This window comes from Rhinolophus sinicus, linkage group LG14 (genome assembly GCF_036562045.2).
Source record: "Rhinolophus sinicus isolate RSC01 linkage group LG14, ASM3656204v1, whole genome shotgun sequence".
Lineage (NCBI taxonomy): Eukaryota > Metazoa > Chordata > Mammalia > Chiroptera > Rhinolophidae > Rhinolophus > Rhinolophus sinicus.
The window spans coordinates 50,210,770-50,416,399 of NC_133763.1; the positions used below are offsets into that span (position 1 = coordinate 50,210,770).

General features: G+C 45.6%; 13 protein-coding genes, 2 long non-coding RNA genes, 15 other non-coding genes and 2 pseudogenes across 40 annotated transcripts; 14 read left to right on the forward strand and 18 right to left on the reverse strand.

The window, feature by feature from the left end:
* Window positions 1-2,309: 2,309 nt before the first annotated feature.
* Window positions 2,310-17,429, reverse strand: ANKRD35 (ankyrin repeat domain 35). Its single transcript, XM_019740076.2, has 14 exons — window positions 17,164-17,429; window positions 12,022-12,152; window positions 11,186-11,274; window positions 10,758-10,822; window positions 9,909-9,966; window positions 9,673-9,743; window positions 9,300-9,406; window positions 8,487-8,671; window positions 7,815-7,852; window positions 5,635-7,650; window positions 3,994-4,083; window positions 3,688-3,753; window positions 3,045-3,145; window positions 2,310-2,522 (listed from the first exon to the last, which is right to left on the reverse strand). The coding sequence occupies exons 1-13, from the start codon at window positions 17,200-17,202 to the stop codon at window positions 3,083-3,085; spliced, it is 3,018 nt and encodes a 1,005-aa protein (XP_019595635.2). The 5' UTR covers window positions 17,203-17,429; the 3' UTR covers window positions 2,310-2,522; window positions 3,045-3,082.
* A 2,191-nt stretch (window positions 17,430-19,620) lies between these two features.
* On the reverse strand, window positions 19,621-35,797 carry ITGA10 (integrin subunit alpha 10). Of its 3 annotated transcripts, none has more exons than XM_019739844.2 (30): window positions 35,142-35,797; window positions 33,524-33,635; window positions 33,194-33,303; window positions 32,891-32,982; window positions 32,564-32,678; window positions 31,727-31,854; window positions 31,426-31,574; window positions 30,596-30,746; window positions 30,226-30,391; window positions 30,036-30,109; window positions 29,674-29,818; window positions 29,338-29,486; window positions 28,978-29,121; window positions 28,634-28,834; window positions 27,670-27,800; window positions 27,104-27,270; window positions 26,862-27,004; window positions 26,347-26,460; window positions 26,067-26,152; window positions 25,775-25,916; window positions 25,511-25,603; window positions 25,275-25,351; window positions 25,031-25,120; window positions 24,556-24,640; window positions 24,275-24,388; window positions 23,960-24,040; window positions 23,700-23,813; window positions 22,254-22,349; window positions 21,841-21,954; window positions 19,621-21,566 (listed from the first exon to the last, which is right to left on the reverse strand). In XM_019739844.2, exons 1-30 carry the CDS (start codon window positions 35,275-35,277, stop codon window positions 21,501-21,503), a joined length of 3,585 nt encoding a protein of 1,194 aa, XP_019595403.2. In that variant the 5' UTR covers window positions 35,278-35,797; the 3' UTR covers window positions 19,621-21,500. The 3 variants fall into 3 exon arrangements, with proteins under 3 accessions (XP_019595403.2, XP_019595405.2, XP_019595402.2); XM_019739846.2 differs by having other exon boundaries at window positions 27,670-27,773; window positions 28,634-28,837; XM_019739843.2 differs by having other exon boundaries at window positions 28,634-28,837; window positions 35,142-35,796.
* Window positions 21,188-22,742, forward strand: LOC141568600 (uncharacterized). The gene is made up of 2 exons (XR_012491769.1): window positions 21,188-21,321; window positions 21,850-22,742. It is a non-coding gene; the product is annotated as an uncharacterized LOC141568600 (long non-coding RNA).
* A 239-nt stretch (window positions 35,798-36,036) lies between the features above and the next one.
* On the reverse strand, window positions 36,037-41,396 carry PEX11B (peroxisomal biogenesis factor 11 beta). The gene is made up of 4 exons (XM_019739866.2): window positions 41,152-41,396; window positions 40,240-40,355; window positions 39,626-39,827; window positions 36,037-37,221 (listed from the first exon to the last, which is right to left on the reverse strand). Exons 1-4 carry the CDS (start codon window positions 41,205-41,207, stop codon window positions 36,816-36,818), a joined length of 780 nt encoding a protein of 259 aa, XP_019595425.2. The 5' UTR covers window positions 41,208-41,396; the 3' UTR covers window positions 36,037-36,815.
* A 5,180-nt stretch (window positions 41,397-46,576) lies between these two features.
* On the reverse strand, window positions 46,577-48,383 carry RBM8A (RNA binding motif protein 8A). 2 transcript variants are annotated; one of them, XM_019739868.2, is made up of 6 exons: window positions 48,255-48,383; window positions 47,935-47,994; window positions 47,737-47,811; window positions 47,429-47,565; window positions 46,880-47,016; window positions 46,577-46,768 (listed from the first exon to the last, which is right to left on the reverse strand). In XM_019739868.2, exons 1-6 carry the CDS (start codon window positions 48,319-48,321, stop codon window positions 46,723-46,725), a joined length of 522 nt encoding a protein of 173 aa, XP_019595427.1. In that variant the 5' UTR covers window positions 48,322-48,383; the 3' UTR covers window positions 46,577-46,722. The 2 variants fall into 2 exon arrangements, with proteins under 2 accessions (XP_019595427.1, XP_019595426.1); XM_019739867.2 differs by having other exon boundaries at window positions 47,737-47,814.
* A 2,724-nt stretch (window positions 48,384-51,107) lies between these two features.
* LIX1L (limb and CNS expressed 1 like) lies at window positions 51,108-69,243 on the reverse strand. Its single transcript, XM_019739865.2, has 6 exons — window positions 68,861-69,243; window positions 60,797-60,960; window positions 58,265-58,405; window positions 54,036-54,131; window positions 53,636-53,713; window positions 51,108-53,300 (listed from the first exon to the last, which is right to left on the reverse strand). The coding sequence occupies exons 1-6, from the start codon at window positions 69,150-69,152 to the stop codon at window positions 53,058-53,060; spliced, it is 1,014 nt and encodes a 337-aa protein (XP_019595424.2). The 5' UTR covers window positions 69,153-69,243; the 3' UTR covers window positions 51,108-53,057.
* A 1,455-nt stretch (window positions 69,244-70,698) lies between these two features.
* On the reverse strand, window positions 70,699-73,877 carry ANKRD34A (ankyrin repeat domain 34A). 2 transcript variants are annotated; one of them, XM_019739854.2, is made up of 3 exons: window positions 73,694-73,877; window positions 73,530-73,593; window positions 70,699-73,145 (listed from the first exon to the last, which is right to left on the reverse strand). In XM_019739854.2, the coding sequence occupies exon 3, from the start codon at window positions 73,027-73,029 to the stop codon at window positions 71,545-71,547; it is 1,485 nt and encodes a 494-aa protein (XP_019595413.2). In that variant the 5' UTR covers window positions 73,030-73,145; window positions 73,530-73,593; window positions 73,694-73,877; the 3' UTR covers window positions 70,699-71,544. The 2 variants fall into 2 exon arrangements, with proteins under 2 accessions (XP_019595413.2, XP_019595415.2); XM_019739856.2 differs by lacking the exon at window positions 73,530-73,593 and having other exon boundaries at window positions 73,694-73,869.
* A 1,952-nt stretch (window positions 73,878-75,829) lies between these two features.
* Window positions 75,830-81,575, forward strand: POLR3GL (RNA polymerase III subunit GL). The gene is made up of 8 exons (XM_019739882.2): window positions 75,830-75,939; window positions 78,301-78,468; window positions 78,811-78,940; window positions 79,772-79,840; window positions 80,187-80,243; window positions 80,467-80,540; window positions 80,668-80,781; window positions 81,081-81,575. Exons 2-8 carry the CDS (start codon window positions 78,343-78,345, stop codon window positions 81,165-81,167), a joined length of 657 nt encoding a protein of 218 aa, XP_019595441.1. The 5' UTR covers window positions 75,830-75,939; window positions 78,301-78,342; the 3' UTR covers window positions 81,168-81,575.
* Window positions 81,576-91,915: 10,340 nt separating this feature from the next.
* On the reverse strand, window positions 91,916-95,429 carry TXNIP (thioredoxin interacting protein). Its single transcript, XM_019739862.2, has 8 exons — window positions 94,799-95,429; window positions 94,239-94,311; window positions 93,967-94,114; window positions 93,661-93,763; window positions 93,278-93,534; window positions 93,019-93,175; window positions 92,763-92,914; window positions 91,916-92,630 (listed from the first exon to the last, which is right to left on the reverse strand). Exons 1-8 carry the CDS (start codon window positions 95,046-95,048, stop codon window positions 92,595-92,597), a joined length of 1,176 nt encoding a protein of 391 aa, XP_019595421.2. The 5' UTR covers window positions 95,049-95,429; the 3' UTR covers window positions 91,916-92,594.
* Window positions 95,430-95,544: 115 nt separating this feature from the next.
* On the forward strand, window positions 95,545-138,871 carry LOC109451559 (uncharacterized). 3 transcript variants are annotated; one of them, XR_002137987.2, is made up of 4 exons: window positions 95,545-95,677; window positions 103,807-103,885; window positions 136,001-136,184; window positions 138,660-138,871. It is a non-coding gene; the product is annotated as an uncharacterized LOC109451559 (long non-coding RNA). The 3 variants fall into 3 exon arrangements; XR_002137988.2 differs by lacking the exon at window positions 138,660-138,871 and adding an exon at window positions 137,347-138,074; XR_012491827.1 differs by lacking the exons at window positions 136,001-136,184; window positions 138,660-138,871 and adding an exon at window positions 126,749-127,699.
* On the reverse strand, window positions 100,187-101,221 carry LOC109451546 (mitotic spindle assembly checkpoint protein MAD2A; annotated as a pseudogene).
* Window positions 107,291-111,542, reverse strand: HJV (hemojuvelin BMP co-receptor). Of its 4 annotated transcripts, none has more exons than XM_074319080.1 (4): window positions 111,356-111,542; window positions 109,946-110,156; window positions 109,015-109,589; window positions 107,291-108,543 (listed from the first exon to the last, which is right to left on the reverse strand). In XM_074319080.1, the coding sequence occupies exons 2-4, from the start codon at window positions 110,040-110,042 to the stop codon at window positions 107,920-107,922; spliced, it is 1,296 nt and encodes a 431-aa protein (XP_074175181.1). In that variant the 5' UTR covers window positions 110,043-110,156; window positions 111,356-111,542; the 3' UTR covers window positions 107,291-107,919. The 4 variants fall into 4 exon arrangements, with proteins under 4 accessions (XP_074175181.1, XP_019595417.2, XP_019595416.2 ...); XM_019739858.2 differs by having other exon boundaries at window positions 109,946-110,205; XM_019739857.2 differs by having other exon boundaries at window positions 109,946-110,132; window positions 111,356-111,541.
* On the forward strand, window positions 120,029-120,100 carry TRNAE-CUC (transfer RNA glutamic acid (anticodon CUC)). The gene has a single exon. It is a non-coding gene; the product is annotated as a tRNA-Glu (tRNA).
* On the forward strand, window positions 121,718-121,789 carry TRNAG-UCC (transfer RNA glycine (anticodon UCC)). The gene has a single exon. It is a non-coding gene; the product is annotated as a tRNA-Gly (tRNA).
* On the forward strand, window positions 122,635-122,706 carry TRNAH-GUG (transfer RNA histidin (anticodon GUG)). The gene has a single exon. It is a non-coding gene; the product is annotated as a tRNA-His (tRNA).
* Window positions 123,638-123,710, forward strand: TRNAK-CUU (transfer RNA lysine (anticodon CUU)). The gene has a single exon. It is a non-coding gene; the product is annotated as a tRNA-Lys (tRNA).
* On the reverse strand, window positions 125,159-125,232 carry TRNAN-GUU (transfer RNA asparagine (anticodon GUU)). Its single transcript has one exon. It is a non-coding gene; the product is annotated as a tRNA-Asn (tRNA).
* Window positions 128,383-128,546, reverse strand: LOC141568760 (U1 spliceosomal RNA). The gene has a single exon (XR_012491957.1). It is a non-coding gene; the product is annotated as a U1 spliceosomal RNA (small nuclear RNA).
* Window positions 129,283-129,446, forward strand: LOC141568761 (U1 spliceosomal RNA). The gene has a single exon (XR_012491958.1). It is a non-coding gene; the product is annotated as a U1 spliceosomal RNA (small nuclear RNA).
* A 1,693-nt stretch (window positions 138,872-140,564) lies between the features above and the next one.
* On the forward strand, window positions 140,565-140,637 carry TRNAV-CAC (transfer RNA valine (anticodon CAC)). The gene has a single exon. It is a non-coding gene; the product is annotated as a tRNA-Val (tRNA).
* A 1,891-nt stretch (window positions 140,638-142,528) lies between these two features.
* On the reverse strand, window positions 142,529-142,602 carry TRNAN-GUU (transfer RNA asparagine (anticodon GUU)). Its single transcript has one exon. It is a non-coding gene; the product is annotated as a tRNA-Asn (tRNA).
* Window positions 142,603-143,151: 549 nt separating this feature from the next.
* TRNAH-GUG (transfer RNA histidin (anticodon GUG)) lies at window positions 143,152-143,223 on the forward strand. The gene has a single exon. It is a non-coding gene; the product is annotated as a tRNA-His (tRNA).
* Window positions 143,224-144,357: 1,134 nt separating this feature from the next.
* TRNAE-UUC (transfer RNA glutamic acid (anticodon UUC)) lies at window positions 144,358-144,429 on the forward strand. Its single transcript has one exon. It is a non-coding gene; the product is annotated as a tRNA-Glu (tRNA).
* Window positions 144,430-145,943: 1,514 nt separating this feature from the next.
* TRNAH-GUG (transfer RNA histidin (anticodon GUG)) lies at window positions 145,944-146,015 on the reverse strand. The gene has a single exon. It is a non-coding gene; the product is annotated as a tRNA-His (tRNA).
* A 551-nt stretch (window positions 146,016-146,566) lies between these two features.
* On the forward strand, window positions 146,567-146,640 carry TRNAN-GUU (transfer RNA asparagine (anticodon GUU)). The gene has a single exon. It is a non-coding gene; the product is annotated as a tRNA-Asn (tRNA).
* A 5,165-nt stretch (window positions 146,641-151,805) lies between these two features.
* Window positions 151,806-151,877, reverse strand: TRNAE-CUC (transfer RNA glutamic acid (anticodon CUC)). Its single transcript has one exon. It is a non-coding gene; the product is annotated as a tRNA-Glu (tRNA).
* An 855-nt stretch (window positions 151,878-152,732) lies between these two features.
* Window positions 152,733-152,805, reverse strand: TRNAV-AAC (transfer RNA valine (anticodon AAC)). Its single transcript has one exon. It is a non-coding gene; the product is annotated as a tRNA-Val (tRNA).
* A 6,884-nt stretch (window positions 152,806-159,689) lies between these two features.
* On the reverse strand, window positions 159,690-160,772 carry LOC109451531 (small ribosomal subunit protein eS10; annotated as a pseudogene).
* Window positions 160,773-171,976: 11,204 nt separating this feature from the next.
* Window positions 171,977-178,189, forward strand: FCGR1A (Fc gamma receptor Ia). 2 transcript variants are annotated; one of them, XM_019739864.2, is made up of 6 exons: window positions 171,977-172,096; window positions 172,503-172,523; window positions 173,925-174,179; window positions 175,981-176,232; window positions 176,540-176,824; window positions 177,763-178,189. In XM_019739864.2, the coding sequence occupies exons 1-6, from the start codon at window positions 172,066-172,068 to the stop codon at window positions 177,942-177,944; spliced, it is 1,026 nt and encodes a 341-aa protein (XP_019595423.2). In that variant the 5' UTR covers window positions 171,977-172,065; the 3' UTR covers window positions 177,945-178,189. The 2 variants fall into 2 exon arrangements, with proteins under 2 accessions (XP_019595423.2, XP_019595422.2); XM_019739863.2 differs by having other exon boundaries at window positions 172,054-172,096; window positions 173,922-174,179.
* Window positions 178,190-192,674: 14,485 nt separating this feature from the next.
* Window positions 192,675-194,534, reverse strand: H2BC18 (H2B clustered histone 18). The gene has a single exon (XM_074318764.1). It carries the CDS (start codon window positions 193,468-193,470, stop codon window positions 193,090-193,092), a length of 381 nt encoding a protein of 126 aa, XP_074174865.1. The 5' UTR covers window positions 193,471-194,534; the 3' UTR covers window positions 192,675-193,089.
* On the reverse strand, window positions 193,362-195,407 carry LOC109451551 (histone H3). Its single transcript, XM_074318763.1, has 2 exons — window positions 194,548-195,407; window positions 193,362-193,494 (listed from the first exon to the last, which is right to left on the reverse strand). Exon 1 carries the CDS (start codon window positions 194,957-194,959, stop codon window positions 194,549-194,551), a length of 411 nt encoding a protein of 136 aa, XP_074174864.1. The 5' UTR covers window positions 194,960-195,407; the 3' UTR covers window positions 193,362-193,494; window position 194,548.
* Window positions 195,408-198,422: 3,015 nt separating this feature from the next.
* LOC141568530 (histone H4) lies at window positions 198,423-204,108 on the forward strand. The gene has a single exon (XM_074318721.1). The coding sequence runs from the start codon at window positions 203,686-203,688 to the stop codon at window positions 203,995-203,997; it is 312 nt and encodes a 103-aa protein (XP_074174822.1). The 5' UTR covers window positions 198,423-203,685; the 3' UTR covers window positions 203,998-204,108.
* Window positions 204,109-205,630: the final 1,522 nt, after the last annotated feature.

Here is a 205,630-nt window from a genome sequence, read left to right on the forward strand (position 1 = left end):
CACTTGAGCCTTCATCAGGCCTTGAGCTCATTGTTTTTCCTGTTCATTCCTCTAGGTCAAAAGTTATTATGGGCAGTTGTCTGCTCTATCTAGACTCTGCCCTGGTGGCTTCTCCGTCGGCACTTTTCTTCTTGAACAAACTTTCTAACTTCAAAAAAAAAAAGTGACTATGAACTATTTTGTCTCTTCTAGAATTTTCAGTGATTTCGAGGGAAGGAGGATAGAGAGGATTTAAAAAAAGAGAGAGACGACGGAACTCTTGGGAGTGATGGATGTTCATAATCTTGATGGTGAGATGGTTTCATGGGTATATACACATGTCAGAACTTAAACTGTACACTGTAAGTTCATACAGTTTATTGTATGTCAATTATACCTCATTAAAGCTGTAAAAATATAAAAGAAAGTCAACCTCAGCTTGGTTCCAAGTGATTTCATAAAGGAGGGGTCTCCTTTAATAGTTCATTTGAGTTCTAAGTTCGGCATTCCTACAAGATGCTAGAAAACTAGGAACCCTGCAGGGCACTTGAATCTGATCCTGCGTGCAAGCAAGCTCCATGAGGACAAGAACCTTCTCGATGCTGTTCACTCTCTATCCCCAGTGCGCACGTAGTAGACTCTTTAAATATCAGTGTAATAAATTAATGTTACAAGACAAAGGAGAGAATCTGCAAATCAGGACCAAGTTCCAGACTGAGGACATTCAAAGACAGAATCTGAACCCCATCATGGCCCACCAAGCTTTACCCATAAACCCCTACATCCGAAGGCTGGGGAGCGATGGGAAAGTAAAACAGGAGCAGTAAACCGCTACCAAAGTCCCATGAAACGGACAGCCCAGGAGGAATGGGGGAACATTAGGATTACGGTTACTTTGGGAGAGACTTATTTATGAAATCAAGGAGAATTTCAGGGCTTGGGTTGTTGAGGTCACAGTTTATGGGGTTGTATAGATGGAGATTGTTTGGGAAGACCAAAGGCTGGGGAAGGTTCCACTCCTGCGTTAATCTTAACATCACTGACCATTCCCACAGCTCAGCCATCCTGGGATCAGCTTCCAGGAGTCCGGAGGGAGCCCGAGGCCTGGCTGCCATTACCAAAGCTATTTCCTGACTCATACTTGAACTTAGCCAAATGATCTCCCCCTCTCTGGACCCTTCCCTTGGCAGTTTCTGCATTCTTCCCACCCTATACCCCATGTAATAAGGAATGTAACAGTCAGGCCTTTTATATTCTCTGGTAACTCTAAGAGCAGGAAAGAAAAGAGAGGTTCATTCCTCTTAATGGAAATGACTAGGACCTTTTTGAGGCTCTTCTTCTGGCAGTTGTATCCCTTCTCCCTTTCTCCATCAATCCCTCTGTCTCTATTCTCCCAGCCTTAAAGCAGTCCTGTACCCACCCACACACCCCAAAGCTGACTCTCATCTTCTCCTAGGACCTTATTCACACAACTGCTCTTTTCTGGCCAAACCCTGGAGCCAGACTCTGCAGCCCTTGTGTGGCCCCCTGTTTTCCACGACAGCCCCTCCCCACTCTTCTCTCAACCCAGTTCAGTCTCTGTACTGCCAAACCGCGGCTGGCTGACCCAGCATAACCCAGCAGGGGGCGGGCTAAGAGAAGAAATGGGGAGGGATCAAAGTGTGGGCCACCAAACCAAAATTCCAGATGTCGGAGGACTTCACTGCCTCTTTCTCACCTAACGGTCTAGCTGTTGGACGCACAGGAAGGGGAGGAGACCCATGGGAAGCGACCAAGAGAGATACATTTTTTCAGTCTGACAACAGAACTGGAGGGAAGAAGCCACCTCTGAATGTCCCTTCATCCCCTTCCAGACTAGAACACTGAGCACATGAGACCACGTGCTTCAAAACACACGGTTTAATACATGATAGAATCTTTTAGATTGTACACCTCAAAATCCAGGTCTCTCAATCTCTCCTCCTTAAAAATAATAGTGGACTCGGGAATCCCAAGGTAAAAGAAAAAAATGAGTAGAGCTGTGTCAGTCGGTAAGAGACAGATTTGAGAAAGAGAAAGGAAGAGTGTCACACACAGAGGGCTGTTTTTCAAAGTCTCGACCCATTAGTGGATGTGTTTTGACCAATATTTTTCAGTGGAGCATCATAGCAGAGAATAGACTAGAATAGAAACAGTAAGGGTACATACTATTGCAGGTATGTACACACAGGATATACAATGTACTTCTCGCTATGGACCATAATCAAAGGTTGAAAGCTGCTGACTTATGGGGCCATTTGTGATTCTTTCCCTTCCTCCCCTTTAAACAGAAAAAAATGAAGACAACCCAGTACCACACTGCCTCCTGTTTTATTTTCCATAGAGCTGGCTTCCATCCATACCTCTTCTGGTCACAGCCATGCTGATTCCAGATCCCAGAGTTCAGGTTCTCAGGTCTGGGGTCCATGATGTCAGGTGAAGCCCCACCCACATCCTCCCTAGTGACCAACCCCTCACCCACTACAGTCTTATGGAGCCTCTGGCAACCAGGATGCTCTTCTTCCCTGAAAGAAGAAATTCAAGGATGAAATGCACACACTTCCATAGCCTCAGTCTCTCCCCCCACCCATGCCAAGATGCTAAAGGGGACCCTCATCTAGGTGGCCTGGAAAAGATGGCCACCAGCATACGGATGAGGAGAAAAATGGGGGATGACTACTCTGAATAAATGGTGTGGGAGTGAAGGAGATTCTGGAATTTGTAACGCTCCACCCCAGGAAACGACATTGTACCACTATCACACCATCACTCGTGGTTCATGGGTATCTCTCTACCCCAGACTTCAGAGGAGTCACTCAGCTCCTCTTTTCAGTCTCCATCCCATGTCAGCCCCTACCCTCTACCTGCTCACCAATTCCTGACTCCACCCAATGATTCCCCGTATGTGGCTTCTCAGTAACCTCACTTCAAATGCTCTATGCTGCACAGGGGTCCCCGAAACGAGACTCCAACTCTCATCCTTATGCCTCCTTTCCCAAGTCCTTTCTCCAAGCTGCTTCCTTCATCACCCTCAACCCACGACTCACAAGGGAGAAGTCCCAGACCCCTCAGGACCCAGGCTGCCTCACTCCTTCTGCTTGCTGAGAATTCGTAGCAGGATGTTGTATACATCTTGTTCCATGTAGCCCTGTAGGCGGCAGAAAAGAAAGAAAAGGAGATGAACAGAAAATGGGCAGAGATACAGTGGAATGCTGTTTGTTAAGTACAAGCCCTCACAGAACTTAACTTCTCCATGGCCGTTCCCTAATCTTTTCAAGGAAGATACTGACATCTACTTTCCAGGATTGCTGTGAGGGTTACAACTACGGATGTGAACAGAGCGCCTGATGTACCATAAATCTTCAGTTCCTTGTAGTGTTCCTAATAAAGAGGCAAGCCACCCACCTCTTCTCCCTTGGTGAGGGAGGGAACTGAGAAAGGGCGTAAGGGACAGGAAAATGCCTTACAGTAGATCGGGGAGTTGAAAGGGACGGGCAAATACCTCCTCCCCTGACATTCAACACACAACTCCTTTTGATCTACCTCATAAGATCCAGAGACCCGACACTAGAACATCTAAATTCCAGCTTTCCAAGAAATGGCAAGTATGAGCAGGTAAGAGAAGGGACCCCGAGGGTGAATGCCACAGCCCTTACCCAGCTCTCTGTCTCTCCCTCCCCCCATGCTCACCTGAGCAGCATTCAGCAGATGGTTCCTATAGGTGGAGATGATTTCCTCATGGTTCTTCTGGGAATCCTAGGAGTTAGCGTCAGTGGAGGTTATGTGCCTACCCTCCCACATTCACCCTGATCCCCCAAGTATGAGGAACAATCAAATGAAATGGTCAGCTGGGCCAGGTAGGCTCCCCGGGCTGTCACTGGCCCCGCCTGGACCACTGCCCGGCCTGCAATTCCCAGAATCTCTCCCACATACACATCATTTCCACTGTCCACCCTCTTCTCCAGCGGTGTCCATTTCCCTGAGGGCCAAACATACCTTTAGCTGCAGGGCAAGGCGAGCATTTTCTCCCCGAACTGCTAGGACTTCCTCTGAAAGGTGCTCCAGCTTTTTCAACAATTCCTTGATCTGAGTCCAAAAGGAAAGAAAGGGAACCAGTGAGACCCAAGTCATTTCCCACTGCACCAGCACCTAGGGTCAAGGTCAACTTCCTTTTATTGGGTACTTAACATGTGCCAGATACTTTTGCACAGTCTCATTTAATCCTCAAAGCAGCTCTAATTCTGTTCGGAGAAGAACAATGCTTCTCTGAGAAAAGTATTATTATTCACATTTTGTAGATAAGTAACCGGAGCTAAGTACTTTGTCAAAAATCATAAGGCTAGTAAGTGAGGAAATTACGATTTGGACCAAGATCTCAGAATTCATGATGTATGCTCTCAATTCTGTACGGGATCCTGACTTACTTCTGACTGCTGACCCCTGAGCGAAATAGAGATGAATTTTTGTGGTTTGTGAGGCTGGGGCACAAATGTGCTTAATGATAACCGGCAATGTTAGGAATGATGGTACCTTAGAAGAATAAAAATAGCTAACTTTGATGGAGTACTTACCATTTTTGAAAAATTATTCTGAGTATTTGAAAGGCAGTATCTTATTTACTTTAATCCTCATGACATAGATGAAATTATCCTCATTTTATAGATGAAAAAACTGAGGCTTAGCGACTCAAGACCTTCGATAACTCACCCAAGAGCATTCAGTAGGTTTTGAAATTGAAATTCAAACCCAGACAAGCTCAGTCCAGAGTCTATTTTCTTTTGCTCATTTGTCCTCTTTCATGTCATCCTTCAACACCAACACAGAATCCCTCCTTTTATTAGCCCCACCCCCCACTGATTCCCATGCTATATAATATTCCTTCTATTTTCAAGCACTCCATATTACGTAAAACATACACTCCCTATATTTTTGAATCATTCTAAATTTGATCGTGTACACAAATATTAATAAGAAGTCTGAATTCACTCATTTCACAGGTAGTTCTAGAATTATTAAATTCATTTATAAATTGATTTTTTTTTTAGAATTCATAAAACATGCCGACTAGAAACACGTAGACTGATGCTCACTTTTGGAGCAGTCAGCAGGAAACTCAGGTACCTAACACCGTGGTTTTCAAACTTTCTTTCTTCGCATTGGTGCCCCCTTTGTCAGTGGAAACCTTTCGTAGAACCTCCTCAGATTGAAGAGGGAGGGGAGAAGAGGGGCTATAGTCTGGTCTCCTTTTCTCCATCCATCAGCCCTTGAGTCACCTCCTCAGAACCTTAGCAAAACCACAGCAACCCACCATGTTATCAGACCTCTTCTCAGGCTAATAATACACGATTTAAGTCAAAATGCTAATAAACCATATACTCCACCAGTGGTAGCCCTGACCACACTGCTTCTGAAGCCAGAGTCCCAAAGTTTAATACCTAAGTCCCCTTCTCTCTTCTGTTGACACCTCACCTCTAATCTCAACCCCAAGTCCCCTCAGAGCCAGAGAACATAGTAAGGTGCTTGCAAATGATTGTTTGGGAGTATTAGTCTGACAACCAAAGGTAGATACAGGTAAGCAAACCCCTAAGCACAGAGAAACCTTCCCTGCTGCTCCCCACCGCTGCCTGGCCTGTTCACCTTGGCCTCCTTGCCCCGGCAAGCTTCCAGAAGATGCTCCACCTTCTCTTTCATCAGCTCCACTGTTTTCTCAAACTGCTCGGAGCGCCCACGCATCTCGCCGGCCTGACGCTCCTGCTCCACGGCCCTGGCGGCCAGATCCCCGTTCCTGCGACGCTCCTCGGCCACAGCCTCCCGCAGCCGGCCCATTTCCCGGCAGGCGGTGTTATACTTTTCCAGCAGAGCCTTGAGCTCCTGGCCCCAGGCCTGGGCCTGGGCCACCAGCGAGCCCCGCGTTTTCTCGTGCTGCCGCAGGCTGGCCACCTCGCGGGCCCTCAGCTCGGCCACTTCCTCCGTGGCCTGGTAGAGCAGCTGCTTCAGTTTCCCGATCTCCAGGCTCTTCCCGCTCATCGTGGCCTGAACGGCCCGCAGTTCGTCCTCCAGCTTCCCCAGGTCTTGCTCCAGAGCGGCCACTTCGGAGGATGCGGGGACCTTGGAGGAGGCGCCTGGCTCCCCGCGTAGGGCGGGGGACCCCCGCAGCCGCTGGTTTTCCTCCTCCAGCCGAGCGCGCACCTGTTGGGCCTCGCGGTGCCTGGCCACCAGGGCGCTGATGCAGGCCTGCAGCTCCTCCAGGGGCTCGGCCGCCTTGCCCCGGGCACGCCCCTTGCCCACCAGGTCTGCGGGCAGGCAGTCCCACAGCCCTCGGAGGCCACTGCTCTGGGAGGCCAGGCGCTTTCGCAGCTTCTCGGTGGCCTCCTTCTCCACCGCCAGTTCTTCTGTCAGCAGCCCCACGCTCCGTCGCAACTGCTGGAGCTGGACCTGCGCCTCCGGCTTGGGCACGAACTCCCGCTGCAGCCGCTGGCTCAGGGATTGCAGCTCCCCCTGCAACCGCTGCCGCTCGCGCCCCAGCTCTCCCAGCTCGTCCAGCAAATTACTGTTGCTCCGTCTCAGCGCCGACACCTCCTTCTCCAGCGGCCCCTTTGCCAGGCCTCCTCCTGGCATCTGTTCCCCACCAGGGGCCCCTAGAGGCTCCCCTCGAGCCCCAGGAGCCCCTTTCTCCCTCACTTCATCCTCTTTGGTGATGGTTTCTGGGCCTGCCTTCGGGGCTCCCTCTCTGGCTGCCTGGGCAGGAGCCTCAGGTTTTCCCTGTAGTCCTGCCTTTGCCCGATCCAGCCTCACCAGCACCCGCTCCAACCTGGCCTCCATCTTCTCCCAGGCAGCTGCTGCAGCCTCAGCCCGGGGCGTCCCCAGAGTTCCCTCTAGGACCAGGCTGGACAAAGCTCCCCGGGCAGCATCCTTTTCTCGCCACACGGCAGCCAGCTCCTCCCTCAGTTGTAGCAGGAGCTGGTTCGTGGCTGTTATGCCCACTGGCTCAGCGACTGCACCTGTTGGTTCAGCCCCTGCGGTCTGGGGCCTCTCCTTCTGGCCAGCAAGCAACTGGTCAGTATGATCAGGGCCAAGGGCCTGTCCACTGTTGGGGGTCAGCTGCTGGCCTGTAACTTTCCCTATGGTCTCAGACCTTGGCCTCTGGGGTGGCCCCTGTTCTTCTGCTTGGGACCTTCCGTGGGCTTCATAACGGATCTCTCCTGGGGCTGCATCTTCAGCCTCCTTGGGAGCGGCTGGGTTTGCTGTGGCTGCGGCTGCTGCCTGCTGCTGCTTCTTTAGCTCTTGTATGCGCTCAGCCAGCAGGTCCAGGGGACAACCCTGCTCCATGCCATCTCCTCCAGGACGGAGACCAGAAGCCTGCCCTCCTGGAGGGCTGGGCTCTTGGGATAGCAGGAGCCCCAGCTCCTGTACCTGCTCCCGAATCTGGTTCTCCAGGCCCACGTAGGCGGCAGCTTGAGCCTTACATTCTTGTGTCTTTCGCGCCAACTCCTGCTCCAACTGAGCAACTTTCCTCTGCTCCTTCTCGTACTTCCACCTCCACTCCTCTGAGCATGGGTCTTCATCCTCCTCTTCCTCCTCCTGCTCCTCCTCGGGCTCTGCTTTCCATGAGCTCTTAGGCGGAGAGCCCACCTGAGGCTCCGATGGAGAGGCCTAGGTAGAAAACAGAACAGTGAAGTACAGCCAGGCAGCTCTCCTCACCCCAAGAGGGGCTTTCTTCTCTTAGACTGTCTCGACACCCCATGGATCACGGTCTGGGACAGACCCCAGTGGGATAGCCCGGGGTGCATCAGAAGGGGAGGCACTTAGGGTCTTACCTTAGATGCAGCATCTGGGTGTTGGACTAGCCCGTGACCTATACAAAAAGACATGGGGAAAATGAGGGCGGAGACAGGTCCCACATGCTTCTGGCCAACACTACGTCTTCAGACTCTCTGAGAGGAGTGGCCCTTCAGTGTCATAACCCTTACCACACACGTCTTCCTGGTGCCGGGAGCCACCCCTGTTCAGTGGGTCCCTAACTGTCCTGCCACCTTGGTTCCCTATCCCAGAGATGGGCCATCCCATTTGTTTTGTTCACTCACATATTGGACACTATGCCGGGCACTGTTATGGCACCAGGACAACAAGGGTGAGCAAAACAGAAATGGCCTGTCCCCTGAGGGGTTTACAGTCCACTAGGGAAGAGAGAGGTTGAGCAGCAAGTCACACAAAGAGATGTACAATTACAACTCAGAAACGCCAGCCTGAGTACCAGCCAGAGTTACTGTCTGTGACAGACACGGCTTCATTAGGAACTTGGAGATCATGCTTTTGGGAATTTGGGGTCGTCGCATAGTAGCAGCAATAACTAAGTAAACGCTCCGCCAAAGTGATAATTATTTGTCAGCTGGATCATTTCCATGGGACCAAATGGGATTCGGAGAAGCATCTTTGATTCTAAGGCTATCAAGGAGAGTCTTGAAGTTCCAAGAGAGAACTGGCTTTACCTCGTCGCTGCCTGCGGTTCAGGGCCTGCTGCAGCAGCCCCGAGAGGGCCTTGTCTTGGGTACGCAGACCGTAGTACAGCGCGTCATGCCCCATGCTGTCCACCGCCCCCGCATCGGCTCCATGGCTCAGGAGCAGTTCAGCCACCTCGGCACTGCCTTTCTCACAGGCCAGGATCAGAGCCGATCTGTGGGTTGGGACAAATCTGAGCATAGGCTTTCCCGGTGGAATCCAGGAGTCCTGGTTGCAGAAATTCCACTCACAGGGTCCGCTGTCACTCAGTGTGGGCAGGAGAACCACAGACCAACACGAGCCAATGACAAAGCATTAGGTGAGACCAGAACTTTTCAAATGTCATTACTTGGAGCCGCAGCATCAGAAAGCAAGGGGCCAATAGGAAGGGCTCCGTTTTCCTCTGCTGTATGTATTAAGGTTCTGCATAAATTCTTTATTGGAAAAAAGGATCCCATTGCTTAGAAGATGGTAGTTTGAAAACCAGTGAATTAAACTAATGTGTCCAGAGACATTGATTCTACTTTTGGAGTCACCTATGCTAGGAAGATGGTGGTGGCAGCAGCTGAATTAAAAAGTATAAGGAAAACTTTCTCAGCTCCCCAAGAGGGAAAGAAACAGCAAAGCAGCAGGCAGAGATCTTCTGAGTTACCGCGCAAAAGGAAGGAGACCAGGAACACAGAGACCACGCTGCCTTCTTACACACACACACACACACACACACACACACACACACACACACACACTTTGCCCTGGGGCTCCTTCCTAGATTGGTCGGGGTCTGGATTTGGGGGCAGGCTCACTTGTCATCTTTGTCTGTGATATTAACTCGGGCGCCTCTCTGCAGAAGCTGTGAGCAGATAGCTGCGTGACCACCCAGCGAGGCAATCATCAGGGGTGTACGTCCATCCTGCACAGATTGTGGGAAGGGGGTGCGTGAGAAGCCAGGGGGAGCCAGGGCTTTGACACAATCCTACCAACTTTCCTCTCCCCACACCTCGCCAGGAAAAAAAGCCCACATCCTGGGGCTAAATACTCCTTTTCAAAGGGTTAGAAGCAATCCAGAAGATGCCTCTTGCGGAGGAGCAGGAGGCCACAGAACTCGGCTGACCACGCTCAGAGTGAGCAGGAGCCTCCCCATGGAGGGCACTGCCCAGCTGCCCAGCTGACACTCACGTTATCCAGGACGTCCAGGAAGGCCTCGTGGTCACACAACAGGAGCACACTTGAGGCACAGCCAGAGGAGGCTGGGAGGGTTGAGGGATGGTGGGGTTAACGGGAAGCGAAGGACACCTAGTCAGACCCTGACCACCATGCCCTCCGACCCTGTCAGCGCTCAGCCCGGGCCTGCCCTTCCCTTTCCACCCTATGCTCCCTGCATCCGTGTTTCTCACCAGGCCCCTGGCACACACCTGCCCAGTGCAATGGACTCCGATTTTCCGCATCCACAGCGTCTTCATTGGCTCCATGCTGCAAAAAGCCACAAAGGGAAGCAGTGGGAGCATACTGTTAACACCTTCACCCCATTCCCACTGTTGGGTCACCAGCTCCCTCATTACCATGGGGAGGGGTGTGAGGACCATGGCTTTGGCCAATGACTAGGCACGCCCAATCCATTCCATGCCAATGACAGGCAGCCTTGAATTTCAGCCCTGGTTCTTAAACTTAGGGCCTGAGGAAAATCAGGTTATAGAGAAATACACATGCCAGGGAAAATAACACCTGAGTCCACGACTGGGACTTTAGGATCATAATTGGGAAACTTGGAAAGGGCTGGGAAGAACAAAAGCAGAACAGCCATTTGCACTGTTGCACTGTGTTTTTTGTACTTTTGGAGACACGCATAAATTGTCCACATGTCATTTCACATGTGTATTTCTATTTGTGCTCCTAGACTACCAATTCCTCAAAAACAGATAGTAAGATTTTGGTTTAATTTGAAAACCTCCACCTTCCTCTGCCTGTCCATCATCACAGCAGTTAGTCTTTGCAGAGCTCAGTATATACGTAGTGACTGACAGCCAGGCCGACCCTGGATACTCTGCCTGATGACCCGCCCCCAAGGACAGCATGAAGCATAGTGCTTGCGCACAGTAGCTGTTAAATACATGTTCATGAATTAATGAGCAAAGGATTACCAGCTTTGTTATTGGGGATGAGAGGGGAATGTTTGACCAAATATTGCTTGTGACTTCAAGACACAGGAGACTCTGGGTCCACTTTTTCCCTTCACAGGACTAGTATCGAGGGGTTGCTCATACCTGGAGCAGGACCTTGACACATTGTGGCTGGCAGGAGATGGTGGCCAAGTGCAAGGCGGTGCTTCCTGGAAAGAGAAAGAGGGGGAAAGGGAGATGGGTGGCCCCACACATGCCAATGACTCACTGGGAGGGAAGCAAGAGACGCACAGATAATCAGAGGGAGATTAGAGAGAGAAGCTCTCAGCCACACGGGGCCAGAAATTCCTGTTCCCCAGGTGCGTGGTACCTGGCGGAGGTGGGAGTGGGTAAGGTATACCCGGCCCTTCAGGGAACAGAACCCATGGAAGGGTGCTGACCAGAACTTATGAGGAGAGAAGCGGGGTGGTGGGGGGCTGCAGCTGGAACCCCCAGCACGGCCCAGCACCAGCGCCCACTGCTGCTGTGGAGGGAAAAGCAAGGGGCGCGGCTCAGGGCTCAGTCTAACTCACCGTCCTCATTCCTGCTGTTGATGTCGGCACCATTCGCAAGCAGTATGGTCAGACATTCTGTCAGGCCTTTGGAGGCCGCCAGATGAAACCTGCCAGAACCAAGGCCGAGAGGCAGAAAGATGAAGGGACCAGGAGAGGAGGAATGGGAGAATCTTAATAAGCACTGCCTGCTCTGCTCCCTCACCCCAAAGCCAATCCCAGAAGCAGAGAGTGAAGCACCCCTGGCCTGACTTTCTGAGAAAGAGAAGGCTATCTGGCTGACTGTCATCAAATAAGAGGAAGCTGGAAGCAAAGAGAGAAATAGGAGCTACAGATCTTAAGCAATCTCAGACTATTACAGGGGCGTCCAGGGAACCTGTCGCTCTGAGCACAGCACTCTTAGCAGCCGGGAAGTGTCACAGAAAGAGCCACCAGAGCAGAGGGCCGGACATTTGAAAGCTGACCTGGGCACAAAGGCTACTATCTCCCTTATGCTAATCACTCCTTCTTAGCCATGTGATTCTCCTGGCTACCACTTTATTCTGAATTTCCCAAGCACACACACACCCTCCTCGTACAATGAAGAAATACTCTATTCAGTGCATGTATCAGTTTTCTGTTGGTTTCGTGGGCTTTCGGCCCTTTTTTGGGCAGCTTTGTACGTCTGGGTTGTGAGGTGGGTAAAGCGGAGGGACAATACCTTCTTTCCTCACTCGTGCGGCACTTGATACGTAGCAAAGATTTATTAACACAAAAAGGGCGCTGAGGTTGTAGGCATCGTGTGGTCCTATATCATATTGGGGTTTGGGGCTTCCAAAGGGAACCCCATACCAAGGGGCAGGTGGGGACTTACTTACGGGGACTGGCCGTTGGAGTTGAGCTTGGTGGGTCGGGCAGACTTCCTGGAGGCCAGGGCAGCCACGCGTCCCACGTCCCCCCGCTGCACTGCTTCCAGCAGCTTCTGATCACGGCGGTTCCATTTCTCCACCTGGTCCAGAGCCACAAATTGTGTGAATATAGGGGGTGGGGATAGAGTGGAGAAAGAAAAGAAGAAGGAGTAGGTTAGGAAGATGCCAAGCGAGGGGAAAGGAACATCCCTGAGGTCCTTTCAATGTCCCACAAGTTCCTGAGACTTGATCTTTTAGTCTTTTTTAGGTGGGCCCGTTAGCGAGTCACCAACTCATGTGCCACTGAAGACTGGTGTCTGTGATTGGCAGCCCTGGACCAAAAGGTGCTGGGGCTACTGAATTAGAAGTCATTTGTGAGTGCTGAATGCAGAGTATTTCAAAGGTCTTTTTAACCGTCATTATGTTTATTGTTAGGTGCACAACCTCAGAGCAATCCCTGCCATGACGCCTTTCCCTTTTGCCTTCTAGGTCTTGCTGGAGCAAATTGAACCAAACTGACCACTCCTCCCAGGGCTCACATTGCCTCTCACCTTCCAACGCTGCTCTGCTTTTCCCCCCAGCTTTGTGAGGAATCAAAGCACTTAGCTTCAGGGCCCAACAAGGAGTCCAAATACCTAGTCATACCATCACTACCTATTGGCGTTGGGCCCCAAAACTGGGAGGAGAAGCATAGAGTTTCTGTTTTCCCATCTCATATCTATGCCCTTTACCTAGTTACTCTTCCCCTCCCATGGCAACAACAGCCAATGGGCAAAGGTAGGTCTCTAGCGAGGCCTGAGGAGACAGCAAGAGGCGTCTCCCCTTCTCCTCCCTAACCTCCCTTCTCTTTTCCTGGCAGCGAGCAGCTGTCCCAGACAACAGCCACACCTGGGCATGCATTGTTCTGTCATTCCGGCTTGACTTTTGCGGGAGGTGGGGCAATTGCAATAATTAGAAGTATCACCGGGTGTGAAAGCGAGAGTTGTGTAAAAACACCCAGAGCTGAAAGCACAGAAAAGGCTGGTTTGATCCAGAGAGGGGAAAGAAAAGGAAGAAAGCATGCAAAAATTTGTGGTAGGGTGAAAAGAGCCCTAGATGAATAGTTTGTCAGCAGGCCTGAGTTCAGGGTCCGGTTCAGCTACTTTCTCAGCTGTGTGACCTAGAGTAAACCATTAAACGCCTCTAACCCGGTTCCTCATCCATAAAATGTGGGAAATAATAACTACCTCATCATGTTGCGTATTAAATGAACTAAAGTATATAAAATCTCTTCGTAAACTGTGACGAACTATACAAGTATATGGCATCCTTATGACAAAACAGGGAGTGGTGGGGGATTGGTGGCTCATTGCATTTTATGAGGTGTCATCTCGACAAGGAAGAGGCCATGGGAGGAGGTGGAAAAAATTAGGGTCTATGGAAGCCGAATAACTCATTTCCAAGTACTGTTTACATAGCCAGGACAAATAACTCAGCAAAAACAGGGAAGATTTTAAGTGCCCCAACCATAAAATTATCTAGGGTAGATGGATTCTGAGGTTACTCTGGCACAGCACTGTAATCCCTTCTAGACCTTTCAAGTGTTTTTGCAGTCAGCCTCGCAACATCCCTAGAAAGTAGTTAGGGCTGATATTATTTTATGTACTTGACAGAAGTCACTGAAGCACACTGAGGTTGGATAACTGTCCAGAGTCATACCACAACATGGTGGGAAAATTGAGATTAGAACCCAGGCCACTTGATGGCCAATCTTGGTTCTTGATGCCAGATCATACTACTACAGAGCGATGGAAGACAGTTTACTTATTTCCAAACAGTCTAAGACTCCCTCCTGGGCAAAGCCGCCCACTCTCAGACGCTACTTTCTGCACGAGAGTCTCCAAACAGGTTAATTCTCAAAAGACAAAATAAGCAAAACGACTGCTCCACATACCAACAGACTGAGATGCAAGAATACATTATCCCATGTCCCTTGGGGGCCAGGTCACCCTGAGAAAAAGCAGAGAGCTAGAACGATGCCTCTGGCATAGGACACTGCCATCAGCTGACCTCAGGGTGAAGTCCTGTGTTTAAAATCCTGAATCTAACACTGTCTATCCTTGTGAATTTCAGCATGTAACAACTTCTCTGAACCTGTTTCCTAACGATATAATATCATATAAAGCACGTAGTACTGTGTCTGTCATATAGTAGGTGCACAATAAATGTTACTTCCAGTCTCCATCCTTCCTAGCCTTGCTGGGCACATTTTGGATGTTCCTGGGCTCAGGATTCTCCATCAGGGGAGTGGGAGGAAGGGATCTTGCTCAATCAGCCAATGCTTTACAGTCAGGCTTATGTGTAGATGGCACAAGTGCTTCTTAGCAATGTAGATACTTTTCTTTCCAGCTAGGTAGTTCTACATCTACCCGATTTACTTCCTATAATCTTGTTATACTAAGAAGAATTTACAAGAGGTGGTAATTCTTCATGACCAAACTTCTGCAGAGCTAGGGGGAAGAAGGACAGAGAGATGCTTCTAAATTCCAAGATCCGGTCCATTGCTCACTCAGCACCTCAGAAAAGGGGCACTGGATTACCATCACAGCCTCAAGGGAGCGATCGCCAAGTTAGTCAGCAGACTCCAATACAAGAATAAGCTGTGTATTTCTGTAGTCAAGATGAGGGGGCCTTTGTAGAAGTAATTGCAGCCTCTCTTTATCTCTGGCTGTGTGCCTGTAAACGTCCTATCAAGATGAAGCACACCAACAATAGAGAAAGAGTGGCTACCGCTGCAGGACAGGTGAATGGAAATGGAAAGGCTGCCCTGGAGGAACCAGGAGCTGACTCTCAAAATGTAACTGACATTCCTCTAAGCTGATCCAGGTCCAATTGTTTAAAGCTATTTTCTGGCTTACTTCCTACGTAGGCAGAATAAGCTAATATGTAAGATACCCTCAAAGGCATCCTCTACTTGACTAAAACAAAATGAGATGATAAGAGCTGGGTTTTTGTTTGTTTGTTGAATTGCCTATATGCTGGATGACTTAGATTACTTTTTAAATGATCACTGATCCTTCAGTCCTTATCTCAATTTGAGAGCGCAGGGCTCTGGCCCTGGACGCGGGTGGGAGTGGGGATGGGCTGGGGCAAACTTCCGTATGACAGGGAAGCCAGGCTTTGGGCGTGGCCAGGAAGGTTGTCACACTATTTCTCTGATGCACGGGTCCGGAGTGGTTAGCTACTCAGCGAGTGGAGAAATTTTTCATAAGAAGTATGGGGAAGTTTCATGAGGAAATAATTTGCAGCTGAAACTGGCCTATTTTCAAGCTTTTGGCAATCCCATCCTATCTTTCCAGCTGGATACTTCTAAACCCACTCAATTTATTTCTTATAATCTTGTACTAAAAAGAGCTTAGAATGGCTGGAAATTCTTCATGGCCAAAACTTTGTCGAGCTGGGGTAAAGGACAGAGGAAAACTTTCCAATTCCAACATTCAGGCCATGGCTCACCCCAGCATCTTGGAAAGGAGGCGCTGACCAAGGATTGGAGAATCAGAAAGAACAAAATAGTTTCCCCATTCCTAAGGAGCAGGCAGACTCCACAAACCTGAAAGGGAAGGGCAATGTGGGGGACTTTCAGTAACAAGAAGAGTCCACGCAAGTGAGAAAGTATTTATGAATTAAGACAGAGCCTGGGTAGCTTCTGTTTCTGGTACCACAGTTGATTGGTTGATCAACATGTGGAAACTAAGTGGAGACGCAAATGTAAGTGGGACAAGAACAGGCCTCAACAGAGTTCCTACTCTTGCCCCATAGCTCGCTTCCAGGCTTCTGTGGCCTGCCCGTGCAGAGGGCGCTAAGCATTCTTATGTTTGCCTATGAATGACATCACTAAGTCAGGTTAGGCTAAGCAGTATTGCTATAGGTTGCTGGCAATTTCACTTCTAAATGAGCCGTAATTCCAATCTCCACAGGAAAATGTCATCTCCAGATAGGGAGGGGGGGGTCTCTCTATAAGAGATCTTCAGAGAAGAATTTATACCCTCCCTGAGCCACACCTTCTGGAATCGTCTTCCTTATGCTTTGCTCTGGGAGAACATGGGGAGTAGAGGGACTTCTACTGGGAACTCGCAGAGTATATCCACTCTTCTCTTCTCCTCTCACATCACTTTTCCCCAACTCAGCGAAAGGAAGCAGAGGACGAGCCCTAAATAACGGGGAGAGGGTTTAGAATGAAGAAAGATTCTGGGGAGAAGCAGGCAGAAGGCCTTGACTGGCCCAAGAACCAGTCTGATGAGCAGACACTGCAGTGAACTGGCCAGGGTGGATTCTGCAGGCAACTTACCTATTTCCTTGGGGAGCAGCCAGGCAATTTTGCCTCCACTGGCAGTGCCTGTCAAGCCTGGCCAGATTGCAAGATTCACCCACAGAGGGCAGGCAGAAGGAGATCCGGGCAAAAGAGGGAAAAGTGGGACTGAAAAAACATTAGCCAGAGAGGGGCAGAGGTGGAAGGGGAGAACAGGAGAAGGCAGTTGTTGTGGGAGCACAGTTAGAAAGGTTTGGAGTGATGTCTGAGAGCCAGCGGTAATGATGAGGGAATGGGAGTGGAAGTGTCATGGGGTGAGATGGGTTCAGGGATTGAGAAGACCATGAAGAAGGGCTAGGGGAAGGCACGGGGCTGGGAGTATTTGTTAGGCTGAGAGGAAACAGCAAAGATAGGACCATATGGTAGGGCAGGGTTGTCAGGACAAAGCAGGGCTGGAAAATGGGACCATGAGACAGAATGGAATTTGGGGCTGAGCAGGGACTGGGGACAGGGCAGGTGCCTGAGGGTGGATCAGTACCGGGATGCAGAGCAAAAGTAGAGGACGGAGCCTTCAGGAGGGGGCAGGGGCTGCAGGAAACATCAGACATTGGGAACAAGAACAAGCCAAGGGAAAGGACCTCGGAGAAATCAGAGGTTAGTCTTGAGGAAGGCAGTACTGGCGAGCTGCATTGCGGGAGAGGAAGAGCTGGAAAACCACTAAAGAGAAAAGGCAATCGTACATAGAGATGGGATTCTTGACTTCTGCCACCACAGGGCTTGGAACCCAGCCCCATGCCCATCTCCCCAGACATTTTGGTACCTACCGCCACCTGTGAGCTGGAGCAGGAGAAGATGCGCTTCATGGCCGGTGCCAGGGCCAGGGCCACGGGGGGACGGGGACGCGTGGAGAGCGGGGCCAAAGGTTCCCAAACCCACTGAACTTGGTTGCGGCTGTGCAAGAGAGAGCTGTCAAAAGCAGAGCTGGACCCGCCCCAGGACCCGCCCCGCTCAATCAGACACAAGAATCTAAGGACTGGGCTTAAAACTCCGCCCCTGGCCCTGCCCTTCTCCGCCGTTGCACAGGCATAAAGCCTGCGGTCTCCGGCTGCAACAGGGGGCTCGGTCTCAAACCCCGCCCTCCACAACCGAACCAGCCAGGAGCTCCAACCTGCTCCATCTCAGTCGGAACCCGGCGGTCTCCAGCTGAAACTCCGCCCCCCAGCCCGCAGCTCCAGGCTGTAGCTCCGCCCCAAACCCCGCCTAAGCCCCGCCCCTCCGAGCGCCGCCGCAGGAGGCGAGCAGGTCCGGGCTTCTCCGCTTGCGCAGGGCACTCTTGACAACTGTCGCGTTTAACCGCCGGTGACGACGCTTTCATTATATGCAGAGACCTTTGGCCTACTTAGTTGCCAATACTTCCTCCCTCCCCCCACCCCATTCCCTGCCCCAAAAGCCACGCACAAAAGAGGATTTGAAGCGAACAGTTTGGAAACGAGAGGAGATGGCAACGGAGTGCTGAGCACAGAACCGAGCACCAACGATGCACGACCCGCCGCAACCTGGGGAACAAAAACTGAGGGAAAGTGGAACAAGCTTAATCTCCTAACACACCTGTAAATTAGAAAATGACAGGGGGGCGAGGAAAGAATTTTTACTTTAAGCACTCTCTCTTCTTTAAAAAAAAAAATCCACAAAACTGTGATGACTCTTTCCACTGCCCTTTCAATTCAGACTCTCGGCGTCCGTCGCAGCCAACTGGTCTCCTGGTCTCTCCCTCCTCACGGTAGCCAGAGCAAGCCCCTCAAACGCGTAAGAAAACCTACTGGATAAAGCTCAAAGTACCTGACCTGCACCCTGCCTTCTGCAGTCTCATGTCTCACGGCTTTCACGGCCGGGTGCTCAGGCTATTCTAACTCTTCCAGCTGCCTCCCCCACTGGTGATGGATCCTCCCTGGAATGCCTCCTCTCACACTTGGCGGCCCCTCCAGCCAAATGTGTGTTTTTTTCTGAAAAGTTTTCCCTCAAGACCCTGCCACCCCTGCCCAAAAAAGTGTGTCTCTTGTGTGTGACACACTTCCAAAACTGCTGTGTTGTATAGCAACCGCTTCTCTGTATTTGCCAGTATTTGTTTACATGTCTGTTTCCTCTACTAGACTGGGCTCTTTGATGGCAGGAGTTGTATTTTATTCTCCTTGCCTGGCACACATATTAGGTACTTGATGTCTGATGAGGGAAGGAAGGAAGGAAGGAAGGAAGGAAGGAAGGAAGGAAGGAAGGAAGGAAGGAAGGAAGGAAGGAAGGAGCAACAATGAGAAGGAAGGAACATTCGTGAGTCTGGGGACAGCCTGTGGTTTCTACAGTTGCTTCTCAAACTGGCCCCATTCCAAAGGAAGAGGTAACAGGCTTATAGAAAAATAGATTGGGGTTAGAGAAAGTCCCACTCTGGAGCTGAGGGATAGAGAGGGATCTTCAGGTGGACAAAAATATTACAAGTGCTCTTTTAATCATGTGGATAAAGAATTAGATGAACCAGTCCTCAAGGAAATCCATCTCCCTTTGGAGGCTGAGTGGGGTCGAGGAGGGGAGATCTGTCACCATAACCATGGCCTCGGTCCCAGCCCCAGAAACACTCCGCTCCACAAAGGTGAATCAAGCTACAGCTTCCATGAGGTGCACTCAGGGCCACCATGCACTCTTTCCTGCCACAAAATAACTCACCAGCGTGCCGCAGATTGGTTGCCCCTGCCTAATAGGCCGGACAGGCCACCATTCTCAGGGTTAGGGAACAGAGGCAGAGACGTGGTCTCTAAAAGTCCTTTGCGGGAGTGCACATGGCCCTGGAGGGCACTAGAAGAATCCTGGGTGTCCAAGGAATCAAACAGGTTTGATTTCTACCATTCCAACCTTAAGTTAATTAGCTGATCAATACCTTAGAGGGCCTGAGGGCTTCTTTCAAAGGAGATGAGGCACAGGGTACGATTTAGTGGGAGGAGACAATACCACAGAAGAAACAAATCTTCAGACTCTGAACGGGCCAAGTCACCAGCTGGTGCTTCTACATACCTTCTCACTCTCCTCACAACACACTGTAATAACAAACTATTTTTATAACGATAGCGACTATTTCCTGAGTACTCGCTAGATGCTCACTTTACTTGTATCATCGCATTGAGTTCTCACAACCCTAAGTTTAAAGACAAGACAGTCAATACGTAGAGAAATTAAATCTGTTCGAGGTCAAACTAGTGTTACTAGTACAGCTTAGATTGTAAACCAAGTCTGTCTTCATTCTTAACCGCTGCATTACACAGCCTTTTATTGTTATCTGAGCATTGTGGTAGTTAGGACTTGCCCAGAACCGCGTAGCTGATACATGGCAGACGTGGGATTTCAATCTAGGCCTATGTGCTGCCCAAATCTGCACATTTTACACTCTGTGGTCACTTCAGTAGGTGCGGTTTGCAGGAAGCTAGAGCACATCTCCAGTGGTAAAGTCACAGAACATATTTTAAATACTTCATAACTTTACCTTCTAGAGATTCAACTGTATAAGGTCTCAGGAGAGGACTTGCCTCTCACCATTCCTGAGCCGTCCATATGCTAGGGAACTCGATTAGAACCAGCAGTCATTTGACACTGAACTTTATTTGTTCTGGCCTTCTGATATGCCGTCCACCCTGCTGGGAAGTAGAGACAATGCCCTCTGCAAAAGGCCAGACACATGCCAAAATAAATATTGTGGCCAGGCCTCAAGAATGCCCCTGGAGGACAGGTTCTGTGGCTGCCAGGCAACTGCCCGGTCAGGTCTCTTCTCAGCTCTACATGGGTGCTGATTCTCCCAATGGCTGTCAGAGCTGCACTCTGGAGACCCACAACCGGTTTTGGTATCCAAAGAAATATGTTACCCAGTTGTCAATGAGAAATCAAATTCTCTTTACTGGCCATGACCAAAAAATGGGAAGGGGGGAGGGGAATCCAGAGATAGACATTCACTTGAGAATTGCTGGTAAACATCAGGCAGGGGCTGGCAAGCTGATTTCACCAGAGAAGCCCTACCAGGTAGGACTGGAGTTGCCCCAGGAACATTCTCCTAGCAGCTGTTTGTGCTACACAACCAGTGCTGAGCAAGGAAAGGCTTGCTCCCCAGAGACCTCCTGCCACCCACTTTGGCTTCCTCCTGAATGCAGACCCCACTTGTTCAGACCCCTGGGGGCTGCTGCTTCCCAGAGCTGGTAAGGTGAAAGGGTTTCCCACCACCAAGCAGCAATCTTCTTCCTTCTTTGTTGTTTCTGTAAGGAAGCCCCAAGGAGGGCTCCAGAGTGCGTGCAGCCTGAGAGGAGAAAACACTGCCTGGGGTAGCAAGACTTCTCTGCTATTCCAGTTCTAGCCACGTGGGGGCCCCTGGCTCCCGGGAATCGGGCCCCCGGCGGCTCTGGCTTTGCTCCCGGGGAAGGGTGTGCGTGGGGAAAGCCGTACCCAGCCGGCCTGGGGAAGCTGTTTCACTAGCACCTGAGGGCGGGCGACCGCACCACGAAGTCTCAGGTTTCAGGGGGATGGCAGTTGCCTGTCTAAAGGCTTCTCTGTTCCTTGGAATTGTACAGAATGTCTCTTGTGGCTTTTCCTCCTCCCTCCTTTTTTCCTGTTGACTCTCCCCATCCGGCTCTCTGAATCACCAGACTCCACAGGAAAGCAGCAGATGTTGACTTTACTTCTTTCAAGCCAACCTCAGCTCCCTCCTGTGGAGTGGGGAGCAGGCTGGAAGGTGAGAGGCAGGCAATGGAGGAAGATAAGCCTCATTCTTGCCAAATTGTCAGGGAGGATGTAGAGGGAATCTGAAAGGAGTCAGGGACGTAGGCAAAAATTTCTTGGTTCCTGGGGATAGGGCAAAAGGGGCCCCCCAGTGTTGGCTGTGGAACCAGCATCATGAGGAGGAAAGCAGAAGGTGGGAGTGTTCCTGGTGTGGGTGCCAGCCCTTCGTGTCTGAGGTAAGACCTCATCTCTTGCCAGCAGCGTCCTCATGACTCAAAAGTCAAGTCAGGTTGCAGGTCCGGGGAGAAGAGTCCAGAGGCTTCTCCTTGTCCCATGTGAGCCACTAAGCCTCCACTCTTATGCAAGTCTTTTGCAGAAGCTGCCAGGGAGGACTTTCGAGGGCTTTATTCTACATTCATTGCTCCAATTTTTCATCTCTTTTTTCTTCCTCGGGGATCTTCTTACGGGCAAAGAAGCCAAGCTGTAGAGGAAGAGATAAGAGTCATCGTCAAATGCCCTGCCTGGGGACCTCGCCAACAGCCCTCAGACATATCTGAAGTCTTCACTTTTGTTCTGCTTCCAAACATGAGACACAAATTTATTTTATTTGGCTTAGTTTAATTCAACCAACATTTGCGGAGTACAGGGAAGGGGACCCACAGGCGGCTTAGCTAATCCAGTTCTCCCTGCTGCAGTCAAGGACCCCTCAACTCGTGGGCACTATGCCCCCTACTTGCCACTAACGCAGCGCTTACCTTCCACAGGCAGAAGACAAGGAGAGCCAGCAGCAGCAGCCCTCCCAGGACACTGCCAATGAGGATCCACAGGGAGATGAGGAGGGGGGGAGACTGAATCACCTCCAGGAGGCTCTGTATGCAGAGGAGAGTTGTTTTTAACTCGCACCCTTTCACCCAGCGAGCCACACCCCACCTTAGAGCTAAGCCAGCCTCAAAACAGAAGAATAAAAGGCCAAAAAAAAAAAAACCACAAAAAAAAAACTGAGGCAGGAATGGAGGCAGTGGGACCCTAGCAATTCTGATATATCACTTCTGGCTCCCCGATTGCTGGCTAATGAAGACACCTCTGTTCTGAAAAAGCCCACAGGTGCCCTTCCCCCGTCCCCACCCTCACTATTTTCACAGCTCTCAGATTCAGTCTCCAGCCTCACCTCACTCCAACGGGAAGCTTCTGGCAGCTGCAGGACACTGCCCGCCTCTGTTCCCAGCTCAAAGGTGCTGACCACTGTCAGAGACTTGAATTTGGCCTGTGGAACAAGTGGATGGGAAGGCATTTCCAGTGAGCCATCATCAGGTGGTGTGGCTCTTGAAACCCCAAAAGCAAAGAAGAGGCTGCCATGCACAACTTCCAGGACTCTCAAGACCAGAAGAAAAGGTTGGAGACCAATGGGGAAAGAGAAGAACGGTCACAGATGGAAAGTCACTGGTCCTTCCTATATGCTGTTTGGTCTACCTGTCATGTATTCAACTCCCCTTTCTTTGGCTGACCCCTACCCCTCCTTTAGGTTGAAGTTTAGATGTCATCTGCTCTGGGACTTAGGGAAGTATTTCCTCCCAACTCCCACCACCCTGGATAAGGTTATAACATTCTGTTTACTTTGCTGGCTTTCACCACTGAATTATAAGAGCCTTGAGGTCAAGGACTGTGTCTCATTAACTATGTGTCCTTGGTGCCTAGAGCCTAGCACAGTGCCAAATACCTAGTGGTTTCTCAATAAATCTTTGTTAAAAGGATAGATGAATGAATGGAAAAAAAGGATACCAAAGAGAGATAAAGAGAGAACCAGACTTAGAGAAGGACGGTCTGTCAGAGTTAACTTCCCGAAAACATACGCCTACCAGTACATCCTCGGGATTTTGTGTAGGTCAAAGCAGGATGGCATACGGGGAAACGCAGTAAAACCCCTAGTACCAAATAGGTGTTATAATTAGATGTTATTTCCGGCTCAGGCAATCACCCTGACTCCTGACTGCCAATCATATTAAGTTCAATGTCTAGAGAACTTGCATAATCCAAATCCCTATCAACTATATAATCTTCCCCCCAGCTACTCTCCAATACATGTCCTGCATGTGGTATCAACTATGTATTCATTCATTTTACAAAGACGTATTAAGTTCCTACAATGTGTTAAGCGTGGTACTAAATGTTGGGGAGAGAAGGCCCGTCCTTCTCTAAGTCTGGTTCTCTCTTTATCTCTCTTTGGTAGAGAGTGTCTACCTAGCATAGGACCTTTCATATAGTAGATCCTAGGTGGATTATTGATTGAATTTAGGTGCCCTATCAATGTTGATTGATTACCGATATAGCACTAAGGGATGATAAATGGAGGAAAATTCAATGATAATAACTAGCTTTTAATGAGCCCATCTCATTATTCATTTCTTCTTTACAACAACCCCTTAAAAGAGGTATTATCTTCCCCATTTTAGAGATGAGGAAAAGAAGCATAGAGAGATGAAATAACTCGCTCAAGGTCCAACAGCTAGCAAGAGGCCAAGCTGGGACTTAAACATGGGTTTGTTCACCTCCAAAGCCTACGCTCAAGGTCCAGATAGGAGCAGAAGGGGAGGGTAATAGGAAATGAAAGTTTTACCCTCCGGAAAAATTCATTGTGAACCAGCCTCAGTAGTCCAACAGAGGCCTCGGACCCCTTTGCGAGCCGCCCAAGGTGGCACCTCACGACCTGACACCGAGTATTGCTCCCATTCTACCAGAAGAGAGAGACGGATCAGGAGCTGGGGTGGAAAGATGCCCCACTTCCCACTCCAGGCTCCACTCCCCCCGCATCCCAAGGCTCCAAACTCTGCTGCTCCCCCACTCTGGACACCTTCTTCACCACCTTATGACTCATACCAGTCTGCTTGTGTGCTGAAGTTCCTCTGGATGTACTGGGGGCCCTGGGGGCTCAGTCAGGTTCTGCACTGTACAGCTTGCCTACGGGAAGATCCAACTTGAGGAACTCTTGATGGTAAGAGGCCAGCCATGCCAGGCTGAGCAGCCGCATACCGCCCACAGTGGGGTAATCCCTTTCTTCTCAAAGAAGTCACGTATGTCAAAGAAAGGTCCCCAGGGGGAGGAGCCCTGAGAGCAGTGACCCAGCAGACAGGGAACTGGTGAGTCCACCGGCTTGAGGAGGGAGGGCTCCCCATAACCCTAGCCCAGACTCACATTGGTCGTGATGACCTGAGACAGTGACAGGAAGTAACTGCCCCCATGGGCCACAGCTGGAAGGAAGGCGGAGATGATGAGGCCACTGACCACATAGCAGCCAAGGTTCTGAACCTGAGAGGAGGATGGGAAATGGGAAGAGGCGGGAAACAGAAGACCCTGCCTCATCTGTTCCCCTTTACCCTGGATACCACTGAAATCTAAGAGACTCTTCCTGTCTTTTCCCAGGACTCCTCCCCTCCCCCCTCCTCATGCCAAGCTGCCCCCCTCCAGCTTCTCACCCTAAGAGTGGTTTTGAATTCAGGGCCAGGACCCACTGGGAGGGTGCCATATGGGTGAACCTCATAGCGGTGAAGAGTGGATTCACTGAGTGGATACCAGGTCAGGAAGTCCATGGTCGCAGCCATGACAGAGACACAGAGGCACAGGGTCAGCACATATCCATGGATTCGGGGAAGGCAGGGCCAGCACATGTGTAAAGAGACGGGGATACACAGAGAAGACAGAAATGGGACATGCCATTGACTGGGCACAAACTTTAGGGCCACATCCCCTATCCCCCCATTCCAGCTCCACTCCCCAGGGCCCAGCAAAGCCCTATACCTAGGAAGAAAGTAAGATGCTTAAAAGAGAAGGTTCCACATGAGTGGGATTGAAGGCAAAAAGACGGAGCAACCCCAAGGGTCTGGGTTGGGGGACACTGAACCACACGAGTCTGGGGTCAGAACGGGGTCCCAGACGGGAGTTCAGCCATACCTAGAGAAGAGGAGGTGAGGCTCATACTGGATGTAGGCTGCGGTCTGGGCTGTATTATCTTGCAGGGTCCCATTGCTCTCCAGACTATTACTGCAGAGTCAGGGGGAGAGGCTCACATCCATCTCGCACACCCCTCTCTGGAGTAGAGGAGTCAGTGCTGTTCATCCCCCTCCCCCAACACACCTACCATGACCACCCCCAAGACCCAGCTGGAGAGGACGGGAGGAGGGCCCTTTGTTCTCACCTGGTCGCAGTCAGCCTCACAAGGACCTGGCTCAGGAGGGAAGAGCAGCTAAACTCAAACTCTAGCAGAAAGGTCACCTGGGGGCCAGGGACAGGGGGTCAGGGGAGATTCGTCTTCACAGGGTGACGACAGAGGAACGGAAGCCCTTGTGTGCCTTGTTCCCCAAACTCCCAGGCCCCAGCGATTCCAGCCCCTGGTCTCCCAGAGCCCCTTTCTCATCCTGGACCCCAACTTACCTTGGCTCCGGTCTGAAAGACGGGATGCCCCACACTGCAGAGCCGGCCATGAGGAGAAGGGGCTACACATTCCACCTTCACTGGCCTGTCCCTCTGAGAGCGAGAAATGGGGGTGGAGGTTGGAGCTGGGGCTCCCGCTGCTCTCCTGCCTGCAGCCTCTCAACACTGAGCCTTTCTCTAGAGCCCCTGGCAGCTGAGGACAATACCCCCATCTCCTTCCTCCTCCTTCCCCAACTCCTCCCAAACCTTCTCCCCCAAGGGCACCTGAGGCGTGAAACTGGCCAGGTGGAGGTTTCTAGAGAAGCTGAGACTCAGGCTAGTATTGTAGGCATTTTCCTTCCTGTTCTCCAGAGTTGCTGATACCAGCACTTTCCGCCGACCACCTCGAACCAGGAACGGGTCCTTCCTAGGAGGGTGGATAAGAGCTCAGGAGTGGACAGGGTGCCAAAAACCTCACTTCTGTTTTCCTGGGCAAGAAACAGCCCGCCAGCTCCCTTCAAGCCCCTTCCTGTCTGGCTCTGGTCACCCTGGTTTGGCCAGTTCACACCCATCCCACCTGGAGCCTCTGATGTCCATATTAGCTCGAAGCACCAGGTCTGTGACGCATTCATTGTCAGGGCCACAGTCCTTCGAGAAGGGGACCTAAGGAGAGGGAAGAGGCTGAGGGCTGAGAGGAAGGCAAGGAGAAAGGAATGCAACTGGGGAAAAGTGGAAAGAGAAGTGTGGGTGCCCAGGTCAGATGTCACCATGATCTCATGTCTCCTCCCTCCTCTTTCTCTTGAATTCACTGAGAAGGGCAGTATTGGGTCCCGGGGACAGGGCTTGGCGCAGCTGACCAGCTTTCGTATGGAGGTGGGCGAGCCCTCATCCAGCACAGGTCCTGGCTTTGTGGTGTTGTCCAAAACGAAGGTCACAGTCAAGGCCACCGGCCGAAGGTAATCCGATGTATCCTGAGGGAAACCAGAGGCAAATATCATGGGGAGCCAGGCTTAGGGGTACAACTCAGCCCCCTGGCGGAATGTGATAATGACACTGACCATTTATTGAGCATTTTCTGTGTGCCAGGCGCTGTCCTGAGGTATTGTCAATATAGTCACATTTACTTCTAATACAAGTCCTATGACGTAATTATTATTATGAACGCCTCTTGGCAGGTGAGGAAACTGAGGTTCGCAGGTTATGTGACTTGCCACATGGCATAGGTGGCAGCGCCTCAGGTCAGCCTGACTCCAAAGTCTGAACTTCTTCACTTCCCTGGCTTTCTTGCTAATCTAGCAGAAATTCCTCCTCTTACCCAGCCTTCCCCTCACTCCCAGGCCCTGAGGCAAAGCAGTCCCAGACCCCTCCTCACCAGCACATGGAAATACAGCTGCTCACAAGTGACATTCCCCACGCTGAGCCGGATCCGCCGAGGGGACAGCCTCTGGCCAGAGCCATCAAACGCTGCACGGGCCCCAGCGGTCCACTCATCCAGTGACGCTGTGAACCGCATATCTGAATGGGGCAGGCAAGAGTGAGGGTGGAGAGGGTCCAGAGACCAAGGCAGGTAGGGAAGGGGTTGACAGCTGCCTCGGATGCACGGAAGTCACTCACAGAAGCGGCGATCCCAGCGGCCAGGAGTGCGGGACGTCACTTGGAAGCAAAGGGCTGCAGAAAGGCAGGCTGCATCCTGGCCTCGGCGTCTGCAGTCCCTTTGAACCACACTGATGGCCGGCGGGGTCACATCCAGTGAAGGCGCCAGGTGGACAATGGGCCGGGAGCTAGGAACAGAGTGGGAAAGAAATTCAAGCAGTAGGAGGAAAGTCTGCGAGAAAGGCCACTCTCAGTGTTTACCTCCTTGAGGTCAAAGGAAAGAATAAGGGGTTAGGAGCACATGTCACCCACCCCTGAACCTCTGACAAAGTAAGATAACAGCTAACATTTAATAAGCACTTGTCATGAGCAAGGCACTGTGTGAAGATTGTTATATGGGTCATCACATTTAATCCTCACAATAAGCCTACACGTTACGTACGTTGTTCTTCCCATTTTGTAAACTAGGAAATGGAGGCACAGAGTAACTTGACCAAGAAATCCAAATCAAAGCCTGTGACTCTAAAGCCCTTGCTTTTCATCACTGTGCTATACGGTCCACTGCTACCTGAGATGGCACCGCTCACCTGAGCAGGACGGCTGCCCCTTGGGCACCTATGGCCACATCCACCAGGTCGTCTCCATCCAGATCTAGCCGGCCATCCACACTCCGACCAAAGTAACTGAGGGCCTGTGGCATGGAGACAGCAGCAATCCGCTGAGAGGAAGAGAGGGGAGACTGAGCAGGGACTCACACACCTGCTTTCCCAGGCCGCCCACCTGGCTCTTTCTAATGCTCCCATCAGGCATGGGAAGAAATTAGAGAAACTTGCCTGTGTTCAGGAGTCCCTAGTACAGCAACCTGCATCCTCCCCCACTCCCTCACCTTTTTGTCTACAGTAGTCCCGCCTTATCCACGGTTTCCCTTTCCACTGTTCCCCATGGTCAACCATGGTCCGAAAATGTTTAATGGAAAATTCCAGAAATGAACAATTCATAAGTTTTAAACTGAGCACTGTTTTGAGTAGTGTGATGAAATCTCACGCTGTCCAACTCTGTCCTGCCTGGAGCATGAATCATCCGTTTGTCCAGCATCTCCATGCTGGACACGCTCCCTGCCTGTTAGACACTTAGCCGCCATCTTAGTTATCAGATCAGCTGTCATGTCATCGCACCGCTTGTGTTCAAGCAACCCTTATTTTCCTTAATAATGCCACATCCACATAACTTTTATGACAGTGTATTGTTATAATTATTCTGTTCTTATTAATTAGTGTTGTTAATCTCTTACTGTGCCTAATTTATAAATTAAATTTTACCATAGGTATGTATGTATAGGAAAAAACATGTAACAGTATATATAGAATTTGGTACTATCTGTGGTTTCAGGCATCCACTGGCGGTCCCCCATCAATACGGGGGGCTACTGCACTGATAAAAAAGCACTGGTTCAGTCTGAGTCACAAGTCCAGGGAAGCACTGATAAGCAAAGAGCACAGCTCCCTTCCCCTTCCCCCCACCATGCCCGGGCTTTATGTGTGCACGCCTGACCTGGGCAGGACGGGGCCTGACTCCATGCTGGGTCCCATGATACAGGTACAGTGCCCCACGGTGCCCATCCTCCAGGGGCGCCCCCACAGCCACATCAGCAAAACCATCTTGGTTCAGATCAGGAAGGGCACCCATGGCAAAGCCAAAGCGAGCATCCTGAGGGGGTTCTGGCTGAAGTGTTCCCTGGAGTGTCAGCAAGGACTGCTGGGTGAGACGAGGGAAAGAGAGCAGATGCTGACGCGATAGTCCCCACCTCTCAGCCAGCCCTCAAATGTATGTGCCTTCCCTTCCTGCCTCCCTCCACCCCTTGCAAATAGGTTCTAGGGGAGCCCAGCAAGTCTCACCTGGCCCACCAGGTACACATAAACACGTCCTGTCTCCTTGTTCTGAGGTCCCAGGAACATGGGGGCAGCCACAAGTAAGACATCAGTTGTTCCATCCCCATCCGTATCCAATGGGCAGAGTTCACTGCCAAAGTATGAGCCAATCTGGGGAGCGGTGAATCCAGAGGAAAGGGAAGGTGATTGTGGGCAAGTGGGAAGCACCCACCAGTCAAACAGGTCCTCACACCCCTGACAGACTCAGCCAACCAGAATTCGGCACAGACTCTTCAGGCCCCCCCTCTTGCCCCTCTACTCTCTTCCCCCACAGCTGGATTTCCTTGGGAGGGATCCGAGGGTCCCACCCTTCCTTGGATGCCCTACCTGCTCCCCCTGGAGGCTCTGGGAGACCCTCACAGCCCCATTTTTCTTAAGTTGGAAGGCAATGACCTTTCCTCGATGTTTAAACCGAGGAGCCCCGGAAAGAAAGAGGCGTTGTCCACTCCGCAAAAACATGGAGGAAACAGAGTAACCTAGAAATCAGGGGTGAAAGGGAAAGAAGACAGGTCAATTGGGAGGGTCCCTAAAGGCATAGAAGGAGGTCTCAAGGACAGTAGCAGGAGATCAATGAAAAACTTCAAGATTTAAGGGGGAGTACCTCATACCCTCCACCATGGGAGCCTTCCCCCACCTCCCAATGGCCTGCACTCTGCTACTCACCCAAGTAGGCTGCATGGTTCTGCAGTGCAGGGGGGAACTCATCTTCCAGGGCCGTGCGTGGGGGGAAAAGGCGGTGACCATCTTCAAGCCATAACACTGAGCCCCCCCAGTCGTAGGCCCCCACCATCCCAAAGAGAATCCCATCCTGTAGGACAGAACCAGAAAGGGTCACTGACAAGACTCTCCGGGAGTGAGAGGGTCACTGAGGGTATGCTGGGGTCAGTTGGAAAGGCATGAACAGGTCAGCGTGCATATCGCTAAAGGAAGAATCTAGAAGAGCCCTGGGGTTAAAGCTATCTGAGTCAGAGGTTGGAAGGAGTCAGAGGTCGAGAGGGGTTATAGAGGAATCAAATCTGTCCAACCTTTAACCGATGAGTAGAGAAACCAATCTGAGACATTTCCAGCCCAAAGGAGCTTTCATTTTCTCCATGGGACCCTTGAGCATGAGAAAACATCGGCAACGTCAGGGAAGACAGTTCCATCTTTGACCTATTGAACTTACTCTAGGACTGCACCCCACCCTGGCCTCTATTTCTCCAGGGTGATCATTACCCTCAAGGCCAAAAATCCGGTCTCCTAGTGCGTCCACAATGTCAGTCAGTGCAGCTTCGTCTGTGACATTGAAGAAGAATTTCTCATCTGGATCACTGGCGATTGCTCTGATTTCCCGCAGGAAAGAGCTGGGATCTCGCTGTCTCCGGAGGTAGTGACCGAGGACCTGGGGTAAGGAGGTCAAGGTGGGGTCTATTAGCTGTGTGGAGTGAGATGTTAGAGCTGGTACAGAACACAGCCAACGCATCGAAGGACAGGAAATGTGGCTGAGGTCTGGGGAGCGGTTCCTGCCTGTTTCCCTCAAGTTCCCAGTCCTCAATGTCACCATCCCCACCCCCTCCACCCTTCCAGATCCAAAGTAGAGTCTTACCGCAATCCCATAGCGTGTCACTCTTCCAGCCTCACAGGCCTTTAGCGCTGTGGGAAGCTCTTCTCCATCATGTGATTCTCCATCAGTGACCACCACCAGTAGCCTGGCAGCCTCTGGTCGGCCCCCATGGGACTGACTGAATCCTTCTGTGCTAAGAAGAGAGGAAAAGGAGTAAGATGTGATCAGGTGTACGCAGATACACACACGCAGGACTTAACTCCGTCAGCGGTTCACTGAGGTCAGGCATCTCCCCTCTCGGACCATCTCCCTACGGTGGCAAGCATGGAGACTGGCACACAGTAGGAGCTCAATGCTTGAATGTCATCGAACATATAGAGCAGCATATCATCAATGCAAATAAGAACAAAATCCATTCATTGGTAGATTCATTCAGCAAATACTGCATTTGGGAGGACAAATACTAAAGGAATGTAGAAGAAAGGAGAATGGTTAGGTCAGGCGCATCTCCCCAGAAAGTTTGAACGACATTTGGAAAGTGGGCTAGGTCACGAGTAGTGGAGAACCTGAGGGTCAAGATTAAAGCGGGAGTGGAAGGACAGAGAAAGAGAGTTCCGTCTGCAGAGATGAATACAGCAGAAACATGGAGAGACACAGACATAGACAATTTGTAGAAATGTGACGAGAGGGAGTGCAATGACAGCCCAGTCAGCCTTCTCCCACCCACCATTAGTGTGCATGCTAAGATGAGCACGCAAAGCACCTTGGGTACACACTGAACCCTAGAGTACACACTGCCCTCTAAACCCTCCCCTAACCCTTCTAGGCCGTCCTCACTCTGGTCTCCCACACACCCCTTTCCAATGCCTCACCAGGCCACCATTATTGCTTGGGCAGTCTTTGTTTCTCGTCCCTCTCGCCGACTCAGGTTCCTTGCTGCTCTCACCACTTCTTCCTTGGTTCGGAAATCTCCCAGGGACCACTCATGTACAGGGCTCTCGCCATACTGCACCAGTCCCACCTGAGAACAAAATGTGCAGTCAAATGAAATGTGTGTTTGGAGGTGGGGAGGGAGAAGAAAGCACGCGAGGGAGGGGAGGGGAGCACCTGGAAAACACTGCCTACACTTAACTCCCCTCCCCCTCCACGCCCGTCCATATTGCCTTCTCTTACCTGTATCTGCTCCGGGTCAATAAACAGCCTGCTCACAAGTCTTCGTAGGAAAGTCTGAACTTCAGACCAGGGGTAGATGCTGTTGGAGCCATCCAAGACGATGACAACATCCATGTATGTGGGGCAGCCTAGGAGGAGGGGGGTGTGATGGAGAACAGAGGGGTACAGGGTTTTTGGGCATGGGGCCAACAAGGGAAGAGGTTCCATTCTCCCTCCCAAGGGGAGGACACATTCAATTGAAACATTTATTAGGCACTTCTGACATGCAAGGAAGAGAGTCTGCCAGGCTCTGGGTAAATGTAGAAAGGAATAAAAGAGGAGAGGGACATACGTGCAATTTACTAAAATAACAAAGAAGGAATTAAACGCTAGGTAGAAATATAGTGCCACCCTATGCTGTGGGAGAACAAAAGAGGGTCAGTTCTCATGGTGGGGAATCAGAGGCAGCAACTAAGAAGATGTTGGAGACTGAAGGTGTTTGAGGAGAGAATATAAGGAAAGGCATTTGGGTGAACTCTTTCAACAAAAGGGGGTGGAGGTATAAAAATCGATGACACACTGGAGAATGGTGAGGTAAACGCTATGGCCAAGGGTGGGAAGGGATGTAGTGAGAGCTGAGTTCTTGAAATTGGTTTGACCAGTTCATGGAGTCTTGATGCCCTGGCAGAGTCTGAATTCTAATCTGTTAGGAAACACGGAGCTTATGCAGGTACATTAGGTAGCAGTGAGGATAGCCATGCAGGCCCCCTGTGAAGCATCATATGCTGTTGCCCCATCTTTTTCCCACCCTATACCCCGTTCTGAGGACTGAGTCCTCAGGCCCTTCTTCTGGCTCACGTTGCGCAGTGGGTGCCAGGCTTCCCTGGGGCCGGAACGAAGCATCAACACGGGCACATATCCCAGAACTGAAGACGGAGGAGCCACAAGCACGAGACCAGAGAGGGGCACAGGCCTGGGGATGGATGGGGGAAACAGTTACTCCCAGGCTTGTGAGAGCACCCTCAGAACATGCTCCCAGTAGGAGGCATTGCGATCACTCCCCATGATTCCCCTCCTTGCTTTCTAGGGTTTTTAACTCCTTGACCCCGCCACACAGACCAGTTTCCCTTACTATACTGCTCTGTCCTCTGCCACAAACCTTCAGAGACCCTTTCCTTAGCTCACCATGAATCCCCCATCACCATCTGTCTCTAGTAGAGACATCCCCAAGTGCATATTCACAGCAGGACGAGATGAATTTCCCAGTGGATAGTCACCTGGTGGGAGGGGTTGGAAGAGAATGAGGTCATGGGGTCACAGCTGGGGTCCTTGAGTTCAGGGCGATTTTGGAAGAGGATGAGATCAGGATAGAGTCAGGGACAGGGAGTATGTAGGATACTGGCTTGAATAAAGTGACGTATGAGGGGTCAAAGCTTCTAGTGTATCAAGGTTAGGGGTTAGGAGTGGAAGACTGAGGCATCTTCTTACCCAAGTGGCCCTTGGCACATGGGGCATTGTGGGAGTCCCCTACAGGGCATCGGTAAACGTCTCCCCTTCTGTCGCCTGAAGGCCCATCCCAGGGGGCACCCACCAGCATCCTGGGAGGAGGACATGAATATAAGCATTGGGGGAGCATGACGTTGAGATAGGCCAGAGGGAAAGGGTATGGGGGTGGGAAACCTAGAGCTCCAGCAATTTCCCAAAGACCAAACATCCCTCAGTTTCTTCCAAAAGATGAGTTTAGATTCCCATCTACCTCGCCCCCCCTGTGAAAGCTCTATCAGTCCCAAGCCCACAGCCCTCTGGTTTTCTCCTCACCATCGCTGTCCCCTCCCAACATGTTGTAAGACACTGTATCCAAATTCAGCTTCGGGTGGCCCTGGGAATAGGCGTGGGTGATGCACGTCCAGGTTAAAGGGAGAGCAGAGACCTAGGGAGCCAGGATGGTAGGTTAGCAGGAAGCAGAGAGGCTGATGAATGCCCAGACAGGTACAACCAGAGAGACGCCATGAAGGGAATGCTTTGATGTCAGTCTGTCTCCCAGCTTATTACTCATCAGTTGTCCTGGCCTCTGTCAATGTCATGTATTCAGAGTTCCAAGCCAGGATGATCTCCTTCCTGTGTTTGAGTCTAGCGGTCTAACCTGGGGCCCTCTGCCATGCTAGTGCACAGCTGTATTTCCATTCCCACCCCTGAAATCTCATTTACAGACATGTCTGGAAGGGTCAAGTTCCTCTTTTCCACATCATTCCTCCTACGCATCCTCTTCCCCCAACTGTGAGGGTCAAAAGAGGGAGAGGGCATTTCTGGAGCCCTACAACTATTCCTTCCAAATTCTTCCCAAACCCAGGAGCATTGGGAGAACAAGCGGAGACCAGGGCGCACAACATGTCTGGGTCTCTCCTTCTCTTTCCATCTCGTCTTGACTCCCAGTGTCATTGGTACATGCTCACTTTCATTCTCCAGTGTCTAGGTCTCTGGTTGATTCCAGCTCTGGAAACCTCCGTGGTAATTAACTGGGTGGGGTCACTCGCCTGCCCACACACATAGTTTGCCATCCATCCTTACCAGGGGTCCCTTCACCCCAAAGTTTCCCCTCCATTCTAACTCATCCACCCTCCCAACTGCCCTCTACTTACCTGAATCTCTTCTTTAACTCTCAATCCACTCTAAAGACCCCCCCAATCATGTCCTGGCTGATTCTTCCCTCCCAACCTCGATCCCTTTCAAATCAGAGCTGGTATTTTAGGAAACGAAGATTACAGGGCACTGGTGAGGAAAAATTCCAGGCCTCTGGTCCCTCCCATGGTTCTTTCCCTGTATGTTGCTCCTTCCTTCTCAGTGACCCCCTCTCAGGCCACCCCACCAGCACTACCACCAATGGCTCGAGCTCTGTCTCAGATCATGCTCCTTTTCAGAAAGGTGTTTTGTATGTGAGCCTTTTTGCGTCGAGGAAACAGGCAGGGCTGTATGACCAGGAACTGTAGCTCATTGGTGAAACCCAGAATTCTGACCACACAGTCGGTTATGCCTCAGGCCCCAGAGACCACCAAGGGTAGGGAGAAGTAGGGAGGAGGGTAATAGGAATCAGACCAGCCACGTGAAAGTTCACATCATGTTTCTTCTTGGTCCCCTCACTCCTCCAGGGTTTAGGACAAAGGTTTTAGACAATTGGACACAAATCTTACACAAGGCTCGCCCAGTCTCAGTATGGAAGCAGTCATATGGTGTGGGCATAAGAATGCAAACAGGCAAACACACACACACACACACACACACACACACACACACACACACACACGTAGAACCAGTGTTAACCTCTCACCCGAAGGAGCTCACCCGAATTCCCGAAGAATTTCAACCTTAAAGGTCCCAATGACAAACAGTCCACACATCTTTCATTCCCACCAGAAACCAAGAAGTTATCCTCCCTCACCTGTCAGGAACATCAGGGGCAAGAACAGGTGAGAGATGAGGGGGCACTCCATGCCTGGCTGTTCTCTGTCCCTGCGAAAAGTCCTCTGTGCCTCTGTCACTCTCTCCTTTTCTGTTTTCTTTACTTTCCCTCCCATCCTGCCCCCTCCCACTGGCAGCTAAAAATAAAGTTGGACGGAATGGGAGGAGTGATGGTGGGGAGCTGTGGGGAGCCCCAGACCAAGCGCAAAGAAGGGCTGAGGGATCTTAGTCTAGTTCTCTGCCTCCGTGCTGCCCCCTGGAGGCGTCATCTCAAAATCCAACCAGAACACAGTGGTGTTTGTTCCCTTTTTTTCTTGTTTCCTTTTTTTTTTCTATCCTTTACTGTTGTCAGGTAATCATGTTTTCTTTGGGTTTGGAATAGAAAGTAGGAGTGTGGGAGATAGATACTTTTTACTTCCTAACCTTATTTATGTCAATCTGAGATATGGAAAACGAAAGAGTTGATAACAGTGATATCATTTCCCCACCCACCCAGGGGAGTCCCAATGTGAAGACACAGACTAAGCCTTACCAGCCCCACTCCACTTAGTTCTGTTTGTGGCTCTTAGCCGATGCCGCCTTGTGGCATCAGTGTTTGAAGGGACTATAAAATATGAACTGATGTGGGGTATTCTTTGTGGAATCAGTATAATTACTTTAACATTAGACCCCCCTCCCATCTTCCCAAGTAGGCTATAAATGTCTGAAGTTGGAATCATGGCGTTTCTTAGCTTTCTGTAGTGCTACCATCTAGCATCATGCTCTGTATAGTTTAGAAGCTCAATGAAAGTCTGTGGGTGATGAATCCATGGAAAACCTAAATAAACAGGAAGCAGGGCCTCAGATAACCAGAACACAGAGGACCACGCCAAACATCCATAAGCAAACTGATCTTTAATGTGCTGACCTAGAAGGCTTGCTCTCTATTGTGGGCACGGGTCCCAGCTATTTACACAGAATCATTGTACAATATTTACAGCAAGATGCTAGACACAGCACCATTCTGGATAGGCAAAGAACAGGCTAGGAACAAGGCCCGGAAATGAAAGTGTACGCAGAAATCTGCAGGTGTGAGTAGTGGGAAGCATACGGGCCAAGTCACAAGGGAGGCTGGTGAGGTAGACATCAGGGAGATAGATGAAGGAAGCATCAAACCAATTCTGGTGCACGAGGGAAGAGTCCGCTGGGACAGAAAGCCTTTAAATTATGATTTGGAGTTTAAAAGGGTAAAATCTGCCACAAGCCACCTTTGTCAGGAAAAAGGAGGCAATTAGAGTTTTACAGACCACACCGTCTACCTCCCCTACCAAAAAGTAATTCTGCTGCTGACCAGATTCCTAGGACTGAGAAGGCACAAAAAGAGATGCCGAGACAGAATCTTAAATAGACTTAGGAGAGACAAAGTGAAGAGTCAAGAGAGACACGGACGACGCAATGGAGGAGGAAAAGAACCAAAGCCCCCGCAGATCTGAACATTAGAATCACCCTGCTGACTACAAAAGGTACCTTGCCTCACCTCATTTTCCACAAAGCTCTTCCTTTTCTACCCCAAACTCGCTGGATTTTAATTTTAACCAAGGAGGCTGGTACGTTGGAGACGATCTAAGACTCCATCTTACCAATTCAGGTCCCCTCCTTATCCTGTACCAGAGTATCAGGGCTTGAGTCGTAGCCAAGGGCAGATTAGGGTGAGAAGAGACAGGATGGAGGACACGAGGCCACAAAGCCCCACAACCCCAGGGCCAGAGCGCCAGAGGCCTAGTTTGTCCAGTGGAATGAAGAGATCGCAGGCATTTCTGACCAAATCCAACAGAAGGGGGGGATGGCTTCGAAGGACCCGAGCCAGGAGCAGGACTCGGAGCTGAAGCTTCAGAGCCAGTCGGGGCAGGGCTCCCGCTGGAGTCCCTGGACCCCCAGGTCCCCCCGTTTCAATTCCTCCTGCGACTCCTCCTCCAGCACTCTTCTGTCGCCGGCTGCAAGCTGAAGACTCTTGTTCCATCAGTATGCGAATCTCATAAGCATCGCGGCTCAAATTCATGATGAGGGAAAACAGATAATACCTGAGATACACAGGAGGAAGGTTCAGTAAAGGCACGTGTACCCACTTGGCTTATCCAACAGAACAGTCAAACCTGTTTTCCCCCATAATGCAAAGGGATTACGCATTAGAACACCAGAAAAGAATGCTAGTACCCACTATTAGAAATGCCCTCCCCCCTTTCTATAACTAATAGGAGTTTCTGTGTACCTTAAGATCCTGGCTTAAAACTCATGAGCATCATCAAAGCGTCCAACACCAACCTCAAATTTCATTTTTCCACTCGGCAATCCATTAGCACATATGCATTCAACTTGAACTATAGTAATATGAATTTATTTGGAAAGAACAAGCTTCACTTGCTTCAGAGAGTCAGACCTATTATAATTTAAATCCAATCCTTTTGTTAAAAAAAAAAAAGAGGCCCAGAGGCATTAAGCAGCTTGCCAAATCTGTTATTAGAAACTCCTTAAGAACAGTCTCTTTTTCAATTTTTAATCCACCCTGACAGCAGTCCTCAATATAATTGTCCTACCTCTAAAACACATCCTGAATCCAAGCTTCTCTCTATTACACTCCACCACCACAGTCTAAGCCGCCATCTCTTGCTTGAACTACAACTTCAGTCTTTTAACTGGTCTCTCGAGGACCACTCATGCCCCCTGCCCCCAACAATCTAATTTCATGTAGTAGCTGGCATGAACATAACTCACATCATTACTCCCCTTCTTACAGCTCTCCATGGTTTCCTTCCTATCACATTTAGAATAAAATCTAGCTAAGACAGGCTTATAGAACTCAACACGTGACCCAGCCTCTCTAACTCCACCTTACACCATTCTCTCCCTCAACAACTGTGTTTTGATCCCACCAAGCTTATTCTTGCTTTAGGAGCTTTATACTACCTAGTGCCTCCACCTGGAATAGTCTCCCTCCAAAAATCTTCACATGCCTGGCTCTTTCTTGCTCTTTGGGTCTGAGCTTACATGTCACCTTTTCAGAGAGGCCTTCTCTGATCCCCCATTCTAAAGTAGCGAGCCATTTACTCTCTACCACATGACCCTATTTTAATTTCCTGCATAGCACTTAACCACTACCTGACATTTTTCTTATTTATTCTTTATCTTTGTCTCCTCTCATTACAACGTAAGCACCACAGCAGCTTTACCACTGTATCCCTGTGTCTACACCAGTGCCTGTGCATAGGAAGAGCTCGATAAATGAATGAAATGAATAAACGTGGCATATAAACTCTTCTCGGTAGTTGCTTTCCCACACTACTCCAGCCAGGCCTCCATCCTCGGCCCTCATACGTCATAAGCCACGTGATACCTGTAAATCACTGAGAGAGATGAAGAGAAACGCAACACACAAAGACGGAGAGAAAGATGCTAATATAATCTAAAACAAAAACCAATACAGATGGTCGTATACAGACAATTTTATTCCCAACTCATATTTCTCTCCACCCGCATTGCCAGGCAGCTCCTTAGTCTAAGCCAATATCACCTCTTGGACATATTAGGACATCTCCTCCTGCCCTATTGCAATCCATTTTCCACACTGCAGCAAGAGAGATCTTCTTTAAACACAATTTAAATTATGTCACATCCCTGCTCAGAACCCATGGCACTTAGGATAAAAGTTTTAAAAAACTAAACAAAAAAAAATCTTACTATTGACCAAAAGTAAGTGATCTGGCCCCCGCCTATCTCTCCAGTTTGAACATTGTGTTCTTTACTCAGCACTGTCCATGACACTGGCTTTCTTTTTGTTTCTCTAATTCCCCAGAGTCTTTCTTGGTTCAAGGCCTTAGGACATGCTAATTTCTGTTTGGCAAGGTCGTCTCCGCTACTGTTCGCTTTGTCTACCTTCTACTCAAACTTCAGGTCTGAACTAAAATGTTACTTTCTCAAAGTGTTCTTCCCTGATCTTTCAATCTAAATTAGTTTCTCTTGTTATATATCTCATAACACCCTGTACTTTTCTACAAATACTTGGATGGGCGGTTATTTTTTTAATGACTTCCCCACTAGACTAGAAGCTTTGTGAGAGCATGAACCGTATCTGTTTGGCTCTTTGCTGTATTGCCTGGAGCACAGTAAGCACTTACTAAATATTTTTAGAATGACTGCGTGGTCAGGTAGTGAGGGGCGTACCCTATGGTACAGACAGAAGCAGAATTAAAGCAGTATAATGTCTTATCTTGCCCAACCTTAGTCATTCATTATGGAAGAGCATTTGTCTTCCATCTGTCCCCATTCCTTATTCTCTGATAGTTTAAGATATAAAGGAAGATTGGAAGCCAAGTGAATGATGAAGCTGTGTATACTCTGGGAAGACCCGGGGAGACTTTTCTCTCATAAAAGGCAAGCTATGCAGTGTGGAGAATACAAAAGGTCTTGTAGGATAAAAGAATATCAAACCTGAACGAACGCTGGGCCCACTTCTCCTGATCCACACGGGGAGCTAGTCCAGACTTTCCAGCCCACAGAACATTGTCACAGGCGAAGTACAAGGCTCGATTGAGGTGACTAACAGTGATGCAGAATCTTAGGACAACATCTGACAGGTGCACAGCTCGTTTGGCTGATTCAAGGGCATCTGCTGAGTTCCCCAAGCGTAGAACTAGTGGGGATTAGCAAGAAAAAGCAAGGATTTGGAAATAGGCAAACAAAGAACAGGACATAGAGAAAGACAAAGGCAAAAAGGTAAAAGTTGAGCAAGTGATGGAGACAACAATAACAAACAATTTTTAAAAAGAGCAGAAACAGTTCTTTTTTTTTTTTACTTCAAATTTTAAGGAATTTGTGTCCCAGTTTAGTTTTGTCAAACTTGCCCCGTTCTCTTCAATCCCTCCTTATTCTCTTGCTCCCGTTCTTTGATCGCAATTGGGAGGCATGGGTAGAGGATAAGTGCAGAGCCAAATGAGGGAGAAGAACTGGCGGAGAAGGTCAAAAACAGGAAGGAGGGACTAAGGGAGAATAGCTGGGGAAGGAGGACGCGCAGAAGTCATGCGAGGAAAGGCACTGCTACGTACGCTTTCTTCCTAGGCTCAGATGACCCTCCAGTTGTCGAATCTGTTTCTGTAACTCAGGACTGGCCCCATGCTTCTGCAGCGCGTGGCCAAGAAGGGAGCAGGCATACTGGGCGGCCCTGGAGGAGAGGACAGACCAGGTGAGGTGGAGACCCCCTAACCTCCCCCTCAAAAACGTCCTCCAAAAGGCAACCGTGGACTTCTCCTTTCCCAGGTGGAGACCACTTCCTTTTCCTCCTCGTCAGGTCTATAACTCACCGCTTCTCCTCCAGGCCAGGGGAAGGCAAAGGCACTAGGGTAAGAAGGAGCCAGGAGGGGGTGGGCTGCGCTAAAGAGTTGAGAAAATAAGAGACTTGACAATGATGAGAACTGAAGGGGACAGTGAAAGCAGCGGGGTCCATGACAAGCATGACCTGTCTGTGATATGTGAGGGGGTGGGGGATAGTTGGGGGGCCGGTGATTCTTCCCAATAAGTGAACTAAGAGATTTCAAGGCCCTCGAGCTGAAGTGAGACCAGAAGACGAGGCGGAGGCAGAGGAGCTCCCCGGTGACAGCGGGGTGAGGGACACCGAAACTTGGAGCGACTCCTCAGCTCTGGGGACAGAGTCCGGGTCGCAATCCACCGCGGGCAGAAGGCTCCACATTTCACCACCGCCCAGTGAGGGAAGTGTTGGTCTTATGTGGACACGGCAACCCTGAGCGGCCTCCCGCTGGCCCGCTCGTGCCTCAGTTTCCCCATCTTTCCCGGGAGCAGAAACGAATCACCTCCCCACGGCCCGCTCCAATCAGCTTGTCGCGGTCTGTCCGGGCCCCCGTAGCCCGAGTTGACCCTTTCTGACCCCCGTAGTGGGAACCGACCTCGCTCACGAGGGTCCTCCTTTGCCCGCCCTCCCCCCATTCCTAGTGGGGCCGCACCTGCACAGCCGGTCCCGGGCCTGGCTCTGAGCACTGAAGCGGACCCAGGCGTCCATGACAGCAGCAGCGCAGGCTCCGCAGCCCCGCTCCCGCCCCTAGGCACGCCTCCCGGACGGCCCAACGGTGCCTCGCGAGGGACACACATCGCCAGAAAAGAGCAAGCGGACACGGCCCCTGAAGCGGAATTTCAGAATGAGAGGCGCTGGCGTGTGGGCCTGCGTGTTTCTGTGCTGTCTCGGTCAGCCGTGTCATCCGGGGGTCTCTTATTTCCTAAGCATTCTCCAGCCGCATTTTCTTTGAAATATTCTGGACCAAGGGCGGGGCTTGCAGGGGTGGGGGCGGGGCAAGAAGGCGCCGTAGTCATCTCGCGGTGGCAGCCGACATAGGGCTCCCCCACCCACCCCGTGGAGGTTCGAGCAGAGCACCCCCAACGCGCTCGCGCGCACCCGCTCCGATCAAGTCCAGCGATTTGGGGGCTAAACAAGCCTATGGAAGTAGAGGCAGTAACAGACAGTACCAGGCTCTCCGCAGAACCCTGACCGTTGGTTAGGTGACCTCCAGAATACAGATGGAGAGTCCGGACAGAGGCTTTAGGAAGAATTTCGCAATAACCAGCTCCAGATCCTAAAAAGGAGGGTGAAGAATCAGTGGCCGAGCTAATGTGTTTTGATCCCAAACTCACACTTCATCCCCCCCTTCCCCTTCCAGGTCACCATGTCTACAGGCAATGGCACCACTTTGGGGGTCAGCAGCGGTGGCAGGGGCGGGGGGAGAGGCCTGGGCGGGATCAGGAGTGGAGGTGGAGGGTTCAGAGCTGCCCACCTTCTCTGATGCAGCCAAGGTCCGAGTGGGAGTGACCACTGTGCTTTCTTCTTCCGCTGGAGGGAACTGGCCGTGCTGTGACAGCCGCAATGCAGCCAGCTTCGCCCCTCTCCAGTAGGGCGACTGTTTGCCCATTTAGCAGCTGCCGGTTTACGCTTGTGGTTATGCCCCTAGATATCACCCAGAATATCGCTGTTCAATGGCTGGCGGGGAGTATCGCATGTCAGACACTCCTGTTCCTGAAACTAACGGCCATGGTATGCTGCAGCTTCCCGGCCTGTGGTCACTGGACTCGACTTCCAGGCAGCAATACTCTACCCACTTGGACCTCGCTTAGCTGGAGGGAAACTTCTGGGGGCGGCCAGGGGACTTAGTTTCCTGCTTGCTTTGCCCCAGGTTGAGTGGCTTGTCTGGACTCAGGGCTAAACTGGACAAAAATTTGGGCACGGCAACATGAGCCCACGGAGACAAAGGGTGTGCTTGGCAATGGTCAGCCACTAATCCTGTGTGGGGGGGGAGCATCTGGTAATTCTTTTGCTAATTAAGATCATTGCATGTTAACTTGTTAAGAGCCTACCTCTTAAAAGCAGTACCCTTTATCTGTGCTTCTTCCCTTCAGTTTTTACTTCGCTTCCCCCTTTTTGTATCCTTCCTCAGGAGATTGTTGCAGCAAAACTCTAGAGCAGGGAGGAAACATATGGGGTCTAGAAAGAAGACAGTGAAGCCAGAGGCTCTGGGAAAATTTTGTGGTATATTCATTCATGATTCAAAAAATAATGTGCATCAGCCCCAGGTACATTCAAATGCTCTATTAAAGATAGAGCAACAAAGTCCTGCCTTCTAGAAATGTAGAAGAGCGCAGGAGACACCTTAGCACAAAGCAGTACAGTACAGTGTACAGTGGAGCCTTATGCTAAAGGTGAGCATAAGGAGCTAAGTAACAATGAGGGGTGTCTGACCCACTCTTCACTCTTGGACAGTCGGGAAAAGCTTCCCAAAGATGCTAAAATTTGATTCTTGAAAGATACGCATAGGTGTTAGACAAGTTAAAACAGGAGGAATGCTAGGGAGGGTGGGCAGTGGATCTCACGAGTGGTTGCAGCTAAAGTTGAGGGCTAGAAAATGGTGAGTAATGAGCCTGGAGGGGAAGTCTGATCACAAATATTAAGCTTGTACTTTACCCTGAGGGCAGTGGACAGATACTAAAGTAAAAAGTAGAGTGACATAATCAGATTTGTATTTTTTACTCTGGCTTTGTTGTGGACTGGGTGTCAAAACTGGAAAAAAACAAAGGGAGCATGTGAACCTGAGTACCAGTTAATCAAATCTCAATATGAAAATGAACTAGAATCTAGAAAAAAGCTAAATATGAAGTAATTTTCTTCAAAACAAAAACCACTACTACCATGGGGGGTGGGTAGAGCAGCATCTCAAGATTAGGGTTATGTCTGGAAGGGGGCTAAAATTTCAAACTCTCGAATGATAATGCATTATTCTTGTAGTCAGATTTAAATGTGATCCGTAAATCCTTACATTAGAAATCTAACTACCAAAAAGTTAGTCCGACTATAGTTCTAAGACATCCATCTTCCAAAAGTATGTTGCAAACAGGACCTCTGCTACCCCAAACTTTAAAAAGCAACTTTTTGCCTCAAGTACAAAAGGAATGATTTATTTATATGAAGGAAATTTTAGGTGGGGACTGGGAGTTAGAAGCCTGTTTTTGTTGCACTGCTTGCTTGTTTTACTTTGCTGTGATTTTTCAGAGTCTAGGTTCTACCATTAACTAGCTATGTGACTGGCTAAATCATTGAAACCCCTGGACCACAAGATGATGACTTAGGAAATGAATTTCATCCTTTCTTACAGTTTGGACAATTGACAATCTAACAGTTGCAATCTCCATGTGCTTCAATGGCAAACTAATGGTAACATTATGATACATGTACAAAAGGTGATACTTTTAGTTGCAAATTAGTATCCTCTTGTGTAAATTCTGCATTGCCCATATGTTGTATTTAAAATAATAGTGTCAAAAAATTTTTTTTTTTTCCTGAAGGAACCCTTTATTTGGGGAGAACCTGGAAAAGAGGGGTTACTCACAGTCCAGATCAGCCTAGAAGGGCCTGAAGGACTGTCTGTCTAGGTACAATAGTTGTATAGCAAAAAAATTTTTTTTAAGTGTGCTGTTAGTGTGATGAGGGAGTGTTGGGCTAATTAGAAATTAGTTTTATAGGCTCAAGTTTCCAAGTATCAAACAGTTGAAAGGAAGGTTTCTACAATAGGTGGTAAATTGTGTAGAAAACAGGGAAAAGAAGAGGCAGAAGTAGGACTATACATCAAACTTAAGTCTAGGAGCCTGGCCTGTTTTTAAATCCCTCCTCACAATGTGTCAAATATTTCTCGGCATAGTGCACAAAAACAAGAGAAACAAACCAAAAAGACCTAGAAATATAAGAACTCAAGATAGGGGTAAAGGAAAGACCATTCCCAAGTAGCTCAGAGTAGCACGAACATAATTCCAAGCACTTCATAAAATCACGTGTCTATGGCTGATATTTTACCATCTTTCTTAAAAGTCCCTCATGCCTGCTGAAATCACTTTCCAAATATCTAATATCTAGGAACCTGACAGCTACAGAGCTTGCCTTTTATCAAACTAAGTGACTCAACCTACTTTACCTGAACCAAGCTCAAAACTGAAAAATACTTTATTGATTCAAACCAAAAACCCAGCAATTTACCAAAAGGGTGGAGGGGCAGCCAACAGCATTTGGAAAATGTTAAATTTTATTATTTATCAGTTTCACCATTATAGTTCTTGTATATAATACTCCTCCTAAAGGTCATTTCAGAGTGGCTGCAAAATGGCCTGAAATTTTAGCAGCACTCAATTTATACAAGATTTCTTTTTTTCTAAAGAATTAGTCACAAACACATTAGGAAAATCACATCAGCTAAAAATGTTGGTGAGGTGATAAAGCTATCCTTTTATAAGTGCAATGTTTCAAATAGTACTTGAGAAGGCAGGATTCTTTAAGTCCCAGGATATAACAAACTTAATGGTTAGCTCCACAGCCTAAGGGGAAGATAAAGATGTTCAAGATACATTTCTAACCGTTAAATACGGCACCACCACGGACAAACTGTAACTGTACTGCTCTGCATAGATACCAGGATGAATTAGGAAACAGTGTGACACGGGTGGGTAGCTTGGGAGGAGGTGGAAGGGGAACCAGTTCTAATAGTCCTCAAGCCCACTCCAGCTGTTTGTTCTCCAGCACCGGTTGAGGGGCCCAGTCCCTTTCACTCAGTGCGTCACCAAAGGCAACTTTAAAGCTCAATGGCAAGAGACTACCTATAACCTCTTCACGTTCTCCTGCCTCTTTCTGCTGCCATCGACTGCCACAACCATCTGCTACAACTACAATGTCCTCAGTGTGTCTAGTCCCCAGACAAGGAAGGAGAGCCAAGATGAGACTCCAATCCCCAGGCCCGAATTCATACCCTGGAACTATTGCTGTTAGCCTCATTTATGATGGCTATTTATCAAGTCAAATCGAGATCCTAACCATACTTCTAGTACCTGATGCTACACACAATTTTACTAAATGCTTTCAATTCCAAACAGCCTCTAGCCATCCTCTGAACTTGAGTTAGTTGGTCAAGGGTTAAGGAGGTGATCAGTATTCTCCCTTACTCTCGGGACACCATCAAGTCTTAAAGTAGACTTACTAGCTTCATATAACACAGCACCTCAATCAAACCTTTTCTCCAGCATAATCTCGGGGGGAGGGGGGGAACACACAGTCCCAAACTGGGAAGGGGAAGAGGGTTTGCAGCATTCTCTTCCTTGCAGGGAAAGAGCTCCATCTCACTATCTCTGCCCATCCATTAATTCATCCTATACTCGGGTTAGGTGAATATGCCCTCTGCCACTGTCTAAATAATCACCCCCGCATTTGTCTGTGGGCCCAGCGACTGGCCCTGCTTGGCTTGCTGACCTCTGGCCTCTGCTGGACATCTCATCACCTGCTGGGTCTCTCCTGCCATGCTGACTGCAGTCCCTCCCAGCCTCAGCCATATCCTTTTCCTCTTTGGTCTCCTCAATGCTGCTCTGGATTCTGTCCTCCGTGGGGCATTCGCGCTTGGATGCTGAAGAGGGCACCAAGAACTTAGTATAGACTCCTCCAGGGAAGGAGGGTCTGGAAGAACTCCCGGAGGGTCTGGAAGAACTCCCCGACGGGACGTTCAGACCCTTAGACAGATGGAAGTATACACAAACGTGGCAGCAACAGCAGCAGTAATGAAAGAAACATTCTGTAACATCCATTTGCTCCGGACAGAGTATACAGGAACAGAATAATTTATTCTTTAATATCCTGAGAACATCTCACTGCTCTTCCTATTCTTACTTCCAAGGAAAAGAAATACTAAGCAGTGTCTCTACTTTTGACCCTTTGAGACTTGAGACTATGTCTAATGTAGAAATTCACAGAGAATTCAGTCACTGGGAGAAGTATCTTTACAGTGACACATACTACCTTGTTGGAAATAGCACTTCAGAGCTTCCAATGTTAGAACAGGAAAGTAATTTTAAATGTAGAAAACAAGAACGGGACATTTATTCGTAACTCAAAAGAAACACCAAGCAATAAGGTAAGAGATTAAATACAAACAGTTCCACCCCAGCCCTATGTCTCCAAGGCTGGAATCTCTGGAGAGAACACCCGGACAACAGAGGACCTGTCAGCGACGCCTCCGGTCTGGACTCCTGCTGCGTCTTCGGCCACCTCTAGGGAAAATGAAGGGGGGGAGGTCCATCAGAGGGACACAATACAATGTCCTTATTCCATTTCACTCGTATTCCCTTCCCCAAGACGCTGTTTGCCCCTCTCCACTTTACCTCCTCTTGCTCTTGGGTGGACCCCGAACAAAACACCAGTCCACGCTGATTGGCTGTCCCATCAAATCCTGGCCATTCAGTCCTTCCATAGCAGCCTGGGCCTCCTTGTATGTTTCATACTCAACTAGAGTATAGCCCTAGGGCAAGTGAAAAGGCAGATATCAAAACCCTCCTATTCCACCAAGCAGTTTTCTACTCAAGCAGGACAGTCTATGTGTATAAACTTTAAACAATGAATATATATCAGAGAGTGCCAAAAAATATACATAAACATTTTAAGAAAGGAAAAACGGTATTAAAATCGCAATACTCAATATATACCGATAACAAAAGATGAATACAAGTCACGTGTATACATTTTTTTGGCGCCCCCGGTATATCCCTACTGTATTTACAATATGTTTTTCTGTTTCTGTCCTAACAAAATCAATTTCCAATGTTGTTTTATTTCAGCTTTGCTCTTGGCCAACCACACCAAACATGGGAGAGCTAACAATGCTGTCCAAGGGTTATGGGGGAAGAGAGGCAATGGAGTGTAACTTTGGATACCTTCAGGTATCCTGTACGCCTGTCCAGGTTGAGGTGGATATTTTTTATTTCCCCATATTCTGCAAATTTGTCATGGATGTCTTCTTCCGTGGCTTCTTCATGGACTCCAGTGACAAAGAGAATCCAGCCTTCAACAGCTGTTGGGGAAAGGAGGGAGGTTGTTTCAGCCCATGAGAGAAAAACTTCAAGCAAGATCACAGGAGTGTGAACTCCAGAGACTGGTTAAGCTATCTCTGACCCCTTTCCTACTGGTTTTATTTTACTAGTCCCTAATTCCTACAGATACCTACAGGCTCCATTTTACTTACAGCGTTGTGGTCCAGGTTCATCGCCATCCTGCTCCACGCTGTCATAATCCTCACGCATCCGCGCTCGAGACCCCTCTTCTAATAAAAAACATACACCAGATCACCGGAAATTCGTTCTCCCACCGTTCCCCATGAATCAGAATGGGGACTCCAAAACCCGTAGCCTTTCTAGACCCCCCTTTCCCCACAAACACTCACCGGAGCCAAAGCCGCGGCCCTTCCGTTTCTTCGCTTTTTCCTTCAGTTTGTGGATGCTTTCTGCGCCCCATAAGTAAAGAGTAAGTAACAAAAACAACACAATCGTCTCTCTCCCAAGACAATATCTGAAAGCGGACCCCCATCACCTCCAATCCCAGTCCCTTCCCGGTCCCGCCCCCAAAGGGGCGGAGCCTCCACTCCAACCGAAACCCGGTTCCCCGGCTCCCACCCTCCCTGCCGAGAAGAATGGAAATTGTTTTCCTAGTACGCCCTTCTGTCGCACCTTCCCCGCTTCCCGCAGCCGCCTCCACCGTCCTCACCGTCCCCATCCTCATCCATGGCGAAATCTTCGCCCCCGGCCTCATGAAGATCCAGCACGTCCGCCATCTTGCCTTCGTTCTAATTCTCGTCGGTGCCGCTCAGGAACTAAGCATCTCGGGAAACTGTCGCGGAGGGGAAAGGTCGCCAGTCAAGATAACCAATCAAAAGCCTACTCTAAGTCCCGCCCATCGGTGCGGTGAAAATACGCCCTGGAGGCGGGCTTAGTCCGGGAAGGGCCGGAAGTGTTCCTGTAGCCATTTTGAGCAGGTCGTGAGCTGAAAACAGTCTTACCGCGAGAGACAAGCTAGGGGGTAGGCGGAGATGGTGTCTTCCTCCTATTTAGGGCTGCCTTGGAGAAAAACTACTGATGATGCTCAGCCTAATTTCTTTAGTAGATGGCTGCCTTCCGTCTGTTTTCACCCCATACTAGGAAATGGAAGTTGATAAAAGTTTTTTCTCTCAAAACTTCCAGGCCTGTCCCCTTTTCCTGGGAGCAGCCGGATCTGTGATGGAAGCATTTTTAAAAAATGGTTCAGTCAGCAATGCTGGCTCAAAGAGCTGCTTCTGGAACACACAGTGACGGCACCGAGTTTCTCTCTTAAAGAAACTAACAAACCTAATTGTCTTGAAATAGGATTGGTGAGACAGATAAACCAACTTTTTTTTTTTTCTTTTTTAAAGTTAAACTCCCAAGCTCTTCCCACCACCTCGGGGAATTAAAGAAAGAAAGAAAAAAGTCATGGCTTCAAACAAAATAGGAGCGTTAGCTTTTTTGAGGAGCATGCGGGTATTTCACGTTTAAAAACCTAGGAGAAGAGGCAAAATCCATAATTGCCCCCAAATTCTGGAACCCTGACATAGGCCTTAAACAATAGTAGACTGCAGATTCACTTATTAATTTTTTAATCAAACAGTTATGAATGCCTATATATGTGTGTGTCTAATATTAGAGGAGGTGCTGGCAATACAAGGAAAAATAATTGCATTCTCAACAATCATAATTACATTTGTAAGTGATAATTGCCATCACAAAGGACTCCCGCAGTACAAAGAAAGTGCCTAATAGGACTGGGTGTAAGAAAGTCCATGTAAGGGACAGCTTCGGTTTGAACTGGGCCTTTAAGATTTGGTAGTTTTCCAGTCAATGCAGTTGTATTGAGACCAGGAGACACTAATCTATTCTCCACAGTAGGTAGCGTGATCTTTTTCAAAATTAGTTGGTCACGTCCCTATTAAAAACCCTTCCTTGAATTATTTTTGCACTTTGAATAAAGTTCGAACTCACAGCCTGCCCTGCCTATGTCTCCAACCTCTTCCATCATCATTCTTCCCTCTCATATATTAAGCTCTCCCTACACTTTCCCTCAACTGTTGTATTGTACTGTTTCCCATCTCAGGACTTTTTGCAGCTTTCTGTTTCTGATGGTCTTACTCCAGCTCTTCACATGGCTAGTTCAACCCCATCCTTTGTGTCTCCCTAAAATACTATGGTCACCCAAAGGGGTCTTCTCTATCCTCTCCTTCACGCTGTTTATGCCTTCATGGAACTTAAATCAGAATCCTTAATTACCTTGTTTACTTTCCAATTTGTTTAATGTTTGTTTTTCCCATTAGAATGTAATCCTTATGTCAAGAGACTCATATTTACAACTATATTCGCAAAGTTTAGAACAGTGCCTGGCTCAAAGTAGACATTTGGTACTTATTGAATTAATGATTATCAGAATAGCAAGAAGTTCTGTATGCTTGATGCTGTGTGACTAGGAAATAAAGCTGGAAATACAGTTTAAGGCCAAATTGCATGCCATGCTGGGGATTCTGGAATTTATCCTGAAGGAAATAAATTTCCCTACTTCAAGTATTTGCATATTCATTATTTTTAACATTTGTAAATGGGCCTTATTCTATTTTTATTAGCATTTTTCCTTAAATAGACTGACTTTTTAAACAAATTTACACTAAATTTAGATATCATACGTGGAAAATCTATGTTTTTTACTATAAATTCAGATAAAAACGTAACTAGTAAAAATGAAAAATGTTTGCCCATCTACCACCCAAAATCATCACAGGTAATAGTAAGGGTTCACATATAAAACTTTGGGAAATACTGCTAAAGGTGAAGATAGCTAAGTGATTATTTAAGCAAAGGAGTGGTACAGTCATAAGTATTTTAGAAAGAAATCTGACAGTAATATGGAGGATGTTAAAAATGAAGGCAGAGACTAGTTAAAAATGAAGGCAGTGGTCCAGCCCAGAGATGATAAAGGACTGAATTAAGGCAACAAATATAGACAAAACAGATCAGAATGTTTACACAGGAGGTAAACGCAACAGTAAGTGGCTTATTAGATAATGGTTGGGAAGAGTTGAAGATGGATCTGGGGTTCTAGCTTAGATAACTGGGTAGATAATAATTCCAATAACATTTGGGGAATCAGGAGCATGTATGGAGAATTGGATTTTATTTTGGATATGTGAGTTCTCAGAGCTTCTGTTATATTCAGGTGGTGATGTCCAATATATGGAAATATAAATGTTAAGACTCAAAACAGGTTGGGGTGGAAGAAATCGATTTGAGAATCGTGTATGATACAGTTTAGACCACCATAATGGGTGAGATTGCCAGTAGTAATGGGTAGAGCTCAAAGAGAAAGGATTAAGGACAAAATCGAGGCTCCTCAAATGTCTGGAGAAGGGGAGGCAAAATGTCTTTCCCCAGCAGTACAATTTTATTTCTACCACCCAAAAAAATACTAATAAAAATTCTTTTTTAGTATACCTATATGTAAGAGAAAGGGTTATTTTCGAGCTCCTCTGATACATAGGTCTCAAGAAAGAGTCAATCTGGCTCACTAGACAAAAATCTATTTTTAATTGTATAAAATTATACATATAAAATACATAGAAAGTACTAAAAAGATAAGTAAAATCTTTAACAGCAAAAGTGTACAGATCAGGGAACAATTTTTCTCAAGTCCTTTGAGATCTTACTTGTTGGTATTCTAGAAAAACAAATCCAAGAAGTGCAAGGCCAAGTTCTTCCCACAACTCACACCCCTTAACACTTCCCCGAGAAAGGAGCATAGGAGAAATGAGGGTTTGTGATTTCCAGATTATAAATATCAATAAAAACTGAATAGATCCACCTATTTTTTAATTTAGGAGCCTCTGCTCCAACCCTACATGTGCTTCATGGAATAGAGAGAAGGGGTGTGGAGAATTCAAAGAAGTCCCTTTCAAGAACTAATAACAATTGTTGCTAGAGTCCTTACCTCTGATCCCATATGTACTGGTCACCAAGATGATTTCAAAAGCAAGAAAGCTGACTTCCATCTTGTCCCTGTCTGATCCAAAAGAACAAACTGTGGCCTGTTTCCTAACCTATTTCTGAAAGCAAAGTGTATAACTGTGAAATGGGAAGTCTAATTGTAAGCACATTATACTTCCCAAGTTCAGGTTAGAAAGTGCATTGAGCTATACTATAGTATAAAGGAGACTACAGAAACGAGGGGGAATTATATCTTAGAAGACCTACAAAAAATACTCCCAAAGGTGAATGCTTTCGCTGTACTCCAGATCCCATCTCTCCTCTTCCACCCAGGAGAGAGGTGGGCAGAGAGAACGGTATTAAAAACAAATCACTGATAGCTGATTACTGATTCTCTTCCCCCTCCTGCAGTCTCCCAAGGTTCCAATTAGGAAGTGCCATAATGCCAAAGTCTTAACTGATTTTCCTGATCTACTCATGCTCTGATAGTGTGGCAGAGAGGAGAGAAAACAAGTGTGAATCTAAGGTAGTAGACAGCAGCAACTTCATGGCAGAGAGAGGAACATGGCCCTCTCCAAATAGGACAGATCATTTTTCCAAAGAACAAAATGATGGGAGGAGAGAGAAGAGGGAAATAGGTTTAACTTTTACCAATCTCTGCAGGCAGGAAGGTCTAAATACAGGGCTTAACTAAGCTGTGTGAGCAGAGGAGGAAGAGGTGGGGAAAGTGAAATACTGAAAACAAGCAAATTCAACCCTGACCCCTTCTGTAGTGTAGAGTACGTCCAGACATCTGGACTACCGGTATGGTATCTATGCCCCAGATGCAACTTAGGTGATCAACCCCTACACATTGTGTTTATACTTCCTCTTGTTCCTGGGCACTTTCTCAGGAATGCTTTAAAAACGAGAAAGCATATCTCCACTTCCTTCCAAATAATAAAGTAAAGAAGCCTCAAAATGAAGGACCAATAGGAGTCAGAGAGGGGAGTAAGGGAGTGGTGGGGAGGGGTGGTGTAAGTTAGGAAATACCGTTACTGGAGGAACAATTCTGTACCAAGTAGGCCCAACTCAAGATAAACCAAAGCAAAAGGCTTCAGACTCATCATAACCTGTTTGAGTCCAAGAAAAGCAGGAATGGGGTGGGGGGCACGTAGCCCTTATTCAAGCTCCCTGGAATTTTAAAAGGAGGAGACATGAACACTTAGTCCACCATCTCATGCTACTGAAATGACTACATAGTTACTAGGAGTGTAAGAGCCAACAAAGCTCCAAAGACAGACTACTCTTCTTGTAAAGTGGTGTGGAGATGTTTCAAATTAAACTACATCCAAAAACTAGAAGTAAGAAAAGGGATCTCTTAGCAAATAGGAATCCAGGTGTAGAATCCAGGTGTAGAATTTATACACATATATATATCTCTATATTTTAAAGTATAAAATTGAGAAAGTATGTACAGAAATCACACTAAGTCTTAGAAAGGACATATAAAAAAGGGCCTGGAGAGGACGGAGAGTATGTGGGTGGAGGCCTAGCAGTTGGAAGAATGCATATTGCCCAACTGCCCAGCAGCCAACATGAGAATATCTTTCTTCTCCTTGTGGAAGCGCAGCTCCTTGCCTGCCAGCCGGGCTTCATCCAGCTCTCGCTCAGTAGAGGCCAGCTCTCTAGACAGTGCACCTGGCACGCTCTGCTCCCGGCTCACCCAGTCCAATGCCATTTGGTGGCGAATATCATCATCCAGAGCCCGGTGTGAATAATGAGCCAACACTTCCTGGAGGGGGAGAGGAATGTGAAGGTCACCGACAAGGTCAAGGTTCATACCACATTGACCCAAGTGGGACTAGGAACTCAGCCTTGGAGTCCTAACTGAAGTCAACGTAAGTCCTCTAAGAAGATTCTTAAGGGAAACTTCCTGGAGCGGGAAGCAAGGCCGAAAAGACTCACAGCTAAGATTTAAATAGGAAAGATAGTAAGAGTGAAGAGGGTACTTTAAGTCAGGCTTTCAATATTCATAACCTGGTATCCATAGGCCTGCTTATTTCTAACACAAAAGCCACCTCAAAATAGTCCTTCTGCCAGACTCCCCTCACCCATGGGATCTCTTACCTGCCGAGAACACTGTCTTTCCCTCATGGCCTTAAGGCTGCCATTCCAGTGTAGCAGTTGAAAAACTGTCATTAACTCCTGGGGGAAGAAAATAAGAAGTGCCAGGACAGTGATTTATATTGGGAGGTTGCATCAGAATTACGGGGGTCACCTTTACAAAATGTATTTGTGGAGGCCTCTCGTATACCAACTCTGATATGCCCCTGGGGGGAAGGAAGGTATTTATATTTTGAAAAATATTCTAACAGCTTCTTTCCCTTCCTTTGCAATTGAATATCAAAGTATAAGGGATGAGTAGGAGGCACATACGTGTACACACACACACACACACACACACACACACACACACGCTGACACGTTATGAGATTTATTAGAGCCAGGGAAGGAGGTGAAATCGTACCTGGAACTCTAACATCGACTTGCCCTTGTTGGATTCCAACATGAATCGGAAGGCACCAATCCCTGTATTTGGGTTGTCAGCTTCCTCCCTGTTGCCCTGGTAACAGAGGAAAGCAAAAGATAGATTTTCAATCAGCATTATCACCTCAAGCAGCACTGTCCAACAAAAATGTAATTAATATATTTGAATAGCATATTTTATTTAACCCAATGTATTCAAAATATTATTTCAACTGTAATTAATATAAAAATACTAATGAAATATTTCACATTGTTTTTCTTGTACCAACTTTTCAAATGATGGTGTCTCTTTCATGCTTATAGCACGTCAAGTCCTCGGTAGCTATATGTGACTAGCGGCTATTCTACTGGTCAGTGCAGGCCTGGAAGACTCCAAAGTCATTGCACATTGTAACTAGGGTGATAGAGCAAGGTCAACCTGATTTTCCTTATTTTGCAGTGGGGAACACTGAGACATGGAGAAGAGCCCCGATTTAGCCAAAATAACATGGTGAGTTCATTGCACTAGCCTAGAGGACAACTGAGCAAATGCATTTTAAAGGGAGACAGTAGGACCCATAAGCACGGCAAGCTCTGGGTAGCAGTCTGGCCTCCTAGACATTCGCCTTATGTGTCTTCTATTGGTGACATGACCCTGCAGGGGTAGAATTAAGACACATTGTCCTACTTGCAAGCCTAATGTGCACAAAGAGCCAATACCATATAGAAGTTAAGAGCATGGACTGGAGCTCCTACTACTCTTGTGGACTTGGTGAAGTCATTTAACCTTTCTGTTCCTCAGTTTCCTCATCTGTAAAATGGGAGTAATTATAGATCTACCTTATAGGATTGTTTTGAGAATTAAATATATTTAACTTTTTTAAATTTGAAAAGTGATAAATATGGTCTAAAAACACCGATCATATAAAATGTGGGTGCATTATTGTACTGGACCTGGTGTCCAGTTACACAACCGAAATTCGTTCTGGTGTAGGCTCTGGTTTGGTGCTATTTGGTGATGTTTTATTATTAATGAGGATAATTCCAAATCCTGGGGCTGGCTGGGACTTCCAAAAGAAGAGTCTCTTCTGGTTTACTGGTGACATTTTTGTCAACCTGATCAAGGAAAATAAGGCCAGGAGACTACCGGGAACACAGGGACCCAACTTCCTCCTCCTGTTCCCTCAGAAGTTGCCTGCTCTTTCTAGCTACTTCCACACCACACCCCAACCTCCCAAGATAAGAACTTTATTCTGCTATCTTTGAGAAAGGGGACAGGGTAGAGTTCAGGAACCAATTAAGTTATATCCAAATTGGGTACATTGTGGGGCACATTACAATGGGGTTTTACTGTATTTGTATCACACCTAAAATAACACCAGGCACTTAATAAGTCCACCATAAATATACCACTTACTATTATTACTTATTATTTGTTCTCACTGTGCTAGAATCAACAAGAAGTCAGAACTACTCAAGAGCAACCCATATGGTTTTTGTGGCTCATGAGAAACAACCATGCCGCACATAGTTAATCTTTGTGGGGGATTTAGAAGTGAAAAGCCAGAGGGAGGAAGGACAAAGGTAACCTTCACTATTAGGAGTTAAGGCTGTGAAGCAAGCAACAATTTTCATTTTTGTCTAGAATTGTCCAAAGTGATACCTTATTCAGTACCTCCAAAATTGTCCATGATATGACACATAGAAAATAATGATCATATCTGTACAGTCAGCTGGGTATAGAGAGGAGGGTGCTGGCAGAGCACCTTATCAGTGGAGGCTGTGGGGCAGAGGAGACTGTCTGCCCCAGGCCTTGCTCTGTCCCCTGAGAGTGGAGGGGATCAACATTATGGCACATCTGTAACCCATTTGGAGTACATCAGAGTGGCATGACCCATCAGTCGGGAAGTTCTACCTCACATAACACTTCTACACCTAACATGGTTATAAATGAACTCCATCTGTTCAATAAGCATTTAATCACAGAATACTTGATAAGTGGTAAGCACATTCGAATATAATTGGAAAGGAATTAGAGTTCATTTAATTCAACCTACTTATTTTACCAATGAGGAAACTCAGACCCACAGAGGTTAGGTGATTTGTCAAGACACAGTATACGATAGTGTCAGATTCAGGACTTATAAAGAACAAAAGCGAAAAGCAAAGAATGTGGTCATCTCTCTTTCCCCATGGTTACGACCAAATGAAAATTGTTATTCTGGAGAAGGGGGATTCTATTGGGATATTCATGAGAAATCCATTAAGTTCTCAGTTTGGGGGGTTAATCAAAGAGGAATAGCGGCATGAGAATAATAACAGTTTACTTTTATTTCTTTACTTTTACTGTACTTTGGAGTAGACACTGCTGGTGACCTACCCAACATCTATTGACTTTTTCCTTTCTTTAGAACCTTAATTTTGTTCTAGTGTCTACTCATCTCCCATGTGCCTCAGGGAAGTGATTTTATCCTAACTCCAGTGGGTAAATCCTAATCCCCCATAGGGCAATTGCCTGTAATTTGGTTTTTTTGTGTTTTTTTTTTGGGGGGGAGAGTTGGTAATTGGTTTTAAGGTGGGAATTCTGGCCACTGGGAAGTAGAAGGGGGAGATCTGCTGGGAAAAGATTCTTTTCTACTAAAGACTCTAGAGATGATGGTCTCTTTCTGTCTCTGAATGTAGTTATAGCTATTTAATGTCTAGAATTCTGTAGCCACCTTGCACCCTGAGGGGAGCCAGCCCAAGGACAAAGCCAGTATCTAGAAGATGAATGAGTGGAGAGATGGAAAGAATTTGAGACAGTAGATAATGACATTCTTGATCCATGGATTCAACCAGCCCTGAAATGTGCCTTACTCTGGACTTCCTATCCATTCAGTTCCTTTATTTATTCCCTTAAGTCAATTTGAAGTGAGATTTTCTATTACTTGCATCCAAAGGCATCTAAATAGATAACATGTACTGAGTGCTTGAATATGTTCTCTTTTATCCAATAATCCTATGTGACAGGTATAATCGTGGTTCTATTTTACAGATGAGAAAACTGAGACTTAGATAAAGTAACTTGCTCAAAGTCACATCGCTAGTAGAACCATAATTTCCAAAACAACGAATTCAGAGCCCATGCTCATAACCACTACTTTCTATGATCCAAACTAATATTTCATTTTATAATATATTAGGTGACAAGGGTGACAAATGCACTTTCTTCATTTTAATTGGCTTTGATTAATATAAAAATGTATTTATTCCCTGCAGACACTGCTCACTGGGGCAAAGAGTAATGGGAGAAAAACAGATGGGTCCTAGGTAACGTATGGTTTAAAATATTCAACACTAATCCACAAAACACGTAACTGAAGCAGAATATGTCATTACATCTTAAATGCAAAGAGAACAGAAAACTGGTCTGGCTTTATCACCCTGTCAGTGAACTTGTGGGAAGAAAGAAGAAGGCAGTGTTAACTTCTAAGATGTACCCAAAGCTAGAAAAACGTGTAAGTTGCCTTGGGTTCCAGTCTTGGCTCTATCACTTATTAGCTCTGTCACTTTAGGTAAACACTTCACTTCTGTGTTTTTAGTTCCCTCATCCACGAAACAGGGGTAATAATAGTATTTATATCTCATAGGATTGTTGTGAAGCTCAAATGAGATAAAATACATATAAATCCCTAGCATAGTCTCTGGCGCAAAGTAAATGCTCAGTTAGGATTCGCTATGGCTATCATCATTGTCGTCATCATCTGAAAGAGCACATGTTCCTTTTAAAGAGAGTAAATAAATTATCCTCCCCCTTCCTAGAAAGGAAAAAAGACAAGACACTGTATTATAAAGTATTCTTTATTCATAAGATGAAGTAATGGAGGCAGGAGACAAGTGACCATAAAAACAGTCATATAAGAAAAGAAAAGAACAGAACAGAGAAGGAAGAAGGGACTACGGTCTTCAACCAAAATTGGGAAAAGCAAAATTCCATTTTTATTTTGGAATAGCTCTAAAATTCCATAAATTTTGATTCAAGGTTTCTAGATCAAGAGACAACATAACAGCAAAAACAAACACATATATAGAATAGAGACTGAGACATAAGGAGCATATAACACAAAAGATTTGACAGAGGGGGGAAATAAACAGAAAGAACAGAGATGTAGATAGGAAAGAAAACAAGACTTCCCAATCAGCCAGTTCTCCCATCCCCACTCTCCTTCCTTCCAACTCCAAGTAACTTACATTGAAAGATGCCAGGGCCTCAGAGACACTCTTCTCAATGAACTCATCAGTGATTCTTCGGGAAGGATGTTCATTAAAAACAGAGTTCATTAGTGCAATCTTTGCAGCACTCCGCCGGGCCTCAGCTTTTGTGGGGCAAAACTAGGGAAGGTAGAGAGAAAGAAAATATGTGTGCATCGGAGAGAGAAAAGGAACAATGGGAGGGAAACACTTGGGACAGAAGACACTTGGACATTCTTTGGTTAACTCAGTTTGTTCAACACCGCCTCCAAAGTTTTTATTGTAAAAAGGTCGGGGCATTTGGAAACATCATTTTGATTCAACATCCTGAAGTCATTAAGTCACTGGAGATGGCTGTAGCTCAAATGCAGAATGAGGAAGGCTGCTGAAGTCAGCATATAAGCATTGGATATGAAAAATAGCCCCGTTTCAACTGTCAACAGAATTAATTACCAAAAGCCAGATTCTGGCCAGCTTGTTAGAAATCTGCATCTTGTTTTCTTGTTCTGTGGACAGGAAAGATTTTTTTTTATCCCTCTAGGTAACCTAAGATTAGAACAAAGCTGCATCTAGGCTGCTTCTATAGAGGAGACCTCTAAGTCTCTATCAAAAGCACCCATCTGGGATTCTTGGACTTGATTTTTAGCTATGAGCAGGCAGTTCCCCCAATAATGTAGTGAGTCAAGGAGCTATCCCTGAGCAGAATCCAAGGTCTGAAGAAGGAATTGGTAGCCTTTTTTTTTTTTTTTTTTAGAAGCAAGGAGTGGCTTGGGGAAGGAAAGCTGACCCAAGGAAAGCAAGAAAAAAAAAAGTTTTAAATCATGTTTTCACATTGTATCCAGCACACGAGTAGGTGTCACAGAACAAGTCTGATTTTCAGAGGTCTTAAATAACTCGACTTCAGATCTCTAGGCACCGTAGTATTCCTTTATAATTCATTTTCACTGGCTGCTTCAAAGGCCTCTGTGCCCTTTGTCGTTTATGATTAGGATTAGAGAAAAGGAAGAAAAGTGATATTACAGTTTTAAAAAGTAGACCAGGATATGCTCGCTACTTAACCATCCTTAATATCAATAGTTCCCAATTTCCTTTAATTGACCGGTCTCTCTGAGACGGCATATGGACTTGGCACATTAATGCTAAGCCTTCTTGCTTCTTCAATTTCTCTGTTTCTACTTCTCTATTTACTAACCCGCTGCCCATTCTACTGTATAGTGCTGTTTCTGAAAAGGTTTATCTGTGAAGAAAACCAGCGGGAGAAATGTCACCTGCTGAAGTGGATATAAAAGAGAGCAACTAAAAGGGGCCATGATAGATAATTCTACTCTTTCAGGAAATAACAGAAATCAAATTACTATAATGGTCGAGCTTTGAGCATCACCATAAAATAATCAAATCTTTCTTCAACAATATGATGAGGTGGGAGCAGGAAGGAAAGATCTTATTCTCTAGAAGAGAAAGCATAAACATTAGTCATCCTTGGACATTTATTTATTTCTCTGAAAGAGCTGATGTTCTGAGGGGAAAAGACTTAGTCACCTGATTTGAAATGAAGCTTCCTTAGGACTGTTTGTGTTTGAGAAAGGAACTGACCTGCGATGGCACTGATTCGTGCAATAGATTTATTAAGTGACCACTCTGGGTGGTGAGTTTGGTGGTTGGAATGTAAAACTGAACAAGGAAGAAGACAGACATTCTCTCTGCCTCCATGGAGCATCGTCCACTGGGAGAGAGAAACAATCAGTTACAATATGTTGTGATACGTGATATGATAGGGGAAGTTCAAGGTGCGATGGAAGCACATAGCGGGCGTTTGCTTTTGTTTTCTCCTCAAAATTCCCACCCAGACATTTCGGAAAGCTATCTTCCTATCTGCAACGTGACAAATCTGTTTTTGATGACAACATTCACGCTAGTCAAATTTCTCGTTACGCTGTAATAGTCACCTCTCTTTTCATCATCATGTATTACAGGTCTTTTGTATAACTGGAGAATGCTAGTACTAGAAAGACTTCAGACACGATCTAACCTATCTCCTTCATATTACAGGTAGGGAAACTGAGGCCCAGAGAAGTTACCTGACTTGCTTTGATGGAAGTCAGGGAAATGAGACTTTGGGTCTAATTCTTATATGAGTACTATTTCCACCACCTGGTACCTCCCCTTTGATCTCTTAGAGAACTCAAACATTGCTTTCCTTAGTAATTGCCTATGAAAAAGGACAGATAAGGAGTATTAGTCTGTGTCCTCAAAAAGAGATGGCAGGAAGTTGGAAAGCCAGATCAGAATATGGGGTAGGAAGTCTGATATACCAAGTAAGGGCATTTTCATAACTGCCCACATTCAAAGTGGGTTTGCGGTATTGGAGGCTGAAAGGAAAGCAGGAACTGAGGTTCTTTTGTGGTCAAATGTACCACAGCTGCTTACCAGAATGATGTGCCCAGAACTGGTTCAGGTCCTCACATATGTGATTTCAGACAGAGATTTAATGGCCAAAGTGATGGAGAAAGCCATTACCGGCACAACTCTTACCTGGAAACTCCCAAAGCAACTTCCCCCAGGCAGGGTGACATAGCAGACATAGGGAGGGCTGTTGGAGGGAACCATCTCATAAACCACGAGCGCCCCATTCTTCAAGTCAGCCCCCCGGGACTGCTTCATCTGCCAGAATTCCTGAAGTGCCTCCACCACGTTCACTACAAAAAGAGAAGTGGTGAAGTTCAGCAATGAGAGCACCTCTCAGGGGCGCTCTGCTTCCACACAGTATGTGTAACCGGTACCTACACTGAGTCTACCCTCCTTAGCTCCCTACCTATCACCATTTGAAAGCATTTAACAACTAACAAACCTAGACTGTAATTAAGTAATTGCATAGGAAGAGCAGAGGACGCCTGCCCTCCTCCCCCACCTCTCTAGTTCACATTTTGATGAGTCCTAGACACCAAAGGTGAATAACTTAAATGTTGGAGGCAGAGTTTCCAAAGTCAGCAGGCCATTATCACTGCCTGATGAAGTGCAAATAGATTATTCCACAATTGGTCAGCTGGCCTCAAATAATAATCACCACCACAATCATAAGTGCTAACATTTACTGAACACTTACTGTACGTCACACATTTCTCTAAGTGCTTTACCCATTTAATCACAACGACCTTATGAGGCATGTACTTTTATTATCCCCATTTCACGGATGAGAGAAACGAGGCATAGAAAGGTTAAATAACTTGCCCAAGGATATAACAGCTAGACAGTAGCAGAGCAAGAATTCAAACCCAAGCAGTCTTGGTTCCAGAGTCAATGTTCTTAACCATTATGCAATACTGCCACTCAAGGAAATACGGTCTTATTAGCTATTCTCAAGCCTATCCTTCTGGTGAGCAAATCCATGGCCAGGTTTCTTTTCCATCCTGGAATACTGTGTGTATACTATGTATGAGAGAGAGGGAGCGGGGAAGGGAAAGACAGAGAGAAATGAATTTCTCTTCTGAGGCTTTCCCTAGACATAAATAATTTTTGGAGAAACTGTATATTGGGAGATACTCTTCCACAGGTCTCTTGTGTTCCTTTCCATCTTGCAGGGTCTGCCAAGATTTCAAGGGCCTGACTGCTCTTTATTTGGGCCATTTCTCAGGGCTGTGTTTGCAGCAAGAAACCTTGACAGATAGGTCACAAGCTTGCTTACTGTTTGCTATAAAATGTCAGGTTCCCCAAACTTAGTGTTCCTCTCGTGTAACATAACTCATGGCCTGTGCAAGCGTCTGCCTGAGGCCCCCAGATCAGGCTTGGGAGGCAAGGGGAACCGATACAAACAAGCATGATGCTCATGCTACTTGCTGTGCTGTGATAAGTAATAAAGTCCTTTGTCTCTGATCCAGAAGTCTCTTGACTTCTGCCAGCATCCATGAAACAGTAACTGGCTAACCCATTAGTTGTAGATAGGGTAAAATCAAACTCCAGAGCTGACACTGTATTCCAGAACAGTTCCCCTCATCCCCCGATACTTGGGCTCAATCATTCCACAAATATCTATTGAGTACCTACTGTGTGCTAGACTCTGTACTGGTGCTAGGCTACAATCATGAGCAACACCATATACTATTCCTTTCCTTTATGTAGGTTACAGTCTAAAGCCAGAGAGAGATATTAACCAAATAACCTCGCACAAATGAAAAGTAGCCAGTGTGATACGTGCTATAAAGGAGGGCTAGGTGATGGGACATGTTAGAGGAACATCTGACCTAGTTAAGAAGGTCCAAATAAAGCTGCCCTGATGAAGTGATATTTATAAGCGTAGCTATGAATATGAATTCACTAGGCGAAGGTGAGAGAATAGTGCTCCGAGCAGAAGGAAGAGCAGCGTGTACAAAGGCTCTGCAGCAGCAGGGAGCATGGTGAATAAAGGAACCAGTGTGGCTGGAAAAGAGAGAGTGAGGGGAAGTGTAACGTAAGATGAGGTTGCAAAAGGAAGCCGGAACCAGACCAGGTTGGACCTTGGAGGCCATGTCAGAGTATTTACAAAATAAAGTTTTTGCTTTATCTTAAGAGCAATGGAAAGCAATGGAGGGTTTTCAATGGAAGGAAGGAAGATGTCAGTTTGCCTTTGGAAAGGATCACTTTGACGAAGGTTCCAAACATTTCAAACGGCTTTAACTAAAGCCTCATAGGAAGTTATCACAAGCATTCTCCACTCTCTTCCAACATGACCACTCTCTACTCTCAGTTACAATGAGGACTCCTTCATTCTTTTATATTGTGTTAGTTCAGGTCTGCCAAGGAGAAGACATTAAGATGAGGGAGACATGCAAGGGATTTATGAGGGAGGGAGGAGGAGAAGGGAGAGCGTTCAGACCATGCAGAAGGTCTGCCGCCTGTGGAAGGAGAGAAGGAAAGAAAGAGGTTTGGATACGAGAGACTGCATAAGTGTGTGTGGCAACCATGCAGATGTGCTGTTCCAAGAAAGGTTTGGCCAGGCCAGTGGGAAGTCCTTAAGCCAAAGGAGCCCCACATCTCACCAGGATGTGCCCGAGTTAGAACCCCTGCTGTGCTCAGTCACTGGCTGGGAGCAGCCTGTAGGACAGGCAGCCTCAGTGCACAAGTGGCGATGGACCTAGAGGGGACAGCAGGTTACAGCTGTCAGTCAATTATGCTCCCTGCCCCAGGAGATGGGAACAGCACATTTGCATGGCTGCCACACACACTTTAAACAAAAATTTGAGCACACAATAGCACAAAAATTTCAGACATCAGAGATGCAAAGATAAATAACACATACTCCCTGCCAGCAAGGTGTTAAAAAATCTAGTGGTCACTTATAACTGTTATTTCACCTGTTCTGTAACTGGAGCAAGGCCTCCGTGTACCAGCCAGAGTTTGAAAAGCAGCATAAGCTCTTTTCTAACACCCTATATTAAACTGACTTTTTAGAATGTTCATTCTTCCATTAAAAGACAGCATGAAAAGGAAACTCTCTTTCCCACCCTTAGTTTTGGCAGGGGCTCTTCAAAGGTCACTGCTGCCCGGAACGCTTAGCCATCTTTGTTCTTTCCATTGAGATCTTTTCAGCCCCAGTTCTCTGTTTGAGACAATTTAGCACAATGCACTGGATGACAGCTCTCCTGACATGCAAACAACAGGGAGAATATTGAAATAAAGAGGGAAGGGAGGAGACCGCTATAATGGGGAAGGTCCCACTAAAAAGCATATGTCTATTCTATATCCAGTTAAATCCCTTTTGGCACCCAGTACAGGACTATTTTTTTTTCATGATTACTTAAAGGCAAAGGAAATAGGGAGCCTTATTTCACAAATATAAATATAAAATGGAAAATTGGGTACGTGCTCAGGAAAAAAATCAATTAATTGTGATCTGCATATAAAAATGCTCATAGCCTCATTAATTTTTAGGACTTTAGAGGTCATCTAGTCCGACTCAAGCTAAGGAAGGGTAAGACACTTGCGTGAGGTCACACAGCGGTGGCAGAGTTAGGGGCATGAATGTACATCTCCTGATGCCAATGTTTTTTCAATTTGGGAATCTTAACCCAGGGCCCAAGGTGTCGTGCAAGGATGAGCTTCATGGGGGTTCCAAAGTCCCCTAAAACTCTAACAAAATTATGTGTGTGTGCATATGACTATTTATATGTGTGTGGGGAGAGGGTGGTGCCTATAGTTTTCAGAAGATTCTCAGTGAGGAACCGTGGATCTAATGGTTTACGTAAGGATGGTTAAAGAACAGGAGGTAGGAGTTTCGTGATGACTAAGACATCCATATTTGACAGCTGCAATTGCTATTTGGGAGTCACTGATGGATGCTGTGCTAAAGGAACAAGGAAGACCGAGATAGCGAGGAATATTTAATTACTTGTACCATGACGCTGAACGGCAACAAAAGGAGAATAATTTCACTTTTGCTCTTGGGAGATAAAATATTAGATGACTGTCTAAGTGGGATGAGAGGGACAGATTGCATATCTACCAGAGTAAAAATGTTACAACAGCACAGGAAATTACAGCTAACATTTTATATCATAAAAATAATTTTGTGGTGGAGGAGAATGGATTAATAGATAATGAAATGGAAAGGTGAGTGAGAAGATTCTCTCTGGTGAAGGATGGCTGAATAAACTATCCTGGCTTAATTCACGTTATTCTGAAGATAGAAAAGCTGGTTAACAATATTTCACTGATATTTCCTACTTCAATTTGTAGAAGGTACCCCCAAATAGCCCAAGGTACACAGAATCTTTGGAAGGGAGGGACTGCAAAGTGACAGTGACTTTGGGAAAGGACAACGGTAGCCTGAATCATGCACCCTGCCAAGATGCCCATGTCCTAATCCTTGGAACCTGTGAATGTGACTTTATGTGGCAAAGACTTTGCAGATGTAACTAAGTTAATTATCTTAAAATGGGGGGATTGTCCTGGACTATTCAGGTGGATTCTAAATACAATCACAGATGTCCTTAGAGAAGGATATTTGATGAAACCAGAAGAGGAGAAGGCAGTGTGACCACGGAGGCAGAGAGTGGAGTGATGCAGTCACAAGCCGAGGATTGCTGGCAGCCACCAGAAGCTGGCGGAGGTAAGGAAACAGATTACTCCCTAGCGGCTCTGCAGGGAGAACAGACCTGCTAACACCCTGATTTGGGCCCAATGATACTGATTTTGGACTTCTGTCCTCCAGAACTGCAAGAGAAGAAATTCCTGTTGTCTTAAGCCACCAAAGTTGGGATAATTTGTTGGAGCAACCACAGGAAACTAATACAGGGTGTAATGCAACATTCCAAAAATTGGAACTATTCAGACCAATCAATTTAACTCCACAGTCACTTACAGGCAAAGAAGCTATTCTGTGATTCTGAGGAAAAGGAACAACTGAACAGAAAATGCCTCACAAGCTTCACTTGTTCAACCTAGTGGAAAGCTGGGCAGAATTTCCAATCACATAACCATATTGTGATAAACATGGAGAGCAATAATTAAAAAGAAAACAGGGTTGAATAGGGCAATGCAGAAGTTACCTAGCAAGGAAACTCATTCATGCCAGTTTAGAGATTGCCAGCTGTCAAACATTAGGAGAAGGGGACTAAATGCCACGTGGGAAAACGGGGTACAGGGAATGGTAATGCTAACAATAGCTGCAATGTGCACAGTCTGCAAAGCATTTCCAAATGCATAATAGCAACGACTCATTGAGTGCTATGTGCTGCAGCCTTTACTTTCATTATCTCATTTAATCCACACAAACCCATCAAGATAGGTATTCTACTATCCATTTTACAAAAAGTGAACAAGCTAAGGACAGGCCACAGTGGCAGAACTAGGATTCAGAGCCACTATTTGTTTGCCTCCAAAGCCAGCTCTCTTTCTATTGTAGTGCCCTGCTTTATTTCGCCATTAATCCTCGCATATGCTCTGTAAAGTGGACTGTGAGCTCCATGACGATAGGGACTAAGTGTCTGTCTTGTTCACCACTGCAGCTGGTGATCAATAAATATTCGTTAGACGAATGAGCAGAACAGCTGAGGCCTAAAGAGATTAAGCAATTTATCCAAGATCACACAGCCACTCCTTGACAGGGCCAGGTTCCCTGATTCCAAATCCCACGCACTACAAACTACGATCCTACAACATACTGAGCTATGTGTGTATCTTGGGCAGGGATATTGTGGTGGGGGGGGAGAGGGGAGATATAGGACAAGCAGGTGAAATAACAGAAGGTTTTTAAAAAATATATAAATGCTGAGATCCTACATGAGTGGAGGTAAAGCCAAAGACCACGGCTGGAAAAGGTGAATTTGGCACAGTCAGAAGATGAAGGATGTGAATTGAAGATGAGGCAGTAAAGCACTGCTGGATCGGGGAATGGTCTGGGCAAAGACCAAAGTAAATTATATTCAGGGGAGCAGAGCCAGCGCCCAAATACCATACCATCAGTCACAAGGGTATGTGGGTGCATGCCAGTGGCAGTTTTGCCTATTAATCGAAGCAGAATAAGTGATTCCATGTGGTGAAGGACTTCTGAGCCAAATCGGGAGAGTCTCTGCTTGCCTGAAGCTGAACTATCTGCCAAACTCTCCCAAAGTACTGGCTGGACACCCAGACTGGAAATGAGAAACTCAAAAATAATGAGGACGGTGGTGGGAGGTAAGGAGGTTGGAAGAGAGACGTGCCGCAGAGTCTGAAGCTCGACTGATTGCTCTTTGTCAGTTCCATCCCCTTGTTCCCTCATCTTTTCTGAGGAAATGAAAAAGTTTTTACAGGACACTCAATTTAGACGCCAAACCAGAGGCTTTCCAGGTAACACAGACAAGAAAAAGGGTAACTCCTCTACAATTTTAATAAACGCCTGTAAGTTTCCAAGAGGAAGGATTCACATTTAGAGTGACCACTCCTGGCTACTCCTTGAGGCAGACCTTCCCTTGGTCTCAAAGGAATCTGAAGCAGTAGGACAATAGATGATGGCAGCTCCATCACAACCCTGTTAAATGTAGGAATTAAACTAGAAAAACAACTGTATTCCCTCCTGACGAATTCCAGAATCATACTCATTTGTATTCCCAGCACCTAGCACAGTGACCGCCCCACGGCAGGAATTCAAAGTGTTGAACAAAGGGAAACTGACGGTAAACATATCATTGGGCACAGATAACAAAATGGATCTAAAAATCTGTTTTCATAGGAATCTTTGGGTTTACACTGTCAGGATTTAAGAGTGGGACAAAATGAGACATGTTCTTCCCAAGGAACTATGAACCAGTTAATTTGAGATAACACTCATCATTTTTTCAAGTGCCCATCAAGAGTCAGGTGCAATATCTCATTTAATCCCCATAACCCTCAAGGACACTGAAGCTCAGTGAGGTTAAGTCACTTCCCCAAAGACATAGCTGGCAAGTGACAGAAATTTCATCTGGGATTTAATCCAGACTTGTCCGACTCCAAACCATGTGTGTGCTCTTTTCACTACACTTTTTTAGGGAGAGGAAAAAAAAAAATTACTGTCTATAGAGAAAGCCCTGTAACATTTCTCTACATTATTACTAAGCTAGAAAGGTAAAGATATAGTCACTTCCAGGTCAGGCAGGACCTGGCCAACCAGAGAGGAGTGATGTCTCAGAAATTCCAGACCTAAATTCTATATACCACACCCCTCACTATATATTCCTTATTACACTATAGATCTGGAGCTCAAACTCAGGAAATGCCACACTGGTTAAACAAAAACAACAAAGAAAATCCTCAAATCTCCCTTCTCAGAAGCCCTAGAAATTAGGCATCTTTAAAATGAACATTTCTAATGGAAATCGGGTTTCTGCCTGGCTCATTTCCACAGAATTTAACATGGAGAGAGCCAAGGCCTGGGATTTATCCTCAGTTCCTGGGCAAGGGCCAGGAAAACAGGGCCAGACAGACAGGCCTGAGTTGAGAGGCTCCATACTTAAAAAGACACCAAAGTGAGGTACTAAGTCACAGGAAGAGGCTGTGAGCTCAATAGTATGGGTCCAGATTTAAAAACACAAGTTATTATAAGTGACTTGTGAAGGCACTACCGATTTCCCAGTAAATCTGAAGTTGCATTGGAAAGTTCAGAGTGACGCTAAGTAAGAAAAGAATTAAGAAATCAAGGAGATGGTGTCAGCGTACAGGGGAATCCAGGAATTGCTGAGATCACAGAAGAAAGACTGAGACGGTATGGATGAGAAACGTCTTGGATCTGAGATAAAGGATAGGATCCCACACAATAGGGAGCCGTCCTCAAAGGCAGAGAGATGTTACCGCTACAGGAGGGATTCTATTTCTGAATGAGAAAAGGTTGGGAAGAGGGCTCTATCTGTAACAAGGAATCCCAGGAGAAAATAGTAGTAACTCAATAAAGGGGAGGGGGTGAGAGGCTTAGGCGTGTGTATGAGTGTGTGTGTGTGTGTGTGTGCGTGCGCGTGCGTGTGTGTGTGTGTGTGTGTGTGTAGCCCAGAAGGAAACTCCCCAAAAGGAAATGCATGTGAGGGCTCTACGCCAGGAAAAGCGATCCAGAGGACTGTGGGAGCAAGGCTCCCGTACAGAGGGTGTCCCGCAGGAGGCCAGACCCGCACTCACCTCGGCCATAGCCCTGCGTGTGCTTGGCGAAGCTCCTCACCACGGCCTCCACGGCCTCCCGCAGGACTGCCGGGCTGCCTGGGGCGCCGGGAGGCAGTGGCAGCCCGGAGGCCCCGGACAGGAGCAGGGGCGGCGGGGGCGGTGCGGGGGGCGGTGGGGCCGGCGGGGGGCCCACGGGGGGTGTGGCGGGGGCAGCCGCGGCCCCAGTCACTCCAGGCCGCAGGGCTCTCAGAGTGCCCCTCCCGCTGGTGCCCACTCCAGGCTGCAACCGCTGAGCTCGCATAGTCTCCATCCCTGCCGCCAGTGGAGTAGCGGCCGGGAGCCTGCCAGCCTGGCGAGCTAACGGTCCCAGCCACCCCCGCCAGCTAGCGCCCAGGGACTGAAGGCGGTGCCGGAGCCCAGCCGTCAATCAAGCGGGGGCGGGGACGAGCCAGGTCCTATGCCAATCACCAAAGGGGGGCGGGAGCTGGCGGGAGCTGGCGGGCTGCAGCTCAGCCGTAGGCAAATTATTGCGGAGGGCGGAGGTTCTGAGCACCCAATTGCAAAGAGAGAAAGCGATAGCCTCCACCCGAAAGAAGCTTAGCTTGGGCGCCGTCTTTGGGAACACTAGAAATTCCCTGGGGCGAGGCTGGGGCGTGGGGGGAAATAGGCCTGGAAGCAAGTCTGTGGGAATTGTAGAGTGAGAAGATACTTAGAGATCATTTGTCTGACTACTCATTTTATAGATGAGGAAACTGGCTCAGAGAAGTGGTGTGACTTGTCCAAGATCGCATGCAATTGGTGGTGGAGTTAAAGCAATGAACGAACGATGCTGACATTTAATGAGCCAATATTTACTTACTATATGTCAGACAGTATGCAATGCACCTAGTGCATTGTCTTATTTAATAAACACAATCACTAACTAGATTTTAGCATTTTATGGTTAAGGAAACTGATACTCCATGAGACTAAATAAAATTGCCCAAAATTAATAGCTAGGAGATGGCAAAGGGGAGGGTCAGACATAGGTCTTCTGATGCCCAATATTTTGATCTTTCATTATACCACATTGCTGGGTAATTTTCTGATTTCACCTGTTCTAAGTTGGGGGGAGTAAGAAAGAGTAAAAGGGGCTGCTCTCTTACCTCCCATTAGAGTGAGGAAGAGTTAGAATATATGCAGAAAACTAGCAAACTGAGAGGTCCAGGGGGCAGATTGAGACAGGTACCCTTGTTCATAGAACCTGTCAGGCTAGGGTCTTCTGATGACTCATGCGCGTGCGTACACACACACACACACACACACACACACACATATCCTTTGTCAGTTGACCATATCATGCCATTTTTACCTAGGTCAGGTTATATACTAACTCCTCTTTTCTCCTCTCTTTCCCTCTCAATATGTCTCTCTCTACCCTACTGTGGCTCTGAAATCAAGGATGAGGAAATAGAAAGCAGAAGAAAATGGATGAAATGAACCTGGTGAGATGAAAGTTAGAACCCTGAGGAAAAACTTAGGAGTGCTCAAGAAATAGGAAGCTTGAAAGAGGGACAGTTAATCTACTGACATATATCTGCTGATGGTGGAGGGAGGGACTCTTCCTAGGAATCTTAAAGAATTTGAGGATGGACATAGGGGAGACTGGGGGAAATGAAAGCCTATCAAATGCCTTAAAACCTTTAGGACACTGGACACTTGCCTTTTCTTCTACAACCACAGTTGGTTAGTTGGTTTCCTGGAAAGAAAGTGAGTGGGACCTCTAAGTATCCCCTAGCTTATTAGTTAGCATTACCCTCCTTCCCCGTTCCTCATTCCCCACACCCCACACCCCCAGGCAGAAGTGACAAAACAGAGACTTCTGAACACATTTATTTGATATGTCAAGTGGAGAGAGGAGTGATTTAGGGTTACTCCCCACTTCTACCTGTGGGGGTGTTCATAAGCTCAGACACACAGAAGAGCAGCTTAGAGCCCATGACCCACCCCCTGGGAAAATGAGACAACCTGTTGTACTGGCTGGGGGAACAGGGTGGGAATAAAAAGTGGGAAGTTGAGAAGTAAAGCTGAGAGCAGGAAGAGCAGCAGCAGAACTGAGCCTAGGGGTTGCTGCTGGAAACCCCCAAGGACAGTGAAGAAGATATCTTGAGCAGTGGTGAGGGCTGGAAGCAGGGTGTGAATAAGGAGCTGGGCCTGGAGAGAGAAGCAAGACCTGCAGAACAGGGTGGAATATTCACGAAGAGGGTAGAGTGTTCAAAATCATGAGTGGGCTGTGTTGCGGGGCATATATGGAAAACAAGGGGTTGCTTCTGTAGGGAGAGCAAAGAGATTGGAGACTATCCATAAGTAGGGGTTCCATACTGTTTCTGAACAAAAATGCAAGTGAGTTTGGGACCCATTTGGGGCCTTAGCACAAGTGGCCCAGTGTTTGCAGTGCCTGTTGGTACCCAACTAATCCCATATGCATGTGAAGTGACCAGGGCATGAATGCATGTGTCTATATGCCCAATAAATAGAGTACTTACCCTTCCCTGCAAATAAGAGTAACTGTGCTTGTGGACACGTTTGCCCATGTGTGCGTGCACCGTGCCCATGAGCACATGCAAGAGACCCTTATGTCCGTGGTGTGTGTGTGAGCTGGTTCTTTCGCCTGTCCCATCAAAGTCCTGATCCCCCACCCTCCTTGGCTCCTTTCACTCTTCTCAGCGCCCTGGCTCCCCTGGCCCGCCTAGACTCTGGAATCCCCCTAACAGGCGGATCTGCTCAGTCTGCATGGAGTGGCGCCTCACCAACTTTCTCTTGGTCCTGGGAGAGGCTGGCGCCCCCGCCTGGGGAGGGGCGGGCAGCGAAGGCGCCCGACCTCCGGGTTGGGGGCGAATGTCGGGGATGGGAGGATGGGGGCTGACGTTGAGCGGGGGCAGGAAACCTGGCCGCGTTTGCGAGATATGGTCCAGGAGCAATGTCCCGGAGCCCCTCCGCTCCAGCAGCCCAGGACTTCGCCTCCGCCCACTCAGCGGAGATACAGCCCCTGGCAGACTCTCCAGGGACTGGCGCGGGGAGGGAGCCGAGCCGGCCGGAGGGAGGGTCAGCGGGGAGGCGCTGTATCGGCGGCGTTCCAGGGACGGGCGGCTGCACTCCGGCGAGTCAGGGCAAAGATTTCCGGGGGTGTCCAGCTCCACCGGCTCCATGCGGCTCAGTTTCTGCCTCAGCCCTGAAGGGAGACCAGACTCCTGAGCTTCTGGTGCGGTGTTTCGGCGAGAGAGGGGACCTCCACCCATCACTTTCTCCGCCCACGGGGGCGGGTCCTCCGGGCCTTCGGTGCTGTGACGTCTGGAAAGACGGGGTCGGCCTGTCAGGGTCAGGCCATTAAATTCGGCGGTCAGGCGCTCCATCCCCGGCCTCCCTTCTGCGGGTGGGACCGGTTGAGGAGCCACTAGGCCCCAGGGCTCGGAGTTGAGCCTTTTTAGTGGTTTCGGAGGGTGACGGGGTGGTTTGGGGAGCGGTTCAGAAGGGGAGGGTTCATCGGGTGGCTTAGGAAGAGGGAATTCAAATACGTCCCGCTTCTCCTCTTCTTCCTGGGTGCGAGGGGATAGCAACCCCCGTCCTCCTCCTGCAGTCTGCAGTTGGATTTCCGAAGGTGACGTGCAGACCCCCGGGCTAGGAGGAGCGGGAGCGGGGTCCTCCACCCCCGGGGACGGTGGGGAATTGAGATACTGCCGGGTCTTCTTGGTGCCCGAAGGCGAGGTGTCGGTGGTGATGATGATGACCTCCGTGCCCTTGGCCTTACAAGCGTCCAGCAGCGTGGCAAGGGTCTCGCGGTCCCCGCGGTCCAGGGCGTGGACAAGTGCCGAGGCGCCCGCGTGATCTCGGACTGAGGGGTCTGCGCCGTGGGCGAGGAGCAGCGAGACTACTGCGGCGCCCCCACCCCCGGCGCAAGCGTGCATGAGCGCGGTGCGCCCTAGGCGGTCTGCGATGTTGGGGTCCGCGCCTTGTTCCAGGAGGTAGCGTACCATACGCGCCTTGTTCTGGGGGTCATCGTAGCGGGCCCGACAGGCAGCCATTAGCGCAGTCTCCCCCTGGGCATCACCCTCATTCACGTAGGCGCCCCCCTCCAGAAGCAAACGGGCCAAGCGTAGCTTACCCTGACCCACAGCCCGAAGAAGAGCGTGGCCCTCGGTGTGCAGCATAGCTGCGGCTGGGGCGAGAGCACCGATGGAACGGGGCCTGGGACCTGCCGAAGAAGGCTAGGGGTGTGGGGGTGGTGGATGGCAGAGGCCTGAGGGCTCAATGGCGAAGCCAATCCCTGCGAGAAAGAGAGAGATTTATTGATGGAGTCAGGCAGGGAAACTGAGGCACCGGTGGAAGGACCCGGCGCGGGGCGGGGGAGATCTTCACTGCAAGGCACACGGTCCTTCTACTAACTCATGCCTTTGAGCCGACCCCTCCCCCCAGCGCATGCCTGAGGAGGTGGGAAGGGTGCACCCGCATTAAAGAACGAGCGCGCGTGCAAATGCGTACGTGCACGCGCAGAGATATCCGCACCCCCACCCTCACCCCACGGCTTATCAGACCTTTCCAGCATCCCCCTTTTCTTATCCGCACTTGGAATCCCCCTTTCTAGGATGCTGAACACCACCCACCCACGCACATGCACCCTTACATTCACACACAGATTCCAATTCCTAACCTCTTTTAGGTTGCCACAGCCCCATAAATTGAGTGGGGGGAGGGAAGCAGCTTGCATTTGGGACCTAAAACGGGTGGGGGGAGAATTGGGGGGCTCTTTTGCCCTGCTATGTTCCCCATCACTCGTTGCTCTTCCCCTCCCAGGCTGTGAGTCCAAATAGATACCTGAATGTCCGCAGGATCTCCGCCCGGCCAGGACTGAGGCCAGGGCCACCGGGCAACCGGGGTGGTGGAGCCAGTTTCCCAGGGGCCCACATGGCGTGGGGGGGCACCCGGATTCCCTTGGTGTCAGTATCTGCGCCCAGGCACAGGATCGTGGTCCCTCCTCCCGGTGCGCCCCGGGCACAGCGCCGGCTCGGGAGGAGAGAAGCTGGGGGGGGGGGGGGTGCGAAGGGCGGAGCTCTGCCTTGCTATTTATAGCCTAGTCTCTGCGGGTGGGGGCGTCGGGCACCAAACCGTTCCCCCACCCATGCACATATAAGCCCTCTAAACCTAGAAGCTCCAATCCTGTCTTCTCTTGCTTAGCCGACCTCCCTCTCGGCCCCAACAAACCTAGATGTTCCTTAGGAGATTCCTCCGCGACCCGGCCTGGGACCACCCCAATTCTTCGTTGAGCTTCAGATCCCCATTCTCCGCGCTTGGTGTGTTTATGTGCGCTTGTGCGCCAGACCTGACCTACCACAAACCGCACAGGGCACACTGAAGAGGGGTGGAGAGAGGCGAGTTTATCCACAGCCGGAGTCCATAATGTGCAGAGAGAGGCAAGAGATCTCATGGTTTAAAGGTCAGGGAGAGCTGGGGTCGGACACAGCGGTACATCCTCACTCTACTTCCCCCAAAATGGAACACACAATACAGATAAACTTGGACCTCAGCTCCTTGTGCAGACATCTTTGATAAGTATGAGGAGGATATCTGGGGCCAGTTGTAGGTACAGCAAGGGGCTTTCAGACGTTTCCTCCCCATATTCGGGGTGGGGGATAGAAAAGGGGCAGAGAAAAGAGAGAACCTTGTGACACATCCTTTCTCACTGCACCTCTTTACTTTCCGTCTCACTTAGTCTCATTATTTTTTCATCTTGCTTGAAGGTCTCTGTCCAAATCGCTCCTTAAGTCTTCACCCTTCCCTATCTGTCGCAATCGGTTTCTCTCACTGTCTGTCTCTGCCTCTCCTTGCCACCTGCCCTGTCTCCATGGTTACCATAGCTCCATCTGCATATTTTAGGAATGAGTTTGTGTCCAGCTGGAAGGCATCAGGGAGAGTGGGGGAATGAAGAAAAAAAATCCTAAGGATTTGGAAAACTAACCTGAGAGAATTCAGAGGCTGGAGGCCAACAGACAGACATAAGATACTACAAATAATGTTTCTGAAGAAGGGGGAGAGAGAACTATTTGCAGGGCAGCTACCCATTTTTACTAGCTACCATTTATTGGGCATTAACAATGTGCCAAGTACTTTACATGCATGATACCCAATCCCCACAACGCTGTACGGTAGGAATGATCTTCTTGTTACAAAGAAACTGAGGCTTAGTAAAGCTAAGCAAGTTCTCCAAAGCCTCATAGTTCTGCTCTGTCCTGTTCCAAAGACTGGGCACTTGTCACTACACCTGCATACAGCCTTCCAAGTCCAGAGGCTTCATTCCAGGGCCGTTTTCTCGACATCTGGGATATTCTTCTTGACTAACTCCCTCTTTCTGTTCTTGTGAAAGTAGGACTTCTTCTACCGCCCTGCTCCCCCCTTGCCAAGGGCCAGGAGAAGCTGGAAGGCAGTGGAAGATGCAGGAAACACTGGGCTCCTGCTCTGCCTCCCCAACTCTGGTTCTGATTCCTAATTTTTCCTTCTTCAAACCCTCTTCCCAACTTCTCACAGACAACAACCCACAGGGAAAAATTTTTTTTAAAAAAGTATTCATTGGTGGTGCTAGAGGGAAGCAGTGTAGGACTGAAGGGAAGGTTGGAGTAATGGAGGAGAGGCCAAACTGTGAAACCAGAGTGACAAAAAGACTGTTCCTTAATGAGCAGGTTGCCTAGGGGTTCATTTCTCTGTGGGAGCTCTCTCAACTGAGTCCCTCGGTGAGATCTGAGTGTCAGGTTCCGTTTGTGAACTCTCTCTAGCCAGGGTCTCCTCCATCCAAGATGAGGTCGAAATAACTGACCCCTGGTTAATTCTGCAATCCCATCTCTCTCCGTGCCGGGCTCCCTAAGCCTGGGTTCCGGCGACTCTCTTCCTCCCTCCTTCTTCTCTGCTTGAAGTGGGCGGGCCTCCCTCCTCGGCTTCTCCTAGATTGGCCGGGAGAATTCACCAATGGGGAGCTCCGGGAGGCGGACCTAGAACGCCACCCGTTTGAGGAAGACGAGGAAATTTCAAGTTGGCTGCGGTTTTGGCTCCGCGTGGGGGAGGGGCAGCAGGTAAGGCACCGACCTGGTGGCTCTGACCCGGTTCGGTCCCACATTTCCCGAACTAGTTCACCAGGGCAAAGCTGCGAGATACATAGACAACGCTCTCTGGCTGTCTGTTGGATCAGCCCCCCTTCTGGCTCCCTACCCTTTCTCCTCTGGGTTCCCACTTGCTGCATTGATTGTATACCAGAGAGCTGTAGTTTTCTTTTGTGCATAGGCGAGAGATGGTAAAGCAGAAAGTGAGGAAGATTTATTCTTGTACCTCTGACTCTTTGCAATGGCATCACCTTCCCCCAAATCTGTTAATATTGTTCCCCTGTCTAAGAGCCTAATAGACTCCTGGTTACCTATAAAGATTCAGCTGAAAGATTACCTCCTTCCTACCTGTAGCTTTCCTGGATCACCTTTTTTGCAGAATTAATTGTTCCCCAGTCTGATGGTAGCATTTTATGCATACCTGTATTAGAGTACTTAAGTACACGCTGTTTTTAATGTTACTATTCTTAGACTACAAGGTTTTGTAGGGCAGGTTCTAGTACTTAATACACAGTGCCCAATAAAAGTTAATTGAATGGAATTGATTGGGGACGAAGAATTTAAACTCCTAGCGTAATTAGGAAACAATTAATAAAAGACAAAATAAAATGCAATATAGTATATAATTAAGATCTCTTAAATTAGTGGTTCATAATATAATTGCTCCCACAGTCCAGAGAAAGGAGAAAGCTAAGAAGATTGGGATGGTGAAGGGAGGCTTTATGAATCACAAGGTTTCAAGTTTGGAAGAGCCCTTAGAAACCATGTATTCATTGATTGATTGATTGATTCATTCATTCAATTGATGTTTATTGAGTATCTACTGTATGCCAGACACAATGCTAGACAATGGGGATCATAGTGAATCCTCTACAGTAGACATGCATCCTTCCTCTGATAAACCATGTTTAGTAAATTGTTATCTAACTTCTATTTAAACGTCTTTTGTAAGCGAACTCCTTACCTCACTTCGCACATCATTCCATTTTTGGATATTTGTCCTTCAGTTAATATCCAACAAATATTCTAAACAAATATAATAGCTCAATGAAATGCATTCCACACTTCCACTGTCAAAGAGGGAGCGCTGTCCTAATGATAGCATTCTTAAAAATAAAGAAAACCATCCCTTTTGTTTTCTGATCATAGAAGTAATACACATTTATTCTAGAAAATTCAGAAACATAAAAATATAAATTAAAATGCCTATTATTTTGCAACCATGATGTAGTGATAACCATTATTACTTTAACGTGTACCCTTTCAATTTCTTTTCTGCATATATGTGTATGTGTGTGTATATTACATAAATAGGGCCATACAATAAATACAATTTTATGTTCCCCCCCACTTTAAACTGTGAACATTTCTCTGCCTTTAAATATTATTTGAAGTCATGTTTATGGCTATATAATAGTCTAAAGTGGATATTTGAACCATTTATTTTCTTCTTGGACCCTTTAGATTATTTCATATTTTTTACTACCATGAATAGCTCTTTGATGAGCATCCTGGCACTTGTATCTCTGACTATGTATCTGATGATTTCTTGAGGGGAGATTATTTTTTTAAAGCAGGATTGCCTCTGACTGGCCCCTCAGGACTGTTGACAAGAGGCAGAGTTCAATTCAGTAGCAAGGGGAACTTTCAATTCAGCAATTGATTACATTGGAATGGAGAAAACTGGACACCATCTCTTTAGGAATATGTCACCAGAAGCTGAATGACTAACTTATGGAATAGAGTACTGCACTGGGAGGGAGTTTGGACTAGATAACTTGATGGGTCCTTCCAATTCTAAGATTCTGTGCTTCTAAGTGATGTTTAAAAAGATTTTAATTTGATTGTAATGGTTCTTCTCCCCACTCCCGCACCCCCTCCCTACTGACAGCAAGACCAACTTATCCCTCTGTCCCCACAATGCCTGACACACTACTATTTTCATGGTAGATGCTTAATAAATGTTTAGTTGAAATGCACTGCATTGGATTGAATTGGGGCCTGGTTGGGTTTGAAAAGCCAGGGAGAGAAAAAATTCAAAGATCATCTGTAGATATGCAGATGGTGATAAATATCAAATTTTCTTAGAGATGTAGTGAAGTTTTATCCAAAGATCTAATCACTTTTCCCTTTGTGCTACAGTTATACTATATTGCAATTATCTGTCCTGTTGGGACCATATCTCATCCACATTTACAGTTCCAGAAATACCCTGCCTGACACTATGCCTTCTCAGTCAAAATTTTTCAGGTCCAAGGGAGAAAAGATTGAGTGTCTTGTACCTCCCTGGCTTCCTATCCATTCTACTGTACTTTTCATTTTTGTCTTTATCAGGTTTTTCTCACTGGATCTCTGACTATCCAGGCCCCCTCCACCATGGCCAGCCGGGGTGGGGGCCGGGGTCGGGGCCGGGGCCAGTTGACCTTCAACATGGAGGCTGTGGGCATTGGGAAGGGGGATGCTCTGCCTCCACCCACCCTGCAACCTTCTCCACTTTTCCCGGTGAGTGCCTTCCCTCCCTTCCCAAGCCTCCCAAGTACCCCTGGCTGACTATGTATGAGCCTGGGTTTCTCCTGGGCCATCATAAAACTATCCTCATCTTGCCCCTCCGTGTCTCTATGCTTCCAACTCACATGGGATGCTTTTCAGGCAAGGAAGTGTCTACCCTTACTTCCCACATTCCCAGCTCCCCAGCTTTCACAATGCTGTGTTGCTCCCCCCCCCCTCCATTTTCCTTTGGCCCTTTGCTCAGTAGGAGCATTGGATTGAATTGTGCTACACACCCTCCTGGATTTGTACTCTGGCGTTTTCTCCCTGGACTGACCACTGTGCCTGCCTCCTTAGCCCTTGGAGTTCCGCCCAGTGCCTCTGCCCTCAGGAGAGGAAGGGGAATATGTCCTGGCACTGAAGCAAGAGCTCCGAGGGGCCATGAGGCAGCTCCCCTACTTCATCCGGCCAGCTGTCCCCAAGAGAGGTCAGTTGGAATGCTAGCGTCATTGTGTTCTGAATGCCTTCTGTAAGCAGTGCCCTATATTCAGCACCCTTGGGGGCCAGAGACGCCAGAAGAGGCACCGGACTAATGGGGGAGTCCGTCTAACTGGGGAGATCATAATAATTACCCCTGCATTTGAAATGCATGACAATATCCATAGTTTGTTTTGAGTCTCACGATAGTCTTGGGACAGTAGGAGGTTAAGTATTAAGACGTCCATTTCACAGGTATAAATGGAGGCGATGTATTATAATTTTTAACAATCTGGATATTACAGGCACCAACCAATCAGAAGGGGGGCAGGCGCTGGGTCTCTGAGAAGCCCTGCAAACTAAAGTATTACCTCTTTGGTTGGTGGGTGGTGGAGAGGTTAGGGGGACCAGAAGAGACTGGAGAAGGGGGCACTTGAGGTGGTGGATATTCACCAACTTCTGTGGAAGTATAGTCATTCAGTATATTGACAACCAGTACATTCCTGTTGAAGCCCTACAAGCTGCAGCTCAGAGAGAGGAAAGACTTGTCTAAATTATCCCCATTAACAAGGAGTAAAGGGAAGACAGCTCTCTCGTCTTACACTGTCCCACACTACCCCTCAATATAGTCATGCCTTTGGGTTAAGGGAGATAACAAAAACACTGTAATTTGGGGTGGCAAAGGGACAGGCAAAGAGTGTTGAAAGTCCTCACTGAAGCTGACACCCTGGGCTCTGGGTTTGGGCTGAGGGGGAACAGACAATTCCTGAATATTGAGAGGGCTGGGCCTGTTCTAGGGCTCTGAAAAAATAAAACTGACCTTTGGCTTCTGACCCCTCAGATGTGGAGCGTTACTCCGACAAATATCAGATGTCAGGGCCGATTGACAATGCCATCGATTGGAACCCTGGTAGGTGATGAGCCTTTTCATGGACTGCCCTTCTTTCAAATGTTTGAGATGCCTCAAGCCACAAGCCACCAGCCCATTCATCCTCCTCTGTCCCTGCTCCACTCCATTCAGTATTTACAATCCTTAGATGTGCTTATAAACACTCCCAGGCTCTACCTCAAAACCTATTAAATAGCCCTCACTCCCCGGGAGGCATCCAAGACGCAGTTTTATTCCAAGAAACTTTGACCCAACCCCTTTCTTTCTCACCTTTATCCCAACTCTTATTTTTCCTTTAAAACCAGTCACCATTCTTAGAAGACCCCAGACAAGATCTTATTGAATTTTCCATTCCCACTATTCCCAGATTGGCGACGTCTACCCCGGGAGCTGAAGATCCGAGTGCGGAAGCTACAGAAGGAGCGTGAGTGCAGGGAAAAAGGAGGTTTCCTTCATGAGCTGTAGGGCCGAGGCTGCTGGTCGTCTTGCCCGCCCTCCCAATTCCTACCCAAACCACGCAGTATTTTTGCTGGTGGCCATGGTGGCCACATGAGGGCAGCAGAGGAACATGTTCGCTACAGGAAGGTGGGTAGGAAGCCAACAAGGAGGTTTGCTCTCTGATGTTCACCTTTTGATCCCCGCACCAGGGACCACCATTCTACTCCCCAAGAGGCCCCCTAAGACCACAGAAGATAAGGAGGAAACAATACAGAAACTAGAGGTAAAGAGAAAATGTGCATAGAGACCACCTGGGCCCCAGATCCATTTCCTCTGCTCTCTGGCCCCTGTGTGTTTCCGTTTTTCCCTTCCGTGAGCTGAGTCTGGGTTTTTCTTCCTATTCACATAAGACCCTGGAGAAGAAGGAGGAAGAAGTGACTTCAGAGGAAGATGAGGAGAAAGAAGAAGAAGAGGAGAAGGAAGAGGAGGAAGAAGAAGAATATGATGAAGAAGAGCATGAAGAGGTGAAGGGGACGTCCCGCCACCTACTCCCTCTCTCTTGCCCTTTGCCCTCACGAGCTCTGGGAATGTCAGCTCTGTCCATCAGGGTGTTCTCTTCAGTGTTGGAGGACCAGAAGAGACAACGCTCCCAAAGGAGAGTGCCCTCTGCTCTATCTGTCCCGAGGCTCTTTTCAAGAGCGAACGACTGTGGGAAGGGATTTCCAAGCCTGGAATGGTGTGATTGGGAGGGAGGGGGCCTGGTCCACGGGGAGGAAGGACCATGCCGAACGCGTGCCTGACTTTTCTTTATTTTCTGTTTCAGGAAACCGATTACATCATGTCATATTTCGACAATGGAGAAGACTTTGGGGGTGACAGTGATGACAATATGGATGAGGCTATATACTGACGAAGGACCCTACACGACAGCCTGGACCTTCATATCTTTCTTGATTTAGGGGACAGAGAGTAATCGTCCCTCTTACTTAGTTTTGTGGACAAGCAAATCATGTGCTCAGAGTCCAGATAACCTGTTTGGTCCCTGGAGATAGAAATGAAGAATGATTCTCTTTTCTCCCCTTCTTCTCCCTCTACCCTTGTATCACCTCTGCTGTCTTGGGGAAAAGACAGAGAACCAACGTCTTAAATGTATGAAATGGAGAGAGAGGGTTGAAATAAGAACCGGCGTTGTTAGAGCTGAGACAGCCCCTATCCATTTTTTTTATTTTATAGTTCTTTGTGAAGATCACTGGGGGTGGGAGCAGTTAGGAGAAACAAGGCCAGTTTTATATTTTTAAATAAAGTATTTTTATCTGTCTCTGTGTGCAGGATGAGGCGTGGTGGGAGAGAGCTGGAGGAATGAAGGGGGTGCCTGGCTGAACCATTCTCTCCTTACCTGTCAGAGTCTAGTGTGAGACGCCGGGGGTTACAGCCTTCCTGTCCTCTGCCCCTTCCTGTCCTCTGACACCTGCTCCCAATCTAGCCCTGCCCAGAACATTCGGGAAACTCATCTGCAGGGATGTGCAGGGTGAGTAGAAGAGAACAGCTCACGCCCTGAAGACCAGCAGCTGGCTTCTGAGCCTCTGGTCCTCAGGCCCCAGGGACACGATTGTGTCTGTTCGCCTGTGTTCACAAGGACACAGGCCCTTTCTTTCCCACATGTGACCTTGATCTTGTCCTTGTTTACAAAGAATGATTGCAGCTGTTTCTGTGGGGCGAGTCAAGAAAGCCAGGTGCGGGGAGGGAATCAGGAGGAGGTGCCCATTCTTCAGCACAGGCACCTACTTCCAACTTCCAGGCCCTGGAGACCCCACTTTGAAAGGTACATCTGTGCAGAGGGAGCCCCCTAAATATTCTATTGTCCACTTCTAGAAGCCACTGTGTGGCTGAGTTGCAGTTTCTCTTTTGGTTCTTCCTTTCTGCAATTTAGTTAGGCTTTCTCACTCCCTTCTTAGGGGGAAGGGGGTCGGCAGCATAGCTTTACAGGAAGTAAGGAGGGTGGGGAGGAGGGGACACTTGGGGACACTCACAGCTCTAAGAGGTGATTTCTCGCCCACACGGGACACTCACAGCTCTAAGAGGTGATTTCTCGCCCACACAGCTCTCCCTTGGGTGAGGTCACTTCCCTGAGCTCTGATTGGCTTCTGAAGAAGCCCTCGATGAGCTGATTGGTTCCAGCCACTTGGCATGCAGCAGTCACGGGCTAGCTGCGTGTCCACAATAGGGACTGACTAGGAAGGCGGGCGCTGATCGCTGGGAAGCTGTCAGAGCAACCCTACTAAACGTTTGAAAACAGGAATGATGGGAAGCAGGAGAAATTTCAAGAAATGCCCCACCCATATTCAGGCAGGCAAACTGAATTCCCTACAGCATCGAGTGACAGTGACTAACGTCAGATATTTCTGATCCCATTGTAAAGAATGAATAGGGGCTCAGACTGCATTGAGGGAAAGCACCTTACGAGCCTGGTACGGGTACGGTCGTAGGTGTTCCGGTAGAAGAAGCCAAGAGGACAGAAGAAAACAGGGATAGAAATAGAACGTACTAGAGTTATTGAGCAATTTGTGATGATTGACATGTTTCCCTTTTTAGCTCTCTGGGGTGTTGTGAGTAAGTGTGTGTGTGGGGGGGAAGGGCCAGAGGACCTGTCACTGGGGTTCCCCACAGTCCCACTATAGCCTGTGATTACAGCTAAGGAGAAATGGATAAGAAACAAAAGTAAAAGATCTGGAAAATCTCCTTTTGCCCTTCTCTCCTACACACACACACACATACCAGTCCTAGCTTAGCTATATCACTGTCTGTGTTGGGGTCACATCCAGCCCTCTAAAATCCCACCTAATGCCAGCCTGGGAACTTAAAAGAATGGGAACAAAGCCGATTCTCCACAAGAGACAGTAGAGGAGGACTAGAACAATCCCTGCCCCCCACCTGTATACACCACCACCCTTTTCCCATGAAATGGGGGAAAGGAGGACAAAGGTTACAATTACCACTTGAGATCGGTTGTACTGCCTCAGAGACCAAGTATCGGAAAGATCGGATTTTTTTTGGACTCTTTCCTGTCTGGCTTCTTGCACCTCCTGTCAGGTGACCTTGCTAACAAAGCCAGAGACATGGGACTCAGCAGCTTCCCCAGATTCCAGAGCCTTTCCCAGCACGGGCGAGACTATTTCCACTGACCTTTCCCCTACTTTCCACAGGCTCTGTCAGACAGGGCTGCTATTCCTCTGGAGGACCAAATGAGAGGGCAGAGGTTGAGGCCCTGCTTGTAAACATGTAGAGAGGACCCACACATCGCTTGCTCAGCCATGTACTCGGTACCTGCTGGGGCCTGCTTATGTTGAACAGGTTACTCTACGCCCACAGCCTGGGCTACGTTGGCCCCAGCCAGGGTAGGTTCTCCGGCAAGAATCCTATCTTTCCCTACCGTATGTTCCTAGCCCCCTGGCCCCCTCCCATCTTGGGCAGGAAGCTTGAGAGTGGGGTCTGCAAATTTAAGTGCAGGGACCCAAGTAGTTTCAGGGCTGAATAGGAGACCTGGATGCAATGTGCAGTTTAGAAGATTGGGAATGCAGACCAAAGAAAATTCAAGGGTCAAATGTCAGTGGGTAGGACCCCCTCGGTTTGGTGAGGAAAAAGACAATTATCTTCCTTTTTAACTTTGAATGGAAGGAAGGGTGGCTTGCAGGAATAGGTTGGTTAAGACAAAGCCACGGGAGAGGGCTGCCATCTCAGCTGGGCAAAGCACTGGTTTATGGTCCTAGCTTCTCCGCTTGATAGCTTTGTGTCCTCAGAAAAGTCATGTCAGGTCTCCAAGTCTCAAATTCCTCCTGTATGAAACATATTTTGGATTAGGATGTCCACTGGGAATCCTTCAAGTTCATGTTGCTCCACCTGCAAGAGTCCAAATGGTTCTGAGGACAAAGGTCAGGACGTGTCCAGCTTTTGCTGAACTCCTTCCATCCTCTGGATTTCCCACCTTATTTTCAGCTTGGGCAAGCTAAAGATAACTCAGGCATCTAGCCAGTCTTTTCCAAGAACCTGCTTCAGCCTGAGTAGCAGGAGGATCACCAATTCTATCAACTAGCAAGAAAGGAGATAACCCCTGCAGAAGAGTTCAAGGTCACAATCTCCAGGCTGGGACTCAAATTAAGCAGACCACCAAGATATTTCTGACTGAGGAAGGAGGGAGCCGGCGGGGCAGGTCTTCTCTCTCTCCCCTTATATATCATGTCTGGCCAGAGGACAGAAGTGAGTCAGACAGGAATGCTGTAGCTCAGTTACCTAGTCTGGCCAGACCAGGGGTGACCCCTTCTCTATTAACCTTTTCCCTAGTGAGGTGCACTGTCTCCCCAAGGTCGTTTGAGATGAGAAAGCTGGAAATAAGAAGTTCCAGTTGCCTAGCGTTACCTTAGAAAAACCCAACAGGACTTAATTTGCTGTTTTGCATCCTGGAGGGAACGGAGGGAGGGTCCCCCAGGAACCCTAATGGGAATCACTGGGAAAACAATCGAACAACCCTAACTGCAGGACCTGAGGGGCTAAGTGTGATCACCTTGGGAACCCAGGACTCTGGGGGAAGGAATCCAGAGATTCCTCAAACCTAGTCCTGACCAATGCACGGTGGGGCTATGTCCCCCTGACCTCTGAGTGTGGGACTAGTCTCAGTTCTCAAACCTCTGTCCTCCCAGATCTCAGATGTAGGCTGGACCTCCCAAACCTGGACCCCTGCTTATCCTTGCATCTTCACATCCTGTGATTCCATTTCTCTTGGTATACAATGAACAGAGGGAGAAAATATCCCCACCCTATCCCTGACATCATTACACTCAAGGCGGCATTGAAAGTACTAGAATAGGAGGGAGATTAGTTAGACCTGCCTTAGCCTTACTAAAAGGGAAGGGGGGTGTGGGGGTCGGGGGAGGAATTCACCTAAGTCCAGGACACAGATCTGGGGGATTCCTATCTGGCAGAGAATAGGTGAAATCCCATTTGGACAGGGAAAGATGCCCCGGGACTTATCCTCCTAAACTCTGTTATGGCCAGAGATGTAGCTATTCTGGAGAGGAAATTCCATCATCTAAGGTGGTCAAAGTAACTCGTTTACCTCATTTTCCTCCAGCAGGGGTGGTAAGAGGAGGTGAAACAAAGATAGGCTCAGTGGGAGAAAGGGCAAATGCTGACCAGCCCTTTTCAAGGCCCTCCTCTCCCTGTCCCCAAGCCTCTCTCCTGACCCCTGACAATCCTTCCTGTCTAATCATACTTGGCTGCTCTTGGCCTCTCACCTTTCCCTTACTTGGCCTGGCTTCTGTTTTGAGACTTGCTTTTCACTCTGAGCAACCACTCTAACACCTGTCCAGATTTATCAGGGGTGTCCACGGACCCCTCAGGAGCTGGCCTGGGCCAGGCCAGGAGGTGTGACTTATGGCCAGAGAGAGAGAGCGTGTCTCTCAGACACATCCTTAATGACTGTGAGAGTCTTTTCCTCTTCTCCACTCTCTCTCCATATCTTTCTTTCCATGTCCCTCTTTGCCTCATGTCTTTAGTGTCATGTCTTTGCTTCACATGTTGCTTATTCATGGGTGATTATTGGATTATTCATGGGTGACGTGGTGAGGAATACTTGGAGCCACAGAATACACATGGCCCATCTTCCAGAATGTCAATTTTACTTTTGAGATTTGGTGGGGGAGATAAAGTATATTTATACTTAAACTACACAAATACATTATATGGCATAAATGAAATAGTGCACTTTTGAAATCTAAAATACATATTTCGAAGAGATTTCTGGCTTGTGACAGGCTACGTTGGACTGCTCTGGAAACCCCGGGGAAAATAGTTCATTCTCCCTAATCTTAGGGGTCCTTCAGAGGAAATATATGAGAAGCACGACTTAGAGCAGAGGTGACAACTTCAGACAAATCTAAGGCACCAGACAGTAGTCAGGCAGGTAGGTACAAAGGAGTGAAGCAGGTGAGTGCAATGCAGCAGGGAGCGGTGAGAACTTGTAAATAAGAGCCTGCCTGGCCCCTTCAGCTCCCGCAGGTTGGTGCCGTGAAGGAATGTGGGTCAGTCTTAGCAAATGATTGCCATTTAAGAGAAGCCCGAACAGTAGAGTTTAGTGAAATTTGGTGTTTCAATGTTTATAACCAATTGAAGTTTTTAGGGAGAAACTGTACAGGTTTCTAAATGTCTGCAAGCTGATTCCACTTATGGACCCCCTGTTTGCTGCCTCTGACCTCTACCAACATTTCTTCTACTTTCCAAAGGAATATGAGGCCCAGATCTGGGCTCCCAAGGTCTCAAATTCTGTTCCCACGAGTTGGGGGGTTAGTGGGGTGCATGAGGTTGCAGGAGAATTTGGAGAGTTTAGAGCTGAAGAGAAGCCTCTGGCAGAATACACCTTTCTCCAGGGGAGCAAAGAAGCATGTGTCACTGGCCAACCACCCTTTCCTTGATCTACACGGATAGGGAGCTGAAAACATATCTTGTGGTCTGGAACAGAAATCAAAGATTCCTCACAGTGGGAAGGGGAGTCAAGCATGAAAAACCAGGAATGGAGAGAAATCCTGTGAGTCTGGATAAATGAAGGAGGAAGTCCGAATTTTAGACAGGTGAAGTGGCGATGGAGGGCACTTTAGCCAGAGAGCCATAAAAGGGAAACACAGTTCTCATGACCCTAACCCCAACTCCCCTCCCAGCAACCGAAACCCTTCATCTGTCCATCTGTCCAGGAGGTTAAAAATATCCAAACTAGGCGCCCAGCCAGACATTTCCAAGAACCTGTTTACTGACCCTTTGATTGACTTGGAAAGATAGTTGGCAGCTTCGTCACCCAATAAGGAATGAGAATAGACCTTGTTTGACATCCCAGGGCTCAAAGCACGTGGGATTCACAATTATGTCTTGTGTTCTCCGTCCTCCTCTTTCTCCCATCACTTCATTGCGGGGATGACCAAACACTTGGTAATCAGAAAAATCCCAGCCTTCAGAGTCTGTTTATTTTTATTCTTCTTACATAACAGGCCCAATGGAGAGTACAACAGGGTCAAGCCAAGGTCAGGACAAAACAGGAATAGTCTAAATAGGCTGACTTGGGTCTCATCAGTGGGCTCATCTCCACTGGTTTTTGTGCTACTCAGTCTAGTCCACCTCAGGGGGCGAAAATCCAATCAGATGCAATACCTTCAAATAAGGAGTCTGAGAGTTCTTTGTAGTGTCACATTGTATATGCAACACTCTCTGTTCCTCAGTTTATCACTCCAAATGGTGGGAAGCTTTCCCCTGGAGTTGTATACTAAAAAGTTAAGAAAGCTCAGTTAAATTCAGAAGGTCCCAGGGGCCTGAGAAGCACATTCTAGTGCCCCCAGATCTACATACCATGAGATGCCAGGGATGGGTAGAGGGCCCATCCCGGCCTGGGGATGGCAGTCCCAACAGTGGGCTACCTGTCCCCTACCAAATAAACTCCAGGCTGAGTTAGCTTCTAGACACTGACCTCTTCTCAGACTGTTTTGTCCCCCAACCACAGGAAGGGAATCCAGAGGAACAAAGAAAGAACGGCCTTGCTTCTGACAGGTCAGAGAGGAAGAACAATTTGGGACATGCCTGGCAGTGAACTCCTCAAGGTGCCAGTGGCGGTGGGTATCCCTCCTCTTTTATTTTAGATAACAAGCACTTTACTTGCTATTCTTCTAACACCTCACATATGTTTTTAAAATCTTCACAGTAATCTACGAGGAAGGTACTGTAACAATCGATCACTCGTTTTACAAACTGGAGCAGAGAGCTTTAAAAAGTTGCCCAAAGTCATACAGCTTGTCAAGTGGTAGAAGTAAGATTTGAATTTAGACAGTTGGGCCTCAGGATACACGTGCTTAACTCCCACACTGTACTATCTCTCATTAATATTAATAGGAAGGCTGATCCTTGGACGTTTTCTAGGCTGTAGACTTATCTATTGGGTCTGCAGCCATCTCCGAGGGGTTTTTGTTTTGTTTTGTTTTGTTTTGTTTTCAGCTTAGGAAAGGGAGGCAGAGGTAGAGTCAGAACAGAGAATAGGACACAAGTTTCTGCTCTCCCAGCCCCAAACTATTGAGGTCAGGGTGCTTGGGACAGGGACTCAGCCGTTGGAAGGTCGGTAAAATATTTTCCATATCCATCTTGTGCATTCCGTCATCTAGAGGTGGTTTAAGGAAAGAATGCCAAGAAAAGCGCTGTATGCTGTTGAAAGAACTGCACAAAAGTCACTCATTCACCCCACTTTGTACCCTGCAGCTCCCAGGATTGCTTTTTGTTGACCAGGTGCTCAGTCAGGTCCTTTCCACTCACTTTTGTCTCCCAGTGCCTCAGCCAAGTTACTACATCCTTATGTTTCCAGTCTGTTCAGGAATATCCAGGTAGCCAAGGACCCAGGATGGGGAAGTAACTACCCTTCTCTTGTTCATTTCACTTTCTCTAGCTCTCTTCTCTCTTTAGGTAGTTTTCTTCCTGTCCTGTCTCAAATCTTCCTGTACCAGATTGGACCTAATGAATAAATGGTACCAAGAACTGGATCTCCTCGAATGGCGGTACATGCAGGTGATAGCACTTTAAAAATTAAAAGGCATATGAGAAGAGCATGGAGAAGGAAGACCCAAAATATCTGCCCACTTTCGGTAGTGGAGAATCAGCTGGGCCAGTACCCAGGGAAGTGGATTTAAGTGAGCACATACGCAGGGAAAGTCCTGGGGTAGGTAGAAGCTGTGTACAGAAGGCAAAGGAAGTCTAGTGGGGCCTTTTGTGCTGTAAGGGAAGGGTGAGTTTCATCTGGATGAACAGCTAGAGCTACTTATTTCCTTCCTTAAATCTTGGCCACACTGTTCAATATGGTAGTCACTAATCACATGGAGCGTATTAAATGTAAATTAACGAAGTTGAACAAAAATAAAAATTCAGAGCAGCCAGTTGGTTCTATGTGGTTAGGGAAGGGTGTTCATAGCACCAAGGTCACCGGTTTGATTTCCACATGGCCCAGTGAGAAGCAATGGCTTGAGCTGGGAGCTGAGCCACAGGTGGGCGGCAGGTTGGTAAAGTGGTTAGAGGTTGGTGCTCAGAACACCAAGATCACCGGTTCGAGTCCCACATGGGCCAGTGAGTTGTACCTTCCACAACTAGATTGAAAACGACTTGACTTGGAGCTGAGCTGCGCTCCCCTGCAACCACCATGTTTCCCCGAAAATAAGACCTAGCCGGACAGTCAACTCCAATGCGTCTTTTAGAGTGAAAATATAAGACCCGGTCTTACATTAATTTTCACTCCAAAAGATGCATTAGAGCTGACTGTCCGGCTAGGTCTTATTTTTGGGGAAACACAGTAGATTGAAAAACGACTTTACATGGAGCTGATGGGTTTTGGAAAAACACTGTTCCCAATATTCCCCAATTAAAAAAAAAAATTCAGTTCATCAGTCACAGCAGCCATATTTCAGAGCTCAATAGCCACACGTGGCTGGTGGCTACTGTGTTATTGCAAATATAGAACATTTCCATGACTATCGAAAGTTCTCTCATAAGGTACTGGATTTGAGGTATTAGGTATCAGGAGGGGATGCATGTGTTCTGGCCCTTGGAGGATCAAATCTCTAGCAGATCTGGGTGTAAGGTATCTATCCTCTCCATGCCATCCTCTTCTCAGATCAAGTACCAGCAGCTAGGCCATGCACACAATTTACGCCATGGTGTCTCCATCCCTTTGTCCTGCCCTCTGGCTTGCTCTTCTATTTGTTCCACGCCTCCAGACTCTGCAAAATCAGCTGCAGAAAAAAACTTTTCCATCAACTTTGACCTAGTTTCCTGGTCACAGATTTGAAAAGGGAGGAGCCACTAAATTCTTCAATAGGTAAGTTAAAGGAGGAAGCAGAGGTGAGAGTAAAGGTGAGAGTCATCATGGGATAAGAGCTAGAGACTTTGACACCTTGGTAAGGAAAAACCCACAAAGAGCCAGGAAAAGGCAAAAGAGCTACTGAGAATGAGACAGACACAAACAAAGATTGAAGTGGAAAAGAATCAATTTCACTTTCTGTTCAATTCACATAGATTTTATGAACTTCCAGAAGTCTGACGTTTGGAGTTAGTTATGCAGAGGCCCACAGAAAAGCCAAACCCCACATAAGGACTAGGACTGGATCTAAAATGTTTAAACAACCCAGAAATCAGAAAAGTACATTAACTCCTGCGATCTCAAGGTTTCTCATCCTAGTCACTCCTTTAGGAATAAAAATCATTTCAAATAAGAGGTGGGATTATGGTATCAATCTATTATTACCCTACAAGAAATAGGAACTGCTGAAGCATACACAGCCTAAGGGATTAGGGTGGGGTTGAATATTCAACAAACATTTACTGAGTTATGATTATGTGCTTAGATAGAACTGTGGTAGAAACTGCAGAGATAAAAATGGGAGCAGCCTTCAAATAATTTAATACTCCTAACTCTAAATCCTTAAGTCGTAATTACCTTGTCTTATTATGTATAAACCAGGTTTACACTGGAAACTGAAGCCAAATTGTAAAACATGGAACCATAAACCTTTCCTACCAAATACCCTCAACAAACCTCATTTCCCTGTATTTCAAGAGCTCCTTTTAAAGCAGCTCACACATTCCAAAATTGAAGGAATCCAGTAATGATTTAGCTATGGATGTAGAAAATAGCTGAGACCACCAGAATCCCAGCGAGTTCTTTAGTGAATTGGAAAAGACTAAATGTAGCTCAGATTCCTCCTCTTCACCTTCCACCCCTCACTCTGAGTAGAATCATTAGGGTTAATCTGTAATGTTCTCTACAGAATTTTCAAGAATGAATTGTGAAGTAGGGAAATGCTCCTTCGGGCACACTTGCCAGTAAACTTTTCCAGCATCATCTCACAGACAAGAAAACAAGTTTTTGCCATTAAAAAAAAAACACCTTTATTTATTTTTTTTACAAAGAATACCCCCACCTGGGGTGAAAATATATCTGGTAAAGTACAAAATATAGTTTCTTATCATACAAAAAAGGTACACAATTAACAAACAAAAAGCTAAACCACTTTCAGCCCACATACTTTCTCAGAAAAGGGTGGAAGCTCAGTGCTGACACAGATTAGTGAACAAAGTGCTAAGGCTGAGGGAGAATCTAAGTGCTAGTGGGTTCAGTGAGCGGGCTGTCAACATCCCGGGCCCCCTAACACTGAGCAGGAAGGGGTCCCTGGGGCTTCTATGAACACCTGCCCTCTAGTTTCTTATGGCAAGGCTGGAGGCTCTGATCAGTGTTGGAGCATCTCGATCTCGAGTTCCTCCTAAGGTTTAGAAACGTCACAGTGGGCACAGCTGATAGCTGATAGCAGCAACCCTTCTCATATAATTAGTCACAATTACAGAATTCTATACACTGGGAGTCTCAAAAGTAATACTTTTTTTTTGTGTTTTTTTTTTGTCCTTGTGCTTACCCTTAGAGACATAGACCAGTTTTATCTTACATTTGAGATAGTAAAAAAAATTAAAAAAAATATATGACAAGAACTAAAGTGCTAAAAACATCCCCTCAGAATCAATTCCAAGGAGTCACATGGTAAGAAAAACACCTTCTCCCACATGAAGATGTTTGCAACAGAACACAGTGCAACAGGCTCTAAAAATGGCTTTTAAGACCTTTGGTGGGGCATAGTTACAACTACTTTAAACCAGATTGAAGTACATTGTAAGCAAAGACAACCTTAGAGCTTCTTCCCTGTAATTCACATAAGAAGCTCTCCCCCAAGTCTAGGCCAAGTTTTTTGTTTTTTTTTTTCTTTTTTCTGTAAGTGTAGAAACAAAGGGCAACAATGATTTTGAGAACCTCCTTTTTCCAAAGTTTTGGCCATGACTTTTTTCCTTTTCCCAGTTTGCTAAATTGGCCATGGTCCTAATGGTACAAAGTTCGAGATCTGATATTGTGATAACAATCGATACTCCCCTCCAAAAAAACTTGGGAAGACCATGACAGAAGGCCACTTCTACCCATTATTCGAAACTACTGAAGATGCCTCAATTTTCAAGGAGATCTGAGAGGAGGGGGTGGGCCTGAGTTCTTCTAGCGTTTTTAAACCCATCCAGCAAACACCCCGATATCACATCTCGCTGGCTGAGGACGAGTGCACACCCTTTAAGGACCCAGGAGATTGCCTGCTGATCTCCTACACTGGGGAGTCAGAGATTAGGGTGGACCCATCGCCCACTGTAGAGACTGTTCAGTCTCTGAAAAAGTTCGAGTCCAGGAAGAGAGGTGGAAAGAAACACTTGGTACAGCTGCTTCTTGTTTTCCACATGCTCACTGCACATTGTTGTTAAGGATACAGGGATCCACCTGCAGGGAGGAAGAAACAAAAGATCCTTCAGTTTTTAGAAATAAAAGAAAACCCCCAGTTTAGCAATCCCTCCAAGTGAACATGCTATAGAAGGCCTGGGATAAACATAGTGGTAAAATGACAATTCTCACCTCAGTGTAAGTAGGTGGTGGCATGAACTTGAACTCAGGAGCATACATAAAAATAGGGCTATCTTGAGAACCGTCTGTATCATCTAACAGAGGAGTGGTGGGGCTCTCCAGTCGGTGATCTTCAGGAATGATATCCATATAGCAAGGAGGAGCTGGAGAGAAAAAGTATGGGGATAAGAAGTCTGGCCAAGGATTTTCACAATTTTACAAACCCAAGCAGGCCAGAGGGGAAGAAAAGACATGAGGTCTGGCTCACCTTCTGGGGTATCAGGGATGTTTAGATCCACCCAACTCATCTCAGAGCTGGTACGGCTGGCCATGCTGGACGTCCGGCTGCTCAGACCTGACTTGCTGCCAATTACCAGGGGTAGGTCAAGAATGACTTTCTTGGAACCAGGGACGCTAACGTAGACCTATAAAAGGAAGAAGACACTTTGTTAGACTACAGGTCTAGAGAAGACATCCCTGGTCTTTTGACAGATGAACAATGTCTCTCTCTAGCCCCACTCACTCACCCGCAAGAAATATTCAACTCGAAGGATGTCGCAGCCCAGGATGGAAGGCCTGATCTTCTGCACCCGAACGCTCTTGCCACGCCATGACGCACAAGTTCCCGAGATAATATGATTGCCTCTAACTGATGACAACTTCTGCATCAGCACCTTGGTTTGGCCATTGGCAAGGTAAGTGTGGCGAGCTAAGATGGCAGCTTTGGGAACTACGATGCGGGAACATGTATTCTCAAACTCAGCATGGATGGAAATCTCGTCACCTAGCGATCAGAAAGATAAAAATGGATGCTTAGTAGAGTTAATGACTTTTCTTCTATCCCTGTCCTCACCCCCAAACCCCCAGTTTCTGTTCTATCAGTTTACTGTTTTAAGCTCTAGGTTTTTACCTTCACAGAATCCTTTTCTGTCAATTCGGGCAGAGACAGACACCCGCCCATCAGGAATGAACATGCAGGAAACTTTCTTCTCCTTTTTAGCAGACACAGGCGCCTAAGTAGAATGGAGGAGAAAAGATTTTTTGAGAATTTCTAGAGATCCTTTTCTCTGCTTCTCTTTCCTTTCCCCTGCCTACCTAGAGTAGGCAGCCCTCCCACCTTGATGACTTAGGACTTGATTCCCTGAGGTGCTTCAATCTAATGCCCAAAACATTTGACTTATCCCTGAGACCCATACAATCTTCAAATGAACCTCACCATTAAATCAGGGGTATTGATATCCACTAGATCCATCACTTCAAAGTTTTGCTTTGTTTCTTGCGTAGGCTGGCTGGGGCGATCAAGAAAAGCCTTCACCCAGTAGTCTACACCCCCATATTTTCCTTTGAAGGATGTTCCCAGAGGCCTGTGTCAAGTAAAAAGAAATATTATAATTAACTTAAACATGCTCTCCAGGAACAGAAGGTGATCAAAGGAGGGGAAGATTTTTACAGACAGAAAGTCCAAAGATGCATTTAGCTGATACCTACCCCTGAGGAAGCTCAAAGCCGAACTTGTACTCATATTTGTTTCCAGGTCTCATGATCACCATCTCATTCTCACCTGAAGGGAGAGAAAAGTGAGTAGCTGTTAAGTTTCTTGTTACACTTAAAATGCATCCCTGTGATAAGGAATTCTTGGGTGGCATGCAAGAGTATTGTAGTACCCTAGTTTTCACCCTTATATTTTTAAATGAGAAATTCTGATACGTGTTGTTGGGCAGAAAGTTGCAAAGCCCTGCAAGGTTGAGGGTTAAACTACTATCATCTCAAACAGGAAACGAAGAATAAGCAATTTATGCGCACAAAATATTTTTAAAGACCTAAGGCAACATCCTGCAGGACCAGAACACAGCACCCTAAGAAGTTGTATTAATCACTTTTTCCTGTTAGGGGGGTTGCAAATTAAAACTACAAGAGAGCCGCAGCACAGAACTCAAAGCACTACACCTGAGCAACTTAAAATATTTAGGACAGGCTCCATTTATTCATTTCAATCTTCTTCTCACATCAGCTTTCACCCTCCAGCAGAGCACGTCTGGGTTACTCACCTGTTGGCTGGTCTTCCAGGAGAAGCGTGTCTTCGTAGCGCAGGTACTCCAAGGTCTGTTTGCACTGCTGGGATCCCTGCATCCAGAGGACTCGGGCCACTCCGCAAGCCAGGACCCTGACAGCTTTGACCCGAGTGACTTCACACACCTCCACTATCACCCGGCCAGTCACCTTCTCACCACTGCCGTACACCTTTTCAGGGTCGTTAAAGACCACCTCAAAAGACTTGATTTTCTTGAACATCACCATGATTGGGCTGGGTTGGCTTAAGAATTAGAAACCAAAGAAAGGAAAAAAACAAACCCTAAATCCAAGGACCCTTTGCAATAATCTAAGATTATCTCACTCTTCAATTCTACTCAGTTTTTGAAAAGATGTCAAAACCCACGGAAGCTGCTGGTTCTGCCAAGGAATTTCAAGGAAAAAAGTAAGCTTGCTTTCCCCAATAGCTGGAGAAGCGCGCTGGGTTTCGGCCGGCTGGCTGACTACACTCCGTCTGCAAAAACGAGAGTGGAGTTCCCAGCGAGAGCCGGAAACAGCGCTATATATCCGCGGGGCTGGCTGGGCCACGCGAGCGCTCGCCCGGAGGCTCGTGCTGCCCTCGTGCACAGCCCTCCCATTGGCTGCCCGGGCCTTGTTTACCAGGAGCCCGGCCAATCAGCGAGGTCGCAGCGGCGCGTGGACACGGTGTGCTCCTGGCGGGGAAAATGGTTGTTGTGCACCGCTGCCTCGCAGGCGGGAGGGGGCGGAGGGCTGCGGAGCGGTTTCCCTTGGGTCCCGGAGGAAAGAGGACCTCGCTGACCCTAAAAATGTGTCCAGGGCCAGCGGCCTTCGAAAGGCGGGTGCAGATGATTCAGGGCGGGGAGCGGTGTTTGAAGGTAAAAGGAGAACGTGCTTAGGAGGGATTTCGTGCCTCGCCTTAGCCAGGAGAATTAATTTAGAAGCGCCCGTTTATTCCCGGCCCACAGATCGCTAGTCGTGTGAAAAGCAATCCCAGAGCTCCAAGAATACTTGAGGATGGGGTGGAGGACAGGGAATGTTGATGTTACTGTTCGGGAAGATCCCCTTTGTCTTCTTGCTCCCCATCTTTGTTAGACAACAAAACAAACCAGAACTGGTCACAGATGTTAAGTCTCGCTTCAGCCCTCATTGGAAAGCGGGTATGTGTAAACGATTGGCCTCCTCCCTTTCTAGCCCTCTTGCCTGTGCTGTTTCTCAGCCCCCCCTACCCTGTACTTTGCAGACTGTTCTCTTGAACGGAAATAGTAAGGGCGTGTTCACATCCTGTTGCTATTCCTTCATCTTTTTAGTTTCTACCTGCAAAGTTGGGGAACACTTTATGTTCTCCCAGCTACCTTTTGACCTCTTTAGTGTGGTGCGTTCTGAAGGCTCTGATTATTTCTCACTCCCACCCCCCACACAGCTTCAGGAAGGGGGAGGATGGGTGCTTCACTCTTCACTTTCTTCCGAGTTACTTTCACTCTTTGTCTTCATCCCCCCTCTCCAACTCCATCAATGGCATGTACGTGTATCTGTAGCCCGCACACCTCACAGCCTACGAATTAAAAGCAGGAACGTTCTCTTGTTTATGACAAGTGTCCAGTGGGGAGATAGCTGTGTTCCTGTTTGAAGGAAGAACTTCCCTCTTTTTTCAAAGTTTCCTTTCCTAAGCCGTTTAGAAATCTGTAAGAAATGAAAGAAGAGAGGTGAGTCACTAGAACATCATACGTTCAAATTAAAAGAGACCCTGACTCATCCTGTGTTGTCATTTGGCTTTCTGTCAGAAAGGTTGTCCCCTAGCTGGCCATGAGATGTCTTTAGGAGCTGACTCCTGAGAACGTCTTCATAAATGCAGGAAGGTGACTGTTGCAGAGATACAGGGATTCTCCCCCCCTTTTCTTTGATTCCTGAGACCCTCTCATTTCTGTGTGGGGCATCAGGAGATTATTACCTCATTTCTTGTGCTGGAAAGAGGAAGGTAATGTCCCCAATGGGGATGGGGAAGTAAAAGAAGCATTAAAATGTACAGAAATCCTACCCTCTCAGCAAAAAGAAGGCTGTTTGTGGTTCTGAAAGATCCTCTTCTTCGCACCTCCTACTGGGTTGACACCCTATGGCTAACAAGTTATAGCTCAACTCCAATATTAAGCAAGCCCAAGAATCAGGCATCAAAACTGTTGGAGAACACACACACACACACACACACACACACACTCACACTCACACACACCCCAATCACCACCAACAGAAAAGGGAACATGTTGATCCTTAGACTGTGGGAATTTGAGGCAACACCCTGTTCTAGAAAGTTAACCAGTGAAGCCTGAGTTTTCAATCAGTATGCAACATTGACTGAATTTTCTGGAGCAGGGAAGGTGGAACTCACTAAAGAGATTTTTGAAATTCAAAATTATGGCTTTTGGGAGAATTTTTAGTTTGATGGGTATGAAAGTGTACATAAAGGTGAAACATCAAAATATTTACAAAGAAATACATGACTCAATATTGTTAAACGCGGTGATATGTACCCATGTACATTTTGAGAGGATGGGAGGAGAGCCAGAGTAGTAATATTAGGTTGGTGCAAAAGTAATTGCGTTTTTTTCAACTATTTTTAACCTTTTAAACCACAATGACTTTTGCACTAACCTAATAGACCAGGGTGGTGTTGATTTAGGACATCTTAGAAAAAGAGAATGCTGATATTTATTTGGGCATCTCTGAATGCTGAATTTTTGAGTTTTAAAAAATCTGAGTATGATTCTGTCTTGCTCTAAGCTCCTCTCTTGGGCTTCAGTTTTTTCTTTCTTTCCCATTTTGCAGAATTCAGTACAGATCACTTTGCTCTTTGTTATGTCTGGGTTCCCTTAAATGCCAAAAAAACTATTTTGTTTTGGCAGCAGCAACTGCCTTACCAGGCTTGTAGCCAAGGCATGTTCTGAAATGGAGCTCTCTGGGACAGGGTTGTTCACGACCTTTCACCTAGTAGCCCGGTATTCTGATACAAGTCTGCCCCCTGATTCTTTCTCAGTTCCTGGTTGGAAGGAAGAAAGAATTTTGTAAACTCCTATCCTGAAAATAGGATGCAAACACTTGTGGGGTGCAGGGGAGAAAAAGGACAGGAGCTAAGTAGGGCTGAGTGCAGGAGTTTTGCAAGTGAGATCATCTTTACCTGTTCCTTCCCCACTCTGTTCAATCCCAGTGCCAACAGGAAACAAAGTGGTGACTGTTGTTTGCCTTCCCAGAGGTGATTGAGTTGTGAAGCCAAAGGGAGGGACGCGCCCTCAGCACTCTGTTACCAGTCAGAGACAGAGGCTGGTTGCACTTCTCTTTTCTTTAACCTCTGGCCTGACAAACCTTTAAGACCTCTAAAGACTCAGTTCCTAAGGCAAAACAAACTCCTTTCTTTGTCCTTTTAATCACTTCTGTCACCTCCAGATTAGAGGCAAATAAAGGTTTGAAAGGTAGTGTAGAACTGAGACTCCCCAACTGTGTGTGTGCCTCCCACTCAGATAAATAGGAATGCATTAATAATTGTATGGCATTTTGAGTCCAAAGTGCATTTATTGAGCACCTGTAATGGACAAAGCCCTTTACATAATTATCTCAATGATATTTTATTTGTAAGTTCATCTGTCATGTTGTTCCAGAAAGGATTTAAGGTTACATTGTTCATTTAATTCTCACAATAACCCTGTGACTCAGGGTTGATTAATTCAGGCTCAAAGGGTTAAGTAATTTGCCGGAAGTCATGGATTTTGTAAATGGAGCAAGATCTTGAACCCAGCTGTGTCTGATCTAAAGTACTGTATGTACTCTTTTCAATATGTTGTCCTACCTGAGCAGTGCTTAAGCACATCGTATCTTGTTTGATCTCCAGTATAAAGGATTCAGGGCAAGACATAAAGCTCTAGAGTTAAAGACGACACTAGCATTCTTTTAAAAACATCAACAGTTCCCTTATTTTATTTAAGCGATTTGCCCTAGGACAAACAGCTAGTGGAGTCACTCTCCAAACCCAGGCTTCTTAATACTTAATCTAGAGTTCATGTCTCTAGGATGCTTTGTGAGGATATTTTTATTTTTTTAGTTTAGCTTTAATTATTAAAAATACCTCATCTGAACAGGTAGGTTGTTGCCACAGGTGGGGGGTGGGCTGCTGGGTGAAATGGGTGAAGGAAGTCAAAAGGCACAAACTTCTAGTTATAAAATAAGTCTTGGGGATATAATGTATAGCAGTTAAAAATACTATATCACATATTTGAAAGTTGCCAAGAGAATAGATTCTAAAAGTTCTCATCACAAGAAAAGAAATCCTGTAATTATGTTGACAGATGTTAACTAGACTTATTGTGGTGATCATTTCACGATATGTATAAATCTTGGATCATTACGTTGTACACCTGAAACTAATACGTATGTTTACTGTACCAAAAACAAAACAAAAAAACCCACCTCATTTGGAAGACCAAATTTCATGTTTATTGGGACTATTTCTCTACTACGGTGAGGAAAGAATGGAGGTCTAGGAGTTGTCCGACTTCAGAGAAAGCTGGGGAAAAGAGATGAATTAATTTATTCAGAACTATTGCAGACTCATTTAAGATATTTGTTAAATTTGTTATTATATTTTAAAAAATCTTAATGCCTTCTCAATGCTATCACCACATCTGTTTTCTTTCCTGTAACATTTCTCAAGAGAATAAATAACTTACACTTCTTTCTCTGTTGACTAAACTTGTCCCTTTGTAATCTGACTTCTACCACTGAAATGGTTTTTTCAGGGTTTCCAGAGGAAACCAGAGTGGTTTCTTAGGCCTCATTCTTCTTGACTCCTGTATAATTTGAAAACTGCCATCTTTTAAAAATTTTGGATTTTATCCTTTTCTCCTTTTGTAGCAATTCCTTTTTTCTGTGCCTCCTGAAAGCTTTACTCAAGGGCTTGTCTTTGGTCCTTCTCTCTTTTTTTTTTTAAAGTTTGCTCTTCCGCACAGCCTATCTGTACATCACTTGTATAAAATCTATACTATACTTTTAGTCTGTCTCCAAAATTCCAGCTGGCATTTCAGACTTAATTTGTCCATTATGGAATTCATAATCTTCCTCCTGTGCTCAAACTCATTTCTTCCCTTTGTTGTTGTTGTTGTTGTTTTTTTAACATACATATTTAACTTTATTTATCATTGTCATTTAAAGCTTGATTTTATAAAACACAAAAAGACGTTTTTGAGTTCTGGGTCACCAGAATTTAAATAGTAGAAATATTGATAGCTTTGTAGGTGTAAGTAATATAAATTAAAATCAAATAACTGGAGGTGTTTTTTCAATATGGAAACTATACAAATGAAATAAATGGCAAAAGGACCTAGTAGCAATATTTTGTTATTTATGGCTTATCTGTCACTTTAGGACCTAAACAAACATTCTGAATATTCAGATTTCTTTTGTGGTGTTTCATATTTAGCTATCTCCCTACCTATATTCTGAGTCAAGCTACTTAACCAAAAGTTCTGATTTAGGAAGGCATTTAGCTTTATAGGAAAAGTTGTTCCATCTACAGTTACCACCTTTAAAAGGAATTGACATTACAGTGCTGATGTAGTCTGCTGGTTCCATTTTGAACAGTGTACAAAAAATTATGTCAACCCTCTGGAAAGTTAAACAGGAACCAAAAAATGGGACAGTTATGCACAGTTCAGTAAAATGCATTAAGTTTTCCACATCTGAAAATTAACCAATGAAATAAAACATATGAACTACATTTGACTTGGTTTCAGGAAAAGCACATTTGAGAATTGCATTGTTGTTCTCATCTCATCTTCAGTCATTGACAGGGATTCTGCAGGTCACCATGCTGTTTACTGGGTGGATTGTGGTAGCGAGGAAGGAACACAGACTGGCTCAGAGTTGGTAATGAACTGTGGTCCCACGACTCTTCCCATTTTCAGGTACAACCAAATCTTTGTATAAATCAGATCAAATGAACAAGAAACTTCCAACAGTGGTAGGAATGTCACTGTAGCTGTGATCTGTCTGATCAGTGAACCGGTTTCATCTTGGATAGCTTTCTGAGACTTTTCTCTGGGTGTACTGTCCTCTTTGACTTCTTGTCACACTTAATACCAGATTGCCATCTTTCAAGGACCTCACAGTATTTGAGATGACTTCCACCAGTTTCTGAACCGAACACTTGTGAAACCAATCTTTTGGTTGTTTCACCACATTATTTAGGTATTTCATGACCTCAGGATCAGTAGTTACAAGTAAGGTGAGTCTGTATTTCTGCACTGGAGTAAAGGTTTCAGATGGACATATGCGTATGTCACGCTGATCTAAAATGCTGTTGATGCCAAATGAGAAGAATTCTGCCACGATTTCGATTTCGGTGTGATGCCCTGCTCCCAGGAGAGCTACAGTGCCATGGCCAGGCCCCGTGAGCAGATGGCAACCGCAGGGCTCCCCGCTTTGTTTGTTTTTTAAATGGAACCATTATACATTCCCTCGGTTATCAAGGCTTAAAATCCAGGAGTTGTCTTTGGTGCCTTCCTCTGTGACATTCCCCACATCCAGTCAACTAGCAAAGGAAATTCTGTAGAGATCACCTTTCCAGTGTTTCTAGAATGCAGCTCTTATTTCTTATTCCACTGCCTCCACTCTGGTACATGTCCTTGTTAGTTTTGCCGAGATTATTTTAATAGCTTTTAACTGATGTTTCTGCTGTAATTTATAGACTATGACTAATCTAACAAAATTGAGTTCCAATCTGTTCCTGCAAGGTTCCAAAACCTATTGCTTAACAATCAAATTCAAATACTTCAACTTGGCATTTAAAGCCTTCACATTTGGCATCAACCAAACTTTCAGTCTCATTTTCCACTACTTCCTCCTGTATGTACCCTATAAATCAGCCAAACTTCAGTGTTTGGCTGTACGTACATTATAAATGTTAGTAACACTGAGTACTCAGTGTTCCCCTAATACATCCTTCTCTGCTGTTTTTAAAAATGCTTTTCTCTGTACCTGGAATGCCTGACTTTCCGCCCATCTCTGCTTTTTGAAATCCTTCCCATTCTTCAATAGACAGTCAAATGACTTTTCTTCTACGAAACCTTTCTCGATTCCCAATCCCTTCATCTTTCACCTTGCAACCAAATAGGATCTCATTCTCTTTTGAGTACTCGATAGCACGTTGTTTATATTTCTCACGTAGAACTTACATGTAAATTTCCTTTTCTCTCGTAGATAAGGAATTCCTGGAGAGCAGGAACTATGTCCTTATTTTTTTTTTATCTCTGTATTCTTCATAGCATCTAGCAGATTACATTTCATAGAGTAAATATATTATTAACTACAAATTGAATTGATAAATAAAGGTATGTCTCGGGAGTAGAATGTACCACTCATTCAGAATTTAGTATTGTTTCTTATCAATGTTAGGCTTTAAACCTGAACTTGAGTTCCTTCTGCTATACTGTAACTTATAACCAGTCCCTCTTCAAAGCCTAGGGCGGTAAGGAGGTGAGAGGTAATGACTTGTTTTTCTGAGGGGAAAATTGGACTGTGCTGATGTTTATAAATATGAAGGAAATGGTACATTTCGTACTTAGCCCGACTTCCCTTTTTCTGAGAAATTCTTAGTTTCTTACACAATTCAGTGATCCAGTTGGCTCAGCCCTGCCACCCAGTGGGTAAATGAATGTACTGTCAAGATCCTTCGGCCAAGAATTGTCTCAAAAACACATGCTTTTCTGAGACCTGAAACTTGACCCAACCTGCTCCTCTGAGTGGTGAAGATGATTCTTTGATTACGAGAAAAAGAAGTAGAGGAAGGAATGTGGTGTTCACGACCGAGAGGAAGAAACCACATATTAAAACAGTTTTTTGTTTTTTATCCAACATTTTTGTTATCTAACATTTAACAATACTTTCTTTGTTAACATTTATAGTGTCTGTAGAGCTAGCTATGCATGTGTGTTATAATGCAATTGCACAAACATTTGATTCTCACTAGATAGGCAGGCAGATAATTTGTAGAATGTATATTGCGATTCACAGAGCTCAAATAACTTGCCTAAGTTCACACAGCTAGGACAAAATTCATCTGATTTGTGGTTCACGGATCTTTCCACTAGAGCAGCTCTGATTCGTAAAAAGTCATCTCCTTTGTAAAGATTTCTCTGATTTCTCCAAGCAGATGTAATTGTTCCCTTTTTCATATTCCCACAGCATGTTGGACATACATCTGTATGTTATGATGTTGATCATTTATCTTGTGATTATCTGTTTATTTGTCTGTTCCTTCCCAGCAAACTGAGCTCCCCAAAGGTGGGAACCATGTTGTCTTATGGTCTGGCATAGTTTAGGTGCTTCAAAAATTCTACAGAAGGTTCCAAAATCAATCCATAGGATTATTCTAGCCTGATCAGCTAATGTGTAGCATATATAACCCATGCCATTGCTCATCCTTCTGGTTTTGGTTTCTCTCTGAAGCTGATGGTACTGCCCTGGCTGTAGACTTGGCTGTGGTAGATCCAGTCAGTGACCTCCATAAAGAGAACATAAAACCATGACAGAACATTTTCTATTTCAGTAAAGGGCCTTTCAATTCTTGGCTGGGGTAAGGTGGGGTGAGAAGGCAAAATGAAAAGGCTGATTCATTTGTTTTAAATCCGACTTACTAATTTCTCAGAGGTCAGAGTAGAAGGAAAGTGCTGTATCAAAGACTGATTACACAAAACGCTGGATATTAAAAATATTAGTTCTTTGATACAGCACTAGCAAAGAATGATTACAAAATAGCCCATAGTGGAGAATCTAGTTAACCTTCCTGATTTCTCTTTCACTTTCCCACTCTCCATTCACACACAAATTTTATCTCAGGAAACATATTTAATTTACTCCTTCCTATTAACTGTTGGGAGGATGAGGAATAACGTGGTTTGGAAGCAGGCAGAAAACTTAAGGAAGGCCTTTTATTTTGTAATGTTCTGCCTTTTCCTCTCCTTAGGTGCTGCTGCAGACCGCGGAAATGACTTCTGTTTCCTTGAGAAGAAATGTGGGAAGGAACTTGCCATGAAGCATACAAGGTGAGGTAAAGTGGGTTGGGAAGGGTTGTGTGGATCTGAGAAGCGGTTGAGGTGGCCACAGTTTAAGAAGTGAAGGGGAAAAGTTCAGGACATCCAAGGTGGAAATACCCTCCCTTTTAAAGGTCAAAATAATTTACTATAATGTAGTTGAAATCACATAGTATTTAATGCTTACACAAAAAATAGCAGTCTTCCGGTACCTCGACTGAGATCGTCTCTTCCAGTTCCGTCAGCTTTTTCATCCGGTATTTACTTCATATTTCTAAACCATATGTTTCTTAGTTTGGAAATATTAGACATATCTATTTTTTTTGTTATAGTAATTGAAATGTTAAGCATTTTACATCTTGTATCCCTGCCTTCCCTTTTCTCTTACCTCATCCTCCCAGTAGAGTTATATCACAATTTTGACTAAATCAATAGTCAGTGTTTACGTTATTGTCACTGTGTAAATAATATCCATGTGGAGCCAAGTAGAGTATTTTGATTGTTTCGTGTCTTGAACACCCCTTTGTTGTGAAGTTATAATAATTTATTGAAACAATTCATTTAGTGTCCTATGAACCTATCTTCAGTTTGTTTCTGAAATGCCAATTCTGCCAAATGCTTATTAATATTTTCTCTCAAATGGGCAACATATCAGATGAGCTAAGAAATTAATTTTCTTTTTCCTGGAGACTTACTCCATCCCCACTAATGCTTTTTAGTCACCAACGCCACCTGCTGACTGTTGGTAGAGTGGAAAGACAGAATTATGAGGCACAGGATGGACGTTTTTAAACTGGAAAATGTCTTTTCTATGGTCTCTGACCTAGAGAATGACAGTCTGGAGAAAGGAATGTAATTCTTGTGACAGAAAGAATATAAAATCATTAAACATTCTCTTCCCTTACCCCGTCATCCCCTTCTTTTCCGTTTTCCTAGAAAAAGGAAAGTCTGTTCTAATCTTTCTTTTTATGCTGTGGTCATTCTAAGCCTTCATCTGATCCACCAAAGGAGGAGGGAAAGGTGGGCTACCCATTTTCTTAAAAATGACAGCTTTATTGGGCATACGTGATGTATGATAAACCACGCCTATTTAAAGTGTATAATGTCATGGGTTTTGACATATGTATACCCATGAAATTGTTGCCACACTCACGATAATGAACAAGTTACTCCCCAAAATTTCCTCATGTCACTTTGTAATCCATTCCTCCCTCTCTCCACCCAACCCCAGGCAGCCATTGATCTCTTTTCTGTCATTACAGTTTTCATTTTTTGTAATTTTATATAAATGGAAGCAAACAGTATGTACTCTTTTTTTGTTGTTGTTTGGCATCTTTCACTCTCATTATTTTGAGATTCGTTATGTTGTTGTGTACTTGTATATCGTAGTTTATTTCATTTTATTGCTTAGTGGTATTTTCTTTATGGATTTGCTACAACTGGTGTATCCATTCACCTGTTGATGGAGATTTAGCTTGTTTCCAGTTTTTGGTTACTACAGACAGGATTTTTATGAACATTTGTACAGATACATGTTATCTTTGGCCAATACTCAGGAGTGGAATGTTTAGATTGTATGGTAAGTGTATGCTTAGCTTTTAAAGAAACTGCCAAATTGTTTTACAAAGTGGTTCTACTGTTTTACATTCCCACCAGCAGCATGTGAAAGCTCCATATCTTGTCAGCACTTGATATGGTCAAGCTTTTTAATTTAAGCCATTCTGGTGGGTTTGTAGTATTTTCTCATTGTGGTTTTAATTTGATTGGCATTTCCCTAATGCCTAATGATGTTGAGCATCTTTTCATGTACTTATTTTGAGCTACCCCTTTTAAATGCTCCATTAGTAACAGAGCTAACCCTAAAGTTGGGCAAAGGAAGCAGTATTACATGACAGGTGCCATAAAAGAATCTCATTCACCAGTTGGCTATGAATTCTTCTTAACTTACTTGAAATTCCTACACCTGAGGGATAAAATTACTGTTGAGTTAAGAGAACCAACATAAGGAGCAGTTTCTGAAAAAAGATGTTTTGAATTAGAATGCCTATGTTATCTGTAAGTGAAGGGAGAGCCTTAGATAGTTTTCCTCCCATTTTCTTCCATTAGATTGTTTTCTAGATTAGCTGAAAGTCATTTCAGAAAGTAAAGAGACTGTGCTTTGAGGAAATGGCAGAGTGGCTGTGGTCCTTAGAGGAGGTGGAGAGGAGAGAGTGGGGGATGAAGAATTGCAAAAGAAATTTGAAGTGGCAGACTGGGTAGGATGCCACTGTCTGGTAAGCACTGGCCAGTGTGTATATGGTCAGGTGAGTGAGACTGAGAGAAGAGGGGGAAGGTAAGTGTCAATATGTGATTAGATCAAGGGCAGGCCCTAGATGGTGGAGTCCCTGAAGGGGGAGACTGAGGCCGGGGAAAAGGGGGAAACACTGACTGTGCAAGTAACATCCTTCGTAGTCTTGTAGAGAGCAGCACTGTTACTATAGAGCGTCTTGGACTAGAACAGCCTCTATTCTGTCTTCTCTTCTACAAACTCGATTCCTTCAACTTTGGGTTTCCCCCCCTCCCCTGAGTTCTCCCTTTTGGGTTTCATATGACAAGGAAAAAGTAGCTTTTGTGTGGTGGCAGCCACCGCTGCAGCTCCCCTTTCCTGCCCAGCTCTACAACCGTGACAGAGAACCTTGACAAGGTAGTGTAGTGGTTAAGAGTTAAGGCTCTTGAGCCAAATGGCTGGGTTTAGTGTCCGGCTCTACCATTTATTAGCTGTATGACTGTGGGCAAGTTGATTAATCTTCCTGTACCTCAGTTTCCTTCTATTGAGAGGAGAATATTAACTCCCTTGGAGAGCTGTGAGCATTAAATGAATGAATAATTTAAAAGTGTTCAAAACATTGCTTGGCAGGTTTTAAGCTCTCAGTAAACGTTAGCTGTTAATTGAATTTAAACTCCTTGGCCCCACTTTCAAGGAGCTTCCTAAACAGGCTTCTGCCCTTCTATCCCATTACTTCTTTTCTACTTCATGTGAGTGTTGCGGGTTTCCTCACTGCGTCATGGATCTATGCATAACTCCAGAGGTTTCCATTGCCTGGAAGGTCCTTAATGTTAATAATTCAAACCCTCCCCAATCGTCAAAGATCACTTCAAATCCCATCTCCTCAACCACCTCTTATTACTTATTATTTCTTGAGTTCTCATCCACCATCTTCCCATCTGAATTCTCAGTCCCGTAGAATTTAGTGAATAATTACACACTCATCCCTCCTTCATGTGAATCAGTTTTGTCTCCCTTCCAGCTGGTAAACTTTCTGAGGGCAGAAACGGTATCTGATGCTTCTGAGCCCTCTTTCAGTGGAGTGAATACATTGCCTTTACTCCAATCCAAGCATCTGTAAAGAGATTCAACATAGGCAACAGAGGAGGATGTGAAGAATTCATAGTTTTAATAACAGATTACTTAGGGGTGGGGATGGTAGTTTCTTTCCTGTCCGTACCATTCTCCAAAGGCAGAGATTCCCTCCACCTAAGACCTAGACAATCCCCACTGCATTTGTGACCTGAGAGAGCAGACCACATCTTACCCACATATATTCATCAAATAGACTCTTTTCCAGAATCATGTCCTCCTCTTTCCACCTTCCAAGAGAAAAATCTCATTAGATTTTGAGTTTCTTACAGGTAACAGTCGTGTCTTCCTCTTTCAGTGCTTTCCCCTTAAAAGTCTCCATCCTTCAGTTTTCTGCTGACCATCAGGACCCCCATAACCTCTAAGCTTCTAGGGGTGCGCTCAGGAGTAGATGGACTGGAACAATTTGCTTATTATAAAGGGGCCTGGGGAAAGTGGTGGAGAATCCCGACAGAGGTCTGGAATGCAGAAACCTTATCCAGAATCCTTATTCTGCGATCATTTGACCCTGGACTACAGCCTTATCTGACTCTGGACACATGCCATTGTGTCATGTGTCTCCTAGTCCCCACTGTTCCCTTCAGTGATTCTTTATATTCTTCCCTGCCAATCTCTGCCCCCAAATCATTTCCAAACGGGCTTGGCCTAATTATTGAATGCAAAGCCACAGAACAAAGAGCCCAGAAAGGAGTGGGGCTGGGAGGGTCGCTGAGGAAAGAGGAACCCCGGCATCTGAGGGGAAGAGATGCAGGTTTTCTAAGTCTGGCAGGAAGGCTCGGGCATCCCCCAGAGCTGCCTGTGCTGCCACCGTAAAGTTGGGGTCACCAGAGATTAAAACATCAAAGACACAGGAATGAAAGTAAGCGTCTTCGACTGGCAGCCCTTCCTTGCACAGCTGTCTGGCAGTATCAACCGTTATAGCGCCCCGACGATTGCGCTCTGAGCGAGAGAGTCGCTGGCTTGGGGGGCACCCCCCAACACAGAGCTGCAGGTCCTGCTCAGCTGAGAAGGCCCTGGCCACGTCCTCCGCTACCTTGATGGAGAAGGAGAGCTGCCCAGCTGTCTGCCGAACGATTATGGTTGTACCAATATAGGCAGCGCGGATCTCCACGTGGCTCCCGGGGTTAGCAGTTCGAATGGACAAGCTGGAGCCCCCAGGGCGGGCACCTCCATTGACAGAACCATCTTCAAAGGCTGCAGGAAGATTGTCGACCTCTGCCTGGTAGACCTTCTGATCGATGCATTCCTGCATATTCTTAAATATGATGGTGAGCTGTGAAGGCAAGAGGGAAAGCAGTTCATTCTGGGCTCAGGGCATCCTGCCCCCTCCCCTCCTCCCAATCAGGGGTCTGATTCCCGCAGAGATGCCAGGCCTAGCGTGGCCCTCACTCCGGGATCCCTTCTTCTCTTTAACGTTGTAGTATTGCCTCATCCCGGCTCAACCCCTCTCTCCTTTTTGGCCTCCCGCTGAGCCACTCCCACAGGGGAAGGAAAAGGTTCCCTTCTGGAACGCCAATCCAGGGCTCCTCAGCTCTCTCCCCACCAACTTTCTGTTCAGTGTTTTCTGAATTTGAGTGCACTTCCCACCAGGGGAAAGTGATTTGCAAGAGCAAGTGTTTGGTAGGAGGGAGTGGTTCCCGCTGTGGGAGTGGTTGAGGGAGACGCATTGCTGCAGACCAGTGGGTGGGAGGGAGTGGTACCGTGGGGGCACCATGAGAGGGCCTGGGGGAGCACGAGTCCTGACCTTCCGGGTGGTGGTGGCGTTGGCCCCCGACGCCACGGGGGAGCTGGTGGCCTGGACAAAAAGGAAGTCATTATCCAGCAGGGGCCAAGCTCCTTGGACACGGCAGGTGTGAAAGTGGTGGTGGAAGCTGCGCACATGGGGGTCCCCGAAGGAGGCGCAATGCAAGAAGCCCGGGGGGCGACCGTGCAGCCGGGAAAACCGGCCTTCATAGTCACAGGGGTCTGGGGCGGGGGGGCCGGAGGAGCGCACCGGGCCGCTGCCGGGAAGGGCAGGGCCGCGGGGCGGGGGCGGCGCCGTGGGGCCCTGGCGGGAGCAGCTGTGCTGGATCATCAGGTCTTCGATGCCGTGCACCGCCGAGTGGAAGGCGAGGTCCCCGCGGCAGGTGCGCGCCGTGCGCCGAGTGCAGAGCGCGTAGGAGCGGAGGGCTCGACAGAGGCCGCCCGAGCCCAGCCCTGCGCCCCGGCCGCCGCCTCCTTCCCCTCCTCCCAGCGCTCCTGGGGAGCTCCCACCTCTGAGGCTCAGGGTGGACGATACATACTCAGCGTTGCAGCGGAGGATCTTGCATTGAGAATTAGCTGAGGGTAGGAGACAGAGGATGGTGAGACGGTCCCCAGGGCCCTGCTCTCCCACATCGCATCAGGGGGTTCCATCCGTTCCTAGAACCACTGAAGGTCTTCCCGTCCCCACTCCCCAGCTCCCTAGTCGTGTCTTCACTCAGTTTTGCTAAAAGTGTGTAAACCCGCTAGATCTCTTGTCCCTGGCCATCAAGGGCTTTCCTAGTGGCCTTCCCCAAGTTGAATGGGAAATAGTATGCTCCTGTTTGAGAGTGGGGCTTGTGAGCCCTCAGCACCCATCTCTTAATTGACACAGGCCCACCCCTCCATACAGCCTACCCCGTAGCATCCCAGACCCTTCCTTAGCCCTGCCTTACCATATCCACAGAGCAGCAGCAGGAGAGTGAGAGCGCCTAGAGTTGGGGGACTGCCATGGGGGAACCGCGGACTAGGGGACTGGCCTGGCTCCCCCATACCTATCCAGCCAGGTTCCCCCGGGCTCCAGTTCTTTCCAGCTGATGGCCCTCCTACCTAGTGAATTTTGACCCGCCGACCTGTAAGTGACTGAAAAAAGAAATTTGGCTGGGCCTGGGGAAAGAGGAGAGGTGAAGATTGTTCAGGATGATGCGAAGAGAATCTGGAAAGATCAGGAAGAGGATAAACAGACGAGAGGTTAAGCAGACTATAAGTGTGGCTGTTAAGCCTCTGTGCCCTGTTCTTGTGGCCACTTTCAGGTCCCTTATGCAATACCCCTAGGTGGGGGTGGAAGGAGCGTGGAGTGGACTGGAGGGGCAGAGTCCACTGTATTGCCCCATTCTAAGCTACCAAACAGCAGAAATATCAAAAAAGGAGGAATCATGGGGACTGATCAGATCTCAGTCATTCCAGTGGTTTCCCCAATAGAATAAAGATCTGGAAATACTTCAGAAACATACCTCTTATTTGCTCCTCCTCATCAGGAGGGGACACCTTCCAGGGATCATTCATTTCTTTTTTTCATTTGTGTCAGAATGTTCAGCAAGAAGGAGTAAGGGTGGAATAGCCATCTCCTCCGTATTCAAATGGAAAGGGAACCGATCTCTTTCATCTATTCTGGAGAGCTGCAATTATAAGTCCCCCTCTCTCGTGGAATAATGGGGTGCAACCCAAGCATGCAGTTCTTGAATATTTCAAACCTGACTGAAGAATCACTCTTTCCATTAATCTTCCCTTTGAAAACGTGGATGTTCTCAGGCTTTGGCTGAGGACAGAGCTTGGGGAGGGGCCAGCTCACTCCTGCCAGCTCCCCTTAGGGTAAGGAAATGATGGGGGGACAGTCATGCAGGAGGGAGAATACGATGGCAGGACTAGAGTTGTGGGGAGAAAGCATTTACAACAAGGAGTGGCCCCCACCCTCAGAAGCCCAGAGTGGAGGGCACTGCTAAGCAGGGGCAAGGTAGAGTATCAGTGACTAATCATCTGAGGCTAAATTTGGCCTTGGTGAGAAAACCACAGACTAGGGGATGTGGGAAACTCCTCCGAAAGAAGGACACTTCATCAGAAGTCTTGAGGTAACAAGATGAGAAGAGAGCTAAGGCTGCCAGAGGAGAGCCTGAGGATGAAACTTCAAATGGGCAGAGGCCCGAGGCCAGAAAGAAAGACAGGAGAAATGGAGATTGGGGCACCTTAGCATGGAAGAGATCCTAGCTTTTGGACCAGAGACATCCAGGTAGATGTCGTAAGTTTATGAAAGTCTTAACTTCAAACCAAAAGCTTATTAAAGGAATTGCAATTTCATTTTGACTTACTGTTTCCAGAGGTCAGACATTACTCTGATGTCCAATTCTCCAGCCATGACTGCCTACTCTGTTAGTCATCTCCAGTCAGGGGATCCCCGTCTTTCTCCATGTCTCCCCCAGGTCTCCAAACCGGCTGCAATCTCAGTGAGGTCAGGGAGCCAGAGAAGGTCTGGTGTGGGGGGGAAGGGGGAGTATATGGCTGGCAGGAGCACTGGACAGCTGAGTGGGGGAGGGAGGTGGCTACTGAGTTGACTGTTTTAAAAATAGCTAAGTCCAAAATTCCAGGAGTGTTGGTGGGGGTAGGGTGTGGGAGTGGGGAGGATGGGAGGATTAGAGAGAATATGAAGTATAAGGTGCCACGCGGGGGAGGGGGGACAGAAATAGGACAGGCAAGTCGGATATCTCATTCCAACTTATATGAGACTAGTCATTGCCTACTCCAGGCAGCCCTCCAGCATGGTCAATAGTGAGTTCCTGGCTTTTAAAAATTAGAGTGGGCAATTTGTATGCCTTTCATTCACCACTGTCATTCTTACTATATTGAATATGCATTTAGTTTCTAAGGAGTATATCTAGGAGGTAGCTGACTTTAAATACGATTGATACTGTGTTTCCCTGAAAATAAGACCTAGCTGGACAATCAGCTCTAATGCGTCGTTTGGAACAAACATTAATAAAAGACCCGGTCTTATTTTAGTATAATATAAGATCGGGCCTTATATTAATGTTTGCTCCAAACGACGCATTAGAGCTGATTATCCAGGTAGGTCTTATTTTTGGGGAAACATGGTAGCAGAGGTATAGTTCACAGCCCTTCCCCCATCTTTGCAGAATATTGCAGAACGACTGAAAAAGCCAGCTGTCCAAAGAAGAAATCTGAGCTCTAAGTTGTTTCAGATGAGGGTTTGTTTCAGTCCTGCAGCTCAGGTCCTTGCAGCTGTCTATCCCCCTACTGCCTCCATTTCATTCCCTTAGTTATAAAGCAAATTTCTCCTCCCTCCTTTTCACCAATACACACACACACACACACACACACACACACACACACACACCCCTTCTGAGTGGCTAGGAGTGAGGGTAGGGGGAGACTAACAGAGGCAAAGAGGTGGATAAAGAATGGGGATATAATTTTCTGAAGGTTGCCAATTCACAGGGGAGTAGACTTGGTGAGATACACTGAGAGAAAACGAGACTCAGATGATTTTGTGAAGTAACACATTCTTGTGACTTTTTAATGTATTGAACCCAAAGAATTCAGCCATGTCATATTTTTGCAGCCATAGGCATCTGGGATCATCTCTCAGTACCTGCCAAGTGAAATTAACACAAGGGCTGATTCCAGAAAGTGTCACATAGGCCTCTGCATTCATTGACTCTACATTTAATTCAGAATCTAGAGGCCCACACAAGTCCCTTCTTTTTATTATACATACATATCTGACAAATACAGTTTTTCACTCAATCACATGAGGCCATATCATAAGGCTTTTATCACAAAAATGTAAAATGCCCCCAGTCCAGATATTTAAGTGACTTCAAAACACAGTAATTTGACCATGTCATCCCAAGTGAGATATACCCTAAGGACACAAAGAAATGTGAAAATATTTTAAAGTAGTCACATTGTTGGTGGTAGTGTTGGTATTATTATTCTGAAACTATTGTAGATGTGTTGTGGGGTAAAATGAATGAGTGTTAATATTAGTGTCTTTGTGAACTAGGATTTTTGGTGTAGAATAAAGAGATACAGACTTATGGTTGATGAAAGTAAGTAAAAACTCTGTAATTCTGAATTTAAATGGGAAATATAACTTGGAGCTCATGGTGTTTTTATCCTAAAGCGTTTCCCAGCTTTATCCTAAAAAGGTCTAAAAATAATAACTCAGTAGCAATGAACACACCTAGTGTTCAGACTGAGCTCTCTAAATACTATTTCCCACTAAAAGGAACTCCTTGGAGAAATGACTAACTTCAGGTATGGTGCAGGAATTGTCCAAGATAAGCAAGGAAGCTTTCAACGGACTGTTAAAATTGTATTAAAAGGACTCAGAAGCTTCTAGAATAATTTCCACTGGCCAAACATGGGCAATTTGAGTGTCAAAATGGACACTATCAGCAACATATTTGATATATTTAAATCTGTGAGTTCACAGTGATACTTAAAAATACAAATTTATTGGTTACTGTTGGAGAATGCTAGGAGATCAACTCATCATTTTGAAAACTGCTAGTAATTGGAAAGAATCAAGCATTGATCCGATCCTGTTTTTCCCCTGTGAGAACTCATGATGAGGGGGAAATTTCTCTTGATAGAAAATTTCCAGCAAATGAATGAAGAAGGAATGGCATAGTTAGAATATCAACATTTTTGTAACTTCTACTGAATTAATAATTCTAGGCAGTGATCAACACTGGCTGTTATCCATCACAAGAGAAGCAACAAACATTATGTCCTGCTGGTCATAGGTGGAGTATACAATTCGACCTATGAGGTACCCTTGTAAAGAAACCCTTCAGTCTGAATCTGATCAAGCTCTAGTCTAGAGCTAACTACAAAATTTACAGGAAATACAGCAGACATCAAATGATGCAAATCCATACTGTGGGAATACTTTAGAGCACAAATGTCCTGGGGTCTTCAACAGACCGTGTTTCCTGGAAAATAAGACCTAGCCGGACCATCAGCTCTTATGTGTCTTTTGGAGCAAAAATTAACGTAAGACCGGGTCTTATATTATAGTAAAATTAGACTGGGTCTTATATTAACACGGTAAATTGGAAGAAAGAAAAAAGATGAAGAGGGAACCTCTCCTAGCCACTGGATCACCGGGGAACCACCTTTTACTGTGGCTAGCAGTGAGAACAAGGTAGACATTTGCTAAATCGACCTTGAGTACTCAGTCAATACTTAGCTCAGAGCTGTAACAGAACCATAGGCAAACAGATTCTGCTCTTCCAGCTCCAAGAGTATTTCACATTGACTTTGAAGTAATTCTATTCTGACCATCAAGTAGTTCCATTACAGTGTGTGCCTTCTTAGATTTTGTTCTGTTTATTTAATTTATGTTTGTTTCTATCTTGAGGTCTTGCAGAGGGAAAAACTCTCTATTAACTATTTGGGTAGAACTTAATTCCGTCGTGCTGCCATGTTTTCCAGAGTGGCTGTACCATTTTATAGTCCCACAAGCAATATATGGATGATCTGGCTTCTCTGTATTATTCTCACCAGCATTTGATGTCATTATTTTTCTAGCCATTCTTATAGGTATGTAATGATATTTAATTGTGGCTTTAATTTGTATTTTCCTAATGGCTAATGATGCTGAGTATCTGTTCATATGCTTATTTATTTACATATCCTCTTCAGTGAAATGTCTCTTCATGTCTTTGACCATTCCTTATTGGGTTGTTTTATTACTGTTGAGTCTGAGAGGTCTTTATATATTATTCTAGAGAGTACTCCTTCCTAAGATATGTGGTTTACACATGTTTTCTCCCAATCACTAGCTTGTCTTTTCATCCTCATAACGGTCTTTGGCAGAGCAAATGTGTTTTAATTTTGATGAAGTCTATTTTATAAGATTTTCCTTTTACAGAAAGTGTTTTTGATGTTAAATCTTTGTCTAGCTCTAGATCATGAAGAGTTTCTTCCTAAGTTTTATGCTTCACGTTTAAGTTGGTGATCCACTTTGAGTTAGTTTTTATGTAACCTCTGAGACTCAGGGAGGGTTTTTTGTTTGTTTGCCTATGAATGTCCAAGTTCTACAGCAATGTGTATTGAAAATCATTCTTCCTCCATTGAATTACTTTTTGTACTTTTGTAAAAAAAAAAAATCAGTTGCACATATTTGTGTAGGTCTACTGCTGGGTCCTTTGTTATGTTTTATTGATCTGTGTATTTATCCTTCTGCCACTACCACACCATCTTGACAGGTGTAGCCTTTTAATAAGTCTTGGGTAAAATCCTGAGTAAAACAGGTAAGCTGATCCCTCCCACTTAAGTCTTCTTTTTCAAAATTTGTTTTAGCTATTCTAGTTCCTTTGCCTTTCCATATAACTTTCGGAATAATTTTGTCTACATCTAAAAAAAAAACATCTTTCTAGGATTTCCGCTTTACTAATTTTTTTATTGTGGTAAAATACACATAATATAAATTTCACAATGTTAACCATTTTAAAGTGCACAATTCAATGGCATTTAGTACATTCAAAATGTGAAACCATCACCAATATCTAGTTCCAGAACATTTTCATCGCCCTAAAGGAAAACCCTGTACCCATTATGCAGTCACACCCAGACCTCTGGCAATGACCAATCTGCTTTCTGTCTTAATGGGTTTGTCCATTCTGCACATTGCATACAAATGAAATCATATAATATGTGACCTTTGTGTCTGGCTTCTTTCATTATATATCATAATGCTTTTGATATCATCCAAGTTGTAGCATGTCAGTACTTTATTCATTCTTATGTCCAAAAAATATGCCATTGCATGTATATATTACAATTTGTTTAACTGTCCATTCCTTGATGGACATTTGGGTTGTTTCTACCTTCTAGATATTGTGAATAGCATGTGCTATGAATGTGCATGTACAGCTATTTGTTTGAGTATGTGTTTTCAGTTCTTTGGAATAAATACTTAGGGGTGAAATTATTGGATTGTGTTCTATGTTTAACTTATCGAGGAGCTGCCTAACTGTTCTCGACAGCAGCTGCAACATTTTACATTCCCACCAGCAATGTACAAGGGTTCTAATTTCTCATTCTCACTAACATTGTTATTTTCCATTTTAAAAAATTACAGCCATCCTGGAAAGTGCGAAGTGGTAACTTATTGTGGTATTGATTTGCATATCCTTAATGACTAATGACATTGAGCCTCTTTTCATGTGCTTGCTGGTCATTTGAATATCTTCTTTGGAGAAATTCTATTCAAATCATTTACTCATTTTTAAATTGAATTGCTTGTCTTTTTGTTCTTGAGTTGTATCCCCTTTATTCTAGAAGGATATTTTTTCTGGATATAGGAATCTGGGTTCCTTTCTTTCAGCAGTTGAAAAATTTTGTGCCACTTCTTTTGGCCTCCATGTTTCTGATACGAAATCTGCTGTCATTCAAATTGTTTTTCCCCCACAGATAAGGTGTCATTTTTCACTGCTTTCAAGATTTTTTCTTTGTTTTTAGCTTTCAGCAATTTGACGATGATGTGTCTAGGCATGAATTTATTTGGGTTTATCCTCTTTGGGGTTTTCACAGCTTCTTGAATCTGTAGGTTTATCCCTTTTGCAAATTTGGGGGAGTTGTCAGCCTTACTTTTTATAGTCTTTTTTCAGTCCTATTCTTTTTATCTTCTCCTGGGAATCCAATGACACAGTGTTAGGTCTTTTGTTATAATCCCACAAGTCCTTGTCACTTCGTTCTTTTCTTTCCATTCTGTTTCATCTGTTGTTCAGATCAAGTAATTTCTGTTGTTCTGTGTTCTAGTTCACTGAGTCTTTCTTCTGTCCCCTCCATTCTGATGTTGAGCACATCCATTGGGTGGGTTTTTGTTTTTTAACTTTTTGGTTCTAAAATGTCCAATTTGTTCTTCTTTATATCTTCTATTTCTTTGCTGAAACTTTCAATTTATTTGCTGGGCCAGTGTATTTTTTCATTTGTTTCAAGCATGTTTGTAATTGCTTGTTGATACATTTGTATGATGACTGCCTTAAAATCTTTGTCAGATAATTTTAACATCTCTTTTGTATAGGTATTGTCTGTTTTCATCCAGTTTGAGATATTTTTTATTCTTGGTATGCTGAGTGCTTTTTAATTAAAACCTGAGCATTTTGTGCTCTGGATCATATTTAAAAGTTTAGGTTTAGTTGGCTTTCTCTGATACTACTTAGGCAGAGGAAACGTGTGTGCTGGGTGCGGGGAAGGGAGTGCCAGGTAGATGTAGGTGTCCAGGTTCCCCATTTGACCTCCATTTACACCTGAGGAGAGGGGTTCCTCATTACTGCTGGGCAGAGTAGGAGTTCCAGCTCCCCACTAGGCCTTCATTGATACCAGCCTGTCTGAGAGAGATGAGTGCCTCTTTATTGCTCCCTACATGGCCTCCACTGACTGGGGAATGGGGGTGGCCTTGTTATCACCAGGTGTTGGTAAAAGTACTGACTCTCTACTAATTTTCCCTGGATACCAATCCAGCAGGGAAGGGGAGAAACATCTCTTTATAGGCCTGGTGAGGGTGAAGTCTAGGCACCCCATTCAGTTTTTGCTGGTGTGGGTAGGGGTGAGCCACAGTTTTTTCTGTGGTGTTTGGCTGGAGTAGAGTGGTTATTATCTAAAAGTTTTCAGTTTTGCTAGGCTGCCTCTGTCCTGGTCCTTTGGCTAAAGAGAGCAGGCTTTTGTTGTTGGTTGTTTTGTTTTTTTTGGCTGCACCCATTGGCATTTCCAGGTTTCTGGCTTCGTCAGCTCCAAGTCTGTGATATATGAGGCAAAAAAGACAAAACAAAAAAGCAAACAAAAAGCAACCCCAGGAAATCACCACTGTGTGGTTCCTTGAGTTCTGAGGCCCTTAGCTGGTCTTCCTCTTTCTCTCCATCTTTCAGAGCCTCTTATGTTTATTTCATATGGAGTGTCCAGAGTTTTTCATTGTATTACCATGTGTCTCCAAATATAAGCCCTAACCAGAAAATAAGCCCTAGCATGGTTTTTCAGGATGACGTCCCCTAAACATAAGCCCTAATGTGTCTTTTGGAGCAAAAATTAATATAAGACCCGGTCTTATTTTCGGGGAAACATGGTAGTAGGAGGACTAGAGAAAAGTATATCTAATCAATCTTCCCTGATCTGTTTTCTTTTATTCACTTGTTTATCTTGTTTTCCACTAGATTGTGAGCTCTTTTAAGTATATTTTTGTATCTTCAGTACCTAGTCTGGCACATAATCTGTAAATGTTTGAAAAAGGAAAAAATAAAACAGATGGTGGAATAAAATGAATGAATCACACTCCTCCCTCATCCATTTTTAGGTGTGCAGTGCCAGGAAGAGGAGGCTTAAATCCCATCCTGCATGATGAGATTACTCCTGGTGCTTTGGTGTTGAAAGGTGGTCTAGCTCCCAGAGCTCCTTCTTAGGTTCTCATGTGCTACCAAAAATTACCAGCAGGTGGCAGAAGAATCGAGGAAAATGAACTTGACTACAACTTAAAGAGGCCGATTTCTGACATGGAGAAAAAAATCCGTTACCTTGTACCCAGCCTGGGTACAATTCCAAGATGCTACTCTGAAGGTTATGCATTTTTTTTTTGGCGGGGGCTACAGGTAGCTGTCCAGTGGGAACAGAGCTGCAGTAAGAGGAGGTGGGTTCTCTTGGGCTCCTTGGTGACATGTAACAACAGGATAACTTGGTTTTTGTGAAAATAAATGTCTAGCATTTAGTTACTCTTTTCCCTAATTTTTGGCGTTTAAACCCATAGGAAGGTGAAGATTGGATGACTTGAGGATTACTATTTTTCCTAAACAAAATTTTAACACTGATACTTTAAAAGCAAAACAAAACAACAAAAAACTCCCACAAAGACCCCATAATTTTACCACCCATTTTTTGCCTATCAGACCCTGCTGATATGTACACATCATTGATTATTTAATTTCGAATTCTCTTTTTCATTTATTATCAAAAGTATTTTCTGATGTTAAGATGGGGAGGTGTTGCCATTAAAAATTTCTATTCGAACTTGAGCAAAGAGTTAATCACAGTGCAGTCATCTGACCAAACAAGATCTTAATGGAGGCTTTTGATTGTTTATTTGTTTCATTTTTGTTTTTCTCAACTTTTTATTTTTAAAACTTTCAAACCTACAGAAAAACTGAAAGGATAGACTAATGAACACTTAATTAGTTCATTATTCATCTTCCTTCTCCTAGATTCATAACTAACATTTTTCCACATTTGCATTCTTTTCCCTCTCATATGAAGTTAATTTGCATACATTGATGGATTTGGTTTTAAAAGTTCCTTCATTCCCTAGACTACATGCCTACTTGCACCCCAGTTTTCTTTCTCCTCATTCCCTCTCTTCCTTCTCCTTATTTAAAAATTTTAAAGCTCCAAAACCCTGCCCATCAGTGAGTTATACTCAGATCCTGCTGACCACCAAGCATCCGTAGGATGAGCAACTTCACTGGTCTGTAATATCGCTTTGGCCAACAGAATTTGGTCTAAATTCACAGCAGATGGAAAAAAGCTGGTGTGAGACCTGGTTCTCCTAGTGGCACTCACACAACAGCCTTTATATTCCTTAAGGAAAAGTTCCTGGTCAATTGTCAAAGCCCCAACTGGAGACCTTTATTTTCCTGCTGATCACAATTCAGGGAATCACTGCAACTACGTGAAGTTGAGAGCTTCCTTTCTCACTTTCTTGCTCTTTTCTCCGAACATTCGTCTCTGGTTGTGGGGACTGATCATGTGTAAACGATCCTCCCTCAGCTCTGGGAGCCAGGCCTAGCAGTTCTCTCACGGGGTTTCTACTCCAAAAAAGAAATAGGAGGAAGTAGTTTCGACATGGGGAAGGTCCAAGTATTACCACCAAAAAACACCTCAGAAACCTACCTTATTGAAACAATATCAATAAGAATAAATAGAAACACGAATTGGAACTATATACATTCTATCAGGCAGTCCTACCAGCGTCCCTGGTGGTCTAGTGGTTAGGATTCGGCGCTCTCACCGCCGCGGCCCGGGTTCGATTCCCGGTCAGGGAACAATGTTTTTATTCTTTAGTAATCTATAGAATTCCTTTTAAATGATTAGTATTGTTTTTCCTAGTTATAATGTCATTAATATTTTATGCAAATGGAAGTACCTGCATAAATAAGTATATATTTAAATATGTTCCTCCCCTTGCATAAATGATATCAAATCTATACAATCTTTTCTGCACTTTTCCTTTTTGATTTAACGATGTATTTTAAAACTGATTCCAGGTTAGACATAAAGAACTTCCTCATTCTGTCTCATGGCACTAGTATTCCATTGTATGAATATTCCATAATTAATCGAACCAGCTTCCTATTGATGGACACTTGGGCTCTTTATAAACCTTTGTTATTACAAACAATGCTGCCATAAATAACCTTGCATATATATCATTTTGCACGTATAGGAAATATCTGTGAGAAATTGAAATGCTGATTCAAAAGGTATGGCCATTTGTGGATAGTGCCAGTATGCCCTCCTCAGAGGTCAGACCAATTTATGTTCCCACCAGCAATGGACAATGTAAAAAATCATTTAAAAAAAACTCATGTGGGTTTTCATCAAAATTGATTTATTCAATTGTATTTCTGGACTTTTAGGCCCCCCACCCCCTAAAATTCTGGTTTTATAGATAACACTTTGATGAACATTGTGTAGATACATCTTTGTGTGTATCCTTAGATATTTTCTTAGGATAAATTCTTTGAAGTGGAATTACTACTTCATATTAATGGATTAAAGAATTAAATGCAAGAACTAAAACAAAAGCTACAAAAAAAAAAAAGGATTAGTTACCTTAATATTGGGCCAGAGAAGACTTTTCCAAGATAAAAAAGCAAACACAGAAATCATAAAGGATAAAACTGACAGATCAGAGCACATAAAAACAGGAAACTTCTGCTTATTTAAAAATCCTATAAATAATATGAAAAGACAAATGATAAACTGGTATAATCAGTAATATAAATTAATTATATTAACAAATACCCAATAGAAAAAATAGACAAAGCATATGACTTAGTGTCAAAACTAATACAAATAACTGGTAAAGGTATGAAAAATGATCAACTTCAATAGTAATAGAATATATGAATATTAAATGGCACTCCATATTTTTATCTTGCATTTTTGTAAAGATGAAAAGAATGACGATATCCAATTGACTGATGTAATTTGGTAATACTTCATCGAATAGTGAAAATTGGTGATCTCTCTCCACCCAGCAATTTTGTAATATGTATCTAAAGCTTAAAAATGTGCATATATTTTCAACTGCAACTTTACCAGTATGCATTTGTCCTAAGAAAACATTCTCAAATGCGTAATCACAAGTGTATAGAAATAACTCGCGCAGTAGAGCCTTAATTCTTCCCCTGGGTTTCAGAGGTCCCCTTCAAACGATAAACTAGAATTGACTTTCCTTAAACCGGTGAAATAAGAAACTACCACAGAATTTTCATTATGATTATAAGAGAAAGTCTAGAGTTTCTTTTCCTCTTTCTTCTTTCGCTCTGTGTTGAAAATTCCTTTTAACATGAATCTCAAAATAGGAAAGAAAATGTGGGACCAAAAGTTGACGAGCTAGTCCTCATAAGAAATCAAACCAAGAATGTTTGTTGTGTGCGTTGGTGGTATAGTGGTGAGCATAGCTGCCTTCCAAGCAGTTGACCCGGGTTCGATTCCCGGCCAACGCATCCTTAGCTTTTTGCTTTTCTCCCAAATTGAGTAGACCCCCACCCCCCAAAGGGTCTTTGCCCACCCTACGCGTCCTTGCGAGAATCTCTCCCGAGAGTGAATCTCCAGGTTTTTTTGTAGCTGCACCCCCAAGCCAAGTCCGTCTGCTGAGTTCGGCTGCTGGCTTCGCACCAGTTTGTGATAATAGCCTTTTTGGGGGTCTTTAAGGAAGTTTCTGAAATAGACGATTGGCAGGTTTGTTTTACTTAATTCTCGGAGGCAAAGTTTCTGATTTACTGAGTCAGAGTAAGGAAGTCAGCCCAAGCACCCGCGTTACCGAGACAGAGCTCGCGGAGTTACCTCCCGCAGTTCGGGAAGCAAGAAAAAATAAAGGGTGGCCATCACCCCCTTCCGCAGCTCACCAGCTCCACTTATTTTCCGGTTCCACCATTCCGGGGACAGATATCTCAATTCCAGAGTCCAAGCTGGAGATGTAAATAGGGAAATCCTCGGGGGGGTGGGGGGGAAGTTGATTCTTTGGAGGGGATAGAGAGAAGATAGATACATGAGGAGGGGCGATTGGGGACTGTCCCCCGGCCGCAGCCGCCGCTCTCTGGCCTCAGTCAGGACCTGGGCGCGCCGCCGCCTGGCGGAGGGGGTGATGCTGGCGCCGGCACCGCGGGATTCAGGGGCTCAGAACCAGATTCAGGCGTCTGGGGTTGGAGATTGCAGAATGGAAACGTTTGTATGGGATTTTGACCTAAACGGATCTCTCGAACTGAACAAGTGAAGTAGCAGCACAAAGTATGTATTTGACTCAAAAGGCATTAAATTCAGCCCCAATCCGCCGCTTTGCGGGTGGCGCGCCGTGATCGTATAGTGGTTAGTACTCTGCGTTGTGGCCGCAGCAACCTCGGTTCGAATCCGAGTCACGGCACATGGGTGTAGCTGGCTTTGGCGGCTCTGTATTTTAACTTTTTAAGGGTGGAAAACGTTTATATTTCCGCTTTTGCGCGAGGCAGCGTCCCAGAAGTGCAGCCAATGCAGTGGGTGAATAATTGTCTCCACTCAGCTCACGCCGCGTCTCGCCAACCTAGGGGAGCTTAACCAGTCCTGGCGAGAGTGTTCAGGGCGGGATCCCGAGCCTTGGAGCGGCGACCCAGGCTGCAGAGTCAGGTACCTTCTGCTGCACCTGAGCGGAGCAGGGACTCCCCCGCTCAGTGCCTCTTCCAGAGGCTGGAGAAAGGAACGCTTAGGGGACGGGAGACCTCCCACGAGCCCGTGCGCCTGAGGCTCCGAATCCTGTCCGCGTTGACATCCGCGGTACTTTTGTATGTAATGAATATGGTATTTAAAAATTCTAGTATTTAAAACCAAACTCGTGCCCCAGATGAATAGCGAATTGGATCTGTTTTCCACAGTGTCGTGTCAACACCCGCGGGTCGTCAAGATTAGGAGAGAAAAGGGGCTTCGGGTGGAGAAGAAGGAAGCAGGGGCTGCAAGCAGCCCCAAGGATCCGGAGCACTAGTCCCGGCGCCGCTCCGCGTGCCGAGCTGTCTGCGCCTCTTATCCTGGTTCCCTGGCGTTGTTTCGCCGCCTCCTCAGGACTGCGGGTCCCAGATGCCAGGTTCTTCTCAAAGTGACCCGGCCCAAAAAAATTGGCGGAAACATCGAGGCGTCGGGACCAGTGACCCTGCGTCCTCCGCAAGCCCGCCTGGCTCTGCGCAGTCCCGTTACTCTGTCAAAGCTTCGGGTTCCTTGGTAGTAAAGGCTGGTGTTGCGTCTACAAAATTCTGGATCACATCGTGACTGCACACCCGGTCCCTTAAAAGAAGGTATACCAATATAAGAAAGGCTTCTCCAGCGGCGCCCGGCTAGCTCAGTCGGTAGAGCATGAGACTCTTAATCTCAGGGTCGTGGGTTCGAGCCCCACGTTGGGCGTAGCTCAGTTTTTTCTTCCCATCTGTGTTTACTTAATTTCCGACAGACATCAGCTGCTTTCTAACTAGCCTTTGTGGTCACTATTGTTTTAAACTGCTATAAATGACTTCAGGAACTGCCTCTATTCGCCCCAAATTCAACAAAAAAGAGTACTCCAGGCCAGGGATTTGAGCAACTCAAGTCCTTGAGACCGGAGTCTCATGGAGAGCTGTGACAAGAAAATCAGATCCATTATCTAACATCTCAATCTGACGAAAATGTTACAAGTATCCGCCTTCCAATTTTTATTTGGCTCAGGACCCACCATGAAGGGCCCACTCTGTAGAGTTTGTTCTGGGTTCTTGTTCAGCAGGACAAGCCTGGGCTATCTGTCACAGGAACATTGGGGACAGCGAGTGCCTCTACAGTCTGCTGAGTCCAACCTTGTGAACTCCTTCCCCAGAATCCCCAGGGATCCAGAGAACAAAGGGGTCCATCACAGCACCAGCCCCTCACCTACAAGAGTCAGAGCAATGTGTGGGACCAACAAGCAATACATTCCCCAAGCAAAGTGATGGGTTTGTACTGCTGTTACATGCCAGGTAGGGTTGCCAAAGAGGTGTTCCCGTAGAATGTGTGAATGTGACTAGGTGCAAGTTCTTTGCAGGGTAGTCAGGAATTAGCAAAATTAGAAATGCATAAATGCTCTGATCAGGTAAATTCACTTCCGGGAATCGATTTTAGGGAAGTGATAAGGATATTTGTATAAAAATGTTCTTAAGGAATTGTTGTAACAATAAACATTAGATCCAATGTCATGACCATTTATTGAGGAATGTTTAAATAAATAATGGGCCATCCATACCACGAAAGGATATGCAGTTGTTTAGAAGGACGAGGTAAATAATGAAAAGAGTGATGAGATGCCATTGAAAAGAGTTATAGTACCTAATATTTAATGAGTAGTCAAATGCTTTATGTGTCAATTTCATTAAAGTTTAGATTAACCCATGAGGGAAGTACTCCTATTTGCCCCCTTTTATAGAGGAAGAACTTGAGGCACAGAAAATTCAATAACTGGGTCAAAAATCACATCGTGGAAAAAACAAAATTTCCACCCATAACTTGAAGCTTCACCACAAGTGAAGACTGGGGTTTTGTTCCCAATTCTTGGGAAGTTCAGGTTTCAGAATGTGCAGTTGTAAAAACCAGCTTCAGGAAGTGAGGGAATCAGCGCAGTGGCTCTGGGATGTAAACTCTGAAGCCCGAGACACTGCTCCCTTGAAAAAAATACCTTTGCTGAAAAATTCCTTCTCTTAGGCACTTTTTTTTAACTTGAGTCTTGGGACAGCATAATTTGGAGTCTGATTTAAAGGGGACAGAGGTCCAGAGGACTCCAAGGGTAAGGTCACTCAGAGATTAGTATCTACAATTGCAAATAGGAAGGACTTCGAGGAAGTAAAAGGGACCGTCCCTGGGTGGGCTCGAACCACCAACCTTTCGGTTAACAGCCGAACGCGCTAACCGATTGCGCCACAGAGACACAAAGAACTGTCTTCTCAAATTCCTTCCCTGATCCCATAAATTTCTTTTGCAACTCCTGGCCGGGCACATCCTCGTTCTAATATTCTAGAAATCGGGTCGCGGGAGACGCCGAGACTAAGAGTCGTGTCGTTGAGTACGTTTGGACATTGATACCTGGCGGGAGTCAGCTCTCCGCCCGCTCTTCGCCGCCTCAGTCGCCGGGCCCCAGGTGACAACGGCAGCCTCTCCCGCTGAAGTCATTCATCTCCCTTTCTTAGCTTCGCTTCACCCGTCGCGCCAACAGTGGGCCCCCGCAGGACCTGGCGGGCGCGGGTGGGAAGGACACCAACCGCCTGTGCCTCCCCCTTCTCCCCCCACCCCCCCCCGCCGCTCTCCCGGCTTCGATGCCTCTAGGATTCCAGCCAGCAATACCTGGAATTTGCTCGCGATGAAGCCCGCACCCGCACCCCCTTCACCCCCTTTCCCCGAGGAGAATCTGGCACTCAATAAATGCTCGAGGAAGGTTGCATTCCTAGGGAAACCAAGAGCTTTTTAGTTCTACGAGGCCCCCCGAAATGCGAAAACCAGAAAGGTTTTTCCAAGGCAGACGCTTTTATTCCCGGAGCTGATTGAGAGCACAGCAAAGGTCCCGACTTTGGATACGTGCGCGCTGGGACCGAACTGAGCTCCCTACCCTAGACCGTGACGCAGCCTCTGTCTGGGATCGTCGGTCCTCGGGGTGGCGGGCGGGTGGTGGGGGGGCGGGTGTTGAACAGGGAAAGCTGCAGCAGAGAAGAAAGCGGGGAGTGGGGGCTGGTGAGGGGCAGGGAGAGCGAGCGAGCGTTCTAGCCACTAAAGAAAAAGGCCAACAGAAACCCTAAAATGCCAGTTTTGTTAAGTAAGTCGATCACCTGCCCCTTGCCGTCTTTTTGTCTGCCACCGCTCCGACCGTGAGCGTGTACGGTGCATGCTTTCGAGTCCGAAACACGATGTTTCTCGCTTGGTTAAAGACGGCAACGCCTTGAGATGTCGCCCCTTAACCCTGGCGACTTCCCGAGCCCATACCTCCGAACAGGTGGGCGAGGCACCTGCGATCCTCGCGGTGGGGACGCAGAATCCCGGCGTACCGCAAGGAGGGGAGGAAAGGCTGCAAAGCATCCGCCAGGGGGACCCTGACTCCGCCCCAGCCCTCCCGGGGCGTGCCTTGCAGGGGAATGTTGGAGAAAGTGACAAGACCGTTTGTACCATATAGATGTGCTATTGGAGGCAACTGTGAGAGATACTACGTAATAAAGGATTGTACAGAACAACGTCAGAGGAACAAACTGAGTAACACTGTTTACTAAGAGTAGGACGATGACAACTGTGTCAGTAATTCCACGTAAATAGAGTTGAAGGTCCCCTATAGCTTTATAGCCACGTGCGGGCTGCCAGCAGGCGTGCATTCTGATATTTTTTACCCCAATAATAAATTCAGCTAGTACCCTATCCATATGCATGTTCCTTTGAGTCTAGATTTCTCATTTCCCCAACAGCCCCGAGAGAAGAGGCGAGAACGCGCAGGGCTGAGGTACAGAAAGTGCACTTGGCGCCCTGTGAACTTTCGCTTGTGTCTAAAGACTCTGGAGAAAAGCACCCACGATTGTCTTGAAAAGTTGGAAAACCCCAGTTACAGGACCAAGGAGGTGGATCCGTGGGAAGTCTTGGTGGGACCTCTTGGGATGGACTGAAAAAGATCCTTTTCTCCTGAACGTCCGAGGTTCCTTCTGGGTGGACTTGAGCACTAAGAGAGCCCATTCTAAAAGGCCCGACCTCACTTCGGCGCAGCATTCAATTCACCACCCGGGTCTCTGCTTGAACTCAGAAGTAGGACGATCACAGGCCTGGACGGTGATTTAGTGCTGATCAGGAGGCCCGGGCGGGAGCAAACTCTGTACAAATCTTTTTTCCTCATCAGCAATGTACCAAGTCTGCTTTCTGTCCGGGCTCAGAAAATTTACATTTGGGCAACTGAGCCCAAGCTGCAAGGGGGAAAAGCTCACCCTCTTCGCGTCATCCAAAACTCAGTTTGCAGAGCGCACGAGTCCTAATTTCAAGGTCTTGAGCGTGACCCAGCGGCCACTGCGTTTTATTAGGTTTTCTTTGGATTGGGTACCCGCGGTGGCCTCGAAGGGACGCGTAGTCCTTCCTTTTGGAACTGGCCCAGAGACCACTACTTTTTCTGTTTGGATAGTAAAGAATAATAATGTCCAGTAGTTTCAATTTCTCTGAGACTGGCGGAACCCAGGGTTTCTTGTTTTTGTCCACGTCAACTCTAGGGTCCGCTGGGGTACAGGCCTGGGAGGTGGGTTGGGATAAGCTCAGCCACCCAGCTTGAGTACTAGCTACCTCATTCTCTCTGCCATCAGACTGTGGTAGCCTCCGGATTTGAAATTACTTAATCTTGTAACTTTCAATGTACTGTATTATAAAAAGCCTTATTCCGAGAAGGGTGAGAGCCACTGTTTTCTGCCTATGAAAGTCAAGAGAGGGCCTGAGAGAAGTGCAGGGAGAGGAAACGAGAAGCATGAGGAGGTTTGCTCTGGGGTGGGAAGGAAGGGTGGGCTGGTGTCCAGGGAACTGGCTAGCAATGGTGGTAAGGCTTCGTGGAAGCAAGACATCAAGCAAGGCGGCTGACACTCAAGAAAAAAGCCTGAGAAAAGATTAGACATTTAAAGGACGAAAGGTAGGGGGGAAGACCGCCCAGTTGCAGCCTCTGGACAGGGTAGGCAGGTGAGCATGTGGTCTGGCTCCTCGCGGGACTTCTTGTCACATGTCTCTGGGAGTGTCACAGGGAATTGTATCAAGACTCACATCTGACTGCGACTCAGCCGCTTGGCCCATGTGTGCAGCATCTCCCGGGCACCTGGGTCGGGCTGCTCCCTACTGGACAAGATGTGCGTGTTGTGTGTCCGCGTAAATTTTCCTCGGGCCAACGGCCCTCTGGATGCTCTCATCAAGCTTTCGGTGTGAAAAACACAGTGATTTTCGCCGTGCGGGTAAGGCGGGGATAGTAACTCAGACGAAACAAGCGCAAGAACGCTCCGCGAAAACTTTAGCAACGCGATCTAAGAAGTCAAAGCAATAAGCATCTATAGCATGTAGTGAATCTGTCTTTTAACCTCAAAATCAGGGGAGAGCGCGAACGCAGTCCCCCACTACCACAAATTATGCAGTCGAGTTTCCCACATTTGGGGAAATCGCAGGGGTCAGCACATCCGGAGTGCAATGGATAAGCCTCGCCCTGGGAAAACCACCTTCGTGATCATGGTATCTCCCCTGCCAGGTAAGTATGAGTTGGACACCTTCCGCCCCACCACAGCCTCATACCCTTACACTGTTCACGCACGGTCACTTTGCTCCCCGCACGCCGGAGCCTCCCTAGCCCTTCCGCACAGCTAGGACACGCAGTTTCAAGCAACAGTCCGGGACTCGCTCCCACAGCACGGGAGATCGTGCCGTGTTCAAGCAGCAGATGCCGAAACAGCAGCCCCTGCGCTGCCACATCTACATAGGGCACTCCCTACCCGTGGCGTCACCGGAATAGTCCATGCTCGTGGCCCTCGGCTGGCCGGTGGGGGAAGTGACGTCAGCCTCTCCCACTTTCCCTCCCACCCTTTCTGCCCAGGCTTCTTTTGCCGTTTTGTCCTGTGCAGGATTTTGTCCGAGACTGTTGAAGCCGATGTCTTTCTTGAAACTGCTTGGCCAGGTGGCCTGGTGGCCGGCGTAAGAGAAGAGAGCAGCGATCAAGGGCGGGACGTGGGCTGAAAGGAAAGGCTATTCCAGTGACGCCACGGGTAGGGAGTGCCCTATGTAGATGTGGCAGCGCAGGGGCTGCTGTTTCGGCATCTGCTGCTTGAACACGGCACGATCTCCCGTGCTGTGGGAGCGAGTCCCGGACTGTTGCTTGAAACTGCGTGTCCTAGCTGTGCGGAAGGGCTAGGGAGGCTCCGGCGTGCGGGGAGCAAAGTGACCGTGCGTGAACAGTGTAAGGGTATGAGGCTGTGGTGGGGCGGAAGGTATCCAACTCATACTTACCTGGCAGGGGAGATACCATGATCACGAAGGTGGTTTTCCCAGGGCGAGGCTTATCCATTGCACTCCGGATGTGCTGACCCCTGCGATTTCCCCAAATGTGGGAAACTCGACTGCATAATTTGTGGTAGTGGGGGACTGCGTTCGCGCTCTCCCCTGATTTTCAAGGTTAAAAGACAGACTCACTCAACTGTAGATACTTACTGCTTTGACTTCTAAGGTCGCGTTGCTAAAGTTTTCGCAGAGTGTTCTTGTGCTGTGTTTCGTCTGAGTTGCTACCCCAGCCTTATTCGCACGGTGGAAATCACAGTGTTTTTCACACCGAGAGCTTGATGAGAGCATCCAGAGGGCTGTTGGCCCAAGGAAAGTTCACGCGGACACACAACACGCACATCTTGTCCAGTAGGGAGCAGCCCGACCCAGGTGCCGGGGAGATGCTGCACACATGGGCCAAGCGGCTGAGTCGCAGTCAGATGTGAGTCTTGATAGAATTCCCTGTGACACTCCCAGAGACATGTGACAAGAAGTCCCGCGAGGAGCCAGACCAGACGCTCACCTGCCTACCCTGTCCAGAGGCTGCAACTGGGCGGTCTTCCCCCCTAACTAGCTTTTTCCTATCTGAAAATGTCGGAATATTGAGCTAGTTTAGAAGAAAACCCCAGATCCAGTGTTCGCAGTTGTGGGCATTTCCCGGGGTGTGTTCTCTTAACCTCCTCTTCTGATCCACCACATCCTGGCAAATAATTATCTGTCCAAACAGAAAATCAGGGACTTAGGAAGGAGTATCGCGCCCCCTCGTGGCTATTTCGCAGATGGCACCCCAGGTCCGCTCAGCCCCAGAAACTGCTGAGACCCCCGCGGTCTGGGAGTGTGCGCCGGGATGTGGAAGGGGTGGCACATAAGGGTAAGTCCAAAGAAAACCAACTAAGACACACAGGAAGCCGATCGAGTATTCAGGACATTGCCAGTAGAAAACTGTATGTCCTACGGACTGATCCAGCGTGATGAAGAGCATGAGCTCCCTGCAGCGGGAGGTTTCCTTGTTCATGTAATATGTACAAATCTGAACCGAGAAGTCAACGTTCAGTGCCTTACTGCTGAGAACACTGGGTTTTTAGGATTTTTAAGGATTTCCTCAGTCCTGGGGCTGTCTGCACTATGTTTCGGATCCCTGATGGAGGAGTTTCTGACCAAAAGTTGCAGACCAGTACTGGTTGGATATTGGTTTCCAGGCCTGTGAGACATCCTGAGGTTATTACAGAGACATTAGGTTGGGCTTGTGGTTAGGAGCACAACTTCTGGGAGGCCTCCTTTCAAGTCTTGCTCCACCACTTGTCTACTGTTTGACCTTCTGCCAGGTCCTTAATGTTAGGGCTCAGTTTTGCAAGTCTCATATGAAAATAACAATATTAAGTACTTCATACGGTTGCATAGGTTATCTGAGATAATCTAATAATACACCTAGCATAGTGTATGGCTTATATTATGTGCTGATAGGAAACTATCCAAAATAAGCTTTTTCCCTTTAATTATTGTTAACCTAAAAATAAAAAGGCCTTTCAAAGTCAGAGGCAAACAAGCATTTATTTCAGATCAATACAAATAGCTCTTCAGGAATCATTGAGTCAGGCAGAAGCCCAAACAATGTTCCAATTAGGTGACAAAGGCAATGGTATTTATGAGAAACGAAAGGGAACAATTACATGAATAGAAGGAAGAAATTTCTATTGATGCAGATAACATACATAATATAGTGATGTTAATTCTAAACAAAGTTTTACATTTTCAGTTCAGTAGTCATCACTCCAGTAATCATAATATATCTGCTTTCTTGTTCTTTGTGAACAGTTCTTTTGCAAGGCACAAGGTTGCTTTAGGCCCAGCCCAGAGGTTATTTTGCTGTTTTAACATTCTAAAGATTTGAGACATAAGATGTATAAGACGGTTCTGGTAAGACAGCTCTGGTTCCATTTATATTATTGTTTACATTATGAAATATAACAAAAAAAAGTGTAGACTTCTGCTTCAGGCTTTTGTAACATTTAAATGAGTTTTGTATTGTCAATGGAAAATCCATTCACAAAATAAGTTAGTATTAAAGAATTAAAAATGGAATTTATAAAACATGTTCACAAAAGGGACTTCATAGCAGCTTTGTTTATACTAGTCCCCAAGCTGGGGACCAAAGATGCAATTGCCTGGAGTCAGGTTACTGAGTTTAGTGTGATGGTGGCTTTAGTGTCCAATGGAGACTAAGGGCTAGAAAGTCTGAATAAAATCTGAATAAATTAGAATAAAATAAGTTAAAATTCAGAATAAAATTGGTCATTTAAGTAAATTACAGTACTTCCAATTTAGGTCTCGAACCCCTGGACTCCCATAATTAGTCACCAATGACAGCACTGCCAGGTCACAGTGTCTCAAGCTTCCCATTTACTCATAAAGAGACAATCTGCGCAATAAACAACGTGCTGTGTGCAGACCCCCTCGTGGGCCAGAACTCAGTGGACGCAGCCCCTGCCTTTTATCCCCGAGGCCTGAGGGTGACCCTGACAGGCTGGCACTAGCTCGGTCGCTAGGCCTTAGCCTCCGTTGCCCAGCAGCAGGCGGAGCTGCATGAAGCCCCACAGGCTCGGTCACCGGCATTCCCTGCCATGTCCGTAGGGAGCGCGCCACTGTGAGGACCGGGTGTCCGGGACTCTGCTCCTGAGCAGGAGGCAAGAGCGCAGTCGGCGGCGGGAGCAGAAGGACACGGGGCCTGGAGCAGCGTATGTCCCGCGGGGCGTCCTCCAGGACCGAAAGAGGACCCGAGGGTGGACGTGGGGGCGGGAAGGCAGGCCCTCTTTGAGAAGTAAAAAGTAGTCTTTATTTTAACTAAGGGGAAAGGCCCTACGGCGACTTGAACTCAGATTGCTGGACTCAGAGTCCAGAACGCTCACCACTATACCATATACCACCTTTGCCAGGAGTGCTTGCTTTACTCACCAGACATGTATAAGCAGTTTGCAGTGTTTACACCCATAGTTTCTACTAACAATCCCAAGGCATTGCTTCTACTGATTAGACAAGACTTAAAAGTACAGTTGACCTGCCTGGGTGATTATCAACTTGCTTTTCCTCTGCTTCTCTCCTTTGACTTCTGTCATTTCACTTGCACTTCAGAAAATGAGGTAAAATTCACTTTCTGCTTAGGGCCAGGAAGAGCCCGCTAAGCCTCCACCATAAATCACATATTCTGCCTCAGTTTACCAGTTTCCTGTCCAGAGGTGAAATTTCTGAAAATAATAATGTTATTTTCCTTTTCGTTGCTTTCAGACTTTTCCCACTGCCCAGAGAGGGCAGATGATTGTCCCAGAGCAGGACGTGGGACTTCTTGAGTCCCTTGGCCACATAACACCCATCAAACGCTAAAGCCACCATAACAGCCTACGTGTGATATATAAAGGTGTGTCAGCAGTGGAGAGTGATTAGGAGGCAGAGGTCTTCTTCATACACGTCTGGGGTTTTTTCATTATTGTAATTTTTTCTTATGACAAATGTACATTTGTTAAATTTACAATATAATTTGATCAACCATTTAACATTCATATAAAACACTCAGACACACCAGGCCATACTCACCTGTAGTGACTCAAAACCAACTACATACCATCAACATTTATACAGCCACAGATTGTTTTCTGAGAGCTTGGCCAAGTTCATTCCATTTCAATTTCTCAATATATCATGACCTGGAAATTGCATGTTTGTTTTTTTTAAATGAACGTATAATAAGGTACTCATGGAATTCACTGCTGGGCCATAGGGTATGTGTACCTAAGCTGTCTTACAGTGTATATAATACTTATGTACACAAAATACACCAATCTAAATATTTACATGTATAATAGATATAAATCTACATTATATCTCAAAATAATAATCTGTGTATTTCATTTCACCTTTACTTATTTTATTCCAAAGCCATTTCTTCCCTTATCTAGTACACAGAACAGAAAAATTAGCATTAAAAGAAGAAAAATCTGCTGAGTAAAAAACAGAAAGACACCCGGTGTGACTGGAAGAGGTATTTTGTTCCTAGAGACTAGATGAAGGTCGAATCAAGGAGGAAGGAGGCACAGAGGCTACTCTCGTTATGGAGAGGAACTTTTTCTCCTTAAACTTGCAGAAGACAAAATTTCCTTCTGGAAGACCAAGAAGCGGAGCAGTAACAAACCACAAAGATCTTCTCCAAAAGAACTTTAAGATCAGTCAAGGTTTATGACTGCAAGGAACAGAAATGGACTCTGGTTCATTTAAGAAGAAGATAAATCTCTTGGAAGGGTCTTGAAAGATCACAGAATGGCCAGGAAAGTCGGAGAACCGGGCTCTGACAAGGGTCAGGGAGAGAATAAAATGAGGTGGGCATTGCGATTGATGGGGAGACTGCCCTTGAGGGGCCTGTCGGGTCTGGGAGCCCAAGGTCAGAGGTGGGGATGTGGTGGGGAACTGTTGTGATGGGGCCGGTGAACTGAACTACCCTGAGAATGTCACTCTTCCTCCTCCTCCTCTTCCCTGTCCCTCCGCCCCCCGTTCTATTGCTCCACCTCTCTCTCATCTCTCCTTTCTTGCTCTCTTTCTCCTCATCCCCTTGCCCCAGCCCCTGTCACCTCACCATCTTTCCTTCCTATCGCTTTCCTGCCCTCCTCCGCCCCTTGCATGAATGCCAGCAGAACATTCTAATGGGTTTCCACAGTCTCAGAGGAAGACCAGGGTATATTTTTCCATCAATGCAAGAAGCACGGATGCACGGATGCGGTTCTCTCTGGTCAGGAGGAGACTGGAGGGTCGTGAGGACACTGAGTGAGATGCCTCCAACGTGGGGCTGCTGAGTTTCCACAGCTGGTTTGTCGAGGTCTGGGCGGCTCAGGCCTTAGGATGACCCAGAACGACCCCGAGGCGGTGGTGACTAAATTTAAGGAACCTCCGTTCTAGCACCATTCACATTTGACCAACAAAGTTTGGGGGAATGTATAATAATTCGGCTGAAATCCTTATTCGACCAAGAAAAAGGAGGTGGTTCTCGGGAAGGAGCACCTCAGCCGTCGTGGCCACAGACCCTGCCGGTACTGCAGACAAGCTCAGGTCCAAAGAAAACATGCACATCTGGAAAGACCCTCTAGTAGGAAGAATAGTGGGACGAGGCAGGAGGGGAAGGATGTTTCTCAGGGAATGCATTCGCCCACACCTATCTATTTCCTATTCCTTCAATTGGTGGATTCATTGTCGCCAAAGGCATGAGGTGGGGGTAGATGTCAAAGTGGGTAAAGGGGATCAAAAGGTAGAAACTTTCACTTATAAGTCCTGGGCGTGTACTGTACAGCATAGCCATGTAATTAATAATACTGTATTGTATATTTTAAAGTTACTGAAAGAGTAGATCTTAGCGTTCTCATTACAACATTCTGACTTTAAACATTCCCCAGAATAAAAACAAAAATGTATGCGTCTAGATGTTAAATAGACGTATTGTGGTGATCATTTTGTAAAATACACAAATATCGAACCATTATGGTGTACACCTGAAACCAATATAGTGTTATATGTCAATTATATCCCAACAAAAAAATTTAAATTAAAAACAAATAATCAAGGCTTATAAATACTTCGGGATGGGAGATGTGATTGCATCATCCCTGGAGCCATGGAGTCTGTTTCTGGGGAAGACTAAATGGTTGTTTGCCCTTCCTCCTCTTCTTCTTTATTTCATTAATTAGTTCTGAGTGTTTTGTAGGCCTTTTAATCTTTTTCTCTTCAAAATCTTGGAGCTTGAGCAAGAAGGAGGGGATGCAAATCTCAGTGAAGTCTTCTCAGTTACTATGATGGCTAAGAGCAAGGGCTCTGGAAGCAAACTGCCTGGGTCCGAGTGCTGGCTCTCACCATCACAGGGGTGGGACCTTTGGACAGGTTAGCTGCCTTTTAGTGCCACAGTGTTCTCATCTGCAGCAAGGGCTGGTAATGGCCACACTACCCCAGGATTGTTACGTGGACTAAATAACTGATTACAGGGTAAAGCACTGAGGAACCATGCTGGTCAAACAGTAAAGCTCTAAGGAAACTGTTGTTCTTATTATGTCTTTTGTTTCCACGTCTGACTGCACCACTGTTGACTTTCAACATTCCCCAGAATAAACGAGGAGTGTTAAATGGTTTGGTTGGCTTCTTTTCCCCCATATTAGTATTAGTGGCCAGATCTGAAAAACTGGTTACTTGAAAGGTTTGATGGTGATCTAACTGAGGTGTAGACAATGCACAAGGGGACTGAACCCAACTTCATCAAATCCTTGGACCTGGGACAGGTGTGACGATTGCTTAGCTCATGGTAGGCAAACTTTTGCACACAAGTCTAGCAAGAGCTTTTAATATCCAGTCTGACTTAACCAAGTATTATAAGGAAAGTCAAAGTATGTACCAATGACCCCTTCTTTTTTGTTGTTCTTAAGAAATCAAAGTAGGAAAATTTAATTTACCTGGAATTTGTAGGTTTCCTCTGTTAGTTATGATGGAATATCTGTAGCAAACCAGTATTCACCCTGAAAATAAGTAAGTAAAGTCTGGTTTAAAGGAATTCTGTTGAAGTCTTTGGAGAATTGCAAATGTAGCTAGGACAAACAGTACCAGCTTCAGAGAAGGGCTCATTAGAATGAAAGTAACTCTCTGCCTTTCCCCCTCAGGACGTTTGCCAGTTCTTGGCAAAGAACAAGAGACGGAGAAACTGGGGAGAAGGCAGCTGCTAAGAGTCAGAGAAAACAGCAACACTTGAAGTAATCTCATGCTTCTGGACGGAAAAGAAGAAAGACAGGTGGAGCTGTGCAAGGGTTCAGATTTGAGGAGCCAAGACTTGGAGTGGGTTAACAGGTGAGCTGGATGCTTGGTGCAAGATTTCCCCTTCACATATTGACAAATTAAGCTACCGTGTTTCCCTGAAAATAAGACCTAGCTGGACAATCAGCTCTAATCCATCTTTTGGAGCAAACATTAATATAAGACCCGGTCTTATATAATAATATAATATAATATAATGTAATATAATATAATGTAATCTAATGTAGTATAACATAACATAATACCAGGTAATATAATATAATATAATATAATATAATATAATATAATATAATATAATATACTGGGTTTTATGTAAATTTTTGCTCCAAAAGACACATTAGAGCTGATTGTCCGGCTAGGTCTTATTGTCGGGGAAACACGGTATGTGCACATAAGAGGCTATGAAGACAGGCAGAGTGTGGCTGAGAGTGGAATTTTCAGCAGTATCATGGTGCTAAGGAGATATAAATTGAAGTTCAGAATTCACCATGAAGGAGGAGGGGTGCTAGGAAATACCCCAAGGTCTCAGGTGGGAGCCCTAGAGGTCTGTAGCACAGTGCATGAGCAAACTCAGTGTAGACTGAGACTTCCCAGGAGTGCCAACCAGCTGCAAATCAGCTCAGTCAAGGATTGGATTGAGCTGACCTGCCCTGCTGCCCCTTGCCCCCCCCACCCCGCCCCTCGCCCTGGGGGAGAAGGTGAAGAATCTTCAGAGAAGGAAATCATCCAAACTAGCCATTAATTTTCACACAACGGGCTCATCATTCAGTCACAACATTCTAGAACCATAAAGGAACAGAAGCAAGAGGCAAAAAGCAAACCGTAGAAACTGACACACAGGGGGTTGCGATATTGAAGTTGTTAGACAGGAACTTAAAATGATATGTTTTAGCTGTTCAGAAAGTAGATGCCAAGATAAAAATTTTCACCAGAGCAATTGAATCTATTTTAAAAAGCAAATGGAAATTATAGAGATAAAACGTATACTGGTTATCATTTTACAATGTCAGTAGATCAGTTTAATAGCAGTTTGGACCCATTTGAAGAGAGATTATTAACCTGAAATATGTAAGTAGAAAGAAACTCTCCAGACTAAAGAAGAGAGGGCTAAAAGGAAGAAAAAATTAAGACAAGAGTATAAAAAAGATATAGGTCATGTCATAAAGGCCTAATATACATGTAATTCAAATCTCAGAGGTTGGAGAAGCCAGAAAATGGGACAGAAACAATATTGAAAGATAGTATGGGCCATTGAAGAGAAAACATGATGATCTATCAAACCACATGTGCAAGCAGATCGATGAACTTCAAGCAGGTACAGGACAAGAAAACTACACCCAAAACTGCGGAACAACAAAGACAAATAAAAAACATCATGGCAGCACCCAGAGGGGGAAATTCCCATTACATCGTCCAGAGATTGGGAGCTGAATTCTCAGCAAAAACAATGAAAAAGAAGACATTTAAAAGGGCTACGTAGTGTAATTCCAGCCCACCATGGGGCTCCTAATCCCTGACCTAGTACGACCTGTCAAGGGAAAGTGAACTGAAAGTCTTACCTGGTAAGCAGCAGGCCCTAACCAAAGGAAATGCAAAAGGCCACTCTTCGGGAAGAAGTTATTAATAAATGATCCTAAGGGAAATGTGGAAAAGGAAGGAAGGAACGAAGAGCAATGAATGGGTCAAATATGAGCAAACAAATATTACCCTCTGAACAATAAGAATAATGCCTATGTGATTTTAAATACATATATGTTGAAATAAAATCAGTGTCAATAGCTCAAAAATCAGGAGGAGAGTAAGTGGGATTAACATGTCCCAAAGTCCTAGCATTGCCTAGGAAATGTAAAAAGTTCTAATTTATATCAAAGTCTTTTGCACAGATTTTACATATATATATGTATATATCTATATATAGATATCTGTACATATCTGTATATATCTATATATGTATATATCTCTATATCTATATATGTATATATAGATATATAACTCAGAGTAAAACCAAAACCTAAAACAATTATTCTTTTTGAGAATTCTCTAGTTTTAAAAATAACTGACCTTATTTTTTATGTCAAAAATATAAATATAAAAAGTATACAGTGAAATGTGATAAATGTATAAATCTTTATAAGTATCAGATGGGTGTATAGAACATTTCTATCAACCCAGGAAGTTTCCCGTCAAAATATCTCCAAGAGGGAACCACTCTTTTGTTCTGATACTTCACAAACATGGAATCACATAGGACTATCAAACAGGTACATTAAAATAGATGTTTTAAGTGTTCAAAAATAATTCTTTTTTTTATTAGTTTCAGGTGTACCAAACAATGCAATAGTTAGACATTTCATCCCTCACAAAGTGATAACCCCCCTCCCCCAATCTATTGCCCCTCTGACATCGTATATATCTATTACAAGTCCATTGACTCTATTCCCTATACTATACTCCATATCCCGTGACTATATATATATTAAATTATAGCGGACAAACAATATTATTCAGCTTCATCTTCAGGTGTACAGTGCAGTGGTCAAGCATCTACACCGTCCATGAAGAGGTCTCCCTAATAAGACAAGCGCCCAGCTGACACCTACAAAATCTTTACAATATTATTGATTATATTCCCCAAACTGTCTTTCGTATCCCTGTGGCAATATAGTACTCACCAATTTATGCTGTCTAATCCCTAATTAAAGAACTCTGTATTAAAACTCCTCTGTATCTCTGAGACTATTTCTGTTTACTTTGCTCATTTATTCAGTTCTTTAGATTCCACCTATAAGTGAGATCGTATGGTATTTGTCTTTCTCCGACTGACTTATTTCATTTGGCATAATGCAAAAATATTTATTGATAGGCATCTTTTGCTGAACATTCTGTTTGAGGGGAATTATCCATATTATTGCCTGATCTATAGTTGGTTATTTTAACGAGGGAGTATTGATCCATTATGTGAATATACAATAGTTTGTATATCACTTCTCCTGTTGATGTACATTTGAGTTTTATCCATTTTTTTGCCTACTACAAATGGCATTGTTATAAATGTTTTTGTAGATGCTCCTTTTTTGATGTACGCATTCATTTTTCATGGGAAGTAAATAGAAGTAATATTACCAGGTAACAGGGAAGGTATAACTTTAAGAATATAAAGAGAAACTGCCAAATACTAGGAAAGTGGTTGTGCTAAAGTACAATCCAATCAATATCACACAGTAATACATGCATTCAGATGTAGGAAAGAGAGAGAACAACTTGAGAGTGGCGGGATAGCTCAGTTGGTAGAGAGCCTTGCTAACACCAAGGTTGCCCATTGGATCCCTGCATGGGCCACTTTGAGTTGTGCCTTGTTTAAAAAAAAAAGAGGGAACAACTTTAAAAATCTGGTTTTCTAGGGCTTTTGTCTTCACCTTGTTTCAAATTCTTAATAGCATCGATGAAGGTGACTGTGGTCACATCAAGTGTCACCACTAGCCTATTCAGGTCTGGCAGCCGAGCCAAAGAGGGTTACTTCAGGGCAGCGCACTCAAGTCTCAGACTCAGAAATTCCAGGTAGGAATAGGTGCCTATGAAATGAGGAGTGTCAGGTGATGCCCCCCTACCCAGTCACGGCTGTGCCACTCTTTAGCTCTGTGCCATTTAAAACGGTTTCTTGTGCTTGCTTTCCATGCCTCCATTCCCTGCCCTAGATTTTACTGGACCGGTTAGATGGTCATGGCCACAGGCCTCTGTCAATGGCTTTAGAGCAAGCAGCCCATGAAGGAACCGGAGGGGTCCATTTTACCCAAAGTATACCAAATAGACAACCCCCCCCACACACACTGTTATCAAGAGGACTCAGACGCGCAAGGGCTTGCGTGGAAAGAGCGCGCAGGTTCCGCGCGTCGGAGCAGAGGAGAGGGAGGGCAGGGAGAGCGGGACCTCGGGTTCCTGGGTAGATTCCAGGCACCGGCCGACCGTCAAGAGCCAAGAGCACTGACCGCCGGCGCTGTGAAAAGGGCCCCGGCGGCGTGTGTCCCCAGCCCGAGAGGGGCTGGGTCCACACTGCTGGGCGGCGCGGGTGCGCCTGGGACTCAGACACACCCAACCCGCGGGCTCCTGCAGCTGCCGGGAGCCGAGGCATCAGCGGGGGCGATTTGTGCCCCCCACCACTGGGATGAGTTCAGGAATGGAAACCCACGTTCGATGCGGGATCCCAAAGCCAAACTGAGAGGTCCCCAGGGTCCTTGCTTCGGGGGTAGGCGTGGAACCCCAAGCAAGAGTCTCTTGGGAGCCCCTGTGTCCTGGTCTGAGGGATCACTGATACTTCTCTGAGCGTTTTTCATTTCAAAGATTGGCCAGAATACGATAGTTATGACAGGTCCTAAAGTTTTCATGGATACAGCGTTAGGGTGGCCCATAAGCCTTGTTTCCGTAGTGTAGTGGTTATCACGTTCGCCTCACACGCGAAAGGTCCCCGGTTCGAAACCGGGCGGAAACAGCCTGTTACTTTTCGCGAAATTTATTGTTGGAACCAAAAAGGGGAATGTGCCACGCCGCATTTTCCTTTCGGAAAAACCATGGCTGGAGTTCTACTGTTACCTGAAAGACTAGTCACCACAACGAAGCAGGACTCGGTTTTCTCCTTTGAGTCACATTACAGACCAAGCCCACTTCAGGTTACCTTTAGATCCAGAATCGCCCATGACAATGATCATGATCTATCTCCTACATCTTCTCCACAGGCTGAGATCACAGAGCAAGTAGTCATATTCTCTCCTACCAGCTGGACAGCACTACTCATAATTTATGGGCCATTGGGAACAACACTCAGGAAGGTCTTATATCAGTCGTGGAAATAATCAGCTCTAGGCTGACCTACCTAAGAACAAAACAAAACAAACAAAAAACAAAACGTAAAAGCAAGCTCCAAAGGGATCAAACGGTCCACAAGTCATTTAACTGGACCCTAGGACAAAACTAAAGATTTACAGGACTACCGAAATAGCCAGTACCCAAGAGAGTAAATTTTGACAATGTCTGCCATCCAGTCAAAGAATGCCAGCCATGCAGAGAGGCACGGAAACAGGGCCCATAATGAGGACAATAATCAATCAAAACCGATCCAGAAGTGGCACGATGTCAAAGATAGCAAGGGGATTTTAAAACTTATTATGATTGTGTTACATACGTCCAAAGAGTTAACTAGAAACTTGGAACATACACAAAGGGCTGGATCCAACTTTAGAGATGGAAACAATAGATTCTGAAAATAAATTCACCAGGTGGAATTAACTGCAGATTAGAAATTGCAGGGGAAAGATAGGGGACACAGAGCCATGAACAACTGAAAATGTCCAACATGAAACTCACAGGCCTAAAAAAAATTCTTTTTTGAAATGAACATAGATCATCAGTGAATGGTGGGACAACATTAAGAGGCCTAATATACGAGTAACGGGAGTCCCTGAAAAGACTGGGGGAGAAGAGACAATTTTTGAGGAAAGCATGACAGAAAAATGTCCCATCCTGACAAAAATGATAAACCCACCGATCCAAGGAGCCAAACGAACGCAACCAACAGAGCCCAAGAAACATGAAGGAAACCGCGTCTAGTCAGCTCGCAATGAAGTTGCTCAAATATATTGAAAAAGAAAAAACAATCTCCAAAGCAGCCGGGGGAAAGAGACATGGCACATTCAGAAACCAAAAATTAAGATCACGGCAGATTTCTCATCAGAAGCACCGCAAGTGAGAAGACAGTGGGGCAACATCTTCAGAGGACTGAGGGGGGGAAGTCAAGGTGGAATTCTATGCCTCCCCGCCCCACACCCCCAAAAAAGTCTTTCAGAAATGAAGGTGAATGACAACATTTACAGAGGCACAAGAAAAGACTTCATCACCTGGGAAGCGGCGCGACGTCGCTTGAAGGCGGGCCGTGGTAAGTTACAGCTGCGTCCTATAAAGCCCAAAGCGGTCGCTGACGTAACAAAGGAAGCGGGAAGCGATGGAATCCTTTGGAAACCTCCTTGGAAATCTCTTAAATGCCTCGATGGAGCAACTGCTCTTCCGGGATTCTACCCTACAGAAATCCCCGTACGAGTGGCCAAAGACGTGTGTGCAAGAATGATGGCTGCAGCACGCTTGGTAACCCGAAAATCGCAGAACCAGCTCAACTTGAAAAGTCTATGGAAAGGGTTCAGTCAACTAGTACAAATGAAGACTTCCGGATGCCCGCCCGAGCTCTTTCTGCGAGGATCCTGTCTGTGGCGCACAGGACAACAGAAGACAGGAGGGTAGTGCTGGTGGAGGAGGCCTCTGTCCGCCTTTACGAGAGGGGACGTGCAGAAGAGAAAGACCCGCAGCGGCTCTACTTCCAAAAGTTACAGACGCGTCCCTGGGTGGGCTCGAACCACCAACCTTTCGGTTAACAGCCGAACGCGCTAACCGATTGCGCCACAGAGACCGCGGCGACCGCACCCTCAAGCCAGCAGAGAGCAAGCGCTCTGTCACTGCCAGGCGGAGCCACTCGCCTGTTGCCCGACGGCCGTGCCCCCGGCTCCAAAGCCTGGGAAAACCCGACACGTGGGAGTCCACGCTGCACGTTGGTCGCCTTTGAAACCCGTGCTTTGGGCGATTCAGACGGCAGCGGGGCAACCGGATGGCCTCGCCGGGCCTTGCTCCACACCCGCCTCAGTGCCAGGGCCCCGGCGGACGCCGGTGTCCGCGACCCCCCGGGGCCTGAGCCGAGTGGGGCCGGAAGGAAGCTGAACGGCCCGTGGGCTCCCGTGATGGCTCTTCCCGTTTGCTCCGGCTGCACCCGACCGTCTGGGGTGTTCTGTTTTATCATCACCTGTCAGAATTGACAGGAAGGGAGGGGAAACGGAGAGCGGGCACGGAAGACAAGCATACGAGCACCGGCCGTTGTCCGAGAACCAGGCAGCGCGGTGATTCTGGTGGTTTTACGTCAAAAGTCACCGAGCGAGGCCGGGCGCCGTCGCCGAGGCTGCGGCGCGCCGTGATCGTATAGTGGTTAGTACTCTGCGTTGTGGCCGCAGCAACCTCGGTTCGAATCCGAGTCACGGCAGTGTCGTCTGTCGCACCTGGCGCCGGTTTCCCTTTTACACGACTTCGAACCCCCCCACCCCCCCAGCCTGCTCCTTTCCTTATCCGGTGGCCACAGGCCCAGCGCTTTCCGCTGCCCATCACGCGCCACCACGTCGGTGGAAGGGAAGGACCCCCTACACCGCACCGAGCGACCTGGGGAGCGGGTCCTCCTCCACTCCGTCTCTCGGCACAAGGAAACTCAAGCACGTCCTTTCCCTCCGCTGGGGCCCCCAAAATGCCCGACTCCTTCGTGCCCCCAACTGCCCGGCAAGGACGCTCATGCGTTGTCATTGCTGGAAAGTGGTGCTTCTGTCTTATTCAAGTTCCGAAGGATCTTAAAGACCCGATTTTTAAAATTTTTTTAAAGTTTTCATCAGATAAGCGGCACCTCCTCCGCAGACCTTGTTCAGCTGTTTCAACCTTGGCTCCTGGGACTCTGCTCGGGGGACTTCGGCAGTCCTGGGCTATCGGTCTCCTTATTCTCACCGTATCAACCCCTCTACGTAGCCGCCTCTCAGGGGTTTTTAAATGCTGCGGGCCGCCACTCACGCGCCGAATGGTAGCGGTCGGGATCGCGCAACTGGAAGGATAGAGCTTTCACCCACTAAGGTGGGGACAGTGCGGGTGAGGCAGGGTGCGGGGTGGGGTGCGGTGGGGGAAGAGCCCGCCTCCAGGTCGGGCCCGCGGAGCCTCGCTGAAAGCGCGTTCCGTCCCCGGCCTCTCGCTTCCCGCACGCCTCAGAATCTTTTCTGAGGTTGGCGATCCCGGGGTCTCACCCTCCGGCACCTCTCCCCGGGCCCCTAGTCCACTGCCCGGCGCCGGCGACCTTCCCTCCACATGCGGCCGCATCGCAAAGGCGCGTCCCCGGGCGGTTCGGAGAGGCGGCCAGGACGGGACAACTCGCTCCGGGACGTATGGACCTGGGGGGCTTCGGGGCGCTCGGTGGGCTGTCTGCGGGCTCCTTTGGTGGAGAGGGCAGGGAGGGAGCTCCGCCTTATGAAAAGATTCCTGGACGACGGGAGCCGTTACCCGCCCCCCGCCCCAAAGCCTCCCGGAACGCAGGGGGGAGTATTCGTCGGCTCTGAATTAAGGAGGCAAGAGAGTCCCCCACGGCTCCCTGGTGGTCTAGTGGCTAGGATTCGGCGCTTTCACCGCCGCGGCCCGGGTTCGATTCCCGGTCAGGGAAGCTTTTTACGCCCAGACAGCGGCCCCTCCGGCAACAATGTGCCTTCATCGCCCCACCCCACCCCACCCGAGGTGTGATGGCGCGTGCTCCCCGCACCGAGTGTTCAATCGCACAGGGGAAGGGACGCAGGGGCGGGCCGCTTCTCGGGGCTCACCGCTCTTGCTTTTCCTGCGTGCCAGCGACCCGCACGAGGGACTTCAGGGGCTCCTCCGCGTCTCGATCAGGTTTACACGGCCGTGTGGCGGTCACATCCCGGTGGGCGGCACGCGAGCCCGCGCTCCTGGCCTCCGCCGGGGCGCCGAGCAGGCGGAGCCCCGAATAACTGAGAGGGTGGCGAGTTGGTCGCGCGCCCTAGCCACCGGCGGGGCCCGCACAGGAAACGCGAACTAAGCCTTCGGAGGAGGGGCCCGAGGGCGACCCCCGCCCGGAAGGTGACAGGGAGGCGAGCGCTGGCTGGGTCAAGTCCTCCAGGGCTGTCTTGTCCGTCGACTAAACGGTGTAGGGAGGTGACGTGAGCGGACCCAACAAAGGCACCGCGTGAAATAGGCACAAAGTGGGAAACGCCGACCGCTGCCACAAGCGGAAGGCAGGAGCAGAAATCAACACCAGAATGTCCAGGCATCAGGTACCACAGTCAAATCCCCCCTCTCGCCTGGTATCCCCGCGGCTCATGATAGACGACGCCTCCCCTGTGGCACCGCGCTGCGCCTCGAGAAGACCGGCTGCGCTACACCTTACGCCGCAGCACTTTCCTTTCCGGCTGTAGGGAAGCGTGCGGGAAGCGAGAGGCGGGGGACGGAACGCGCTTTCAGCGAGGCTCCGCGGCCCCGACCTGGAGGCGGGCTCTTCCCCCACCGCACCCCACCCCGCACCCTGCCTCACCCGCACTGTCCCCACCTTAGTGGGTGAAAGCCCTACCCTTCCAGTTGCGCGATCCCGACCGCTACCATTCGGCGCGTGAGTGGCGGCCCGCAGCATTTAAAAACCCCTGAGAGGCTGCTACTTAGAGAGGTTGATACGGTGAGAATAAGGAGACCGATAGCCCAGGACTGCCCAAGTCCCCCGAGCAGAGTCCCAGGAGCCAAGGTTGAAACAGCTGAACAAGGTCTGCGGAGGAGGTGCCGCATATCTGATGAAAACTTTAAAAAATTTTTAAAAATCGGGTCTTTAAGATCCTTCGGAACTTGAGTAAGACAGAAGCACCACTTTCCAGCAATGACAACGCATGAGCGTCCTTGCCGGGCAGTTGGGGGCACGAAGGAGTCGGGCATTTTGGGGGCCCCAGCGGAGGGAAAGGACGTGCTTGAGTTTCCTTGTGCCGAGAGACGGAGTGGAGGAGGACCCGCTCCCCAGGTCGGTGCGGTGTAGGGGGTCCTTCCCTTCCCGCGACGAGGTGGCGCGTGATGGGCAGCGGAAAGCGCTGGGCCTGTGGCCACCGGATAAGGAAAGGAGCAGGCTGGGCGGGTTCGAACTCGTGTAAAAGGGAAACCGGCGCCAGGTGCGACAGACGACACTGCCGTGACTCGGATTCGAACCGAGGTTGCTGCGGCCACAACGCAGAGTACTAACCACTATACGATCACGGCGCGCCGCAGCCTCGGCGACGGCACCGGGCCTCGCTCGGTGACTTTTGACGTAAAACCACCCGAATCACCGCGCTGCCTGGTTCTCGGACAACCGCCGGTGCTCGTATGCTTGTCTCTTCCGTGCCCGCTCTCCGTTTCCCCTCCCTTCCCGTCAATTCTGACAGGTGATGATAAAACAGAACGCCCTAGACGGTCGGGTGCAGCCGGAGCAAACGGAAAAAGCCATCACGGGAGCCCACGGGCCGTTCAGCTTCCTTCCGGCCCCACTCGGCTCAGGCCCCGGGGGGTCGCGGACACCGGCGTCCGCCGGGGCCCTGGCACTGAGGCGGGTGGGGAGCAAGGCCCGGCGAGGCCATCCGGTTGCCCCGCTGCCGTCTGAATCGCCCAAAGCACGGGTTTCAAAGGCGACCAACGTGCAGCGTGGACTCCCACGTGTCGGGTTTTCCCAGGCTTTGGAGCCGGGGGCACGGCCGTCGGGCAACAGGCGACTGGCTCCGCCTGGCAGTGACGGAGCGCTTGCTCTCTGCTGGCTTGAGGGTGCGGTCGCCGTGGTCTCTGTGGCGCAATCGGTTAGCGCGTTCGGCTGTTAACCGAAAGGTTGGTGGTTCGAGCCCACCCAGGGACGCGTCTGTAACTTTTGGAAGTAGAGCCGCTGCGGGTCTTTCTCTTCTGCACGTCCCCTCTCGTAAAGGCGGACAGAGGCCTCCTCCACCACCCCTACCCTCCTGTCTTCTGTTGTCCTGTGCGCCACAGACAGGATCCTCGCAGAAAGAGCTCGGGCGGGCATCCGGAAGTCTTCATTTGTACTAGTTGACTGAACCCTTTCCATAGACTTTTCAAGTTGAGCTGGTTCTGCGATTTTAGGGTTACCAAGCGTGCTGCAGCCATCATTCTTGCACACGCGTCTTTGGCCACTCGTACGGGGATTTCTGTAGGGTAGAACCCCGGAAGAGCAGTTGCTCCATCGAGGCATTTACGAGATTTCCAAGGAAGTTTCCAAAGGATTCCATCGCTTCCCGCTTCCTTTGTTACGTCAGCGACCGCTTTGGGCTTTTGAGGACGCATCTGTAACGTACCACGGCCCGCCTTCAAGCGACGTCGCACCTCTTCCCAGGTGATGAAGTCTTTTCTTGTGCCTCTGTAAATGTTGTCATTCACCTTCATTTCTGAAAGACTTTTTTGGGGGTGTGGGGCGGGGAGGCATAGAATTCCACCTTGACTTCCCCCCTTCAGTCCTCTGAAGATGTTGCCCCACTGTCTTCTCACTTGCGGTGCTTCTGATGAGAAATCTGCCGTGATGTTAATTTTTGGTTTCTGAATGTGCCATGTCTCTTTCCCCTGGCTGCTTTGGAGACTGTTTTTTCTTTTTCAATATATTTGAGCAACTTCATTGCGAGCTGACTAGATGCGGTTTCCTTCATGTTTCTTGGGCTCCGTTGGTTGTGTTCATTTGTCTCCTTGGATCGGTGGGTTTTTGTCAGGATGGGACATTTTTCTGTCATGCTTTCCTCAAAAATTGTCTCTTCTCCCCCAGTCTTTTCAGGGACTCCCGTTACTCGTATATTAGGCCTCTTAATGTTGTCCCACCATTCACTGATGCTATGTTCATTTCAAAAAAATTTTTTTTTAGGACTGTGTGTTTCATTTTGGATATTTTCAGTTGTTCGTGGCTTTATGCTCCCTATCTTTCCCCTACAATTTCTAATCTGCAGTTAATTCCACCTGGTGAATTTATTTTCAGATGTTATTGTTTCCATCTCTAAAGTTGGATTCCACGTTTCTAATGAATCTTTGGGCAGGAGACAGTCATAATAACTGTATTAAAATCATCTCTGCTACTTTTTACATTGTTCCAGTTCTAGGTCAGTTTTAATAGATTATTCTCCTCATTGTGGGTTGTTTTCCTGCCTCTTTGCCTACCTTCCATTGTTTGATTGGATGCCAGACATTGTCATAGTTTACCTTCTTGGGTACTGGCTATTTTGGTGGTCCTATAACTCTTCTTGAGTTTTGTTCTGGAGTACAGTTAAGTGATTTGTCAACAGTTTGATTCCCTTGGAGCTTATTTTTATGAATTTTGAGGTAGATCAGTCTCAGGATGATTATTTCCACAACTGAGGCAAGACTTTCCTGAGTGTTGTTCCCAGTGGCCCATGAATTATGAGTAGTCCAGTCTGGCTGGTGGGAATAAGTATGATTTCCTGTCCTGTGCAAGCTTCAGGCAGTGAACCTTCTGATCTTTACAGAAGTTTCTTCCCTTGGCCTCAGGCAATTTCTTTACATACATGTCTTGATCATTACTGTGCTGAATACTTGAAAGAGACTTTCCATATGCCTGGATTCTCTCTGTGTCCATTTCTCATCACTGGATCTTTGTCCCATGAACTCCAGCTGCCTTGCTCTCCATGGACATTCGGCTTCACCTCTACAGTCCAAGGAGTTGGTCTCAGGGCCCCCTCCTCATTTCCACCCTGGAAACTCTCTGAAAGCAGCAAAGTTGGGCCAACAGTGGGGCTCACCTTGTTTGTTTCTCATCTCTCAGGGTTGCTGTCCTTTGTTGCCTGATTTCCAGTGCCTGGGAAACCAGTCTTTCATGTATTTTTCTTTTTCTTTCCTTTGAGGGGAGAGGAAAGGGTGAGAGTTCAGGCAGGAGAGTAAACTTGATTTGTGTCACTCCATTTTTGCCAGAAGCTGCAGGCATCTCTTTGTATGTTCTTAGTTTGACTTCACTCGAAGCTGTGCCAATTTCTATTCCCTTGTATTGCTTTTACCAGCACAACGAACTTTCTGCACACCTACCTGATACTCTAACAAGAGGAGTGGTGACCTCCTGACTCAACTAAGCCCTCTTGAGGTAAAACAGGACAATGTGAACATTACCCATGGATCCCTTATCTCACATGTTTGGCAGCTAAACTTCCAAGATGTTTAGAAAGTCTCCTAACAATTGTAATTGTTTTCGGTGGTGACCTACTTAATCAAGTCCAGAGAAGACTGGCCAGAATATCCCGGGATTTTGCAGCTAATGAATTGGAGGGGAGTGTATAAGCTGGTCCCAGACATTTGTTCCTTTTCCCTTTCCTTTTTGAACTGTGTTTTTTCCTTCTTTGGATGCACACGATCTACTGACTGGTCTTTCTCCTAACTCAAGTGTGCATGGGTATGCTGATGGCTGTCTCTATATGATTTCTTGACAGTGTTTGGCTGGTTCTGTACAAAGTATCCCATTTGAAACAAATCATTGGAACCAACAGAACCCTGCACCTGGCAATGCATCTTGTGCAGGCAGACCTGGCTCCTTAGAGTTATTGGCTCACCTTCCCTGATTCTTCTGTTGAATTTCTTGAACAAAAATGAACTCTTTGGCTTTTGCACACTAAATCTGGTTCTTGGACATTTTCTATTCTATCTATCTATCTATCTATCTATCTATCTATCTATCTATCTATCTATCTCTGTCTGTCTCTGTTCCTCATACTCTAGGCGGCCTCCAATCTTACCCACTTTATTCTCTTCCTCTTCAGCTTTCCAGGACCTTGCATTAGAAAACCTTCAATCACTGTGCACTTATTAAGCACTTAGTAGGTGGCAGGCCCTGCTCTGGGAGAGATGATGCATCATGAGCAGACCCAAGGTCCCTGCCCTGTGGAATCCACATTTGGAGGCCTCAAAGGGGCACCACCGTGGGAGCACAACCGGTTGGTGCTGTGACCTTTCCAGGTGCACCTGCCTGCCTTGGCCTAGGGGCACTAGCAGTGGGTATGTATATGTATATATATATATATATATATATATATATATATATATATGTTTAACATATACATGTATGTTTAACATATACATGTATGTTAAACATATATATGTATGTTTAATATGCAAGCACTTCAGGAAAACAGCAGGCCTCCAGTGATTCCAGTGATAACTCCTTACTTCCTGGAGCAGACATTGCACGTGATTGCATGTTTTACACTTGTTATTCTGTTTTGTTTTTTTTTAAGAGAGAATTTTTATAAGAGTTTATTTGAGCCAAACTGATGATATATACTGGGGAGCAAGATCTCAAATGCTCCCTGTTTCACACTTCTTAAAGTGACATAATGGCCATGCTTACCAGACTCTCCTAACGGTATCCATGCCTCCCCTTAACCTGTTTACATACAGCCAGTCTATAATCCATAAAAATATGAGGCAGCATTAATTAAAATAGTGATTTATTATTTCTATCTTAACTAGAAATTCTCCAGGTGAAGATTATACATTAACTCCATTTAAAATCAAAGAACTTAAAGTTAACAGTAGATCTTAAAATGGCAACTTGAGCTGATACATAATAGAGAAATGCACGTAGGAATCATACGATTCCTAAAAATGTTTACCCAAAAATTGTAAATGGAATAATTGTCACTATGATTTGTAGAATTATAAGATTTACTCTCCATTTAAAAGGTATTATATGGTATATTTATTTGCTGGAACACATAATTTTATTTTTTATTTTTTAAGTGACTCATTTAATCAGCTTTGATGGTATACACTATATGCAGTCAAACATAAACATAATCCCATATGTTACTGCTAATAAGGAAAAAAACACTACCACTTTGAAAAAGACCCTTTAGCTAAGCGGCTGTGAGAAGGAGCCTGTCAAAATTCTGTTAAAACTGAAATACTATCATTCTGACAATCTCTGAACGTAGATTACATAATAGTCTAGATTTATGTGGATCATTTCCTTGCAAATTTATAATTGAAAGCTAATCATTAATGCACAGAATATTGCAAGAGGTGTATTAGTCAGGGTTGTCGAGAGAAACAGAACCAACAGAATCTATTTTGTTTGCATTGAGATATTTCTGTTTATCTCTCTATCTATCTACCATCTCTTTATCTATCATCTATTTATTTTAAGGAATTGGCTCCTGAGATTGTACAGTCTGCGAAGTCTGAAGTCTGTACGGCAGTACAGCAGGCTGGAAATTCACGGAAGAGTTGCTGCTGCTGTCTTGAGTTGGAAATCCATAGGGAAGGCCAGCAGGCTGAAAACTCAGGTGGGATTTCTGTGTTGCACTCTTGAGGCAAAATTCCTTCCTGGAACACATAATTTTAAATTTTACAAAAAAATGTTTATTGGACTTAAAGTTTTCTTATTTGGCCAGTAAAACCAGGATAGGAAATTTAGGAAATTCAAAATTAAGATATTGAAGAGAAAACAAGTCCAAGACGTACACAAACCAGAATACTATGCTACCAATCTTTTCTACATTACTGGAAAATCTGGGAGGCAACAAAAAATAGTTTTTAGAGTGAAAGTATTAAACTGGTCTGATGCATACAAGTCATCTTTAGAAATATGACATGACATAAAAATTTTCTATGCCACTGTATGTCAATTATTAGAATTCTTTCAAGTGTTTAAAAGCATTTGAGATTCACCCTTTTATCATCTTTATTTTTTTCCCCTTATTCCTCATTCCTAGCACTAAAACCAGTAATTTGCCCACAGCTAGAATTTTTTAAACTCACTCTTGGACTCCATGGGACCCTGGGAACAGAAGTTCGGTTAAGACCTCCCACTTTGAGGAGAGGTACAACTGAATACACACCACACATCGGGATGCCTGTGTTTGCTTGGAGTTAGACTGGAGTCTAGACAGGCAAAGGCCAGGAAAAATCATCCCTTTTCCCCTCTCAGCCTGGGCGATGATGCCTGGAACCATTGGACCTCGCCCCACCAGCGTTTAGGAAGTCGGTAGAAAAGGTCCTGAAAAAAAAGAAAAGAGAAAAACAGGATTCCCTGACCGGGAATCGAACCCGGGCCGCGGCGGTGAGAGCGCCGAATCCTAACCACTAGACCACCAGGGAGCCACGAGGAGAGCTGCACCTAGCATCATTAGATGAAAAATGTTGACAGTGAAGGTTAGTTTTCTGAAACGCAGCAGAACTGAATGTGAGTCCCAGCGGCACGGGGCTGAATGCAGCTGTGCCCTTGCCCAGCTGCTCATCACCTTCACCTCTCCCAGACCTGGAGGACGCTTTGGGCTCTGAGATCAGACTGCAAGGTCACTGAGCTGGGTTGTGTTCTAGTCCAGCTTTAGCACTGTGTGCGGCCTCGGTTGCCTTGTGAGTAGGGTGCGGACTTGGCTCATAGCGGGGGGTCAGCGGAGTCCGTTTACTTCCTGATCTTTGTACTGGATCAAGGGGCTCTCCTGATGACGTCACGTGTACGGGCTCCCTTATGGTGTCCCGACCAGCTCAACTAGGGGAGCATGAAACTTCTTTGCTCGAGCCCCAGATGCGGACTTCGGTTGGTTTTCTTTTATTCGATCACATAAATCAACCTGTTCCACAAGCTAGCTGGGATGGAGGAGAGCCAAGTGCGCTTCGCCGGGAAGAACTGCCTGGTTTTTAGAGGCTTAATGCCAGCCAGCAGGTAGAGAAGATTGAGGCGCTAGCTGAGCAGGTTAGTGGAGTTCTTGATCTAAGGGTAACCTGAAGTGTGCCTGGTTGGACTAAGTGGTTGTGGCAGGCGATCCAGTGTGATTTAGAGGAGACAAGGGAGGCCTCGTTCGTCGTGGTGACAAGGCTTTCAGGTGAGAATTGAACTCCAGCCACGTGTCTTGTGACTGGAAAAAAGAGCTGAGTAGGCTTCCAAAGCCCACCCCTTTGCCCTCCTTTTGTTGTTGTTAAACGTGAATGTAACTTTCAAGAAAAGGGTACTGTTTCCGCCCGGTTTCGAACCGGGGACCTTTCGCGTGTTAGGCGAACGTGATAACCACTACACTACGGAAACCTGGATGGGGAAGGGCACTAATGATATCCTCATGAAAACCGTAGGACGTGCTACAACGCCTCTAGCTATCAATTTTTTGAACTGAAAAGCGCCCCGGGAAGCACCGGTGATCCCTCAGACCAGGAGACTGCGGCTCCCGAGAGGCTCTTGCTTGGGGTTCCGCGCCTACCCCCCGAAGCGAGGACCCTGGCGCTGTCCCCCCACCCAAAAAAAAAAAAAAAAAGTTTGGCTTCGGGATCCCGCATCGAACGCGGGTTTCCATTCTTGAACTCAGCGCCGGGGTGCCCGAGTAGTCCCCACCGATGCCTCCGCTCCCGGCAGCTGCAGGAGCCGGCGGGTTGGGTGCGTCTGTGTCCATCCGCGCCGCCCAGCAGTGTGGACACCGCCCCTCTCGGGCTGGGGACACACGCCGCCCGGGCCCTTTTCACGGCGCCGGCGGTCAGTGCTCCTGGCTCTTGCCGATCGGCGGGTGCCTGGAATCTACCCAGGAACCGAAGGTCCCGCTCCCCCCCCCCTTCCCTCCCCTCTGCTCCGACGCGCGGGACCTGCGCCCTCTTTCCACGCAAGCCCTTGCGCCTCTGCGCTTCTCCGGTGTCCTCCAGGCAAAAGGAATCCCAACACCAGCTTGGCAGTGTCCCCATCCCCCACCCCAGAGGTCTGGATCTCAGTTCTGCGAGGGGCCTTGTTCAGGTTCTGCAGACACAAAGGTGGACTTCTCCCCCCTCCTTAGATGCCAGGTGCCAGCGTTGCAGGGTCCCGCCTTCTAACTCCTGAAGAACCAGCACTAGCCAGGTAATGACCCTCCACGCAAAGTTTCAGTCCTAGTTCTGGGGGCCCCCTCTGATTGCCTGTGCTAACAGCAATAGCTAGGTAGTATCCTCAGAGCTCTCTCTGGGTTCCAGCTCCTTGGGACCTCTGGACCAAGTTTCCAGACTCTAGCAGCCCCAGCATATCCCCTTTGATTTTTCAGCTCTAGGTAAGGTAACTGCTTCCTGCTCTTTTTACCTGTTTTAACTTGATGTTTGTTTTTTGCATGTTAAGCATCCAATTATTGTTTAATCATTTCCACATGGTAAATGATCTGGTGTGGTTTCCCTTTTCCATCCAACTACTTACCTCCTTAGTAGCCAAAGCCTGGGCCAAAAGCTGTGTGCCTGGAGGATTGATCACGTGAGCTCTTCCCATTAGATTGTTTAGCTGTCTCCTATTTCTGTTATGCAGGAGAGGAAGAGTCATCCCCAGGAAACCTCCTTCACCCCATGATTTTCCAAGATAGCTATATCACTGGGTGAAAAAAGCCAAGCTATTTCTGCAGGAGACAGTAGTGATCCATGTTCTACTTTTAACAATTCAGTGTTACATGTGTGGTCAGTCTAGAAGTGACTATTAAATGGCACTGGGCAGGTAGAGATGCATGCCCACTCTGGGTCTGGGTGGTCCAGTGAGTACTCTAGGATCACTGTCCTTAAGTTGAGCTCTGAGGGCTCGGGCATCCAATCCTAAAGTTGAAGGACAAGACAGCGGCCCCTCTGGTGGTGGGTGAGAGCAGTGTTTCCATCTAGGCTGTCACAATCTGAGATTTGACAGGGTTTTCTCTTAATGCTCCATTTGCTGCTCTACAATGCCCACATCCTGGGTTTGGGGCAGTGGGTTTGGGGCAGTGGTTGGTCAGATTCCCACCACACCACCTGAATCCCCTTATTGCCCCCACCCCACCCGCTTCTGTAACACAGGAGCTTCCCCTGAGAAATACCCCTGTTGTAGTGGCAACTCTTAGAGTTGCTTAGCTAGTACTTCTCGCCAAGTAGGTCGCAGACCCCACCAGTAGTTCTCAAACCAACCCATCATGGATTTCCAAGGATTCCATCTTGTTTTCTGTGTTGCATTTAAGAGACAGTATGAAGAAGTCGCCATTGTCTTGTCTTGTTTTCATTGTAGCAAATGCTCCTAAAACTGTAGCTACAAAGGGCAAAAAGGTGGGCAGAAAGGTGCAAAAACCAGGACTGTGAGAGCAGAAGATGAGTTAGAAAAATAGAGAAAGGGGGTTGGAGCAGGGGCTGGGAAGCCTTTTATATAAAATGGCATCTCTTTCCAGATCCAAATGGCATTTTCTGCTGTCAAGTCCCGCACAAGAGCATGGGAATCTAAAGAGGAGTATTTCTCCCCTACCTAGGAAATCCAGGATTTGGATCCGGCGCTGACTTGCTTGCTTGTGCGGTGTACAGCCTGCTAGATGCCAGTTGTTCAACCCTGAGCTCCCACCGTCTCTGTCTTTGCCTGCAGCTGCTTCTGGAAGTAAGTGCAGAGGAGCAAAGTGACTCCCTTCAGGATGCGTTCCAGGCAGCATCTAAACATACATTCTTTTTGCTGCCCAGCTCTGCTTTCTTCCTTTCCCCATCCACGCTCCCACAGATGACAGGGACACCAGGCAACACACACTCCCTGCTTTGCTGACATGATCTCAGCATCCTACAGCCGAGTTTTGGGCTAGCCTTCTCTCTGTAACTGTTGGAGATTGTGAGTTGTCCCCCTTCAACTGGGTTCAGAAGGCCTGAATTATCCTTAACCCTGTCACTGTTGTCTATATAACAAATTTCTCAGCTGTAAAGTGGGGGTCATATGTGACTCCCTGTAGTCACACAACAGCCTAGTCAACTGTCCCCCCGTGTCTTTCCTTAAGGAAAGAAGAGTCTGTGAGATTGTGCCTTTCTGGGACTCTGTTCCATCCTTGTGTTTACACCTTACGTCTCTCTGTCTGGTCCCCAAAAGATGGTTTGCAGCCAAAGACGGGTAAGATATCTCACGGGAGATACAACCTAAGCCATGCTGAGTGGGGACCCCCAATGAGCTGTCTTAGAAAAATATGGGAAGGGGCCTTGCCTCCCCTTCCCCCTGCCTGGGAAAAGCATTTGCCATCTCTGGCTTTTCCCTGGCACCTGTTTGTGAGAGAAGTAATGAGGGCAACAAAGATCAGTTCTCTCCACTTATCTTAACGGAGCTGTTACCATATGAGAGACTTGACCCTGAGAGGGTACATACCGTAATTAAGACATCATGGGACCTTGTGCTTCGGCTGTTGGCAGGCAGACAAAGGGTGATTGGAATAAACATTTTTCTGCTATGATGTATGAGTCTCACAGACCATGTAAGAAACAATGTTACTTTCTTGTATTTGTATGTCTATCAATAAAAACCTCCAGTTGGCCTTATTCTGGGCTCCAGTCCTCTGAGACCCCTGGCCTTCGGAGAGATTTAACTGCATTAAGTCTTTGTTTGTTTCTTTCTTAAAAACTTAACCCAAGCCGCCCCTTCTCGCACCCTCACTGCCCGTGTTGCGCTGGATGCCACAACTCCCCTATTTCCTACCTTGAAGTGCTGAAAGTGTCCCCGACCTAATCTTGGATTTACAATGACAAACAGAAGGAACTGTCTTCTGAGATGAGACCAGTGCTGTTCCCTCACCTTCCTCACTATGTGGAATCAGTCCTGCAACGGACTGGTGATCCGTCTCCGTTACTCCTCTGGGGCCCCTGTGCTCCCGAGAAGCTCAGAGTGGCCCACGAGTTTCCTCATTTTCCTCCTCCATCTTCCTCAAGTCCTTGCTCAATGCCAATTTACCTAGAGCTTTCTTGCCTAAGGGCGTCTCACGCTGATCCCTAAAGTGGTATTTAATCTCAAGGCAAATTCAAGGTTGGTTGGAGTCACTCAGATGCGTAGCCCTCAGCACTCTGCCCCAAATGACAAGCATGCTCTATCCATTTGTCATTGCTCTATAATATCTACTCTTGGAATATAACACAATTTATTTGCCCTTTCTACTATGGGTGGGCTCTCACGTAGATTCTAATTTTTGACCTTAACACACTATGTTAGTGAGAATATTCTAGTAAATGTCATCTGACAAAGATATGTATGATTTTTCATTGGGACCCCCTATTGCTTCTGTATCCTCCCGTGTAACTAGCTAGTATGGTGTTTTTTCCCATAGGCATTCAAAAAAAATGATGATCTGAAAAAATGATCTCCAAAAAATGATCTGAACTGACTTAGAATCCCATAATATCCTGGCTGACTACTATTTGTTACAGAAATGAGTAGAAGAGAATGTTTTAGTTCATCTTGTTCCTGAGAGAGGCAAAGCGGTTAGATGTATGTAGCAGGAATCAACAATCTTGGGTTTTAGCCCCAGTGCGCTCTACCCTCCCACTGCATTTTTGAGACGTCACTTTCCTTCTTTGTGCCTCAGTTTCTCCATCTGCAAAGTGAGGGTAAAATACCTACATTGCCTTTTTAGAAATATGGTCAGGATTGCAATTTATTTTAAATGTTGGGATGATTGGAGCAAAGCCTGTAAAGTACTGAACTTGTCAAAAAGAAGACAGATTATCCGTCATTACTTTGGTAATGATAAACTTACGAGGCCAACTCCATGTCCTCTGTGTTTCTGTAGGTGTGCCAGAGCGGATCCAGTGGCTTCTGATTTCACCCCTTTGTCTGGGACCTTGGCAGTGTTGTTTGTTTTGTGCCAGCAGGGGGCATAGGTGTTAAGTAGCTGTTTCCTGAGAAGCTAAAATTTGCCTCAGGCTCAGAGTCACTGGTCAGTTACTGGTCTGGAACAGGTAATTCAGGTGTTGGAAGGAGCTAGAATGGGGATCAGGGCAGGTTATCCCCCAACATTGAATCTTTAAAACCACCCTGTACTTTATTGACAGTTCTGTCCAACATTTCGCATGTCGTTAGACAGCTGCTGGATACTGGACTAATTAAGATACCAAACCTTTTTGTAAAGCCATTTTCCTGAATTTCCACAACTTGTGGTCCACTATAGATCCAAATCAGATTGCTTAAGACAATTTGTGTAATAGACAAAATATTTTTTTATCTGATGCTGAAAAACAAAAGTTGCATCAAGGATGCAAATTTAACATAAAAAGAGGACTTTTGGAAGGGCCCAAATGGCTGCCTGGGTGCTTCCTGAAATCACTACTCTTGCAAGCACTTCATATGACTACCTACCATGGAACTGACAAAAGGACTCAAATTATGAAAAAAATATTAGTAGGGTGATTGTTCTAAATTAGAACAACAGGTTTCTAATCAATGTTTAAACTGTCAATCACATAACTTGGTTAAAACCATTAAAATAACGCCAGGGTCTTCTCCCCCACCATCTGGACCATTTGAATATTTACAACTAGACTTTTTCAATTGTCTCCTTCTATGAGCTATTAATATGTACTGTAACAGTACGTCTATTTTTTAGATAGGTAGAAGCTTTCCCATGTTGGAAAGCTGATGCCACCACTGTAGCAAAGAAATTATTAGAAGATGGTTTTCCATTGTGGGGAATCCCAAATGAAATTTCAAGTGGTAGAGAGACTCACTTTACTGGACAGGTTATAAAACAATTAAACAAGCTTATTCAAATATTATGGCACTATCATCCTCTGTCTTTAGGAAAGGTTGTACATACCAGTGATATTCTAAAATTGGCAAAATTGACTGAAACCACAGGAATACCTTGGCCTAAGGCGTTATCCTTATTCCTTATGTCAACGAGGTCAATGCCTCTTGTGAAACATAAGTTAGCACCTTATGAAATCATCACTGGGCAACCCATGCCTTTGATGATAGAACTCTATCCTGCCCTTGTAAATGCTAATTTAACCCAATACTGTAACGCACTAATACAATATGCAAAAGCTTATATCCAACAGATTGCGGAAGCTTTCAGAGACTTTCCACTTGGTGAAGTCTTTACATCCACGTTGCGTCCAGCGCAACACGGGCAGTGAGGGTGTGAGAAGGGGCGGCTTGGGTTAAGTTTTTAAGAAAGAAACAAACAGAGACTTAATGCAGTTAAATCTCTCCGAAGGCCAGGGGTCTCTCAGTCTCAGAGGACTGGAGCTCAGAATAAGGCCGACTGGAGGTTTCTATTGATAGGTATACAAATACAAGAAAGTAACATTGTTTCTTACACGGTCTGTGAGACTCATACATCATAGCAGAAAAGTGTTTATTCCAATCACCCTTTGTCTGTCAACAGCCGAAGCACAAGGTCCCATGATGTCTTAATTACGGTATGTACCCTCTCAGGGTCAAGTCTCTCATATGGTAACAGCTCCGTTGAGATAAGTGGAGAGAACTGATCTTTGTTGCCCTCATCACTTCTCTTACAAATAGGTGCCAGGGAAAAGCCAGAGCTGGCAACAGCTTTTCCCAGGCGGGGGCAGGGGAGGCAAGGCCCCTTCCCATATTTTTCTAAGACAGCTCACTGGGGGTCCCCACTCAGCATGGCTTAGGTTGTATCTCCCGTGAGATGTCTTACCTGTCTTTGGCTGCAAACCATCTTTTGGGGACCAGACAGAGAGACATAAGGTGTAAACACAAGGATGGAACAGAGTCCCAGAAAGGCACAGTCTCATAGACTCTTCTTTCCTTAAGGAAAGACACAGGGGGACAGTTGGCTAGGCTGTTGTGTGACTGCGCACCCATATACTGGAACCTGGAGAGTGGGTGTTCTGGAAGAGATATCCATGAAAACAGCACTTGAACTTCAATGGAAAAGGACCTAGGAGGTTCTTTTAATTTCTCACACAGCAGTTAAATTATACGATATTGAACCTTGGATCTATATCTATCAATTCAAGAGAGTCCCTCCTCTCTGCCCCCAGACTCTTAGCCATGTCAACCTACTGCTGACTTAAAATTAAGGATTTCCAGGGGAAAATCTTCCCTTGAAGCAGAGAACAACACAAGGTAGCCAGCTTACGCCCAAGGCCACGGAACAAGATTCTGCTGGGTCCTCTTTTTCTGGGACTTACTTTAATGGCAATTATTGTGATAGTTCTGCTTTACAACCTAACAGAATGCTCAAACTCATGTTCCTTTTTTTTTTTCTCACCACAAGTTTATTCAACACCAAAATCGCTCCCAGTTTGCTGAGACCATTTTCTCTCCAAAGTTTATTCAAACACTAATAATGGCTCCAACTTTACTGAGATTGTTGATCGTGTGCCCCTGCCGTGGGACTTCCCCCCAACCAATCCAGTCTTGCCCCGTTTATATTGACTTTTAAAATATTCCTGATCAGACTACATGATGCAAAGACTGGCACACAAGGTTTTTTTTTTCCTCACAAGCTCATTCAATACCAAATAACCGCTCCCACTTTACTGGGTTGACCACGTGCGCGACCAAATCCGCCTCTAAACTGGAATTCGGTTGCTGACCAAGCCCCGGCCTCGGCTTTTTGTCAGCACCAGGAGGCACAGCGCTCCGTCTGTAGGTGTGTCTCTGTCAGCTTCCCCTGGCATGAGTCTTGCAGGTCGCTCGCCCTCCAGACCTTTGGGCCTTGGCCTGCCGGTCTCAGGCCAGCTGCGGCGCAAAGTGGCCGGCACAATCTCCGGGGCAGGTGGAGGTAATCAGGGAGATACTGGGTACCCTCGTTGGTAAGGTACCAGTAGAGATGTCTCCAGGCAAACTGTTCCTTCGTACAGCCTCGTGATTGAGAGACTGCGTGGCTTTCATGACGTGAAGATTAGGCGCATTCTTGTCTGTCAGCTCAGGGTGTTTGGGCCTGTGAACATCCCTCTTGGCCGCCACCACTCCCTCCTTAAGAAGGAGCTCATATTATAAATGGCAATCCGGTTCTTCTCGGGCAGCAACATCGTTACGACTTCTGCGTCCCAGTCCGGAGCTGGAAAAGACTCATGTTCCTTTTTCTGTTAGGGATTTTCTTTATCTACTAAGGCCCACCATTCAATACATACCTTTCTTTACTAATCAAAATAGTTGCCCGGAAGACTCTCAGTTGATATTAGAACCAGCTCCTATATGTACGTGCTTGGATGACAGGAAAATGGCTTTACAAAAACACTGGGCATCCATCCGTTCAACTAATATTTTGGCCAATTTATCTAGTATTGGGAGGAAGCTTTGGACGCTAAAGGATGGCCCATAATCAGTATAAACTTCATTGCTGGCAGTCTGTCCCCATGTACAGAAAACCTTTGTCAACAAAAAAACATCCAGCCTAAGAGAAAGCTTGTAAGAGTCTATTTGAGCCAAACTGACAACAATTCCTGGGAAGCAAAGTCTCAACGGATTGAGAAAATGCTCCAGAAAATGGCCGTTTTGCAACTTATTTTATACATTAGAATCAAAGGAGGAGGGTTACATGAAATCCATTGGTTGTAGATTAAGGGGTGGGGAAAAGCAAAGTGGGGGATGGAGGATCTCTGGGATTGGATAAAAAGCAAAATGGAGAGACACACACTTTTACATTGGTGGGTATGGGATTGTTAATAACATTTTACAACATATCGAGATGGTATTTGGGGAACAAGGTCACAATGAGGGATTTTGTAGTTTCTTGCTCTGGTGTGCTGGGTTGTGCCTCCTGGGGGGTCCAGAAAAAGGGATTACTCTAACATTCCAAGGTTATGTTATCTCAGATGCAAAAAGACAACAGACAGGCTCACTTAAGGTAAAGATTGACCTTTGTCAAGGAAGCTACAGGCCAAGGATGTGACTTCCCGCCATGGCCCACCTTAGTTAGGAATTTTTATGTTCACACCATCCTATGTGGTTATTTTCAGTCTCCTGAGCTTGTCAGGTTTAACATGTGGCCCTTTTTCCGTCCACACCTTAATGCTACTGGACCTGACATAGGTTGTATTGTGGACATGTTGCTAGTGGGGGAGGAGACTATGTATGTGTGGAATGGGGGTGTACAGGGAACTCCTTGTATTTTCCAGTCAATTTTGCTTTGAACTTAAAACTTCTCCAAAGTAAAGTCTGTTTTTTAAAAAGAATAATCACAAGAATATACATTTTCAAAATGTATTTGACAAAGCATATATAGGCTTTATGAAATTGAGAGCCCAGGATTCTACTATTTCCCCGAAGGCTATTGTGCAACTTTGATGGGGTGATTGACTGTGTTTTTGGGCCTGCATGTTCTCAGTTCTGAAATGAGGAAGTGAAACTGACTGACTAAGGTTTTTCTAGCTCTGACGTTATTGTCTGGGTCAGGGAAATGTAAGTGGTACAAATGGACAGTGACCCAATAATGGAGCATGAGCAGTTTTAATCACCTCCAAAGCTGTGCCCCAATGACTAAGCAAGTTAGTGACCATTTAGTATTTCAGTAACTGGTGCTCATCATAATGGATAATGGATTAACCCCATATTATTAACCCCATAATAGGTAAATGCATAATGGATTAACCCCATATTATTTGAATATCTTTGAAGAGTTATAGGAAAACTGCCATAAAAGGTAGTTTGAGAACTCTAGCCAACAGGCCATTATTTGGAAATTTTGTAAGCTTATTTTAAAAAACGAGCTTATCAAAAATGCCCTTCCAGAAACCGGGGACATGTGCTTCTGCAGAGAATGGAGTGGAGATAAAGGAGCCTCTGTATAAATCTACCTCCTCTGGCACTGGGATGGGTCAGCATTCACCAGGCTAACATCTGAGGTAACAGGAGAGTCTTACGTGCTCCCAGCAATGCAGAAAAGACATCACTCACATGACTGGAGATTTCCAAGAAATTTCAAGCACCCATGTGCTTGCAAGATCATATGTTTGCTGAATACATATGTTGTTAGAATAACACCAAATTACTCTGAATAATATAATTAATAATGAAAATACTATAGACTTTTCTCTAAGGAATTTGCAGAAAGGTCTTAAGAGAAAGCCCTGCAGTTAAGGTACAGAGCCCGGATGCAGACACTGAAAACTGCTCTGTTGGCAATGGCTTAATTCTGACAGTGGAAGTCTCTGAACAAAGAGTCTCTTACTCTTACTCTGCTGAGGGACACAGAGGAGAATCCCGCTTCCTCAGGCAGAGTCGTCTGCTCAGTCACTTCCTTCTCAGCAGGTCCCTTCTTTTCTAAGGGCTGATGCATCCCAGCCTTCAGTTGGAGCATTGTCTCACGAAGAACCCTGTTACTGCCTCCTTTAAAAGGAAAGATGGAAAAGAAATGTGTCTGGGCCTCCACAATAGCCAGACTTTTTTCCAAGGATACACAGAAGTATCAAAACAAAATTATGGTTTAAAGAAGTTGGATTATAAAGAGGCCATAGAGGCATGAAAATCACAAGAGCAGAACCTCCAAGGAGGTAAAGAATGAAGCGTATAATACACTCCCTTGACGAGTTCCTCCTCAGCCATGAGGACCCTGGTGACCCACTGGGTTGACGGAAAGGGCAAATAGGGAGAGGTCCTGCTATGAGGAGGAAGAGGTGGGTCCAGAGTGTTTTAGAAGAAAAAAACAAGCAAACAATGCTGAAAACGAATGGGCTTTATACTGGGCTAAGGGATGAGTATTTTTGATACTTACAGTTAAAGTTCCCTGCGAGTGTCCCTTCGGAATTCAGAAAACCTTTTTATCACCCACAAGTTTTGAGAGTCATGAAGACAGAAACAAAGCATTAGATGGCAAAGCTCAAATCCCAAGTCACTGACACATGAACAATAGGGCCATGGGAATGACTCAAGGTGCCAGGTCTCCAGCCATAATCAGAATTAGAATGTAGAGGTAGCTACAGAACCCGAGGAAACTCAGCCTTCTGATTACTGGCCACACCCGACACAAGGCTGCCAGTTTCTCCCTGGACAGCTCTATCAATGGAGAGACCACCTCTTTCACCAGCCGGTTTTCATATCTGTGTACCCTTTCGCTCATAGTACCAACCAATCAATTTCTAGAGAAACTTTTAAGCATATTCTCCTTGTTCAATCTTGCTTTTACTGGAAAAATATCAAAACGATATTTTCTCAACACTTATTTTCTTGAAGACAATTTCCAATCGAAACAATTCTCGTGTTTGTTTTCCTAAATGAATTATTAAAAGCATCTATAGTGATTTGCACTGTTCCCCTGTGGGAACTCTCCAGATTTTGACCCCTCGTCCTTTTTCAGGAATATAGTGATCAAACGCTGGAGTATAATGCTGTAAGTCTGACTAATAAATTTAGCATAATGATGTTTTACTTTTTCATCCCATAATAATGAATGTATGCCAATGCAATGTTGGATTTCTTTCTCTCACAATAGGGAAACCTGTAGGGGTTTCATTTAACATGAAGTCAATTTTAACCTTCCAAACTCCCACCCTCACCGAACTTCACTACTTGTAGTTGATAGTTTGTGCATTGCTTAAAAAACAAAAAAAATCTCTATAAATGTTACATGCTGTTAATGACTATTTTGATTTTCATTCTGTTACTTTCCACTTTGTTAAAGTCCTTAAAATATTTTGTCCATATCCTTGAATATGAGTAATGGATACTTAATGTGGGGCTGATTCATAAATTTAACAGATTTGTTTATTCTTTCATTTAGGTCTTAATAGAAGTGAAGTTCGGCTGCTTATCTGGAAAGATCTTTATTTCATCTTTACTTTGAAAGATATTTTGTCAGGGATTAAGTTGTCAATTAAAAATTGTAGTATTTTAGCCCTTTAATAGTCAATGTGAATTTTTTCCTTCTGGATGTTTGTATGACTTTTCTGTTTGCCTTTGATTTTCAGCAGTTTTACAATCATGTCTCTAGATTCAGTACTCTTGTTTTTAACCTGTTTGGAGTTGATAGAATTTTTTGTATATTTGCCTTAAAGCTCATCGGTTATTTTTTTTAATTGGCCATTATATTTTACAAAATTGCTTTTAATCCAATTTCCAACTCCTACGTGAGACTTCGAATACATGTATGTTAGCCCTTTATAACATGACCTATACTTTTTCTACTCTCCTGTCTGAAGCTCCCTTCCTTTTAGCTCTCTATACATCAACTAGATACTTTATATTTATTTTTCAATTTCTAATTCCTCTTCTACTGGGTCCAAACAGCTATAAAACCATATACATTGTTTTTTAAAATTAGTTATATAGTTCAGTTCTGGAATTTCCATTTTATTTTTAATTTTTAAAATTTTTTAAAATTAAAATTTCATTTTATTTTTGAATTGCTAATCTCTGGTGCAAGTTTTCATCTTGTCATCATCTATGGCCTTGACTACCTGAAACATATTTTAGTGTTCCTATCTGATAACTGCAATAACTGAATCATGTGAGTCCGTTTCCACTGTTTACTTCTCACCCCCCCCCGCCCCGTTCTGTTTTTATTCCCCTTTGTCATTGTGTTTCTGTTTTATAATTGCTCTTAACTCAACTTCAATTTCACCCTTTAATATTTTGTTGTGCGTAGTCTTTTCTCAATACCATGAATAGATTCTTGATCTCGGATCCTGTTTTATTTACATTTCCATTGTGTTACTTTTTATAGTTTTTCATTGCTCTGTTGAAATTGTTCACTTGATCACATGTGTTGTCTACTTTTTATTTGCTAGGTCATTTTACATAGTTCTTATATTTATTTTCAAGTCCTTGTCTAATGTCCAAGTCTAGCATCTGGGCCACCTGGGGTTGTGATCTGAGCATTAGAAAGACTCTGGACATTAAAAAAAAAAAAAATGTATTTCAGCATAACAAACAGCTTTTTTGAACCATAGAGATATATTTCTCTTTTACAGCCTGGCTTTTAGCTTTTTGGTTTATAGCAGAATTCTCTTTGCTCTTCAGTTCTGCTGAGAGCTTTCTATACTCTGCTCGCTTCATCCTGCTGCCCTCCTGCATTTTTTTTTAGAGGATCCAGGGTGTATAAATGTAAACTCACATTTTCATTTACAAAGTTAACCATGAGATTTATAAATGTGTGTATACGTTTGTATGTGATGTGTCTATATTAATTGATAGTATTAAGAAATAATTCAGAGGCAATTATCCGTACTCAATTCACTCTTGTATATAAGAAAGAATTGTTGATCTTCAAACAAAGCTCCCTCCAAAAAAAATTATATTAAAACAAAATAGGTGAGAGGGGAGAAAAGAAAACATAATGAGAGAATGGTAAAGATATCTCTTCTCTCTCTCTCTCTCTCTCTCTCTCTCTCTCTCTCATAAACTGATATTCTGGGATCTCTAAAAGGAAAGTCTGAACAGTCTACCCTGGGAGCAATTTCATTGGGTCATGGGGGAAACCAATTTCAGTGATTTTGGGGTTTTCTGGATAGCACTGAAAGTTTAGCTAGAGACTGTACATGATGAGTTATTTCTGAAAGTGTCCATCTGTTGGAACCCTTAAACCAAGTTTGTACCATTTTCCTCTTCAGAATTTTTAACTTGCCAGCGTTTGGTCAAAATTCTGCTTCTAATGGAGACAGTTTGACCATTAGATCAGTCTCTTGTTGACACATAATAATCATTTGGATGTTACCATAGAATAATGGATCTGTACCAACATTTAAACACATGAATGTGAGTGGAAGAAGGCAAAAAATGTGAGTATGATCACAAATATTATAAGAAATTTGGAATCTCCTTCATACCCATTTTTCTAGTCAGACCGGGCCCAAACATGAGTATAGGGCCCAAGAATCAGTTTGTTTAATCTTAACTAACATTGTGAACTTTTTAACTGATAGATTGATCAATTTTTTAAGTCTTTACTTCAAAAAGGTAAAATAGCTTTTGTATAGCTGGCCAGTGTACAGGAAAGGACATTTTCACTTTTCTGGACTATTCCAGGTAACACATTTATGCTAATCTGTGGAGTATCCGAAGCTTGATGTTTTGTTATTTGGACCAAAGTCAGTGACAAGTTATGGCTCGCATGTTTTAGTTTAAGAGCAATAAGCCAGAGAAGAAATCCTCCTGCACTCCAAACTGGACTTCTTCATAGCGTGTGTGTATGTGCGCGCACGTGTATGTGCACGTGCTTGGGGCTTGTTGAGATTCTTGGATCTATAAATTTATAGTTTTCATCAAATTTGGAAAATTTTTGGCCATTATTTCTTCAAATATATTTTCCATCCACAACCCACCCTCTTTTTTTTCAGGGACTCTAATTACACATTAGGATACTAGAAGTTGTCTCCTACTTCACTGGTCCTGTTTTCATTTTCTTTCTCATTCTGTTTCATTTTGGATAGGTTCTAATGCTATGATGTTTTTATGTTCACTAATCTTTTCTTCTACAATATCTAATCTGCTCTTAATCCCATCCAATGTATCAGTTTTCATCTCCAGAAGTCAGATTTTGGTCTTTTTATGTCTTTCATGACTCACCTTAGCTGAGATATGACTCTTCACAGTATTCTGTCACATGCCTGATGAAGTAAGATGTTCTTCTTTCTGGCTGTTGGGAACTGGCGCTATTTCCAGTGCAGTGTGCGGACTGAGTGTTATTTCACTTAATCCTTTGAAATGGTTCTTTCCCAGGTCTGATTTGTCTCATACTCATAACTGATCACTGCTCTGCTGTATGCTTGAGGGGAATTCCCTGCAGATCTCAGAAATTCTCTCTCTGAACAGCTTTCTCCTTTTCCTAGCCACCTTGGTCTCTCCAGACTCTCATCTCCATCTTCTCAACTTAGGGACTCGGCTAGGCTGTGCCTCAGTTGCCCCTTCCTGCACCACAGCCTGGAGACCCTCTCAACGCAGTGAGCTGGGCTCATACCTTTTCTTTCCCATCCCTCAGGGATGGCTGTGCTTTGTTACCTAATGACCACTGTTTTGAAAACCACTATTTAATGTATTTTTTTCATTTTGTTGTCATTTCAGGTGAGAAAAATAAATCCAATCTCTGCTACTCCATCTTGGCTAGAAATCTGCTGTGTGATTAATAATATTTTAGTTCTTCATTTGAGTGGTGTGTTCATAAGTGTTCATTTGCTTATTGTGCCTCATAGCCATATACACATTCTTTCATTTCTATGAAATATTGCATAACTTTTTTTTCTTTAAGATCTAATTGGCTTTATTTAGTGGTTCATGAATGGGCAGCATCCTATTTGGCAGCTAGAAAGGTACTCCCGCATAAATTTTTTAAAGTCCTGAAAAGAAAGATTTTTTTCTCCCCTGGGATAGAACAAGGGCAAAAGAAGTAGGAAGAGTTTGTGGCAACCTCCTACCCTCCCTACCTTCCTGACTCCTCTACTCCTTCTATTCACAAGCCCCCATCTTGATCAACTCTCTCCTATTCCCCATGTCACTGAGCGTGTTTTCCTGACTCACCAAGATGGTTGAGGGAATTGATGCTACCTTGGGGGACAGGAAAGAGCAGGAGTTTTCATACCCTAGGCTCCCACAAACCATTTATAATACTAGGTGAGGGCCTTTCCGAATAGTGTTGACTCACACTACCAGTGAAAATTTAGGGGAGGGGTTCATGGGAAGAGTTCATGTTCCAGATAATAGCTATTTTTAGAAACACAAGCTACGTAAACGTTTGAACCCTTCTCACCTTCCCCTCTAGCCTTTTCAACCTGGCCGGAACCCTTTGCTGCTGTGGGGCTGGAACAAAATCAAAATGCAGTGATTTGCTATCTTGGGAATGATGGAAAATGTGTATAAAAGCAGACAGAGATTTATAATGATTTGATCAAAAAAAGCTTAGGAAGAAATCTCAAGGGCACACAGGAAAATTAGACAAAGGACTTGATGAATCTGTTCATGATGACAAAAAAGGTGGGGTTAGGGGAAAAGGAAATGGACAAGGGCATCCCAAATTGAAACAATCTATAAAAGACAAATTGTAACACCACCAAAAAATTAACTGTAAAGACTAGATGATAAAAACAGAAAGTTATAGATGAAGATAAAATTTTTAAAAGTTGATTGAATCACTTTGAGGATGCAGGAACCAAGGAAAGGTCTATCTATCAAGATCAAGTAGTAAGAATAAGAATAAAAAATAAGAACCAGAAAGATGGCATTGGGAGAAAGACTTAACTGGCTATTGCTGGCTTAGAAGATGGAAGGAAGTCATGACCTAAGGAATGTGGGTGGCTTCTAGAAGCTGGAAAAGGCAAGACATGGATTCTCCTTAGAGCCTCCAGAAGGGAACCCAGTCCTGCCGACACTTTGATTTTAGCCCAGTGAAATCTATTGCACACTTCTGACCTACAAAACTGTAAAATAATAAATTTGTGTTGTGTTAAGTCAGTTTTTAAAAATAAAAAAATAAGTTGAATTTCTAATGGAAACATGAAATTGAACAAGTGGGGGACTTTTTATAATGAATGGTAGTTGAAGAAAAACATCAGGTAAAGTTTATCTGAATCTCCTGAAAAACACTTCCAGTATTAGCAGGTATATAAAGGTAATATATTTCAGCTGTTCAAGAGATGCTCTACCTCATACAAAACATATTAAGCAAAACTGTGCAGTAGGAAATTACTCAATACAATTACTTGCATAACTTTAGTTGACACGTTTCAATGGTTCCTAAAATATGTGGTTGTTAAAGAAGGGATGAGTAGTGAATAAAGGATTGTTGACTGATTTTTCCTTTTTTTTTTGCCATAAAAGGGAGAAAAAGATTAGAGAAAAAAAGATGAATGAGAAGATAAAACTAAACATAATCACAATAGAAAAGTGATAATCAAGAGGAAAAACAACTGACTGTCTTAGAAAGCAGAATAGGTACTTAAAAGAAAATAAGAGTATAGAAATTCTAGAGAAATACCCAGAGGAGACAGAGAATGAGAGAGGTAGAAAGACTGAAAGTGGGCAGATCCAGAGGAGAACAACCTTGTTTCCCTGAAAATAAGACCTAGCCAGACCATCAGCTCTAATGTGTCTTCTGGAGCAAAAATTAATATAAGACCCAGTCTTATTTTAATATAAGATCGCATATAATAAATATAATGTAATATAATATAGTACTGGGTCTTATATTAATTTTTGCTCCAAAAGACGCGTTAGAACTGATGGTTTGGCTAGGTCTTATTTTTGGGGAAGCAGAATAGTTTTAGGAGAGAAAAAAAGTGAAATGAGAAGAAAAATGAAAATGGGTGAATACAAAAGAGAGTAGGGGAAAATATAAATATACTCGTATATAAGATTGATATTCCTAAGCAATTATTATGGAAACAAATCAATGTTTTTATGATTCCTTTTCTATTGGAGGTAACGGGTTTATGTGGTTAAAAAGCACAAGGATATAACTCCTCAAAATGATCATCATCCTTTTATAATTACTTTGACATATTAATTATTTAGTCATTTATTAACCATATAGAGCAGACCAATCAGTGAATGTAAGAAAGGACAAAATCAGCCCCCTGTGTGTTGTGTAGCACTGTATTTCTGCACCTCCCTTTCTAGCTCTCTGATTTTCACTTTTAATGAATACAAAAATAAAATTTTGGTCTTTATGAGATTTACATTATCTTACCTTTTAAAAAATGTATCAAGTAATTGTTCACAAATTATTTTCTGTTGTGAGAAGAGAACAATTATAGTTAAAATAGGCAAACAAGACTTTGCATCTACCTTTGAGAAAAGTGTATGTGTGAAGTGATTTTAAATCTATGAATCCTATGAGTATGATGGTATTGTAAAATATCATCAATATATGGAAATATAAATGTCACATATAGATGTAAATTCTAAGGGTCCTTAATGAGCATCATGATTTTCACTGGCCATTAGTACTGGAGACTCGTCTGCCTTAGTTACCATGTTTGTTCCACGACCTCCTAGTTCTTTTTACATGGATTCAATCTTACATCGCTGGCTATTTCCTCAACATTTGGAAACTTATCAGAGAAAAAAGATTTCCTTCCAGGTCATGAATCACTTCTATTTGTCTTCCACAACAATACTCATTCCTCCATGTTTTCCTGGTCACTGAAATATATTTACACATTTTTCAAACAACAGCTATTTTCCTACAAAGCAGAAATTGTAAGGGATGGGGTGGGTACTATTATACTCTATTTGTGAGAGTGTAAAGGAAATCAAACTGTCTGGTTTTGGGTGTAAAGGAAATCAAACTGTCTGCTTCTACTTGTTACAACTTTGACCCGGTTACCATATTTCTCTTGACTAGTGTCCTCATTTGTAAAAGGGAGATCACAAGAGTGTCTACTCATAATTTCTTGTCTCTTTCAGAATCTCCTGAGTTCTTCCTAGACTTTTCTTCCTTGCTTTGCATCCGTCAGCTATTGCTCTCTAATAATTTCAAAATCTCAGTGGTACACAACAATAAGCATGTATTTCTCACTGGAAGTTTGCAGGGCAGCTGGGGCAGCTCTACTTCAGGCTATGATGGCTAGGACAGCTCTGCCACACAACATAGCTGGCTAGCCAGAGCATGTTCTTGTCACGACAATCACAGAAGCCCAAGAGGGTGAGAGAGAATGTGTGAAGCTTCTAGGCTCGGACATAGCACAATGATGTTTCCACCCATATTTCATTGGCCAATGAAAGTCACATGGATGAGCCAAAGCCCAGGGTCAGGGAAGTACCCTCAGCCTCTCCTGAGGCTGTACAGATAGTGTAGATTCAGGGTAGGGTGAAAAATTGGGGTGAACAATTCAATCTACAATATTGTCATCATTTTTAACTCTATTGGTGAAATTGCTACCCAAGTCCCATTTGCTCTCATTCAACTCATCTGAGTTTCTGTTTAGTTTTCTTTCTCTCTTAACAGAATACCTAAAAAACCTTTTTATATCGGCCCCAGGAACCAACTCATTTTGGTAACATAGAGCTTCCCACTTATACTCTGAAACTCCTTTCTCCTGGATATTTCCACTCACACATGAGTTCTTTTTCTTCTCTACAGCATTTGCATTAAATATTTCATTTCCTTGGATGTAGCCAAGATAACACCCCGAATTCATAATGTGTTTCAGGAACATGGCTTTTTTTTTTTTTTTTAAATGAAAATTGGAAGTTGTTGTGTATATTCCCAGAAGAGTAGAGGCTAGTTTATAGTAGGAGAGCTCTTGTGGATGAGTATCTCCTCGCATATCTCATAGGGGCTGATGTGGAATAATCTGGATTCAAATGATCAAGTCTTGGAGGGATTAGCCAGTCTTGGAACCAATTTTTAAAATAGGGCTTTGCCATATTCCAGTCCCAAACAGCATAATTTGTAGAGGGGAATATAATCAGAATAGACTGTCAATAAAACATTAGCCCTTCCCTTAGATCCTTAGAATTTCATAAATCTCATACCCAGAGTTTTAAACTGGGGTTGGGGGGATGGGCTAAGAAGTACGAGAATCGGGAGCATATGCTACAGGAATTAGGGATGTATTTCACAGAAAAGGAACATGACAAAAACAGTCAGAAGAGGCAATTTCCTTCCTCTTTCTAATCTTGGCTCCAGTGTCCCCAGCAGAATCTCTTCAATGTCTTGCATTTCATTGCTCCCATTAGATTGGAGACAACATGTGGCTCTTGACAGCTCTGCTCCTTTGGGGTAAGTTGGGCTTAGAGGGGGTAACTAGAAGGGTACATGCACTGGCTGTGCGGACTCAGGATTTTTTTGACTTCCTTTAGTATACTAAGCTAACACTCATGAGCATGGAGACAACTGTATCTGTGCGTTCATGATTTATTGGTGTTGACTACAGCAAAAGGATGGGAAAGGAGATTCTGAGAAAGGAGACCATCAGCTTAAAAGCATCCTTTCAAAATAAAGCCCCATCAATAACCATCTGTAGGCTATTAGGAACCACTGGTGTCTGATTTTGGGAAAGGGGGTAGAGAGAAGCTAAAGAGACCTAAGCTGGCCCCTCAGAGTCTATATTAATTCTGTCTCCCTAATTCTCCCTTCTTTGTCACCTACTGATGAACTAATGTCTCTGTTGTTTGGTCTCTTACAGTTCCCGTTGGTGGGCAAATGGGTGAGTACTGTCTAACTTCACTTCTCCTCCTCTGGCACATTCCTGCTTTCAAAAGATAGGTTCCATTATCCTGAAGAAGAGAATATGGGGAGAGGATAGAAAGGAGAAAGATTTATAAATTATGTAAAGTCCATATATTCAGAGTATGCGTTTGATAAAATCCTGGTTTTTAAAGTTTCTAGGATTTCCTAAATAAGCCCTGACCTCTGGACTAAATGCCTATACACACACACACACACACACACACACACACACACACACACACACACACGAGTTCTGACAATTAAGTTCGCGACCTTTTTTGCAATGATGTTGCTAACTTTTTTGATATCAGAGGGATTATTCATTATGGATTTTTATTAACTGGACAAACAGTTAACCAAGTTTACTATTTGGAAGAGCTGAAAAGGCTGTGTGAAAAAGTTAGACGACCTGAACTCTTCGCCAACAATTCACAGCTCTTGCATCACGACAATACACGCCTCTGTCTGTGAGGGAGTTTTTAGCCAGTAAACGAAAACTGTATTGCAACACCCTTCCTACTTCATCTGGCCCTCAATGACTTCTTTCTTTACCCGAAGATAAAGGAAATATTGAAAGGAAGATATTTTGATGACATTCAGGACATCAAGGGTAATAAATACGACGACAGCTCTGATGGCCATTTCAGAGAAAGAGTTCCAAAATTGCTTTGAAGGGTGGACTAGGCACTGGTGTTGGTGCATAGCTTCCCAAGGGGAGTACTTCGAAGGTGACCATAGTGATATTCAGCAATGAGGTATGTAGCACTTTTTCTAGGATGTGTTTGCGAACTTTATTGTCAGACCTCGTGCTTGTGTGTGTGTGTGTGTGAAATAGTGGGAAAAGGCCAGAATTGCAAATGCACAGAAGTAGCTCTAAGGCTTTTTCAACATCCCCCAAATTAGTCCCCTTTAGGAGAAAGCTGAGTTTTTTGTTTGTTTTTTTTCATCCTCAGAGAGAATCAAGCAGGAACTGGAAGCTTCAAAGTGAGGAATTTGGATATTGGTTACCAATGCAGACGCTAATTAAGACCTGAGATTACCCCTCAGCGTTAGGATAGCACAGAGGATAAGAAAATCACCTCCAATCTATTTGCCCCAGTTTAAAGCCCTGCTTCATTGCTTACCAACAGTGAGAACTAAATTGGTCATTTAATTCTCGGGAACGCAAAATCCCTAACACTCAGATGTAATAACATGAACAGCTCTCTGCATTAAGGTCTGGACATTCTTCATGACTGACTTTTGTAGGTTCTCACTTGCCTATTTTTAAATCTAATCTATATATACATTTTTTTCCCCTTGTGCTATCCACAAAACCTTACCAATTGCTCAGAGCCTTCCTTTTTAATCCACTTTTTGTCCACCCCCAACAAAGCAGACCCCCCAAAAGCAGTGATCACCTTGCAACCTCCATGGGTCAATATATTCCAAATGGAAAGTGTAACCTTCTGGTGTGAAGGACCCCGCCTGCCTGAGGACAACTCTACACAGTGGTTGGTCAATGGTACAGCCATTCGCACCTTGACCCCCAGCTATAGGATCGCTTCTGCCAGTTTCAGTGACACTGGTGAATACAGGTGCCAGACAGGCCTCTCAATGGCAAGTGACCCCGTACAGCTGGAAATCCACAAAGGTAAATATAGCATGGAGCAGGAGGGCTGGAAATCATGAGGTCTTCCTGTATGTTTGCTCCTTTCTGGATGTCGCATGTGTCTTTGTTGATTTATCTGAATATGAGTCTCAGCTCTATGTATCTGCCAAGTGAAATTAAGTCAAGATACTCAAAACATCACATTAGAGTCCTTAAACTGGGTCCCCAAAGCACCCCAAATGGAGTCGCTGTGAATAGGGTATCTAGAGTAAAACTCAGACCCTAAGATTTTATCATTATTCAAAATATCTAGTTTTGTTGAAAAAAGTTATGCCTGCCCATAGTTAATAAGACTAATTTGGAGAAATGCGCAATGATGGACAATAAAATCTCCTTCCCACCCCACCCCCTAATCCCACCGTCACTTGCCACAAAAACAAAACTGTTAATAACATAAACTTTCTTTTTTAATACTTAAAATACCTTGGAGGTCTGTTTATATCAAGCGACATCTACCTTGAACTTTCAAATATCTGCCGTATGGCTGTGCAATAATTGATTTAACCAGTCTCCCTATTAGTAAACTTATGGTGTGTTTACATTCTTTGCTTTTATAAACAATGCTGTAATAAACATCTTTATACATATCATCTGGGATGCATTTCATAGTATATTTGTACGATCATATTCTGGATCATATTCTGGATATGGAATCACTATGAGACTTTAAGCATTTTAAAGTTTGATGAATAGAAGCAGAAAAATACCCCACCATTCACTTAAGTCTGCAAGACGTTTCTACTTACCAAGAGATGGAAACTACTCTTTAGGGCAAAATGTTTCATTATTGAGGACAAATCATTCAAATGGGTTATTTAGTTATTCGAAAGCAATAAGTTAAACTGCTATGTAATCGATAATGCAAAAGTTAATCTATGCTGGAGGCAGAATTAGATTTATGTGGACTAGGTTGCTTTTGAAGGAAATGTGTTTTAGCTGAAGGATGTGGAGAATGTCAGAGGAAATGCTACGCATTTCTCACGAGATTTTACGTAATTCCAGCAGAAGTCCTTCCTGGTTCAAATGGCAAATAATGAACTCGGCCTGGGAAGAGGTCGTTTTTTGTTGCCTCTAGAACCCCCGGCATTGGTGACTTATTAAGAATAATATCTTTCACATTATTTTCTACATTATATTGTATATGACATTATTACATTATGTCAACAAAAGTGTGCTGCCACCAATCCAATCCCAACAGGAGTCCCCAATCTGCAGTGTGATAAAAAGATAAACTTTATTCAGATCACAGTTTACAAATAGGATAAGACACAGCCTCCAGAGGACACTGAAAATGTGCTCCCCTGAGACAAAGGGGAGGTCCACTTTTATAAAGTTCCCACTCTGGCCCCTGATTGGTCATTTCTATGCAAATGAAGAATCCAAACTTATAGTCTGATTGGTCCAAGTAGCACTGTCCTGATTGGTCAGTTATTCGTCCTGATTGGTCATTATGGAGGGCCTCTGATTAGTCAGTAAAGATGCAAATGAGCACATTGCCCAGTTGGAAAGGGCAGCTCTCAGGCCATTGGTTAAAAGAATTCCAGGAACCTATATAAGGGGGTTCAGCTGGCACAGTGCAGGAGGCTGGCAGTTCAGTCTGTGTACAAGATTACTTTTCTTCCCAGGAAAGCTAAAGCTATTTGAGGAATGGGGAACAGGCCTCAGATTCAGCAGAGCTCCAGGTTGGAATGTGAGGAGAAATAGATAAAGCCCCACGGGTTCAGCTTTGGCCTCCTTGTACCTCTGCCACTGTATACCTACATTTTGGGTCCACATTTTCCAGATTGGGTACTACTCCAGGTCTCCAGCAGAGTCGTCACCGAAGGAAAACCTCTGGCCTTGAGGTGTCATGGATGGAATAATAACAAGCTGTCCAATATGTTTTTCTACCAAAACCGCAAGATCTTTAAGTTTTCTTCTTGGGATTCTGAATTCACCATTCTGAGAACCAATATGAATCACAATGGCATCTATCACTGCTCAAGCCAGATACAGAATTATTTCATATCAGCAGGAGTGTCGATCACCATAAAAGGTATTGTATCTGAGTAGTTATAGAACTATAGTTTTAAGGACCAGCAGAACCATCAGAAATCATCGCTTTGACTTGTAAATAAGGAAACTGAGCTCCAGGGAGTTAAACTGCCTTACTGAAAGCCATGCGATGACCTGGGGTCTTCTGAGGAAACCCCAAGAATACCTGTTTGCTGGAAGTGGGGAAAATTATGTCTTATGGATGCATTCTCTAGGGGCAGGTTCCCGAAGGGGGGGGTGGCTATATCTTCTGCAGAAAGAACGTTGACTCTGAAGCAGGCAACTCTCAACTTTTTTTTTTTTTTCAGAGCTATTTCCAGCCCCAGTGCTGAAAGCATCCTCTTCATTCCCCCTCCTAGAGGGGGATCCGGTTAACCTGAGCTGTGAGACCAAGTTGTCCTCACAGAGCCCTGAGGTACAGCTCTACTACTCCTTCTACGTGGGCAATGAGACCCTGATGAATAGAACCACATCTTCTGAATACCAGATACTCACTGCTAAAAGAGACGATCCTCGGTTATATAGGTGTGAGGCCGTTACAGAAGATGGAACTATCATCAGGCAAAGCCCTGAGTTGAAGCTTCAAGTGCGTGGTGAGTGAGAATGATGGGAACTGACTGGCCCAAGAGTAGTTGCTCCCTTTTCTCTTATGGAACTGAGGTCTGTTCCAGAGATTTCTTGGGCCAGCCAGGAAAAACCTATGAACAGACCTTTCCACTCTTGATTAAAAACTTTACTATTCTCCACGTAAACATCAATTTCCTTTCCTTCCTCTATTTATTTCCTTCCTTTTCTCCTTCCTTCTTTTCTTCTATATTTTCTTTTTTTTCTGTCCTTTTAAATCAGTTGTTACTGCTTTTTTTTTTTTTAAATTGAAGTTTATTGGGGTGACAATTGTTAGTACAATTACATAGATTTCAGGTGTATAATTCTCTTCTATATTTTCTATTCTCTTTCCCTCCTCCCTCTCCTTTCTTCACTCCCTCCCTCTCCCCTTCTCACTCACCTGCAATCGAATCAACAATATATTGAGTTCCTCCCATCTATTGTCATAGGTATTGGGATATAAAGACAGTAGGGTGCAGTTCTTACTTCAAGGAGCTCGCATGGTAGATTGCTATGATGGGGATTTTGTGGATTGCACATAAGTATCTGCCTAAGTGTCTATATCTGGCTGAGGTGGAGGGATGGTGAGCTCCAGAACAAAGACTCTTTGGGAAAAAAGTTTATCTTCAATCCAAATTCATTTCAAGCATTAAGTGGCATCAAAATGGCAGTTGTCTCTGAAACTAGGGAGTAAGTCTCCTGACAGAGTCCTGGCACTTAAACTCTTATGAGGAGACTGCCTCTTGTCCATAGGCCACATTGTTCAGCTGGAGCCCCCTCCAACTCCTCCCTGTCCCCTGAAATTACGGTGTCTCCATTGGGGACAGGCATATCAGGTCTTAGCCAACCTTCTCTTCCAAACATAACTGTCTTAGTCCTCTGCTTTCTAAAAAGCACATCTTCTCTTTGTCATTTTCTTTTTCAGGTCTTCAGTCACCAGCTCACATCTGGTTTCATGTCGCTTTCTCTCTGGCAACGGGAATCATATTTTTGGTGAACAATGTTTTCTGTGTGATAATACACAAGGAACTTCAAAAAAAGGAGAAGTGGAATTTAGAAATCCCTATGGACTCTGGTCAGGGAAAGAAGGCAACTTCTTACCTTTAAAAAGATCGATATTTAGAAGAAGAGCTGAAATGTCAGGAACAAGAAGAACGGCTGCAAGAAAAGACACAGCAGAAGCCCCAGGGGGCAGGGCAGCAGCTCAGTGGGTGCCCACAGGTCTGGACAGGCGCTTCCCCTTCCTCTCCGTGTAAGCGTTGGGGCACAAACATCCAAAAGCTGAAAGATGCTGGAACTGTGAGTCCCATGACATTTGACTAACTCTTAAATAAAGCAAATTAATGAGTTGACTTCAATGGAGATAAACTTGGAAATGTAGTGGGTAGGGACGATTTGATATGAGACCCACTCTACAGCAATTAAAAGCTTGGAAGTCAAGTCTGACCTGATTATCCTATTAGGTAGTTTGAGCGATAATATAATGCTGAGGACAGGGTGAAAAGGTAAGTGTGTGCATGTGTACAAGAGATTAAGAGGCAGAGAGACAGAATGAGAAACAGAGAAAGAGGATATGAGGGAGACAAGAGGCAATAGTACAGACCAAAAAGTAAGAAATGTAACTTACAAATGACATGTGAGAGACTTTGAGAATGAGAGCTCATACCTGTGTGGTGCTGAGGATGGTTACTTCACAGCTTTTCTCCTTTAGTGCACTTGCAGGGGATGTGTCCATACATCTTTCAGAGATACAAGGGTAACTCACAATAAGAAATGGATGCATTATTTTTGTCCTTTCATTTGAGGCTTTCTCAAGCCCTCTCTGTGTTGAGACACCAGGGGTCCTGTTTGTCTGTCCCAGTCCCCTGCCCGTGTAAAGGCAGAATATCACTGCTGCTTTCCTTAATAAATGAAACCCAGATCTCCAAGCATGGCATTGTAAGGAGAAGCTTCAAGTGGGGAGGGGCAACGATACCACAAAGCTCCATCTTGTAATTCCAGATTTACTTTATCTTTCTGATTTTCTGGATGACTACAAAGTAGCTTCAAGATAACCCTTCTCTCCCACTTGGGCTCCAGTTTGGAGACAAAATATTTCCCTGCTACTCCATAAGACAGCTGAGAGAAAACTGAAATATGTGAATGCGACTTTACTAAAGGTTAGAAAAAAATGAAAAAGGTATAAACAATCCTAGCAACGTGAATTAGAGATTACTTGATTTTTTAAAAAATGTAGCTTATCTGCCAAACAAGGACACTTCCCTGCCGAGCCTGTGTTCTGGCTCCACATGGCAGGGCCTACTTTGAACACTCACCACCTAGAAAAACCCTCAAGCAACTTAGACCTGAAATAGATGGAAGCATCTATGGGCAGGGAGAATGCCCTTCTCCCCCCCCACCTTCAGAAAAATGTACAATAATTACCATTTCAATTGAAGTACAACAACTCCAACATTTGTATTAAAGGACATGGTCTGAGGAATGGCAGGAACTTCATCGATTGCACATAATACTTGGTCTTGTGGACTGGGGCAACGGGGAAATGGGAGCTGCAGGGATGAGGCCCAAAGACTCTCTGTAGAGGTACCGTCCAGAGAGGACTCTAGCCTGAGGAATTGGGAACTGTAGCAGGACGTGACATTGAACGCGGAGGAGAGAGCTCTGCCACCCTCACAAGGTGGAGAATTCCAAGGGCTCCCTGGAGCAGAACGTGGGTGACAGACAGGATATAGACAGAGCACTAATGATCTGGGTGGAATGGACCCAGTCATTGCTAAAGCATCATGAAGTGCTTCCTCCCTCCCCACTCTCCATCCTCAGGCATGGAATCCTATACCGCGTGGTATGTAACCAGGACACCAACTTCACATTGAAGAAAGTGCAGGAGTGGGCCATTGCCCTAGGACCCACAGTCAGATCACGTACTATACCACCCAGAAGCTGCTGTTTGGCCTCGTAAAGAGCTGGACAGCCTCCTGAAGGAAGAACTGGAAGATGCAGCTGAGATGCCATTCTCCAGAATGCCATATATTCACTGTGTCCTAGTAAGAAGAATATATGGGTCCAGGAACCAAGAAGTGGAAGAGTAATTCCATTTACTATTGCCCCTAATGACCCAGTGGGGGGCTTTGTGCTTCCCAAACCTACAACTCTGGGTTCTCCAGAGGTAGAGGCCCTAGTCCCCAAGGAGGGCAAACTTTCACCTGGGGACACAGCATGAGGCCCATGGGGTTACAACATAGCTGATGCCTGGGTGCTTGGGGCTCCTTGTGTCCAGGGAACAGTAGGCAAGAAGAGGGGGTCTTTGTCTTGACAGGGATAATTGATCCAAATCAGCAGGAGATAAAGCTGCTATTGCACAATGGGGGTAGGGAGGAATAGGTGTGGAACTCAGGTGATCCACTAGGATGCCTCTTATTGCTCCCTTGCCCAATTTTGACTTTAAATAGATAGGTACAGCAACTGCAGGTGTAGAGGCGCTTAGTGACCAGGTACTCAGCACTCTCAGGAATGAAAACCGGGGTCATGCCATCGGGTTAGCCTCTGAGACAGTGTGTAGCAATTGTGGCCCTGAGCCCAAGTGCAGCAATGGGAGCTGTAGGTCCCATTCTTCACTCTTCTATACTGTCCCTCAGGAAGAAATGCCCAGTAGAATCCTGGAAGAGGTGCTTCCCAAACTTCTGTGGTTCAGTGGATCCAGGCATAGGGGTGGACGATGGTGGACATGGAGATGTGCTGTCCAAATCCTTTTTCAAGAAAGGGCTCGATGACCAGCACAAGAAATGCATTCAGCAGACACTCTTCAGCTCTTAGTTAATGTGTTTCCCTGAAAATAAGACCTAGCCGGACAATCAATTCTAATGCGTCTTTTGGAGCAAAAATTAATATAAGACCCGATCTTATTTTACTACAAGGCTGGGTCTTACATTAATTTTTACTCCAAAAGACGCATTAGAGCTGATTGTCCGGCTAGATCTTATTTTCAGGGAAACAGGGTAGCTCCCAGGGTCTGCTTCAGTTGCGTCCCCTAAAGTCACACCCTACCTGGAGCATCCTGCATCTCGTGCCTGAACAAAACAGGCCATTTCAGCCCAAAGGAGGACATGGTTGAGAGCGATATTCGCTCTAGAGCTGCTTAGGGGGTTGATCAAGGCTTTATCAGGTTTTCATTGTAGTCTTTTTCTTCCTCAGCCCAATCCTATTTCCTCACTCTTCACTGGGTTCATCCCTAATAAACATCTTGCACGCCAAACTCTGTCTTGGCATCTGCTTCCAGAGAGTCCAATCTGCGTGTTTTGTAAGCCACTGCAACAATTTATAAAGTCTGGAGTATTATAAGACCCATTTGTTCAAATAACACTTCTAGGGACATAGTTCACAGAACAAAACAAGTTGGTAACAATAAAACCCGGGCACACACAGGAGAATAAACTTGATATTCCTGTGAATGTTCTTTGTTTAACACCTTATCAAACCTGATTTTTTTGAGCTGGTTTGTGATGGATGTAAACTGTTCTCTCTCCCGCTAGCTACAACGGAGAGGGAACGTCCTCATGTGTTCTGATTGTACTTCTATGAGTGATGATTTGCATTTTAAGTTCAGGGTTTGGAATTGCACTGGTTAGCATTTGAAGCAAAATGCAAACCTCCTAATTTTACCTGCAGAAAGCAAGAAATCGGTCAACAGGATTTTACTCAATAATGGTGAAACAAGGACCATACAGCATTTTATTCTGCAGCGTTACCACCGTTCCCTATTGTTGCACATATGGATTGCTTCATTCACTGCCATAAGTGTCCTTCTGCAGTGTGTTGGCCCATAGGGATATATAGCTATTCTAATGGATACATTGGCAGTGATAGTTTAAGGGAATCAAACTCCCAATTGTCAACTTCCAAATGTACTCTTTCATTACATTGTGCTAAGAACATGCCTGCTGTAAATGTCTGAAGCTGATTCTTTTCCACCTACTCTTTCCCACACATCCTTCTCCCCGTTTTCAAAAGAAAGACATATCTCTCACTCTTCCCAAATTATGATACATTGCCCTGGGGATTAAAAAAAATCTGGGTCTACCAAAGAGACAACGCCACTATAAACCAGAAGTAAGTTTTTGTGTCTTTCTCTCTTATATTCATGGGTTTTCAGGGGCAAAGCTATGTGTTAGAAATGGATATTTTGGCCTATGTTTAGATATTCTGAATCCTAGTATATATTGTAGAGAGGAGGGCAGAATTTATTATAATTTTCATTTATAGACATTGCCTCTTTTTCACACTATCATCAAAAAATGCTTGGCTCCGGTGGGAGAATCCTATGAGGGCACGGCAAAGAGAGTGTAACTAAGAACACACCTTATCTCACACAGGCAACAAACCTGTGCACAGCTCTATACCTGATCGATTCATCTGTGAATTTGGCTATATCAGAATAAGCTAGGGTACATCTTCAAGTAAAAGGAATATGTATATTGAAAGTAAGTTGGTGTTTTACATTTTCTCGAATAATTTAGAATTGTTTCATTAATTTTTACCCAAAAAAAAGAACACACAAAACAACAGGTACTGGATACTGTAAATCCATAGTTATTCATATTTTTACTTGGTTGCAAATCTGCTTGCTGTCACTCATAAACCATTTCTCTGTTCCTAACTGGGATGTGTTAGTAGATTCTATTGAAAACCAGCCACTTAACAAGGTCATTAAAACATTTTTTTTAGCTCCACACTTAACTAGTGGCTGGAATCGGACTCAGAAGGACAGGCCACTGCGGTAGATCTCGGACCCACAGAGGCTGTGTGCTCCCAACGTGTCCCGCGGAAGGGCCGGGCGCCACGCTGTGGCCACCTGTGCACATGGCGACCCGAGTTCGCCACGGAGGCCGCCGCCGCGCGCGCGTGGGGACCCAGCTGCGTGAAGCTGTCAGCGGCTCGCTTTCCGCAACCTCTCCCAAAACTCCGTGAGAAAATGTGCTTCTCTAAGACGGTAGGGGCAAGAAAGAAGCTGTAGAGTGCGTCGCCGGCATCAGCACTCGTGGGCGGCCCCCCAAATCTCGCTGTAGTTGTTTACTCGGGGCCGGCAGATGTGAGAAGCCGGCTCCGTGGTGGGTCCGGTAGGCAGCGGCAGGACGCATCGCCGGAAGCCAAAGGCGATGGTCGCGGCCTCCCGGAACGGAAACACTACCTAGGCCAAGGCCGACCCCCCTGCTCGCCGACCTGGCGGCGGCGCCACCCCGCGGCCGCCTGTTGACATTGCAGCCTCGGCCGCTCCCTCGCGCAGGGGCTGCTGGGAGACGCAGAGCGCGCCGGGCGGGGGCGTTGGCTGAACCGCCGGCTGGGCAACCACAGGGAGGGGTGCGGGCCCCGGGGGAGAAGCCTAGGAAAGAGGCGGCGGGAGGAGGCGGCAGCAGGGAGGGAGCAGGTGGAGAGTGCAAGACAGGCGTCCAGTGAAGGACAGACCACCTCCCAGCTGGACCCAGCACCATCAGAGCCAGGAAGGGGCAGAAACGGAAGGCCGCTGGGTAGGGAGCCTGCAGGCTCTTCAAGGGCTGCTCTGAAATGCATTGGGGGAACCAGGGGGCTTCGCCCTCGGGTCCAAGGCCCAGTATTTTATCCCTGATGACAAAAGAGTTTCCAGGACTGAGAACAAGGCCCTGGAGGGGACGGATGCAACTAGTGGGGAGGAGGATGGGTGGGTGGGTTTGGGGATGGAGGTGGGGTGTTCTTTCGTCTCAGACTCAGTAGGGACAATACCCAGGGCCCACCCAGTAATTCCTCAGAGCTCCCAGACCTAAGCACCACACCCAAGAGTAGACAATAATGGAGAACAGGTAGCTGGTTGTGAGGAGGGTGGGTAATTGGGGTGAGGGGAGTGTTCTCACCTTCCAGGCTCCCTAGGGAGAGCCCTACAACTCATTCTAGGACCACAGGAGGTTCTACGAGAGTCCCAGCCCTTTCAGAACAGTCAGGGGCTTCCTTCTCAGGCTAGGTTTGGGGTAAAAGAGGAAGAGTTGGGTCCATTCTGGGTCTTTTCTGGCTCCCACATTCAGTTGGGAGAAACCCCAGTGCCTTCTGGACTTAGGCATTTTCCTGCTGAGGAGCCAAAGACGGGGAGACCTGCCTTATGATTCCAAGCAACTGGCTGGAAGGGGTTTGACAGCCCTCACTGCCGCCAGGTTTAGTTGCAGACTCCAGAGGCAATAAGGGGACAACAGTGGCAGCAGAACAGGAATCCAGGTGAGATAATGGTAGCTTGGATTAACATGGTAGTTAGTGGTGGAGGTGTTGAGAAGTGGTTACACGTGGAATGTATTTTGTAGGAAGTGCCAAAAAAGCTTGCTGATTGATTAGCTGTAAGGAATGTGGGAAAAAGGAATAAGGAAAAACTCCTAGAATTGGGGTCTGAGCAATATACTGTGTCACACGGGGTGGCATGTGGGGTCTCAGTTCCTGCTCCCCACATAAGAATGCAGGATATGGTGAAGCCAAAAAGGAACACCCACGGAGCCATAGATAGGGGCGTCAGACCACTAAAGTCTCGCTGGTGGCTGGGTTGGAGACACAGGAGGCAGGAGCCACACGATCTGCAACCCGCCATCCACTTGTCGTTGCCAACCAACCCCACTTGGTAGCTGCAGTCTGCCATGATAACTGCAATCCGCTCTTGCTAGCTCAGCCACCATCTCCTTGCTAGCCCCCATTTTTCTGCTAGCGTAGCCACAGCAGTTGGCTGTGCTAGTGGCCCATGGCTCACTGGTTACAGCTGACAGCCACCTAGCCACAGCTGATGGCCATCCAATCACAGTTGATGGCCATTCACTACCTGAGCCAGCACCTTTCCATGTGAGGCCGAGAGCCTGGAAACTGCACTCCTGGCTCTGTCCCCACATACTGATTCCACTGACAGCTGAAAAAGAGCAAGTTGGTGGAGCAGGGAAGAGAATAGCAAGAAACAAAACTTTTGTATTGGACATACAAGATTCTTATTTGACATGTAAGTGTAACTTGAAAAAGCTGTGGATATTTGAGTGGAACTCAGGGAAGAATCCTGGACTAAAGAGTCGTATATTTGTGGTCTTCAGAGCCATAGGACTAGAAGAGACAATGTACACAGAAAGTACAGATAGAAAACAGAAAAAGGTCTAAGGCTGAATGAACCCTGGGACATGACAAATCTTAAAGATTGTGTAGCAGAGTTGGCAGCAAAGGATGTTGAGAAGGTATTGCTGACAAGGTAGGAGAAACAAGTGTCTCAAGAAAAAGTGATCAACGATGTCAGATTCTCCTGAGAATATCCGATGTGGAGTGGAATTGCGTTGTCTATGGTTCTATTGGGGAGGGGATATTGACATCATTACAATATTGACTTCTAATTCATGAGCATGAATTATTTATGTCATTGTTAATATCTCACAAGAGTTACAGTTTTCTTTCTGGAAGTGTTCATCTTTTTGTTGATTTCTAGGTCCTTCATTTTGGAGAGTTATTGTAAATGGTATTGTGAGAATCTTAAATGATTATTGTCCGTCTCATAGCTATAATAGTATAAAAACGGAAAGACCCTAAGAGAACTGTATATTAAGCTTGGCAATGGAAAGCTGGATGTTGAAAATCTGGTCTGTCAGGTCTTTTAGGTATAGACCTCTTTGCACACTGGCAGTAAAACGGGAGCCAATAAAATGGTTTGCTGTCCTTCCTTTATTCCTCATTACTCGGTTTGTTTCCAAAGATGGGGTCAAAGTCCCCAAAGTGTAAGAAGTTCATCTTGCTGCCTTCCCCTTTCACCTCCATATCACACTAAGCACGTTACTCCTTAACCCTTAGACTTAGGATAGAAAAAAAGTTGTGGAGAGGGAGTATCTGTTAAATAAAGGGAGAAATTCCTAAACAGGCTAATGGAAGTAGAAAATCTGTTCAGAAACGCTAGAAATGACTGGTTTACACATTCTGGAGAAATAAATTCCCCAGATGTGCTTTCTGAAAGATAATTTAATTTGAAGAAGCATTAACGTGATCCCCAGTGAAACAGCAATAATCTGGAGTCTGGTTGGGACTTTGAGGCCCACTTCTTCTGCAAGGGCAGAAAAAGCCTCAAAGAGAAGAAATAGACATTTACAACAGGTGTGGAAGTGCCACATTTATTTTAGAAAATAATCATTTTATAACTTTAATTCAATCAGATCTTAAAATGCCACAGGCTTTGGGCACAATAAACTATAATTCAAATCTTAACCCTACACATAATAGCTGTTTAAATTGTAGTTTCTTATCCCAATTATCTCTCATCCCACTTTGAAATCTATATTGTGGCCCCTAATATCTAATTGTTATGGATTATTTTGATGTACCAAACACTTATTTGCAGGGGTTATTAACTTAATATCTCTCGCTGTCATTGCCATAATATCAGTAGGTGGCTTTTCATCCTTTCCTATTATCTTGATCAATTTATATAAATATTTTCTCTCCCCCTCGTAAAACTGTCTGGGCCTGGTGCTGCTTCTAAGGGTAGATCTTTGCCAATCTTTTCAGTTTCTCCTGTAGCTACATTTTATTAAGGTAGTCTCCTTTTCTTAGGCAACTTTGATCATTTGTATTGAAAATTAAATATTTTATCTACATTTGCGAATACAGCTATCAAAATATACATACCAATTTTAATGTCTTCTACATCTAATGTTGCTGATAGTTGTGTTTTCTCTCAATACTAAATTTACCAAAGGATTAACCCTTTAATTTTCTTTCAAAGAACCAGGTTTTGGTTTTATTGCTTAATTCTATTTTGGGGGAGTGGGAAACTATCATCTATTCCATTGATTTCTGCTTCTGTCCTAATGTGTTCTAATTTCCTCAGGTTTTGTTGTCCCTTTATTAGCTTTCAAGTTAAAAGCTTAATTCATTGTTGTCACGCAGCAGCCTAGCCGACTGTCTCCTTGTGCCTTTCCTTAAGGAAAGAAGAGTCTGTGAGACTGTGCCTTCTTGGGACCTTGCTTCACCTCTGTGCTTATGCGTTACGTCTCTCTGTTTGGCCCCCAAAAGATGGTTTGTCAGCCAAGGACGGGTAAGATTTCTCACGGGAGAGACAACCTAAGACAGGCAGAACCATGTGGGGACCCCCATGAGCTACCATGAAAAACATGGAAAGGGGCATTATCTCTTTCCCCTGTTCAAAGAGAGCCACTGCTGACACTGGCTTTGCCTCTCACCTGATTGTGAGAGAAGTCAGGAGAGCGATAACATCAGCTCTCCCTGTTTAGCTCAACAATAAGGTTTCAACAGGAGAGACTTGTCCCCAGGAGGGTGCATACTTTGATTAAGTCATCATGGAACGTCTGCTTCGGCTGTTTGCAGGCAGGCGAGGGTGATTGGTTTAAATCATTTTTCTTGTATGATGTATGAGACTCACAGACCGTGGAAAAAACAATGCTACTTCCTTGTATGTTTATCAATAAAAGCCACCAGTTGGCCCGATTCAGGGCTCCAGTCCTTAAAAGACTGTGAGACCCTTGGCCCTCTGTGATTTAACTGCATCAAGTCTGTTTCTTTCTTGCTTAAAAACTTAACCTAACGCCGCCCCTTCTTGTTCCCTCACTGCCTGTGTTGCACTGGACACGACAATTCATTATTTTTAATAGTTCTTTTCTCACTAATGCATTTTAAGGCTATGAATTTTCCTCTGACCTCTTCATATAGTTTTTAATATGTAGTGCTCTCTTTATTTCTAAAGCGTATATAATTTTATTTTGATACCCTGTTTAATCCATGTGCTTTTCCTTACAGTATAAATCAAGGGGAGTATTTTTAGTTATTTCATTGCATTCTGATTAGTGAAGATGTCTTGTATGGTGTCAGCTTTTTCAAAACTTGTTGAGCTTTCATTTGTCATCTCACACATGGTCAGTTTCTTCCAGTATTCCACGTAAATTTCAGAATCATGTACTTTTTCTATTTCGGATACAAGATGATATTGGTATAAGTATAGTTACGATTAATCTTGTTAACTATGTACTTCAAATCCTTTATACCCTTAACGAGTTTTAGTTGACTTGACCCATCAGTTCCTGATAATGGTGTAGGTATGTTAACTTAATCACCAATATGATTGCTTTATTAGTAATCTTTGTGCGCACATTCACGTAAGTACATACATGTGTATACTTAAGTGCAAACAATTCATATCTCTCCTTAATGGACTGCTGCTTTTGTGAATTTGAAATAGCCCTCTTCTAGTGCATTATACTCAACTTTTACACATATACGTATGTATTTTTATATATATTTAAATCTATGCTTTTCTAACAAATTCTAGAGTAATTATATCCTCCTCCTGAATATAATGTAAATCATAGCTTGTTTTATGTCTCTTTATTCTTGCCCCATGTCAATATCATCTGTAATTTGAACTGCAGGTTTTTAAAAATAATTTTTTGGAGTCCACACCAAAAGATGGCTGCATTTGAAGTTCCTCTAATAGTTTTGAGCTCATTTCTTCAAAACAGTAGACAAAATGTGGAGCAGAGACCATAAATGTAAAAAATTTCTGTAATTTCTGTAATCACAGAGTTACCTAAACAAACTCTTAAAATCCAAACTTGAATCACTAATCAAAATAAGAGGGGAGATTTCAATACAAACATGATGGATACAATAAATTAATGCTACTTGTATGGCCCAGGATATCGTAACCAATGTCAATTGTATGTCTAAACTCACCGCTTCTTAAATTTGTTTTACAAGTAGTTTGGTATATATATGTTATATATATATGTATCTCTTTGTTAATTGAACCTTTTCTGATTCATTTATTTCATCCCTCTCCTACCACCTGATTTCTAATTGCTCAATAAAGTTATTCCATTATAAAATTAGCTGGATGAATAAAGACCAAGTATTCTAAGACTTAAAATTTTTTTAGAATCTAAACTTATTTATACTTAGTAATATATTGTACTGGGTACATAGCCACCTTTGCTTCTGGTATCCCACATCTTCCTCTTAGAATCTTATTATTGCTGGAATATAACTCCAGAAATTCTTTCAGGAAGGGCCTGAAAAGTTACCCAAAAGTTTGACTGGATATAGAAATTTAGTTTCAAAAGTATTTTCCCTAGGTTAAAAAAAATACTGCATCAGTATCCTCTTATACCCAGTATTGCTCAAATGAGAAGTCTGATATAAACTTGATTCCTGTTTCTTTGTAAGAATTTTCTCTGGGTGTTTTTCTAGAATTTTCTCCTTAACCTTTGTGTTCTGAAATTTACCACCATGTCTCTAGGTGAAGGTCCTTTTATTTCATCCTTATATGCTCAGCATTTAATGGGAACTTGCAGTCTGAGGATTTATGTAAATATGTACCTATGCACATTCTGTGGAAGTCTTTTTAAAAAATTTCCCCAGGATCTCCAGGTATGACCACTTAGGTTGTGTATTGCACAACTGCAGGGAACACCATTCGCAAAGATTATAATTTAACTGGTGCTCCTGAAGCTGTGCAATGCACAATCAGCAAACCTTATTTGGTAAGCCTGTATTGTATTTCTTACATTATTTCTGTTCTTTCCTTCTCAAACTCTTACTGGATGAATGTTGGAACATCTGAATCTATCATCTATGTCACTTACCTTTTTTTCTTATTTTCTATCTTTGTATCCTTTTATATGACATTGGGGGGAGGATTTCTGGCCCTCATGTTTCTCCCCACTATACCTATTCTATTCTGGATTCAGTCCTACTGTTACATTTTTGTGTCAACAACCAAATTTTAATTTTCCAAGATCTCTAGTTAATTTTTCTTGCACGATTCACTTTTATCCTTTCTACCGTCTTTTTGTGTCAATTTTCTATCATTTCTAGGAATTTGGGGTGGAAGATGGGAAGAATACAACATGTATTTAGTACACTGTCTTGAATTAGTAAATACTTTCTCTGGTACATTAAGAGATGAAAAAAGTTGCAAAACATTCAATAGGATCTCCTGACTATCAACATCAACTAACATTTGAAATGTTTACTGTCAAGCATTAGTCTAAGCCAGGGGTGTCCATACTTTTTTCAACGTTTTTCACCAAGGGCCATATGCGGTAAAATACACAAACAGCCGGGCCACTCACTCGAGGTGAAGTACGTACTGCCTCACCTGGTTTATTTAAGTAAACTAAAAATATTTTTGGAATTTGCTGTGGGCCAATTAAAAATGGATTGCGGGCCACAGTTGGCCCGCAGGCTGCAGTTTGGACACCCCTGGTCTAAGCATTTTTATATGTATTTATTCATTTACTTTCCACAAAAACATTTTGCAGTAAGCATTACTATTATCCCCAATTTAAAGATGAGGAAACTGAAACATAGAAGGTTCAAGACCTTTCCTTAGTCACAGTACTCATAAAGAGCAGGACTAGGCTACAAACCAGGTGATCTGTCTTAAGAGACCGGCTTAGACTTTTAGATCACCTTTAGGAAATGTACCCAGTTTAAAAATAAAATATTTGTCTAAAAGCCATCACAGATTAAATTGTCATCTTTATATTCTATACCTATCACAATCCAGTCACCAATTCTCAAAAAGACCATTGAAGTAATTTGGCTGACATCTGACGTGACATCAGCCAAGCCCATTTCTACATGCGCAACACTAGCTTTCTGGATCTAATATTTAAAAGCTCCTTATCTTAATACCACACTCTTTTTTTCTTCTGCTGGAATGGAGCTCCCTCCTCTTCTGTGTCTACAACACTGGAAAAGCAGGACCTAAAATGAGGCCGAAAAAGCTCCACTCTAATCTCATCATTTGACCACAAAGATACATTCGCTGAAGGGAAGTATTTTATCTGCCACTCTCAGGATTTTTGAATCTGTAACGAGTTTTATCTGGGTCAATAATTATTAAGGGCAGTTAAAAGAGTGTTCCAGGTTTAAGGAGCAAGGAATAATTAGGAAAATGAATTAAAAAGCTAATTGGCATACTTGAGCCTGTCATCCTCAGATCAATTTGTCAGTGTTCTGGGCGATCAGTCAACAAACTTTCACTGAGAAGCTGTTTTATCATAGGTACTGGGATAGTCTTTGCGGAAGACCCAAAGAAGTGAGAAAAAAAAAGGGGGGGGGAGGTTCCCTATATAAGACAAACACAAAATGTAAAAACAATGAAAAATAAAGAACAAGGCTACACAGTTCACAAAGTTACACAGTTAATTGTGAATTCATTGTGCAAGGAACAAAACCTTAAGAGTTAAAAGGGGAAAGACTTTCCTGTGAACTAGAATGGGATGGAAAGGCTTACAGAGTGAGATTTGAGCAAGAGTTTGAAGAACTGACAAGTTGATAGTGTGACTAGTCCAGAGAACGACTGAGTACTACTGCTACTTAGAATGATTTAACAAAAGCACAAAGGATGAGAAATTTAATCAAGATACATTATAGGGCAATGAATAGAACATTTTAGCTAAACTGGAGGATTAGGGAAAATGAGCAACTGAAGAAGGTAAATTTTGGCCAGATGCTGGAAGGCCTTTGGTTTTAAGAGTTGGGGTTTAATCCTAATGGAAAATTAATGATAGCTTTTGATTAGGTGAGCCAATTGACAATTCTGTAATGACCTCAAAAGACCATGAAAAACATGGTCCCTAGTCTTCAGAGGGAAGAGAGCCCCCGGACTTCAGGATTGTAGGCGAGGAGGCCAGACATACTCTTTGATGGTTTGGTTAGAAGACAGACCACCATAGCCTTCTCACTTACTGAGCAATTTTTCCTACCATAAAATGTGCTGTATGATTTCTTTCACTGGAAATTTTGGATTCTCAGTTGAGTCATGCCCTGGCCTCTTGTTTGGTAGTTGCCAGGGAAAGGTGACTCACTGAGAATCCTAATTTCCCAGTGAAAGAAATATGTCCCATTTTATGCAATTTTTAACTGGATGTAAATTTGAACTCCTATGTTATTTAAAAAAAAAAATCATTTAAAGCACAGTTGTCATGTAAATCCCAATGATCAAGAATCACTTAATTTCAAAGCTTGACTTGTCAAGTGACTTGGAAACTGATTTTTCTTTTGCCTCAAGGATATATTTTATTTGTTAAAATCCACTGGCCTCTGTCAGGATTAGTCTTGAATTATGCAAGTTTTGAACAGAGAGGACCTTAAAAATTCATCCCACGTGTTAACTGTGGCCTTTTGTACATCATGCCCCCAAAACCTGTCAGAAACAAAAAATCACCTGAGAACTCTAAAAACCATCTCCTCAGTCTCATTAAGAAACTTAAGGTGACGCACCTGGAAATGTGTTTCACAAGCACCAAGGTAGGTAGCTTTTATAACCAGGAAAGCTTGTTGCAAAACCAAGGTCCCTAGCCTTGGAGATAATTTTCCTGTGCAGGAGTGTAAACATATACTGCTCAGCATTCACCAAGAGCAGTAACATTGGCTGGGTAAGACTGAAGTTTAACAGAACTGAAAATTAAATCTTTGGGCCCTGGGTCTCAACCTCCACACAAGGGGCAACCTTAAGGACCAGATGACTTGTTTATGGGTGGTCTGTGCATTATGGGTTGTTTAGCAGCACCCCAGGCCTCTTCAGCCACTAGTACCCCTCACCCCCCCCAACTCCACCCCACCCGTGGACATCTGGATATTGTCAAGTGTCTTTTGGACTGGGAGACAAAGTATCTGGTTCTTTACTGGGCAGGAGGTTAGATATCTAGGCCGGCCTTAAGGTAGGTCAGACTATAAACCATCGACTTTTTAGAGCAAGTTTGTGATAAAATGTTAACGGTAAATTAAAAATTCAATGGCAAATGGGGAACTGAACGCTTCCCATCCGTACACTAGAAATATACTCCAGCTCCGTACACTAGAAATATACTCCAGCTCATTTATTAGGCTTATCAGACACGAGAAGTCGAACAGGTCAACTCCTCCAGTCAAGTTACAAAACGGTGTCAAACCAAATTCTCACTCATGTATACCTAAGCTTTAAGGACCCCGTATATTAGGTAGGAATCATTGAGCATTGTCGACTGGTTACCAGCCGGAGTCGTCTCCACCTATAGGCACACTATTGAGCCATAGTAGAGTGCGGGGTTCAAACAGCCTAAAAAATCCTTCAGTCCCAAACCACAACCAGGTGAGCCTGGGCTTACCCGACCTGGCCCAAAGCTTTCCACCTCCCAAGTGTTTACAAGCACTTTCTCCGATAACTGAAGTGGCTCTGAAAAGAGCCTTTGGGGTAAAGCAGCTTCCTGTGGCGTTTCTCGCGCGCTTACTTCGAGCTGGTGTACTTGGTGACAGCCTTGGTGCCCTCGGACACAGCGTGCTTGGCCAACTCACCCGGCAGCAGCAGGCGCACGGCCGTCTGGATCTCGCGAGAGGTGATAGTCGAGCGCTTGTTGTAATGCGCCAGACGGGACGCCTCACCAGCAATACGTTCGAAAATGTCATTGACAAAGGAATTCATGATGCCCATAGCTTTGGACGAGATGCCAGTATCCGGATGAACCTGCTTCAGCACTTTGTAGACGTAAACAGAGTAGCTCTCCTTCCGGCTGCGTTTGCGCTTCTTTCCGTCCTTCTTCTGCACTTTCGTAACAGCTTTCTTGGAGCCCTTCTTAGGAGCAGGAGCAGATTTCGCTGGATCCGGCATCGTCCCACGAAGAAACACTCCACACTAAGAGAAACAACACCAACAACAGCCAGCTGAGTTGGTTCCGCGCTACTTATAGAGCCTGTATGCAAATGAAGACTCGCACAATACTGCATTTTGATTGGTTAACTTGCAACAGTGTCGTCATAGAGGTGGAGCCCATGTAAGTAAGATTCTGTCCGCGCTCCCTTAGTGGGCATTAGAACACAAGTCTTGTTAGCCAATCAAGACGTTCTATTTGACACAAACCAGTACATTATGTGAATAGTTTCAACTCGGAGGGTCTTTTCTGCTGTTGCTTTTCACTGCCAATGTAGACTTGTATACGGAAAAGATCTGAAGCGCCCGCTAAAGACAACTTTACTTTTGCATCGTTTTGCTGTATACTTTGTGGAAGTTTGCTTTGACTTTTGGAATAGCTCATCTCACTTTTAAAAAAACCTATTTCCCTGAAATTCTTCTCGTTTGCGTCGCTCGTATCATGCTACAAGTTAGATACTAGAACTCGGAATTATATCCTTCTTAAGCACAAACCAGCAAACAGCAAAAAGCTTCATAATTTTTTAAAAGAATCTTGCCTCTGCCAGCCGCGGGACCTTACATCTCCTGACTCAGCGCAATGTGTTAGAATACCGAACTACTTGGGAATAGGTTTTTTATCCAACCCCCGATTTAGTTCTAACTAGAGGCGAGTAAGATCCATTAATTACCATCCCAACAGTTAACTTTCAGTGTCAATATTATCTTTGCCCACGTTTTGGACTAAATATAAATAAAAAAGGACTGAGGAGTCCATCCTCTTGTCAATTTTTCAAGTTAGTAACAAGGTTGGTACCCTGTATTTTAAAATCAAACCAGCACATTTATCAGGCTTGGTTAGAACTACCTGGACGTTCCTGTCCGCTGTTACCTATACCCGTCAGGCACCGAAGTCCACAACCACCTGTCACCACAGACCCATCTGCCCACACCAGGGCCGAAAAGAAACTGACTTCAGCTAGAAAGCAGTACAGCTGCTCTTCAGAAAACGTGGGTGGCTCTGAAAAGAGCCTTTATATGGTCTGCTTAGAAACATGCCTTAAGCCCGCTCCCCGCGGATGCGGCGGGCCAGCTGGATGTCCTTGGGCATGATGGTGACGCGCTTGGCATGGATGGCACACAGGTTGGTATCTTCAAACAGCCCGACTAGGTAGGCTTCGCTCGCCTCCTGCAGCGCCATCACGGCCGAGCTCTGGAAACGCAGGTCGGTCTTGAAGTCCTGCGCGATCTCGCGCACCAGCCGCTGGAAGGGCAGCTTGCGGATCAGCAGCTCCGTGGATTTCTGGTACCGCCGGATCTCGCGCAGCGCCACCGTGCCCGGCCGGTAGCGGTGGGGCTTCTTGACGCCGCCCGTGGCCGGCGCGCTCTTGCGGGCCGCCTTGGTGGCCAGCTGCTTGCGCGGGGCCTTGCCACCGGTCGACTTACGGGCAGTCTGCTTGGTACGGGCCATGATGTCACCAGTTTTATTCCAAGAGTTCTAAGCAGTCTTATTTATAGACACAGCCTCGGTTTGATTGGGCCAGGAAAACCAGGAATTTCCAGAATTGTGATCTCATTGGCTAGAATTCAATCTTATTTTATAGGACTGAAGTTGTGGTAATCCTTTCTTCCCTTATTGCTCCCCTTTCCCCATACTTTTGTATAATCTTATTGATCACAGATGGAGTTATATTTTTTATACCTTTCCTTTAAATTGGTGTAATTTTTGCAGGCTTGCGATTTATGTTTTAAAAGATTCCTTAGAAATACAAGCATGCCCTCCCATGAGCTAGGTTTCAGTCTATATGTCCAGTCACGAGTTACTGTAACTCCTTTCCCATTACTAAGATTTATTTAGCGCCCGACACTGTTGAGCGCGTCATGGCTGAGGTTGAGCAAAACAATATGTAGGTGAAGGAACAAGAAGTTGAATTTAACGTTTACCTGACTTCGAAATCCGCCCAAGCCGTGTGCAGACCTGTCCCAACGTGCAGAGTGTAGCCTTTGCCCCCTGGCATGAGGTTCTCTCCTCCTCAAACCATCAATTGCCAACTATGTCCTGTAGACAAACGCTTCTAAGGAAGATAAGACCGGAAATACTAATTTGTCCTTTACAATGGTAAATAGATTCAAAGCAAATAAATTATTCGTTCACTACTGAGTTGATAGCCTGTGTCCTTCAATAAGGTGTTTTCTAATGCTTAAAAGTTTCATCTTTTCTATTGTTTATAAGAAAATTGAAGATCCTTTGGCCTTTTAGTTATTTCATGCTTTGAATTCTTGTTCAGAAAATTGTGTCATAAAACATTTATGTAAGGTTACCAGTGCTTAAAGTTGTAATAGTTAATATAAAACTTAAATGTATGCTTATTTTATTGAAAAAAACATTGCATCCAAACCTTATAAAAACTCAACCCTGAGAACAAAAGCAGGCCCAAATAGCTTAAAACTCATCTTGATGGTGTCAGTATGAACTATCGTCTTCCTGCTGAAGTCAAATAAGTGATTTTGAGAGGATTTCTTGAATACAAAACACAATGTAGAAATGTGTTCTCTTTATATCTTCAAGAGTCCCCCGCGGTGGGGTGGGGGGGCAGCCATCACCTGCTCTAAGGAGATCTGAAATGCCCTGCAGAAGTGTAACTGATATGAACAGCTGTTACCTCTTCCAATGGTGGTTTTGTAAGAATGCTTTACATAGATAGAGAACACTCCTCAGTATTTAAAAATTCTTCTGTATACACTATCTCATTTAATCACATCTCTGTGACGTAGATGTTATTTTCCTCATTTTATAGATAAAGAAACTGAGTCTCAGAGAAATTTGGCTTGTCCCAGATAAGTAACAAGGCCTGCATAACAAGCTAAAGCAAAAGAATGAGATTACAATGTATTTCCAGTTTCATTAGACTTGGGGTACATTTTAAAACATAAAAAATTTTCCTGTTGTGCAATCAAATACCTCAATGTTTCTCAAACTTCTCCACTGAACTATTCCAATCAGAAGAAGAAACTACCATGGGGTCTGGATGATAGCCCAAAGCAGCCCACAGACGTGTCACATTTCTTTGCAATGATTTTTGTTTTGTTTTGTTCTGACTTTTGTTTTTAATGTATGCATTCTTGGCCATGATATATGGAAGTATTTTTTAAGTAAGAAAAAGATTCTCAAGCTGCATATTCATATAGAATCTGGATTCTATATGAATATAATTTATTTTATAGGATTTATTTTACCTTTATAACATAGAGAATAAGAAAAATGTCAAGAGTCTTCCTCTGGCTTAATACAGAAATTGTATAAGAATTTCTACTTCTCAGAAAACAGATGCCAATTTAAATATTAATTCCAGGGCAACAAATCAAATACGATAATCAATCAGAATAGTAAACTTTTACGAGTTATAGGTAACACTTCTCAGAATATAACAATCTGTGATGTATGGTTGCTTTTGAAGTCACATTTAATAACAGAATCCAGATCCAAATTTGTTCACTTCCACTTGGTCTCCACATTGGATAATAGAGTGGTATTCCAGTGATATTTCTCAATATACCACTTTATCAGAAGCAAGTTCATAATGCAGAAGAACCGCTGCCGCTGTAGGGAAGAGGGAGTAGTTTTCTCCTAATATTTCTTTCCCCAGAAATAATAAAAATCTGCAGTTTCGAGACTAAGCACTGAAATTTCATCTTTTAGTACAGTGTGTGGGGGGGAGGGGGGGAAGAGGCATGAGATTAAATTTTACCATAGGAAATAAGCAGGCAAAAGAAAATGTTAAGTGAATTATTAGGCTTGTAATGTTTTATATGTGTATGTGTTTGTTTTTAATACAAAAGTAATGGACTGAATTAAAATATATGTTCCAGGAAGACAGTTTGTGTTTAGTCTTTGACTTAAGTACCCCCAAGGGCATCAGGTACCACCAAGATGAGACTGAATCTTTGGTTTGTGGGTTGGTCAGGCCATATGCCCGATTCCCTTTCATCGTGAGTGGTCTGTAGCCCTGAACCAAATTGAGAAGCCATAAGATTTTGAGTTTCTTTCCTTACCCCATACTGAGATTAAACTCATTCCCTCAAAATCCTGTTCACCGGATAAAAACTCCCCGTTTTCTACCTGTGCTTAAGACTACTGCCTGTACTGTAGAGCCAACGGTGGTATAGGAGGGAAAAATTTTTTCTCAACCCTCTTAGGGTCCCTGGCTAGATCTGAAAATGAAACTGACAAAGTCAGATGAACACACTAATTTATGTAATATAAGTTTTACGTGACACAGGAACCTTTGTAAGGAAATGCAGATCCGAAAAAAACAAACCTGAATATTTTTATGCTAGGTTTAATGAAGAGTGGGCAGTCACAGAAAATGGACTGGTTAGGTACAATAACCTTGTAGAAGCCGCAAGACCTGTTTGTTAGGATTCTTCTGTGTGTCCCTTTGTCTTCAAAGAAAACAATGCTCCTTTCCTCCGGGTATAAGGAAGGTACCTTTCACAAGAGGCTTCTATGACCTGTTTCAGGGTAGAAGGTCCTGGGAAAGGCCACTTCAGCTTAAAATACTCCATATGCTAAGGTGCCATATTTTGGCGGAATGTGTCCTGAGCCCCATCAGTGGCAGAATATGCCACACCTAAAATATGGCATAAAGTTTATTTTCAGTGAAAGACACTTGAAAAATAGCATGTGCAAAGAGGTGGTCTGCTCTCCTCTTTCTTTCCTAAAAACAGGAAATCAAACCTCCATATGGAAGATGTCTTCTCTTTACAAGGAACAAAATAACATTCTCATCACTAAGGGTGGGAGTCAAAGCTGAGAGAAATCTGTACAAACTTTGTTAAACTAACCCTTATCTCCCTCGGCACTTTTCCCCCATTAATGCCCAAACGCAGCCCTGTTGTCTTGTTCCGTTTTCCTGATGTACTAGTCTTTGTGTGTCAGGAGCCATGGAAAATCGCCAGGCCCTGCCTGGGCGGAACTTCCCGGTCGCCAAGACAAAGCCCGCAAAGCCCGCGCGCGCCAAGCCAAAGCCCGCGCGCGCCAAGCCCAGAGCCTGCCCATTTCCTTGTACCTCATATAACACCGTCCTGTGCCTAGCCAATCAGCCCGCTACAAGTACCTCGCCGCCCGCCCCCATCCGACATAGCTGTATATAACCAACCACCACAATAAAATTTTTGAGGCTTGATCAGATCCCTGTCTTGCCTCCATTCTTCGCGTCTCCTGTCTCTCTTTTCATCCTCAACAGGTTTCTTCCCCTCGTCCCACGTTGTATCGTCCTGCCGGTCGGGACATTTTGGCGCCCAACGTGGGGCTCGAGGTACGAAGATTCTATGGGGACACCTACTCTGGAAGCCGCCGCGGCCCCCCCCCCTCCTGAGCCTTCACGGGTTGGCTTCTTTCGAGCCCACGTTGTCTCTACTCGTGGGACAAGACTCGAGGGCCTCCTCGGCGCGAGAGTGGCTTGTTTCGAGCCCGTAAGGGACAAGACTCGACAGCCCCCTCGGCAGTGAAAAGGCTCGCTTGGAGTTCACGAGGTATTTACCCGTGGGAGAAAACTCCGGAGTTGTCTGAAGTTGGAGTAGCCGCCCAGCGAAAGACGAGAGATTGGACATGGAATCCCTTGTACTGGTGCTCCTTGCACTCCTCGTCACCCCCGTTTACGGAGGGTTTGGACCCCCCGTAAGCCGCGATCAACTATACAAACAGCTCTATGGAAACCCATGTGACTGCCCGGGAGGCACAGTAAGTGACATACTCCTTCGTCCCTACACCGGCCAGCCGAGCCCGCAGGGACAACCCGACTTAGCCTACCTAGCACACACTGATTGCGGTCATAAGGTGGCCTACCTCGCCTTTGATCCTAGAGTAAAAGGGGGATTTGGATTAGGAATAAATAGACCAGAATGGACCTGTACTACCAAGCCTCGCATTATACCCCCCATTGCAGGACTACCACCGCCCTGCCCTAGCCAATGCGGCTATCAATCACAAATGCATTCTTCCTGCTATGCAACCACCCAAATTTGCACTGGCCCAAACAACAAAACTTATCTCACAGCCACGTTACTGAGACAAAAGTCCGCCTCATTCGGAGGCGATTGGGACTCCACCGCCCCCCTTAACTCTAACAAATATAGTCAGGCGGGCTGCGGTGGTACAGTTGGAGGACAAGTCTGCTGGCCAACTCGAATGCCTGTTCACGTTTCAGATGGCGGAGGGCCAAATGATATGCTAAAGGAGACTCTTGTCATTGAACACATTCAAAAAAATACTCCACCACCTATACCCCCCTTTGACTTACCACCCCTTGGCCCTCCCAAAATCTCGGGACGTCAATTTAGATACACAAGCTAACAACATTCTTGAATCCACCTTCTTGGCCTTAAATCACTCCAATCCCCTTCTTGCCCAAGACTGTTGGCTGTGCATGACTCTGGGCACCCCTATACCTACTGCAATTCCCTCAAATATTACAATAGATCTCCAAAATTCTAGTTGTCCGCGCCTCTCCCTTCCTCTTAGAATTCAACCTGTAGGCTTTAATACCTCCACCTGCTATCAGGGCTACTTTCAAAATAATTCTTTTGATGTTGATCTAGGGTTTGTCACCTTCACCAATTGTTCCAACATCATAACTGTTAATCACTCCTTATGTTCTAACCCTGGCCAAGTTTTCATATGCGGGAACAGTCTAGCCTACGCCATGTTACCCACAAACTGGACTGGACTTTGTGTCCCAGCTAGTCTCCTCCCTGATATCTCTATTATCCCAGGAGACGAACCTGTCCCCCTCCCTAGCCTAGATTTTGCCACCGGGCGCCATAAGCGTGCTATTGCAGCCATCCCCTTACTCGTGGGGCTAGGAATTACTGCTGGAATAGCCTCCGGTGCCACGGGAGTAGGTGTCGCAGTCCAATCATACAATAAACTATCACGCCAGCTAATAGATGATGTCCAAACACTCTCTGGGACCATCAATGATCTCCAAGATCAAATTGATTCTCTAGCTGAAGTGGTCTTACAAAACCGCCGAGGCCTAGACCTTCTCACTGCAGAACAGGGAGGAATCTGCTTAGCTTTACAGGAACGCTGCTGCTTCTACGCTAACAAGTCTGGGATCGTCCGAGACAAAATCAAAAAGCTCCAAGAAGACCTACTGAAAAGACTCAAAGAACTGTTCGAGCATCCACTTTGGACCGGTCTCAACGGACTTCTTCCCTACCTGCTCCCCATCCTTGGCCCCCTCCTATGTGTTCTCCTTTTAATAACCTTCGGGCCATGGGCTTTTAGGCGCGTTACTGACCTCATTAAACAACAGGTCGATGCTATTTTAGCAAAACCAATCCAAATCCACTACCAGCGGCTGGCAACTGGGGACGGCCTCGAAGAAGGCTATCTTGGCTTCCTCCCCACGGGGACGACATAATACTAAGGGTATGTCTACCCCCCCCACGAGTTGGGGAGGGGTATGGGCACCGATGTGAGTGCAAAGCATTTGCAAGGGAAGGGCTCGACTCATAACGATCGGCTCCCTTTAACTTCCCTGAGAACATGCCTGGTTTGCATAGAGGTTGGTATCAAAATTCTATTCACAGGCTCTACCTCTCCTCCACAAAAAGATACCCAGAGCCATCCAATAACGAGCTCCGCTTGCTGGAGGAACCAGGCCTCTGCTCCCTCACTCGGTCAAGGCCCACCTCTTTTAAAAAACAAAAAGGGAGGAGATGTCAGGAGCCATGGAAAATCGCCAGGCCCTGCCTGGGCGGAACTTCCCGGTCGCCAAGACAAAGCCCGCAAAGCCCGCGCGCGCCAAGCCCAGAGCCTGCCCATTTCCTTGTACCTCATATAACACCGTCCTGTGCCTAGCCAATCAGCCCGCTACAAGTACCTCGCCGCCCGCCCCCATCCGACATAGCTGTATATAACCAACCACCACAATAAAATTTTTGAGGCTTGATCAGATCCCTGTCTTGCCTCCATTCTTCGCGTCTCCTGTCTCTCTTTTCATCCTCAACAGGTTTCTTCCCCTCGTCCCACGTTGTATCGTCCTGCCGGTCGGGACATTTGTGCAATTCAGTATATAAGTGTTCAACTCTAACTGCTTCTTTGAGGCTTCCTTTCCTTATGATGGTTCCCATGGTAAGTAAAACTTACAGTGGAAAAATTTGTATGCTTTCTCCTGTTAATCTGTATTCTGTTAATTTAATTCTCGGGCATAGCCAAAATCCCTAAGAAGGTAAAATTTTGCCTCCCCTACAACAGCTAAGAGTTTGAGGGGGTGCAGAACATGCCACCCCAAAATATGCCACTTTAGTATATTGATTTTGAGCTGAAGTCAGTTGAGGAATGGCAGATGCAGGAACTGTCCCTGTTCCCTAAGAGCAGCTCATACACTTTCCCATTCGAGAAGTACCCTCCCAATACCAGGAAAAGAACATTCTTTTCACCACACACAGAGACGATGACAAAATGAATCTATACAAACCAAACTACTAAAATAACCATTTTCTTTCATGAATTTCCCCCATATATATTCCAGTCATTGTCCCGCAATTTGCTGTTCCTAGCCCAAGCCCTATAATTTATGGTTCTTTGTTTTAAAAGGTACGTATTACACGGTATATAAGCTTTGGGGCCTAACAGGCTCTTCAGGTCTTTATTTTCCTTATGAAGACTCCCGTGTACATATATAAACATTAAAATGTGTATGCTTTATTAATTTTGATCAGTCATGTCAGTTTAATTCTTAGGCCCAGGCAACTGAGTTCCTTTGGGGCGAATCTGTCTTTAAAGCAGATAAAGAGAGTTCAGAGAGCCTCTCCCCGCATTTGCTGTTTTTAACGTGCCTATGGCTCAAAATAATATACCAAAGCAGCATATTTTCGGGTGGCATATCTACTACCCTTCAGCATCTATTGTGAATTCCAGGATGTTGTTTCAGACACGTGATGCATGGTGGCACCATTCAATGGACAGGGAAGGTGGGGGGAAAAGAATGAATCCTCTCAGCTCCCTTGAGACACACCTAGAGACTTTCAGTTTAAATATTCTGATTTTTGGAGACTTTGAGTTTTAAGTTTAAGATGATTAAAGAACCATGAGGATGGATCTACATGTCTGGAGTGTAGAAATCTGGATAAAGATTTGGGATTCATTAGCCTAGAGTCGTAGAGCCAAAGAAGAGAAGAAAGGCACATAAGATTTTTTAAAATAATAAACATTTCTCGGAAAAATACATAATTCTGATGTAGAAACCAGTCTCACGGATTGGCCTACAGAAAAGACCTTGGTCATGAACAATCTATCAGTAAAGACCCCCAATTTCACAGGGCAATTTCTGGTAATGACTCTCACAATTTGTAGCAGATGTCCCCTTGCGAAATCCAATTCAGTTAACTTGGAGTTCGATGTGAGGCCTCAACCGGGACACAACCTGGGGACTGAATCCTAGCTGAGAACAAGGGAGGATCTAGAAACGGAGTTAGATTGTTGTCTTCTTTCCGTATATATTGCTTTTCCAGCAGAGCTTTGTGACAGTGCGTTGGACTCACTGATAGCCATCAGATTTGATAGTATAGTGAGGCCAGTTTTCCTAGGATCTGATTTCTCCTGGGTGAGCTGCAATTCCAGGCCTCCTACTAAAACAGAACTAGACTCGCATTATGGCGACCTTCCCCTCCACCCTCCCTGCACATCCCAGGTGCCCCAACCTCTGGAGGTCGCCTCGTAAATCCATGAGTCTAACGATCCGAACTGCCTCGTTGCCCTTTTACGTAACCACGGTTCGGGAGCCTCGGTTCCTCCTGTCGGGATTAGGCCCGGCGCCGGGGCTCTGGTCGCCTTCCCGTCTCTGGACTCCATCTGCTCTTCTTCCGGTCTTCACCCCCGGGAAAGACCTTTCCCCTTGGCCTGCATCTGATGTCCGGGGGTGGGGTGAGCGCGCGGATGGGGAGACGGAGAGGAAAGGGGCCGGGAGCCTGACGCTGGGATCGGAATTCTCCTGGGACGTGGCAAATAGAGTCCGCTAGAGGGCGGCGCGGAGGCGAGATGAGGCCCCGCGGGGCGGGCGGGGACGCTCGGGACCGCTTCCCCCCCCCCCCGCGCTTGTGGTTTTCAATCCGGTCCGATGTTGCTGTATATCAGGGGCACAGCGGTCGTTCTCGGCCGTGTGGTTGTGTTTCCAGGACTTAGCGATCATGTCTGGGAGAGGCAAGGGCGGCAAAGGCTTAGGCAAGGGTGGCGCCAAGCGCCACCGTAAAGTGCTGAGAGACAACATCCAGGGTATCACCAAGCCCGCGATCCGGCGCCTCGCTCGGCGTGGAGGCGTCAAGCGCATCTCGGGCCTCATTTACGAGGAGACCCGCGGTGTGCTGAAGGTGTTCCTGGAGAACGTGATCCGGGACGCCGTCACCTACACGGAGCACGCCAAGCGCAAGACGGTCACCGCCATGGACGTGGTGTACGCCCTCAAGCGACAGGGACGCACCCTGTACGGCTTCGGAGGCTAGGCCGCCCGTGCAGGCTTAAAGAATGGCAATCCCAAAGGCCCTTTTTAGGGCCAACCACACAGTTCTCGGAGGAGCTGGGCATTTGCCTAATACGTGGTGGTGCCCTTTAGAGTTGTTTGTACCAGGCTTATTTATGGGAGGTAGTGATTACCAGGGAACTAACTCCTGAAGACGAAAGTCGCTCTACAATGGGTGCTTTTCGTCTACTTCCATTTTTGTTACTAGGAAATTGTGCCCCTGTTGGGACGAGGCCCAGGAGAGCAAGATAATCTGACTCGGCCCCACACAAAAGTACTGGGTCTGCTTGTAACCCGTGCATGCGCAGACTGCTAACGCATTCCCCCCACCCCGCCTTGTCAGCCCTTATGTAATCAGCTGGCTGTAAGCCACTATTGTTTAGCATGTTGCAAAGCTGTCGTGGCTGCCCCAGCAAGGACGGATGTTGCTTCCTGCATCTCTATTGGCTGTCTCTAGAATATTTATTACTGGTATGAATCCTTTATGTACGGCTTTGTTGTCTTCTTTCGGCCTGAGTCCAAAACCCTGCCAGGAGCTGACCTGTGTTACAGCTCGATATTGAAGCAGTGTTTGGATTTGCTTCTTGGTACTATATTTGTGGTTGGTGGATGCAGCCATGGAAAGTAGAAATCAGCAAATGAAGGCAAAGTGGTAATCCTCACTGTAGTCTCGCTACATTTGCCTGAGCAAAGTCGGAAGACAATCGTAGGTTTCCAGTCCTGAGACTGGCAGTTCTGCCTCCCGATGGTTTTTAATTGAGCTTCATTTAACACCTACCAGTGGTGCAATGAGGGAGTGTGAGCCAGATAGTTCAGGGTCCATGTTGTATGGTGTAACAATATGCTTGCTCACTTGAAAAGGTGCAAGAGCACTTAGAAAATAAAATCCAATACACTTCAAACATCAAAGAAGTGTTGCTAGGTCAGAGATGAGCTCATTACTGTAGTTTTAAAAAGTTTGGCAAAGTTATCTGGCCACCGTGGAAAGTATACTTGGTTTCTTGTTTTTGGTATTTACTAAGGTCCCTCACAATGGTCTGAGTACCTTATTTTTCAATTTTTGGTTTTTGGTGCTACATTCAAGAAAGAATGTAGTCAAGGACCTAGGAGATACTGTCTTTCAGTGACAACATTGCAAAGATACAGATAACAGAGACAATTTAATATCATCCTATAATAGCTGAGCAAACTATATAATCTTAATATCTTGAAAGCCAGTCTTCAAGAAATAGATGTCAGGTATGTGACTTTTCCATTAGGGCCTATTGTGGCTTAGAATGAGAGGCCTACAGGAACATACCCACCATCAATACAGAAAGCACAACTTAATTCTTGACAAGGCAAAAGCAAATTATTCTATATCAGCATGGAAAAGAATACAGTAAGCCATTGTGTGCTACCTTTTGTAAATTGTCCTGATTTGGATTGAAATGTAGGTCCACACCTCTAATCCTTAAACCTAGTAAGTTGTGTGGTTACTACATTTGCAAGTAAAAGTTTTCTTCAGCATTCTAAGCTCTTAATTTTACAGCTAAATTTGGCTATATACTGTGTTTTCCCGAAAATAAGACCGGGTCTTATATTCAGTTGTGCCCCAAAAGATGCTTTAGGGCTTA

Bases quoted from the DNA above. Each gene is read 5' to 3' on its own strand.
- TXNIP (XM_019739862.2), bottom strand. From the start codon at position 95,048: ATGGTGATGTTCAAGAAAATCAAGTCTTTTGAGGTGGTCTTTAACGAC. The intron at 92,915-93,018 runs GTGAGCCAGACC...TTTTCTCTCCAG, and splicing joins CATCCCTGATACCCCAGAAG to CTCCTCCTTGCTATATGGAT. The intron at 92,631-92,762 runs GTGAGAATTGTC...TCCTCCCTGCAG, and splicing joins CACCACCTACTTACACTGAG to GTGGATCCCTGTATCCTTAA.
- FCGR1A (XM_019739863.2), top strand. From the start codon at position 172,066: ATGTGGCTCTTGACAGCTCTGCTCCTTTGGG. The intron at 172,097-172,502 runs GTAAGTTGGGCT...GGTCTCTTACAG, and splicing joins GACAGCTCTGCTCCTTTGGG to TTCCCGTTGGTGGGCAAATG. The intron at 176,825-177,762 runs GTGAGTGAGAAT...TTTCTTTTTCAG, and splicing joins GTTGAAGCTTCAAGTGCGTG to GTCTTCAGTCACCAGCTCAC.
- ANKRD35 (XM_019740076.2), bottom strand. From the start codon at position 17,202: ATGAAGCGCATCTTCTCCTGCTCCAGCTCACAGGTGGCG. The intron at 9,744-9,908 runs GTGTGTGCCAGG...CAACCCTCCCAG, and splicing joins GAGTCCATTGCACTGGGCAG to CCTCCTCTGGCTGTGCCTCA. The intron at 3,754-3,993 runs GTATGTTTGGCC...GCTAACTCCTAG, and splicing joins GCCTTGCCCTGCAGCTAAAG to GATTCCCAGAAGAACCATGA.
- H2BC18 (XM_074318764.1), bottom strand. From the start codon at position 193,470: ATGCCGGATCCAGCGAAATCTGCTCCTGCTCCTAAGAAGGGCTCCAAG.
- HJV (XM_074319080.1), bottom strand. From the start codon at position 110,042: ATGGGGGAGCCAGGCCAGTCCCCTAGTCCGCGGTTCCCCCATGGCAGT. The intron at 109,590-109,945 runs GTAAGGCAGGGC...TCCTACCCTCAG, and splicing joins GCTGCTGCTCTGTGGATATG to CTAATTCTCAATGCAAGATC. The intron at 108,544-109,014 runs GTCAGGACTCGT...TTGCCTTCACAG, and splicing joins ACGCCACCACCACCCGGAAG to CTCACCATCATATTTAAGAA.
- LIX1L (XM_019739865.2), bottom strand. From the start codon at position 69,152: ATGGAGACTATGCGAGCTCAGCGGTTGCAGCCTGGAGTGGGCACCAGC. The intron at 53,714-54,035 runs GTACGATTTCAC...TTCTTCCCCCAG, and splicing joins AGTCGATGTTAGAGTTCCAG to GAGTTAATGACAGTTTTTCA. The intron at 53,301-53,635 runs GTAAGAGATCCC...CTCCCCCTCCAG, and splicing joins AAAGACAGTGTTCTCGGCAG to GAAGTGTTGGCTCATTATTC.
- RBM8A (XM_019739867.2), bottom strand. From the start codon at position 48,321: ATGGCGGACGTGCTGGATCTTCATGAGGCCGGGGGCGAAGATTTCGCC. The intron at 47,017-47,428 runs GTATCCAAAGTT...CACTTGCCCTAG, and splicing joins GGCGTACAGGATACCTGAAG to GGCTATACTCTAGTTGAGTA. The intron at 46,769-46,879 runs GTAAAGTGGAGA...CATTTTCCCTAG, and splicing joins CCACCCAAGAGCAAGAGGAG to AGGTGGCCGAAGACGCAGCA.
- POLR3GL (XM_019739882.2), top strand. From the start codon at position 78,343: ATGGCCAGCCGGGGTGGGGGCCGGGGTCGGGGCCGGGGCCAGTTGACC. The intron at 78,469-78,810 runs GTGAGTGCCTTC...CTGCCTCCTTAG, and splicing joins AACCTTCTCCACTTTTCCCG to CCCTTGGAGTTCCGCCCAGT. The intron at 80,782-81,080 runs GTGAAGGGGACG...TTTCTGTTTCAG, and splicing joins ATGAAGAAGAGCATGAAGAG to GAAACCGATTACATCATGTC.
- LOC109451551 (XM_074318763.1), bottom strand. From the start codon at position 194,959: ATGGCCCGTACCAAGCAGACTGCCCGTAAGTCGACCGGTGGCAAGGCC.
- LOC141568530 (XM_074318721.1), top strand. From the start codon at position 203,686: ATGTCTGGGAGAGGCAAGGGCGGCAAAGGCTTAGGCAAGGGTGGCGCC.
- PEX11B (XM_019739866.2), bottom strand. From the start codon at position 41,207: ATGGACGCCTGGGTCCGCTTCAGTGCTCAGAGCCAGGCCCGGGACCGG. The intron at 40,356-41,151 runs GTGCGGCCCCAC...CCTCTCCTCCAG, and splicing joins GCCCGGGACCGGCTGTGCAG to GGCCGCCCAGTATGCCTGCT. The intron at 39,828-40,239 runs GTACGTAGCAGT...AATCCCCACTAG, and splicing joins TCTGAGCCTAGGAAGAAAGC to TTCTACGCTTGGGGAACTCA.
- ANKRD34A (XM_019739854.2), bottom strand. From the start codon at position 73,029: ATGCTGCACACCGAGGGCCACGCTCTTCTTCGGGCTGTGGGTCAGGGT.
- ITGA10 (XM_019739843.2), bottom strand. From the start codon at position 35,277: ATGGGAGGGAAAGTAAAGAAAACAGAAAAGGAGAGAGTGACAGAGGCA. The intron at 31,575-31,726 runs GTAAGAGAAGGC...TTTTGTTCTCAG, and splicing joins TTGACCCGGAGCAGATACAG to GTGGGACTGGTGCAGTATGG. The intron at 23,814-23,959 runs GTATGAGTCATA...CTCTTCTGGTAG, and splicing joins TTCAGCACACAAGCAGACTG to AATGGGAGCAATACTCGGTG.